Genomic DNA, 288,358 nt, shown 5'->3' with positions numbered 1-288,358 from the left:
AGGTGTGCCATGGCTTCATGGTCTTGTCTTGATCTAGTGCACACTTGCTCACTCTGGAATGGGATAGTATCAATGCGCCACAATTTTTCAACACACTGGTACAAATCTGAATCACTGTGACACACTGAGGTGTGCAGACACTGCTGTGGGTGTAACCGTCCCTCTACTAGCCTGGCAGGTCCCTGGAGTGTCCAGCCTAGCCTGGTGTGAATAGCGGCTGGTCCACCTGGTGGACCCAACTTTACTGGGCCAATTGGGGTGATTAGATGGGGTGGTCAGCACCAATTAAGATGAGGGGCTTTGCTCTCTCAAATGAATGAAGTGGGAGCCCTGCAAGGTGTCGATACTGTGACTGCAGCTTGGAAACTGGATAGGAATGTTTCACCAGGGCTAATTGGGGAGCTGTGAAGGCTTCTGAAATCTGATGGCGTCTTGTTGGCTGAGAAGGTGAGGAGATCTGGAATGACACTGAGGCACCATGAAGGGTTTGGGTATCATAGCGTATTGTCCTCAAGGCAAGGCTCTCTTGGGTTCCTCGAAGTCCTAGCCTGTCCATGGCTTCTGGTAAGAGCATAGTACGCTCAGAGCCATCATCCAGAATGGCAAATGTATCTAGAGTACAATTTCCATTGTGCAGGAGCACACGAACAATTTTAAGTTGGACCCTTGTGTTACTGGTAGGCCTGTTGAGGTAGAACATTTGGGCAGGTGTGCTCACCAAGCAGGATTCAGCCTTTGGAGGATCTCTTAGAGGATGGTCATTGACATCATGAAGTATTCGCAAATGCTTCCTCTTGCAAAGGGGACAGGATTTTTTCAGGTTACACTGAGCAGCCTGGTGAAGTCTACCACAGCGCCAGCATCTTTTGGTTTTGCGAATCCATTCTGACACCTGCTCTCTACTGAGGGTTTGGAGAACAGGACACTGTATGAAGGGGTGATCTTGGCTCTGACAATAAAAACAGTATGGCTTGGATTGGTCTTTAAGTGAAGAATGGATTTGGTTGTTGGAGCAGTCATCTTTATCTTGAACTCCAATCAAGACTGTAGCAGCACGCTTGGGGCGATAAGCCACTCGAACTTCGGACTTTGTTCTCCTGTCTTCTATTGAAGGCTCATAGTCGTAGTTCTCACACCACGACTCCTGCTTTAACCATTCAGCCAGTCCTGCCAGTGTGTGTGGAGTGTCAGGTCGATGTAGCCTATAGCGACGAAATTCCGCTCGCTTTCTAGGAGGCAGCTTCTTAAGGAGTCGTGCTACATGGGATCCACACTCCAGTTCCACGCCCCCTTCTGACCCAAGAGTTTTAAGCATGCCGACAAGAGACTGCACTTGAAGTGAGAATTTCTCGAAGCTTGATGGGTGACCATCTGGTACATCTGGTAGGTCCATGATGTGAGCTATCCTTTGCAGAGCAATCTGATGAGGTTGGCCAAACTTTTCATGAAGGACACGCATGGTGTCTCTGTAGGGTGTAGGTGAGTGAAGGTAGGAGTCAGCTATCAAGCAGGCTTCTTCTAACTTTAAGTGGTCGACCAACACTTGATATCTGAATAGCTCTGTACTGTCCAGTGGCAAAAGATTATCTAGTGCCATTTTCAGGTGCGCAAACTCACTAGGATCTCTACTCCGGAAGTAAGGAATAGATGGTTGAGGTCCTCTGTAATAACGCTCAGCTCCAGAAAGGTGGGCATTAGTAGGTGCACTAAAGTGATGATTATGCTGAATTTGGTCTAAGCCTTGAGACGGTGTTTCTGAACTGTCATAGCTAGCAGCACCTTGTACGGGATGGGGCTTGAACGTCACTGGTTTATCCCTAGGCCTTGGGTGAGCATCACTCTTAACCACCTTGGGAGTTGAAGCTGTCCATATAGTTCTTTGGGAGGAAAGCTCATAGGGATCTAAAGCCTCAGATGACAGAGCCTCAGCATCAAATGGAATCCATGGTGGAGGAGCTGGCCACTCTTCTGGTAGATCATCTTGAACTTGGGCGGATGGAAGATTGGCAGGAGAACTCTTAGTAGGGATGAGATGCACTTTCTCCATTAGGACTAGTAATTCTTCTTTCGCTGCATTGAGACGAGCAATATCAGCCTGAATAGCATGGTGCGTCTCCTGCAGTTTCATGCTCTCTCTGCGCATCTCAGCCAGTTCATCGTGGTGCATTGCTTTTGAGGTTCCCCTATCAACTGTGTATTCTGTTGAGGAATCTGGATTACTATAAGACTGATGTCCAGCATGTGAGGTGGAAGGGTGCCATTCATCTAGAGTAGTATGTGCTGCGACTGACCTTTGGCTAGCAGCCAGGTCATCTGGTTGTGACTGCAGCCTTGTAAGTCATGGTGGTGCACTAAAGCCAGCCAAATCAACTTCATAGTCCTCAAAATACTTTGGATGCCGTTTAGGGCGGACGGACTGCATTCTATCCATTCACAAGGACTGTCACAATGCCAGAAAATGCCTGTATCCGGCTCAAAGGACCAGCAAATGTAGTGGAGGCTCGATGACATCACTCCTAAGGACTGTTTCACTGATTAAATATACAGACAACTTTCTGGATAGGCTGGTTAGGGCCCAGGAACGACAACAGTCAGGGTAAAAGTGAATGAACTTCTTTACTGTAGTTAGAGAACAGTTTGATACATTGGCTGGCTATAACTCCAAATTAGTACACTGGGTAGTAACTGTCCAGCCCCATGCTCCTAAGTAGCAGTCTGATATAACTTGGTGGCTTCATCAGTACATCAAAGGGCATAGAACTGATACTGAATGTATCTATGCAGAGCTGAACATGGCTCAAAGTAGCTGATTATGGTCTACAACAAAGAAAAAAAAGGAGGAATCAGCAGCTATATTATAAACACTTAATACACAGCAGTAAATAAGCACAGTATACATGAGTTTAGCAGGAAACTAACATGCTAACAGGTCACAAACAATTAAAGCTAACTGCAAAACAGCCACAAACTAATCTCTTCCTCTTGTAATACAATTTCTTCTAGTGTCTGAACACACACAGTCTACTCACAGGTGTTCAGGAACGCATATCAGCTGAGAAAGGTTTAAACTGCAGTCTCTCCTGGCAGCCTTGCTTTAGCTGCAATTCCCCAAACAGGCTGCTGGTTCACCCTTGAAATCAGTGAAATCAGGAGGGAAACAACACCCCAGTTTCTGCAGCCTTCATAACACAGTATTAAAATGTATTTTGTGATATTGCAGAACCTTATCACATCAATGCCACAGTGAATGTGTCCCGCTATCAAAGCTAAAGGCCAGACAGTGTATAATACATATAAACTAAATATGACTGGATTCCTTCAGTGTCTGTTTTTTATCCCAAAATTAGTGTGGAAAGTGATCCCACATGGTAGCCATTTGTCTTGTATTTTGAGTTGAGAGCAAATAGCTTATGTATATCTGCTCTTATCCGTATTATTAGCTGTACTAGTACATTTTCCCTGCTGTTCTGCATCAGCCTGAATTCATTTTGTATGAGCTCATATTATGATTTTATTATAATGTTGTGTCATGCTATGTTATCTGGGTAGGTAGAGCACTAAAGGACTAACACTTGTTGGGTAGCTATATACCAGAGTCATGTAAAACTTATTGTGAAGGTTTGGTGATTGCTGAAGTGCATGGATCAACATGGCTAGATTCTAAGAGCTCTCTGAGGCCTGTTTTGTAGATGCAGAAAAGCCTGGGAAAAAATACAAAAGATCTCAAAACCATTAGAAAATCAACCTGTCCAATGCCTAGAAAATAATTAACAAATTATCCTAAAAAAACACTCCTCTATCACATTCTGTGGTAAATAAATAGGTGATGTTGTTGATGTATGGAAATGTTTAAATGGTTCAGTACCCCTTTTATTCGTTGTCCATTTTTTCCTGCACATCACTGCAGCCTCTGAATTACGGTACTGTTTTAGAGTTGTAGTGAGAATATTGCTACATGCAAGCACTGAATTGATGTCACTGGATCCCAGCGCTGTAGCACACTTTACCAGTCTAGCTCATTGGTATTAGCATAAGAAGCAGATAGTTGTCCTACATGTGATTCTATCTGTATGAGCACTAATCAAAAATGATCAGTCACCTTGGGCACACTGACAGACAAGCTAAACCATTAAACTCAAATAATGTAATATGCTCAGCTGGCCTAGAGATATAGCACTTAACATACAGTACAGTGTGTGTTTTCTCCTGATTATACAGCTTCTGTAACACACCCAGCTATCCTCAGCAAAGGCTTGTCAGTTACTTGATTAGTTGGATCAGGTGTGCTATAATTAGTATAAACAAGAACCAGGAATGAGAACCAATGAGCATCTAATACTCAATTTTTTCTTCTCTGCTTTTCTTCTAAACTCTAACACAGAATACATTGCCCAACATCACCAGACTGAAAGTGTTTTCACCTGTTTGAACACTTTTATAAGATTTTTGTATATATTTTATATATACTTTGAGGAACATTCAACCACTCAAATCATTCTGCGGTAACAATGTATAGGATAATGTTAAGCTATAGTTTCACATGCACAGGCATATTTACCCAATTTAAGTTCCAGCACCCCTAATTATAAGATTATTTTTGCCTGTTTGTCTACAAATGTAAGTCTGTCTCTGATAATGTGAAAATAGTTTTATTGGTAGGCACAGTATATATATATTTAATACAACAAAATAAAGATGCATTAAACCATGTGAGGGAAGCTAGCTGCTGTGTTATTGTATTCTATATTGAAGGTGGTAATTTAATTTTTTCGTAATTTCATTTATAGAACCTCATGCATCCATTTTTTTAATTTTTTTGTTGTACCTAACCAATTAAATCACTTTTTTTAAAACACCAAATCATTGTCTGTCTACATGTGTGATTTGCCATTTAGTATCTAGAGGGTTATCATGTGCTGTGTTTGTGTGATCGGTTTTATGGTACGTATTAGTTCCCAACATTGAAGTTGTACATAGTTGTATGCACCTCAACAATTTCATATTTTTTATTGAAGCAGTAAGAATATAGAAGATACAATATATCCTCTCAAATACCGTATTTTTCGGACTATAAGGCGCACTTAAAAACTTTTAATTTTCACAAAAATTGACAGTGCGTCTTATAATACGGTGCGCCTTTTGTATGGATTTTACCCGTCAGGTTGTAAGGAGCAGTAAACACACACTCCGTGCAGCGTTATAGAGAGTTTCAGTGCTATACAGAGTCCAGAGCCGTGCAGCTCCGAGGCTGAGCAGCAATAGCATTAGCTAGCTTATTCACTGTTCAGAGATCAGTATTATCTAAATTTTACCCGTCAGGTGTAAGGAGCAGTAAACACACACTCCGTGCAGAGCCGTGCAGCTCCGTGGCTGGAGCAGCAATAGCATTAGCTAGATGCTAACCGCTAAGCTAGCTAACTTTTTCACTGTTCAGAGATCAGTATTATATAAATTTAGTACTTTTAATACTGCTGGAGCAGTATTATTAGAGTTAGATGCTAATCGCTAAGCGCTCCCTGTTCAGAGGTGAGTTATCGGCCTGTAAGTCTGTGCTGCTTTGCCTGGCTAGCATTAGCTAGATGCTAAGCACTAACTCTCTCAGAGGTGAGTTTTATCAGCCTGTAATCTGCTTGTTTACCGTGTTAAAACAAGCTACGGGGGACGAATCGCTAGGTAATATCTCACTGTCTTACCAGAACACGCAGGATTACTCAGTGTAACGCTGTCGTTTAAGTTTGGGTTAACTTTACTAGTTTAGGGGACTAGCTAGCGTGCTAGCGGATAGCTATGCTAACGCTGGTGCAGCAAGCCTTAGTGGACATCTGGAAATCTAAGCTTACTGTAAATAAACTGAAGCACGTTACTCACCCAAATAAACAGTTTTCAGGAGAGGAATCTGTGTAGATTAATATGCAGCACTCGTTTGACTTTGAAAGAGCTAGATTTGTATACTGAGACGCTCCACCGGCAAGACAACCACCCCCCCCCCCCCCGCCATGGCGCCACCCCTGTTCACTTTGATATAGGCACCCTTTCTAGTGTCACTTAATGCGCCTTATAATGCGATGCGCCCTATGTATGGAAAAATACCAGAAAATAGGCGTTCTTTGATAGTGCGTCTTATAATACGGTGCGCCTTATAGTCCGAAAAATACGGTAAGTTTAGAGATATAATAAAAAAAGAATAAATTTGCTATTTAAGCTCAAAATTAAGTATAGGGTGAAAAAATGTTGCACATTTTGTAAAGCAAATCAGTTTATGGAAATATCAGAGATTTATGAAGAGATTTGTAGAACTAGTCTAAAAGTGTGTGCTAAGGATAAGGTGCAGAGACATAACATACTCTTTCTGAGGTAGAGAATATAGAGAACTTAAAAATATAGAACTAACTGCAAATGTTGCTGATAGAGATACATACACAGAGTTTCAGTCTCTGTGTGTTGAGTGCTTAAAATATGCGGAATGAATGGGATATTACCTTTCGTAACACAGTGCTAAGAAACTGATTCATGCAGTTGTGTTTTCTCACCTGGATTACTGCGATGTATTACTTACCGGACTTCCTAAAACTATGGTAAACAAACATTTTAACATTTACTAGAAAACATGACCATATTAAACCTCTACACTGAGCTGATAAGACTTTTACTGGTCTATAAATATGTTAAAGGTTTAGTACTTTCTTACATTTCTGAACTGCTGACTGAAAATGTTCCAAATCGTGTCTTAAGATCAGCCACTAATAGCCACCTGCAGATCAATCATATAAAAATATGGAGCTGATTTTGCCTATGAGGACATAAAAATGTAATGTATTGACATTATTTTTGTTAACCTTTCTTGGTTATCTCTTTTAGTTTTCTGGTTCTTATATTAATACACATTTTATTAATTTATTAGTTTTTTTTTAATATTTCTTTGTCTTTTTTTAGGGGGTTATTATTTGTCATCGTTTTTGGGTTGTTTATTTTTTCTTCTGTTTTTTTTTTACTTATGCTAATCCCTTTGTAACTTATTTTCATGCCTCCACACAGATTTCTAAACAGAGATTTTCCATTCAAATTGAGTTTATTGTGATCATTAATCACTGTGAAACTACCCTGATGATTTTTTTTTCTACACAAGAGAGGTTTAAAATGAATATGTTTTCATTCATAAAAAGGAGAGAGCGAGAGCGAGCGAGAGAGAGAGAGAGAGAGAGAGAGATTGTTTACACTTTGTATGAATGTAAACCAAACTTGACATTTAAGCTTTCTAAGAATGCATTCTTTTTCTTCTTTCACACACACACACACACACACACACACACACACACACACAGCCACAGATGGCGTAATATGTAAGGAACATTTTAGAGTCTTCACTTCTTCTCCAGTTACTTTTCCTACTCTTGGACGGAGATGTATGAGCATGATCAAGTGTTTATGAAAAGGGAAGAGAGAATTGGGAAATAATTGGAGAGCAAGTCAAAGGGTGGGTTCATGAACACAGGATTGAGGTTTGGCACGGCCAACACTGTCCTGCCTGTTAACACTGGCCATCTGCTGATTAATCTGTCTCCTGAACATCGAAAAATCACAGTGAAATACTTGCTTAAAGACTAAATATAACATGATGCCAAAGCAAGATTGCTTTTCTGCACTTTGTGGACATAGCACAGCTATAAATAATAGATAATTTCTTGGCTTCAAGAAGAGAGAGAGAGAGAGAGAGAGAGAGAGAGAGAGAGAGAGAGAGAGAGAAAGAAAGGAAGCAAGCATTGGGTGAATCTTCATTTTTTATTGAGTTTACAACAAAGAGCTTCTCTTGATATATTATACAGAACCATTTATGCAGTGATCCTTGTGGTGAAAGAAAGTGTATTGTTCTGGCAGAGTGTACCACTTATTGGTTTCAAAAGTGTTTCTACGGAACACAGTTATGGTAGTACTGTAAAATAGTACAGCACAGTAAAATAATACACTAGTAAAAAATACAGTAGTAGTATAGTATAGTATAGTCGTACAGTTGACTAGTATAGTATATTAGTATACTGAATGCCCACATCATGTAAATCATAGCTCTAATAAAAGCAACAACACACAAATATATATATAAAAAACAACCAACAAACTTTCTGAGCTTACAATACGGCTGTATCACCTTGACCTCTCAGAGATACTGGGCCTCTCCAGTCAGCTCTTATTTGAAACTAAGCCTGCTGGCACAAACACACATGCACACACACACATACACACACCAACGTTGCTGTAAGTTTTCCTGCCAGGGAGTCATAAATTCCTCTCCATGTTGTTTAGCTCATCCTATTGCAGGCAATTCATTAAGTATGTGGCAATGGCACTTCTCCACAGAGCTCTCGCTGAGATTCTCCCTCCATCCAGTCGGTCTATTCGAAGGCAGATCACAGGAGGCATGACTGAAATGCCTGCAGGCAGACAGCAACACTCAGCCCCCAGTGCTGTGCTGCCATATGTCAGGCCCCCTGCCTTTGGGTGACGACGTAGTGCCTGCACGCAGTAGACAGTAAGAGAGAGTGAGCAGGAAGTGAGTGATATGGTGATAGTGAGGGCAGGGATGAAACTTGCCTTTGGTGGCAGGTGAGTTTACTATAGACGTTTTCACTATTCCTTTAGAACTCTAACCTTTTAAACTGACCTGACCCCTCATCACAGACAAATATAGCTCTACAAAACATTTTGAGAAGTTGCTAACCAATCAATCAATGTAATCAATGATTTTCTGAAAAGAGGTAGTGCTTGCATAATATATATTTTACAAGAGAGTATTGTATGAACCTGGAGATTAGTAAGACATGTTTGGAAAAGGGGTGCTGGAACTACTGCTGATAAGTTTAGTTGAGGAGTTTGAATGCACTTATGAAGCATCTTGGCTCAAAGGATGAGCTGATTAAAACATTAGTGTCAGTCACAAAATTAGGAGGAAAATGAAATCGCCTATATTCAGTAAAGAGGGCACTTAAACACTGGAATATGATAGAGTAGGTGCAAAATGGGTGGGCAGGGCTAGGATCAGGTGATCTGCGAAAGGGCCACATCACCAGATAGAATACAAATATTACAGAGAGTTTTATGCTATTGGCAATGTTTTTTACAGGAACTAAACCTGCTGTGTATGTGCTTTTTCACATCTGTGCTAGCAATGGGAGAGGTGTGCACAAACATTTGGGCATGCGATCTTATGACCGGTGGTCTTTACGTACACCAAGAGTGGGGATACTGCATTTCTATAAAAAGCTTCAACAGAGGCTCCAGTAGGACAAATGTGTGTGTGTGTGTGTGGGGCATAATGACAGACTGACAGTGACATTGAAAGACAGAAAGCTTGGCATGCTTGGAAATATCCAGTGCAACCCATGGCATATATGGGTCACAGAATGTAACCTGATTTATAAGACCTACGTCAAAGTTCCCATCTGTTTCTGAGTGAGATGAATCTGTGTATTAATGTTGGCGACACTGTAATTTATTGTACCCTTGAATTTGTTGACGACAACTTAAGTGACATTTAATGCATTAATTGCAGCCACATGCCTGCTGCATTCTTTTTCAGTATTCATGACAATGGGAAATTATTGATAAGGTACACTGTGACATCTCACATCAAAATCTGCAGGACATTACAATACCACATGTTAAAACTAAAGTTTTAATAGAACATCAATATTCTAATAATTATTTATGTGCTTATGGTCCTCATTATCTAAATCTACACTCTTCCTGTCCCACTCATAGGAACTGGTGGTGTATTAGTCTGTCACCTGCTGTTGAATGTGTTGACTGTCAGATATACAGGGGTTGGACAATGAAACTGAAACACCTGGCTTTAGACCACAATAATTTATTGTGGTGATGGAAAGTACTGGTGGAAACAGGAGAGTGCACATTGAATTCTGCCGTGATTTGATCAGCCAGGGTTTTAAGTTTTTTGGATACGATTCGGGTTAGCACCCGAACATCCCTTTCAGACAGCTTCCTCTTGCGTCCACAGTTAATCCTGTTGGATGTGGTTGGTCCTTCTTGGTGGTATGTTGACATTACCCTGGATACCGTGGCTCTTAATACATCACAAATACTTGCTGTCTTGGTCACAGATGCACCAGCAAGACGTGCACTAACAATTTGAACTCTGGTATGTCACCCATAATGTTGTGTGCTTTGCAATATTTTGAGCAAAACTGCTCTCTTACCCTGCTAATTGAACCTTCACACTCTGCTCTTAAGCCAGGCGGACACTGTGCGATTTTTTTAATCGGATGCGTTCTGGAGAGCTCAAACAGCACGTTTGAATCGTTTGTCGTGTATGAACAACGCCTGCGATTCATCTGCACACACTGTACGGTCCGACTGACCTGCTGCGACGGGGGAGCTTACACTGCACGTCTAAACGCAGCCCGTAGGCGGAGCTTTCTTTACGTACAAACTCTCGCTTCAACACAACGCCTTGCAAAAGAAAGCGCTTAGCTTTGCTTATTTGTGCCCTGTTGTGCGCTGAAAGTCCACGGAAGAGACGTACATGGACTCGCAGGTGGCTGAGGCGACGTGGACTCTACGGGTTGTCCGTTTTACAGAAGGAGAGCGCATAGAAAAATGACTGCGCGTCAGGCTGCGAAAGAAACACCAGCAGCTTAAATAAAATAAAATAATTTTATTTTTTATTCTGTTTATTGTTTATGTAAAAACTGGTTTTGCAACACTGAATATTAAACAAGCAATCGGTTATTCACACTGGATAGGGACCCTCATTTACAGTGCCGCTGAGCATTAACAGTTTAAAAGGGATTAATAATATATATAAAAAATAGGAATAAAAACTGACATTTATTATAGACGAATAAAATATATACGTAAAAAAGGAAAAATAGGACCTTAAAAAAAGATCATAAAAATTGACATAAAAGGTAAAAAAATTATATCTTATGAAGATATATATTTAATGATTTGATTAATAAAAGAAGAAAAATAATTTAAATGAATAAATAAAAAATATAAAATATAAACTCATTAAAAATTCGTTTAAAATAACCCAGGCTTTCTGCAGATTAATCAAAGTTTCAGTTAGTTTCAGTTTCAAATCATGAAAACAGCTCACCAAAACCTCAAACTATTCTTTATATTTGACTATATTTACTTACAGGTCCTTTGCTTGTACTTACAGGCCCTTACTTATTTTTATTCAACTGAACTGAGTTTCTGTAGCCTCGCGCTGAATTCAGCTCCGCGCTGCGAAAGAGAGCGAGAGAGAGGCGCAGCGCATTTTGTCTGATTTATCTTGATTAATTATCAGTACATTTATTAGCTTTAGTAAGTTTAATAGCACTAATTTTACTATACTTCTCCGACCTTATTTATTAAAACGTTTATTTTAGAAGACAGAGGTTATTATGCGGGCAATGCCGCGCGCAATGCCACGCGCTGCGCTAAGCTGGCTTTGCTTGGCTAATATTCTGGAGCACTGGACGAGATTTTAATTAATAAATTAACATATTTATAATTTTAATAAATTTGCCCTGGCGAAAAGAAACGAATTATAAAATATAGCTTTATATTTCTGTGCATGTTTTAAGTTGTATATAATTGACGGGCAGCACCAGAGGCTTTATGTGCTTTATTTTTCAGATATAATAGCAAAGTGAAATAAAATAAATTTATGTTTGTCGAAGATATTTTCTCTTTTAATTTTTCTTTTCAAAAACTCCAGCTATTGACTGAGAATAAGCATCTGTTGAAATTCATAAACAGCAGAATGCCTGTGTCTGATATATTAAGCTATAAGTCTGTGTACCGAACATAAATATAAATCCTTATAACTGACAGAAATAAATATGACTAATAATTATTTATAGTTACTGTGCAGATTTTTGGGAAAACAGGTCGTGACGTTAAGAAATCGGCCCGCAAAACAGCTCACACTGTGAGACAAGCGACCAAAATTTCTGGCATGTCAGAAATCCCTGGTCGCGTCCGACTGCTCATTCGCAGCTCCTATGGGCAATTAATCGGACATCGCTTCCCCTCTCAAGGTGAATTTACACTGCTCCGACGCGACAACGCACAGCGACGGATCCCATTCATTTTCAATGGGAAGCGCCGCCTCCGTCAGACGCAGTCGCGTGGTGCATCATGGGTCCGACGCGTCGAGAGCGGGGGATGCGATGCGATGAAAAGTTGAGCCGAGCTGAACTTTATGCAAATGAGTCCGTCCAACGCAATGCGTCTATCCAATCAGAGAGCAGGTGTTGGCCTGTAACGCGTCCTCAGCACAGCGCATGAAAACATTTTAGTTCCGCTTTCAAGCGTCCAGAGAAGCCTGGAAGAGAAGTTTCAGGCTTCCCTGTTCTTTATAAAATCCCTGCTGATTCACAGGGACTCTGTCAGCGAGGAGAAAGGCTGCTGTGATTGTTGGAGTCTCTGGTGGGTTTTTAAAATATTAATATGTAATTTAATTGGAAAAGTTTGCTTTTGTCAGCTTATATACTGCTCACTAGACAGTGTAATGAAGCTCATTCAAACATTTATATCAATAAAGACACATTTATATTTATTAATTATTGGAAATAATAATAGCTTATATAAAAAGCATTTCCCATTTATTAAAACGATTTAATTGGACGATGCAGGGAACGCCTTTGTCACGCCCACATGCGACCGGTTGGAGGGGGGTAGTGCGACCGTGTGCGTTGTCGCGTCGGAGCAGTGTAAATTCACCGTCACACTGCACGACAAACGACGCACGATCAAGCTAAAATTCGGCCCGATCATGAAATTCAGTCGCATCCGACCAGATCGGGCTTAAAATCGGGCTAAAATCGCACAGTGTCCACCTGGCTTTACTGCTGCAATGTGCAATTAATGAAGATTGACCACAGGCTGCTCCAATTTAGCCATGAAACCTCCCACACTAAAATGACAGGTGTTTCAGTTTCTTTGTCCAACCCCTGTAAGTGTTCTGTTTGAAGAAGAAACCTGCAGGATATTAAACAGTTTGGTGATGTCCAAAGATCCTCTTCAGTCCAAATAGTTTAAAAAAAATTAGACAGCCCAATTATTTAATTCCAGTTTCATGTGTTACATTTTAGTAAAAACTAAAACTGAAACACAAAAGTTTGTATTTAAACACAATCAAATGGCATTAACATAAAATTAATCTTTGTTTAATCACTTCATGCTCAGATTGGGGACAATGAAGTGTGCTGTACCAGACCATGAACCATGCCTGCAGTAATTGTATTTTCTAGACCCCTATTGGATTAGAGTGTTATGTTGTCACTAAATTCCAGGATTTCCACATGTGATGTTTGCCAACAAATTTGTGTTGTTGATCTGACACTTCAGATGTTCACTTTATTTTTTTAAATAAACCTTTATGTCATTGAAGACATTATCAAGTCAAGAAATGCCATGTTTGGTCAAAAAAATTGATTAAGCATCTTTTAACATCGGCCTCACTGTTCCAATACGACTGGAGGGGACTGTACAAAACCTTTTTGGTTGACTATTGAGTTGGTATTTGTCACCAACCTGGCCTAATATTTACAATGCTAAACTACAGAAGTAAAGCTTGAAAAAAAAAAATGTTTTCTACTGAATTTTGGATAATTATTGGAGCAATAATGCAAAAGCATGAGGTTCAATAAATTGTGAATTAATATTGGCCATAAAAATGGAAGAACGTTTGTAAGTACATTTTCTCAATCTTCTTGGAAAAAGAAGATTCAGTAAATGACAGCAAATTCATCAAGAATGCCTTTTGTACTGCATCAGAAATACTGGCAGTTATGGCAGAGATGAGTGGGTGGAATGAGGCAAAAGGGTATTGGTCAATTTTCATGTCACCAGCTTATTTTAGAGAAGAAGGGCATAAACTTTCCCTTTAGTTCTTCCAAATTTTATTCAAAGCATGTCTTCAAAGCATGTCTTCAAAATACATGCATTGTGATTACTTTATGTTACTGAAAACACAGTAGTGTTAAGTGAGGAAATAAACATTAATCCAGCCAGAACTGTAGCAGTGCTACATTTAACAGCATCAGATAGTCAAACATTAAATACAACAAACATTAACTACAACATTCTACCATAAGTCAAAATAAAAGGATATGCAGACAGGCTAAAATGTAAAGCAATAAAAAAAGAGATAAATAAGTACAATAATAAAATATAAACACAATTAAAGAATGGAACTAAAATAAAAAATACTACTAATAATAAGTTAAAAAATTATAAAAAAAAATAAAATAAAAAGAAGAAATAAATGGAATAAAAAGGTAAAAGGCCAGAAGTAAAAGCAGTAATAAAACAAATAAAAAAGATAAAATGAACTAAATGAATGAAATACATAAAATAAAATGGCTTAAAAGGTAAAACATAAAATTACATAAATAAAAAGACAAAATAATTGAAATAAATAAAAAGGTAAAAGAAAAACTCAACTAAAACAGTAGCAGGCTGTTTTAGAGTTTCCTGTAGTGAATTCCAGCTCACTGCTGTACTGTAGCTAAAATCAGATTTTCCCAGTTTAGTAAAAACTCTAGGAACCTGACAGGTGATCCAATCAGAAGAGCGGGTCTTATAAATTACTGGTGTTTACAGAAATCACGGATGAGATATAAGATGGCGTGTGGCCGGAGAGCGAGTTATAAATATATATAAGCCAGTGTGTTTCTTGTGGAGCTGCTAGTGAGGACCAGACTACTTTTTGGTACAATCTGCAGTGGTGAGTAGTGTAAGGGTCACCAGTTATGAACCTTAGAGCAGAATGATAGACTGAATCCAGAGATTTCAGGGCTCTAACGGACGCCTGAGTATAAATTACATCAGCGTAGTCCAATAATGACAGTAAAGTCACCTCTACCACTCTTTTTATAGCAAACATAGGCAGACAAGATTTATAACGATAAAGGAAATCCAGTCTCTGTCTGCACTTAATAACTAAATTATTCATATGAGTTTTTCATCCAGCCAAGATACTTATACTCTGTGACTCGCCCAATGATCCTGTCAGAGTTCTTATAGTCAAGGTATTAACATTTATATTTTGAGATCTGGAGAACAGCATAATTGTAGTTTTCTTAGTATTTAAAACTAATGTATGAATGTATAAATTACGTCTGCAGTAAGCAGTCTGCAAAGCCACACATACACACTGAAGCTTTTAAATTGCTGCATGAACAGAATCAGCTGAACAGTATAAAATTGTATCATCTGATCATTTATATATATGTTAAATAAAACTGGACCCAACTGTCAATGGCAGTTAAGTTTGATTGGTTACCTAGAACCACACATTGTTTTCTATCTAAAAGGTAAATTTGGGCCCAGTGCATTGCATTTTTGACAAAATATTTTGTCTTTTGCAGGTGTGCCAAAAGAAGACTGTGGTCAGCAGTGTCAAAAACCTTTGTTAGATCAATAAAAGTGGCAGCACAGTGTGGTTGCAGAGATGGTACTGAGTCTTTCTCTAAAACCAGACTGGAAATGAAACAAGATAGAGTTTTCAATAAGAAATTATTTGAGTTGTCTGTTTACTAAAGATTCTAAAAGTTTTTGCTAAACATGAAAGTTTTGAGATTGGTATATAATTATTTATATTTTCCACTTCTCCACCTTCTTGCAGAGGAATAATATTAGCTGTTTTCCAGATACTGAGAATTCTGACAGATAAAATAAAAAAGGTTAAACATATACGTAATATGCTATAAAATAGCAGAGGTTGCAAGACGCAAGAAGTAGGGATCCAGACCATCCGCACCTCTAATTTTCAGAGGGTTAATAGTAGCAAGAGCATTATACGCTATGCATGGGGAGAAGGTTTGGGGACAGTTGATGCTCTGGCAGAGGCCTGCGGAGGAGAACCACTGGAGAGCTTACTCACTTCTGCAGCTCTGGCGGCTGTATGACCACCGAGTGGACTGGAGTTGATGGAGTGGAGGTGGTGTCTTTCAGCTATTGCAGCTCTGAGAATCTGTTATTCAGATTGATCTTTAGCGATGCTGGGTGGCGGGTGGAGCACCTACCACCAGCAGCGGACCACGGCTCGGGCCAAGGATCCTCAATCTCGCCTGTTGCAGCAGCCGCACAAGGAATACTGCCATCCAGCCCGGCGGTAATCACCTGCGTTGGCACCAACATAGTCTATAAAGATCCTCGCCTTCTTTAATTTGATAAAGGACAGAGATTCTTCCTTCAAGCTCTAAAATCTTTTGGTTTAACTGGAGACAGCCGTCGCACCCCATGCGTGAGCTGAGCGGAGGCATGTGATAAAACTAGAGAGAACATGTGACAAGAAAAAAAAAAAAATAAATAAAAAATAAATTGATTAAAGGAAGAAAAGTAAAACAACACTGATAGCTCACTGTCTGGTGCGCTCTCTGTCACTTGCTGTCTCACGCGCTCTCTGTTGCTTGCATGAAAAGAGTTATTAACTCAATACTGTACAGGAAGCTCCACCTTGTAATCTTGGGTAGGAGCTTCTTGCAGCTCCCCTCAAACCGTAAGTCTTAGGTAGATAGCCATACACAGTCCACTGGCTAGTAACAGGGGGTGTTTAGTAGCCCAGAATGCACTAAAGCAAAGTGAGACCAGATATAGAGTTAATGAATAAGTGGATTAATTAATGAGTGAGAGTCTGTAGGATGTGAATGACAGTAGAAGCCCAATAAATGTACCCAATTCCTGGTTATCTCGCTCACATTGACCATTACTGGTGGGATGAAAACCAGATTTGAGACTAACATGGACCCCTAAATGTTTAAAAAAATGCTTTCCCTTGATGTAAAAAATGGCTATGTATGACCACGTTCAGGAACTGGTAAAGGCATGAGTTTGCCAGCTGGGAGACTTTAAGGTGCCTTGCACTGCGCGCAGACAGAACAGAAGGAAACCAATAACATGTTTACATTTGCATGATGTTCATTGCCTTCAGCTCTGCTTTTAACACAGTCATCACCACCATTCTGGTCACCAAGCTCAGTGACCTGGGAATCAACACCCGCATGTGTATCTTAGACTTTCTGAGAGACAGACCCCAGTCTGTGAGATGGGGCAATCACGTCTGCCACCATCACCCTGAACACAGGTAGCCACAGGGCTGTGGGCTGAGCCCTCTGCTTATCTCTCTGTACACCAAAGTGCTTGGCCATATCAAAAACAACGATGAATCAGCCTACAGGGAGGAGTTCCAGCACCTGACTGCCTGGGTGCAGCACAAACAACCTCATTTTTGAACAAAGGAAATAATCATGGACTACTGGAAAACCAAGAGCTGCACACACTCTCCTGTCCACATCAGTGGTGCTGAGGTAGAGCGTGTATCTAGATTCAAGTTCCTGGGTGTCAAATCAAATCAAATCAATTCAAATTTATTTGTATAGCACTTTTTACAAAACAGCTTTACAGAAACATGATCACAGATCAAAGAATCAGGTGAAACATTAAACATAGAAAATACAGAATACAGAACCCCCAGTGAACGCGGAGGCAAGGAAAAACTCCCTCAGAGCTGCAGGAGGAGGAAGAAACCTTGGGAGGACCAAGACTCACATTTAAGAGGGGACCATCCTACCACTGGTCAAACAGCTTTTAAATTAATTTAAAAAGTCTTTATACATCCACATAGGTTTTATATATTCAGGTGTATAGCAGCTCCACTAATGGCTTATAGAGTAAGATGGATGATGAGCAGCTGATCTGTGGTGGTGGTGGAGAAGAGCTGACTTCAGAAACTTCCATCAGTCTGGCCAGACAGGAGACCTGAGATCCAGAGGGTCCAACATCCATCAGTATCAGGTCAGACAGGTGGGCAGTCAGTAACTCGGAGGAAGGCAGAGAGATGGAATTAGTTTAGACTGGATTTATGTAAAATGGAGAATATAAAACATTATCAGAGTGTGGCTAATGACTCCGGCAGATCTGAATAAAACAGCCTAACTAAAGGGAGAGAGCCAGAAGGTAACAGATATGGAGGCTCCCCTAAGTAATTGCGGTGGTTCATAATAGGAGATGAGGTCTCGTAAATACTCAGGAGCGAGCCCGTGTAGGGCTTTATACGTTAACAGGAGAAGTCTATGCGGAATTCGACTGGAAGCCAGTGCAGTGCTGACTGGACTAATATGCTCAGATTTTCTAGTTTTAGGAAGGACCCTGACTGCAGCATTTTGAACTAGCTGAAGTTTATTTACGTTACTGCAGGAACATCCAGACAGTAGCTCATTACAATAATCTAGCCTTGAGGTAATGAAAGCATGTACTCATTTTTCTGCCCCATGCAGGGATGGGGCATTTCTTAGCTTGGCAATGTTACGTAGGTGTAGAAAAGCTGTTCTAGTAACATTAGATATGTGTTTATGGAATGCTAGATCTGAATCTATAATAACTCCAAGCTTTTTAGCTGGTGAACCAGGTGTGATGGAGAAGTCGGCCAGATTTAGCATTAAGTCTGATCATTTATTTCTAGCAGCTTTGGGGCCTAATAGGAGAACTTCTGTTTATCACTATTTAATTGGAGGAAGTTGTGCAACATCCATGATTTTAAATCTTTTACACAATCCTCGATTTTCTTAATTCTCACTCTGTCATCAGGTTTGTAGTTCTGGACCCGAATATTCGAGTATTCGGATATTCGTTTGTTGAGTAGCTATTCGTTTTTTTATTTTGGTACTCAGATATCCGTTTTTTTTTTCCTTTTCTTAGCTCCACCTCGCATTAACATCACACATCCGTTCAGGGTAGTGGCAATATAAGATAAGCAAAATGCAGAGAAGCCAGAGATCCTCACAAGTAAAAAAGTCAAAGTATTACTCCATTAGGCAAATAAGGCCTGCTCTTTAAAATAATAGAAAATTAATAATAACAGAAAAATAAATATGAAATTGGAAAATAACCAACTAAAAACCCAATAAAATCAAATCTAACGAATTTCAAAATATAAAAAACGAAAAACTCAAGAGTACAAAAATAACGTAATATTACAATATTATTGCGTCTGGACAACTATACAAAGCTATGCGCTTTCTGCATACTAGAGTTTATATTATTTGCCTGCACCCGAGCCTGACTGACCCGATGCATTCTCGGGCCGGCCAAGAATTTCCACCGCTTTCTTTGGGCCCTGTCAGGTTTGGCGAAAGAAGTGTTTCAATGTAACAAATCACACTGTGATTTTTGTGATGTTTCACCAGTTACAGCTCATCCGCATGTTTAAAGCTCAATGCATTAATTAATTGGTGCTGCGCACCTCGCGTGCTCATGGGGGATTTGCCCCGTCTGTCAAACGAGCTAATGGTCGTTTTTTTTAATGGGCAAAGATTACATTACATTACATTACATTACATTTGGCAGACGCTTTTGTCCAAAGCGACTTACAATAGTCAAGTACAATGTAAAATAAGTTTAAAGGTAAAACATCTTTGGATAGGGATAAAAGGAGGACAAAGGGGAGTAATAGGATAGAGGAGTGAAGGAGAGGAAGAAGGAAATGAGGTTAGAAGTAGTTAGTGTGTTAGAGGTGTTAAGAGAGTAAGTGCTCTTTGAAGAGCTCTGTCTTCAGGAGTTTCTTAAAGATAGCGAGAGATTCTCCTGATCTGGTAGTGGAAGGTAGTTTGTTCCACCATTGGGGAACTCTGTATGAGAACAGTCTGGATTGCTTTGTGTGAGTTTTTGGCAAAGCGAGGCGACGTTCACTGGAGGAGCGCAGCGGCCGGGAGGTAGCGTAAGCCTTCAGGAGCGAGTGCAGGTAGGAAGGAGCCTGTTCTGTCATCACCTTGTAGGCGATTGTAAGAGCTTTGAATTTGATGCGAGCATCAACTGGTAGCCAATGGAGCTCAATGAGCAGCGGGGTGACATGTGCCCGTTTTGGCTGGTTGAAGACCAGACGTGCTGCTGCGTTCTGGATCATCTGGAGTGGTTTTACTACACAGGCCGGGAGGCCAGTTAGCAGGGCATTGCAGTAGTCGAGGCGTGAGATGACGACCGCTTGCACCAGGAGTTGGGTGGCCTGTTGCGTCAAGAACGGTCTAATTTTTCGGATGTTATAGAGCGCAAAGCGGCAGGACCGAGCAACTGAGGCCACATGGTGCGTGAAGGAGAGTTGGTCATCAACCAGAACACCCAGGTTCCTAGCAACCTTTGTTGCTTTGATAAAGAAGTACAGCAGGTACATCTCAGATTTGTAGTTTAATGCTCTACTAAATTGTGTAAAGCGGCTCGGGTCGGTTCTGGCTGGATTTTTTTCTGACTACAGGCTGCATTTGATGGAAAGTCTAGCAGTTCCTCTGTCAGACAACAGTGTCAGCATAGAAATTGCGTTTTTTTTCTACAGGACAAACCATTCAAAAGTGCAGATGAACTCACATTCATTAAAAAGATCAGTGAGAAGTTCTTTATGCTAAATAACAAATAATCTAGCAACAAGCTAGAAGCTAATAAGCTAATAACATTTAATAATAATAGAAAAATAGATATTAGAAGCTCTAAAATGCTATAAGGAATATAATAAATAATAAAAAAAAACATCATATCACAGATCATTTTTTTGAGCCAACCCTGTCAAGGGTACTCAACAAAAAATGACCTGGCCTCCACAGTCACTGGACCTGAACCCAATCGAGATGGTTTGGGGTCAGCTGGAGTGAAGAAGGCAAAGAAGCAACAAGTGCTAAACACCTCTGGGAACTCCTTCAAGACTGTTGGAAAACCATTTCAGTTGACCACCTCTTGAAGCTCATTGAGAGAATGATGCCAAGAGTGTGCAAAGCAGTAATCAGAGCAAAGGGTGGCTATTTTACAGAAACTAGAATATAAAACATGTTTTCAGTTATTTCACTTTTTTTTGTTAAGCACATAACTCTACATGTGTTCATTTATAGTTATATATATATATATATATATACTCCTAGTAGTGATATATATATATATATACACCATACTAAAATACAGGGAATTTCATGTGATATTAATTTGCAGCCAGGCATATCTTCCCTAAACCTGTCCATATCATTTGTGAAAATACAAACATTGGATCAGTGCAATTCTTTTTTTCCATACTAAAACACTTGGATATTGGAACTGGATAGCAAAAACAAAGATGTTCAAAATTTGAGTTAAAGAACATGAGTTGACAAATAAATAAGTGATTGAAAACTTTTGAAATATACTTATGATACAGACTTCTAAAGGAACTGAACACTAAGGAGACATATGTTTGTGATATTTAAAAAAATATATCTTTCCATGTTCTTGTAATCATGCCAAATAGACAGGGTTTTTAAATATATTTTTATAGACAAAGTATAATTTGAAAATAAATGTTTCACCAAAAAATAACACAAAAATTCTATTTACAGGGAGTGAATAAATTAACTAAATAAACTTAGATCACAAATTACACAAAATTACAATTATGAAGGTAGCAGGAGTTTGGTGGCATGATTACTTGTCACCATGTTTTATTATTACATTTATGGCGCATTTATGGCACACAAATGTCTTTCACACCACACAAGCTCACTCAATCTCTCAATCAAGCAAACACACAATGCTTCCATTACACATGTTCACATGTTTGGCTAATTGAAAAGAAAGAAATGATCAGTTATGGGAATGTTCTTGTCTACAGAAGAATTTATGATATACGTTTTGCTGTCCACCTCACAGGGGTGCGATGGCAAAGATATCAGAATATAACACTGCACATAAAGAGAACCAATTAAATATGGAGAGCAAGAATACTGAAAATACACTAAAGACCTTAAATTCTGGACTCTGATGTGTAATATGCAAAACAGTATTAATGGAAATTGTTCTTAAATTATCTACACTGTCTTTCACTGCATTCTCTACATACGATATGTGCCCCCCTACATATGATAATCAAACAAACTTTTAATATCACACAAAGATAACCTGAGCAAATATTAAATAAATATTCAAACCAATCTAGCCTTGTGGGGAAAAAAGTGTTTGCCCCCTAAACCTAATAACTTGATTGTGTCACTCTTGGCAGCAACAACTGCAATTAAGCTTTCACATCTCACTTTTCTTTACAGAGTTGTTTTAATTCAGACACATTGGAGGGTTTTCAAGCATGAACGTCTTGCACAGATCATGCCACAGCATCTCAATCAGACTTCATCTAAGCCACTTTAAAACCTTAATTTTATTTTTTTAAGCCATTGGACTTTTTTATATGTTATGGATCATTGTCCTGCTGCAGAACACAAGTAAGCCTGAGCTTGAGGTCATGAACAGATGGTCGGACATTCTCCTTTAGGATTGTCTGATAAACAGCAGAATTTCTGGTTCCATTTTTAGAGCAAGTTTTCCAGGCCCTGAAGCAGCAAAGCAGCCCCAGACCATCACACTACCGCCACCATGTTTTACGTTCAGTATAATGTGCTTTTTCTGAGCGATGTGTTATTTTAACGTCAGATGTCACGGGACACACACCTTTCAAACAGTTTGACTTTTGTCACATCGATACAAAGAACAATAACTCAAAGTTCCAGGTGAACATAAAGATGTTTTTTGAAAATATGAAATGGGTTGTTGTGTTATTTTTGTTCAGCAGTGCTTTTTGCATTGGAAATCTCCCATGGACAGCATTTTCATCCAGTCTCTTTCTTATTATTGAATCATTAACACTGACCTTAACTATGGCACCTGAGACCTGAGGTTCTTTTAAATGTTGTTCTAGTTTCTTTTCTGAGCTCCTGGATGAGTTACTCATGCCCTTTCGGAGTAATTTCAGTCGGCCGACCAGTCCTGGGAAGATATACAGTGTTCTATGTTTTCCCCATTTGTGAATAATAGCTCTCACTGTGGTCTGCTGAAGTCTCAAAGCACTACAAATGACTTTGTAACATTTTATACTGATCAATTACTTGTTTTCTCATCTGTTTTTAAATTGCTTCATGATTCTTGATTGTACAGGCCTGGTAGTAATCAGGCCCGGTTGTTTATAGTAGTCAAATTGAACTCAGTGTGATTAATTAGTATTTAAGGGGGAGGGCACACAGGGCTAGATTGGTTTGGATAGTTTTTTCCCCTTAATAAATGAAATCATCATTTAAAAAGTGATTTTTAGATTTACTCAGGTTATATTTGTCTAATTTTAAAGTTAGTTTGATAATCTGAAAAATGTAGTAGTATGTATAACAAAAAGGTGAAAACAAAAGAAATCTGTAAGAGGGGCCTACTTTATCAGGCCACCAGTGTCCTTTTGATGTTTCATTGGATGCTTGGATGTCTGTTAATAGATATATTACCAAACAAGCAAAACTGCAAATCCAGCGAATAGATGAAACAAGTCACATGCTAACAGAATTAAATTTCTCATCATTTGACCATTTGACCCCTACCGTCAGTCTTTTTAGCAGCAATTATTTCTACTTTTTAAGTCCTCATGTTTGCTTAATATACACATTTGTGGAAATATACAAGGGTATACATATAAATATACATATACAAACACAGATTTCATTAGCTCTCTCAAGCACACCTGCTCTTCACTGTCTTAGTCAGTCCAGAGGAATGCTTCCAGATTCCAAAGTTAACAAAGCTGACAAAGGTTCAAAGTGCTGTGCAATGAATTATTAGTGAGTGATCCTTTGTCCCATAATCCCAAGCCTGATCTTCTTTTATCTTCGTGGCCGGTCGCATCTGAAACAGACAAGAGAATATGATGCGACAATAGAACAACCATATTTTAAAACATACCAATCAAAAGAATAGATTACTAGTAGATTTGGATAATTGCTGGGAATATTTGATGGTATTCTACAACAAAAGCTTTAGTGTGGTTAGATGCATGGTTGTTGTATGGTCTCTACCCCACCTCATTCCGAACTCGTTCTAAAAGTGGCAAGTTACAAAGTAAGGGTCCAAAGTTACAAAGCTTTATAGTAGGGCTGGGCGATATGGAATTTTTTTTTATCACGATATAGTTTTACATATCAGCCGATATCGATATGCATCACAATATAAATCAAATCACTTTCTGATACACTTAAAGGTCTCTTTTTACTCATAAGTGACAGAATAAAGGAGTTTTGCCCAAAATCACTAGCAGGTTCAGAGCCTTGTGGACAGACACTAGGATGTTCACATCTTACCAGGTGGGCACAAGGTGCTCAGACAGCTTTTAAATTAATTTTAAAAAGTCATTATACATCAAAACAGATCCGGAACCCCCCCACATGTTTGCCCCTTAAAACAAGTACAAGGGGACAAATATAAACACTTAAAAATATCCTTTACATTATGTGTCTGTTTAATTTAAATTGCAATAGCAATTAATACAATTATATTTAATCAAAGGATTACTCCCCGCCCTGAATGCAGGCAACTACATAAAGCAAGATATTTATACAGTTTAGTCTTAGTCATTTAACTTACAAATTACATTTAGTTTTAGTCTAATAGATTTTGTCATATGAAAGGTATGTATTTCATATGTTTTACTGTTTTCTACTTTATATTTGTTGTTATTTTGAGATTTGTTTACTGCTAATGTTTATTAAAATAATAGCCTTTGGGTTTTGTTGCATTTAAATTATGCTAACATTTAAATATTTTAAAGCAAGTGACCTGTAATGGAGGTGGGTGGAATAAAGTCAAGTTTCTGAAATGATCCACTTCTACTGCAGTACAGATTTATACTAACATTACTGGCTTTCAGTACACTAGACTTACATTACTTAACAAGAGTATTTAAAACTCATCCAGTTCAGTAACAGCAATGTTTAGGTCCGTTCAAAAACAGCTACACAGATTATATAATCTTCTGTATTTAGTTAAATATCCAGCACAACAGACTCTCTATCTGTTAAAAACACAAAGTAATCACTGTATAAACTGTGTATAAGACAGAGGAGAATTCTGCCCTCAGGGTTTTCTAACAGAAATAGTGAGAGTTAGTAAAAAAGACGGAAAGTGCTGCTTTTCTGTGTGTTTATATACTAACTCATCACTCCTGCTGAAGTTACCGTTAATTTACACGGAAAGTGAATAAACATGGCTAACGTGCGTTTAGTTTATTAGAATGTTAAAAGCAGTGAAGGCACCTTAGCTTATGATGACAGATCGCGCAGATCCCTTTTACACCTACACAGCGCTAACTCTGAACTCAGACAAGCTAACCTAACCTAACAAACAGAGCAGCGTTACTGCCTTCAGAAATCTGAACAAGCTCACCTCTCTAAATATCTTGGTGAAGAGACTCACATTTATGTACTCATATTTAGGAGTTGAGTTTTCCACTGTAAAGCAGCTATATATTTTTCTCGATAAATATAGTTATCGTTTTATCGCCCAGCACTACTTTATAGTATATAAAAACTGCAGTATGTGTATTTGAGTATGTCTGCCAGTTAATACTTTTTACTTCTACTTACTTTCATTCCTCAAGAAAAACGAAAATCTAACACACTGTAGTTTTCTGTCCTGTTAAATTCAAAGGAAAAGTGTATCAGAGTCTGCTTCTCAAATAAACTGAGGCTTCATACAGCAGTTCTGATCCACGTAAGGTTTGACAGCATGTTTATTCTTCTGTTTTTTCCCACTGTAAGACATAGTGTACTCAAAGGCATCATATAGATATCAGTGTTTACTAGTGATTAACAGTGATTAATATTGATTTATTTTACCGGTCAGTTTTATCATTTAAGACAGTGTGCAGTTTTCTTTATTGTGTCTTTTTTCTTGTAGCCAGTTAAACAGGATTGAATAGGTGGGGAGAGTTTTTTAATATGGTAGTTTTCAGAGGTGGAAAGTAAAGAATTACATTTACTCACATTACTGTAATTGAGTAGATTTTATGAGTCATTTGTAATTTTTAAAGTAATTTTTAAAATAGGTAATTTTACTTTTACGCAAGTACATTTTGACACAAGTAATTTACTTCACTACATTGGAAAACTCCTCGTTACTGAGTAAAGTAAAATGCTGGGAAAAAACTGTCTGAACTAAAAAAACACAAAATAAAAAAAACAAACAGATAAATCGTGCCATCCGGAAAGTTTGTGGTTGGATAACAGGTATAAACATATACCATTCCGACCCTCTATTGGTTTGTATTTGATGCATGACTGGCAAGTCACGTCAAACTCCAGAAGTTATATGTTGATAAGATATTGTAGTAAACTAGTGATGCACTAATGGTGAATTTATAATGTTTGCTGTGGCTTGGTACATCTTGCTAGGTCTAGGCTATGATTCAGGGTTGTAAGTTCGTTTGGAGAGCTTTTTGTTTTTATAAAGTTTTCAGTCCTTTGGAGAAGGAATATCCCAGGAGCAGATCACTATAATATCTAACCAGTGAAAGAGAGCAGTTTATATTTTTACATGGTGAATGTAAACACCTAGTAGCTAAATAAAGAACTGTAAAAAGACATATAAACACACGTTTTGTTGACTATTTTCATGTTCTGTTTACGGCATAACTCTTGTTTACTGAACTGTAAATTCATGTGCCATAGATTTGATAGCTTTAATATTAATCTGCAACAAATGTAAAAAAGAAAATATATATAGAATTGAATGTGTCCAAACTTTTGACTGGTACTTTATATTATTGCTATATGCAATATTTGTGGGTCTACAGCTGGTTGATAAAGCAGATATGATGCTGTCTGTGTGAGTCTGTCTGTAAAATATTTTTATAGAATCTCTAAAGACTTTTTTTAGCACCATTTCAGTTCTTATAGTGATCTAGTCATCGGGGGTAGTGCACTATAGGCCTCTGTAGTGCAGCCTTTATAAGGTCATTCTTCCCCTTTCATTACTTTTACTTTAAGTAGTTTTTTAAAGCAGTACTGTTATACTTGTATTTAAGTAAAAGGTTTGACACCCTTGCTACTAATGTATATTAACGCCTAAATTAATAGTATATTAAATGCACTGAAAGCTGTATGAAATGCTTCTGTCGCGTGATGTTAACAGGAGATTGTGGCAAATATAACCTAAATACCTGAGCTAATCATCATAGATTACATAGATCACTTTTAGACATTAAACAACGCTAAACTAAACTGGAGACGTATCAAACTGCCTAGATTAGCTAACAAGTTAACGGAGCTGCGCTACGTTACATGCTTCACCTGCGTCCACAAACTGAGTTTACCTTTCTGAAAGTCTTGTTGGTGAGAGAAATGCCTCATAGTTTCTGCTTAAATGTTTAAAAAAAATAAAAAGCAGTAAAAGCATAGCAATAGCAAGTCATATAATAATGGCAAAATAATAATGAACTGTAACACTAAAACAAAAAAAATACAATTTATAGTCACCAATATGATCATAACTTTTTAACAGTAAAGAAAAAAAATGGATCATAGAAACCTATGCCACTTGTTCTTAAAAATGTTTTATGGGCTGGTCTAAACAAATGCTGCCTGAAAGATCCAAATTATTATGTGGAAAAATAGTTACAAATAAATACAATTTAGTTTACTCAATTTAAAATGTATTTTTTTATATCAAAGAATTAAAAGTAACTATGTAACTTTTACTCAAAGTACATTTTAAATTGAGTACTTTTTTACTTTTACTCGAGTAGATTTTTAGATGGGTACTTTTACTTTAGATGGTAATTTTAGTAAAGTAAAGATACTTTTACTCAATTACAAATTTTTAGTACTTTTCCACCTCTGGTAGTTTTATAAAGATGTTGATTTGATATGATTTAAAGGCTAAAAAGTGGTAAAACAGTACTGTTGTAAACAAAAAGTAAATTAGTTAAAGTTAAGGTCTAAGCGAAAAGAGAGAAACAGGCTCTTAGTGGTAATCATAGTTTCAGAGCTGACAACTGTATATTACCACATTTGTTATCCAGTTATAAAATTTTCATTGTAGCTGAACAAAGCTTAGCACAGATTGTCGTTTAAATGGTGCTGCATAAAGATGCAGTTCTAGCAAAAAAAATACATTTACACTTTGTTTTTTACATTTGTAACTCAACATTACATTAGATGTTTTTTAAATTTGTTTTTGTTAATTACTGTTAAACTTTTACTTAACTAGCTGCTGCACCTACAGTGCGTTGTGATAGTGTCTGTGCTTCTTCTGACAACTGTCAACTTGTTAAACAGAGGCTGCTCTCAGTACACAATGTCCACACAAATCTGACAAATACACACGTACAGTATAACAACGTATTGTGTACTTATGTGCTAAATTTATGGCCACATACATGCAGTATTACTGTGTTTACTATATTTTTTTATGTGATGCAGCTAGAACTGTGCAACAGGTAAAACAAAGTTTTTGTTTTATTTTTCAGTAATTCTGTCAAAAGTAACAATTTGCATGAATTGTAGAAACGGTTGGATGAGTCCTAAATGAAGTAAACTGAACTGAACATACACTGAGATGGCTGTCAATTCACAATGTATATCACTGAGAGCCCTATGATATGTCAACTGCCAGCAACAATCAGGACTCAAACTAAACTAAAGGTCTACTGATAGTTGTCAACTGGCCAAATTGTGTAATTAACTGCTGATGTGCTAGGTTTTTGGGGTACAGTGGGAATTTGCCACACAAAAGTAATGACAGCTAACTCATCCTTTCTTAAATTTAAAACCTTCTATGATGGAAGGCAGACCCAGGCCAGACTCCCTGGGGCCCTAAGCAAAATCATGATTAAGAGCCCTCTTGCCATCTATTGTGAGACAAGATTTAAAATTGAATAAGAAAGACATATCCAGAACAAGATGTGGTGTATCTAAACTGCTCCTCACAGAGTTACTGCTTTAAACTGTTGGTGTTTTAGTTCATGTGCAGGATTCACATGAATATAATTCATAGAATTTAAGGTAGAATAACTGTAACAGTAAGAAACTAAGTTTTAGCATTTGAAATTTACTTCACTACTTAAGGTGGAAGAGAAAAATAAAATAAGCTGGCAAACACTAATTCTATAACAGCTGCAGCACTTGGTGGAGCAGAAGAAAAAAAAAACAGCATAGTTGTTTATTTTCCTGCTTGCAATTCTGCCGTTATTCTAAATAGTGCAACTGTTTTGCCCAGGTAGCTGTTACTGCTTTACAGGTGTAGTGAAAGCAGCAAATAAGCCAGTGTTTAACAGATTGTATGAAAATAGTCTCGACATTTAAGGTGAAACTGAAAATTTGAAGAACTTAGCACTTGTACAGTGCATCCGGAAAGTATTCACAGCGTATTCTTGAGAGTTCTGAAAATGTATTAAAAATAAAAAAAACAAGATTTCACAGCCTTCGCCATGAAGCTCAAAATTGGGCTCAGGTGCATCCTGTTTCCACTCATCATCCTTGAGATGTTTCTACAGCTTAAATGAAGTCCACCTGTGGTAAATCCAGTTGATTGGACATGATTTATAAAAGGCACACACCTGTCTATATAAGGTCCCACAGTTGACTGCATGTCAGAGCACAAAAACACCAAGCGTGAAGTCAAAGGAATTGTCTGTTGAATCTGATTGAACATCTCTGGAGAGATCTGAAAATGGCTGTGCACAGACGTCTCCCATCCAACCTGATGGAGCTTCAGAGGTACTGCAAAGAAGAATGGGCAAAACTGCCTAAAGAGAGGTGTGCCAAGCTTGTGGTATTATATTCAAAAAGACTTGAGGCTGTAGTTGCTGTCAAAGGTGGTTCTACAAAGGCTGTGAATACTTATGTAAATATGATTTCTTTGTTTTTTATTTTTATAAATTTTCAAAACTCTCAAGTAAACTTATGGTCATAATGGGGTATTTTGTGTAGATTTTTGAAGAAAGAGATTCATTTAATACAATTTGAAATAAGGCTGTAACGTAACAAAATGTGGAAAAAGTGAAGCGCTGTGAATACTTTCCGGATGCACTGTAAGCAATTGCTTCATTCTCGTCTTTTTTCCAGTTTTTCATGTCATTAAGGATAATTTATATATATTATATAGTAAAGATATAGATTGGATATAGCATAGGACAGATTTGAAAAAGTTATCCAAAAGGTATGCAAAAAACACTGTGCTTTTTCTTTTATTTGATTGTAGAAATATATTTAAATGTTATTATCTGCAGAATATGGTACTCTAATACTGTAATGTACTTTTCTGCATTAATGCTGCATCACAGAAGTGTACACAATACCATAACATGACAGGCCCTGGCTTTTGGACGTGTAGTTGACAAAAATCTTGATTGTGCTTTTCATCTTTGATCTGCAGTGTTCATTTAAACAAAAAAAAATTCATCTGACCACAGTACACGTTTCCAAGGTGTGATGGCCCATGTTAGATGCCTCCAGGCAAGGAGAAGTCAAAAGTGCTTCTGGAACTGGTTAACATAAGGCTTCTTTAAATAGAATTTGTTAATATACAGTGGTGCTTAAAAGTTAGTGAAATCTTTTCACATGTATAAACATGACATAAAACATCATCAGATGTTTACACAGGTAATAAAAGTAGATACAGAAAATGATCCAATATTAACTACAATGTCTTGAAACCATATTTGCCCCCTTCTATTTTGTTTAGATTCTCAAACTAATTTTAAATTAGAAAAAGGTAACTTGAGCAATCAAGAAATTTAAAAAACTGTTTAACATGAAGCAGGATAAAAGTTCTTAAAAAGCACATTCTAAATCTATGGGACTCCAGCAGCCCACAGTGAGAGCTTGTATTCACAAATGGAGAAACATTAAATCGGTGGTAAAGCTTCCCAGGGTACCGAAATTACTCCAAAAGGGAATAGACAACTCATCCAGGAGGTCCCAAAAGAACCCAGAGCAACAGCATCAGTTAAGGTGAGTGGTAATGATTCAAAAATAAGAAAGAGACAATGGCCCATCAAACTGAAAGTCATGGTGGTGGCAGTTTGATGGTCTGGGGCTGCTTTGCTGCTTCAGGGCCTGGACAAATTGTTGGAATTGAGGAAACCATTAATTCTGCTGTTTCCCAGAAAATCCTGAAGAAGAAAGTCCGTCCATTAGTTTATGACCTTAACCTCAGGTGTACTTTGTTTCTACAATGACCCAAAGCAAACCAGCAGGTCCACTTATGAATGGCTCAAAAAAACAATAAACATTTTGGAGTGCCCTAGTCAAAGTCTGATTGAGATGCTTGAAAACCCTCCAACGTGTCTGAATCAGAACAATTTTGCAAGTAAGAGTGGAACAAAATAAAGCTTGATTGCAGTTCTCACCATGGGTGGCACAACCAACTTATTAGGTTTAGGGGGCAAATACTTTTTTTCCACACAGGTTGTTTTGGATAGAAATTATCTTTTAATAAGTGCCTTTTATTTACGCAGGTTATCTTTGATACTAAAATGTGTTTGTTAATCTGAAAAATGTAAGTATGATAAAAAAATAATAAATAAATAAATAAATAAAAAGGGGGCAAATCTTTTTTACAGCACTGTTTTTGTGAGTAGCAAAAGTATGAAAACATTTGCTTTCAGTATCTGGTGGCATGTCCTGCCAAATTTCCTTAACAATTCACTGATATAATACAGAATTCACTTTTCCACCAATAAAGGCAAGCCTTTCTAGCCCAGATGCAGCAAACGGGCTCAAACTATACTATGGCCACAAAGAGCAGTGGCTTTCTGCTTGCAACACTGTAATTCACACCATTGTTCTTCGGGTGTTCTACTGATGATGAACTCATTAATATTAACATTAACCAATGTGAAAGAGGCATTCAGTTACTTAGAAGTTACCCTGGGGTTTTTGTGACCTTACCAACTATTACCCGCCTTGCTCTTGGAGTGATCTTTGTTGGGCACCACTTCTGGAAAGGGTAACAATCATCATGAATTTCTATTTTTCATTTGTACACTGTAATCTGTCAGCAGATGACATGACTCTCCAATCCATCGCTGATTGTGGAAACTTCACTCTAGACCTCAATTTCTTGATTTACAAATGAAATGCAAAATTTACTGATGATCAGTGATGGTTTAAGAGACATGTCACCTGCTGGTGTTGATCCACTGTGTTTTATTATCAAGTTTCCCACTAAATCTTACTGCACTTCATGCTTCCCTCTGCTGACAACTTTTAAGGAGATGCAGATTTCATTTTCCAGCAGGACTTGGCACACTTCCCACACTGCAGAAAGTACCAATTGGTCTTATATTATATTCTAATTTTCTGATACACTGATTTTTGGTTTTCATTGTGATTCCAAAATCATCAACAATAAAATAAATAAACGCTTAAAATAGATCAGTCTGTGTGTAATACATCTATATAATATATGAGTTTCACATTTTTAACTGAATTACTGAAATAAAGTAACTTTTCAAAGATATTCAATTTTTTTTAGATGGCCCTATATATTATAAAAATAAAGTTGAGCAGACAAAAGTGCATAGTGTCCAAAGGGAATAAAAAAAAAACACTGCAGTTTTATATTACCATTTTCCAGACTATGACAGCTTTTTCTGATTTGTAATTATTACACTAAATACTAACAGTACTAATGCATTGTAAATGTAAAGCCTCTTCAGTAACATAAGGCTGAAATCAGGATAATGATAACAAATTATATAATGTGTGACCCCAACACATACTGACCTGCATGTCCTCTCATTCAGTTCAAGTTGCCTTAGTTTGCAGTCAGCCTCTGTGTGTTTGCAGGAGCACTGGCATGTTTGCGAGTCCTGAATAAATAATCTCTTCCTCCGCTCAGAACAGGTACTGCAGCACGGCTTGCAATGAGTACTACAAACAGAAAGAGAGAGAGAAAGAGAGAGAGAGAGAGAGAGAGAAAGAGAGAGAGAAAGAGGGAGAGAGAGAGAGCGCAATGGAAGGAAGAATGAGGCAAAGAAAAGAGGAGAAATTGATTTAATAATTGTAGGAACAATGAACAAGAAGTGGCATATCTGGAGCTAAGCCTCAGGCAAGCTCCCGTGGACAGTCCCAACCTAAATAGTGTATAAAGCAGTTGGGGAGGTGCAAGGCTGAGTGAAGTGTGCACCTTTAAAATTTCAGAAGGATATGATTGTGTTCATCAGAGTAACATACATCTAAAATGCCAGAAATATTGCACATGCACTTAATAAAAAATAATAATAATAAATAAATAAAAAAAATGAACAATAAGTTTTCTGGGATGTAACATCTAACTACTGTCTAATAAGTGATCATTATAGCAGAATAATTATGTATGGGAGTCTGTATGTAATGTATACAGATAGTACACAAAAATGTGTATGCTTTTGGAAAACATATTTCCTGTGATTGCTTAAAGAGTGTGGTATAAAATGTTTTGTAGAATGTATTGTATGAAGAGTGAGGTGTAGAATGTACTGTATGAAGAGTGAGGTGTAGAATGTACTGTATGAAGAGTGAGGTGTAGAATGTACTGTATGAAGAGTGAGGTGTAGAATGTACTGTATGAAGAGTGTGGTGTAGAATGTACTGTATGAAGAGTGTGGTGTAGAATGTATTGTATGAAGAGTGTGGTGTAGAATGTACTGTATGAAGAGTGAGGTGTAGAATGTACTGTATGAAGAGTGAGGTGTAGAATGTACTGTATGAAGAGTGAGGTGTAGAATGTACTGTATGAAGAGTGAGGTGTAGAATGTACTGTATGAAGAGTGAGGTGTAGAATGTACTGTATGAAGAGTGAGGTGTAGAATGTACTGTATGAAGAGTGTGGTGTAGAATGTACTGTATGAAGAGTGAGGTGTAGAATGTACTGTATGAAGAGTGAGGTGTAGAATGTACTGTATGAAGAGTGTGGTGTAGAATGTACTGTATGAAGAGTGAGGTGTAGAATGTATTGTATGAAGAGTGAGGTGTAGAATGTACTGTATGAAGAGTGAGGTGTAGAACGTATTGTTTGAAGAGTGTGGTGTAGAATGTACTGTATGAAGAGTGAGGTGTAGAATGTATTGTATGAAGAGTGAGGTGTAGAATGTATTGTATGAAGAGTGAGGTGTAGAATGTACTGTATGAAGAGTGAGGTGTAGAATGTATTGTATGAAGAGTGAGGTGTAGAATGTATTGTATGAAGAGTGAGGTGTAGAATGTATTGTATGAAGAGTGAGGTGTAGAATGTACTGTATGAAGAGTGAGGTGTAGAATGTACTGTATGAAGAGTGAGGTGTAGAATGTACTGTATGAAGAGTGAGGTGTAGAATGTATTGTATGAAGAGTGTGGTGTAGAATGTACTGTATGAAGAGTGAGGTGTAGAATGTAATGTGCAGCAACATTTCAACTTAAAACATATAGAGCCACTGAAACACCTCTACACTGAACTGTCATGTCAGATTAGAATGATAGTTTGAATTACATGCATGTGTAAAGTTTCAGGAGTTGTTATCCACCATAAGCCCTTCAAAACACCAAGTATCATGAGTTTGTTAAGCTTTTAATCTCGTGAACATCCCAGCAACTCTCACTAGGTTAATGCATGAATATGTTTATTTAGTTAATATGACTCCATAAAGAACAAATACAATGAGTAATATTTAAAAGTAAAAAATAGTTAAAATGAAGAAGTTAGCATAGCATTATGCTACAGTAGCAGTTTTCGAACCAGAAGATAGTAAACTAAAGTAAACATAGTAAACAGTACACAGTAATGGTACATAATAACTTCAGTTTCATGATACAGTTGGAAAATAAATAAAATAATGGGGTTTTATCACAGATAAAAGTAGCTAAAGTCATATTTAAATTATAAGTTAATAATACTACTTGTAAAGTATAAAAAGGGTAAACCAAAAAAAAAAAATAGAGACAGCCATTAAGAGAGTGCCTCCACTCAAGCATCACCAAAATAAATCCACTTTATAACAATAAATGCAAAAGTCAATGACAACTAATGCATTTTTTTTAAGTGCCCACCATGTCCTCATTACAGGTATTCATTATTTCTTGCCTATTCATCAAGACGTGTCCAGGTTTAATTCCATCGAATTACAATAACTCTGTTCAAGTCATTTGAAAAAAAAAAACAAAAAAACAAATAAAATAAAATAAAATAATAATAATAATAATAATAATAATAATAATAAGCAATATGGCCAACCTGAACAATCAACCGCTTTGTCGTGAATGTGACCATTTTGGCCACATTCACATCTGTAGTAGGAATGAAACGTCTTTATTTCCACTTAACTTCAGTCCAATTAAAATGCAAGACATTATCTTTCAATTTTAAGCAGTTCCAAATAGTTAACAACAAATGTGAAAACTGCACAGCTCGGTTCGGATACATCAGCTCACAGACGCCCTGTGCTGTGGACATCACCTTTTAGTGATGTGGGGAGAGAGCGCCATCTACCCAACCGGAGGGAGCAGGGCCAATTTTGCTCCCTCTGAGCGCCGGCAGCTTGATGGCAAAGCTGCATGAGCGCGGGTTCGAACCTGCGACCTCCCGCTCATAGAGGCAGCGCTTTAGACTGCTGGAGCGCTAGATGGACCTCTTGTGCTGGAGCACAGTTGCAAACACTACTCGCTTGTCAGCAGCCAGTCAGGTACTTGGTTTTACCTGGACGCCATTGTAACATTGGGCTAGCTGTCCTCTCTGTTCGTTTGGCTGTCTGTTGCTTAGTAAAGCGACTCGCGATGCATGTTGGGGCACATTTAGCTCATGTAGTAAGCAGCGATGTTTACTGTACATATTGATGCATTGTGGGAGTTAATAGTGCCCTCAAAATCAAGTTCAAATTCCAATTTACAATTTGGTCGATGTTCTCAATAGTTCATAGTGTTTTTTTATGTTTTTAATGTAAAATGTAATTTACATGCTTACAAAATTTACATTTAATGTTGAGAGACGATGCACAGTATTGGTGTCTATTCTAGCGTGAACAAAATCGAGATTATTAAAAATATATATATTTCCTTTAAAAAGTCTAGCAAGTCTTGAACATGTATCTACACATATATCCCTATATTGAAAACGTATTATTCGGCTGAGTAAAGCCATTCCATTTATTTACAGCCAGTTTAGATTTTTTGTGTATGTTTATAGGTGGCCAAAATTATAGAAAATTAATACATTTGCACAGAAAAAGGTATCAGTCCATCACTAGTTTTCATCCACTGTACACCCCTCAAAACATCAAAAATCAAGATATATTCACTTCCTGTTTTAATGTGGCATGTTTTTGATGTATCCAACATTCCTTACTCTGCTTCCAAAGTATATTTTTAATAAACAAACTGATTAGCAACAAACAAAACATCTGCAAATAATTGATTACTTGATTACTTGCTATCAAAAAGCTACAGTGGTCAGCATTTAGAAAAGAACGTCCCAGTGCTATGTTGATAGACACAGACCTTTGTTTACCAGAGTGAACAAAAATTCAATTGCCAGATCTTAGGAGGAAATACATATATATTTTTGACAGGCTGCGTGACAAGTAGAAAGTACCAAAACTTTTTTAAGCAGAACTACCAGATTTTCTTGCTTGATATTAAAACTGAATGTCTACGAACACTGAAAAAAAAGGCTTGATAATGAACTTATTACTGTATTTTTCGGACATTTACGTGCACCTATAAGGCGCTTTTTATGCGACTCTAGAACAGGGGTGTCACCATGTTTTTCTTCTATTTCAGTGGTGGTGATGGGGTAGCTAAAGTAAAGCTAAGCTAAGTGTACAAAACTGTAATTCTTTATATATATATATATATATATATATATATATATATATATATATACACAAATGTATATATATACACATACATATATATATATATATATATATATATATATATATATATATATATATATATATATATATATATATATATATATATTCTATTTTCAAATTAGCATTGGATGTTAATCTACACAGATTTATTTACAGTAAGCTTAGATTTCCAGATTTTCACTAAGGCTGAGCGCAGCAGCATTAGCATTATCTGCTAACTGCTAGCCGCAGATAGAGCTAGTAAATGCTGCCCGACAGAACTACACTGAGGAACCCTCAGTGTTCCAGTAAGCCAGGGCAATATTAGCTAGCAGTTTGTCCAACATAGCTTGTTTTAACACAGTAAACACACCGGCTACAGGCTGATATTACTCACCTCTGAACTGTAAAAGAGCTAGCACTTAGTGCGATTAGCAGCTAATACTAACGCTGCTCCAGCAGTGCTAGCCTGGGTTAGCAGCAGGCTACAGGCCGATAATACTAACCAAAAATGGTGAAAGAGCTAATGCTTATGCTGCTCCAGCAGTGTTAGCCAGGTTTAGCAGCAGGCTACCAGCTGATAATACTCACCTCTGAATGGCAAAAGAGCCAGCGCTTAGTGCAGTTAGCAGCTAATGCTAATGCTGCTCCAGCAGTGCTAGCCGGGATTAACAGCAGGCTACAGGCCTATAATACTCACCTCTGAATGGCCAAATAGTTGGTGCTTAGCGTGGTTAGTGGCTAATGCTAATACTGCTCCAGCCCCGGTACTGGAGAACTAAACTGAATCTCCTGTATAACACTGTACTTCAGCGGAGTGGCATTACTGCTCCTTACAAACTGTCTGCTAAAATTCATACATATTAGTGCATCAAAGTGGCACTAATGACTTTGGGTAAAATTAAAGGAATTTAGGTGCATCTTATAGTGTCAAACATACTGTAGTTAAATCAAGTGTGTTGAGAGAAGAGAAAGTACTAAATGTGCAGGACAGGGAGGTTCCAAGGCCAGGATTGAGAAACCCTGCTCTAGACAAAGAGTATTTATGTTTCTCTAACACAAGCAGCAACATTTCAGACCAAACCATTTGTATTAATCTCAAAGAAGCAAACAAAGAAAAAGTAAAACAACAATACAAACCATTTTGCTATCATCTCAAACAAGACAAAAGCATGCTTAAATACAAAAAAGGAAAAAAAGAGAAAAGTAACATTCCAGACAGGACATGCAGGGCAGACTCAATAATGACAGTCATGATTTCAACAGACAGCCTCAACGATTAGTACCATTATTTGTAAGCCATTCAATTGGAAAAAAGGATGAGGGGCTACATTACAATACAGTTCTTTTTTATTTCTTTCCCAGTGAAAATGCTTAATATGCTGTAGTGCAAAATGCTTAAGAAAATAATGGATGGTCAGTGTGAAACAGTTCAGGCAATTGCTGCATGCTGTAAACGTTACGATACATTAGCAAATCCAGCCCGAAAAGCGTAAAGTTTGTGTTTGCAGTTCAGATTTGGGATATAACTTCTTAGAATTAATTGTGGGTTGGATTAATTAAAAAGACAAATTATGTTTTCCCACATCAAATTGATGAACAAAAACAAAACACTCAAGTGCAGGTGGGTTAAAGAGCAGGCTGAAGTGACATACAAGTCCCGCTTTTTGTCATGACTTTTCTTTCGCTTTCTCTTTTGACCTTTCCCTTTGCCTTTTCTGGAAAAGAAACAAAAACAACAACAATGAAAAATAACTGAAATGTTGCAGATGATGCAACAGGTCAACCAAACAGTTAAAGCACGGAGGAAAAAAATAGCTGTTTATACACAGTAGAAGTATTAGCCAGCACAGCACACATTATGATTTATGACTATTCAGACATATTTCGAGTGCCTATGCTCTCATTCAAAACAAATGAAAGGACAAGCAAGAAAATGACACTATCGACAATAACACTGATGCTACTGATATTTCTGGAACATTCATTAGGGATTACATGAGCCACATGACATTATACATGACGTGAAAAATAAAAATGGAGAGTTAAAGTGCAATGAATAACTAAGTTAGCAGGGGCAGCTTAACCAATGGGAATCACTTGCGTATTTAATAGGGACATGAATACAAACACATTTTTAGTGCAAAGTCGATATATATATATTTAGAAAAATTCTAAAAAATTATTTCTACTTGTTTTCTATGGTATTGAGGGTACAGCCACAGCATTCATCAGGTATAAAACATATACAGAAATTGTGGTCCTTTACCTAGACCACACTAAAATGGCAGATTTGTAAAGAATTTAAAAAAGATTCACTGTGCTGTCAAATGGATAACACCGCTGACTGGCCATCAAACAAGGAACTGTACATGCTATTCTCTTTTACTGTGCGTTCAACACAGAAACTGTAGCAAAACAGAGCAGTTTATATATTCACAACTCAGGCTGTTGCTGAAATTTTGTTGGTAAAGGCAGGGTTTTGCAATATGTGCATTAACTTTCCCTGTCCACTCACATTACCCTTGGAAAAGGACAAAAATGGATCACTCAAAAGCTTCAAAACATATGGAATTTAACTTGTTTGAAACGGTTTAGATGTTAAGTAGCAGTAAATGAGAACAAGTGCAGACAGCTAACACAGTTCTAGATCTAACATTTATTATTCCATTTTTGAGGCAGAAACCTGCATCCTTTACGGAAATGTACACTCTTGAGAAGTGTTAAGGAGGCAGAAGGAACAAACAGAGCTTTATGTAGCTGTTGGTGTTGTAAACTTACAGAGTATATCAAGTGTAATATCAGATGAAATGGAGTCCTCCAAAAAGGACCACTAACACAATCCAGAGGAATTGGGAATAGCTATTTCAGTTACACACTCAGCTCTGGTCATGGTGGTGGTATAGCCACAATTTATAATGCAATGATAGGTATGACCCAAAACTCAGGATTTGATGCTAAGTCGTTTGAAGTTCTTATTCTTAAAGTAGCAGGCGTGTCGCCTGCTTCCAAAATGCAGCATTCATTTCTGCTAATAACACTGTATCGTCCTCCTGGACCATACTCAGACTTCATTAGTGAATTTGCTGACTTTCTAGCAGCAGTAACTCTTCTTTCTGATAAGGTCGTAATTGTTGTAGACTTTAATATCCACTTTGAAAAGAATCAGGATCCACTAAAGGTTGCGTTTAAATCAGTCTTAGATGCTCTAGGCTTTAAACAAAATGTTATTGACCCCACTCACTGATGTAGTCATACATTAGACTTGGGCTGGGCTAAGAATACAGTTACTCTTTCTCAACATGACTCAATGTCCGATCATTAATTAATTATGTTATTGTGTTAATTATATTAATTATGTTACTTAATTATTCTTAATCACAATATCTTCCTCCCACCCCGCTATATCATAAATAATTACTAATGCATTTATAAATAACCTCCCTGACTTAACGTATCTCCCTTCCGTCCCATGAACATGATCTCAAGCACATACAAAAGGTGCTCCGCTCTAACCTGGACCGCGTAGCGCCGACAAAAATAAAATAAATTAGGGATTAAAATCTAGGACCATGGTATAATGACCACATGCACATTAAAACAAAACGCTCATAACTTTGAACATAATGGTGACACACAAAACCAGAATGTTTCCGGCTCGCATGGTAGCATAGTGTGGACAGACTACAAAAAAGCCCTAATTAAAACAAAATCTCAGTATATCTCCACGCTTATTGAGAAAAACAGAGACAACTCTAGATTCCTTTTCAGTACTGTGGCAGTCAAAAACAAACTAGCTCCGTTATCCCTGCTGACATTGATAGTAATGATTTCATGAAGTTCTTTGATGACAAAATTAATAACATAGACACAAAATTCAGTGTCATTCCCAAAACTTAGCAATAGATACTGATGAATGCTTCTCCAGCTCTGAGGCACACTTAGAGAATTTCAGCCCGGTTACAGAAAAAGATTTACTTAGTGTAATTAGCTCATCAAAATTGACATCATGTATATTAGATCCAGTACCCACACAATTACTTAAACAGGCACTGCCAAAAGTGGGTTTGCTCAAGCTTTTGAATAATGTCTCATCTCAATTTCTGTAATGTTTCTCTTACTGTTGCCCTTCTAACTATTGCTTTTAAAGCTTATCCAGCAAATATAAACCCTGCCCAAATCATCTGCTTTCTCTTTCTCTCCCTCATGTCCTGAGCTGCTGCCTCCAAGTGCCCATCCCACTCCAGCAGAGTTTTATAAAACCATTCTAACCCTTTTTCTTCCCTTTCCTCTCTGTTCTCTCTCTCTCTCTCTATCTCTCTTACATGTATGGAGATGCCCTGTTCCTGATGTTCCCAGCCTGGCTCTCCACTGCCTGCTTTGTTGTTCTCCGGCTCTGCAACCCTGCACTGATCAGCATTAACACACTTAGAATCTGTTTCTATATTAGCCACAGCTCTATAGTTTGTGTCCATCACATTCTTATATTCATAATTTAGTACCTGTTACATTAGCTATAGCTCACATTAAATCTCTGTACTGTTTTGTTCTGTTATTTGTTTGTTGTTTGTTTGTACTGAGCGGGTCAACCCGAGTAGGATGGGTTCCTCGGACTGAGTCTTGGTTCCTTTCAAGGTTTCTTGCTCTTAAAGGGATTTTTTTCTTGCCACTGTGTCACCATAAAACTGGCATCTCTGTGGTGCTGCTCATAAGAGGCATGGACCTGTTTTTCTCTGTAAAGCGGCTTTGTGACAACTTTTGTTGTAAAAAGCGCTAAAAAAATTAAATTGAATTGAATTGATATCTATATAAACTAGGACTTAGGCATTTCTGATAGTAATGCATCATGAAACACAAGATGATACTAAATCAATGTTATTTTTAATCAGCAGATTCACAAAGGCACGTATGAAACAATCGCATAATTAATAAGAATAAATACAGTTCCAATCATATGTTCTTGGCAGCAATAAGACAACTACTTTAAACCTATTCCAAATACAAAATGGGATAGCAGTACCGTTGACGACCTCAAATCGAAATCGTGATTAATTGAACACTTTATCTTGATTTAGATTAATTCATCATTTATCTCAATCGGCTCAGTGGCCAAAGCTGTCAATTTTCTCCACATGCTGTACATGTTGCAGACTGGATGTACATGACTGCATACAGTACATGGTAGTAAGAAATGTATTAACCGTAGGGCTGTGCATTTTGATCAAAGTTTTGCATTTAATATTGTGAGTTACTCTAATCTGAAAATATTTTAAAGTAACAAGTACTTTACACATAACTATCTCCAATTCAGTAATCAGATTACTTATCAAAGTCAATGTGCATTACTTTTTTTTGTCATTTTCCTTAGTAAAAATTATTGTAGCAAGCCTCCCTCTCTGCACACACACACACACACACACCCACACACACACACACACACAGTTTGTATCAGATAAACATGATCAATATCTGCGCACATATACACAGAAAGATTGAAATGTCCCATAATGACATGTATAATTGTGTATGACAATAAAAAAAATAAGTATAATAATAATTTGCAAGCAACTAAGTTACTTAAAAAGAAGCAATCCATAAAGTAACTATGTTATTTTCTTAAGAAGTAATCAAAAAGTACTTACAGGATTACTTTTTCAAAGTACCTATGCCATCAATGGCAGAAACACATCTTAAGAAAGGTGGGACAGGGCCATGTAAAGATGATCAATTGCTGGATTTGCCTGATGAGGAATTGTTGCTGCTAAATTTTCCTGGGTCTTTGTCTGAATCTCTGATGTATAATGTGCCAAATGTTTTTTGCTGGTAAATGACCTAGACTGCAGGGTGGCCAGTTCAACACCTGGACTTCTACAAACCCATGCTTTTGTAATAGATGCAGTTTAGTATTGTCCTACTGAAATATGCAAGGCTTTTCCTGAAGGAGATGTTGTCTTCATAGGAAGCACATGTTCAGCATTGAAGGGGCCTTTCCAGATGTGTAAGCTGCCCACACCATAGGTACTAATGCAAACCCATATCATCAGAGATGCTGGCTATTAATCTCTGTGCTGATAACAAGCTGTATTGTCCCTCTTCTCTTTAGTCGACAGGGCACAGTGTTTATTCCTTTATTATTTAGATTTTCATTCTTTTAAAAATAATAAAAACAATTATGGCCACAGAACAGGTTTTCTAGTTTGCCTTAGTCCATTTAACATTAATTTTGGCTCAGGGAAGACTGCATTTCTGAATTGTGTTGACAAAATGCTTTTCTTTGCCTGATACAGCTTAAATCTGTATTATACATCTTTTTAATGCAGTGGCACCTGATAATGCGAAGAACACCGATCTAAATATTGAATGTTGTCCTTGTCCACAGAGATTCCACTAGATTATCTAAATTTGATGATATTATGAGAGACTCCAACTCCTTAAAATGCTCATGTGAGTTGTGTGCAAATCGCTCCTCCAACTGTTTATTAGTACCACTTATTTTTCCAGCCTCTCTTGGATATAAACTATTGGAATTGCATAACTGCACAATAGTGAAGCTGTAGATATAAACACTTTCTAACTTGTTTCTTCTTTCTGATGGAGTGTGGTAAAACAATCTCTGATTTGCAATATATGCATTAACTTTTCACACCTACACATCTGACACACCTACACCATTTGCTCAGCACAAAAAAAAACATAGCAGTATGAATTGAACAAGTTACTTGAATTTTTTTATAAAATTAAGTATTTTTCCCAGTAAATACACTACACGTTATCATCGCCCACGTCCTTGTGTGAGTTCGTAGCTCATTGCGGGGCATAAAATCCGACAATCTGACACTTTGAGTGATTGTAGCGCGATTGTGCTCAGAAAAACGCAAAAAGAAAAGGAAGAAGCGACTGTGGGTTTGCTCCTGGATGACCCAAAGAGGACGTCACAGGCTTTGTGAACTGCAGAGAGAACATGAGGTAAAGATGTAGCTACTTTAGCTAGGTTTCAGTGCATGTAAACAGAATAATTGGATAAATAGAATAAATAGGTAAAGAACAAAAAGAATAAAGGCAGGGGTATTGTTGCCACAGCTCAAGAAACTTTTCTTCTGTTTTGCTGGTCCAGCAAACTGCAGGAGCACTGTCCTGCTTTCTTTTCCCATGCTTACATCTGTGTGCCACAGAAAGCTCTGTGTTGCTCACGTCAAATAACTGCTCTTTGACTGTGTCAAATCGGGCTACATTCATGTAGCCTGATTCGGGCATAAGCATGTTAACCAGACAGAGGAGAAGAGAACTGTCTGAGAACTTGAGAACCAACATTATGGAAAAATATCAACAATACAAGTTCAGCTTCATAGATCTTAATGTACCTTTGTCCACAGTGCACAACATAATCAAGAAGTTTACAACCCCTGGCACTGTAGCTAACCTCCCACATCATGAAAGGTTGCAACACAGGATAGTCCGGATAGTGGATAAGCAGCCCCAATTAAGTTACACAGAAATTTAAGCTGTCCTTCAGGCTCAGGGTGCATCAGTGTCAGGGTGAACAGTCTGTCGATATTTGAATGAAATAAAATACTCTTGCAGGGGTAGGACCCCATTGCTGACACAGCAATATAAAAAAAAAGCTAAAAGGTAGATTGCCAAAATGTAAGTATGCAAAAGTAAGCCAATATCCCTCTGAATAAAGTGTCTTATGAACAGATGAAACCAAGATAGAGGTACAGCTCTCAGAGGATCGATTTCAGTTCCTTTTAGTTCAAATGGTGAACGACCAAATATCAGGTTGAGCGTGCCAATTCCCAGCCTGCTCTTTTGGGATGCCGAACCACTGACATCAATAACCTTCTGCTTTGGGTCATTATCAGTTTAGTTTCATCTTTACTTAAATTCGCAGAAAAAATGTTTTTTGTAGATTTCTGAGTTTACATCAAAGAAAATTAATGAGCTCATCTCAGAATAAGACATGCAAGCCCAAATCATAATACTACCTCCACTGTGTTTCATAGATGAGCTGGTATGTCATGAGCAGATATTTTCTTTCTCTAAACTTTAGCCTTTCCATTACATTGTAAATGTTAATCTATGTCTCAACAGTCCATAGGCTTTGCTCTGTACTTCTTGGTAAATTTCAGTCTGTCTTTCTATTCACCTCATTAATAGTGGTATTCATCTTCTGGTAAAGCCTCTGTATTTTTGTTTAGTAAGTGTTCTGTAAACATTAGATTTTGATACCTTCACTCCTGCCCTCTGGAGGTTGTTGCTGATGTCACTAACAATTGTTTTATGGTTTTTATTTCAGCACTGTTTTAACATCAGCTGCTGTGGTTTTCCTTGCGGTTCATCACCTGTTGTTTAGTACAGTAGTGGCGAATTTTTTCTTCAGGGCATTCTAAACTTTTGTTCTGCCTATAATATACACTGCTCAAAAAAATAAATAAACACTTAAACACAATATAACTCCAAGTAAATCAAACTGTCCACTTAGGAGTCAACACTGATTGACAATCAATTTCACCTGCTGTTGTGCAAATAGACAACAGGTGGAAATTATTTTTAGCAAGACACAACAAAGGAGTGGTTCTGCAGGTGGGGACCACAGACCACTTCTCAGTGCCTATGTTTCTGGCTGATGTTTTAGTCAATTTTGAATGTTGGTGGGGCTTTTACACTTGTGGTAGCATGAGACAGACTCTACAACCCACAGAAGTTACTCAGGTAGTGCAGCTCATCCAGGATGGCACATCAATGCGAGCTGTGGCAAGGTTTGCTGTGTCACTGTCACAGTGTCCAGAGCATGGAGCAGATACCAGAAGACAGGCCAGTATACCAGGAGACATGGAGGAGCCTGTAGGAGGGCAACAACAGCAGGAACGCCACCTCCTTCTTCGTGCAAGAAGGAAAAGGAGGAGCAGTGCAGAGCCCTGCAAAATGACCTCCAGCAGGCCACTTATATGAGGGTGGTATGAGGGCCCGACTGTAGTGTGTTTTTTCACTTTAATTTTGTGTGTGACTCCAAATCCAGGCCTCCATTGGTTAATACATTTCATTACCATTGATGATTTTGTGTAATTTTGTTGTCAGCACACTAAACTTTGTACAGAACAAAGTATTTAATGAGAATAGTTCATTTATTCAGATCTAGGATGTGTTATTTAAGTATTTTTTTTAAAGCAGTGTATGATATAATCTGAAACTGAGCGCTGTTTATCATTTAAATGATTAATGTATCAGTATACATCTGGGAAACAAAACACACCTGAAAGTCACATGTTTCAATACTTTTTCTCACAAAAAAATGGGTTGGTTCAGACAGAAGGTGCTGTCTTTGGACCTGTGTATTAGATACAGATGTGAACACCTGGAAATAAAGGATGAAATGTTGATCTTTTGTCTCATATTAATCTTTCAACGGCAAATTCAAATGTTTTCAGTCTACAGCAGAAATAATGGGATTGAACTCACTGTTCCAAAACTTTTGGAGGGCACTGTATATCACTAAAAGCTTTAGTTTCTAGTGAGAGCATAGGATTAAGGGGAAAAGGTTGGGTTTGATTCACTGTCACTGGTTAGTGACTCACAATCACAGCCTATTTTTGGATGTTTGTTGCATCCAGTCAAGTGCTGAATAGGGCAGAGCCAAGGTGAGCAGAGGTGACTTGAGCTGATAGGGGTAGAAGTGAGCAGAGGTGAACCAATAGGAGCTTAGATGTGTAGAGTCAGTTGAGACGAGCTGAATAAAATACGGTTATTTGAATCGAGTAGAGTGAAACTGATCAGAGCGGAGTTGATTAATGTAGTAACTAAGGTGATCTAAGTCCATTTGAAAAAAACAGAGTTGAGCAGGAAAAAAAATAATTAAGTTTAATTCAGGTAATTTAAATGTATTACATCATAAAACATATGTTATTACACATATTATGTTGCATAGCTCAACGAATGTTGTTCCGAAGCAGTTTTACAGAGACCTGGACCCAAGCCTTTTGACTAAGCACAATGTGACAGAAGCAAGAGACATAAACATTAAGAAGAACCAAGACTTGAAAGATGAACCCATGCTCCTCTGGCAAACACAGGACAGCACAACATAGAACAACAAAAGGAAGAACAAAAGAATCACAGTATAATGAGATCAGTTGATCTAAGTAGCGCTGAACTGACTAAATTCGAGAAGAGCTAAATCTGTTTAAGGTGTTCTGAATATTTAGGCAAATGGAGCAGTTGAGTTCAAAGGAGCGGAGCTGAGGTAAACTGAGGTAGTTGACTTGACTTAAGTGAAACTAAGAGCATCTGTATTGAGTAGAGTGGAAAAGAACCGTGGAAAAGAAAGCAGGCAGCTGCCACAAGGTAGGGCAGACCAGAAGAGGGAGCAAGTAACCGTGAGAAAAGTGATAGTCCCATACTGCTTGGGATAAAGGGAAGTGACATCATCACACTGAACACGCAAAACTGTGCTAGCCAGGCCGGAAAATGGCGACAGACCAATCTGGACAGTTTGATCCGATTGACCAAAGCAAGCAGTTAATGGAAGGAAATCCATCAACATAAGAGGGTTGAATCTTTTTCGTACAGTGGAATGGGCTAAAGCCCTTTCAGTTCCTGGTGAGAACCCCTTGTTTTACTTTTGCCACTCACAAATTTGTAATATTGAACCATTTTTCTCAAAAAATAACAACAATCTAAATTGTTTTATATCAAATGTATGCCAAAGTATTATTAACTGAAACATTTTAAAGTAATATTTACCAATCATTCGACAGAAAGTTTTCATCTTTGCAATTTCACAGCATTTCCTTCAACATTCAGATCTTCATGACCCAGAAAATTCTATTACACACTCAACTAAAGACATCTTAAGCCAGTTATGAAAACATATCTACATGTGTTGACACCCACAATGAGTAAGACAAGGGTCAACAACTCTGCTCCTGGAGAACTACCATCCTGCTGGTTACACCTCCACCCAAAATCTAAAACCACATTAAACTGTTCAAGCACTTCTTGAGCTAGTAATTTGATGGATCATGTAGAATTAAGTAGTGGTTGAAAAATCTTATGGAACGAAGCTCTCCAAGAGAGGGGCTGTTGACCCCTAGAGTCAAGAATGTCTCCTCTCTGAGACCACTAACATCGGAGGCTCTAGACTCCAAGCTCAAGGTGTGTGCTTTGTGTTAGTGATGATACTGATGTCTGATGATGTGCAACACAAACTAACATGCCACCACTATATCACTGACTCTTCAGTGCTGAGTGAACCATCACCCAAATAACAACTGCTCTTTGGTGGTCCTGTGGGTTTCTGAGCATCGTAGAAGATGAAAGAAGGATAATAATTTATGCATAGAAACAAAAAGACAAATAGAACTACAAATGTGGTAAATGGAGCTGATTAAATGGACAATGAGCGTACACAGTGTTAAAGTTATGGCTGATCGATGTATTTATGGATGTGTAATACTTGTAATTTGAATTCCACTGTTCAGTCATAGGCTAGTCTGCATAATACTAATAACCAATCATCTATATTACAAAACATGACTATATATGGCATCTCTTTAGATGTGGACATTATGCAAATAAAGATAGACAGAAGCAGGAATAAAATCATTACAGAGACCAAAGAGACCACTTGACCTGCACTTACTTTTCTGTCTTTTCCTGAATGTCTTTCTTTAGCCTGAAACAAAACAGAAAACAGAGAAAGACATTATCTTAACCTGTTTTGTTTTGTCTGAATTTTAAGACATAAAAATATAACTAGATCTGAGGCAAATCAGGCAAACAGTGTTCTATGACCAAATAAAAGACTGTTTCCATATCAACAGTACAGCCCTGAGTTTGACATTGGTCACAAAAAATGTTCAACATGCGCAAATAAAGCAGGGAAGATTAAAAGAAATCAACATTAGTAGTATCTGAGTTAAAACTATGACTATATTTAGAAATAGTCTGTACAGTAAAAGTGCATACCTGCATTGACATTCCGCATGCTCCGTGAAACTCATTAAAGATATGCCTTTGTTACGCAGAGGTTTTAATCGTTGTATCTACAAGGGAGACAGAACTTGGCATTACAAAATCATATTAAAACACACACATTTGTCTTGGACACACCTATGAGATACCCATTAGAACGGTAAGAAACAACACTACACAAAATGGATGCTCAGGAATGCATTCAATTTCATTTGACATCAGTATACACATAAAAAATATATAATCACTTATACCAAGTTTATTAAAGTGTGAACATTTCACATATTTTCTATTCTTCCTCCTACATAGTGAATTCATTTAAAAGTAGTAAGAAATAAACATAGAAAAGAAACAGATGATACATCAAAGATACAGTAGTGGGCTATTAATTAGCTTGAGACCCCATTAATATGTACATACATAATTTTTTTCTTTTGGGGTGAGCATTTCAGATACTCAAAAACTCTGTACACTCCAAATTTTGGAAAAGGCTATAAGCTCACCAAAAAACAATGCCCAAAAACAATGTTTGGGATAAACCTGATCCAGAGGATATTAAATTTGGTATAATAACGGATTTCACAATAGCAGACAATGATTACTTGGTTGTATCTGACAACCAAACTTTCACACAGTGTTTTGAGGGGCTTATATAACAGGTGTACTGCTCTTTGATCTGATGTTGCTATTTTGTATACGTGTTGTGCCATCTACAGTTTCAAGGCAATTCCAAAATGCTGGAAAACTCTTTAGAGATAGATTTGCAAGACTTTTTCAGTCTGATAAGACTCAATCAAAATTCTCAGGTCCCCCTGTTTGTGTGCACTGTGGAAATGTTTTATCTTTAAATAAAACAGGAAGTCCATTCATACTTAATTATCATGTCATGATAAAAGACTTAACCCTAACTTTACCTTCAATTTATCCCAAATGTTTCCACATTTTTGTGTGTAATACATCATAAATGGATCATTTTGATTAAAAATATTTGACCAAGTTTAAATTAGTCAAAATAAGGTATTGAAGTGGAGTGGGTTCTCTTCAGCAGGGCACAGCTGCAGAAGTAGGAGGAGGGGGTTCTGCATTTATTAAAACTTTTGCATCTCCCAGTGGTGGATTTACAACAATTTTGCCATTATTTTGTGATCCAATGTTAACCAGGAATCTTATATTTAAACCCAGTTGGAAAAACAATATTGTTGAGCTTGTGGAATATTTTTTGATGTGTTACTGTTTTTAAAAATGTGTAGCACCAGTAGCTAATGTTTGCATGCATTAAAACCAGTTCAGAGGTCCTCAGGTGGATATGTATATTAAGTTTGGGCAGTCAAATGCTTCCTGCATTCTGATTGGTTGTTGGTGGCTAGAACATGGACTAGGATATGTCATATCAATCAGACAAAATGTGTTTGTGTAACATTAACTTGCATGTTACAGCACCACCTAGTACTGCAGTTAATCCATATAGACTATTTGGCCTTGAAGTTTCATAACAATTGTTGCGATAAGTTAGAGTAAGTAACTGTGTGCTTTATGCTTGTTTATGCATGTTTTTGACATTTGGCAACAAAAATGTATAGAAATAATATTGTTGTGATCAATTTAAGCTTTTAGGTTTATTTGATACAAGGTTTGCGTATGTAGGACAAAATCCAGAGATTAGGTTGAGCTGACACATTGGTGTGGTTTTACCTATTATGCAAATGATCTGAAAAACTACATACAGTAAGCAGCGCTATATGGTTCCTAAAACTGAAGTAATCAGTTCATATGTTGTAGGAGATATGGGCTTTGAAATCTGACACTTTGCTATGGCACCACTATTAATCCAATTGGGCTACAATCGAGCACTTAAGTAGCAGGAAGGACCAGTACCTGATGACAAAACCATGTCCATACAAATTATGGATTGATCTGTGCACTTTTTTAATAGAGAGAGAAAAAAAGAAATGTACTTATATTTAAAAAAAAATCTGAAGAAAATATCAGTATTTTAAAAAGGAAAAAAGTTAATGTGTATGTGTGTATATATATACACACATACACATTTTGGGCACTATAAATGTGATATTAACTTTATATATATATATATATTTCTGAAAATTAAAATTTTCAGTTGAGATCGTCATTACTATTTTGACGTCATATACTAACAACTGCATCATTGGTGGTATGCTAGCGCTGTAACGTAAACAGACCTGAAAACCAGGAAAGACAACGTCGAAACTGGCAAAAGTCAGAAAGTCAGCACAGACACAACTTCTATCTTCACCTGCGTCTCTCAGTCAACATACCTAATCATGTTAGTCTGCCTTCGATAGGCATGCAGAAACATTCCTCTAAAGCCCTGACTCAAATCACTACCTCAAAATGTCATAAAACAGCATCATCTCCACTGAAAATAGTGCATAATATATTCAACCAAGCAACACTGTTTCACTGCACATTTTTTGCACTATAAGGCGCATTTAAAATCCTTTAATTTTCCCCAAAAATCGTCAGTGCGTCTTTTAATCCGGTGCAACTTATGAATGATTTCTACCAGACAGGTTGTAAGGAACAGTAAATCCACTCCGCTGAAGTGCAGAGTTATACAGGAGTTTCAGTTTAGTTCTCCAGCACTGAGACTGAAACAGTATTAGCATTATCCACAAAACGCACTAGCGCTAGCTTTTTCGCCATTCAGAGGTGAGTATTATCTGGTAGAATGTCAGACGGCATTTATTTGCACTAACCATGGCTAGCAGTTAGCACTAGCTGCAGTTGCACCCAACCTTAGTGGAAATCTGAAAATCTAAGCTTACTGTAAATAAACTGAAGTGCTTTACTTACACAAACAGTTTTCAGCAGATAAATCAGTGTACATTAACATCTAGTGCTCGTTTGAATGTTTTTATATGCGTCTTATAATCTGGTGTTCCCTATGTATGAAAATAAACGTTATGCTATATGCAGTCAAGGTATACATTTCATTTCAGATATTTTTACATTGCAAATAATGACATCAAATTTTAATCGCTTAAGTGGAAAGTGTCACTATACGCTTAAAGAACAACAGTTTGCACAAAGTCCCTGTAGTTACTGAATAAAAAGCCTTAGTGTGTCATAAGCTTTGGGCTAAACTCCAGTAAATGAAGTGGATAGCATCTTGCTTCCACACATAGTGGTTCAAAAACTGCTATGGTGTTTACTCTGTTACACAGTATTAGATGTAATCAGGTGATTAAAACAAAAACAATAAACATTTAAATACAGGAAAGGGGAAGTAAAAAATGCAAAACAAAAAAAACATGCATAACAGAACTTCTCAGGCTTCTGAGATTTTTTTCTCACTAGTTCTCTGACCTCCATGGTGATATTGTACGTAATTGTTGGCGTGCACTCCAGCATCTCGTCATTGCAACAGCCAGCACAGCGCATTAGAACCACACAGGATGGAATGAAGATGTGCTCAATGTCGTCTGGATACTCCTGCTGGACCTCAACTAGCACCTCCCGCGGCCGACACATTGACTTATTGTATACCTCAGTAAAGGACACCACTGCAGGGGGACAGAGAAACACATTCACCTCTACTATAATCAAATTGCCAAAAAAATGCAATGTAACAAAAAAGAATCAAATTATCACAAGTGTAAGCTCACTGAAATAAAGACTGAGAAGACTGCACTTAAGAAAATAAAAGCAGGATGTGGCATGCTTCTTTTTCTCCATCTTATGTCTTCAGAGGCTTGTAGACATGACCAACATGGCCTAAAATAGGGATGCACCGAATCCAAATAAAGTAAAACATCTGGCCAATGGTTGAATGCGAAATATTTAACCCTTTTTACAGTTTTCTATTCATTTTGCTACTTTTTTCATAAATTAAATATTCTAAAAGGTTTTGTCTTGCTTTTTAAAGAAAAAAGCAGTTTAAAACTACAAATCAGATTTTTTTTAAACAACTGAACATTAACATCCAGCACACATACCAACAAGAACAATACAGTCTAAAAGGCAGCCAGCTTTTTAGTAAACAAACAAATGCTATGTCGTCTCAGCTAACAATTACTCTAGTCCTGTACAGCTTGTATCTCTTAGCTGGAAAACACAATTTATAAAAGCAGTAACCAATACCAAGTGCATGGTCTCAGCTGCTGAAAAAAAGTCTTAAAATAAACTTTGCAATTTGACATTCAAAATGTATAAGTCATTGGGTCCCACTTTATAATAAGTGTCCCTAAGTACTATGTAGTTACACGGTAACAATCCATGTAACTACAATGTAACTATTAATGAAGTACACATAGTTACCGATTAACTACAGAGGTACAGGTTATGTAACTACACATGTGTATTAAGCTTAATTTTGACTTGTGTAAGTACACATGTGTACCAGGGTGAGTGTAGTGTGAATCAGCCCTAATTACATACTAGACAGTAGCTGTTGGACAAGTTTATACTCAACTTATCAGACACACTATTACACTTGTGTAAGTACACTTGCTCTATTATTTGTGTGAGTATACTCACCCTGGTACACGTGTACTTACACAAGTCAAAATTAACTTTAATACACATGTGTAGTTACATAACCTGTACCTCTGTAGTTAATCGGTAACTATGTGTACTTCATTAATAGTTACATTGTAGTTACATGGATTGTTACCGTGTAACTACATAGTACTTAGGGACACTTATTATAAAGTGGGACCAGTCATTGTTTGATCTAAATAATTTATTTTCACAGATGTGGACAAACACTAAAGGGATTTTTTTGCCATTGAAGAATATTCAGTGCATCCCTAATCTAAAGTGTGTCCTCCTCTGTACAGTAAATAAGTGTACCTTTGAATCTAGCAGCGGTGTTTGTGACAGTGAGACAGAAGGGAAACTGGTGATGGATGATATCATTTATATCACAATATACTTCTTAAAGAGTTCATTTCATCACTTTTCATTTATTGTTTTGTATGAATGAGTAGCCGTTTTTTTGTGAAAACAGTGCTTCGGTGCTCCTGTTTCAGTTAGGTGAAGGAGCGGGTGGGGAAAAATGCAAATGTTTAGTCTCTGACTGGCTAACAATTGTGATGCTCCTTCCAAGGCCCTGCAGAGGCCAAGAATCCTGATGTACGTATTGTCATCGGGGGCTTCTCCTGATTCACACGTGTTTCTGTCTATTTTCTTTTACTGGCTAATGCAGGTAATGGGGGGGGGGGGGGGGGTGTTAAAGAACAGTTTAAAACTTCAATTTCAATGCAATTTCAATATATTTGACATAATTCTGATACTAATGTGAACAGTATAAAACAGTATAAACACCTGTGGTGTACATCATGCACTGACACTGCAAGAATACAGTAGTGTTTAATGTTCTGCTGTTTTTGCTTAGCTTAAATGCACTGAGAAAATTTCCCTGTAATGAACATCAGCCAGTAACAAGTGCTGTAAATACTGTCTCTTACAACTCTCAACTTTTATGAACTGATGTAATCTTATGCACTTAACATTTAAAAAGAATTAATAGGGACAGTCACACATGCCAGAGAATATGTCAGCAGATTTTAAGCTACTCAAATATGTCTTAAAGTGTAACTACACTCCAAGACATTTTACATTAATAGCTGAAATATAAAGATGTCCTGGCCACTTTTTTTGCCGCCCCAGAGTAATTTGATACCGATACAAAACAAAACCGAGTCCCAAACTGATACTTTAGCAATACAATAAAAAAAAGAACACATCCAATTTGGCCCTTAGGGTTTTTTAAATAAATCTTTAATTATTATTGAAACAATGATATCAAAACTATTTCATCACGGAATAAATACATTCTAAACAGCTACATAAATGATTTTAAATTTTTATTGATTTATTAAATCAAGTATGACAAATACCTTGTTACAATTCTCATGCAACTAAGTTTAAAAATAAACTATTAAATTGCATTTTACAAAATTTTGTTAAAAATGTTGTGTTTAAAATCTGTTAAAATAATGGCCAAGAAGTTCAATATTACAACTCTGATATTTGTTCCTATGTATTGACTTAACAGGGGGGGGGGGGGGGGGGGGACTAATTAAGGGGCAAGCACACGCCCTCAACAGACACGTGCCATTTCTTAATCTGCCATCTTGTCTGTACTTGTATGCTTGTGGACTCGAGAACTGTCATCAGTCATAGACTTGTGTGGACTTTTTATAGTCCAATAACTCAATACACCTCGCAGCAGTATGGGCGGAGGAGAAAGTACCTACCTGTTAGGTATTCCTTTATAAAATAGTGCTGCTGTATGATAAAATAAAAGTTAGTTTTTTTTAGGTGAGAATGTAGTGTTTTAGACCTCAGATATGTGGTTTACTTGATAAAAAAAGCGACTATGTATAAATGTTTTCGGAACAACGCTTTCTGCTCCACTTAGAGGGTGACGTCATTAAGTACACAGCTGTTCAAATTACAGAATTAAAATCCCACATCCTCCCGTTATCAGGAGTATGCACGTGCGAGTCAAACCTACCACGTCCGTACTGGCCAAGTACAGCAGTCCAAACTTGTGTACTCCATATTAAAAAAAGGCCATGGAAGGAGAGAGAAGTGTGTTAGCAGTGCTGTGGCTAATGGTACTGTACAGAGTCGTTCAGTGCATTTTTAATCTCAAACCTGACTATATTTATCCACCCCACTCGCGCTGCCTGAATAGTACGCCACTCGCAGTGCAGTCATCTCAACTGCACTGTATTTTACTGTGGGGTGCTGTGAATGTTCAAAAGCAAATCACAATGCACAGGGATTGCATCTCGAGGCAGAATTCGTGCCAAAACAAAATGTAATCACCGGCCAATCAGAAACCATCCATTAACTGTCAAGACCCGCTTTACCCGTCAGGGTCATGGCTACGGTGGGTGGTGTGGGAGGGCATCGGGCGGAAGGCAGTATACTCCCTGGAGAGGCTGCCAATCCATCCCAGGGCAGACAGACACACAAACACATGCACTCACACAGTCACACCCAGTTAGCCTGAATGTGCTGTCTTAGGACTGAGGCTCCTGGGCTCATAAGCAGCATTCGCGCTGGACCAAACATACTGTATCTGTGGAGGAAGCACACCGAGGCTCAGAAAAAAAATGTCAGCGTGAAAATACCCCAAGCATGAGAACCGAGAATGTGTTAAAATCTACTCTGAAAATCACGCAGTCATCTGTACCTGTGCCAGCCTTCATTTATATAAGTATAGTGTTTATTTCCTCTTATTTCCTGTCGCGAAAGACATTTTCCTGGGTTTAATGTACAACTGAGTGCTCGCTTCTGATTATTTTTTTTTAATCCCTGCCTAAATTTCAGCATTGGGTTCTGATTAGACATTAATTACATTTCATTTTGGTACGTAAACAGCGCTGCTCCGAGATGGAATGCAATCCCTGCGCATTGTGATTTGCTTTTGAACATTCGCAGCACCACACAGTGGAATACAATGCAATTGAGCTGATTGCATTTTAAGTGACAATTATGACACAAATTAGGGTTTGGTTTTGAAAATGCAAATTCTTGTGTATTATTTTTAATAAAGAGATCAAGTGCAGTGAAATATAATGCAATCATGGTTTTGCATTTCATTTCAGCATGTTTTCTGCATGTTAGTGAGAAAAATCAGTGATAAATCAGTGATCTGGATCTTTTCCACCCGATTCTGATCTGACTCGACTTCCGATCACACGATCGGATAGGGGTCATTCTGAAATGTATTGCTCTGCAACGATAAAAAAAACAGCTCTGCTTACATGATTAAATTAAATGCACAGTTGCTTTTAGAACATATATTTTCATTAATGCAATCTGGCCTGAGGATTTTTACTATAATGGTGGAGAAGCAGCAATGCAGCTGGCTAATGAGGAACTTGTGATGCTAACATTTTTTTAGCTGAACTAATAGCTAATTTTTAATAACATATAGATGGCAGTGTGCTGGATAGAATGGGTTTGTTGTTTCACTCAAGTCTTAGTTGAGCCCAGAACACTAGAATGTATCTTAGAGACGGTCGGTTTCAACAGTGTTTGGGGCAGTGTAGCCACAATCCACCCTGCCTCAGCAGGTTTGAAGCATGTTATTACTGATGCAAACTATTTTTTTGAGCTGAATTAATAAAGTTTGTCATATGATTGTGTATGATGTATGTAACTGAGGTCTTACGTTATAAATACCAGCATGTAGATGACAGCTTAATTCAGCCCTCTGACAAAGTTATATTGAAATATGTACCACAGTTACTGAAATATGTTCTATTGCAATAAATATTGATATTAAATTATTGTACAGCTTTAAGGGAAACCATGCAGTCATGATTTAACAAGCAAAAGAAAATATCAATACAAATCCCACAAGGAAATATTTTCCAAAGATAAACTAATGAGAATTAGGGCTGGACAATAAATCTTATGAGTGTGCATGTGCAACAGTAACATCGCAGGACATTTAATGTCAATTAACACAAAATGAACCATACACATCCTGCTTGCTTAATAGCAAAAGATTTTTTGCCCTGTTCTTGATTCCTGTTTTAATCACAGGCAGGTTTTATCTGCAAATAATGATTTATTTTATTCTAATATTCAATATATAGAGGGCATAGAGAGTGATGTTAGATCACTGAGAATGATGTGACACCACGTTCATTCTAATCTGGGAAAAGTATATTTTTCTTAAACACCATCATGAACGTACCATCATGTGTACTTCCTCCACTCTCTTTGGGGATGTAGGCACTCTGTGGAGGAAAAAAGTAAATCAGTCCAAAACACAAAATCATTTTTAGCTACATTTGCTTGCCATTTAATTAAAAAACGACAACAATTCTATTATAACTAGAAAGGCACCGATGTGGGAATTGTGAGCTGATGCAGATATCTGATATTCCACAGGAATATACCTGTTAATGTCAATATACACATATACAGGGGTTGGACAATTAAATTAAAACACCTGGTTTTAGACCACAATAATTTATTGTGGTGAAGGACAGTTCTGGTGAAAACAGGAGAGTTGAGGTGCACATTGAATTCTGCCGTGATTTGGGCAGCCGTGGCAGAGAGATCTCTGACCGGATCGGAGATGGAAGTCGAGATGGAAGAGCGCACCGTTCAATTGTTCAGCCAGACAACAGATCAGTGTGTTGGGTGGGGGCGGGGCAGATTACGGCGGAAGTAGGTGTCAAACGTGGTGCCTTAATTAACTTGGATTAAAAAAATAGCAACGCATTACTGATTCCAAATTAACAGCGCGCTTTAATGCTGACAGCCCTAATATATATATATACACTACCGTTCAAAAGCTTGGGGTCACTCAAACAATTTTGTGTTTTCCATGAAAAGTCACACTTATTCACCACCATATGTTGTGAAATGAATAGAAAATAGAGTCAAGACATTGACAAGGTTAGAAATAATGATTTGTATTTGAAATATCATTGTTTTTACATCAAACTTTGCTTTCATCAAAGAACCCTCCATTTGCAGCAATTACAGCATTGCACACCTTTGGCATTCTAGCTGTTAATTTGTTGAGGTAAGCTGGAGAAATTGCACCCCACGCTTCTAGAAGCAGCTCCCACAAGTTGGATTGGTTGGATGGGCACTTCTGGCGTACCATACGGTCAAGCTGCTCCCACAACAGCTCAATGGGGTTCAGATCTGGTGACTGCGCTGGCCACTCCATTACCAATAGAATACCAGCTGCCTGCTCCTGCTGTAAATAGTTCTTGCACGATTTGGAGGTGTGTTTAGGGTCATTGTCCTGTTGTAGGACGAAATTGGCTCCGATCAGGCGCTGTCCACTGGGTATGGCATGGCGTTGCAAAATGGAGTGATAGCCTTCCTTATTCAGAATCCCTTTTACCCTGTACAAATCTCCCACCTTACCAGCACCAAAGCAACCCCAGACCATCACATTACCTCCACCATGCTTAACAGATGGTGTCAGGCATTCTTCCAGCATCTTTTCATTTGTTCTGCGTCTCACAAACGTTCTTCTTTGTGATCCAAACACCTCATACTTGGATTCATCCGTCCACAACACTTTTTTCCAGTCTTCCTCTGTCCAATGTCTGTGTTCTTTTGCCCATCTTAATCTTTTTCTTTTATTAGCCAGTCTCAGATATGGCTTTTTCTTTGCCACTCTGCCCTGAAGCCCAAAATCCCGCAGCCGCCTCTTCACTGTAGATGTTGACACTGGTGTTTTGCGGGTACTATTTAATGAAGATGCCAGTTGGGGACCTGTGAGGCGTCTGTTTCTCAAACTAGAGACTCTAATGTACTTATCTTCTTGTTTAGTTGTGCAACGCGGCCTCCCACTTCTTTTTCTACTCTGGTTAGAGCCTGTTTGTGCTGTCCTCTGAAGGGAGTAGTACACACCGTTGTAGGAAATCTTCAATTTCTTAGCAATTTCTCGCATGGAATAGCCTTCATTTCTAAGAACAAGAATAGAATGTCGAGTTTCAGATGAAAGTTCTCTTTTTATGGCCATTTTGAGCGTTTAATTGACCCCACAAATGTGATGCTCCACAAACTCAATCTGCTCAAAGGAAGGTCAGTTTTGTAGCTTCTGTAATGAGCTAGACTGTTTTCAGGTGTGTGAACATGATTGCACAAGGGTTTTCTAATCATCAATTAGCCTTCTGAGCCAATGAGCAAACACATTGTACCATTAGAACACTGGAGTGATAGTTGCTGGAAATGGGCCTCTATACACCTATGTAGATATTGCACCAAAACCAGACATTTGCAGCTAGAATAGTCATTTACCACATTAGCAATGTACAGAGTGTATTTGTTTAAAGTTAGGACTAGTTTAAAGTTATCTTCATTGAAAAGTACAGTGCTTTTCCTTCAAAAATAAGGACGTTTCAATGTGACCCCAAACTTTTGAACGGTAGTGTGTGTATATATATATATATATATATATATATATATATATATATATATATATATATATATATATATATATACACACACATATATATGTATATATAAATACAAAATTTTGTTTATGTAAATAAATATACTAGTATTTATATATATAAAAACTATTAACATATAACAACATAAACCTGGTACTACATATATTAACTAAACACACACACACATATATATATATATATATATATATATATATATATAAAATAAATAATATAAAGGATATATAAATAATATTTATAATATCTATAAGTATATATATATTTATATACTACGTAATACTACATATACTACATAATACAGCCGACTCCTCTGCTGACACGGGCCTTTTTTGCTGAAATAAGCCGGCACGCAATGAATCTTGGGATACTGTAGGCTGTGAAGCATACACCCGGTGGATCCTTTATTTCCGAGGAAAAGTAGGCTGCATTTGTCGGCTGCATTCGAAGGAGTCTTCGAAACGGGACAGTCTAGTCGCAACGCAGTGATGTAATCAGCCTTCAAATGAGTCCTTCGAAGGATCCAGCCCCTGAATTGGGACACACCTCATAACTGAGGCAAGTGAGGCCTACAGTTCTTTGGATGTTGTTGTGGGGTGTTTTGTGACCTTTTGGATGAGTCACCTCTTTTCCAGTTTTGCCATTTGTGGATAATGTGGTTCGCTGTGGCTCCATGGAGTCCCAAAATATCAGAAATTGCTTTATAACCTTTCCAGACTAATAGATCTCAACTACCTTCTTTTTCATTTGTTTCTGAATTTCTTTGGGATATTGGCACAATGCCAGGTTTTTGGTCTACTTTACTTTGTTAGGCAGGTCCTATGTAAGTGATTTCTTGATTGAGAACAGGTGTGGCAGTAATCAGGCCTGGGTGTGGCTAGAAAAGTTAAACTTAGGTGTGACAAACAACAGTTAGGTTTCAACTGGGGGACAAATACTTTTTCACACAAGCTCATGTATTTTTGGATTTTTTTCTCCTTCTTTTAAAAACTGCATTTTGTGTTTACTTGGGTTGTATTTGACTAATATTTAAACTTTTTAAGCATTTTAGAGTGACAAACATGCAACCGAAAATTAATCATGAGGCGGCAAACACTGTTTTCACACAACCGTACAAACAAACAGTACTTGAGCCTGAAATAGAGCCTAGATATGATTGCTATAGACCTTCAAGTTTTTCCAACCCTTTGGAGCCCAACAAGGTTCAATAAGGTCAATCTCCCTTTAACATTTCCCCCAACTTCATTCCCTGCCAACATAATCTCCCTGCCTAAAACTCCATGAGGAACATATACATTTGTATATCACAACTCTATTGAGAGCATTTTTTTCTGTGGCACTATCCTAAGACTTTCTCTATTCTTGTGTCATTTTCTTTTGGTCTGCTTTTTTGTCTGGCTGAAAGCTTTGCTTGTTTGCCAAAATAAGCCTGTATCTCAAATTTCAGGACTTACTGGAGAGAAGAAAGAAGTGTATTAAATTAGTAGGTTTGCTAGCTTACAGCTTATGGGCTCTCTGGAGGGTGCAACACTGAAAGATGATCCCTATGCCTCTTGGAAACTGTTTGGCTGCATTTTCCTAACTTTACCAAGCATATGTTTTTAAATGTAAAGCAGGGTGCCAACTAAAAGAGCTCTAATGTTTAAACCTTATAAAACACATATTTAAACTTCAATTTGAAATCACAAAGTTAACATTCCTAGGTTGCAAGGTTTCTTTAAATTTAATTTTATTAATTGAATTTTATTGCAGACAGAAGGAAACCAAGATATTTTATGTTTTGTCCCATCAACTTTATTTAATTTGTATTTTACGGTCTATAAGACCTACCGTATTATAAGGCACACCATCAATGGACATCTATTTTCAGGTCTGCTTTCATGCATAAGGCACACTGGATTATAAGGTGCATTTTAAGTGACAACAGTAAGGAACAGTGTCGCCACTTTCCCCTTCTAATTCGGGGGGATAGCGGTGGAGGGGGCCAAAAGTACACAAAACTGTAATTCTTAAGAAAAATTATTTTAAAGTCAAATGAGTGCTGAATGTTAATCTACACAGATTTCTGTCCTGAAAATGTTTAATTGGGTAAGTAAAGTGCTTCCTTTTATTTATAGTAAGCTTAGGATTTCCAATATTTTCAGCAGGGCAGTTAGGAGCACCACTAGCCGTGATTGGCAGCAGGGCTAGCGGCAGATAGTAGCCACAGTTAGCCGCGTTTAGCAGTGCTTAGCGCTAATAAATGCCAACGAACAGCGCTACACTCGAAACCATGAGTGTTCCGGTAAGCCTCTGAACATGAAAGAGCTAGCACTGTGATTAGCTCAGTGCTTAAGAAACTTCACTGAAACTCTGGTATATCGCTGTACTTCAGTGGGGTGGGTTTACTGCTCCTTATAACCTGACTGGTGAAATTCATACATAAGGCACATCGGATTAAAAGGCGTACTAACGATTTTTGGGAAAATTTAAGGATTTTAAGTGCGCCTTACTTTGCGAAAAATACGATACATCCATTTCTGTTTTTCAGGCATGCAATACATTCCAAAAAGAGTTGAAACAGTAAATTGTCTACTTTTAAATGTTGTTATTCCTTCTCACACTTAACACTAAAACACTGCTTGGTACTCTCATTACCAAAGGTCTTGAATGTTTCTAGTGTGACTTTTGCCTCATTGTTCCTATAAACAAACATCTTATGGTAATTATTTTTAAATAGGTAGTCATTATAAAATAAAATTGCTCTAAAGTTCTCAATGCATTCCATATTGGGTACAGAGCAGGGCTGCAGGTACCACCCAACACCCTCTCCATTTGCAGCCATGCCTTGGTTTTACACAGTCTTGCAGAAAAATGCATGGAAATCCCTGGAACAGATGTCTTGAAGGCAGCATGTGCTGCTGTAAGATCTTATGGTACTTTTCTGCATGAATACCACCATCACAGAAGTGTCACTACATTTCAGGAAAATATCCAGGCTCTTGGGTCCTTTTCATCTTTGGTGCAGAGCAAACAGTAATTCAAAATGTATCTGAACACCCCACACATTCAATGTGTGATGGTCAGTGGTGGCTCAGCAGTTTGAGCATCAAATCACTGAAGACAGGGGCTGTAGGATTAAAACAAGAATTCTGCTACTATTGGGCCCATGAGCAAGGCCTAATACAATCACTGCTCCCTGGGTACTGCTACTGGTACTTGTCCACCACTTCATGTGTTCTCTAGTGTGTATTCTGTGCACAGATGTGTTAAAGGCAAAAGTTTCATTCCCAACACAAGTGTGCAAAATATGGCTGTTGGGGCTTGTGAAAGCTAATCTCAAATCCAAGTTCAAAGAGGTTAAAACAGATAATGGACACAGTCAACGTAAGGCTTCTGTTTCACACAATAAACCTTTAGGTGCCATTTTTAAACAAAACTTTTGCATTGCAGTGCTTCTCTCAGCTGTTGTTAATTATTGTTTCCTGGGGCTATGCCTTCTGACCTATCAGATATAACAGGTGCTCCATTAAGGCTTATACTCTTGTCATTTACACATTAAAATTCTCCTGATTTCCTGATGCCTTGAATAAACTGTAGTGGGAGAATTGTGCAAATCATGTCAATTATTTTATGATGTACCTGTTACAAACTGTAAACCCCCTGCTCCTCAAAGTCTCAGGTCGTTCCAGGATACTGCTTTTGTACCAAATCATAATTTCAATTACCTGTTGACAGTTGACATCACTTTTGAAGCACAACTAGGATTATTTACCTCAGTACTAGCCCTATACGACCTCCATTCCAACATCCAACATTTTTGGAATCTGTTGCAGGTCTTAAATATGGAAATGATTATATATTAACAAATAAATTTAAAAAATCAGATAATATCTTGGGTTCAAGTCTGCAATTAAGTAAAAGTAAAAGAAACACTGCATCTCTATATTTGCATTCCAAATACTGTCCCAACTTTTTCTGATTTGGGGTTATATTTTTGCAGTAACTAGCTCACAGCGTGTTAAATTATTCTCAAGTTAGCAATTATGAGACGAATTTAACCTAGGTTCCCTGAGGTTTACTTTGCTGTCTTGGGCATAGGTTTATTCTAGACTGGTATGGCAAAGTTCAAAGTCTTAAAGCCCAGAGGCTGAATTACTGCCTGCACCTTTAATATCCCAATGTGGCCCTGAAACTGTGAGCTTTTACAGTAAGCCACGACCACATTCGCGTTCCAGCAAGCGATCACACAGTATTTGATTTGATGTTTCACTATTTAACCTCACAGCTCACCAGAGCCCAGGCTTTTTGACCGGTAACGTTACAGATATAAACATGGTGAATGACCTCGCAAGGAGATCGACAAGGACGGCTCACATTGACCGAGAGTGTAAACTAACCAAAGTGGGCGAGCACCCCCGTGAGGAGACACGGCACTTACCTTCACGGCAGAAAAATACAGAAGGGTTATGCAAAACAGCTGCAGCAAGCGGACAGCAAAGTTCATGATTGAAAGGGCAAATCGTAAAAGTCTGTTTAAAATCCTTTCTGGTGAAAGGTTAACTTTTTGAAGAGCATGGGAAACCGTCTCTGAAAACGGGACAGACATGTGGAAAACTTCCGAACTGGATCAGCGATCTTAAACTGGCAATAATCCCATTTTCCTCGTTTTTGGCCCCACAAGGCACACGCGGGCAGGACACGCCACTCTCAGGACGCGCTCTCAGCCGTTACTCACGGTTTTTAAAATATCCAGAAACGTGAGAACCCAGGAGGCGAACCCGTTCCCGTTGTTCTTCAGTAAACCGAGGTTTTCTCCAAAGAGTACTGCAATCCACATTACCGTGGTAATCTCATGCTGGAGGCTGTCAGTCGTCTCCACGGTCGTGTTCAGGGGGAAAGCGGGGATAAGGAGAGGAGCAGGAGGAGGAGGAGGAGGGGGGCTCAAACTGAGGCAGCTCCGAGTTACGGCAGCCCGCTGAATGTGAACGTGCGAGTCGACTAAGAGCTAAGCGGCTAAAAGACGAGAACACGGGCAGAAGTCTGTCGTCGAAACACACAGGACCCCAAAATCCGCGTCTGTCCGTGTTCCCCGTCTTTACGGTCTCTTGGGGCTCGGTAAGCGCCGCTGTGGGGGAATGTTGGACTCTCCGTTGTCTTTGGTCTCGGGCTCGAGCGGTTTCAACTGTCGGTCACACCGGCAGCGAGTGAGATTGAAATCTACATATGGGCGCCTCTGATTGGGCAGCGCCGCGATGGGCGTGGCCGGATATTTTTTTTCTGAAGGTGTCATTGTGGGGTACGGGTCTACTGGACTCGGTACCGGAGTCAGAAGTATTACAGGTGCGAAACTTCACTTAGTAATTACATTTCCACGGTGGGTTTCTTCTAAACACGAGAGGGTCTTTGTTTTCTTCTCTATGTTTTTTAATCATCCATTTATAATGCTGGTACTGTTTTGATGTAGTTTAGTAAGTGTTAATCTATAGATGATACAATGAAGAACAGAAGGTACAGTGTAACGCCTTTTTTCCATACATATTCTGCTTTACTGATTACAAAATACCCAAATTTAATCACACCATTAAATTAGTAAATATAATAGTTATTGGAGTGTCATCAATGAACTACGCTATATCATAGTCAGCATATAAAGCATGTTTTAAAATAGCAATGAGCTTCCTGCTGTGAGGGGTTTGCACATGGTGATCTTAAATTATGACAGGAATCACATGCTTGCCATTTTCGGTGCTGGTGGAAAGAGCGGTGAGATATATAGGGCATAATTAGATTGCTTCATGTGAGTCGTCACATATAAGTGTGCGTGCGGAAAGACTGTGCCAATTTTTCTAGACACTGCAATGATCCCACAGCACTGTAATATATAATGTACATATAATGTAGAATTAGTACATGAGAGGTCAAGAGTGCAAATAAAATTGCTTAACATAAAATGGTTTCAGTTTCCCAATCAGCAATTTTTTTACCAAGCACCTTATAAGGAATAAATGAAATAGACAGACATGTTGGTACTTTTTGTTCTATTAATTGTCAGCACCTACGTACGACCTCTTTACCACAAAATTAAAACTGCTTTAAATGTTTTATGTTTTAAAATTTGGAATTCTGTATTTACTGTGAGTAAAACCATGCCATGGCAGCAGCTTCCCATTCAAACACCAGCAAACTGATAAATAAGGCTCAAAACAAAGGCACATAGCAATGGTTGCTAAGCAGCGAGTGTGGGGTTGACAAAATAACACTTGGGATGCTTGAAAATGGTCACTGAACAACATTCAGGAATGAAGCTGAGAGCATAAGATTTTTGATTGGCCATTATGGCAGCACTCAAAGAAAACAAAAAGTCTGCCAGTGGAACTCCTCTTACCCTTGTGAAGTTATACTTCTATTTGCTGAATGCAGAAGCACTATTGTGTTTGTATTGAAAAGAGACATAATGATTCATTTATTCCTTTCAAATGTAGGTAAAGGCCAGATATATTTTTTGAATGAGGAACTGTTCCAGTTGGACAATGACGAATGTACAACTTAAGTTCTTTATATATTGATAATTGCTTTTTACTTTAATACCATATAGACAGATAAATACCACATAGTACCACACTAGGGTCAGGTGCCACTCTGTCACAAGCTTTCATTCATACAATTTTATTCTGTTCATTATTCTGTTTAAGGTGCTGCAGTGCCCTCTGCTGGCCATTTATTATTAAAAACAAGCTCACAGACACAGCCTGCTTTCTCAGTACTTTCTCAGCTCTTGTCTGTCCATTTCAGCGCAGTACGCAGTACACAAAAGAATACAAACTTTTCTGAAAAAATAAAAAGAACAACATAATATTGTTGTTTACATAAAATTTGGTGGTTTAAATTATCTTTGTTCACACCTCTCACGTTAAAGCGTTATTGTTTTATTTGACACCTAGAGGAACTTAAAAAGAGAACACAGTGTATGTGCTGTTTGACACTGGGTGTACTTTAAAGTCCACTTGTTCACTTTCTATCTTCAAACATGAGCTAAAGACCTATTTCATTATCACTTTATAAGGCACTTCTACCTAATAATGCTTATACTGAACGTATCATGTCTTGTCCGCATGTTCTGTTGTCAGACGTGCCTGCAGGGTTATGTTGTCTGTGTACGCTAATATTAGACAAATCACTCAGTTAATTACCTTTAAACTTAATCTCGAAGCTGCTTATACTTATAACTTATTCCTGGCCTTTTTGTGTACACCTACGTTATATTTGCAAGTATTAAACTTGATCGCAAACAGGCCTAAACATAAACATAATCCATTAGGCGGCGTAAATATTACATAAACTTTAGCTTATGTGACCTGGGTTGCCGCAATTTCAGATAAAAGTAGATCTAAGTACCGAATACATCCTAAATAACAGAGTAATCAGCAGCACTGGGACGCTGTGGCGCTGGGCTGGAGCCGCTGCTGGTGTTGGGCTGTGTTTCCGCGGTTCTGCTGTCAGTCTGTTCTCCTGAAGCCTGTCTGTACACTCCGGATCAGCAGGCGGCAGTAGCGCGCGGTACCGTTATCTCAGGAGCGGGAGTGCTAGTAAGTGTTAGGAAGTGAAGGTCGGTAAGAGCATGGCGGCTCTGCGAGTTCTGAGCTGTGTGAGAGCGGCTCTCAGTACCGCTTACTGCGCCGCAACCTCCGGTACTTTAACCCGCGTACCCTTCTTACCCCCGCTGACCGGCTTCTGCTTCCCCGCTGCTCGGGGGATTCGGCAGGGTAAGTAGCGACTATAGGGACGGGCTGGTCTTCTGAAAGACCTCACTCTTTACCCATTTTATAGAAGACAGATTAATAACGTGCTGCTTTTCTTTATAAAATTGTAAACAGGTGAACTGACGTTGTGTTTAAAAAGCAAGAAAAATGACTAAATCTACGGAATAAATGAGAATAATCGAGATCCGATTTAAAGCGTGTAAATAACTTTAATTTGTTTCATGCTGTCATTAAGTAAGTACTGAACATCCTGCTGTGCAGAGAGAAATGCAGGAGGGTTAAACAGAACAAACCGCACAGTTAGTCCAGTGCTATATAAACCATGCTCTACGACTATGTGGATATCTTCTGTTTTTCAGTTGTGGAAAAGAAGGAGGGTAAAACTACACTGGTGAGTGGTTTCAGATACATATCTGTATGTCTTGTCTTTGACAAACGTATAACCTGTCTTATTAATTCAAATATTGAATGTTGTATGAGCTTTTTTTCTGTGTTCTGTGCAGATTGAAGGTGTAACAGTAGCCACACCAGACAGAGCACAGCCTCCAAATCCAGCAGCAAAATGCCCTATTTACCAGTGGAACCTGCAGAACAAGTACACATACGAGGTAATTCCTTCCTAAAATAAGGCTGTACTGTTAAGAGTCAGTGGATTTACAAATGGGCATCATATGATAGCATCTCTTTCTGTATAATTTTACTACTACTACTAGCATTAATAATATTAAATTTAAGTGATAAAAATAATAATAATAATAATAATAATAATATAAACAATAATAAAATTAGTATGGTAAGAAAATGATGAGTGGGAAAAAAATAATTTTGGACTATCTTCAGTTTCCTTTTGGTGACCAACTATGATAAAAGACTCAGGTAAATGCTTAAAAAAGTGCTCAACAGCAAAGTTTAGAGCTGCAGAGAGAAGAGGACATCATGCATATATCACATAAACCTAATCATTTTAGAATAACAGTAAATAAAATATAAAAAATAGATAGAAAAACAAAGGAAGATAAGATTAATACAACAAAAAATAGTTAAAATTAAGCTAAAACTAAGTGTTGCATAATACAGTAAGCAAAATACAAATAAATAAATGAATAAAAAAATAAAAGCAATATTAATAATAATAATAATAATAAAGAAAATCAAAATAAGTGTAAAAGCAATAGTACAAAACTTAAAAAAATAAAGCTGATCCAATCACTAGATCGAGTCAGATAATTACTGTTATTTACATTCTTTAGTGAAGTAATGTATTCTGGCAAATGACTGGAGAGTTCCTTTATAAATAAAAATCAACCAGTGTGTTTTTCTTCGTATCGTTAAAGATGGGCAACCGACTTTTGCATAGAGCTCACAGTGAGTTCTGTACGGCTTTCCAGTAATGAACCTCAGTGCAGAGCGATACACTGGGTCCATTATTTGAGGGAGCTGGAGGGAGCATATTTATAAATAATGTCACTGAAGTCCAGCACTGATAGGAAAGTTGCCTCAACTAATCTTTTCCTGGCGTGCATGGGGAGTGTCTATAAAATAACACTTCCGTCTGCATTTACTGACTAGTTTATTTATGTGTTGTTAAAAAGTGGGTTTATCATCCAACCATATGCCAAGGTATTTATATTCTGTGACTCTCTCAATGGTGGATCCTTCCAGGGTTGTAATATTTACAGTACTGAAATCAGTATTTAGAGATCTGGAAAACAACATGAACTTAGTTTTTATGGCATTTTAAAACTAGTTTGTGCTTAAACAATGCAACTTGTAAAAATCATTAAATGAGTTCTGTAATTTTCTTGCTGCAGCCTGAACAGAATCAGCTGAGCAATATAAAATTGTCCTCTGCATAAAGAAGGATTTTGCAGTCTGAGGTAGAAGCTGAGGCAACAATATCTGTGATGTATATATTAAATAAAACTGAACCCAAAATTGAACCTTGAGATATACCTTTAAACAAGTTATTCAGTGACATTTAAGGTCCTTAAAAGAAGAGAGTGATCAGCTTTGTCAAAAGCTTTTGTGAAGTCTATAAAAACAGCTGCACAATGTTTCTTCTTGTCCATGTCTGAATAGAGATTGTTTAAAACCAGTGTTGTAGCAGAGATAGTGCCTTCTCTGAAACCAGACTGATACTTATATAAAAACTGAATTGTTGGTTCACTAGAGACTCTAACATCTTAGCTAAACATGGCAGTTTTAAGACTGGCCTATAGTTATTTAACTTTTTCTCACCACCTTTATGCAGATAAATTACATGAGCTGTTTTCAAGACACTGGGAATTCTGCAAGATAAAACTAAGATTAAAAATGTATAAAATTCATTTTAAAATAATTAGGATTGCAAGACGCTATGAAAAGGGGTCCAGCCCATCTTCTCCAGTGGCTTCTCTTGGATTATCTTGGCCAGCATATAATTTTACGTTTTAAGATCACTCAAAAGAAAGAGTGAATAGCACATTGCTATGTATAGGGCTTTTAGCACAGCCAATATTTGATATTGTTATTTGATTGTTGATATTGCCATTTGGCACATTTCCCAGTTTGTAGACACCTTTCACATCTTGTGTGGGATATTTTACCAATTCTTCCTTGTTGCAAGCTTCGTCTTCCATCGGGGTATTGGGTTATGTGCGCAATGCTCCTACAATTTATTTGTAAAGGTTAGGATATGGCTGTTAATACTACTTCTTTTACTTTTTACTACAGCCTTCTAAGGGTTTGTGGGTATTTAGGATTTCAAATGCTAGACAGTTGTTTAGAGGAGCATATGGCTGTTGATTGTTGAGACAAGTTTAGAGGAGTCATTGCATTTGAAATTTGCATCACCTGGCCATTACTAACAATACCTAGATCTGGTTCACAATCAAGTTTGAGGCATTGGTAATAAGAGCTCAAATAAATATCTTTAAAATTGTTTTTGTTTTTTTGTATAATGTATTATTTTTGTTTAATTGTGCAAAATAAACACCCAATCTACATTAAAATGTTGAAATAATCTTTACTTTTAACTCTGGTCTTTTTGCAATAACTATTTGTTTGTGTCTGTATGATTTATTATTTTTGAGACTTGTATTATTTTTGCTCCAAAATTCTTGCAGGATGTGTTGCTGCTTAGTCAGTTTATCCGCTCAGATGGAGGGATGCTGCCAAGGCGTATCACGGGTCTCTGTCCTGAGGAACACCGCAAGATAGCCATCTGTGTGCAGATGGCTCATCGAGCAGGTGAACTAGTAAATACTGTATTCACCTATAATACCAAATATTCACCTGCCCTTTTATTTCTACTGTAGATTTAAAACATTTGAATTTGACATTAAAATATTATGAGGCACAAGATCAACATTTCAGCTTTTATTTTCAGGTATTTACATCTGTATCTGACAGACAGTTCAAAAGATAGCACCTTCTGTCTGTATCCACCTATTTTTCTTCTGAGCAAAAGTGTTGGAACTGTCAGGTGTGCCCAGATGCATTGCTTATTCATACAAAAAACACCATTCAGTTTTCAGTTTTAGATCAGCAGTTGAAAAAAAGCCTAAAAATTATGTTATGTAATAACAAAAGTTTGGGAGAAGGACCACGCCCCAACTCTACTCCACCCCGTATCAATCAACCGTCCTATAAATACCTCCCCTAACTAACTACCTCTCGTGACGAAAGTTCGCATCAGTCGAATCTGCCGCACCCGCCTGCTAGCATTAGCTTGTTCTCCGTCATGGACCTTTAACTCACCGCCTCCGACGAGGACCTCTTCCCTCCTAGCCAGCCTGTCTCCACTCCTGCTCCACCTCGCCGGGCTCATCGTCTGAAGTCTGTAATCTCCATTCCAGCTACTCCTGGTTCTACTCCAGCTACTGCTTATTCTTCCTCCTGGGTCGGTCGTCCTCACCAGTGCACCCCCGGATCTCGGCACTCCCGCCGCTCTTCTCCCCCTTCCCCTACTCCTCCTGCGCGGGCTCGCCGCTCCGGACGCCCGTCTTCCTCGGCCGGCCTCGCCGGCCCTGGGCCCCTCTCTTCTAGTAAGTCCCAGCCTCCTCGCATGTCCGATTGGACTGTTGTTAAGCTGCAGCGGGTTTTGAAGGACCGCGGCGTCCCTTTCCCCCGTTCTGCTCCAAAGGCGGAACTTTTTCGCTGTACCTCTCTGGGTACCGCCGCACCGGCGCCGCACCGGCGCCGCACCGGCTGCCGCGGCAGCTCTCGCGCTCCTGGCGCGGCACCAACTTCGGCAGTTTCGGCCTCAGTGCCTCGTCTCTCGTCCATCGTCTCTCTCCTCTCCCCCTTCCCTCATTCATCCAACCCCACCCTCTCCTCTTGAGAGGTGAACAGCGCGCAGGAGCCGCACCGGCATCACGACCCGATGACGTCACCCGCTCAACTCACCGCCGCGGCTGCTCTCGCGCCCCAGGCGCGGCACCCGTTTCAGCCTCAGCTCGTCCTTCTCCGGGCCCCGAACACCTCCCCTTCTCGTCTGCCTCGTCCTCTCCTTCCTCGTTGCCAGTCCGGGCCATTTTCTCTCGTCTCTCTCGTCCAACCCCCCCTTCCCTCAATCGTCCAATCCCCTCCCTCTCTCGTCCAACCCCCCCTTCCCTCAGTCGTCCAACCCCCCCTTCCCTCAGTCGTCCAACCCCCCCTTCCCTCAGTCGTCCAACCCCCCCTTCCCTCAGTCGTCCAACCCCCCCTTCCCTCAGTCGTCCAACCCCCCCTTCCCTCAGTCGTCCAACCCCCTTCCCTCAGTCGTCCAACCCCCTTCCCTCAGTCGTCCAACCCCCTTCCCTCAGTCGTCCAACCCCCTTCCCTCAGTCGTCCAACCCCCTTCCCTCAGTCGTCCAAACCCCCTCCCTCAGTCGTCCTCCTTCTCCACTTCTGCGTTCCTCCTGCTGTTCTCCAACAGTGTTGCCAACTTAACAACTTAGTTTTTGTTTGTTATTGAGACTTTTGACAACTCTAAACGAACACGCATGCTCTTCAGTTTCTGTCCTCAGGGAGCAGCAGGTGCTGCCGCGAGCCCCGCCCACAACACTCACTGTGCAGTCTCAGTCAGACCACACCCACACCGCTCCTCAAACACGCTGCAACGAACTGCGTATACCTAAAGCTGCCGCTGACTGACCGAGCAAAAAAAAAAAAAAAAATTTATTATGTAATTTACGTTAAAATGAAGTTATTTCGTGAAGTGACTGCCTATTTATAAAAGCAACAGCAGTAGTTCATTTGTTAAAGTTCATTTGTAACATTTCTAACATTTAAGGCGTTTTTTAATCACAAATTGCGGCCAATGGCTACTTTCCTTACTGTGCAGTTGGCAACACTATTGTCCAACCCATCCCTTCCGGCCTTTCTCCTTCCTTTACTCTGTCAGTTCTCTCCCCGCCTCCTTCTCGCCATTCCTCACCGGTCTGCAGCACCCGCTCAGCTCCTTGCTGGAGCCCCCTGACCTTCATTCTCCTTATCTACAGCGCCGCCCCCTCTCAGCTTGCGCTGCGGCTCATCTCCAACACTGGAACCCTACTACATTCCGGGGCGCCCCGGATCTGGAACTTCATTGCCGTGTGTTTGCGGGACGAAGCTTCTCATCCTGCGATGGGCCTGGCTGTCAAAGGCTGACGTGTTTTCGGCTTTCAAGATCCTCCCTCTCCATCCAGACTCCTGGCGCCTTTTCAGAGTCCGCTTTTCAGTTCACCTTGCTTTCGGGTGCAAAGTAACCCCAAGCTTCGACTCCTTCGCTGAGGCGCTCTGCTAGATTTTGCTCAACACAGGCTCCCATTCGTGTTCCACCTCCTTGGTAACTTCTTAGTCATCGATCCTGTTTCTGGCTGTACCTCCTCTGCAACTGGACAGGATTTCCTTCTTCTACGCCGACGCAGCTTCCAGCTCTTTTGATGTTCGGCTTTTCACAGATCCCGCTCCTTCCTCTCTAGTCACCTCTGCCTGACCGGAGACCTTGGTCTGCTCCACCGCGCACCCGTGCGATTCTTCCGCGCTCTCTGGAAATATTCCGGTCGTCGTCGCTGCCCTCTTTTGGGGACATGAATGGTCGGAAAAATCTATTCTACTCCACTCTGACAATCTCGCCACGGTCCGCATCATCAAAAGTTGCTCAAAATCGCTAGAAATCATGCCTTTTATCCATCATCTCACTTGGCACTCTATTAAGCATCAATTAATCATTAAAGCTGTTCACATCCCAGGTCCATCCAATTTTTTTTTTTGCTAATTCTCTTTCTTGTTTTCAATTACAGAAATTCAGATCCTTGGCTCTGCATGCAAATGCAACCCAGTGTCGGTACATCCATTTTCACAACTACACTACACTTAACCCCATGTGAACGAACCAATCTTCCAAGCTCAACAAACCATCCTTTCAGCCGTCTCCCCACAGACTCTCTCCACTTACTGGTCAAGCAGGAAACGTACAAAAGAATCACCTTCACAAATAACATCTCTTTCCCTTCTCATCATCTATCCGTAATGACCGCTTTCCTCACTTTTATTCACACTCAACAGTCCGCCCGTTCCTCATCACTCAGAGTCCATCTGGCCGCCATGAATTTCTTCACTAAACTCATTACTGGCATACCTCACCCATCCTCCAATCACCCACAACTTTCCCTGCTCCTGGAAGGAATCCAAAAATTCAGAAACTCCAATCTCACATCATCGAGCTCCTATCACTCCAGAAATCCTGCTACGTTGCATTTAAACCTCCGATCAGGCTTCTACTCTCCGACTACATCCTCCACGCTCCAAGCACTATTTCTCCTGGCATACTTCGGATTCCCCAAGCTTATAACCTATACATCCGTTCCCAACCAGACGATTTGAGACGGACTCATTCCAAACTAGCTTCCACATAAGCTCCAATTTTGGGGATATAACTGCGTGCTTCTTCAAGCACGCAGTTCAGAACTCCAGCCCAAATTTCCCTGAGTTCCCTCCCCTTTTCCTTCTTCTTTCTCTACTTTAGGCGTGGTCCGCACTTAGCAAACAACTGTTAGAGACATCAGCAACAGCCTCCAGATGGCAGGAGTAAAGTAAAAGTTTGGAGAAAGAAAAGATCTGCTCATGATTCCAAGCATACCAGCTCGTCTGTAAAATACAGTGGTGTCATGGTTTGGGCTTGCATGGCTTATTCTGGGACCGGCTCGTTAATCTTAAATGATGTACAATAAAAATAAAAGTTTACATAAATATTTTGTCTGTGAAATAAAAATAAGATAAAATCAAACTGATTGGGAGATCATTTCATGCAGCAAGATAATAATAACCCAAAACATACTGCCTGGAAAAGCATCACAAAAAAAGAATGCAGAAGGTTAGTGATGTCAGTGGGTCACAGACATGATGTAAAAAGTGCTATTCTCTGAACTGTGCATCATATCCAGATGTAAATACCTGGGAATCTTCATATTTATCAGTCTTCATATTTTACTGTCAAACCCAAATGGTTTATAATACAGCAGAAATAAATGGATCAGCCTCACTGTTTTAATACTTTTGGAGGGGACTGTATATGTGTGACGTAGCAGCCTACTCTTCGCCAATTGGACTGGATGCAGTGTGGAACTTATCAATTGAATAAGGGTAAATCTGTGAAGAATACTGGTTCTGTAAAACTGACACCAGTAAATCCAGTAAATTCCTAACATTTGCTTATTAGGAGTATTTTATTCTCTTCAATAACACAGAAGGCATTAAATATTGTAGACAATTGTCAGCATCGTAAAATTATTGTTATTATGAACAGCATTGATCCCTGGTAAGGTACCATCCTCATTGAGATGCCATTCGCTTTGCAATGTCCACTCCATACATATGAAGAGAAATGTTTAGAAGCTTTTGGCAGAAAAACATAACAAATACATTATCTGACAAATGTATGGTAATTATAATGTGGTGATCAGGCACTTCGTATTATGTGTCTGACTGCAATAGAAGATGTTTACGAGTCCTTTATGACGGAGGTTCAAAGGGAAAGCCTTTTTTGTGCGATGACATGAGTGCAGCTTTTCTCATATTTTCATTACCATTGTTTCAGGTCTCCTTCCAGACCACAGACCTGCAGGCCACGTCCCAAAGCCCAAGACAACAACCCCACTCAACAGGTATTGTTTATACAGATGTTGGGATTTACTTTGTGACTTAGCATTTACCCACAAAACAGGAGAAGGTTGTAAGAAGGTAGTGAAGCATATTAAAACAACTGTTGTTTTAGTTTGTAATGTAGTTAAAAAATGACAGTTGTATTTTAATACTTATTGACTGCGATTGAGTGCAACTTGTTTTCTGTAGTCTATAGTAAAAACAGTATATGCAATGTTCTTCCTATTACAGGTCAATGAAGCACAATGATTTAGATTTATTTTAAGATTAAGAAACGTGTTGGCAAACTACATTAAATGCTGTTCGAGAAAACCGAGCAGAGGTTAGCATTATTAAAGAGACAACTACGGAATGACCTTTTATGCAGTGTCATAAATGGAATATCATATATAAAACAAATATTTGGGCTCAGTCCTATTCTACTCATAAAGAAAGCATGATTAGGCATACTTTCATTGTAAATGTGGAAATGTATATGTTTGACTAAAAGCACTTGAGATGTTAATGCAGTGCTATTATATTGTTTGTACAGGTACCTGACACGCTACTCTGTTAAATCAGTGAAGCCCATCTACAGAACAGGACTAAAATGGTGCAAAAATCGCATGCCTGTGGGACATCCTGCTTTAAAGAACAATGTGACATACAGCCTCAAGCCAGTCTACATAAAGCACTGACGTGCTCAGGCAGAAGAGAAGACAACACTTGTAGACAGGACAGCAGACCTACAGGAATCTTCATATTTAAACATCAAGGACCTTTCTCTAGGGTAGCTGATGATCCATTAAAGAGGTTACAGTTAGCCAAAATGAGGACTTGTTGAAACCCTGAGTTTAAAATAAGACTGCTGTAGTACTCCAATAATAATTATTTTCTCCCTCCCGTAACTGTTTCTATTAAACATTTGATGTGGGTATGTTAGCACTGTGTTCTCAAAAAAAAAAATCCTGATGATGAAATTGTCCTTTACCTCTTTTCCACCAAAAAAAATGCTGGTGTCGGAGCCGGTTCCTGCGAACCTTTTAAGAACCAGCCCGTGTTTCCACTGCTTCAAGGAGTCACTCACTACTATGTGAATGTGGGCGTAAACAGAAGTCGGGGAGCTCCTTTTGAAACTTGTGCTGCTATCCTCAGTGGAGCACTGTTGATTAATTTTCATTCATTTATTTGCTTCAGTGGCTCTTAGCTGTGAATGGAGGTGAGGTTTGTAAACAACTTTGCCCGGAGACGTTTCAACGCCCCGCCCTTTGGCCGCTTGGTCACAGGTTCACTGGTTCCAGAACAGCGAGATTGTGGGGCCAGAACAGAACCGTTTTTTCTGGCCCAGAACCTGTGATTTTTGCAGTGGAAACGCAAAGAACCGTTCGGAACCCTGGAACCAGCAACGGCACCATGCCAGTGGAAAAGCGCCCCTTGTATCTCACATGAACAACTTCTCTGTGGGGCGGTGCCTGACAAAAACTTGTCTTAAAAAAAAGTAATGATTCTTCAAACACTGAAGAATTTCTGTCTTTTATTGGTTTGTTTACAGGAATTATCACAAATCAAATACTACGTACTGTTTTCTGCTTTAATACTTGTAGCCCCTGTAAAGTCTGTTCTGTTCCTACAGCATGAATGACAAATCCACGTTTTTAAGCCCGTCTCCCATATATAGGTAACCATGCCATGGAGTCATAGGCAAATTGAAGAAGGTGAGGCCCTGCCACACCAGACTCTTTATTGTGCACACCCTGTTGCCATGCTCAAAATGCACAATCCATGATCCTGTGGTAACACAAACAGGAAGACATGACTGTTAAAATTTGAAGAAAAAAAAAGTTTAAACCTTTTCCAAACTGTTTTAAATCAAGAAGTGATGCAATACAAAGTATCAGGAGGAAAAATTACACTGAATATGAACGATGAAGCAAGTCTGCTTTCACTGAGGTAAAGAGGCCTGCCTTCTGGACTTGCAGATTAAGTGCTAAATTGGTAAATGCAAAATGTTCCAAGAAGGGCCTAAACCCTAACCCCAGTTCTGCAGTGTAAAACCAAAACTAACCGGACCAAATTAATACAATATAACAAACATTTCAGAATTGTTGCTTCTTGTCTGGACCAGTGACTGTACAACAGGACATCTGTCAAAACGGAAGCCACATGTCTAGCATCTCTGTTGCATGATTGTACAAGATGTATGGGAAGTTTCTGTGATAAAACAGGAACTTTTCTATTATATTTTCTCCTCTAAAACATCTATCCATCTGTCTAATTCCAACAGTTCTCCCAGATATAATTTTTAAAACCATAATCTGTTGTATCATAAAACATTGGGTTATATTTTTGCTGCAATTGACCTGTCAGGCAGTAAATCATTAGTATTAGTAAATTATTCTATTATTGATCATGTGCTGTTGGCTGTATTAATATAAACTGTTAAAGTTCTTCACAGTCCGTTTAGTAAGTCTGATGTTGACAATATGTTCTAACTTGTTAGCTAATGTTGCAGTCTGTGCAGTTAGATGTCACTTTTCTTAATAGTCACTGATGCGTGCTGATTTTCTTGCAGCAATCCAAGGATAAACTAAATGTTTCTCTCATGTATCACATAGCAGCTTACAGTAAGGTCCAAAATAGGTATGTAAAAGTTTCACCTTTTGGAATGTCCTCACTCAGAGGATCCAGGAAATCAATTGAGGGGTTCAGATTTGCCATTTCCATAATGTTTTTTTTCCTTGGTTTCCTGGATTCAGAGAAATGAAGATAGTTGCTCAGTTCTGCAGCCTCCGACGGGTTTAAGCCTGAGGACAGGACACAGCAGTTAATATAACAGAAGCTGGTAGGAGAATTAAAAGGATCCATATTTTTTATGTAGTTAAATAGCCATAATACATTTTTGATAACCATTTTACCACCACTTTTTTGCTTTAGAATAAAACAGTCTGCTTTAGGTTTAGGTCTTGAAGACACATTTATGTAAATGAGCTCTGCTTTTCTTTTTGTGTTCTTTTTTATTGTGCCTTCTCTAAAAAGCAGAATTGCTTAAAAACTCCTAACCTGCACAGTGTGTATATGGTGGGTATATGTAAACATCCCTTTATATGTGAAATGCCCTAATTTTACTGCTTATGGCCATTTTCCAGTGCCTAGTGTGGTAAAGTAGAAAATCTGTTATCCTTTATTTTGTTGTCATTTTCATTCCAGCTAGGTACTCCACACTGTATCTAAATTTGGCTGTCCATGGTGTTGGGGCCCCAAAATGTTTAAACTACAAGCTTGATTGGCTGATGGGTAATCACGGTCATCACAAGTCAAACAGAGCACTTTTTAGTTGTCACATGGCTGCTGTAACTGCAGCAGGTTATACAGGTATGCGTATTAGCATTACGTTTAAAAAAGTTTTTTTTCTAGTTAGAAATAGAGCTAAAAAGGATACAAACAGCATTCAGCCATATAGCAAAAATGTTATTACATTATTAAATGCACATGTACTGAGCAGTTAAAAACAAATGTTCTTCATGAAGAATAATTTATGATGATTAATGATGTTGGGTAGAGAAAATGAGCTTTCATCAAGGTCATGGACATTTTTTGCAGTGGATCACAGAAACAGGTACTCAACATGGTAACAATGGTAATTCTTAACCATTAAAAATGTATACAGGTTATAAATTGCATGAGAACTACTCATTCTTTGAAAGAATGTTTCAACCATGTTTCAAGACTCACTGTGTAAATTAACCCACACAGCTGGCAGTATCTCATCCCCTAAAGCAAACCAATTATAAAGCTGTAATGTCACCTACCCTCAAAACTGCGGTTAGGTTGAGCAATGCCTTGAAGGTTCTTAATGTATGCACCACGTGGTACAACAGCCACCTCGTTATCAATAGTAAAAACAGTCACAGCCAACCTCTGCTCTTCATTCACTTTCACCTACAAACAGAGGAAAGACATAATTAAGGTCAGCATGCTGGACAGAACTTTAGTAAAAAAAAAAATGAAGGGATTGTTTAAAAAATTGTCCGTTTTTGAACCTTCAAAAAGCTGAGCATGCTTAACTGAACACCTCTCACAATCTGTTAGAGATTGCATATCTACACATCCTGTGCAAAAAAAAGTTGCCACCTGGATTTAACTAAGCAAATGATCTGGGTTTGCTGCAGTTGGTCAGGTCTAGGTTCAGTAACAGTATGTGCTGAAAGAATGAGGTCAGCTGACTACCTGAATATACTAAATATAGACCAGGTTATTCCATCAATGGATTTATTCTTCCCTGATGGCACGGCTATATTCCAAGATGACAATGCCAGGATTGATGGGCTGGAATTGTGAAAGAGTGATTCAGGGAGCATGAGATCATCATTTTCACACATAGATTGTAAACCACAGAGTCCAGACCTTAACCTCAATTGAGAATCTTTGGGATGTGCTGGAGAAGGCCTCTACCATCATCAATTTAGAATCTTGGTGAAAAATGAGTGCAACACTGGATTAAAATAAATCTTGTGATATTGCAGAAGCTAATCAAAACAATGTCACAGTAAATGCATGACGCAATCAAAGCTAAAGGCGACAAAATATTATAGTGTGTGACTATATGTTTTTGGTGCCAACTTTTTTTTGGCCAGTCAGTGTATATTGATGCTAATAGTATTGGCTGGATACCACTAGAAGATGCTGGATTGGAAGTCAGGGGACAAATTCTGATTCAATTTTGGTTCATGTTATGTGTTTGAGTGTTATGAGTGTAATAGTCTGATAGTGCTTCAACTGAAAGTAGCCTATTGTAAGTAGTCTGATTTCATTGATGTGTACAGAAAAATAATGTATCATTCCATCTCTAAACTGCAAAACTAATATACTACTATTGCAAAGGTTTTGCCTTGTAGTGTAGCTACAGACTCATGATGACTATTAGATCCATTTCATTCTCAAATTCAGCATTACCTTCGTAGTCTGACCTTCTTCTTGTTCCTGTGTCTCGTGCTCATACTTGTGCGATGGGTCACCCATAAAACGCCCTTTGGCGGCCATTGCCACCTCATCAATAAGGGCTTTAGTGGCAGGAGGGAGCAGGTGCCAGTCTATGCAGTTAATGCTAGATTAATAGAAAGATCACATTTCATAGTTAACCTAAACAGACCTTTTTTCTGGAAAGGCATATTCGTATTTATATTACTGAATAAGAATGCAAGTTACCTAAACCATTATCTTTGGTACTATTTCGGTTATGCATACTCATCACCCTCGAGTAAAACACAAACCAGCAAGACTTTGTTTAGCAGAACTGTAATAATAACTTTACAAATCATCCCTGATCGCACTGCAACATTTTGATTGATCATTTATTTATTTAATTAATACAGGCGACTAATTCATCAACGACAGCTGGAATCCTGGGATGGATTTCGACTCTCTGGACCTGGACTAGCCACCTGTGTTAAGTTTAGCTGCGTTCTCTCAGGATCTTTGTTAGAACTAATATTTTCCTTTAAATATAAAACTATTAGTGAAACTACATTCCTCACCTGTATATAGACTTTCTGTCTCTGATTTGATCCTCCCCGACCCCCTGCGCTATGAAGTAATCATTTTTAATCCCGCAGATCTTCCCCCAGAACAGAACTCGTCTGAAGTTCATGTTTCTCTTCAGGATGATCAGAGAGCTCTGCAGGGCGGCTCTGTGCTCAGCACTCAGCGTCACTCCGCTCCCACACACTAAATCTACCGAGCAGTACAGCGCGTCTGAGTCCATGTCCCGCCGCTTAGTGTGAACGAAGCTTAAAGCAGCTGTACACCGGGGTTAACAGCGCGCTCGCGGTAAACAAATCCACTGCTTACTTGTTGCCGTAGCAACACTATAGTGGGGACACGTTTCCTGAACAACCGCAGAGCTTATAGAGGAGAGTGTGTTTCGGGTTTGTGAGACACCAGGGGGCCCTCTCCCGGGCGAGTGCTGAATGAATGAGTTCATATGGAGCTTCTGAACAAAACCAGAGTTTATAAATGCTCTATGATCTTTATACTGAAAACTTCACTCTTTTTTTTTTTATCACAAAGCCATATAAAATGTTTTAGTATCAGTTAAAGCTAAGTATTTTAATCAGACAGCTCTGGCTGTTTCTACAGTATGAGCTCACAAACCAGCCACCCAAGGCAAGAAGTGTCCAAAAGTCTACTGTAAATTTGCACGTAAGTTTTCTTTGACTTTGTATCAAAAGACTTTATTATACTTTGCAAAATTAAAAAAACATCCTGGGCAAGTAATTGATGTTTAATTCACCCCTTATTTAAAGGATTTCCTTGTGGGCTCCCCCATTATGAGAGTTATACACTCATTTTCTGATTTAACAGAGGGAATATGAAGTCAAAGGTGTAGGAGCAGGTTTCACATTAGCTAATATGAATCATATCCCACCCTAGTAGCGTTGGGTCCTGTTTTTAATTTTTTTTCTACTAAAAGCACTTCTTACGATGGTGTCCTTTTATTAAAAGAATGTAACTTTAGGTTTTATAGAGATTTTTGGCAGCACTTCGATAACCCGAACCCTCCCAGTCTGTTAGAACAAGACATTACCAAAAAGTTGTGTTTATTGCAGTATATTGTCACTGTTGTGATTTAATGCTCTCATCACTGACCTTGCGTGTAAAGCTGGCGCCCAACGAGGCAAAAGCTCAGGTCAGGGAGGCTGCTGCTGAATAGAGGACATTTTTGAATAGGCATCTGAACTCAAGCCTAAACACAGGGAAAGACCTCATAACGTCCGGTTACTTGCGTAACCTCGGTTCTCTGATAACATGAGTGAGGTATCTCACTATGGGAAACGCCCTCTGGCGTGACGGACCACGGAAGAACCAATGACACCACGTCTGTTGGCAGACAGACCAATCACAATTGTGATAGGGGAGCGCCACCTCTTACAATACCCATCCCCTCGCTCCCCGGCCTCATTCTCGGCATGCTTTTCCCCCGTGCCGTGCAAGAAGGGATTAATGGTGAGATACCTCACTCATGTTATCAGAGAACCGAGGTTACGCAAGTAACCGGACGTTCTCTTTCAACATTCGCTCGGTATCTCACTATGGGAGTGATATAGACAACTCCCGTATTGCATGCCTCCCGAAGCCGTGCTGCCTGCCTAGAAATGGTTAAATAATGACGTTCTGACCTATACAGAATGCATGACCAGCTCCGCCAATCCTGTAACTATCTTGTTACACTGAGCACAGAGTGTGCCACTGGTGCTGCAGTGACGTCAAGCCGATAGAATCTGGCAAAGGTGTGCGGCGAAGCCCAGCTGGCAGCTGCACAAATGTCCTGTATTAAAACACCCTTAAAAAGGACCCAAGAAGCAGCCATGCCCCTGGTGGAGTGGGCCCTTAGGCCTGATGGGGCCTGTTGGCCTCTGGCTTCATACGCTAAGCTGATGGCTTGCACCATCCAAATGGGACAAGCGCTGAGAAGAAACAGGCTTACCCTGGCGGGGGACGGTCCATGAGACAAATAATTGGTCAGAGTCCCTGAACTCTTTAGACCTGTCTATATATGTACGTAAAGCCCTGACAGGACACAGACAATGAAGCCGCCGCTCCTCCTCAGATGAGAAGGGCGGAGGATGGAAGGCTTTAAGCTCCAGAGTGGTACATGTATAAGCAGCATCCCATACCTTCGGTACAAAGGCTGGGTTGGGTCGCAACACCACCTTAGAGCCATCCGCGCTGAAATGTATGCAGGCCGGATGGATTGACAGAGCCTGGAGCTCACTTACTCGTTTAGCTGAAACTAAAGCGAGTAATAAAATAGTCTTAAATGAGAGGAGTTTCATATCTATCCTCTCTAGAGGTTCAAAGGGTGAAAGTGACAGAGCCTCTAGAACCAAGGACAGATCCCAAGGTGGAACCAAGGGTTTAGAGGTTGGACGCAAGCGACGTGCACCCTTCATAAAACGGCTTATTAAAGGGTGACGACCAACAGATAATTTATCAATTCCCATATGACAAGCTGAAATAGCGGCCAAATAAACTTTCATAGTGGAAAAGGCCTTGCCCTTATCCAACATGTACTGTAAAAAACACAGTATATCAGGGACAGAGCACTGAAAGGAAATAACCCCCCTCCTTTCGCACCAGCTCTCAAACACACGCCATTTCCTGTCATACAGTGAACGTGTGGATGGGGCTCTGGCGTTTTGGATTGTAGCAATGACGCTAGAGGGGAGATTCATAGCGCTCAGGTTCATCCTTTCACGGGCCAGACCCAGAGAGCTAGCCAACCTGGGTTGGGGTGAAAAATCTGAGCCTGAGACAGCAAATCCCTGCGCGGGGGGAGTGGCCACGGTTCCCCTGACAGGAGCTGAATCAGTTCTGCTACCCACAGCTTCCCTGGCCAGTGTGGTGCTATCATCAGTAAAGATAATCCTTTTTCTCGCACTCTGGCGAGAGTGGGAAGTATTAGGCTTAGAGGTGGAAACGCATACAGAAGCACGTTTGGCCACTCGTGGGCTAGTGCATCCACACCCAGCGGTGCATCTTCGTCCGTTAGGGAGAAGAACAGTGGGCACTGCGCGTTTGAGTGCGAGGCGAAGAGATCTACGGTAGCTTTGCCGTGTCTCTCCCAAATTTGATGGACCACCTGGGGGTGGAGCCTCCACTCCCCGTATAGGGGATTCCCCCTGGAGAGGAGATCCGCCCCCACATTCATATGGCCCGGCACGTGTGTCGCGCGCACTGATCCCAGATGCTCGCTGCTCCATAATATTAGCTCGCGAGCTAATTTGAGCAGGCGAAAGGAGCGCGTCCCGCCCTGACGGTTTATATAAGCTACCACAGTGGTATTGTCCGACCTGATCAGGACATGCTGACCGTGTAGCAAAGGGAGAAAATGTTTCAGAGCGAGAAACACCGCCATGAGCTCCAGAACGTTTATGTGCAAGCCGCGCATGTGCTGTGGCCAGGAGCCGCTGGCTATCCTGCCCTCCAGCACTGCCCCCCATCCTGTGAGGGACGCGTCCGTAGTTACTACTTTTCTGGCCGACACCACCCCCAAAGGAGCCCCTGTTCGAAACACATCTGGATCTCTCCAGCTGTGGAGAGTCTTCATGCATTCCGCTGTTACCCTCACAGTACGGTGGAGATGGCGCTGCGCACTCAGGTTTAGATTGGCCACCCAGCGCTGAAAATCTCTCATTTTCAGCAGTCCTAGGGGCACGACTGTTAAAGTTGATGCCATTAGTCCCAGCAGACGCAAACAAGTTCTGAATGACACCGTTCTGCCTCTGTGAAACAGCCTCAGGCATTGCCGAAAAGACTGAATTCGGTCCTCTGCGAGAGTGACGCGAAATGAGAGGGAGTCGATTCGCAGTCCCAGATAATTTATACTTTGACTGGGAATCATACAACTTTTGGACTCGTTGATTTTGAACCCCAACCGTGTGAGGTGTAAAATCTAAATCCGTGTTTCCCTCTCTGCCTGCTCCTTTGAAGAAGAGCAAAGAAGGTAATCGTCTAGGTAAGCATAGACTCTGAGACCCAAATGTCTTAATGGGGCGAGAGCCGCTTCCATGCACCTGCTGAAGACCTGCGGAGCGAGGCTGAGCCCGAAAGGAACCGTGAGGAATTCGTATGCTATGCCTCGAAATGCGAATCTCAGATATTTCCTGTGAGCAGGGTATATGGCTATGTGAAAATACGCGTCCTGTAAATCGACTGTGGTGAACCAGTCTCCAGGACGAAGCGATCGGCACAACGTTTTGGGAGTCAACATTTTGAATGAATACTTTCTCAAGTGTTTGTTGAGTCCCCTTAGGTCCAGAATAGGACGAAGTCCACCCCCTTTTTTGTGTATTACAAAATACCGGGAATAGAACCCCGTTTCTTTCTCTCCCTCCGGGACTTTCTGAATCGATCTTTTTGTCAGAAGGGCGGAGATTTCCGTCTCCAGGGCGTGAGCCGACTCTCCGAACGCTTGAGAAGATTCGATTCCTCTGAAGGGCGGGGGTTTCACCGCGAATTGGAGTCTGTAACCCTTGGTGACGGTTGTAAACACCCATGGGTGTACTGCGCATGCGCGCCAGGCCTCCGCGCAAACAGCGAGAGGTGACTGGCAGCACTTGCTCATTTGTGGGCCTCTGGCGCCCCCCTGTGGGTTGCGCGGAGAACGATGTATGATTTTTGTGGCGGTGGGGGGGGCCGCATAGCAGGGGTCGGTCGGGGGGCGGGTTTGCGGGGAAGACAGACATCAAATGCTTCTCCTTCTTTCTTGTGGAGATCGCATTTCTGACGCATAGCCGCTATGGCTGGACCGAAAAGTTCTTTAGGGTCCACTGGAGCGTCGAGGAGGTCCGCTTTCTCTCTGTCACTGAGACTGGATAAGTTCAGCCAGAGAGATCTCTCTCCCGCTACTGCCAAGCCCATGGTCCGGCCACTGCTCTGGACGGCACCACGTGACATGCGCAGGTTAAGGTCTGTAATGACACAGATCTCTTCCCTTTGTACAACTGGCTGCCCGCGTCCAGTTGTTTCCCCATCTCCTCTAATAGTTCCACCTGATAAGCTGTTAAGAGCGAGGTCGTGTTGAGCGCCCTAACTGCCAGTGCGGAGGACTTGTAAATTTTCTGGTACATGGAGGCTGTGAAGCGTTCCAATTTCCCAGGGAGAGAGATGTTAGGGGACAGGGAAGTTTTCCTGCTCGGGTATAGGTGGTGAGCCACTGACTGCTCCACCACAGGAGGATTGGAGAGCCCGAGCTCTTCCATATCCTTAATATCCAGCTGAGAATAGCCCTTGACAGGTGCGAGGTGTGAGAAGGGTTTATCCCAAAAGCGTTTCATCTCCGCCACGCAAGCTGGTACAGACGGGAGAAGTTGCTTACTCGGTGGTGAGCGAGGAGGCAGTCTCTTTCCGTCGTAAAGGTCCCGCTCAGAGCCCAGGTTGCCCTGGGATGCTGGCCATTCAATATTAAGTTTAGCAGCTGCCCTTTTACAGACTTCCAGCAAGTCCCAGTCGGGAAGGGGGGTTGGCTCGCCGCCCTGAGAGCTAGCTGGTCTGGATGATTTGGCGGAGGGGAGGATGGCGTCCTCCTCCTCATCCTCCGGGTCATCCTGATGAAGGCGCGTGAGCGTCTCTTCATCCTCCTCTTCCTCCTCCAAGCCCTCTGTGAGGTTAGTGTCAAAAAGTGGAGGTAGGGGGGATTCCTCCTCCATAATTTCAGCCCAGCTGGGTGAGGCTAGCGCCTCGCTAGCGTAGGTCTTCTTCGCGCTAGCGGGATTCGGGTCAGCGAGGCTCGGGTCGTCTTTCGACGCAGCCGCAACGTGAAGCCGTCTCTCTAAATTTTTAGCCGGCATAGCCATGCAGTGAGCGCAGCTATCAGGATCTGCCAGTGCAGCTTGAGCATGCTTCACGCCCATGCACGCGATGCACATGGGGTGGGGGTCCTTAGCAGCGATGCTAGACCCACTAGCGGCCGGGCAAGGACGGGAAGAGAGACCCTCTCAGCTAGAGTCGGCTCTCTTGGCTGGAGAGGTCATATTGGGCTCAGACTAACTCGCCTTAACGCGGTAGGTTGTCCGTTATCGTAAACTTCGGATCAACCCGCGAGGGTTTATCCGTCAGCTTTAGCTCGCCGTGACGCGTTAGCTTGAGTTAGCTCGCCGTTACGCGTTAGCTTGAGTTAGCTCGCCGTTACGCGTTAGCTTGAGTTAGCTCGCCGTTACGCGTTAGCTTGTGTGCTTGGACTAGTTTGCGTGAGCTAGCTAGTAAGCAGAAGGCAGCAGGAGTGACTCTGCTGTGTGATTTTACACTCAGCGTTAGAAGACTGATAACCGTATCCCACGTTCAACGACGAATCCTTGACGGTTCGTCTGCGAACTGTTAGTAGAAAACAGCTATCCAGCCGCGCTGAGGGAGGTATGTGGTCTTCACGGGAAAGAAAGCGAGAATGAGGCCGGGGAGCGAGGGGATGGGTATTGTAAGAGGTGGCGCTCCCCTATCACAATTGTGATTGGTCTGTCTGCCAACAGACGTGGTGTCATTGGTTCTTCCGTGGTCCGTCACGCCAGAGGGCGTTTCCCATAGTGAGATACCGAGCGAATGTTGAAAGAGAACAGCCAGAGCCAGGCTGCGTCCAAAAACCCCAAAAGTGTCGCCTTTTCCTTACCGATGTGCATATTTGCATTGGTAAAGGCGGTGAGCAAACCTACACAACTACAAGACCAGTTATATTATATATTAGATTAATTCACAATCAACGGCATTAAAATTTCTGTCATGAATAAAGGAAACAAGCCTTTTGCTGATGCAATATGACTGTGTCTGTGTTATCTAAACCATATCAGTTATTAATTAATTAACTTTGGGTCTCCTCTATAGGGACAGAAGCATTCATTGAACTATATTTATGTGTTTATTGTTTTAAACTACATCTTATTGACAGACATTTAGGCTAATCAGGCTGTACTTTGAAACTTGATATGCTTTTCAAAGTTATGATTTGGAATTATGTTTATTGATTTCTTGTTTTTATTTTTGTATGCAGAGCTCTATCCAGAAGCTATGATTGGTTGGGCAGTATTCAGCATATGCTGAAAGTAAGCGTTGTGATTGGCTCAGTTCATCGGTAGTCAACATCCTATCTAAAAGAGACCAGCTGTCCCATTTCCCCAATTACAGGTCTTTCCCTATATTCCTCCTCCTCCTCTCCTCTCCTCTCCTCGATTCCTCCACCTTTTTCCGTTAAAGGAGAGGAGAAGTAGGAGAGGAGGAGTAGCAAAAGTTTCTGGACACAACCCCAGTTTCCAACAACAAACACAGCATAACACCTTATGCAGAAAAGGCTGGGCCAACAAGTGTATTCTGAGGTCAGAAAATCTAGCAGAATGGTTAAACCTCCTCAAAGCCTTATAGAGCAAATGTGAGCACTCGAGATCATGAGTTTAAATAATTGAGTCCACAAATAGAGAATGTGCACAGACTGTTCATTTCGTAAGTTGTTTTGTTAACAGTGTACATAGTCTGTTAAATTAGATATTTTTGAATACTTTGTTGGTTGTACATATTCTTTTGTATGCATGCCTGAGTATTCCAAGGGTTCAATTTATTTGAAAAAAATGTGTGTTTGAAACCATAGTTTGTTTACTTAATCTATTTGTAAACAATGTTCCAAACAAGAGGGATAAGATATATGCCATTAATGTGATCTGGGTATCACGTGACAAGCGTGTATGCTTGGTTTTGGGAGATAGTAGAAGTTGTTGCTGTGAGTCTCCAATAAAGAGCATACGTCAAGTAACAACGGCTTTTGTCATGCCTTTCTTTCTGGAGTACAAAATACAACATCTAGGGCCGATGTAGAGTTGGGTTTGGGGCCAGGAATAAGATTCCTGTTGTGATTAGAATTAGGGTTACCAAAGCAGTTAGGGTTAGGCCTACAGTCGGGTTAGGGTTACAGAGCAGCTAGGGTTAGGCCTACAGTTGGGATAGGGTTAGGGTTACAGCTGAAAATAGGGTTAGGGTTATGAAGACCAAAGCAGGTAGGGTTAGACCTACAGTTCGGATAGGGTTAGGGTAAGGGTTATCATAACCAAAGCAGCTAGAGCTAATCCGACAGTTGGAATAGTGTTGGGGTTACAGCTGTAAATAAGGTTAGGGTTAGGTTTACTGAACCAGCTAGGGTTAGGCCTACATTTGAGATAGGGTAAAAGTTACAGCTGAAATTAGGGTTAGGGTTAGGATAACCAAAGCAGCTAGGGTTAGGCCTACAGTTGGGATAGGGTTAGGGTTACAGTTGAAATTAGGGTTAGGGTTAGGGTTATGATAACCAAATCAGCTAGGGTTAATCCGACAGTTGGAATAGGGATAGGGTTACAGCTGTAATAAAGGTTAGGGTTAGGTTAACTGAATCAGCTAGGGTTAGGCCTACAGTTGGGAAAGGGTTAGGGTTAGAGCTGAAAAATTAGGGTTAGGGTTAATCTGACAGTTGGAATAGGGTTGGGGTTACAGCTGTAATAAAGGTTAGGGTTAGGTTAACTGAATCAGCTAGGGTTAGGCCTACAGTTGGGAAAGGGTTAGGGTTAGAGCTGAAAAATTAGGGTTAGGGTTAATCTGACAGTTGGAATAGGGTTGGGGTTACAGCTGTAATTAAGGTTAGGCTTAGGTTTACTGAAGCAGCTAGGTTTAGACCTACAGTTGGGATATGGTTAGGGTTATGATAACCAAAGCAGCTAGGGTTAATTTGACAGTTGGAATAGGGTTGGGTTACAGCTGTTAATAAGGTTAGGGTTAGGTTTACTGAATCAGCTAGGGTTAGGCCTACAGTTGGGATAGGGTTAGGGTTACAGCTGAAATTAGGGTTAGGGTTATGATAACCAAAGCAGCTAGGGTTAATCCGACAGTTGGAATAGGGTTGGGGTTACAGCTGTAATTAAGGTTAGGGTTACGTTTGCTGAAGCAGCTAGGGTTAATCTGACAGTTGGAATAGGGGTGGGGTTACAGCTGTAATTAGGATTAGGCTTAGGTTTACTGAATCAGCTAGGGTTAGGCCTACAGATGAGATAGGGTTAGTGTTACAGCTGAAGTTAGGGTTAGGGTTAGGGTTATGATAACCAAAGCAGCTAGGGTTATTCCGACAGTTGGAATAGGGTTGGGGTTACAGCTGTAATTAAGGTTAGGGTTACGTTTGCTGAAGCAGCTAGGGTTAATCTGACAGTTGGAATAGGGGTGGGGTTACAGCTGTAATTAGGATTAGGCTTAGGTTTACTGAATCAGCTAGGGTTAGGCCTACATTTGGGATAGGGTTAGGGGTACATCTGAAATTACAGTTAGGGTTAGAGTTAGGGTTATGATAACCAAAGCAGCTAGGGTTAATCCAACAGTTGGAATAGGGTTGGGGTTACAGCTGTAATTAAGGTTAGGGTTAGGTTTACTGAAGCAGCTACGGTTAGGCCTACAGTTGAGATAGGGTTAGGGTTACAGCTGATTTTAGGGTTAGGGTTATGATAACCAAAGCAGCTAGGGATAATCTGACAGTTGGAATAGGGTTGGGGTTACAGCTGTAATTAGGGTTAGGGTTAGGATTTCTGAATCAGCTAGGGTTAGGCCTACAGTTGGGATAGGGTTAGGGTTACAGCTGAAATTAGGGTTAGGGTTATGATAACCATAGCAGCTAGGGTTAGGTCGACAGTTGGGATAGGGTTCGGGTTACATCTGAAATTACAGTTAGAGTTAGGGTTAGGGTTATGATAACCAAAGCAGCTAAGGTTATTCCGACAGTTGGAATAGGGTTGTGGTTACAGCTGTATTTAAGGTTAGGGTTAGGTTTACTGAAGTAGCTAGGGTTAATCTGAGAGTTGGAATAGGGTTGGGGTTACAGCTGTAATTAAGGTTAGGGTTAGGTTTACTGAAGCAGCTAGGGTTAGGCCTACATTTGGGATATGGTTAGGGTTACAGCTGAAATTAGCGTTAGGTTTATGATAACCAAAGCAGCTAGGGTTATTCTGACAGTTGGACTAGGGTTGGGGTTACAGCTGTAATTAAGGTTAGGGTTAGGTTTACTGAAGCAGCTAGGGTTAGGCCTACATTTGAGATATGGTTAGGGTTACAGCTGAAATTAGTGTTAGGGTTATGATAACCAAAGCAGCTACGGTTAATCTGACAGTTGGAATAGGGTTGGGTTACAGCTGTAATTAAGGTTAGGGTTAGGTTTACTGAATCAGCTGGGTTAGGCCTACAGTTGGGATAGGGTTAGGGTTACAGCTGAATTTAGGGTTAGTGTTATGATAACCAAAGCAGCTAGGGTTATGCCTACAGTTGAGATAGGGTTAGGGTTACAGCTGAAATCAGAGTTGGGGTTAGGGTAAGGGTTATGACAACCAAAGCAGCAAGGGTTAATCCGACAGTTGGAGTAGGGTTGGGGTTACAGCTGTAATTAAGGTTAGGGTTAGGTTAACTCAATCAGATAGGGTTAGGCCTACAGTTGGGATAGGGTTAGGGTTACAGCTGAAATTAGGGTTAGGGTTATGATAACCAATGTATCTAGGGTTAACACGATAGTTGGTACAGGGTTCGACTTACAGCTGTAATTAAGCTTAGGGTTAGGTGTAGGGTAAGGGTTATGACAACCAAAGCAGCTAGGGTTAGGTCTACAGTTGGGATAGGGTTAGGGTTACAGCTGAAATTAGGGTTAGGGTTATGATAACCAAAGCAGTTAGGGTTAGGTCTACAGTTGGGATAGGGATAGGGTTACAGCTGAAATTAGGGTTAGGTTTAGGGTTATGATAACCAAAGTAGCTAGGGTCAATCTGACAGTTGGAATAGGGTTGGAGTTACAGCTGTAATTAAGTTTAGGGTTAGGTTTACTGAATCAGTTAGGGTTAGGCCTACAGTTGGGATAGGGTTAGGGGTACAGCTGAAATTAGGGTTAGGGTTAGGATAACCAAAGCAGCTAGGGTTAGGCCTACAGTTGGGATAGGGTTAGGGTTACAGTTGAAATTAGGGTTAGGGTTAGGGTTATGATAACCAAATCAGCTAGGGTTAATCCGACAGTTGGAATAGGGATAGGGTTACAGCTGTAATAAAGGTTAGGGTTAGGTTAACTGAATCAGCTAGGGTTAGGCCTACAGTTGGGAAAGGGTTAGGGTTAGAGCTGAAAAATTAGGGTTAGGGTTAATCTGACAGTTGGAATAGGGTTGGGGTTACAGCTGTAATAAAGGTTAGGGTTAGGTTAACTGAATCAGCTAGGGTTAGGCCTACAGTTGGGAAAGGGTTAGGGTTAGAGCTGAAAAATTAGGGTTAGGGTTAATCTGACAGTTGGAATAGGGTTGGGGTTACAGCTGTAATTAAGGTTAGGCTTAGGTTTACTGAAGCAGCTAGGTTTAGACCTACAGTTGGGATATGGTTAGGGTTATGATAACCAAAGCAGCTAGGGTTAATTTGACAGTTGGAATAGGGTTGGGTTACAGCTGTTAATAAGGTTAGGGTTAGGTTTACTGAATCAGCTAGGGTTAGGCCTACAGTTGGGATAGGGTTAGGGTTACAGCTGAAATTAGGGTTAGGGTTATGATAACCAAAGCAGCTAGGGTTAATCCGACAGTTGGAATAGGGTTGGGGTTACAGCTGTAATTAAGGTTAGGGTTACGTTTGCTGAAGCAGCTAGGGTTAATCTGACAGTTGGAATAGGGGTGGGGTTACAGCTGTAATTAGGATTAGGCTTAGGTTTACTGAATCAGCTAGGGTTAGGCCTACAGATGAGATAGGGTTAGTGTTACAGCTGAAGTTAGGGTTAGGGTTAGGGTTATGATAACCAAAGCAGCTAGGGTTATTCCGACAGTTGGAATAGGGTTGGGGTTACAGCTGTAATTAAGGTTAGGGTTACGTTTGCTGAAGCAGCTAGGGTTAATCTGACAGTTGGAATAGGGGTGGGGTTACAGCTGTAATTAGGATTAGGCTTAGGTTTACTGAATCAGCTAGGGTTAGGCCTACATTTGGGATAGGGTTAGGGGTACATCTGAAATTACAGTTAGGGTTAGAGTTAGGGTTATGATAACCAAAGCAGCTAGGGTTAATCCGACAGTTGGAATAGGGTTGGGGTTACAGCTGTAATTAAGGTTAGGGTTAGGTTTACTGAAGCAGCTACGGTTAGGCCTACAGTTGAGATAGGGTTAGGGTTACAGCTGATTTTAGGGTTAGGGTTATGATAACCAAAGCAGCTAGGGATAATCTGACAGTTGGAATAGGGTTGGGGTTACAGCTGTAATTAAGGTCAGGGTTAGGATTTCTGAATCAGCTAGGGTTAGGCCTACAGTTGGGATAGGGTTAGGGTTACAGCTGAAGTTAGGGTTAGGGTTATGATAACCAAAGCAGCTAGGGTTATTCTGACAGTTGGAACAGGGTTGGGGTTACAGCTGTAATTAAGGTTAAGGTTAGGTTTACTGAAGCAGCCAGGGTTAATCTGACAGTTGGAATAGGGTTGGGTTACTGCTGTAATTACGGTTAGGGCTAGGTTTACTGAAGCAACTAGGGTTAGGCATAAAGTTGAGATAGGGTAAGGGTTACAGCTGATTTTACGGTTAGGGTTATGATAACCAAAGCAGCTAGGGTTAATCTGACAGTTGGAATAGGGTTGGGGTTACAGCTGTAATTAGGGTTAGGGTTAGGATTTCTGAATCAGCTAGGGTTAGGCCTACAGTTGGGATAGGGTTAGGGTTACAGCTGAAATTAGGGTTAGGGTTATGATAACCATAGCAGCTAGGGTTAGGTCGACAGTTGGGATAGGGTTCGGGTTACATCTGAAATTACAGTTAGAGTTAGGGTTAGGGTTATGATAACCAAAGCAGCTAAGGTTATTCCGACAGTTGGAATAGGGTTGTGGTTACAGCTGTATTTAAGGTTAGGGTTAGGTTTACTGAAGTAGCTAGGGTTAATCTGAGAGTTGGAATAGGGTTGGGGTTACAGCTGTAATTAAGGTTAGGGTTAGGTTTACTGAAGCAGCTAGGGTTAGGCCTACATTTGGGATATGGTTAGGGTTACAGCTGAAATTAGCGTTAGGTTTATGATAACCAAAGCAGCTAGGGTTATTCTGACAGTTGGACTAGGGTTGGGGTTACAGCTGTAATTAAGGTTAGGGTTAGGTTTACTGAAGCAGCTAGGGTTAGGCCTACATTTGAGATATGGTTAGGGTTACAGCTGAAATTAGTGTTAGGGTTATGATAACCAAAGCAGCTACGGTTAATCTGACAGTTGGAATAGGGTTGGGTTACAGCTGTAATTAAGGTTAGGGTTAGGTTTACTGAATCAGCTGGGTTAGGCCTACAGTTGGGATAGGGTTAGGGTTACAGCTGAATTTAGGGTTAGTGTTATGATAACCAAAGCAGCTAGGGTTATGCCTACAGTTGAGATAGGGTTAGGGTTACAGCTGAAATCAGAGTTGGGGTTAGGGTAAGGGTTATGACAACCAAAGCAGCAAGGGTTAATCCGACAGTTGGAGTAGGGTTGGGGTTACAGCTGTAATTAAGGTTAGGGTTAGGTTAACTCAATCAGATAGGGTTAGGCCTACAGTTGGGATAGGGTTAGGGTTACAGCTGAAATTAGGGTTAGGGTTATGATAACCAATGTATCTAGGGTTAACACGATAGTTGGTACAGGGTTCGACTTACAGCTGTAATTAAGCTTAGGGTTAGGTGTAGGGTAAGGGTTATGACAACCAAAGCAGCTAGGGTTAGGTCTACAGTTGGGATAGGGTTAGGGTTACAGCTGAAATTAGGGTTAGGGTTATGATAACCAAAGCAGTTAGGGTTAGGTCTACAGTTGGGATAGGGATAGGGTTACAGCTGAAATTAGGGTTAGGTTTAGGGTTATGATAACCAAAGTAGCTAGGGTCAATCTGACAGTTGGAATAGGGTTGGAGTTACAGCTGTAATTAAGTTTAGGGTTAGGTTTACTGAATCAGTTAGGGTTAGGCCTACAGTTGGGATAGGGTTAGGGGTACAGCTGAAATTAGGGTTAGGGTTATGATAACCAAAGCAGCTAGGGTTAGGCCTACAGTTATGATAGGTTTAGGTTTACAGCTGGAATTAGGGTTGGGGTTAAGGTAAGGGTTATGACAACCAAAGCAGCAAGGGTTAATCCGACAGTTGGAATAGGGTTGGGGTTACAGCTGTAATTAAGGTTAGGGTTAGGTTTACTGAATCAGCTAGGGTTAGGCCTACAGTTGGGATAGGGTTAGGGTTACAGCTGAAATTAGGGTTAGGGTTATGACAACCAAAGCAGCCAGGGTTAGGGCTACAGTTGGGATAGGGTTAGTGTTACAGCTGAAATTAGAGTTAGGGTTAGGGTTAGGGTTAGGATTATGATAACCAAAGCAGCTAGGGTTATTCCGACAGTTGGAATAGGGTTGGGGTTACAGCTGTAATGAAGGTTAGGGTTAGGTTTACTGAATCAGCTAGGTTTAGGCCTACAGTTGGGATAGGGTTAGGGTTACAGCTGAAGTTAGTGTTAGGGTTAGGGTTAGGGTTACAATTGTAGCTAAGGTTGGGGTCACAGTTACAGTTGTAGTTAGGGTTAGGGTTATGGTTTCAGTTGTTGCTAGGGTTTGCGGTACAGATACATTTGTAGTTAGAGTAATAGTTGTAGCTTGGGTTTGAGTCATAGTTACAGTTGTAGCTAGGGTTAGGGTTAGGGTAACAGTTGTAGCTAGGGTTGGGGTCATAGTTACAGTTGGAACTAGGGTTAGTGTTACAGTTGTAGCTAGGGTTGGGGTCACAGTTACAGTTATAGTTAGGGTTAGGGTTATAGTTGTAGCTAGGGTTGGGGTCACAGTTACAGTTGTTTCTATGGATGAGGTCACAGTTACAGTCATAGCTAAGGTTAGGGTTATGGTTACAGTTGCAGCTAGGGCTGAGGTCACAGTTTCAGTTGTAGTTAGAGTTAGGGTTAGTGTTACAGTTGTAGTTAGGTTTGAGGTCACAGTTACAGTTGTAATTAGGGTTAGGGTTACAGTTGTAGCTAGGGTTGGGATCACAGTTACAGTTGTCGCTAGGGTTAGGGTTACAATTAGAGATAGGTTTGGGCTCACAGTTACAGTTTTAGCTAGGGTTGGGCTCACCATTGTTTCCTTATAGTAAAGAAAGGAGTTTTGGGGCTGGCAGCTCTAGCTCATGACTGGCCACAGGGTCTGGATTGTCCCTGATACACAATGTCATTATGAGCACTCATCTGAATGAGCAAAGAGTGTAATTAATTGCACCAGTCGCCTGCCACATTGTGGTTTTCTTTCCTTTACTTTACTGAACAATGTTCTTTAACCTCTTCCTTAGAGAATGAACCTCAAACTAAGCTTCCCCCACCCACTGTGGCCCTTTAAGGGGTGCTGAATTTTATTCAGTACCTGCCGGTCCTGATGTCCACCCTTTATCGTTAGGATTTATATATATTGTGGCCATTTCATGCAACACAAAAGTAACACTAACCTTAACTCAATGATGCACACAGGCATATCAGAAGCTTCCTTAAGGAAGTACTTCAGCTCAAGCCCCTTTGTGACTTCTTTTGTGGTCCGCCTTTAAATCTTTGCCTTAGGATGAATTGAAATTGATTTTGCCTTCTGCCTTCCTTTTTTTAGTGGTTTTTGCCAAACAAGAAAGCTTGAGGTGGTGGCTTGATTCTTGACGTTCCCCTCTGGACTAATCCAGCGTTCTTGACAAGGATTTTGCCATCCTTTGTGAAATAACCCATCAGACTAGTGGCCTTTCAAAACAAGACTGACAGGCAAATTTCAGCCTAGTGCCCTGTACAACCACACCAGCCATTTGTGTGCTTTGATGGTTGCAGATTTGGCAGTCCATATTTAAACAGTGGCTGTCACACTGTTTACCTAAGGTAATCAACTTTTTATAGTACTTTCAGTCTTTTCCTATCTCCTCTCTCTCTCTTGCTCTCTCTCTCTCTCCCCTTTATCTCCCTTTTCTCTCTCTCCCATCCTCATCCTTTTTCTATTCCCTCCCTCTGTTTCTTCCCTCCCTCTTCTCTCCCCTCACTCCCTCTCTCTCTCCTCCTTTTTTCTGTCCCTCTCTCTCCACCCTCTCCCTCCTCCTTCTCCCTTTGCCTTTTTTCACTGCTTTCTTTCTGGCATTCACACGCTTTCCCAGTTAAAGCTCCAGTAGTGTCAACCGAGCTATAAGATCCATCTCCTTATCCCGGGATACAGGTAAATTATTATTATTATTAACAATGTTATTGTAACAACTAATAATATAATTAGTCAATTTTTCTTTTTGTAATTTAATGGATTTCTGAGTTAGAAGAGTGAAAAGAAGGAAATTAATGGCTTGGTTGTTTGAAGTTAAAGATGAATGTAAATATCTAAGAGAAAAATGTGCTAACTGGTTCCATTGTCGTAGAGATTGTTATAGCTTCTTTGCTGAGTTGTGCTGTAAATCTACAGCTATGAGCTCTGTGATCCGTTTTATATCTGACCCAAGCAGAGTATTCTTTAATAGTTCCCAACTATTTGATTTTTGGAGGTTTACATCAGTTCTTAGCTAGGTGTACATTTTTATTTATAATTTAGAAATACATTAAACGTTTTTACTTGTTGCAACCCATTACTTTTTAGTAGCATGTAAGCTTGTAAATGGCAGTTTAAATTAAAATAGGCAGTGATATGTTCTATAGGTTCTGTAGTTTTCGTTTTTAGAAAAAAATGTATTTCTAAAATGCAGGTGAACTTTGAGCCTGATATCATAATGGGAAATGTTTGTGGTTTCTGACTATCTGAATGGTCTTTTTGTTTTGCTACCCCATAAAACCAGATTACCACAATCATCAGACTACCACATAACAATACCAAACTACCCAGAAACAACAGCAGATTACCACAAACATCAGACTACCCAATAACAACAGCAGACTACCACAAACAGCAGACTACCCCATAACACCAGACTACCAAAAACAGCAGACTACAACAAACACCAGACCCCATAACAACAGCAGATTACCCCATAACACCAGACTACCCCATAACAACAGCAAACGACCACAAACACCAGACTACTCCATAACAACAGCAGACTACCACATACAACAGAATACCCCATAACAACACCAGACTACCCCAAACAAACTGCAGATTACTACAATACCAGACTACCCATAACAACAGCAGACTACCACAAACACCAGACTACCCCATAACAACAGCAGACTACCCCATAACACCAGATTAGCCCATAACACTAGATAAACACTAATAAACACCCAAATAAACACTAGATTACTTCATAACACCAGACCCCCCCCCCCAAATAAACACTAGATTACCTCATAAAACCAGACTACCCCAAATAAACACCAGACAACCACATAATGACACCAGACTACCCCATTACACCAGACTATCCCATAACAACAGCAGACTACCCCATAACACCAGATTAGCCCATAACACTAGATAAACACTAATAAACACCCAAATAAACACTAGATTACTTCATAACACCAGACCCCCCCCAAATAAACACTAGATTACCTCATAAAACCAGACTACCCCAAATAAACACCAGACAACCACATAATGACACCAGACTACCCCATTACACCAGACTATCCCATAGCAACACCAGACTACCCCATTATATCAGACTATCCCATAAAAACACTAGACTTCCCCAAACAAACACTAAATTACCCCATAACACTAGATTATGTCATAACACCAGACTACCCCAAATAAACACTAGATTACCTCATAACACCAGACTACCCCAAATGAACACGAGATAACCTCATAACAATAGACTACCCCATAACACAAGATTACCCTATAACAACAGACTGCCCCAAATAAACACCAGAGCACCACATAATGGCACCAGACTACCCCATTACACCAGACTATTCCATAACAACACTAGACTTCCCAAAACAAACACTAAATACCCCATAACATTAGATTACCCCATAACACCAGGCTACCCCAAACAAACACTGAATTACCTCATAACACCAGACTACCCCAAATAAACACTAGATTTTCTCATGACAAAAGACTACCCCAAATAAACACTAGATTACCCTATTACACCGGACTACCCCAAATAAACACTAGCTTACCCCATTACACCAGACTACCCCAAATAAACACTATATTGCCCCATTACACCAGACCACCCCAAATAAACACTAGATTACCTCACAACATCAGACTACCCCAAATAAACACTAGATTACTTCATAACACCAGACCACCCCAAATAAACACTAGATTACTTCATAACACCAGACTACCCCAAATAAACCCTAGATTACCTCATAACACCAGACTAATCCAAATAAACACTAGATTACCTCATAACACCAGACTACCCCAAATAAACACTACATTACTTCATAACACCAGACTACCCCAAATAAACCCTAGATTACCTCATAACACCAGACTACCCCAAATAAACACTAGATTACCTCATAACATCAGACTACCCCAAATAAACACTAGATTACTTCATAACACCAGACCACCCCAAATAAACACTAGATTACTTCATAACACCAGACTACCCCCAAATAAACACTAAATTACTTCATAACACCAGACCACCCCAAATAAACACTAGATTACTTCATAACACCAGACTACCCCAAATAAACCCTAGATTACCTCATAACACCAGACTACCCCAAATAAACACTAGATTACCTCATAACATCAGACTACCCCAAATAAACACTAGATTACTTCATAACATCAGACCACCCCAAATAAACACTAGATTACCTCATAACATCAGACTACCCCCAAATAAACCCTAGATTACCTCATAACACCAGACTACCCCAAATAAACACTAGATTAACCCATTACACCAGACTACCCCAAATAAACACTAGATTACCTCATAACATCAGACTACCCCAAAAAAACACTAGATTACTTCATAACACCAGCCCACCCCAAATAAACCCTAGGTTACCCCATTACACCAGACTACTCCAAATAAACACTATATTACCCCATTACACCAGACCACCCCAAATAAACACTAGATTACCTCATAACATCAGACTACCCCCAAATAAACACTAGATTACTTCATAACACCAGACTACCCCAAATAAACCCTAGATTACCTCATAACACCAGACTACCCCAAATAAACACTAGATTACTTCATAACACCAGACCACCCCAAATAAACACTAGATTACTTCATAACACCAGACTACCCCAAATAAACCCTAGCTTACCCCATTACACCAGACTACTCCAAATAAACACTATATTACCCCATTACACCAGACCACCCCAAATAAACACTAGATTAACCCATTACATCAGACTACCCCCAAATAAACACTAGATTACTTCATAACACCAGACCACCCCAAATAAACACTAGATTACTTCATAACACCAGACTACCCCAAATAAACACTAGATTACTTCATAACACCAGACTATCCCAAATAGACACTGGATTACCTCATAACACCAGACTACCCCAAATTAACACTAGATTACCTCATAACAATACAGTACCCCATAACACCAGATTACCCAAAATACAGAGCAAATATTAATCCCCAACATTCTTTCTTTAACTTTCTATAGTCATCATGCCGCAGTGGGGTGGAGGGAACCGGTGCGAGTCATGTGGAGAGAAGGTTTATCACGCTGAGGAAGTTCAATGTGATGGAAAAAACTTCCACAAGTGCTGCTTCTTGTGCAGTAAGACTACACACACAAACAAACACACACACACACAGTTCCGCTGTGGGTTCTCTGAGTTCAGCTGTTGTGGTTTTGATCTGCAGGTGTGTGCAGGAAGGGACTGGACAGCACCACGGTCGCAAATCATGACACTGAGCTGTACTGTAAATCCTGCTATGGGAAGAAATATGGACCTAAAGGTTACGGATACGGACAGGGAGCTGGAACGCTCAACATGGACAGAGGGGAACGACTAGGCATCAAGCAGGAAGAGTAAGATTTCACCAATTTCTCGATTAGAAAATCTAGGATGAGGATTAGAGATTAAGGTTAGGATTAAGAGATTAGAGTTTAAGGTTAAGTTTAGAGTATAGGTTTAGAGGTTAAACTTTTGGGTATAGAGGTTATGGTTTGGATTTAGAGTTTGGGTTTAGCAGGTAAGTTTTTGGGTTTAGAGGTTACGGTTTTCGGTTTAGAGGTTAGAGTTTAGGTTTAGAAGTTAAACTTTTGGGTATAGAGGTTATGGTTTGGATTTAGAGTTTGGGTTTAGCAGGTAAGTTTTTGGGTTTAGAGGTTAAGTTTTTGGGTTTAGAGGTTACGGTTTTCGGTTTAGAGGTTAGAGTTTAGGTTTAGAAGTTAAGATTTTGGGTTTATATATTAGAATTTAGGTTTAGAGGTTAGTTTAAAGGGTTTAGAAATTAAGGTTTGGGTTTACAGATTAGAGTTTAGGTTCAGATGTTGAGGTTTAGGTTAAGACAATATGGTTTGTGTTTAAAGGTCAGACGTTGGGTGTTTGTCTACATTTGTTTCTATATAGGTTTGTATTTGTACCCTCCTCTATGTCCTGTGCAATCCAGTACAGCCATGTTTATTTTCCTGGTCAGAAACTCACGGCTGTTTCTGCTTGTCATCCTCAGCTCCAGCCTGGCTCTTATGAAAGAGTTTGTTATTGGCGTGTTATGTAATAAAGTTGCAAAATGGATCAGCTGACCCTGAACAAAGAGCCTCTGTCAGATTAACTGGTTGGCTGAGGCTGCACTGAACAAAGCACTGAGGCCAAAAGTAAAACACAACTTTTACTTCCCACCAGGACGAAGACCCACCGACCCACCACCCAGCCCAACGCCTCCAAATTTGCCCAGAAGTTTGGTGGTTCGGAGAAGTGCGCACGCTGTGGAGAGAGTGTGTATGCTGCTGAGAAAGTTATCGGGGCAGGAAAAGTGAGTATTCGTTTAATAATTATTAACATCTGATCATTATTAAACAGACAGTTGGTAATATCACACTTAAAAAGGAAACAATCATAAAACAAACATTTAAACAAATTAAACCTTTAATTTGATAAAAAAAAAGTACACTTAAAATTGTTAATTTTCTCTTTTAGTCAGATATTCTCATTAAACTCTCCTTCACCTGTCCATTTTCTCCCATCCATCATCCATCCATCCATTCATCCATCCCTCACCCTTTCATTCCTTCTGTCCATTCACCTTTGTCTAAGCGTGTATAGTTTATCTCTGTTGGCTGCTCTGTTATTCCTGCTTCGTCTAACCTTCAGTGTTGAGGTGGTGTGGGTTCTGACTTCGTTGCAGAGTTTAGCTCTGGCGCCAGAGGACAAATCACAAAATGACAGCAAGAATTCAACTGATTAAAATGTATAATTTGAAGTGTGTGTTTCTCTGCAGCCGTGGCATAAAAACTGCTTCCGTTGTGCAAAATGTGGGAAAAGTCTGGAGTCGATGACTCAAACTGAGAAGGATGGAGAAATTTACTGTAAAGGTCAGAGCTTACCATCGGCAAACACACTTTTAGTACATACTAACAATTTAAAAAACACAAAATGAACCATTCATAAACTCAATGTAATAAATGTTAATGAATGTTTAGCTTAATGACCTGGTTTCTCTTCACAGCGTGTTATGCTAAAAACTTTGGACCCAAAGGATTTGGATACGGACAAGGAGCCGGAGCACTGTTGCACGCCCAGTGATGTGCGCATGTGCGCACACACACACACACACACACACACACACACACACACACACAAAAAGCTGTTAATTTACTTAATGATCTTTTTTCTGTGATTTTGGAGAAATTATAACTGGAATTTACTTGAATTTCTGCAAGACAAGAAAAGAAAAAAAAGACATTCATTTAGTGTGTTTGTATATACAGCACCACAAATAAAAGAGACCACTTCATAACGATAAGTTTCTTTGATTTTACTATTTATAGGTAAATGTTTGAGTAAAATAGAAACAACAAAAAGAAAACAATTGTGAGTATGAACTGTTTGCTCCAGCAATAAAGAAATCCAAGAAAGGTGATGGTGGCAAAACATGTATTTTACATGTGCCTGGCTTTGAGTATGAGGATTTTATACCACTCTCTCAAGTCAAAGTGTCTGCAATGGAGAAGCTAGCCCATCTACACGGTATTCATGATAAAGGTCTCTAAAAACGCCTTGATTCTGTGTGTCGCATGAAGGATGTCTGTATGGAGCCCAGGAGGGGCCGTGGATAAAAAAATAATTAAATCGAGTGAACGATATAGCAGTTCGTGCTCATGATTTCTGTAATTCGTGCTCATGATTTCTTTAATTTGTGCTCACGATTTCTGTAATTCGAGTAAACAATTTCTGTAATTCGTGCTCACGATTTCTGTAATTCGTGCTCATGATTTCTTTAATTTGTGCTCAGAATTTTTGTAATTCGCGCTCATGATTTCTGTAATTCGTGCTCACCATTTCTGTAATTCGAGTAAACGATTTCTGTAATTCGTGCTCACGATTTCTGTAATTTGTGCTTACGATTTTTGTAATTCGTGCTCACGATTTCTTTAATTCGTGCTCACGATTTCTGTAATTTGAGTAAAAGATTTCTGTAATTCGAGTAAAGGATTTCTGTAACTCTTGCTCACGATTTCTTTAATTCGTGCTCACGATTTCTTTAATTCGTGCTTACGATTTCTGTAATTTGTGCTTACGATTTCTTTAATTCGTGCTCACGATTTCTGTAATTCGTGCTCACGATTTCTGTAATTTGAGTAAAAGATTTCTGTAATTCGAGTAAAGGATTTCTGTAATTCGTGCTTACGATTTCTGTAATTCGTGCTCACGATTTCTGTAATTCGTGCTCACGATTTCTGTAATTCATGCTCACGATTTCTGTAATTCGTGCTTACGATTTCTGTATTTCATGCTTACGATTTCTGTAATTCGTGCTCACGATTTCTGTAATTCGTGCTCACGATTTCTGTAATTCGTGCTCACGATTTCTGTTATTCGTGCTCACGATTTCTGTAATTCGTGCTCACGATTTCTGTAATTCGTGCTCACGATTTCTGTAATTCGAGTAAAAGATTTCTGTAATTCGAGTAAAAGATTTCTGTAATTCGAGTAAAAGATTTCTGTAATTCGAGTAAAAGATTTCTGTAATTCGAGTAAACAATTTCTGTAATTCGTGCTTACGATTTCTGTAATTCGTGCTCACGATTTCTGTAATTCATGCTCACGATTTCTGTAATTCGTGCTTATGATTTCTGTATTTCATGCTTACGATTTCTGTAATTCGTGCTTATGATTTCTGTATTTCATGCTTACGATTTCTGTAATTCGTGCTTACGATTTCTGTATTTCATGCTTACGATTTCTGTAATTCGTGCTCACGATTTCTGTAATTCGAGTAAAAGATTTCTGTAATTCTTGCTCACGATTTCTTTACTTCTTGCTTGAAGAGAAGAGAAAGTAGCATTGGTGCAGTGATGATAATCAGTTATCTACATTTATAACCTGCTGATAATAATGCACTAGTGTTACAGTTAGATAGTACAGTGTGCAGATTTTGCCATGGTGGCAGTGTCTCCACAGCATGCGGGGGACACACTGCATGCGTCGGTTCCCCCGCCGCGAGACACCTGCCGCGCATGCAGCTAATTTACCAACAATATAGACAAATATAGTCAATTCCAGTCATGAAAAAAGGAAACAAACATTTAACTTATGCAGGATGACTGTATGTGTGTTATTAAAATCAGATCAAAAACAAACCAACGATGCAATGTGGAACTGTTTATTCATTTCTTATTTTCAACAATAATATAAAGAAGTAAAGAAGTATAATTTTATAAATATACAGCTATATACAGCTATAAAATGTACACTGTAAAAGGAAATAAAGATAATACAAAATTAATGCAATGTGTGACAGTTGTCTATGAATGGCTCATATAAGAGCTGCTTTAAATATGTAACACTAAATAAAATAAAAAATAGCTGGTCTAAAATACTATTAATACAATGTTTTAAGATGTTTAGTGAATGGGCATTTTATATAATAATTTGGATCAATTTGATCATTTATTTCAATATGTTTCCTAAAATTATTCTGTTTCTATATCTGATAAAATGGCCTGAATATCTGCATCCCAGAAACATGCCATCCCAGAAATAATTATAAACTTGTTAAAGCTATATTTTCTGAATTATGTGTTTATGTATTTGCTACAAAGATTAAAATACAGATGAAATCTATCATAAAAGTAATAATTATGTAACCAGATTCAACAAGGAATTGACTGTATTTGTCTATATTGTTGGTAAATAAGCTCCGCGAAGGACTGCGCATGCCCTACCCACACGTCTCGCGGCAGGGGAACCGACACGCTGTGGGGACCACCACCACCACGGCAAAATCTGCACACTGTACTATCTAACTGTAACACTAGTGCATTATTATCAGCAGGTTATAAATGTAGATAACTGATTATCATCACTGCACCCCTAAAATAGATCAAGAGAGAAAAATGCTTCTTTTCCTCCGAGCTTTGTGTCTTAGTGCGCATAAAAAATATTCATTCGAATGACAGAAATCGTGAGCACGAATTGCAAATCGTTCACCCGAATTAAAGAAAACGTAAGCACAAACTGCTATATCGTTCACTCAATTAATTTTTTTTTATCCACGGCCCCTCCCGGGCTCCGCATGTCTGTAATCTGATTCCAGTCTGGCTGGTGTCAATTTAAAAACTACAGGTTGGAACCCTGAGGGAGCCTACATGGAAAAGGATTGAGCCTCAAACCTTGAAACCTGAATTTCACTGTCATTGTATGGTCCAAGGTAAGGATCTCTTTGTGAGAGAAGCTAATTACCATTAGTCATATCGCAAGACTTTTGACCTAAATTATGCAAATCATTAGCAACTTACATCATATAAGGGGATCCCTTTCAGACAGCTTCCTCTTGCTTCCTGTTGGATGTGGTTGGTCCTTCTTGGTGGTATGCTGACATTACCCTGGATACCGTAGCTCTTGATACATCACAAAGACTTGCTGTCTTGGTGACAGATGCACCAGCAAGACGTGCACCAACAATTTGTCCTCTATTGCATTGTAATATTTTGAGCAAAACTGTGCTCTTACCATGCCAATTAAACCTTCACACTCTGATCTTACTGGTGCAATGTGCAATTAATGAAGATTGGCTACCAGACTGCTCCAATTTAGCCATGAACCTCCCACACTAAAATGACAGGTGTTTCAGTTTCATTGCTCAATCCCTGTACGTCACAACAATAGATAAACACAGTCTGCTTAAACTAATACCACACAAAAAAATTATATGTTTGCATGTGTAGCAGGTGAGTAGTGTTGACCTGTGACTTTTAGATGTTTTTTTAGACAGGCACATATATGGGCAACTAGGGGTCCTACTTAGCTGTAGCCCATTAGCTGTTGTAGGTAAGTTTGGTGGTGTGACCTGGGATTGGCTGACCTTTGGCAGTTAATTATTGACAGGCAGATATATGGGCAACTAGGGGTCCTAGTTAGCAGTAGCCCCATTTTATGGGTCGGAGTAGGCCATGGCTGCGTCGAGTGGAGGACGTGTTCCGGAGGCGGTTGGTGACAACTGGACTGTGAATGATCAGGAGTTTGCTAGGGGAAATGACGCGTCAGGAAGTGAATTTGATGGAATGGTGGAAGACGGTGAGAGTAGTGATCCGTGGGTAGAAGTCAGGGGTGCAAAGAGGAAGAAAAAGGATAAAAATTATACTAGTGACGAGGAAGAGCGAACCGGTGGGACCCAAAAATGTAGTAAGGAACATAAGGCTGGTTCAGGAGGGATTTACATTCGATGAATGGAGCCCAATACAAATCACTAAAGCACTGTACAGGGAATTTGGTGAGATAAGGAGTGCGAAAAAGTTGAGAAACGGATGTCTATTGGTTACATGTAAGGATGAACAACAGCAAAGAAATGCAATTAAAGTTAATAAAATAAATGGTAAAAGAGTAAAGTGTTTGGTTGTCTTTGATAAAACATTGATAAGGGGTGTCATTTCAGGGATCCCGCTGAGGGAATCAGTAGAAAATGTGAAAGACAGCATTACTAATGTAAAGGTTAAGGACGCTAAGCGTTTAAAAACGAGACGGGATGGTACTATAACAGATAGCCTCTCAATCATGCTAACCTTTGATGAAGCAAGACTGCCTGAAAGGGTGTTCATTGGATACATGAGTTACGAAGTTAGGGTTTATATCCCGCCACCTCTTAGATGCTTTAAATGGCAAAAATTTGGCCATGTTGCGGCAGTGTGCAGGGGGAAACAAAGGTGTAGCAAGTGTAGCGGAGAACATGTGTATGGACAGTGCGAAAAGGATGCGAAACTCAAATGTTGTAACTGTGGAGGGGAACACAGCTCAGCATATAGAGGGTGTGAGGTGAGTAAAAGAATGCAGGAAATACAGCGAGTGAAAACCATTGGAGGGCTTTCTTATGCAGAGGCAACGAAAACAGTCAAAAGAGTGGAGACAGTGCCAGCACTAGCTGTTACAGAGGAAAGACATGACAAAGCTAAGTGTACAAAATGTGATAGGCTCAAAGAGGATACATTGATTATGTCTAAGAATACCTTTCTTCTGTTTATGGCGGATATTATTAACTGCTCCGCTCAGACTAAAAGTCGAACTGAGAGGATTAAAATAATTGTCAAATCTGCAGAGAAATACTTGGACATTAAAGAATTGAGTTGGGAAATCATTAGAGATACTTTAAATGAGGAGGTACAACAATCTCAAGAATGGACTGGCTCAGGATAATGGTTTTATTATACTGCAGTGGAATGCAAGGAGTCTAATATCGAATGGACAAAAATTTAAAAAGTATGTGGAAAATATGATTGAGAAACCTAATGTGATTTGCATACAAGAATCATGGTTAATACAAAGATTGGATTTTATTATAAAAGGGTATACTGCAGTAAGAATGGACAGGACGATTGGTAAAGGAGGGGGGGGTCATTACTTTTGTACAGAAAGGAGTTCAGTTTAGGGAGATAAAGAGAGGGGTTGACTTGGAGTATCTAGTTCTGGAGGTATGGTCAAACGAAGGTACTGAAAAAGTAATTCATTTCTATAACCCATGTAGAAGACTGGAGGTGGAGCAGCTAGAAGAAATATGGAGGGGTATTGATGGAAGAGCTATTTTTTGTGGAGATTTTAATGCCCACAGCACATTATGGGGAGATAGAGATGATTGTAATGGGAGGGTAGTAGAGGAGTTTATAGAACAAGCAGGATTGATCTGTCTTAATGATGGTACAGGGACTAGAGTTGATATTGTAAGAGGTACAGAATCGGCTATTGATCTTACCATCTTACCAGAGTGTTGCTGATAAATGTGAATGGCAGGTGTTAAGGGGAGATACAGTTGGAAGTGATCACTACCCTATTAAAACTGTTATGGGTATAGAGCTTGAAAAGGAGCATGAAATAAAAGAGAGAAAATGGATCTTAGAAAAGGCAGATTGGGAAAAATTTGAAGAACTTAGTGAAGGATTTTTGATACATATTGACAAGATGTTAGGTATTGAAAATTTGTGTCAGGAAATCAGTCATAGCATAGTCAGTGATGCAGAATTATCTATACCAAAATCAAAACCTAAGAGATGTAGCAAGATAGTTCCATGGTGGACAGCTGAATGCAGGAAAGTCATAAAAGAGAGGAACAGGGCTTTTAAAATCTTGAAAAGAACATATCATTTTTTAAAATCTCGTTGAGTACAAGAGAGCGCAGGCCACGGTTAGGAGAACGATTAAAAGGGCAAAGAGGGAGCATTGGATACAATTTTGTGATTCTATAGGTAGAACTACCCCGGTGTAAAGAGTTTGGGGGATGATTAAGAAAATGAAAGGAAATGGGAGGGACTATGGTTATCCAACATTGATTGATGGTCAAAATGTATTTACTACTAATAAAGAGAAGGCAGAAATAATTGCAAAGACTTTAGTTAGAGTGCATAGTACAGATAACCTCAGTGATGAGGAAAAAAGAAGTAGAGAGGGAACAATTAGACACTTTCAATTTGACAAGGAGAATGGTGAAAATTTTCAAGATCTGAACTTACTAGTGCTCTAAGGAAATTAGGCAAAACATCCCCAGGAAAAGATGGAATCTGTTACTCCATGTTAAACAATTTAACGGATAAAGGTAAGGACGTATTATTATGCCTGTCTTTTATTATAGTGTTGGTAGTTTCTGGTGCATGTTAAAAGCTTTGTTTGTCTTAGTATGTGTTTTTTTTAATATAAATAGATTGTGGTGGATGTGCTGTCCGGATAACTACATACCAGTATGAGCATGCTGTAATGGTGGAATTTGTCCACAGTGGTGAGAGTAAAGAAGCTAAGGTATGTGTCAATGGGTTGCTGCTTATGCATGCATGCATATTGTATAGATAATTATAGCTTTTCTTAGTATTGTAAATATATTTTAGGGATGTCCAGAAGTCCTGGCCAGATAGGTGAAACTGTGCTTTGCTGTAACGTGGGGCAACAAACTTCTATGCTTTTTTGGGAAGTAAGGAAGCTACTAATAGGTATGAATTATGTGTTTGTTTGTTTGTTTTTATTATATGGTCTCCCTGGTTGATGTTTTTATGTAATAATTAAGTTTTTTTTTACTTTTAAACTGAGGATATCAGTACACTATAACTAGGCTAAACGTGTGGGGGCCTATGGAGAATTGCTGCCTGCTAAATTGGTATGTACAGAGGTAACATGGTGTTTGGTTAATAGTGTTTGCTTTAGTTCATTTATACATTTGTTTCATTAAACTAAGGTTAAAACTGTATTAAAGTTAATTCTGTATTTTTATTGTACAATTTAACTAATAATATTACTGTGAATATGAAAAGACCCCTAACATTTAATATACTGCTGTGTTCTTTTGCTGTTTGTGTGTAACAGAATTCCTGTGACCTGCTGCTAGCTGCTGTTTTCTTTTCTCTTTTAAAACTATAAAATTGATCAGGCTTATTTTAAGTGAGTTAATGAAGTGATATGTACCGATTTGGTAATGCTGCTCTGAGTCCCAGTAGTTAATTTTATTTCTTATTTTTTTTCTTTTTTTTTCAACATTAAAGTATCCTGTATTGCAGTCTAGAGATTATTATTTCAAGTATCCAGCATGTGTAATGAGTGCTATTTGTGAGTGGTGTGTAATGTGCACTGATTTGAATTTGTAGTGAAAAGCTGTATTTTGAATTTTACCGATTTAATAAGGGTGTGTTTGTCACGTAATATTTGCTGAAAATTGTAGAACTAAATAGCTTTTCTATTCCCATGCTGGTATAAGACTCTCTGGTCTGTGGGCAGATACTTTTTTTTTTTTTTTATATCTTCTTATTCATTAAATTTGTTTTTTTTATTTTTGTTTGATTGTCAGCCAAGCTGCGTGACCAATTGTTAATAAAGTCAATCTCTTTTTGCTAACAACGGAGTCTGTGTGTCTGTTTGGTTCAGAGTTTCCCCTTTGCTCTAAATATACAATAAGGGGTGGCGTAGTTGGGCTTAAATAAGGGTAATCTCGCCACACATGGTTTTATTGAAAACAACATGTTAACATTCACCAGGAGTCAGCCAACCTAGAGTCCAATCAATGTGATGAGATTGGATGGGTTGGTTAAAGCTGCTCTGACCTGTAAAACACACACCAGTTTTGAGTTTGCTGTTTTTAAGAAGCATTGCTTGATGTGAATCATGCCTCACACAAAAGAGCTCTCAGAAGACCTACATTCAAAAATTGTTGACTTGCATGAAGCTGGAAAAGGTTACAAAAGTAAATATCTAAAAGCTTTGATGTTCATAAGTCCACGGTAAGAAAAACGGTCTACAAGTGGAGAAAGTTCAGCACTTTTTCTACTCTCCCTAGGTGTCATCCTGTAAAGATGACTGCAAGAGCACAGCGCAGAATGATCAATGAGTTGAGGAAGAATCCTAAAGTGAAACCTAAAAAGTCTTACAGAAATCTGACAGAAAATGTTTTGTTTTTCTTGACAAATCTACAATAAGGAAAACATTAAACAAGAATGAGACATGGGAGGACACCACAGAGGAAACCTCTGCTGTCCAAAAAAAACACTGCTGCATGTTTGAAGTTTTCAAAAGTGAACCTGGATGTTCCACAGCACTACTGGCTAAATAAACTGTGGACAAATGAAACCAAAATTAAGTTGTTTGGAAGGAACACACAGCGCTATGTGTGGAGAAAAAAAGGCACACCCTCATCAAAACCTCATCCCAACTGTGAAACATGGTGGAGGGGCATCATGGTTTGGGGCTGTTTTGCGGCCTCAGGGTCTGGACGGATTGCCGTAATCTACGGAAAAATTAACCAATACATTTTGCAAGGACACCCAATTAAATTACTATGGCATCAAGAGAGTGATGCACACCAGATATATATTGCGGAACTGAAAGTTTTGTGAAGAGGAATGGTCCAAAATTTCTCCTGACTATTTGGCAGGTCTGGAGCTTGTTTCACGAAAGCAATTTGCAAATTTTTTCCACTTGCAGTTCGCAATTTCTACAGGAACCGCGTTTCACTAAAAATATTGCTCGCAAATCAGCTGAAATACTGCGACTACTAATTACTGCGAGCGTTTGACAAAGAAAACGGAATAGCCGGAAATGAGTGCAAATCGCAGTGCGCAGTCAGGCAGAGTTTCACTCGCAATAGCCAGGCACATATGCATTTATCATCTTGATTTAAGCTGTAATTACTTTTTAACAATTAAATCACTATAATGCTCTAAACATTAAAGAGAATAAAATGTATTCTTTGTCATGCCACAAGCCAATTTTGTACTAAATGTCAAGTATATTTGATAACAATCAAATTTATGGTAGAACTAATATTATGTTTAATAATACGGCTTTAAGTGCAGATTTTAATAAATGAATTACGGCATAACCAAAAGAAATGCAAGGCATGAATTGTTTGAAAAAAGCTAAATTTTGTTCTAATTAAAATCATATATATAACACATTTAATATATAAATATAAAATGAACACTGATGTTTTCTGATTTTGTGAATAAATATAAGGGACATAAAATAAAAGTTTTTGATTCGAATAAAATAAATACAAAAAAATAAATGAAAAAAAGTATGGTAATATAGTTATACATAATGGTTTAAATGATGAAGAGTCAGAGCAAATAATTGAAAATATTTTAAATATAAGAATATCTGAAAACAGATGTAAAGATGTAATATGATTTATTTCAAACGAAAGACTTGCAGTAAGAGACTTATAAAATATGGAATTATAAAATACACAGTCTGACATGTCCTATACTAAACTGTACCCGAATAGAAACCTTAGATCACGTCCTTTTTTATTGTTGCGGATCATAAGAAGTATGGAACAAATTACATAGAATAAACAACAAAATAAAAATCACTTATGATTTAAAAAGTAATAAGATACGGCATTTTTAAAAGAAAGCCTCACCTTATCTCAAAGCGAAACTCTTTGGTTGATTATTTGCATTGTAAAATATGAATTATGGAAAACAAGATGCAAAATTGTTCTGAATAATTAAAATATAACTAGTGAAAATATTTTTAAACAGGTCATAACAGAACTCAAAAGGAAAAGAACTATGGACATTTATCAAAAAAAGGAGACTGTCAGGGCCAGACAAGTGCAGATATAAATAACAGACTTTATTAAATGAATGAGATGGTACAGGGGTAATAATGGCAAACAGGTTCAGAACCAATGAAACATAGCAGAGAGAAACCATACCATAAACGGGGAACAGTCCAGAGTTCATACACAGGCAGGCAATAACAAGGAGAAGGCGAAGGCAAAACTTGAGGTAGCAAAAACAGTCCAGGTCATACACGAGATAAATCCAATACACAGGGCGCAGGCAAAAATCGAGGTCCGAAAAACAAAAAAACAGGACCATACACGGAAAAACAACGGAAGGCAAGAAAAACGCTTTGTACTGCAGGTAAACAAAACAGATACTCAGCAAGGTGTGTGTGTGAGCATGGTCCTTATATAGTGAAGGAAATCAGTACTCCGGACTTCCTGGAGGTGTCACGTGGTGTGTCATGTGATCGGGTGTAAGCGTGATGTCATGGTGTGGTGCGTTCTGGGTATTGTAGCTGGTTTATATGTATTTTGTATGGCCATGCCGGGGAGAAATCTGTAAACAATGTAGGAAGCACCATGCTCAGAAGTATGATTGAGAATGAGAACTTTACCACAAAATCCAAAGGTTGACCTCTCCTGACTGCCACCCTGCAAAGACAACCTGGTCCCACATGTTCATCGAGCCAACCACCATCTGGCCATTTACAAAAGAGCAGCCACAGCAACATTCCCCTGCCCCAAGCCCTACGATCCTGGCCAGTGCTGGGTGAGGAGTGAAGATGGTACCCTGGAACCAGTATGGTCATCTGGCCCAGTTCTACCTACTACATTGATTGACTTGCTGAAGGAAACAGTTGAGGATATACTGTAGATGAGGAAGTTGATGAAGGGCAATTGATTACAAAGACCTTCTAATTGATTATTAATTCTAATTGAATACATTTTTAGGCATTTTTTTTTTCAAGGCCCAATTCCGCCTATTGATTCGCTTACATTTTAGCATTTATTTGAGTGATAATGCTCAATAAATCATCCAGCCATGTCACTACCCATCTCCATCAGTGGCTCATGTCAAAATAGAGCCAAAAATTGGGTCATTTTCCCCCTGCACATAGTATAGTTAGGACATTATCTGTATTGTAATATTTTTTTGCATTTGTGGAAATCCTGGATGTCAAACAATATGGCAGAATAAACATACATGTGACAAAATTTCAAGCGGATATCATCAATTTGTGTTTAATATACATCTTGAAGATTGTAAAAATACAAAAGTACATAAGTGTAAAAATATTAACAGGGTAGGAGTTCCTGCAATTGAGTTTAGGCAAATTTTACAATTTTTTTGTGTTTAAATGAGCTGATGTATTTCACGCCGCCATGCTCTCCTACAAAATCCAATGAACAATGACGTCAATATCACCCGTTCCCAGGTTCACGCTTATCTAGCTTCCTGTATATAAGGCAGCAGTTTGTAAACAAACGACTTTTTGTTGCATACTGAGTGTTATCCTACTGTATTTTTCTATTGCACTCTCATTACGACCTTCTTTTTTGGTGTATAAGTTTTTGTCTCTTGTCTTGCCCCTTTTTGGATTTGATGCATTGCCAAACTGTCTTTTTGTTACAAACCTGGACTGTGTACTTTACTACCATTCCTGTAACTGGTGAGAGTTTTGTTTGTCTTGCTATTTTGCTTGTAATATCTGGTTTTCTGCCTGTTAATAAACCAGTCTGTGCATTTTTCTTGACCAGCATCACTCTATTTAGTCTGGCGTTATATATTACCTTGCCATTAAAGGTGATGGCCCTCACAACTCAACAGTCTGAACATTCCCAGCTAGCTCAGATAACCACTCAGTTGGCTCAGCTGAGAGTAGCCACTCCGGCTAGTGCCGCCTCAGCTAGCCAGCCTCCGGTTAGCTCTCTCTCCTGTCCCTTCAACAGCTGCTTTTTTGGTAAGCAAACCTGATAAATGTAATGGAACCCCTGATGTATGAAGAGGTTTTCTCTTGCAAATGTCCTTATTTTTTGCTAATTCACCGGTCAGTTCTGATTCAGCACGTATTTCGTTTTTTTTTTTCGCGTCTCACCGGTAAAGCTTTGGATTGGGCTACTGCTATTTGGCCTAGCACTGAGAGAGGCACATATGAGCATTTCCTCAGGGAGTTTAAGTTGATGTTTGATCACCCTCATCAGGGACAATCTCAGGGGGAGTTATTGGTCCGGCTACATCAAGGGACCCGTTCTGTTGCGGATTTTGCGTTAGAATTCCGTATGCTGGCTGCTGGTAGTGGGTGGAATGAACCGGCACTATGAGTTAATTTCTGTAACGGTCTCAGGCCTGACGTGTTAGCCAAATTAGCTTGTAAAGATGATGGATTACCTTTGGATGAACTTATATCTCTGGCCATTAGACTGGATCAGCTGAAACAGAGCTCTGTACTGAGTTGTAGAGCTACTGTTTCGACTACTCATTTTTCTGCCCCACGCGTTTCTGGATTTAATTTACAGGTCTCTTCTCGACCTGTAGCTGCCACACCCAACGGCGGGGAACGTATGCAAGTGGATGCTACCCGTTTGTCAAGAGAAGAATGTATGCGACAATTACAAGCTGGACTGTGTCTGTACTGTGGCAGCACGGGTCATGTGCTGCGTAACTGCCAGGTTCGCCCCTCCCAAGTGCAATGCCAAGACGGTGATGCAGGCTTGTCCTACGGTGGGCTCTCCCATGGTTTCCATGGCAACCCGGACCATCCATACAAGCCCCCTGCTTCTAACTCGGGAAAGGGGTAAGGGGTAAGCAGACTCTGGCTCTGACATGTTTTCAAAATCATTTATTATTTATTTTGTTCTGTTCTGCCAGTCTTCTTCTGTTGTGTTTCCAGCCCTGATTGATTCCGCGGCAGAGGGGAACTTTATTAATAAGCAGCTGGCCAGACAACTCCAGATCCCGTTTGAATCTTTGGAGAACCCGTTGAAACTGTCTGCGGTGGATGGGGCACCAGTAGAACAAGGAGCCATTTCTCATACCACCGCACCTGTCAAGATTTGAGGAGATGGTTGAGAAAACATGATCTGTTGATTTCCTGGTCGAACAGTGAGATAATATCTTGGTCTCCATGCTGTCGTGGACACTGTATTATGATTCCCAAATTAATGATCCAATCTACTACTGTAGAGTCCTGGGCTGGAGTCGCTTGCACATATTCCTCCTGAGTACTCAGACTAAGTGAAGTATTCAGTAAGTCTCGTGCTACTCAGCTCCCTCCACATCGTCCCTATGACTGTGCTATTGAGCTCATAGACAATCCAATACCTCCCAAATCACGTATTTACCCTTTAACAGAAACCAAGGAACATGCCACGAAGGAGTATGTGCAGGAGGCTCTAGCTCAGGGCTACATTCGTTATTCCACTTCTCCTGTGGCTGCATCTTTCTTTTTTGTTAAAAAGAAGGATGGTGGTCTTCGCTCCTGTATCGATTTTTGACAGCTCAATGCAGTTACTAAAACATATCCTTCTCCACTCCCTTTAGTGCCTGTTTTCACTAAGCTTGATCTTCGCAGTGCCTATAACTTGGGGAGAATTAGGGAGGGAGATGAATGGAAAACTGCCTTTTTCACCACAAGGGGGCACTATGAATAGTTATGCCTTTTGGCCTCAGAAATGCTCCTTCTGGATTTCAGTCCTTCATAAATGATGTTCTCCGATGATATGCTAGTAAAATTTGTAATAGCATTTATAGACCACATTCTGATTTACTCCTCTGATATTCTTACTCATGTATCCCATGCCCTTCTCCAAAATCAGTTATTCGTTAAAGCAGAGAATTGTGAATTCAGTATGTCCCCATCTCCTTTTGGGGTATGTCATTAGTGCTATAGGTGTTTTCATGGATGATAAAAAGGTTCAGGCAGTAGTAAATTGGCCACTCCCCAAGTCTGTTAAGGAACTACAGAGATTTCTTGGATTCGCTAATTTCTATATTTATTCGCAATTACAGTTCTATAGCGGCTCCACTCACCAATATGTTAACAAGCATTAGATGACCAAGCATTAGATGCTTTCACTTCCCCTTAAGGGGGTGTTCACTTTGGCTCCCCTGTTGAAACACCCAGATCCTTAGGAACCCTTTATTGTTGAGGTTGATGCATCCAGTGTACAGGTTGGTGCTGTCCTCTTCCAAAATGTTGTTTATCCTAGTAAAATGCATCCTGTAATCTACTTTTCCAAAAAACTGTCCCCAGCTGAATGTAATTATGGTATAGGTGATCGTGAACATTTGGCTATTAAATTAGTTTTAGAGGAATGGCGAGGGAGAGGTAACATTACACCCTTTCGTCGTAATAACTGACCACAAGAACTTGGACTATTTGAGATCTATAAGAAGTATAAATTCACGAGAGGCGCGCTGGTCCGTGTTCTTTGCACGCTTTAATTTTGTAATTTTATGATCACGAACCGGGTCCAAAAACACAAAGGCTGATGCTCTTTCACATATTTTTGAGGAAGATAATGCAGAAACTGAGAACTGAACTCAATTCTCTAACATCTCCTCCTTTACAGTGCCCCTCCAGACAAATCTTATGTACCTGATCAATGTAGAAATAGACTTATCACTTGCTCTCATACTTCCCCAACTTCTGGACATCCTGGTGAGACCCACACTTATCAATTATTAGAGAATCATTTTTGGTGGAAAAATATGCAATCTGACATTCCTGATTTTGTCTCCTCCTGCACAGTTTGTGCTCAGAGTAAAACTCCTCGTTCCTGCCGGTAAATTAGTACCCTTTCCTGTTCCTGCTCGGCCTTGTTCTTATTTAGCAGTTGATTTTGTTACAGATCTGTCACGGGACTATGAAGAACTGGACCCAAGTGCAAAGAGGTAAGTAATAGTTTACTGCTATATAAGGATTTATTTTTTTATATGTTGATATGGATATGAGGTAGTGTGATTATATGAGGATATGAGGGATTGCTTTAAGCTGGGCTCGAACTCCCAACCTTGTCAGTGCTGGACCAACACTCTACACCTGAAACATGTAATGTAGGATGGATCTGCATAGATGGTAGTAAGTGCAACCAGTAAGTAACTGGGTTAATACGCCGATCTACCTTAAGTGGCCCCACAAACCGGGGTGTCACGCAGCCTTGTTCTCCTTCCACACTACCGGACTCCATTTCCCAGAACCTATGATGCCAATAACAACCTTTCACCTTCACCCAATCGCGTTACGCTCCAACGCTCAGATTCACCAGTGTTCTGAATTACTTCCGGTTCATTCATGTCTAGCTCCTGTATTTAAGGCATCCGTTTGTAAACAAACACCGCGAGGTATTGTCGACTTATGTTGCATAGAGAGATCAATGAGATCATTGTTTGCCTGGCTATTCTGTTAGCAGTATCTGTTAGTCTACCTTCTAATAAACCTATTTGTACTGTTAACTCGTCTTGCGTCACTCCTCACTACCTGGCGTTACATAATACCTCGCCGTTTAAAGTGATGGCCGAGTTTAATAACCTCCAGGAGGCAGTTGCGAATCAGGGGAGGGTTCTTGAGCAGCATAGGCAGCTTTTTGAGAGCCTTGCTAACACCGTTACTGCTCTTACTACTCAGCAGTCTGAGCAACACTCTCAGCTAGCTCAGATCACCACTAGTCTTTGTGATATTGCTACTCAGCTCACCCAGCTGAGAGTAGCCACTCCAGCTAGCCTAGCCTCTGCTAACCAGGCCCCTGTTAGCTCTCCTGCTATCACTCCCTCGGCAGCCGCTTTTCCGGTAAGCAAACCCGATAAATATGACAGTTCTCCAGAATTGTGCAGAGGCTTTCCCTTGCAAATGTCACTATTCTTTGCTAAATCACCGGTTAGTGTCGATGCAGCACGTATTTAGTTTTTTATATCGCGCCTTATCGGCAAGGCTTTGGATTGGGCTACTGCTATTTGGCCTAGCATTGAGAGTAGCACGTTCAAGCATTTCCTCAGGGAATTTAAGCTGGTATTTGATCATCCTCATCATGGACAATCTCAGGGGGAGTTATTAGTTCAGTTACGTCAGGGGAACCGTCCTGTTTCTGATTTTGCTTTGGAATTTCGTACTTTGGCTGCTTTTAGTGGTTGGAACGAACCAGCTCTACGAGTTATGTTCCGTAATCGACTCAGGGCTGATGTGTTAGCCGAATTAGCTTGCAAGGAGGATGGATTGCCTTTGGATGAACTTATATCTTTAGCCATCAGACTTGATCAGTTAAAACAGAGCTCTGTACCTGGTCGTAGAGCTTCTGCTTCTACCCCTCGTGTTGCTACGCCACGCGCATCTGGATTTATTTCACGGGCCACATTCAGGGATAAGGAACCCATGCAAGTCGACGCTACTCGTTTATCTCAAGAAGAAAGAATGAGACGATTACAAGCTGGACTGTGCTTCTACTGTGGCAGCGCGGGTCATGTATTACGCAATTGTCAGTACTGCCCTTCCCGAGTTCAGCGACAAGATACTTCAGGCTCGTCCAACGGTGGGCTCTTGAGGGACACTATCAGATTATTTTAGGACTTCCATGGTTGAAAAAACACAATTCTCAGATTTCCTGGTCAAAGTGTGAAATAACGTCTTGGTCTCCATACTGTCATGATCACTGTATTACTGGCCCTAAATTATTGATCCAATCTACTACTGTAGAGAGTCCTGGTTTGGAGTCACTTGCACATATTCCTCCAGATTATTCAGATTTAACTGAAGTATTTAGTAAATCTCGTGCTACTCAACTCCCCCCACACCATTTCTATGACTGTGCTATTGAGCTTACTGATAGTCAGATACCACCTAAATCACGCATCTACCCGTTAACTCAGACTGAGGAAAGTGCTATGGAAGAGTATGTGCAAGAAGCCTTAGCTCAGGGGTATATTTGTCATTCTACCTCTCCAGTGGCCGCATCCTTCTTCTTTGTTAAAAAGAAGGATGGAGGTCTTCGTCCATGTATCGATTATCGTCAACTCAATGCACTTACAAAAACATATCCTTACCCACTACCTCTAGTATCGGTAGCTCTTGAACAATTAGATGGGGCTTCCATTTTCACTAAACTAGACCTCCGCAGTGCTTGGTGATGAGTGGAAGACTGCCTTTTCTACCACAAGGGGGCACTATGAATATTTAGTTATGCCGTTTGGTCTCAAGTATGCTCCTTCCGTTTTCCAATCTTTCATAAACGATGTACTCCGTGACATGCTGGGAAGATTTGTCATAGCTTACATAGACGACATTCTTATTTACTCATCCAATTTGCATACTCATGTCTCCCATGTACGTGCTGTATTAACCCGACTCCTCCAAAATCAGCTTTTCGTCAAAGCGGAGTAATGTGAATTCAATTTGTCCACCATTTCCTTTTTAGGTCATGCTATTAGTGCCAAGGGTATTACCATGGATGATAAGAAGGTTCAGGCTGTAGCTAATTGGCTACTCCCCAAATCAGTTAAAGAACTACAAAGATTTCTTGGTTTTGCTAACTTTTACCAAAGATTTATTCGTAATAACAGTTCTGTAGCCGCTCCACTCACTAATCTGTTAAAACGAAATGCCAGAAAATTGGTCTAGTCAAAAGAAGCATCAGATGCTTTCTCCTCTAACAAGGAGTCGTTCACTTCGGCTCCTCTTCTGAAACATCCTGACCCCAAAGAACCCTTTATAGTTGAGGTTGATGCGTCCAGTGTAGGAGTAGGTGCAGTACTTTCCCAAAATATTGGCTCTCCCAGCAAGATGCATCCAGTGGCCTACTTCTCCCACAAACTTTCACCTGCTGAGGTTATTTATGGCATTGGTGATCGTGAACTTTTGGTGATTAAATTAGCTTTAGATGAATGGAGACACTGGCTAGAGGGAGCATTACACCCTTTTGTAGTAATTACTGACCATAAGAATTTGGAATACTTAAGATCAATGAAAAGCATGAACTCACATCAGGCACATTGGTCAATTTTCTTTGCACGTTTTGATTTTGTTATTACTTACCGACCAGGTTCCAGAAACACTAAAGCAGATGCACTTTCACTTATTTATGAGGAAGATGAGGAAGAAGTGCAAAAAGCTCAGAACCCTCTACTATTTTAAAACCTGGTATTGTTTTAGCCCCTATTCAATGGGAAATCTCGGATGAAATTAATCAAATTAACTCTACTTCACCTCCTCCCGTACAGTGCCCCCCAGACAAATCTTATGTACCAGAGCAGTGCGGAGATAGACTTATAACTTAGGCTCACACCTCACCAACTTCAGGGCATCCTGGCAAAACCCACACTTACCAATTGTTAAAGAGTCGTTTCTGGTGGGTAAATTAGTACCTTTGCCTGTTCCTGCTCGGCCCTGGTCTCACTTAGCTGTTGATTTTGTTTTGGATCTCTCTGAATCTATGGGTCCGACAGTTATCATGACAGTCATAGACTGTTTCTCTCGCGGTGTTAGGTTAATTTCTTTCAGTAAGATGCCTACTGCCTTAGAAACTGCTAAAGCTTTATTTAACCATGTGTTTCGTGTTTTTGGTATCCCTAAAGATATTGTCTCTGATCGTGGTCCCCAATTTATTTCTCAAGTGTGGTCAGCTTTTACGAATAGATTGGGTATTTTTGTTAGCTTATCTTCTGGTTACCAACCTCAAAGCAATGGTCAATGTGAAAGGATGAATCAGGAGCTAGGAAAATTCTTGAGAATCTATTGTTCTAACAACATCCGTGATCGGGCCAAATTCCTTCCTTGGGCCGAACTAGCTCAGAACTCTCTAATTAGTTCCACCACTTATACGACACTTTTTCAATGTTTTTTAGGATATCAACCACCCATCATGCCCTGTGGAAGGAGACTCATAGCCGTATTGAGGCTGTATTACAGCAACAGAAACAACAGGCAGATCGCCTATGCCGCGAGACCCCCCTCTATTCTCCTGGGAATCAGGTTTGGCTATCTACCAGGGATTTCTGGCAACCAGATATGCATAAGAAACTTTCAGTAATTAGTAATATAATACAGGAAATTGACAAATCCTGCACCTAACAGCTGGGGTTATGCATAGGGCTCAGCCAGGATCTACTACTCACTCAACTAACAATAATAGCAAAACCACCACAATCTGATACTGGCTCGACAAGAATCCAGAAGCACAGCCTAACACTATGTTCATGGTCCATTGCCTCAACTGCCAAGTAACAGACCTACCAAAAAATAACCTATGAACACACAGAATCCCTCCTTAATCTAAGCTCACTTCCTTTAACTATGGCAACAACACACTTACCTAAGCACAATCACACACAATAAATCACATTATAAGTTGCGTGAGCAGAACACAGCAACCACTACCATCCGATACTGGCTCGACAAGAATCCAGAAGCATAGCGAACTATGTTCATGGTCCGTGCCTCAACTGCCAAGTACTCAGACGTCTACAAAAACTCATGAGACAAATTATTACAAGAGCAGGACCACACCAATCCCCTTCATCCAAACTCTAACACAAACTTCAGTGCAAGCTCTTCTCAGGGGTCATCAGGCAGGCACCTTCCTTCGTCAGTGTTTCACTGAATTAGGCCCAAGACACCTCCAGAAGGCTCAACAGTGAAGTCTGGCGTCCCAGACCCACCCCCCTCCAAGCTTGCTGTAGAAGCACAAACTCACTCCCTTCCCCACACAGCCTCAGCCCTTCTGAACCACAACCACTGACTAGATCTTTCAGCTACATCTGACAACTCCTTCACTACAGTCCTTAGCACACGACCTCTAATTCCGAATTCAGACAGCAGTCTTGTGGCAGACTTCGCAACAAAGCCTCTAGTACCTACCTCTACCGGTCTAATATACGCTTGCTACCCACGCTCTCTCACCTCAGCCACCAAGTCTGTATACTTCAGCCTTTTCCTTTCATAAGCTCCATCTACCTCGTCTTCAAACGGAACAGTCAGCTCTATAAAATACACTATCCGCTTACTTTCAGAGTACAACACTACATCCGGCCTCAAGGTTGTAACCAGAATGCACTCTGGGATCTGCAGTTTACTACCTACATCCACTAATAACTTCCAATCTCGTGCACTGGCCCACTTACCAGCAGTTTTCAAGCACTGTGCTGTTTCTCCACTATGCTGCCCCTCACGCACAAACGTGATTACCCTACTGCAACCTACCACGGGCATGTTATTAACTTCTAACCGTTTCTTATCAAGTGCACCTGCAAGAGATCTAAGTACCTGATTATGCCTCCATGTGTAGCGCCCCTGGGATAGACTCACCTTACATGCCGACAAAATGTGCTTCAGCGTGCCACTTCCTGCACATAGCTTACAACTTGGATCCTCACCCACCCACTGAGCAAGGTTTTGTGGCGTTGGCAGAACATCATATGTAGCTCCCAAAAGAAACTTTATACGGCCTGTATCCAATCCCCATAACTCTCGCCAGGTGATTCTCCGCTTCTCTACACTTTCCCATCTCATCCACTGCCCCTGTTTACTCTGCCCTGCTGCTTTTGCCCTCCTTGCTTCCTCCTCCTGCTCACGAATAAACCCTGTAACCATACGCCTTTTCTCAGGTGATGTGGCCTTGCCGAATGCTTTCCAAGAATCACCTAAACCTAATCCTGCCCTCCCATTTTGCACCTGCCCCACAACATCCCTGTGCTCCAGTGCCCTCCTTGCGGCTTGAGTAGCTTCTCGAGCATTCCACTTTCTCCCAGACCTAGTCACTGGTGCTGTTGCTTTAACCAGCCCGTCTTTTGACCCTAACAACTGCATTTCACGTCCTACCTTAGCACATTTGAACTCCTCAACCAAGCTCGTCAACGGCAGTTCCAGCATCCCTCTCCCACACCACGCCACACTACTAAGGCAACGCGGCACCCCCAACCATGTCCTTATAGCCTTGCTCATAACCCTTTCTAACCTCTCAACCTCAGAAATCGGAATATCATAAACTGTAAGTGGCCACCTTAGACGAGGCAACAAACCAAACTGCAGACACCACAATTTTAATTTACCTGGCAGAAAAGACTTATCAATTCTATTAATGGCCTCCACCATTTCTGTCCTCAACCCTTCCACCTGCTCTTTATCATTCAGTGCTGCAGTATACCACCTACCTAGACTCTTAACTGGCTTTTCCAATATAGATGGTATGACTTCTCCCTCCATCATAAACCTTTCTTGTATCAATTTCCCTTTAACAATTGATACACTCCTAGACTTGCTTGGTTTAACTTTCATCCTAGCCAGCCTAAGATTATCATTTAACTTCCCTAGCAGTCGCTGGGTACATGGCACCGTGGTCGTTAATGTTGTCATATCGTCCATAAACGCCCTAACTGGTGGGAGCCGGGTGCCATCATGCAGCCTCTCCCCGCCTACGACCCACTTAGAAGCCCTAATAATCACCTCCATTGGCCCCTTTAAGATTATTAAGAGAATAAATGAAGTTACCTACCATCTTGATTTACCTTCTCATTTTCGTGTATGCCCTTTTTTCCATGTGTCTTTGTTAAAGCCGGTTATCCCTGGTCCGTTGGCCGAGACATCGCTTGGAGCACCTCCTCCTCCTCCGGTGGCTATGGATGGTGGTCCGGTTTATGCGGTGGAATGACTACTGGACTCCAGGCGGAGAAAGGGTGCCCTGGAGTATCTTGTGGACTGGAGGGGTTACGGACCGGAGGACAGAAGCTGGGTGCCAGCAACTGATGTTCTGGACCCTTTTGTGGTGGATGACTTTCACCGGTCTCATCCGTCCTGTCCTGCACCACGACCCTGTCCAGAGTGCCACTGGGGGTGATGGGGCTGTTTCCTTGTGTCGTCCTCATCCTTCGGTACCTTCGGACTCTTCGTACTGTCACGCAGCCTTGTTCTCCTTCCACACTACCGGACTCCATTTCCCAGAATCCCTCTGACTATGATGTCAATAAACAACCTTTCACCTTCACCCAATCGCGTTTTGCTATGACGCTCTGATTCACCAGTGTTCTGAATTACTTCCGGTTCATTCATGTCTAGCTCCTGTATTTAAGGCATCCTTTTGTAAACAAACACCGCAAGGTATCGATTTATGTTGCATACTAAGCGTTATTTTCCTGTGTACTGTTTTGGCCTTCTCATTATGACCCTGTTTTCGGATTATCGGTTTATGTCTTTTGTTTTGCCCTCTGGATTTGATGTATGGTTGGACTGTTTCTCAGTTACGAACTCGGACTGTGTATTTGACTACGTCTTCTGTTATTGGTGAGATCACTGTTTGCCTGGCTATTCAGTTAGCAGTATCTGTTCGTCTACCTGCTAATAAACCTGTTTGAACTGTTAACTCGGCTTGCGCCACTCCTCACTACCTGGCGTTACACGTGGCACCAACTTTTGGGATTCTACCCATAGTGGAAGGTCTTTTGCAGACAGCCAGACTGGCTGACTTGGACGGAAAGTTGGTGCACCCCGTCTTTTGCGGTCAGCAACCTTTTTCTTGCCTCAGTCGTGCTCAGGAGAGATGCCCGAGCCTTTTGCCAGGCTCTCCGGCAACGCCGCACAAAATGTTCGGCTGCAGGGACCCCTACCTCCCGCTCCTGCTCTGCAAACATGGGCGGTGGGAACCTGAACTGGCATTCAAAGAGTGACATGCCTATGGATGAATGCCAGAGGCTGTTATGGGCATATTCCGCCCATGACAGGTGATCTGCTCAAGAGAAGGGGTTGGTAGAGGACAAACATTGCAGAGAGCAGTGGATGAAGAAGGCCTTCAGGTTTTGACCGGGGAGTCTTGTTGTGTGCACATGTCTCACATGCAGCTATAAAATCACGAAGATCCTTCTCCATACTCGGCCACCAAAACCGCCTGCGCAAACATTCCAGAGTCCTTGTCGCCCCTGGATGCCCTGAAAATGGTGAGGCATTCTCCCAGGACATGACTTGCTTCCTCACTGCAGTAGGAATATACATTTTGTCAGGAGGACCACCCCCTGGATGTGGCTCTTGTCTAAGTGCCTCCTAGATGCCGGTCTCCAGTTCCCACCGGAAAAGGGCTATGATGCGAGGAGCAGGAATAATAGGCTCTGGAGTAGGGTCAGACCCCTATACATGTGTATATTTTAAATAGTAATTCACTAGACTGGTCTGAAAAATCTAGTGATCTAAAGTTGGCAAAACTGAGCTGAATGTTTCAAAATATATGTTTTAAAATTGTGTAAAGAAATATAGCCATCATCACAAAAACAAATCTAGCCAGCAATTAAAATTTCATCACTACCTTTAAGATATATAGGATCATTAAATATTAAGATTTATGTAAATTTTCAAACATTTTATAGAAATTACTGAGGGAACTCACCACCTCCCATGGGTTTCTGGACAGAAGAAATGAAAACTGATTTAATAATGATTGTAATGTACCTCAGTTCCAAAATTAAACCCATACACACAACCTCTGTACAGACAGGACAAACACACAGACTCCCTCGCTCAGATCAACAGGTCTTCTGTAATGCTGAAAACCTTCTTATTGTGGTATGGCTGGAGGATTGTTTTTTTTGTAGGATTCATTAATATAATAGCGTCAGAGCGCGCACATGCCTGCTTGGTCACTAAGACATTAGTGAATTGGGACGCGGCCACTGGAAGTGGAACGCAGGTAAGAAGTGGGCCTGGTGCGGAGGGGGAAGATAAAGGGGGACGCACCCAGGTGAGCTCACCTCCACTTTGGGCAAAACAAAGAGGGCGTCCTATTGTTTGGCGTGGCACTGTCGTTGCTGGAAGAACTCAACTCGCGTATGTGTACTGTTGGAAGCCACTAGCCCGGAGGCAAGCTGAAGAGTGTGTGTGCGCGTGTGTTGCTGAATTATACGCCTAGGTTGGTGTGTGGTGGCGATAAGCTGTGGTTGCTACCTAAGGCTGGTGTAACGTAGCCTGTATATCCGTTGGTTACGGAGCCGGGGTGCTTCTACTACAGTTTTTTCCATCCCTATAAGTTACTTTTAAGTTTTACTGTGCGGAGTTTCTTCTTGTTCTTCTGACTCAGACGAGATACAGCTAGTTAGTGTTGAGCCGCTGTTTATATATGTCTTTAGTGGTTACCTATTTCTTCTCTGTACTACTACTCTGGTCAGATCTGGATGGTTGAAATTATTTGTATGTTTTCTTGTAAAATATTGTAATAACATATCACAGGCCGTTTTTTTTTTTGGAAGTTGTTTATTTGTATTTTTTTTTTTTTTGTATTTGTTTTCTTTTGTTTGTGGTTAAGGGGTGGACTGCCCCAGTATTCTGGGTTGCGGATTTTGTTAGATAGTGTTGTTGTGGCTTGCTGTGTTTTTTTTTTTTTGTTTTGTTTGATAAGATTTGAGTGTAGTGTAGTGAGGTAGATTGTGTGCTGTGGTAAAGTGTGGATTCTGTGGGTGTGGACATTCCTTGACCACACTATTTCTTTGGCCTGTGATTGTTATAGACTTGTGTAGTTCAACCCAGATCTGGTAGAGTAATTTTTAATAATAATTATTAAAGTGTTTCTATTTTTTAAATATTTTTGTCATAAAATCTAAATAAAAAAATATATATATTACTGTAATTTGACATTCTGATTGTGCATGTGAAATCTTGGCTGGCTCAGGCACTCATTTAGTTGAGTGACCTAGTGGGGGTCCCCGATTATAATATTAGGGGTGGCGTAGTCGAAATAGCTGGGTGTCTATATGGGTACACTTTTAGTGTGTGAGTAATACCACACTAAGCTTTAATTAATATTGGTCACATTATAAATTCATATTAAACAAAGAACCAATCGAACTGGGACACATAGACACAATAAGGACCACAACTACCATGACCAGGTGAAGAATCCTTTTCTACAACTATGTTTACTTAACTTTCCCTTACATAGTCTCACACCACCTCACACTGCCTCACACTACCTAATCTCATCCTAAAGTCTCATCCTCTCTTAAACTTCTCTAAAGTCTTTAAAACTCTGTTTACACACATTAATATCAGCACAAAACTGTCACACAGTCCTAAGCACTTGCTTTAATCTGGGGGTTTAAACTCATTCCTTTTTTGGTGTAAACTCCTATTTGTCAGTCAATTGTCTTTGTTGGCCAACAGCACTCTGTCTACCTCCTCAATGTCACAGCTTGACACTGTTGACTGGCTTGAGCAGTGATTTAGGCCAGGTTTAGAGCCACCTAAAGATCATCCTTCATTCTTTTTACATGCTCACCCCTGATGTCATTGTCTCCTCCAGTGTTACTGAACATAAAATACACCAGCAGAATTGGTATTCTGTCTTTTATCAGGTTAAACATGGCATACTGCGTGAATTCATGGGCTGTGTAGTTGTAAGTGAAGGTTAACATCTGAGGCCACTTTTGTTTTGACCTGGGTGGTGACGTATATTTTCAGCATATGTATTTTCTTTATATTCTCCTTTATTTCTCTTTATACTCTTTCACTAATGCATGTACTGTAGGCTCCGCCTACGGCTATGTATGGCTGTGTAGGTTTAAGTGTTTCCAGATGTGTACCACAGGAGTTCCGACATAGTGTACACGAGAGAGAGCAGGGACATCAGATCGGGCAACATCTCTCTCCAAGGCTGGCCTAGGAAGCCTTGAAGATATTGTCTTAGTCTATGTAATAAATAATTGTATTACACTTAAGGCAATGTCTGCGGTGTCTTCTTCCTCATCTTCAAGCATCTTCACAGCAAAGAGACAGCGGTAAAAGACAGTGGTAATGCTCTGATCATGTTACCAAAGACCTGATTGAACCATTCTACTTGGCCGTTTCCCATGTTGTGGTAGACTGTCGTCCTAATTTTTTAATTCCAGAAATCTGCAATGTAATGTTCTACCCTGGCCCTAATGTCCAGCAACACCTTGGAGCACAAGCTTGACTAGAGTGCCTGGCGCAACATATTGGCGACATTTTCTCTTGGTCAGTGGATCTTTGCGTACTCTATACAGAATTCCACACAGAACTTTTATGTCTTCAGCACTGCAAATACTTCTTTAAATAGTTCTATTTGGATAGGATGATCTGCTTCCTCGCACTACATAGAAGAAAACATGAGAGATTGCAGCATCATCTTGTTTGTCCTGAATATTTTTGAGGCAAAGCAGAGCTGGGTTACATTTTGCCTCCTCACTCATAGTACATGCCATGAAACCACTATCCAGTAAGGAGATAGGAGACTCTATCGTCCGACACGTGAAATTAGCTACTCCTTTAGGGGCACCAGCGGCAACAGTTACTTGTTTACCGGGAGCCAGAGCACCGGACATTAGTGGCAACGTCAGGCTGTTACGGAATAGGAGATATTCGAGGGTAGTCATTCATGTAGGGGCCAATGATATTCGTCTGCGGCAGTCTGAAGTAACTAAGGCTAATATTAAAGAGGTGATTAAACAGGCCCAGACGCTGTCCGAGGAAGTAATCTGCTCTGGCCCCATCCCAATGAGGCGTGGTGATGAAGCTTACAGCAGGCTTTCTTCGCTTAACTGCTGGATGTCCAAGTGGTGTGCAGAAAATCATGTGGGCTTTATAGATAACTGGCTACACTTTTAGGGCAAGCCTGGTCTTTTAGGTAGGGATGGTGTGCTGCCTTACTTTCATGCAGCATAGCTCATAGTCTTTGAGCTAGTCGGCAGAGTAGTATTAGAAGCTTGCTGACAATCCAGAGCCGGGACCAGGCCGCAGACAGAGAGGCTTAACCGACCGTCTGCGAGCTGCAAAGAGACGTTACCTAGATACCAATGTATTCAGACTGTGTCTGTCCCCCGAGTCAAACAAAAACATCAAAAAACTAAAACAGTAAATCTAAATAACTTAACTTATATTAAACAATCATATCCAGACTGTAGTACTAACATTTCAAACCTAAAGATTGGTTTACTTAATATCCGATCTCTAAATTCAAAAGCAGTTCTAGTGAATGAAATGATAACTGATCAGAAATTCGATATTCTGTGTCTGACAGAAACCTGGATTAGGCCAAATGAATATGTAGCATTAAATGAAGCCACCCCTGCAGGCTATAATTATATACACAATCCGAGATTGTCCGGTAGAGGAGGTGGGGTCTGCATACTTTTCCAAAGTACCTTAGTTAGCAATCAGAAACACTATGAAAATTTTACTTCTTTTGAGCTTCTTTACACCAGTATAATTAATCCAATTACAAAAAAGAATGCATTTTCTTTAATTAATATCTACAGACCACCAGGGCCCTATTTAGAATTTTTAAAAGAATTTAGTGATTTTGTCACAGACTTAGCAGTAAGTAATGATAAAGTGATTATAGTTGGAGACTTCAACATTCATTTTGAAAAATTGGATGATCCATTAAAAAAGGCATTCACATCAATTTTAGACTCAGTTGGTATTATTCAAAATATAACAGGACCTACTCATTACTGTAATCATACTCTGGATTTAGTTTTGACCCTGGGTGTGAGCATAGATAACCTGAATATTCGTTCTCAAACCTCCGCAATTTCAGATCATTACCTTATTTCATTTAAATGACATCTTAGTCATAATATACGTACATCCCCTAGCTACTCTGTAAAACGTTCAATAACGCCTTTTACAGCCCAACAATTTACAGGTAAGCTTCCAGACTTATCAACTCTAATATATTCTCCTGTAGACCCAGTAGAACTAGGGTCTAGACTGAAAACTTACTTGTTTAGTTTAGCTTTTGGTAATTAATGTTTTTTTCTTTAGATAAGGCTGCAGATTCAGGGGTTCATGGACAGAGGAAATTGTGGTAAACTGAGATGCTGGTGCTGCTGTTCTCCCACTGCACACGGTCACTCAGGTTTGTGGACGGTGGAGTGGGTGGATGCTGGGGTTTCAGGGAGCCTCCATATCTGTTACCTTCTGGCTCTCTCCCTTTAGTTAGGTTGTTTTACTCAGATCTGCCGGAGTCATTAGCCACACTCTGATAATGTTTTATATTCTCTGTTTTACATAAATCCAGTCTAAACTAATTCCATCTCTCTGCCTTCCTCCGAGTTACTGACTGCCCACCTGTCTGACCCGATACTGATGGATGTTGGACCCTCAGGCTCTCATGTCCTCTGTCTGGCCAGACTGGAAGTTTCTGAAGTCAGCTCTTCTCCACCACCACCACAGATCAGCTGCTCATCATCCATCTTACTCTATAAGCCATTAGTGGAGCTGCTATACACCTGAATATATAAAACCTATGTGGATGTATGAAAGACTTTTTAAAATTAATTTAAAAGCTGTTTGACCAGTGGTTGGATGGTCCCCCCTTTAATGTGAGTCTTGGTCCTCCCAAGGTTTCTTCCTCCTCCTGCAGCTCTGAGGGAGTTTTTCACTGGGGGTTCTGTATTCTGTATTTTCTATGTTTAATCTTTTGCCTGACTCTTTGTCCTGTAATCATGTTTCTGTAAAGCTGCTTTGTGCCAACACCAGTTGTAAAAAGCGCTATAAAAATAAATTTGATTTGATTTGATTTGATTAAGGCTTATAAAGGCACTTTGTCATTCACTAACACATTAGTGTAAAATATGCTGTCAGGCTTCTTTGAGCTTATTACATTTTGGAACACAATAGAGCTTAGCTCAGTCTTGCTTCTAGTGTCCAACTTCAAGACAGGCCAAACATCGCTTGTCTCTCATGCAATGTAAGGGAGTTTCTTTTTTTCTTCATCAACACAACAAAGAAAAGACCCTACCCATAGGGCTGCTTGGGGTCTGTCTACTGTAGAAATGGTCTGGTTTGTATGCTCTAAAAATCTCTCTAACATGCTAAGCAGATGCTCCAAAGAGTCTGCTGTCATGCCATTTGGATTAGCAGGATGACTTTTGGCACATGTTGCTGCATTTACAGCTACACACTCTGCATTACTAGGTTTTGAGAAATCATTTGTGACTAATGTTGACACCTTTAATGCACAGGCTGTGTTGGGCAGATTTCACATCTTTCTAAAATGACTCTCTCTCTGATGACTATCAATGGCCTCTCGAATCTCTGTAAATTATCATTTGCTAACAGGCTTGCATTAAAGACACTGCGAAGCTCAGGATTTGGACAGTTTCTAATGAGAATCACTGTTATGAATGTTATGTTATGAAATGTTATGAATTTCATGTCAACTTCACTTATGACACAGATAATTAGTTAAAAGAAATACAGTGGTAAGTATAAAAAGTTTTTCCCCCCTTCATGATCTTTTTTTGTCACTTATAAAATTTTTCAGATCATCAAATAAATTTAAATATTACATTCAATATAAAAAATCAAAGACAAAACAAGTAAACAGAAAATGCAGTTTTAATGTTTTTAATATTAAACGAGAAAAAATACCCACAGGACCTATATGGCCCTGTGTGAAAAAGTGTTTGTAAACATAGAACAGTGGTGACCCTTCCCAGGAGTGGCCAGTCCACCAAAATTACCCAAGAGCACAGAGACGACTCATCCAAGAGGTCACAACAACATCAAAAGAACTTTAAGCTTTACTTGCCTCAGTTAAGGTCAGGGTTCATGACTCCACCATCAGAAAGAGACTGGGCAAAAATAGCCTGCATGGCAGAGTGCCAAGACTAAAATCATTGCTGATCAAAAAGAACAATAAGGCTCGTCTAAATTTAGGCAGTAAACATTGTGATGATCCCAAAGACTTTTGAGAAAATACTCGTAAACAGACGAGACAAAAATTTTGTCCCATTACGTTTGGTGTAAAAGAAACACCACATTTTCTGAATAGCTAAAGAAAAACAAAGTGAAGATTTTGGAGTGATCAAGTCAAAGTCCTGAGCTGAATCCTAATAAGATTCTGTGTCCAGACCTTAAAAAGGCAGCTGTAAAAGACTCATCGCAAACACTTGATTGCAATAAAATAAAATAACTAACAGTCTCTGCCTCCAACTTGATCTTTGGCTGATCAGAAGAATCCAGATCAGAGCACCAGTTCTATGTAGCAGATTTGAGAATTTTGCCACAGAAGTATGCACTATAATGCACACACAAACAGGGACTGGAGGTTTAAAGATTTATTTTACACAGAATTAGCATAGGGCACAGTTGGCACATGTGAAAAGCAGCAGCTCTCTCTTCATCCCCCATGCAAGCATAAATTATGCTTCTGTTCATGAACAATATTATTGATATTAATTATATTAATAACATCAAATAGCATATCTGTGTACACATACCAGCGAAAAAAAATCTGTGCTTGCTGCAAATGTAGTGCTAATTAGAGCTTGTGATAACTTGATCCTCAGAGATAAGTATTCCACTCAAGTAAATCGGGTTTAATCTCTCTCATTCGAAGATTTTCACGACATCCACACTGATCCATCAGAACTCACATTACACATCTCCTGATCTAGTGCACGTCTTTTCTCTGCTTGCTATATATAGGAAGCTGATACAACTGATACAGTTGAATGTTTGTGCCAGGAGTGGCATAAGGCCACCCAAAAGATTGGTGGACAGAATGAAAACTGAATGAAAATCAGGGTTATTCCACCAAATATTGATTTCTGTACTATTGTTGTTTCAAAAAGAATATCAACTTGATTTCTTTGTAATATTTGATGTCAGAATGTACTGCAAATGCACTTTATTATTTTAACCATTTCTCATTTTCTACAAACAAATGCTCTAAATGAGAATATTTTTACTTTGGAATCTGAAAGACATCATCAGTAGTTTATAGAATAAAACATTTAATCAATATTATAATTTTACTCCAAATATATACATATAAACAGTAAAATCTGAAACTGTTTTCAAAGTGGTTCCTCAATTTTATCCACAGCTGGATGAAATAAAAGTGGATACAGTCTATCTTACCCCCAGCACAAGCAAAGTCAATAAGCATAGTTGTCTTTTTTCTCTCTCTCTCTCTCTCTCTCTCTCTCTCTCTCTCTCTCTCTCTCTCTCTCACACACACACTCACACACTCAGAAAATGACACATTTTACAGATTTATGTATATATTTTTTTATTAAAGCATAAAATGAATCCATGCCCAGGAGGTTGGGAGCGTTGGGAGCATTGGGAACGTTGGGATCCTAATGAGGCACTGCAGAGAAACGGCAGAGGAATCGTGGGTCATCAAACTCATTTGTTTATTTATTTTCTCTCTCTCTAGATGATCGAGACCCCTGCAGTACTGAGGATAATGAGTGCTGATCATCGTTACTGATCTCCACACTGATCAAATAAATCCCTCCTGATGAATATTAATATTTATGGAACATTCAGGTCGGAATTCCGCAGAGCTGCAGATCCGATCGACACTAAAGACATTAAACCGGATCAAACTGTAAAAAAAAAAATTAATAAAAAAAGGATAAAAAAAAAAAAAAAACAACAAACTTGCAAATACTGAACATTCACTATTTACAAATGCCCGAAGGGCGGGACAGGGAGGGCATGTTACTATAGCAACGGCCCCAAGCTTCGCTCATGCACTGGAGGTTGAGGATTAAAATGCGTATAAACAGCTACAGTCGGACACGGCAGTACAGCCTAACACTGACTAACACAGAGCGCAGGGCTATATACAGTCTTACAGTCCGGCCCGGGGGCGGAGCGTCTGGAGAGGGGCGGGGCTTCCTATCAACAACAGAAACAGAACCGCCCCCAGGGGGAGGAGCTTCTCCTGCAGCCAAGTGTGAGACAGTTTTACCATTCAGTCCGGCCTTCAGTCCCCTCCCCCCCTAACACACGCACGCACGCACACACACACACACACACACACACACACACACACACACACAGTACAAACTACTGAATGTAAACTGGACAGTAAAAGAAGCTCAGAAACTTTAAAACATTTAAATAAAGTTAAAATAAATTAAGTCACATTATCAAACATTCGCTCCAAAAGTATTCAGACCACTGTTACACACACACATGGCTCCTAAGAGCTTCAGGTTATTCAGAGTTAACAGTAAACATAAACAAAGAAATAACCAAAAATACAAAGTAAAAATAAAATAACAGAAGCCAATCTGAACAGCAGTGAGTGTGTGTGATTGGGGGATTGAAGCAGCTCAAAGGAGGACAATGGTGTATGTGGGTGTTTGTAGCAAAAGTTTGTGTTAGCAGCATGCTAATGCTAATGCTGTATACTGCAGTCTCTCTGGGTGAAAACGGTGGTCCAATAAAGCCCTCCAATCACACACACACACACACACACACACACACACACACACAGCAATTGCCGAACATTCGTCCTTGCTCGCTCGCTCTTTCTCTCCCTCTCTCTCTCTCTCCTGCTCCGAGGCCATGTTAAACCAGTTGGTATCCGGATCCGGAAGTCTGGTCATATTCTATAGAAAACTGGACGGTCCAGTCCACCACCACTGGTCGAAGCAGTCCACAGCATCGCAGTTCAAAGAAGTCTATCAGGTTCCGAACACACCCGTGACTGCAAAACGTGCACACACAAATTAGCATTGCAGTGCTAGAAATACATTTACAGAACAAAATAATTCACTGAAAAAAAAACGTTGAATGTGGAAACTATAATATTAGTAAATACTATAATAAATCAATATTCAGTAGTCTGAGAGGTCAGGTGTCAGTCAGGCCTGTAACACTGTAACTTTACTCCAGTCCTCTTAGCAGAACTTGCAGGAGCTGCTGGGTCACAAGGACTGGACCGGGCCTGGTCAGTTCAGAATCATGTTAAATAGCTTCTAGTTTAAATAGTACGGAGGCTGTTATTTAACCCCCGAATTAAACCTGAACCGTAATTACATATAACTTCACTAATTTTAAACACTTTTATCCATAAGTCTACAACATAAACCTCTCAATCCTACAGCAGTGAATAAAATTACAAATAATCAGAAATTTTATGTGCTGTGCCTCACTGACACCTAGATTAGACCTAATGAATATTTAGTATTAGGTTATAGATATACAGTGGTGTAAAAAAGTGTTTGCCCCCTTCCTGATTTCCTGATTCTTTGCATTTTTGTCACACTTAAATGTTTCGGAACATCAAACCAATTTAAACATTAGTCAAAGACAACACAGGTAAACACAAAATGCTATTTTTAAATGAAGGGAGAAAAGAGAGAAAAAAAAAACCAAACCTACATGGCTCTGTGTGAAAAAGTGATTTAACCCTAAACCTAAAACCACGCCCACTTCCAGAACACTACTGACACTCGGCGCATGTGGCAGGGCATCCAGACCATCACCAACTTCAAGTCACCTCCACCTGCTTGTAACAGTGATGCCTCCCTTCCAGATGCACTGAACTGTAGAAAACTGTAGAAAGCATCCTGAACACCTGCATTACCGTCTGGTTTGGGAACTGCAACACTTCAGACCGCAAGATCCTACAGCGGATAGTGAGGACAGCTGAGAAGATCATCGGAGTCCCGCTTCCCTCCATCACCGAGATCTACACCACACGCTGCATCCGCAAAGCCACCAGCATTGTGAATGACCCAACCCATCACACACACGGCCTCTTCACTCTGATGCCGTCCGGCAGAAGATACAGGAGCATCCGAGCCTCCACTACTAGACTCGGCAACAGCTTCATCCACCAGGCAGCCAGACTCCTCAACACACAGAGACAGAACTGAACCCCACCCCACCCACCACACACCCGACACACTTACACAAAACTGAACTGAACCCTTTACACACGCAAAGACTGAACTTTACCCACACACACCCACTCAGCACACAGAGACTGACATGTCTTTATTCCTTCAGCAATATTTGCTGCACTCTTAAAAACTATAAACTATCTACCTCAGTAACTGCTGTGATTATATATGAAGAGTTTGGTTCCAAAACGCTATAAATCCATTTTTATCAATTTGAGTAAAAATGTTTTTTTGTTTAGCAAGAAAGTGGTAGGCTGAAAACCACCATTTTCTGTTTCAAACTATCAAATACCATACTAAGGTTAAAATAACACAAAAAATCAAATCAAGATTTTAATATTTAAGATTTATTTTTAAAAAATAATTAGTTTTTTCGCAAAACGCAATAAATCCATGCCATGTTTTTTTTTTTTCAAAATGTCTTATATATCCTTTGGAATCAATAGAACATTTTTTTTTACTGAAAATGTGCAAAATACAATAATAAATAACAGTAAATTGTACATCTGAATATAATAGTTTGACCATTGGGCCTAAAAACAGAAATTTCAAAACATTTCTTTTCGAAAAAAGGCAAAATTTCATTAACGAACAAGACATTAACTCTATAAAATCCCCAAAATCATGTTACATTAATTTTGATTGGATGAGTGGAGATGTGGCGTTCTGGGGGAAATCAAGACTGGCGTTTGTTGCATTTTGGAAAGAAAGAGAGAAAGCAGGGCAGTATTACACGGCGGATGTGGCGTTTTGATGGAAATTGAATATTGGCTTTTCAAGAGTGGTCACATAACATTCTGATTCTGGCTCTAACTCATTTTTTCTTTTAAAACGGTGTTTATTGCGTTTTGGAATCAAACTCTTCATATGTTCTATATGTTACAGTATGTTACACATCTCTGCACCTTATCCTCACTTAACTATCTATTATACCGTATCGGTACTGCACTGTCCTTTCTTTAAATTGTCTCATCTTTTGTTTTTATTGTTAGTGTTACAATTTTATATTTTATGTTGCACTGTCGTCACTCCTGCACTTTATGTTGTCTATTGCTTGTTGTTCTATGTTGCACCATGGTTCCGGAGGAACGTAATTTCATTACACTGTGTACCTGTACTCAGATGAAATGACAATAAAAGCCTCTTGACTCTTGACTTGACTTGAATAGCTGGTCGGGCCACCCTCAGCAGCAACAAATGCAAACCAAGCGTTTGCGAAAACTTGCAATGAGTCTTTTACAGTGATGTGGAGGAATTTTGGCTCCACTCATCTTTGCAGAATTGTTGTAATTCAGCCACATTGGAGGGTTTTCGAGCATGAACGGCCTTTTTAAGGTCATGCCACAGCATCTCAGGTCAGGACTTTGACTGGGCCACTCCAAAGTCTTCATTTTGTTTTTCTTCAGCCATTCAGAGGTGGACTTGCTGGTGTGTTTTGGATCATTGTCCTGCTGCAGAACCCAAGTTCGTTTCAGCTTGAGGTCATGACATTCGGACATCGGACATTCTCCTTCAGAATCTTTTGGTAGACAGCAGAATTCATAGTTCCATTTATCACACAAAGTCTACCAGGCCCTGACGCAGCAAAACAGCCCCAGACAATCACACTACCACCACCATGTTTAACTGTTGGTATAATGTTCTTTTTCTGGAATGCACTGTTTCTTTTACGCCAGATGTGCTGAGACACACACCTTCCAAAGAGTTCAACTTTTGTCTCATCAGTCCACAGAATATTTTCCCAAAAGTCTTTTTTGACCTCTTGGATGAGTCGTCGCTGTGCTCTTGCTGTAATTTTGGGCGGCCGGTCACTCCTGGGAAGGTTCACCACTCTTCCATGTCTTCGCCATATGTGGACAATGGCTCTCAATGTGGTTCTCTGGATTCCCAAAGCTTAGGAAATGGCTTTATAACCCTTTCCAGACTGATAGATCTAAATTATCCTCGAAATAACACGCAAAAAATCAAGAAATCAGGAAGGGGCAAAAACTTTTCACACTACTGTATATACAACTCAGAACTATCAGGTAGAGAAGGCAGTCAAATCATAGACAAATCAGACAAAACATTGAACCCTCAGTAAGCAACAGAGGCTAAATGAAGAAACACTAGAAGGAAATAAAGGCCAGTATATACTTCTGTGAGAAACCTACGCTGTAGCCTGTGCGTACCCTATGCCAAGACATAGGCCCTATGCTGTAGCCTGATGTGAACCTCTCTAGAAATGTGACTGGGTGACAAAAACCAAAGTATAAATGCACCTCAGCTGCATAGTGCACTCGTACAGGCTATGCCATAGGCAATGCACTGACTTGACGTAGAAGAAAGAATTGGTCTTATGACCTCATCAGTGCTGTCATTAACTGAGTGTAAAGGGTTGAGTGTGTGTAAAGTGCAGTGTGTATGTAGTGTAATTATTGAGTATGTGAACTTTAGTGTGTTTGAAAAGTGTAATTTGTGTAAAAACTCACTTGAAAGGACTTTCGATGGATGTCGCTGTGACCCTGAAGTGTTTATAACGCCTTGCATTCATTCGCTCATTAGTAGTGATACCTAAACCAGCAATCTACACACACACACACACACACACACACACACATACACACACACACACACACACACACAGAGTTACAAATAGGCAAGTACATAAAAATACACACACAATTGGGTCAGGTGGGTGTGATCTGACCTGGTACAGTTGGCACATGATGAGCACCGCCACCCACATGAAATGGAAAACGCTGTTGAGGAACATCCAGAACATCCAGGGCGAGCAGGTGGCAATCTGAGTAACGTATACCCACAATCCATCTCTGCTGTAGCTGCTCACACAGTGCAAACGCCAGTCTGAAAACACACACAAGCACATTAACACACACAGTTAATCAATTTTTCTTTAAAGTTAAGGGGGGGGGGGGGTGTTTCATTACAGTTCTTCAGTAAAATCAGTCTAAATGCTCAAATGCACAATTTACCCACAATATGTGAGTATGTGTATATATACGATCCCTGACAAAGCTGGGATCGCTTATTCCAGATGTAGGAACAACAAATGATTATCTTGTAATATAATAATGTCTTGTTGATCCGTTGGAATTGAAGCGAAAACTGCTTCTCTCCAACAATTGTCTTATGGGATCTGCCTGACCTGAGCTTGTCATGAATTTTACATGAACATTACTAAAACGTTTCTGTGAACATCAGCTTACATTTGCACCCAGTTGTTAATCTGAAAGCACTTGATAATAAAACAAACATTTTATGTGACAATTATTTTTTAAGAAATAAAATTCAATGCCATTTTAAGTTTCTATGTTATTTTGCGACCACCTTACAGCCACAAACTTAAATGTACTTTATTGAGATCTTAGGTTATAATAAAAGTCTGAATAGTGTGACATGCAAAAGTGTTTAGCCCCCATTTACTTTGAATCCTGAATCCACTGGCTATGTGTTTAAGGTCAATGCAGTGACGGAAGACTGATCCACGAACCATCTTCAATGCTCTTACTGGCCAACGAGGAGGTTGTTGGCCAAAATCTCACAATGCATCCATCCTCCCTTTAATACGGTGCAGTCGCCCTGTCCACTGTGCAAAAAGCATCCTCAAAGTATGATGTTTCCTCCCACATGCTCCACAAGTGGAGTTGATTTCAAAAAGCTCTATTTTGGTCTCACGTGTCCTTCTGCCATGCCTCATCTGGACCTAGGGCTGGGTATCAAAATTCAATACCCAAAAAAGCACCGACCGAGAACAGAAAGGTCTAAAACAATGTTGGGACCTGATTTTATGGAGAGTGCACATAGCGAGGTAAAAAAACAAAAACAACAACAACTTCCTGGCACACACAAGTGGAAAGCACAAGCAGAAAAGTGGTAAGCATGTTTGCGGCCATCGTTCAAATTGGTGATCATTCAATTTGTCAACACATCGCCACTGTGCTAAAATCTTAGGTGCTCGCTCTCCTTCTCTCACTTGCTTTGTCTCTCGCTAACTCGCATGTCTTTCTCTCACTTACATACTGCCCCCTCTCAAAAATCCAGGGAACTAGCATGAATTTTTAAGTGATTGACAGCACTAATATTTCATTTAATTTTGTCAAATGTAATGCTGTTGTTTTAAAAAAAAAAGAACTCTTAAAACTGAAATGCATAAAGTAATATATGGGTAGGAATAGTATTTGTAATTTAAGCACAAGCAATGATTATTGTTCTTAATAAAGCGCCACACACACGCTCACTGTTTGTTCCAACAAGATCCAAAAAGATGGAGTCTCTCATGGAGACAGAATGAGAATGAGATTACTCATGCCGGCTGTTAAATTAACACGTTGTGTGAAAATAATGATTGTCTTTTGTATTTTTTGGTTACAATCTAGAAAAAGGTATTCACGATACCCAACCCTATCTGGATCATCCAGAGGGTCATTGGCAACTTCAAATGGACATGTACATGCGCTGGCATCAGACCATGCGTGCCCTACAGGATTTTATTCCTGATGGCTTAGCGTGTTAACTAACGTAAGGCCAGATGTTGCATAGAGCTCCAGACCAAGAAAGACTGACCATTATCTAATGTTTCTTTAAAAAAAAAAATCATACTGTATTTTTCGCACTATATTATAAAGCACAGTGAATTTAGTCTCTTACAGTTAAAGTGGGAAAACTTGCAAAACCTGAAGTGTATCAAATACTTATTTTCCCCAATATTATATGTATGTGTTTTTGTGTGCATGTAGAACTCACAGGATATGCAGCCATACATCATCCAGCAGATCATACACAGCAGGAAGAATAAATAACCCATAAAATAGCGGTGATTTCCACTTCCTATACACAGAGGAAAAATAAAGATTAGGGTGTAGGGATTAGAGTTTAATGGGTTGGTATAAGAAGTGGGGGTTGGGGTTAGAGCACGGGTTTTAGGGTTTAATGGGTTGGTATAAAGATAATAAGGCTAAGGTTTAGGTTTAGAACTCTAAAGAGTGAAACTTACCTACACAGTTGCCGACCCACGGGCAGTGGTGGTCGAACTTGGCAATGCACCGATTACAGACAGCACAGTGTTTGGACCTGATGGGCTTTCGTATCTGAGAAGTTACAGTGTTTTTGTTTAATGATGGAATTATTCAAATGAAACTGTAAAAACCACAACGTTTGATTATCAGCAACAGTTTAAACACAGAGGAGAACAGAACACTGTTTGAATAGCCAAAAGTTTGATAAAGAAACAGAGCTATACTTACTAAACAGGTGCTGCAGAATATACTCAGGTCTAGACTGCCCGTCTCTGCCAACTCTACTATAGTCTTGAGAGAGAGAGAGAGAGAGAGAGAGAGAGAGAGAGAAATAGATAGGGACATAAAGAGAGAGAAAGAAATAGTAAGAGAGAGACAGAGAGTGCACAAGAGAAAGGCAAGGAGTACTCAGTACCAGCAAAAATCCCAAACATCAAACAGCAATCCAGAACCCTCTGCTACCTCCAGGTGTTTATTCAAATACCACTGGTCAGATTTACTCGACTCTCTTATCCCCTACCCCCTACCTTTTTCTTCTGCTCCTCAGAAGCTTTGATGATGCCAGGATCAGACTTCCAGGACTTGCCAAAGTTGTAGAAGAGAGCCAGGCTGTTGAGCAGGAAGGGCAGGTGTGTGGTGACAAATGGTAAATGTAAGACGAATTAAGGAGAATGACCATACCATTACAGATTTAAAAACTCCGCCAAATATTGCCTTCTGTCCCTCAAACACTTCCAACAAACATCGCATCAATCATCTGCAGGATCCACATAGCACATGGAAGGGTGTCAAGTGCATTACGGAATTTAAACGCAGAGTTGAACAAAGCTCCAAAGACCCCTCCCTGCCTGAGGCTCTACATCTGCTTTAAGAACCCTCCCCAGAACAGGCCAGGATAACATCCCGGATGGGTGCTAAGGTATTGTGCCGATCAGCTCTCAGACGTTCTGGCTGACATCTTTGTGGACTTTACATCCGCTTTCAACATCATGATTCCTTAGACAATGATGAACAAACTCTCCTTACTTGGACTGAGCTCCTCCTTCTGGAACTGAGTCTTACGTAAAGATGGAAGGAGATGATTGTGGACTTCAGAAGGGGCCAGCATGCCCACCTCCCCCTGCACATTGGAGGATTTACGGTGGAAGGGGTCAACAACTTCCATTCTGATCAGGAAGGCACATCAGCGGCTCTACTTCCTACGCAGGCTGAGACGAGCTGGACTCGTCAAGCTTCAAACGTGCTTTACTCACACAAGTAAACTGCTTTCACGAGAAATAAGTGTATAGATTAATCCAGGGCTCCTCAGGACAGCGAAGTATTCGCAGCTGCTAAATATCAGCGTGAATCGCGTATTTAAAGTGGCGCTCTGAGCTTAGTGGAAAGCATGAGATATCATTAACCTAATGTATTTAAATAATAATTGAAATAACAGGTGTGCCGAATTTTGACTCCCCAGCAGAAACAGACTACCCCTTGGCGTGCACACGCGTCTGAGAAACATGTGGGCTCTAGAGGTTTTTCCTCGCACTGTTGGTTATTTTTTTGTGGGTAAATGACGCTTTACATTTATATTTTACTCAGAACAAAGCAAGATATATAGCCTAGACTTCGGCGCCCCCGCCGCAAGACGTCCATTTATTTTAAAACACATTTAAAACATTGGAATAAATTATCGAATTTATCCAAATTACCAAATCTTAAAAACATTGTATTATTTTTATTTTAGGCCAGCAATTATAATTTAATATAGTGTTACAGATTTAAAGCAGGTCTTATATAAACCATTTATAGAACTGTCCCTAATTCCATTACATACATTTTTTAGTTTTTTTTTTTTTCACGCATATCATGCTTTACAGTATATTTGATAACACAGAGACAGTTCTCCTGCTGATATAAAAGGTTTCTTTCATTTATTCATGACTGGAACTGACTGTATTTACGTTTGCAATAACTTAAGTAAAGCAGCTGAAGGCCTTCGTGGACCAATGCGCGTTCTCCCGACATGGCATCACGCGGCGGCGGTGCCGAAACACGATAAAGGCGAGGCTTCGGGTAGACACTGTATTATTTTACTACTAGAGTATTAATAAGCATCAAGTTATAAATGTAGATAATCTATTATATAATAAGGCTCTCGCGTGGGGGAAATGCCAAGATCGCGGTTGCGGCGGTTATGTTCCTCATGCTGCGATTTTCGTGTCAATATCGCTATACTGCGGTTATCGCGACAGCCCTACTCAGTCCTCACCTCCTTCTACAGGTGTGGGGGAGAGCGTTGTGCTCTATCATCACTGTGTGGCATGGAAGCTACTCTGCTGCAGACAGGAAAGCTCTGCAGAGGGTGATGAAGGCTGACCTCCAGATGCAGGAAAAGAGCCACCTGCATCAGGAAGGATGCCACCCACCCAACACACTCACTTTTCTTCCTGCTCTCCTTCAGGCAGGAGGCTGCGGAGCATCAAGTGCAAAACAACCAGACTGAGATACAGCTTCATTCCAGAAGCTGTAAAACTCTTAAACTCCACCTAGCCAACACACTGACACTTTACGAGGATAATCACATATTTAAAATAACACTGACACTTTACCCACACAGAAACACTTACTGCTCTTTATACTCCTTCATACTGCTATAGCAAAAGTGCCTTATGCATTTGCACGTTGGATTTCATATTGCTGCTACTCCCTACTCTATACTTCTCTACTTTCCTATTCATATTACATGTATTCTTATCTATTTATTCCAATTTTAAATGTTATTATATTTTATTTTATTTTATCTAATCTACCTCTTTTTTACTATAATTACTCTCTTGGGTGGAACTGGACTGTGATATTACAATTTAATTCCACCTCATGTACCACATGTGATGAGAAAAAGACTCCTTCTATCCTTGAATTGTACTGGCATAAATTTATTGAAAAGGATATCATTCCAAAACCAGTAGAACCATGTGATGTACATCCAGAATTTAGTGGCCAGATAAATCCCAAGGGGCAGAGCGCTGTGCATGGAGTGATCAAAAAATGACCTAAAAGAGAGAAAGAAAGATTTTACTTTCATAGCACCAAGATATGAGTGAAGGAGCTTAGAGAAAGAGATCTTACTTGGACAGGAACTGCACTGTGAGCCAAACTCCAGCATACATCAGCCCTTTAATGAGCCACGAGTCGATGTCTAGGTCAGCAATGAAGCCCACCAGCCAGATGACCACAAATGGAGTCCCCAGCATCACCTTCTGACGAAACTCCTTCTCACACACGCACACACACAGAAAAACCTTTTTGTGAAATTAACCTTACTATTCCCCTTTAAAATATAAAGTTCTATAGTTCATATTAACATAATAGGTTCCATGGACTAACCTTAGCACTTGCAGTTAGGCCTGTCGCTAAAAACTGTTATTGACTTATTGTACAAGGCTAATAGGACTTTCTCAAAACTAAACAGCTTTATAGAAGGTTTAGAGCAGTCCAGTCTGGATGGAATTTGTTTTATAATTCCACGGCTCCGGTGTGGGTGTATTTTGGCTTTAAGCCAAATGAGTGAGGAGAACCCATCAACGCGAATGAGGCGGTATGTTGACTTTGTTTCAAAACAGTGGCGACAAAACCTGAGGTCTGATTTAAAGCACAACCATCCAGCCAAATTTTCCGAGTTGAATTTTAAATATGAATATTGTTACCCCAGAGAGATCCTGCCTCAAGCCCCACAAAGTAAATATGTTGGTGTTCCTTGCTAGGATGTTGTCTGACATATCAATAAATACATTCATAGCAGAAGCTATGGTCAGCTGAGCCATCTGTACCTTTGATCATATGGACACTTATGTGTTTGAGTTAATTTGTGTTTTGTAGCAAGTAATATATATAGATATACAGTACAGGCCAAAGGTTTGGACACACCTTCTCATTTAATGCGTTTTCTTTATTGTCACGTCCTTGCCCTGTTTTGTCTGTTCTCGTGCTTGTGTGTTGTTCCCACGTGACCCCTGCTCCTCTGTGTCCCCTGTCTCAGTAGTTTTCCACCAAGTGTCTCATTTGTAGCTCCGCCCCTTCCCCAGGTGTTTCCACTTCTAGTGTGTTTCATGTTACTATAAATAGCCCTCCTCTGTCACTTGTCCTTCGTTGGTCTTTGCACTAACCTCTGTTGTTTTGTCTCTCTGTGTTTCTCCGCGTTTCTATAGCCCTAGTTCCGTCTTTATTCCTAGTTTGTTTCCCTTGCTCCTTGTTCCGTGTTTTTCTCTGGTTATCTCTAGTTCCCTGTTTATATCCCTGCCTTGTTCAGTTTTGTATTTATTCAGTCCCTCGTTTGTTCTTTGTTTATTTACTCCTTGTTTGTTTATATCATTAGTACTTCTTGTTTGTTTAGTTTATGTTCTCTAGTTTCACTGGTTTGTTTTGGTTATTGGTTATTCATTTATCTTTGTTACGTGTTTACTTGTTCCTTTGTTTACTTGTTATTTATTTATTAAATTATTATTTATTTCGCCCTACCTGCACTTGCGTCCGTCTCCTCGTCTCCCTGCCTGGGTCACCCCGTGACATTTATTTTCATGACTATTTACATTGTAGATTCTCACTGAAGGCATCAGAACTATGAATGAACACATGTAGAGTTATGTACTTAACAAAAAAAGGTGAAATAACTGAAAACATGTTTTATATTCTAGTTCTTCACTCTGATTACTGCTTTGCACACTCTTGGCATTTTCTCAATGAGCTTCAAGAGGTGGTCACCTGAAATGGTTTTCCAACAGTCTTGAAGGAGTTCCCAGAGGTGTTTAGCACTTGTTGCTTCTTTGCCTTCTTCACTCTGTGGTCCAGCTCACCCCAAACCATCTGGATTTGGTTCAGGTCTGGTGACTGTGGAGGCCAGGTCATCTGCATCACTCCATCACTCTCCTTCTTGGTCAAATAGCCCTTACACAGCCTGAAGGTGTGTTTGGGGGTCGTTGTCCTGTTGAAAAATTAATGATCGTCCAACTAAACATAAACCAGACAGGATGGCATGTTGCTGCAGGACACGGTGGTTGGAACCAAAGATCTTAAATCCAAAAAATCTTAAAGCACAGATTTCCACTGGTCTAATGTCCATTCCTTGTGTTTCTTGGTCCAAACTAATCTCTTCTGCTTGTTGCCTCTCCTTAGCAGTGGTGTCCTAGCAGCTATTTGACCATGAAGGCCTGATTTGCGCAGTCTCCTCTTAACAGTTGTTCTAGAGATGGGTCTGCTGCTAGAACTCTGTGTGGCATTCAACTGGTCTCTGACCTGAGCTGCTGTTAACTTGCCATTTCTGAGGCCGGTGACTAGGATGAACTTGTCCTGAGAAGCAGAGGTGACTCTTGGTCTTCCTTTCCTGGGTCGGTCCTCATGTGTGCAAGTTTCGTTGTAGCGCTTGATGGTTTTTGCGACTCCACTTGGGGACATGTTTAAAGTTTTTGCAATTTTACGGACTGACTGACCTTCATTTTTTAAAGTAATGATGGCCACTCGTTTTTCTTTAGCTGATTGGTTCTTGCCATAATATGAATTTTAACAGTTGTCTAATAGGGTTGTTGGCTGTGTAGTGTAATAAACGCTAATAAGGCACATGTAAAAACCATTTGAGGTGACTACCTCTTGAAGCTCATTGAGAGAATACCAAGAGTGTGCAAAGCAGTAATCAGAGCAAATAGTGGCTATTTTGAAGAAACTAGAATATAAAACATGTTTTCAGTTATTTCACTTTTTTTTGTTAAGTACATAACTCTACATGTGTTCATTCATAGTTTTAATGCCTTTAGTGATAATCTACAATGTAAATAATCATGAAAATAAAGAAAACACACTGAAAGAGAAGGTATGTCCAAACTTTTGGCCTGTACTCTCTCTATCTATCTATCGATCTATATATATATATATATATATATATATATATATATATATATATAATATAAATGTTACTTAAATATATTTGTCGTTACAAAGTACTGAAAATATATTTGTTGTTATTTTTTGTTGTTATTTAAATGTTTATCATCATTTATCGCAATAATTTCTGGAACAATTTATTGTATCTTAACAGGCCTACTTGCAGTACCCACACCACCCTCAGTACTTTTATTACCCACACTGCCTTCATTACTTTCATTACCCACAACACCCTCAGTACTTTTATTACTCACACTACCCTCAGTACTTTCATTACCCACACTACCCTCAGTACGTGGAGTACCTACACTACCCTGAGTACTTTTATTACCCATAATACCCTCAGTACTTGCATTACACACACTACCCTCAGTTCTTTTATTACTCACACTACGTGGAGTACCTACACTACCCTGAGTACTTTTATTACCCATAATACCCTCAGTACTTGCATTACACACACTACCCTCAGTTCTTTTATTACTCACACTACCCTCAGTACTTTCATTACTCACACTACCCTCAGTACTTTCATTACCCACACTACCCTCAGTACTTTCTTTACCCACACTACCCTCAGTACTTTCATTACCCACACTACCCTCAGTACTTTCTTTACCCACACTACCCTCAGTACTTTCATTACCCACACTACCCTCAGTACTTTCTTTACCCACACTACCCTCAGTACTTTCATTACCCACACTACCCTCAGTATTTTCTTTACCCACACAACCATCAGTACTTGCATTACCCACACTGCCTTCAGTATACACATTACCCACACTGCCTTCAGTACACACATTACCCACACTGCCTTCAGTATACACATTACCCACACTGCCTTCAGTATACACATTACCCACACTGCCTTCAGTATACACATTACCCACACTGCCTTCAGTACTTTAATTACACACACAACCATCAGTACTTGCATTACCCACGCTGCCTTCAGTGCATGCATTACCCACACTACCCTCAGTACTTTCATTACCCAGACTCCCCTCAGTACTTTCATTACACACACTACCCTCAGTACTTTCATTACCCACACTACCCTCAGTACTTTCTTTACCCACACAACCATCAGTACTTGCATTACCCACACTGCCTTCAGTGCATGCATTACCCACACTGCCTTCAGTGCATGCATTACCCACACTACTTCAGGATTTGCATTACCCACACTACCCTCAGTAGTTTTATTACCCAGTACTTGGAGTAACCACACTATACTCAGTACATGCATTACCCAGGCTAGCTTCAATGCATACATTACTCACACTGCCTTCAGTATACACATTACCCACACTGCCTTCAGTATACACATTACCCACACTGCCTTCAGTATACACATTACCCACACTGCCTTCAGTACTTTAATTACACACACAACCATCAGTACTTGCATTACCCACGCTGCCTTCAGTGCATGCATTACCCACACTACCCTCAGTACTTTCATTACCCAGACTCCCCTCAGTACTTTCATTACACACACTACCCTCAGTACTTTCTTTACCCACACAACCATCAGTACTTGCATTACCCACACTGCCTTCAGTGCATGCATTACCCACACTGCCTTCAGTGCATGCATTACCCACACTGCCTTCAGTGCATGCATTACCCACACTACCCTCAGTAGTTTTATTACCCAGTACTTGGAGTAACCACACTATACTCAGTACTTGCATTACCCAGGCTAGCTTCAATGCATACATTACTCACACTGCCTTCAGTATACACATTACCCACACTGCCTTCAGTATACACATTACTCACACTGCCTTCAGTATACACATTACCCACACTGCCTTCAGTATACACATTACTCACACTGCCTTCAGTATACACATTACCCACACTGCCTTCAGTATACACATTACCCACACTGCCTTCAGTACTTTAATTACACACACAACCATCAGTACTTGCATTACCCACGCTGCCTTCAGTGCATGCATTACCCACACTACCCTCAGTACTTTCATTACCCAGACTCCCCTCAGTACTTTCATTACACACACTACCCTCAGTACTTTCTTTACCCACACAACCATCAGTACTTGCATTACCCACACTGCCTTCAGTGCATGCATTACCCACACTGCCTTCAGTGCATGCATTACCCACACTGCCTTCAGTGCATGCATTACCCACACTACCCTCAGTAGTTTTATTACCCAGTACTTGGAGTAACCACACTATACTCAGTACTTGCATTACCCAGGCTAGCTTCAATGCATACATTACTCACACTGCCTTCAGTATACACATTACCCACACTGCCTTCAGTATACACATTACTCACACTGCCTTCAGTATACACATTACCCACACTGCCTTCAGTATACACATTACTCACACTGCCTTCAGTATACACATTACCCACACTGCCTTCAGTATACACATTACCCACACTGCCTTCAGTACTTTAATTACACACACAATCATCAGTACTTGCATTACCCACGCTGCCTTCAGTGCATGCATTACCCACACTACCCTCAGTACTTTCATTACCCAGACTCCCCTCAGTACTTTCATTACCCACACTACCCTCAGTACTTTCATTACCCAGACTCCCCTCAGTACTTTCATTACACACACTACCCTCAGTACTTTCATTACACACACTACCCTCAGTACTTTCATTACCCAGACTCCCCTCAGTACTTTCATTACCCAGACTCCCCTCAGTACTTTCATTACCCACACTCCCCTCAGTACTTTCATTACCCACACTACCCTCAGTACTTTCATTACCCAGACTCCCCTCAGTACTTTCATTACCCACACTACCCTCAGTACTTTCATTACCCACACTACCCTCAGTACTTTCATTACCCACACTACCCTCAGTACGTTCCTTACCCACACTACCCTCAGTACTTTCATTACCCACACTACCCTCAGTACTTTCATTACACACACTACCCTCAGTACTTTCATTACCCACACTACCCTCAGTACTTTCATTACACACACTACCCTCAGTACTTTCATTACCCACACTACCCTCAGTACTTTCATTACCCACACTACCCTCAGTACGTTCCTTACCCACACTACCCTCAGTACTTTCATTACCCACACTACCCTCAGTACTTTCATTACACACACTACCCTCAGTACTTTCATTACCCACACTACCCTCAGTACTTTCATTACTCACACTACCCTCAGTACTTTCATTACCCTCAGTACTTTCATTACCCACACTACCCTCAGTACTTTCATTACCCACACTACCCTCAGTACTTTCATTACCCACACTACCCTCAGTACTTTCATTACCCACACTACCGTCAGTACTTTCATTACCCACACTACCCTCAGTACTTTCATTACCCACACTACCGTCAGTACTTTCATTACCCACACTACTCTCAGTACTTCCATTACCCACACTACCCTCAGTACTTTCATTACCCACACTACCCTCAGTACTTTCCTTACCCACACTACCCTCAGTACTTTTATTACTCAGACTCCCCTCAGTACTTTCATTACACACACTACCCTCAGTGCTTTCATTACCCACACTACCCTCAGTACTTTCATTACTCACACTACCCTCAGTACTTTCATTACCCACACTACCCTCAGTACTTTCCTTACCCACACTACCCTCAGTACTTTCCTTACCCACACTACCCTCAGTACTTTCATTACTAGGGGTGTCACGATTCTCTAAATCCTCGATTCGATTTCATTTTCGATTTGAGGGTCACGATTCGATTCGATTCTCGATTTTCTTGTTTTTTTTTCTTGTTATTATTTTATGCCTCATAAAATTTAAATAATATATTTATTATTATTATTATTATTATAAATATTATAAATATTATTATTATTATTTATTAAGATATATATGGTAATGCCATCTAGTGACTTTTTTTGGTAGCAACAGTGTGTGCACTATTAAAACAAGCAGTTTATCAGAGCTGTGTGTGGATGGCTGGTGAAACTGCTCATTACATGAAGCTGCAGTTCTTCATCCAACCACTAGTCGGAGCTGCAGCAGCACAAGCCCCGCTCTCTTCACTCAGTCACTACTTCAGTACAGCCCAGCCACGGGCTACAGAGCTCAGCCAGTCCGTTTTTACTGTTTCTGTAAACAAATAAAGGTTTTAACCCCACTAACCGGATAATACAGCTCACTACAGTTCATCTTTCAGCCCAAGCAGCTAACAGCAGCAGGTTAGAACAGCCGACACGGAGGCACTGCTCGGATTACATTATAAACAGGTCAGTTAGCGCGCTGCTAACCTCAGGATGTTTATAACTACGGAGTTTAGTGGACACACCACGGCCGCCAGGTAAGTCTTTTAAAGGCTACTGAAGACTATTAAAGGCTATTAGAGTGTAACCCCTGGCTCCCAGGGGTTACAAGAGGTTATTGAAAGCATTATTGGGGGGCAGAAATCAGTACAGGCTGGTTAGATAAGTGATGTGGGTATTGTCTTATAAATATTTACACATAACTTATATCTCTCCTGAAAAGCTTTTATTTTAGTCAGAAACACGCTTGTGTTTACTTTATCTGAGAGAAAGATGTTTTTTTTAATTCAATGGAAAGCAACAGGTGTAGTCAATTATAAGTTTAAGATTTTTAATCCACCTCACTGTGATCTATAGTCAGTGTTCTCAAGTCACACTGACACACGCATTTCAGCGAGTTCACACGCTCTCACCTGCGCGCACCCACCCCTCCGTTAGATACAGATACAAAACCTGCGCGCCCAACCCCCGCCCCCCCTCCCCCGTTGGACAGATAAAAACAGTGATCACACTCCCGCCGACTGCGCTCATGCAGTGGCTATCTCTATTTAAATGAATAGGATGCGCTGTGTTGGTGCCGCGCCATTTGCGTAGCGCGCTGCGCTATTTGCGTAGCGCGCGCGGGAGGGATCGTCGATCCTCTTTTTGACTTCGATACTCGAGATCGTGACCTCATTTCGATTCGATTTCGATAAAATATCGAGATCGTGACACCCCTATTCATTACCCACACAACCCTCAGTACTTTCATTACCCACACTACCCTCAGTACTTTCATTACTCACACTACCCTCAGTACTTTCATTACCCACACTACCCTCAGTACTTTTGCATGCATTACCCACTGTTTTATTCTGTGTGAATGTAAAGCTGAAGTCCATTTCCTCCTTAACCCTTGCAGATGAGAGCACAGAAAAGCATGCATGAGGAAGGAAGGGTACTTGCATTACTCACACTGCCCTGTCCATCTCTGACTGTACTAAAAATGGTTTCCGATAAAGTGGTCTGAGATCTTTGTTGTGTGACCAGAGGCGAATGAGTCCCCCCTTGATAATACATGTTATAGTACATGTAAATGTACAAGGTACATATATGCCTCCTTAATGAACCGGAGTTTCAGAGGGTTTGGTGCGTGTGGAGAACGAAAGATGCACTTACTGGTGCTCCTTACTGCAGAACAGCTCATCAGTTTAGGAGGTTTTTTTTTTATACCAATAATTTTACCCACTTTTTCTCCACCACTTAGAAACTTAGTTACCCCACCGACTCCCCCCCATGACTAGCAATGCTTCCAACAGTAGGAAAGTGAAGCCTAGCACATGGCTTCGATACATGTGAAGTTAGACCTCAGCGCAGCAACCCGTTTCCAATACTTCAGCTGACCCAACATTACATTTGGAGTGATAAGAAGAGAGAGAGAGCGCCACCTACTATACCCACCCACTGATGATAGCAGATAGTATGACATGGTATTTGACCCGGAGCACCTCATAAGAGTTCTAATTTTGCAAATTCATCAGTCAGTAGGTCTACCTTATCCATCTTAAGTCTCTTCAGGTAAGACGGGCTGTCATAGCCTTTAGCCTGTCGCGCCTCCTGCAGGTGATTAATCATCCACACATTCTTCCTCTGCTTTGCCAAATCCAAAGGAGTTTCCCCCTAAAGCACAAAAAACTGATCAGTACTAACCTAAAAGATCAGCACTAAACTAACAGATCAGTAATAACCTAAAAATTCAGTACTAACCTAACAAATCATTAATAACTTAAAAGAACAGTACTGAACTAAAAGATCAGTAATAACCTAAAAAATCAGTAATAACCTAAAAGATCAGTACTGAACTAACAGATCAAGACTAAACTAACAGATCATTAATAACCTAAAAGATCAGTACTGAACTAAAAGATCAGTAATACCCTAAAAAATCAGTAATAACCTAAAAGATCAGTACTGAACTAAAAGATCAGTAAAAATCTAAACCATCAGTACTAACTTAAAAGAGCAGTACTAAACTAATAGATCATTAATAACCTAAAAGAACAGTACTGAACTAACAGATCAGTAATAACCTAATAGATCAGTAATAACCTAACAGATCAGTAATAACCTAACAGATCAGTAATAACCTAATAGATCAGTAATAACCTAACAGATCAGTAATAACCTAATAGAGCAGCACTAAACTAACAGATCAGCACGAACCTAATAGATCAGTAATAACCTAACAGATCAGTAATAACCTAACAGATCAGTAATAACCTAATAGATCAGTAATAACCTAACAGATCAGTAATAACCTAACAGATCAGTAATAACCTAACAGATCAGTAATAACCTAATAGAGCAGCACTAAACTAACAGATCAGCACTAACCTAATAGATCAGCACTAAACTAACAGATCAGCACTAACCTAATAGATCAGCACTAAACTAACAGATCAGTAATAACCTAATAGATCAGTACTGAACTTAAAGATCAGTAATAACGTAAAAAATCAGCACTAACCTAAAAGATCAGTACTGAACTAACAGATCAGCACTAAACTAACAGATCAGCACCAACCTAAAAGATCAGTAATAACCTAATAGATCAGCACTTACCTAAAAGATCAGTACTGATCTAAAAGATCAGTAATAACGTAAAAAATCAGTAATAACCTAAAAGATCAGTACTGAACTAACAGATCAGCACTTACCTAAAAAATCAGCACTAACCTAAAAGATCAGTAATAACCTAATAGATCAAAAATAAACTAAAAAAATTGGTAATAACCTAATAATTCAGTAATAACCTAAAAGATCAGCACTAAACTAAAAGATTATAGTAAATATTTACATGTAAATAAAAGAATGAATGTAAGAAATGTAAAATGCAATTATACGTATATTAGTCATGTCAATTAAAATACTAGTATATACTTGTACTTGTTTGAGGGGAGATAAAATCAACATAGGATGCTGGAATAAAGAACGCATGGTGCATTGGACTGTAAAATTGTTTGTGAGGATTTCTAAACTTAATTTGATGAGTCAAAAATATCAGAGATGAGGAACAGTGCAGTGTGTGTGTGCACGCGCACATGAACCCAGTGTATGAGAGTCAGAGAGAGAGAGTCAGAGAGAGAGAGCGAGAGAGAGAGCGAGAGAGAACTCTCTGACCAGGTCGGAGCTAACCGGAGTGTTACTGCTGGACACTGTAAGAGTGCGCCGCTCAATCATTCGTCCAGGAAATTGATCAGTACGTTGGGCGGGGGTGGGGTAGATTACGGCAGAAGTAGGGGGTTAAACTTGGTGCCTTAATTGACTTGTGTTAAAAAAATAGTAACGCGTTACTGATTACAAACTAACAGCACGCGTTACCACTAACGTTGACAGCCCTATTTTATTTGAAATCAGTAATGCATTGTTTCGTTTTTTTATGCAAATTAATTACGTCACCGTTTGACACCAACCTCCACTGCAAACTGCCCCGTCGCCCCGCTGCTGGTCAACCTGGCCAGAATGCACTTTATCATGCATTCTTTATTCCAGCGCCTCACATTGGCTTTATCTCCCCTCTAACATACAATTATACAGTCCATCCGGAAAGTACACACGGCGCTTCACTTTTTCCACATTTTGTTACGTTACAGCCTTATTCCAAATTGTGTTATATTAATCTCTTTCCTCAGAATTCTACACAAAATACCCCATTATGACCATGTGAAAAAAGTTTTCTTGAGAGTTCTGAAAATGTAGAAACAAAATTCCCCGGTTGAGGCCGTGACACCGGTCTGATGAGACAAAGATTGAACTCTTTGGTGTGAATGCCAGGCGTCATGTTTGGAGGAAACCAGGCACTGCTCATCATGAGGCCAATACCATCCCTACAGTTAAGCATGGTGGTGACAGCATCATGCTATGAGGATGTTTTTCAGCAGCAGGAACTGGCAGACTAGTCAGGATAGAGGTAAAGATGAATGCAGCAATGTACAGAGACATCCTGGATGAAAACCTGCTCCAGAGCGCTCTTGACCTCAGACTGGGGCGAAGGTTCTTTTTTCAGCAGAACAGTGATACGAAGCACACAGCCAAGATCTCAAAGGAGTGGCTTCAGGACCGCTCTGTGAATGTCCTGAAGTGGCCCAGCCAGAGCCCAGACTTGAATCTGATTGAACATCTCTGGAGAGATCTGAAAATGGCTGTGCACAGACGTCTCCCATCCAACCTGATGGAGCTTCAGAGGTACTGCAAAGAAGAATGGGCAAAACTGCCTAAAGAGAGGTGTGCCAAGCTTGTGGTATTATATTCAAAAAGACTTGAGGCTGTAGTTGCTGTCAAAGGTGGTTCTGCAAGGTATTAAACAAAGGCTGTGAATACTTATGTAAATATGATTTTTGTTTTTTATTTTAATACATTTTCAAAACTCTAAAGAAAACTTTTCACATGGTCATAATGGGGTATTTTGTGTAGAATTTTGAGGAAAGAGATTCATTTAATAAAATTTGAAATAAGGCTGTAACGTAACAAAATGTGGAAAAAGTGAAGCGCTGTGAATACTTTCCAGAGGCACTGTAAACTAGTTTTTTATTTGACACCACTAACATAAATATAATTGAATGTTACATTGTTAGGATTAATCTGATTAATTTTTTTTTTATTGATTGACACATCAGAGCCCTCTGAATCAGAATCAAATCAAATCAAAAAGTGCATAGAAATTCCTACTGCAGGTTAATGGTAAAAGATAAGAAAATAAGAAGATCAAATGGACCAGTACAGGTGTAACAAGTCAGTACAGTTATGGTGAATTAGAACAGCAGTCTTACAGTGGGCGAGCAGGTCAATGAGTGGAACTGACCTTTATGTTCTGAGCGTCGACGTTAGCGTTAGACTCCAGCAGCAGGCTAATCACTGTGGTATTTCCTGCCAAAACGGCCCAATGCAGCGCTGTGTTCTTATGATATTTATCACCCAAATTCACCGACACGTTAAACGTCAACAATAACCTTGTTGGGTCCACACTGTGGAGACACACACACACACACACACTCAATACTCGATATACAACAATACATTAACAAACAAACAGGAGATTATCTGGACAGTAACACACCTGTGTGTCCGATACGCCGCCCACATCAGAGGGGTCATCCCATTCTGATCCATCATATCAACATCCTGTGGAACACACACATCTCAACATCTTACAAAGTAGTGTGTGTTTCTGTCCTTTAGTTATGAGGTAATGAATCTGAAACTGCTTGTGAAGTTGTGTGCAGAACTGGGTGTGTGAGGGGTGTGTGTGTGTGAGTTTGTGTGTGTGTGTACCTGTCCTTTAGCTATGAGGTAAGCTACGATGGAGGTGTGTCCGAACTGAGCAGCCAGGTGAACACAGCTACACCCCTCTCCATCAATCAGAGACGGATCAGCACCATACTTCATCAGCTGCACCACCATGGAGAGATGACCCTGCCTGAACACACAAACACAATTAAAAGATAAAAAAAAAAACGCTGATTTGAAGTTTTAGTGTGAACCCCCCCACCCCCCACATACACACACTGACAATCACACACCCAGACAGACAGACACACAGACTCACACATGCAATCACACGCCCAGACACGGACACACAAACACACTCTGACCTTGTTGCCCAGTGCAGTGGCGTGGAGTTAAGGTCTCCTCCGAGCTGATCCACCACCGCCCCTTTAGAAATGTAATATCTGTACACACACACAATAGGACATATCTCATTTTGTTCAAATTCAGTTCTGTAAATGAAGCTAATTTAATCCAGTTACTACAAAAGAACATACGACCTAAAACTTAACATTCAGGTTTATTTCGGGAGAGCAGAGCCAAAAGATGAGCGGTGGGGGACAAAAGAGCCAAGAGATGAACAATGGGGGGGCAGTAGAGCTGAGAAATAAGCAGTGAAGGACAGGAGAGCCGAGAGTGGAGCAGTGGAGGATAAAAGAGCTGAGAGATGATCAGTGGAGGACAGTAGAGTGAGAGATGAGCAATGAGAGACATTGGAGCTGAGGTATGAGCATTGAGAGACAGTAGAGCCAAGATAGGAGCAGTGGAGGACAGAAAAGCAGAAAGATGAGCAGTGCGAGACACTGGAGCTGAGGTATGAGCAGTGGAGGACAGTACAGTTGAGGTATGAGCAGTGGAGGACAGGACAGTCGCGGTATGAGCAGTTTAGAACAGGACAGTTGCGGTATGAGCTGTGAAGGACATGAAAGCTGAGAGATGAGCAGTGGAGGTCAGTAGAGCCAAGGTATAACCAGTGAGAGACAGAGCTGAGGTATGAGAAGTGAGAGACATTATAGCCGAGAAATGATCAGTGAGGGCAGTAGAGCCAAAGTATGTCCACACAAAGGACAGCAGAACTGTGGTCTGAGCCGTGGAGGACAGTAGAACTGAGAGATGAGCAGTGGAGGAAAGCAGAGCGAGAGATGAGCAGTGGAGGAAAGCAAAGCGAGAGATGAGCAGTGGAGGAAAGCAAAGCGAGAGATGAGCAGTGGAGGACAGTAGAGCGAGAGATGAGCAGTGGAGGACAGTAGAGCTGAGAGATGAGCAGTGGAGGACAGTAGATCGAGAGATGAGCAGTGGAGGACAGTAGAGCTGAGAAATGAGCAGTGGAGGACAGTAGACCTAAAAGGGGTGCGCAGCTGGATTTATGGGTGTGTCCTGTATCTTTGGTATCAAGAGGGCGTGGAAAATACGCATTGCACAGCTCCAACGGCACAAGGGGCGAGTTTTAATTCCCTTAATTATTCATGGGTGTGTTTTGGGCGTAATGTGAAATAAGCCAATCAGTGTGTCTGTACTCATTTCCTTTAAGATGCAGGAGTGCTCTGACTTCTGTGCATTCCTATTTTAAGAGCGCATAAACTGACTGCAGGTCACACTGTGAAGATACACCAGCAGCTCATATGACGAAAGAGCAATGTTATTTTATTCTGTATTCTGTTTATCGTTTATGTAAAAACTGGGTTTGCAACACTGAATATTAATCAAGCAATCAACCAATATTTACACTAGAGGAGGACCCTCGTTAATGCTGCTGAGCATTTACAGTTTAAAAGGGATAAAAATTATTTTTTAAAAATTAGAAACAACATGAAACGCATGAATAACAGAAATGACATTCACTATAGACAAATAAAATATATAGGAAAAAAAGGAAAAATAGGACATTTTAAAAAGATCATAAAAATGTATACATAAAAATAAAGAATTTATATCTTATGAAGAGGTAAAGCAAAAAGAAAAGAATAAGAAATTATAAAATTTATATCAATTAACTATGAACATGGGAATCATGGAATCATGGAAATATATATATTATATATATTTGATCAATAAAATAAAAAAATATTTAAAATGAACAATAAAAATATATATATATAAAATAAAAACTCATTTACAACAATCACAGGCGTTCTGCGCAGAATAATAAAAGTTTAAGTTTCAGTTAGTTTCAGTTTCTAATCACTGAAACAGCTCACCAAAACATCAATCTATCCTTTATATTTAGCAATATTTGATTAACTTTACAGGCCCTTACTCATCTTATTTTTATTTAACTGAACTGAGTTTTATATTATTTGTAGCCTCACGCTAAATTCAGCTCCGAGCTGCGAAAGAGAGAGAGAGCGAGAGAAATAGAGAGAGAAAGAGAGAGGCGCAGCACGTTTTGCCCGATTTCTCTTGACTAATTATCAGTAAATTTTGTTTTTTTATAGTGAGTTTATATCGTGGATTGTGCTACACTTGTCCAACCTTTATTAAAACGTTTAAAGACAGAGGTTATGCGGCACGCTGTGCCAAGCTCCGCTTTGTGTGCCTGCGACATTTTAGAGCGCTGGACGAGATTTTAATTAATGAATTAATATATTAGTATTTTAATAAATTTGCCCTGGTGATAACAAACTAATGCTAACATATAGCTTTATATTTATGTGTATTTCAAATGTTTAAAGTTTTATATGATTGAGGGGCAGCACCAGATGCCAGTTGGTCGGTGAGGTGTATTTTTCTGTGGTAAGGAAGTGATGGTATGGGGTATTTTGGAGCCCAGGGCAATCGTGATTCAGCTCTGGGTGCCCGCAACTGACTGTTGAATTTAGACATACTTTCAGGAGATCTATTGTGCAATGCTTTTTTCCGCCGCCAAGATAGAAACACAGCAGGAATTTACCTGAACACACGTAATTTCCAGACCACGCTATTTTAAGGACACATGCGGGTGTACAATAGGGCTCAAGGTATGAGCAGTGAGAGACAGCAGAGCTGAGGTATGTGGAGGACAGTAGAGCTGAGAAATGAGCAGTGAGGAACAGTAGAGCTGAGGTACGACCAGTGGAGGTCAGTAGAGTTGAGATATGACCAGTGGAGGATAAGAGAAATGAGACTTCCTTCTCTGAACTAAATTAGTGAGGAAGAGGAGGGTAGACTGTGAACTGACTTGACCAGGTCAATGCGGTTGTTGATGGCAGCCCAGTGCAGCAGAGTGACATTCTCTTTATCCGGCTGACGGACATCATACCCTGCCTCTACCAGCTCCCGACAGCGCTCGAATATCCCATACCTGCACACACACACACACATTAAAACAAATCCTGATTAATCTACCATTACTTAACCAAGCAACTAATTTAATTTAACAGTTTTAAAAGGATTTTAAGTGTGTGTGTGAGTGTGAGAGAGAGAGAGAGAGAGAGAGAGAGAGAGAGACTAAATGAGCGAGTGCATTTGTGAGTGAGTATTTCTGTGTTTGTTTGTAAGTGTATGTACTCACTGAGTGGCTTTAACGATGTCCCAGGTGCTGTAATCATCCACATGACTCTTCCGGCCAACACCCTCACTGTAACTCTGACCACACCCCTTTAACTCCTACAGAGAGAGAAAGATGGAGGGGTTTTATAAAGTGTGCAGTCTATAGCAAAAAATAAACCCAGAACCTCTAACCAATGAAACCACCCTCCAACTGCTCTAATCCCTTACATCACTCTCATACCCCCTCACCACCCTAACCCATTAATCTACCCTCTTACCCCTCTAACCCATTAAACCACCCTCCTACCCCTCTAACCCATTAAACCACCCTCCTACCCCTCTAAGCCCTTACATCACTCTCATACCCCCACACCACCCTAACCCATTAAACCACCCTCTTACCCCTCTAACCCATTAAACCACCCTCCTACCCCTCTAAGCCCTTACATCACTCTCATACCCCCACACCACCCTAACCCATTAATCTACCCTCTTACCCCCCTAAACCCATTAAACCACCCTCCTCCCCCTTTAACCCATAAAACCACCCTCCAACCCCTCTAAGCCCTTACATCACTCTCATGCCCCCTAACCACCCTAACCCATTAAACCACCCTCCTACCCCTCTAAGCCCTTACATCATTCTCATACCCCCACACCACCCTAACCCATTAATCTACCCTCTTACCCCCTAAACCCATTAAACCACCCTCTTACCCCTCTAACCCATAAAACCACCCTCCAACCCTTCTAAGCCCTTACATCACTCTCATGCCCCCTAACCACCCTAACCCATTAAACCACCCTCTTACCCCTCTAACCCATTAAACCACCCTCCTACCCCTCTAAGCCCTTACATCACTCTCATACCCCCACACCACCCTAACCCATTAAACCACCCTCTTACCCCTCTAACCCATTAAACCACCCTCTTACCCCTCTAACCCATTAAACCACCCTCCTACCCCTCTAAGCCCTTACATCACTCTCATACCCCCACACCACCCTAACCCATTAAACCAACCTCTTACCCCTCTAACCCATTAAACCACCCTCTTACCCCTCTAACCCCTTACATCACTCTCATACCCGCTAACCACCCTTACTACCTTAATCTAATAAACCACTCTCTTACCCATCTAACCCTTTAAACCACCCTCCTACCCCTCTAACCCATTAAACCACCCTCCTACCCCTCTAACCCCTTACATCACTCTCATACCCCCCAACCACCCTTACTACCCTAATCTATTAAACCATCCTCTTACCCCTCTAACCCCTTACATTACTCTCTAACCAATTAAACCACCCCCCTACCCCTCTAACCCCTTACACCACTCTCATACCCCCTAACCACCCTAACCCATTAAACCACCCTCTTACCCCTCTAACCAATTAAGCCACTCATACCCCTAACCACCCTTACTACCCTAATCTATTAAACCACCCTCTTACCCCTCTAACTGATTAAACCACCCTCCTACCCCTCTAACCCCTTTTACCACTCTCATACCTCCTAACCACCCTCTTGACCCTCTAACCAATTAAACCACCCTCCTATCCCTCTAACCACCCTTACTACCCTAATCTATTAAACCACCCTCTTACTCCTCTAACTGATTAAACCACCCTCCTACCCCTCTAACCCCTTACACCACTCTCATACCCCCTAACCACACTAATCTGTTAAACCACCCTGTTACCCGTCTAACCCATTAAACCACCCTCCTACCCCTCTAACCCCTTACACCACTCTCATACGCCCTAACCCAATAAACCACCCTCTTACCCCTCTAACCAATTAAGCCACTCACATACTCTCTAACCACCCTAACCCATTAAACCACCCTCTTACCACTCTAACCAATTAAACCACCCTCTTACTGCTCTAACCCTTTACATCACTCTCATACCCCCTAACCACCCGAACCCATTAATCTACCCTCTTACCCCTCTAACCGATTAAACCACCCTCCTACCCCTCTAACCAATTAACAAACAAAGCTAGGCTAATACTGAATCTGTTAATTAGCACATTATTAAAGGCTGTTATTAACACTGCTAATCAAACACTGATTCTGTTAATAAGCACATTATTACAGGCTGTTATTAACACTACTAATCGAACACTGATTCTGTGAATAAGCACATTATTACAGGCTGTTTTTAACACTGCTAGACTGACACTCTGTTAATAAGCATATTATTACAGGCTGTTTTTAACATTGCTAGGCTGACACTGTTAATAAGCACATTATTACAGGTTATTACCACTGTTAGGCTGAAACTTTGTTAATAAGCACATTATTACAAGCTGTTATTAACACTCTTAGGGCAACATTGACTGTTAAAAAGCACATTATTGCAGACTGTTATTAACACTGTTAAGCTAACATTGTTAATAAGCCCATTATTACAGGCTGTTATTAATACTGCTAGGCTGACGCTGAACCAGATTATGAGCATATTGTTACAGGATGTTATTAACATTGCTAGGCTCACGCTGACCCTGTTAAAAAAGCACTACTATTAGTCTGATGTTAGCACTGTGCTAAGCTAACGCTGTTGTTTATAAGGGTTAGCTTGGCTAACAGTAACCTGACTGCCCTCTCTCTCCATCACTGCAGCTGTCTCTCTCTCTGCCTCACACACACGCATACACAGATACAGAGACACACAAACTTTTTATCAGATAATCAACAGCCCATGCGACTCAATATTTAATTCATTAATTTGATGTTTAATTGATTAAAGTGGCGATGCGAGACCCTTACACAAACAAGTTAGCTAGCATTAGCAGGTTAGCATTCATTCCCCTGGCCCTCAGCCCCGTTAGCCGTTAGCCGCAGTATATGTACCCACAGCCTCGCGCTGTTGCCCCGGTTGTGCGCGTGCCTCTACCCACCCCAGACCCTCCGTCCCTGCGCGCACAGGTAAGCGTAGGTGTATGTGCAAAGCCGCGTCGCGCACTCCTTACCTCCGCGCGCAGAGCCTCCCTCTCCAGCTCCGCCGCCGCTGCCATCTTACTGTTTGGCCTCGCGGAGCATCATGGGAAACAGGAGGGCTCGAGGGCCGCAAAGCGAGCGGATTACGTCACTGACATATTACATCATGAGGGTATTGACGATCGAAAACTGATACATGATCACATGCAGGGGTAAATTAAGTACAACATATTTACAGAACGTGAGTGTTATAGCGCTACAGTATTTAAGTCTTTATATATAGTATAGGAGTATTTAAGTACAGTACATCAGTGTTTATATGCAGTATAGGAGTATTTATATACAGTACAGGAGTGTTTATATACAGTACAGCACTGTTTATATACAGTATAGGAGTATATATATATATATATATATATATATATATATATATATATATATATATATATACAGTACAGCACTATTTATATACAGTACAGGAGTGTTTATATACATTATAGGAGTATTCATATACAGTACAGCACTGTTTATATACAGTACAGGAGTGTTTATATACATTATAGGAGTATTCATATACAGTACAGGAGTGTTTATATACAATACATCAGCGTTAATATACATTATAGGAGTGTTTATATACAGTACAGTAGTGTTTTTATACAGCACAGCAGTGTTTGTATACAGTACAGCCGTGTTTATGTACAGTACAGGAGTGCATAAGTGTTTATATACAGTACAGACATGTTTATGTACAATACTAGAGTATTCATATACATTACAGGAGTGTTTATACAGTATAATGTTTATATACAAAACAGGAGTGTTTATACCGTACAGGTATATTTATGTAGAGTACAGAAATGTTTTATACAGTACAGGCACATTTGAATCCAGTACAAGAGTTTTAATATACAGTACATAAGTGTTTAAAAAGTACATGAGTGTTCAGATACAGTGCATAAGGGTTTAAAAAGTACATGAGTGTTTATATACAGTGTATAAGTGTTTAAACAGTACAGGAGTGTCCATAGTTCGCGAGTGTTCAGCACAAGTGTTTATTTAAAGTACAGGACTGGTTCTATACAGTTCAGGAGTGATTACGTAGAGGACTATTTACAGTACATAAGTGTTTATACAGTATAGGCTTAGTGTATAGGCACAGTATAGTGATTGTATACAGTACAGGAGTGTTTGTTCAATGTTTTGCCTAATTGTCTGTCCTGCGATCACATTTTTTTAAAAGCTGCTTTGCGACATCAGTTGTAAAAAGCACTATATAAATAAATGAGGTTTTATTTGATATACATTAAATGAGGGTTTTACACTACAGATGTGTTTATGTACAGTATATAGCTCTGGAAAAAAATAAGACCATTTAAAAATTAGTTTCTTATTTTTACGTAATGAAAACCTCTGGAATATAATCAAGTGGAAGATGAATGATCACAAGCCATAAAACCAAGCTGAACTGCTTTAATGTTTTCACCAGGAGTGGCATAAAGTTATCAAAAAGCAGTGTGTAAGGCTGGTGGATGAGAATATGCCAGGAGAAATGTTGTCCATATATATATATATATATATATATATATATATATATATATAATCCTTTCCTCACATTCAGCGCTCCATATCCATCCTATCACACATTTATCCCCTAAATATACTGGGATTATTTAGATACATAGTTTTATTAAAGGTTTATAATAATAATAAATGAATTTTTAGTAAATGAATCTGGGTGAACCCATCACATTAAGGATGTATTTTTATTGGGAGGGACTTTTATTATGAAAAGTGGAATGCTGCCATCTTGGGCAGTTGCAGTGAAGCGCGTCTGTTTTCATTCCGCTGTGAGCAGGAGCTCGCGGATGTTGATCAGAGATGAATAATATTGATCAGTTGTGATCAGAACGTGCTGGCGCGTGTCTGAGCGCAGGAGCGGCGCGAGCAGCGGATTAAACCGAATCCGGATTTTAAAGAAGAAGATGTTCTGCTTTTATTTCGATTTAAATTAAAACAGAATCGCAGTCAGCGGAACACAGGAAGCAGCTCGAGTTCTAATTTCAGCTTCATTTACAGCGACCATCAACATCACCATCATTTTCACCATCATCATCATCTGCTCAGTGCGGTTCCTCCCACAGCAAATATACATTCACTCTTACCCCCAGAGGACTTTCTGCTGATCACCCCTCAGATCACCAGGTTCGTGTTCAAACAGACTCCCGATTTTCAATCTGATTCACTAATAAACCAGATTTACAGCAAAAGCACTACCTTACACCTCACCTACTGCTGTGAGTACTGTAGTGTGAGTACTGTAGTGTTAGTGTTATAATGTAAGTACTATAGTTACTGTAGTGTTAATGTTGTAGTGTGAGTACTGTAAAGTTAATGTTGTAGTGTGAGTACTGTAGTGTTAATGTTGTAGTGTGAGTACTATAGTGTTAGTGTTGTAGTGTGAGTACTGTGGTGTAAGTACCATAGTTACTGTAGTGTTAATGTTGTAGTGTGAGTACTGTAGAGTGAAAGTTGTAGTGTGAGTACTGTAATGTAAGTACTATTGTTACTGTAGTGTTAGTGTTGCAGTGCGAATACTGTAATGTTAATGTAGCGTGAGTACTGTAGTTTGAGTATTGTAGTGTTAGTGTCGTAGTGTTAGTGTTGTAGTGTTAGTGTTGTAGTGTTAGTGGTGTAGTGTGTGTACTGTAGAGTTAATGTTGTAGTTTGAGAACTATATTGTTAGTGTTGTAGTGTGAGTACTGTAGTGTTAGTTTTGTAGTGTGAGTACTGTAGTGTTAGTGTTGTAGTGTGAGTACTGTAGTGTTAGTGTTGTAGTGTGAGTACTGTAGTGTTAGTGTTGTAGTGTGAGTACTGTAATGTAAGTACTATAGTTAATGTAGTGTTAGAGTTGCAGTTTGAGTCCTGTAATGTTAATGTTGTAGTGTGAGTACTGTAGTGTGTGTACTGTAGTGTTAGTGATGTAGTGTGTGTACTGTAGTGTTAGTGTTGTAGTGTGAGCACTGTAGTCTTAATGTTATAGTGTGAGTACTGAAGTGAGTACTTTAGTGTGAGTACTGTAGTGTTAGCATTGTAGTGTGAATACTGTAGCGTGAGTATTGTATTGTTAAAGGTCACCTTCCGTCGTTTTTTCTTTCATTTTAAAATGTCTAGTTGTGGTCTCTAGTATGAATGAATGACATGTGAGCCGTTTTTGTAAAAAATAAGTGCTCAGGTGTCTCTGTATAGCTCTTTTTTAATGGACTGTTTTAGGGGTGTGTCCAAAATGACCGGATTCCAGCTTTGCTCATGAATATTCATACATGCAAACAGCATGCAAATATCTCTCCTCTGATTGGCTAGGAGCACTGCGACGCCCCTCCACCGCTCTGCCGCTCACTGCCTCCCACCTCCTAACTGATGAGCGGTGATGTTGCGTCGCTTCAGCTCCGCCTCTGGGAGTTTCTCGAGCCAAGGTGGGCTGGTCTGTGAGTTTCTGCCTACGTAGGCAGAAAGATAATTCAAAATTCACCCGTTTTTCGGAGGGGGGGAGGGGGGATTTCTTTGCTTAGCTCCTGCAGACAATGGGGGCTGCAAAACAGTTTAATGTGCAGGTGTACACATTCAACTCGGAGAGACCTACTGTATTCCACAAAAAACAAGAAAAATCAGATTTTCGCGGAAGGTGACCTTTAATGTCAGCGTGTTAGTGCTGTAGTGTGAATACTGTGGTGTTAGAGTTGTAGTGTTTTATTATTGTATTGTCAGTACTGTTAAGTAAATGTTGAAGTGTATATTGTAGTGTAAGTACAGTTGTGTAAAGGTTATAGTGTGAGGACTGTAGTGTGTTGTGTTGTGTGTCTGATGTGTAAAGTTGTGTCCCATTCTTCTCAGTGCACCTCTTCCTCTGTACATCCCCATCAGTAGACCTCCCTTAGTACAACTTCACTCAGTACACCCCCCCCCAAGTTCACTCCCCTGAACACCTCCTCTCAGTACACCCCCTCAGTAAACCCTGTCCTCATCACCCCCTCTTCAGCACACCCCCCTCCCCTCTGAGTAGATCTTTACTCAGTACACCCTCCCTCAGTACACATCGTCCTCAACACCCCCTCTTTAGTACACCCTTGTCTCTTGAGTACACGCCTGGTGCACTTTTACTCAGTACACCCCCACACTTTCAGTACAACTGCCCAGTACACCTCCTCAACACTTCATCCCCCCAGTAAAAAATGCTGTATTTTGGAAATCTGGTGCGTGATTCGAGAAAAGTTAATACTTGTTATCATGTTTCACTTAACCCCAAGTCCATTTCCCTGTAGATTTCTCTTTTAATGTAGTTATTACATCCTAATGACTGTAAATTGTCTTACCCTCACAAACTCACACATACAAACAAACTCTCACACACAGGTGGTTTAAGCTCGTCTGCAGGGTGTGTTTGTTTACAGGTTTTGAACAGATTGTGAACCTGGAGCTCAAATTTGCCTCTCAAATACCCCATTTTCACCGCATCATCTGACCAGCATGGGGTGTTCTAAATACAGAGTCCTCTGTGCGTTTGTTACACTGTCCACTGTGTGTTTGTTACACAGTCCACTGTTTGTTTGTTACACAGTCCACTGTTTGTTTGTTACACAGTCCTCTGTGTGTTTGCTACACTGTCCACTGTGTGTTTGTTACACAGTCCTCTGTGTGTTTCTTACACTGTCCTCTGTGCGTTTGTTACACTGTCCACTGTGTGTTTGCTACACTGTCCACTGTGTGTTTGCTACACTGTCCACTGTGTGTTTGCTACACTGTCCACTGTGTGTTTGTTACACAGTCCTCTGTGTGTTTGTTACACTGTCCACTGTGTGTTTGCTACACTGTCCACTGTGTGGTTGTTACACTGTCCACTGTGTGTTTGTTACACTGTCCACTGTGTGTTTGTTACACAGTCCTCTGTGTGTTTGCTACACTGTCCACTGTGTGTTTGTTACACTGACCACTGTGTGTTTGTTACACATTCCTCTGTGCGTTTGCTACACAGTCCCCTGTGCGTTTGTTACACTGTCCTCTGTGCGTTTGTTACACTGTTCACTGTGTGTTTGTTACACTGTCCACTGGGTGTTTGTTACACAGTCCTCTGTGTGTTTGTTACACTGACCACTGTGTGTTTGTTACACAGTCCTCTGTGTGTTTGCTACACAGTCCCCTGTGTGTTTGTTACACTGTCCTCTGTGCGTTTGTTACACTGTCCACTGGGTGTTTGTTACACAGTCCTCTGTGTGTTTGCTACACTGTCCACTGTGTGGTTGTTACACTGTCCACTGTGTGTTTGCTACACTGTCCACTGTGTGTTTGCTACACTGTCCACTGTGTGTTTGCTACACTGTCCACTGTGTGTTTGTTACACTGTCCACTGTGTGTTTGTTACACTGTCCACTGTGTGTTTGTGACAGACAGACAGATTTCTGTAAGTCAGATCAGGTTTAATCCGTAGTAAATCCTCATTTATTCTGTTTCTAATCATTTTTACTCTTTAGGAACATATTGGATGTGGATTGTGTGTGTGTGGAGTGTGTGTGGCCTGGTTGCTGAGGTCACCTTTTGTTGGCGTGTGAAAAGTGTATATAGTGTGTGTATGTAGTATTACTGCTGTGCGATAAGTGAGGGAAAAGTGAGTGCACTGTGCGAGGTAAACAGAAAAAAGTAAATTTCCAGCTGCACGCTGGCCTGTGGTGTGCTCTCTCTCGCGCGCTCACTCTCTCTCATTCAAATTCTTTCTACACACAGACACGCATGCAGATTCATACACATCTGATGCACCACTTCGTGTGTGGGTAGTACATAGTATTTACTGCATTTCAGGGCAATTACAGGTAACTAGTACCTCTATGGCTCTGCAGACAGTGATGTTCCTGTCCCAGCACACCTGATCAGCTGATTAATAAGTTTATAGGATTTACATAAAGTGTGCAATCATTCTTTAAACAAAATTAGGCAGGTGCATTGATTTGGGCACCAGAACAGAAAAATTCCATCAATATTTAGTAGATCCTCCTTTTACAGAAATAACAGCCTCTAAACGCTTCCTATAGCTTCCAATGAGAGTCTGTCTTCTGGTTGAAGATATTTTGGGTTATTCTTCTTTACAAAACACCTCCAGTTCAGTCAGGTTTGATGGTTTCAGAGCACGAACAGCCCACTTTAAATCACACCACAGATTTTCAATAATATTCAGGTCTGGGGACTGAGATGATTATTCCAGAACATTGTACTTGTTCCTCTGTAGGAATGCTTTAGTAAAATTTGAGCAGTGTTTAGTGTTTAGAGTCTTTGTCTTGTTGAAGTATCCAGCCCCGGCGCAACTTCAACTTTCTCACTGTTTCCTAAACATTCTGTAGAATCTGCTGATATTGACTGGAATACATGCGATTCATAATTTTAACAAGATTCCCAGTACCTGCACTTAGGGGTGCAGGAAAAAATCGATTCGAGCTCGAATCGTGAATCTAACATTGAACGATTCAGAATCAATTCTCATTTTCAAAAAATCGATTTTTTGGGGTGAAGCTACTTAAAAAGCTCCGCGGTTAAAAAGCTCCGCGCCACAGTAGGTGAGCTTCGCGGTACAGTTTAAAAAGCTCCGCGGTACAGTTTAAAAAGCGCTGCTGCACAGTTTAAAATCTCCGCAGTACAGTTTAAAAAGCTCTGCGGCTCAGTTTAAAAAGCGCTGCTGCACAGTTTAAAATCTCCGCAGTACAGTTTAAAAAGCTCTGCGGCTCAGTTTAAAAGCTTCGCGGTACAGTTTAAAAAGCTCCACGGCACAGTTTAAAAAGCTCCGCGGCTCAGTTTAAAAGCTCCGCGGCACAGTTTAAAAGCTCCACGGTACAGTTTAAATGCTCCGGGGCACAGTTTAAAAAGCTCCGCGGCACAGTTTAAAAAGCTCCGCGGCACAGTTTAAAAAGCGCCGTGGCACAGTTTAAAAAGTTCCGCGGTACAGTTTAAAAGCTCCGCAGCACAGTTTAAAAAGCTCCGCGGCACAGGTTAAAAAGCTCCCGTGGTACAGTTCAAAAAGCTCCGCGGTACAGTTTAAAAGCTCCGTGGTACAGTTTAAAAGCTCCGCGGTACAGTTTAAAAAGCTCTGCGGCTCAGTTTAAAAGCTTCGCGGTACAGTTTAAAAAGCGCTGCTACACAGTTTAAAATCTCCGCAGTACAGTTTAAAAAGCTCTGCGGTACAGTTTAAAAAGCTCCGCCGTACAGTTTAAAAAGCGCTGCTGCACAGTTTAAAATCTCCGCAGTACAGTTTAAAAAGCTCTGCGGTACAGTTTAAAAAGCTCCGCCGTACAGTTTAAAAAGCTCCGCGGCTCAGTTTAAAAGCTCCGCGGCTCAGTTTAAAAAGCTCTGCGGCTCAGTTTAAAAGCTTCGCGGTACAGTTTAAAACGCTCCGCGGTACAGTTTAAAAAGTTCTGCGGCTCAGTTTAAAATCTCCGCAGTACAGTTTAAAAAGCGCAGCGGTACAGTTTAAAAAGCTCCGCGGTACAGTTTAAAAGCTCCGCGGCACAGTTTAAAAAGCTCCGCGGCTCAGTTTAAAATCTCCGCGGCTCAGTTTAAAAAGCTCTGCGGCTCAGTTTAAAAGCTTCGCGGTACAGTTTAAAAAGCTCCGCGGTACAGTTTAAAAAGGGCCGCGACACAATTTAAAAAGCTCCGCGGTACAGTTTAAAAGCTCCGCGGTACAGTTTAAAAAGCTCCGTGGCACAGTTTAAAAAGCTCCGCGGCACAGTTTAAAAAGCTCCACGGCTCAGTTTAAAGCTCCGCGGCACAGTTTAAAAAGTTCCGCGGGCACAGTTTAAAAGCTCCGCTGTACAGTTTAAAAGCTCCGCGGTACAGTTTAAAAGCTCCGCGGCACAGTTTAAAAAGCTCCCGCGGCTCAGTTTAAAAAGCTCCCGTGGTACAATTTAAAAAGCGCCGCGGTACAGTTTAAAAAGCTCTGCGGCACAGTTTAAAAAGCTCCATGGCTCAGCTACGCGGGCACAGTTTAAAAGCTCCGCGGTTCAGTTTAAAAAGGGCCGCGGCACAATTTAAAAAGCTCCGCGGTACATTTTAAAAGCTCCGGGGTACAGTTTAAAAAGCTCCGCGGCACAGTTTAAAAAGCTCCGCGGCACAGTTTAAAAGCTCCGCGGTACAGTTTAAAAAGCTCCGCGGCACAGTTTAAAAGCTCCGCGGCACAGTTTAAAAGCTCCGCGGTACAGTTTAAAAAGCGCCGCGGCAGAGTTTAAAAAGCTCCGTGGCACAGTTTAAAAGCTCTGCGGTACAGTTTAAAAAGCTCCGCGGCACAGTTTAAAAAGGTCCCTTGGTACAGTTTAAAAAGCTCCCGTGGTACAGTTTAAAAAGCTCCCGTGGTAAAGTTTAAAAAGCTCCCGTGTTACAGTTTAAAAAGCTCCGTGGCACAGTTTAAAAAGCTCGGCGGTACAGTTTAAAAAGCTCCGCGGCTCAGTTTAAAAAGCTCTGCGGTACAATTTAAAAGGCTCCGCGGCTCAGTTTAAAAGCTCCGCGGTACAATTTAAAAAGCTCTGCGGTACAGTTTAAAAAGCTCCGCGGTACAGTTTAAAAAGCTCCGCGGCTCAGTTTAAATAGCTCCCGTGGTACAGTTTAAAAAGCGCCGCGGTACAGTTTAAAAAGCTCCGCGGTACAGTTTAAAAAGCTCTGCGGCACAGTTTAAAAAGCTCCACGGCTCAGCTACGCGGGCACAGTTTAAAAGCTCCGCGGTTCAGTTTAAAAAGGGCCGCGGCACAATTTAAAAAGCTCCGCGGTACATTTTAAAAGCTCCGGGGTACAGTTTAAAAAGCTCCGCGGCACAGTTTAAAAAGCTCCGGGGCACAGTTTAAAAGCTCCGCGGTACAGTTTAAAAAGCTCCGCGGCACAGTTTAAAAGCTCCGCGGCACAGTTTAAAAGCTCCGCGGTACAGTTTAAAAGCTCCGCGGTACAGTTTAAAAAGCGCCGCGGCAGAGTTTAAAAAGCTCCGTGGCACAGTTTAAAAGCTCTGCGGTACAGTTTAAAAAGCTCCGCGGCACAGTTTAAAAAGGTCCCTTGGTACAGTTTAAAAAGCTCCCGTGGTACAGTTTAAAAAGCTCCCGTGGTAAAGTTTAAAAAGCTCCCGTGTTACAGTTTAAAAAGCTCCGTGGCACAGTTTAAAAAGCTCGGCGGTACAGTTTAAAAAGCTCCGCGGCTCAGTTTAAAAAGCTCCGCGGTACAATTTAAAAGGCTCCGCGGCTCAGTTTAAAAGCTCCGCGGTACAATTTAAAAAGCTCTGCGGTACAGTTTAAAAAGCTCCGCGGCTCAGTTTAAATAGCTCCCGTGGTACAGTTTAAAAAGCGCCGCGGTACAGTTTAAAAATACCCGTGGTACAGTTTAAAAAGCGCCGCGGTACAGTTTAAAAAGCTCCGCAGTACAGTTTAAAAAGCGCTCAGTTTAAAAGGCTCCGCTGTACAATTTAAAAGGCTCCGCGGCTCAGTTTAAAAGCTCCGCGGTACAATTTAAAAAGCTCTGCGGTACAGTTTAAAAAGCTCCGCGGTACAGTTTAAAAAGCTCTGCGGCACAGTTTAAAAAGCTCCGCGGCTCAGCTCCGCGGGCACAGTTTAAAAAGCTCCGCGGCTCAGCTCCGCGGGCACAGTTTAAAAAGCTCCGCGGCTCAGCTCCGCGGGCACAGTTTAAAAGCTCCGCGGTTCAGTTTAAAAAGGGCCGCGGCACAATTTAAAAAGCTCCGCGGTACAGTTACAAAGCTCCGCGGTACAGTTTAAAAAGCTCCGCGGCACAGTTTAAAAATCTCCGTGGTACAGTTTAAAAGCGCCGCGGTACAGTTTAAAAAGCTCCGCGGTACAGTTTAAAAGCTCCGCGGTACAGTTTAAAAAGCTCCGCGGTACAGTTTAAAAAGCTCTGCGGCTCAGTTTAAAAGCTCCGCGGCTCAGTTTAAAATGCTCCGCGGTACAGTTTAAAAAGCTCCGCGGCTCAGTTTAAAAGCTCCGCAGTACAATTTAAAAAGCTCTGCGGTACAGTTTAAAAAGCTCCGCGGTACAGTTTAAAAAGCTCCGCGGCTCAGTTTAAATAGCTCCCGTGGTACAGTTTAAAAAGCGCCGCGGTACAGTTTAAAAATATCCATGGTACAGTTTAAAAAGTGCCGCGGTACAGTTTAAAAAGCTCCACGGTACAGTTTAAAAAGCGCTCAGTTTAAAAGGCTCCGCGGTACAATTTAAAAGGCTCAGCGGCTCAGTTTAAAAGCTCCGCGGTACAATTTAAAAAGCTCTGCGGTACAGTTTAAAAAGCTCCGCGGTACAGTTTAAAAAGCTCTGCGGCACAGTTTAAAAAGCTCCGCGGCTCAGCTCCGCGGGCACAGTTTAAAAGCTCTGCGGTTTAGTTTAAAAAGGGCCGCGACACAATTTAAAAAGCTCCGCGGTACAGTTTAAAAAGTGCCGCGGTACAGTTTAAAAAGCTCCACAGTACAGTTTAAAAAGCGCTCAGTTTAAACGGCTCCGCGGTACAATTTAAAAGGCTCAGCGGCTCAGTTTAAAAGCTCCGCGGTACAATTTAAAAAGCTCTGCGGTACAGTTTAAAAAGCTCCGCGGTACAGTTTAAAAAGCTCTGCGGCACAGTTTAAAAAGCTCCGCGGCTCAGCTCTGCGGGCACAGTTTAAAAGCTCCGCGGTTTAGTTTAAAAAGGGCCGCGACACAATTTAAAAAGCTCCGCGGTACAGTTTAAAAAGCTCCGCGGTACAGTTTAAAAAGCTCCGCGGTACAGTTTAAAAAGCTCCGCGGCACAGTTTAAAAAGCTCCGTGGTACAGTTTAAAAGCGCCGTGGTACAGTTTAAAAATCTCGGCGGTACAGTTTAAAAGCTCCGCGGTACAGTTTAAAAAGCTCCGCGGCTCAGTTTAAAAGCTTTGCGGTACAGTTTAAAATGCTCCGCGGCACAGTTTAAAAAGCTCCGCGTCTCAGTTTCAAAGCTCTGCGGTACAGTTTAAAAAGCTCCGCGGCACAGTTTAAAAGCTCCACGGTACAGTTTAAAAAGTTCCGCGGCACAGTTTAAAAAGGTCCCTTGGAACAGTTTAAAAAGCTCCCGTGGTACAGTTTAAAAAGCTCCCGTGGTACAGTTTAAAAAGCTCCAGTGTTACAGTTTAAAAAGCGCCGTGGCACAGTTTAAAAAGCTCGGCGGTACAGTTTAAAAAGCTCCGCGGCTCAGTTTAAAAAGGTCCGCGGTACAATTTAAAAGGCTCCGCGGCTCAGTTTAAAAGCTCCGCGGTACAATTTAAAAAGCTCCGCGGTACAGTTTAAAAAGCTCCGCGGCTCAGTTTAAAAAGCTCCCGTGGTACAGTTTAAAAATATCCGTGGTACAGTTTAAAAAGCGCCGCGGTACAGTTTAAAAATCTCCGCGGTACAGTTTAAAAAGCGTTCAGTTTAAAAGGCTCCGCGGCTCAGTTTAAAAAGGTCCGCGGTACAATTTAAAAGGCTCCGCGGCTCAGTTTAAAAGCTCCGCGGTACAATTTAAAAAGCTCTGCGGTACAGTTTAAAAAGCGCCGCGGTACAGTTTAAAAATCTCCGCGGTACAGTTTAAAAAGCGTTCAGTTTAAAAGGCTCCGCGGTACAATTTAAAAGGCTCCGCGGCTCAGTTTAAAAGGCTCCGCGGTACAATTTAAAAGGCTCCGCGGCTCAGTTTAAAAGCTCCGCGGTACAGTGTAAAAAGCTCCGCGGTACAGTTTAAAAAGCGCCGCGGTACAGTTTAAAAATCTCCGCGGTACAGTTTAAAAAGCTCCGCGGTACAGTTTAAAAATATCCATGGTACAGTTTAAAAAGCGCCGCGGTACAGTTTAAAAAGCTCCGCGGTACAGTTTAAAAAGCGCTCAGTTTAAAAGGCTCTGCGGTACAATTTAAAAGGCTCAGCGGCTCAGTTTAAAAGCTCCGCGGTACAATTTAAAAAGCTCTGCGGTACAGTTTAAAAAGCTCCGCGGTACAGTTTAAAAAGCACTGCGGCACAGTTTAAAAAGCTCCGCGGCTCAGCTCCGCGGGCACAGTTTAAAAGCTCCGCGGTTTAGTTTAAAAAGGGCCGCGACACAATTTAAAAAGCTCCGCGGTACAGTTTAAAAAGCTCCGCGGTACAGTTTAAAAAGCTCCGCGGCACAGTTTAAAAAGCTCCGTGGTACAGTTTAAAAGCGCCGCGGTACAGTTTAAAAAGGTCCCTTGGTACAGTTTAAAAAGCTCCCGTGGTACAGTTTAAAAAGCTCCCGTGGTACAGTTTAAAAAGCTCCCGTGTTACAGTTTAAAAAGCTCCGTGGCACAGTTTAAAAAGCTCGGCGGTACACTTTAAAAAGCTCCGCGGCTCAGTTTAAAAAGCTCCGCGGTACAATTTAAAAGGCTCCGCGGCTCAGTTTAAAAGCTCCGCGGTACAATTTAAAAAGCTCTGTGGTACAGTTTAAAAAGCTCCGCGGTACAGTTTAAAAAGCTCCGCGGTACAGTTTAAAAAGCTCCGCGGCTCAGTTTAAATAGCTCCCGTGGTACAGTTTAAAAAGCGCCGCGGTACAGTTTAAAAATATCCATGGTACAGTTTAAAAAGTGCCGCGGTACAGTTTAAAAAGCTCCACGGTACAGTTTAAAAAGCGCTCAGTTTAAAAGGCTCTGCGGTACAATTTAAAAGGCTCAGCGGCTCAGTTTAAAAGCTTCGCGGTACAATTTAAAAAGCTCTGCGGTACAGTTTAAAAAGCTCCGCGGTACAGTTTAAAAAGCTCTGCGGCACAGTTTAAAAAGCTCCGCGGCTCAGCTCCGCGGGCACAGTTTAAAAGGTCCGCGGTTTAGTTTAAAAAGGGCCGCGACACAATTTAAAAAGCTCCGCGGTACAGTTTAAAAATCTCCGCGGTACAGTTTAAAAGCTCCGCGGTACAGTTTAAAAAGCTCCGCGGCTCAGTTTAAAAGCTTTTCGGTACAGTTTAAAATGCTCCGCGGCACAGTTTAAAAAGCTCCGCGTCTCAGTTTCAAAGCTCTGCGGTACAGTTTAAAAAGCTCCGCGGCACAGTTTAAAAGCTCCACGGTACAGTTTAAAAAGCTCCGCGGCACAGTTTAAAAAGGTCCCTTGGAACAGTTTAAAAAGCTCCACGGTACAGTTTAAAAAGCTCCGCGGCACAGTTTAAAAAGCTCCCGTGGTACAGTTTAAAAAGCTCCCGTGGTACAGTTTAAAAAGGTCCGCGGTACAATTTAAAAGGCTCCACGGCTCAGTTTAAAAGCTCCGCGGTACAATTTAAAAAGATCTTCGGTACAGTTTCAAAAGCTCCGCGGTACAGTTTAAAAAGCTCCGCGGCTCAGTTTAAAAAGCTCCCGTGGTACAGTTTAAAAAGCGCCGCGGTACAGTTTAAAAATATCCGTGGTACAGTTCAAAAAGCGCCGCGGTACAGTTTAAAAATCTCCGCGGTACAGTTTAAAAAGCGTTCAGTTTAAAAGGCTCCGCGGCACAATTTAAAAGGCTCCGCGGCTCAGTTTAAAAGGCTCCGCGGTACAATTTAAAAGGCTCCGCGGCTCAGTTTAAAAGCTCCGCGGTACAGTTTAAAAAGCTCCGCGGTACAGTTTAAAAAGCTCCGTGGCACAGTTTAAAAAGCGCCGCGGTACAGTTTAAAAATCTCCGCGGTACAGTTTAAAAAGCGCCGCGGTACAGTTTAAAAATCTCCGCGGTACAGTTTAAAAAGCTCTGCGGTACAGTTTAAAAAGCTCCGTGGTACAGTTTAAAAAGCTCCGCGGCTCAGTTTAAAAAGCTCCGCGGTACAATTTTAAAGGCTCCGCGGCTCAGTTTAAAAGCTCCGCGGTACAATTTAAAAAGCTCTGCGGTACAGTTTAAAAAGCTCAGCGGCATATTTGAAAAAGCTCTGCGGCACATTTGAAAAAGCTCCGCGGTACAGTTTAAAAAGCTCCGCGGCACAGTTTAAAAAGCTCCGTGGTACAGTTTAAAAAGCTCCTCGGCTCAGTTTAAAAGCTCCGCGGTACAATTTAAAAAGCTCCGCGGTACAGTTTAAAAAGGTCCGCGGCACATTTTAAAAAAGCTCCGCGGCACAGTTTAAAAAGCTCCGCGGCAGTTTAAAAAGCGCCGTGGCACAGTTTAAAAAGCGCCGTGGCACAGTTTAAAAAGCGCCGTGGCACAGTTTAAAAAGCTCTGCGGTACAATTTATACAAAATTTGATCTGAAAGCTCATTGACCCTTGACCTACATACACAGGTGAATCCAATTATGAGAAAGGGTTAAAGTGGCCACCGTTTAAAAAGCTCCCGTGGTACAGTTTAAAAAGCTCCGCGCCACAGTTTAAAAAGCTCCCGTGGTACAGTTTAAAAAGCGCCGCGGTACAGTTTAAAAATCTCCGTGGTACAGTTTAAAAGCTCCGCGGTACAATTTAAAAAGCTCCGCGGTACAGTTTAAAAAGCTCCGTGGTACAGTTTAAAAAGCGTGACGGTACAGTTTAAAAATCTCCGCAGTAAAGTTTAAAAAGCTCCTCGGCTCAGTTTAAAAAGCTCCGCGGTACAGTTTAAAAGGCTCCGCGGCTCAGTTTAAAAGCTCCGCGGTACAATTTAAAAAGCTCCGCGGTACAGTTTAAAAGCGCCGCGGTACAGTTTAAAAAGCTCCGCGGTACAGTTTAAAAGTTCCGCGGTACAGTTTAAAAAGCTCCGCGGTACAGTTTAAAAAGCTCCGCGGCTCAGTTTAAAAGCTTTGCGGTACAGTTTAAAATGCTCCGCGGCACAGTTTAAAAAGCTCCGCGTCTCAGTTTCAAAGCTCTGCGGTACAGTTTAAAAAGCTCCGCAGCACAGTTTAAAAAGGTCCCTTGGTACAGTTTAAAAAGCTCCCGTGGTACAGTTTAAAAAGCGCCGCGGTACAGTTTAAAAATCTCCGCGGTACAGTTTAAAAGCTCCGCGGTACAGTTTAAAAAGCTCCGCGGTACAGTTTAAAAAGCGCTCAGTTTAAAAGGCTCCGCGGTACAATTTAAAAGGCTCAGCGGCTCAGTTTAAAAGCTCCGCGGCACAGTTTAAAAAGCTCCGTGGTACAGTTTAAAAGCGCCGCGGTACAGTTTAAAAATCTCCGCGGTACAGTTTAAAAGCTCCGCGGTACAGTTTAAAAAGCTCCGCGGTACAGTTTAAAAAGCGCTCAGTTTAAAAGGCTCCGCGGTACAATTTAAAAAGCTCTGCGGTACAGTTTAAAAAGCTCCGCGGTACAGTTTAAAAAGCACTGCGGCACAGTTTAAAAAGCTCCGCGGCTCAGCTCCGCGGTTTAGTTTAAAAAGGGCCGCGACACAGTTTAAAAAGCTCCGCGGTACAGTTTAAAAAGCTCCGCGGTACAGTTTAAAAAGCTCCGCGGTACAGTTTAAAAAGCTCCGCGGCACAGTTTAAAAAGCTCCGTGGTACAGTTTAAAAGCGCCGCGGTACAGTTTAAAAATCTCCGCGGTACAGTTTAAAAGCTCCGCGGTACAGTTTAAAAAGCTCCGCGGCTCAGTTTAAAAGCTTTGCGGTACAGTTTAAAATGCTCCGCGGCACAGTTTAAAAAGCTCCGCGTCTCAGTTTCAAAGCTCTGCGGTACAGTTTAAAAAGCTCCGCGGCACAGTTTAAAAGCTCCACGGTACAGTTTAAAAAGCTCCGCATCTCAGTTTCAAAGCTCTGCGGTACAGTTTAAAAAGCTCCGCGGCACAGTTTAAAAGCTCCACGGTACAGTTTAAAAAGCTCCGCGGCACAGTTTAAAAAGGTCCCTTGGTACAGTTTAAAAAGCTCCAGTGTTACAGTTTAAAAAGCTCCAGTGTTACAGTTTAAAAAGCGCCGTGGCACAGTTTAAAAAGCTCGGCGGTACAGTTTAAAAAGCGCCGCGGTACAGTTTAAAAATCTCCGCGGTACAGTTTAAAAAGCGCTCAGTTTAAAAGGCTCCGCGGCTCAGTTTAAAAGCTCCGCGCGTCAATGCGCAACAGAGGGGTGTGCATGCTAAAATCTAGTGTATTTAGTATCTTCTCTGTTTGTTACGTAATTATAGCCTATTTAGTTCCACTCTTCACCTTGTACCTTGCACCCTTCCTTTTAGAAATGAATTCAGGATTAGTTAACCATGCTAGAAATTAGCCTTTCATTATTATGGCACTGTCACTATGTTGCAAAAGATTAAATACAGTAAGGAACCTAAGTATATTGTTTTAAATAAATGTTCTATTTGTTTACATTGTCCTTTTTTCTTTTTATCTTCTCACATGATTTAAACAAAATTTATAGGCCATTTGTTTCGAAAAATCGTTCCAGAATCGAAAATCGTTTTTGAATCGAATCGTGACGATTTTTTTTGACCTGTCACTTCAGCTCTGCACAGAGAAGAAAAAATTTCAATTGGCCACTTTAACCCTTTCTCATAATTGGATTCACCTGTGTATGTAGGTCAAGGGTCAATGAGCTTACAGATCAAATTTTGTATAATTAGTGCTAAAGGTTCTCAAATCAATAAAACAAATGGTTTATAAAGGAAAATCATCAGGAGTGCTCAACCTTTTATTCCACTGTATATGAGTAAAGGGTGTTTAAATATAGCATGTATAGTATGTGTCTGTGTACTTTCATGTCGTGCCACAGAAGCTCAGTGGTACAACCCCTGGCAAAAAGTATGGAATCACCAGTCTTGGATGAGCACTCCTTCAGACATTTCATTCTGTAAAACAAACTCTGATCAAAAACATGATACAATAATAAGGTCATTCCAAAGTGCAACTTGTTGGCTTTCAGGAACACTCAAAGAAATGAAGAAAAAACATTGTGGAAGTCAGTGAATGTTACTTTTATTGACCAACCACAGGGAAAAAAATATGGAATCACTCAATTCTGAGGAAAAAAGTATGGAATCATGAAAAACAGATAAACAAAAGATGATTCAAAATACATCACTAGTATTTAGTTGCACCACCTTTGGCTTTCAGTCTGAGGCATGGACTTGATGAGTGACAAACAGTATTCTGCATCAATTTGGTGCCAACTCTCTTTGATAGCAGTTGCCAGATCAGCTTTGCAGGTCGGAGCCTTCTTGTGGACCATTTTTTTCAATTTCCACCACAGGTTTTTAATTGGGTTGAGATCTGGACTATTTGCAGGCCATGACATCGACTGAATGTGTCTTTCTCCAAGGAATGCCTTCACAGTTTAAAAAGCTCCGCGGTACAGTTTAAAAGCTCCGCGGTACAGTTTAAAAAGCTCCGCGGCTCAGTTTAAAAGCTTTGCGGTACAGTTTAAAATGCTCCGCGGCACAGTTTAAAAAGCTCCGCGTCTCAGTTTCAAAGCTCTGCGGTACAGTTTAAAAAGCTCCGCAGCACAGTTTAAAAAGGTCCCTTGGTACAGTTTAAAAAGCTCCCGTGGTACAGTTTAAAAAGCGCCGCGGTACAGTTTAAAAATCTCCGCGGTACAGTTTAAAAGCTCCGCGGTACAGTTTAAAAAGCTCCGCGGTACAGTTTAAAAAGCGCTCAGTTTAAAAGGCTCCGCGGTACAATTTAAAAGGCTCAGCGGCTCAGTTTAAAAGCTCCGCGGCACAGTTTAAAAAGCTCCGTGGTACAGTTTAAAAGCGCCGCGGTACAGTTTAAAAATCTCCGCGGTACAGTTTAAAAGCTCTGCGGTACAGTTTAAAAAGCTCCGCGGTACAGTTTAAAAAGCGCTCAGTTTAAAAGGCTCCGCGGTACAATTTAAAAAGCTCTGCGGTACAGTTTAAAAAGCTCCGCGGTACAGTTTAAAAAGCACTGCGGCACAGTTTAAAAAGCTCCGCGGCTCAGCTCCGCGGTTTAGTTTAAAAAGGGCCGCGACACAATTTAAAAAGCTCCGCGGTACAGTTTAAAAAGCTCCGCGGTACAGTTTAAAAAGCTCCGCGGTACAGTTTAAAAAGCTCCGCGGCACAGTTTAAAAAGCTCCGTGGTACAGTTTAAAAGCGCCGCGGTACAGTTTAAAAATCTCCGCGGTACAGTTTAAAAGCTCCGCGGTACAGTTTAAAAAGCTCCGCGGCTCAGTTTAAAATGCTCCGCGGTACAGTTTAAAATGCTCCGCGGCACAGTTTAAAAAGCTCCGCGTCTCAGTTTCAAAGCTCTGCGGTACAGTTTAAAAAGCTCCGCGGCACAGTTTAAAAGCTCCACGGTACAGTTTAAAAAGCTCCGCATCTCAGTTTCAAAGCTCTGCGGTACAGTTTAAAAAGCTCCGCGGCACAGTTTAAAAGCTCCACGGTACAGTTTAAAAAGCTCCGCGGCACAGTTTAAAAAGGTCCCTTGGTACAGTTTAAAAAGCTCCAGTGTTACAGTTTAAAAAGCTCCAGTGTTACAGTTTAAAAAGCGCCGTGGCACAGTTTAAAAAGCTCGGCGGTACAGTTTAAAAAGCTCCGCGGTACAGTTTAAAAAGCTCCGTGGTACAGTTTAAAAAGCTCCGTGGTACAGTTTAAAAAGCTCCGCGGCTCAGTTTAAAAAGCTCCCGTGGTACAGTTTAAAAAGCGCCGCGGTACAGTTTAAAAAGCTCCCGTGGTACAGTTTAAAAAGCGCCGCGGCTCAGTTTAAAAAGCTCCCGTGGTACAGTTTAAAAAGCGCCGCGGTACAGTTTAAAAATATCCGTGGTACAGTTTAAAAAGCGCCGCGGTACAGTTTAAAAATCTCCGCGGTACAGTTTAAAAAGCGCCGCGGTACAGTTTAAAAATCTCCGCGGTACAGTTTAAAAAGCGCTCAGTTTAAAAGGCTCCGCGGCTCAGTTTAAAAGCTCCGCGCGTCAATGCGCAACAGAGGGGTGTGCATGCTAAAATCTAGTGTATTTAGTATCTTCTCTGTTTGTTACGTAATTATAGCCTATTTAGTTCCACTCTTCACCTTGTACCTTGCACCCTTCCTTTTAGAAATGAATTCAGGATTAGTTAACCATGCTAGAAATTAGCCTTTCATTATTATGGCACTGTCACTATGTTGCAAAAGATTAAATACAGTAAGGAACCTAAGTATATTGTTTTAAATAAATGTTCTATTTGTTTACATTGTCCTTTTTTCTTTTTATCTTCTCACATGATTTAAACAAAATTTATAGGCCATTTGTTTCGAAAAATCGTTCCAGAATCGAAAATCGTTTTTGAATCGAATCGTGACGATTTTTTTTGACCTGTCACTTCAGCTCTGCACAGAGAAGAAAAAATTTCAATTGGCCACTTTAACCCTTTCTCATAATTGGATTCACCTGTGTATGTAGGTCAAGGGTCAATGAGCTTACAGATCAAATTTTGTATAATTAGTGCTAAAGGTTCTCAAATCAATAAAACAAATGGTTTATAAAGGAAAATCATCAGGAGTGCTCAACCTTTTATTCCACTGTATATGAGTAAAGGGTGTTTAAATATAGCATGTATAGTATGTATGTACGTGTCTGTGTACTTTCATGTCGTGCCACAGAAGCTCAGTGGTACAACCCCTGGCAAAAAGTATGGAATCACCAGTCTTGGATGAGCACTCCTTCAGACATTTCATTCTGTAAAACAAACTCTGATCAAAAACATGATACAATAATAAGGTCATTCCAAAGTGCAACTTGTTGGCTTTCAGGAACACTCAAAGAAATGAAGAAAAAACATTGTGGAAGTCAGTGAATGTTACTTTTATTGACCAACCACAGGGAAAAAAATATGGAATCACTCAATTCTGAGGAAAAAAGTATGGAATCATGAAAAACAGATAAACAAAAGATGATTCAAAATACATCACTAGTATTTAGTTGCACCACCTTTGGCTTTCAGTCTGAGGCATGGACTTGATGAGTGACAAACAGTATTCTGCATCAATTTGGTGCCAACTCTCTTTGATAGCAGTTGCCAGATCAGCTTTGCAGGTCGGAGCCTTCTTGTGGACCATTTTTTTCAATTTCCACCACAGGTTTTTAATTGGGTTGAGATCTGGACTATTTGCAGGCCATGACATCGACTGAATGTGTCTTTCTCCAAGGAATGCCTTCACTGTTTTTGCCCTATGGCACGATGCATTGTCATCTTGGAAAATTATTTAATTATCTCCAAACATCTGTTCAATTGAAGGGATGAGAAAACTGTCCAAAATGTCAATGTAAACTTGTGCATTGATAGAAGAATTAACCACAGTCATCTCCCCAGTGCCTTTGCTTGACATGCAGCCCCATATCATCATCTTCATAAATCTCACTGGAACGGCACCAAACAAAAGTTCCAGCATCATCACCTTGTCCAATGCAGATTCTTGACTCATCACTGAAGATAACTTTCATCCAGTCATCCACAGTCCATGATTGCCTCTCCTTAGCCCACTGCAGTCTTGTTCTTTTATGTTTAGGTGTCAATGATGGTTTTCTTTTAGCTTTCCTGTATTGAAATCCCATTTCCTTTAGGCGATTTCTTACGGTTCGGTCACATACATTGGCTCCAGCTTCTTCCCATTTATGCTTCATCTGTTTAGTTGTACTTTTTCGGTTTTCAAGACAAATGGCCTTAAGTTGCTTGTCTTGACACTTTGATGTCTTTCTCGGTCTACCAGTACGCTTGGCTTTAACAACCATTCCATGCTGTTTGTATTTGGTCCATATCTTGGATACAGCTGACTGTGAACAGCCCACATCTTTAGCAACCATGCGTGAAGAGTTACCTTCTTCAAGAAGTTTCACAATCCTCTCTTTTGTTTCAAGAGACATTTCTCTTGTTGGAGCCATGGTTCTTGCCACTCTAATTCGTCCAGCAGCCCTCCAAGGTGTCATGACTGCAGGTGTTTTTAACTGCAGACTAACGAGCAGATCTAATCTGAGGCAGGTGTCCATTTAGGGAAAGGAAATTGACTGGGTGTGTCCTTATTTTCTACCTTCAATTTGAGTGATTCCATACTTTTTTCCTCAGAATTGAGTGATTCCATATTTTTTTCCCTGTGGTTGGTCAATAAAAGTAACATTCACTGACTTCCACAATGTTTTTTCTTCATTTCTTTGAGTGTTCCTGAAAGCCAACAAGTTGCACTTTGGAATGACCTTATTATTGTATCATGTTTTTGATCAGAGTTTGTTTTACAGAATGACATGTCTGAAGGAGTGCACATCCAAGACTGGTGATTCCATACTTTTTGCCAGGGGTTGTATTTAGGTCAGGACTTTGACTGGGTCATTCTAACACATGACTATTTTTTTTAATCTAAAACATTCCATTGTTGTATGTTTTGGGTCATTGTCTTGCTGGAAGGTCTTCTCCCAGTCTCAAGTTTTTTGCAACCTCAAATAGGTTTTCTTCCAGGATTGCCCTGTATTTAGCTCCATTCATCTTCCCATCAACTCTAACCAGCTTCCTTGTCCCTGCTGAAAAAAAGCATTTCACAGGGATGAGGTGTTTAGGGTGATAAGGAGTGTTACGTTTCCAGCATAGCACTGGATTTTATTTAGGGGGTTCAGAGTAAAGGGTGCTAAATACTTTTTGCACAAAAATAATTCAAGGACTATGTTTACTTGCAAGCCACTGTAGCTTAAACCTGTTCCACTGTATACAGTATTACCACAATACAATTCAGATTAATTGAAAGGGGTGTCTGTATGTGTATATGTGTGTGTGTGTGTGTCTGTTTGCAGACATGCTGTTCTCTGATCCATATTGACCTTTTGGAGAAACATGGAGCTTTCTGCTGATTCTCAGACAGATCCTGAAAAAACAACACTGGTGAGTAACACACACACACACACACACACACACACACTCACACACACACACATACACACACACATGTGCATACACACACACAGTGTTTAGCAGTAGTGGTGGTGGAGAGTGTTTGTAGTGCAGTATGTGGTGGTGGTGGAGAGTGTTTAGTAGTGTGTGGTGGTGGAGAGTGTTTAGTAGTGTGTGGTGTGTGGTGGTGGAGAGTATTACGTAGTAGTGCAGTGTGTGGTGGTAGAGAGTGTTTAGTAGTAGTGCAGTGTGTGATGGTGGTAGAGAGTGTTTAGTAGTAGTGCAGTGTGTGGTGGTGGAGAGTGTTTAGTAGTAGTGCAGTGTGTGGTGGTGGAGAGTGTTTAGTAGTAGTGCAGTGTGTGGTGGTGGTAGAGATTGTTTAGTAGTAGTGCAGTGTGTGGTGGTGGAGAGTGTTTAGTAGTAGTGCAGTGTGTGGTGGTGGTAGAGAGTGTTTAGTAGTAGTGCAGTGTGTGGTGGTGGAGAGTGTTTAGTAGTAGTGCAGTGTGTGGTGGTGGAGAGTGTTTAGTAGTAGTGCAGTGTGTGGTGGTGGAGAGTGTTTAGTAGTAGTGCAGTGTGTGGTGGTGGTAGAGAGTGTTTAGTAGTAGTGCAGTGTGTGGTGGTGGTGGAGAGTGTTTAATAGTAGTGCAGTGTGTGGTGGTGGAGAGTGTTTAGTAGTAGTGCAGTGTGTGGTGGTGGTAGAGAGTGTTTAGTAGTAGTGCAGTGTGTGGTGGTGGTAGAGAGTGTTTAGTAGTAGTGCAGTGTGTGGTGGTGGAGAGTGTTTAGTAGTAGTGCAGTGTGTGGTGGTGGAGAGTGTTTAGTAGTAGTGCAGTGTGTGGTGGTGGTAGAGAGTGTTTAGTAGTAGTGCAGTGTGTGGTGGTGGTAGAGAGTGTTTAGTAGTAGTGTAGTGTGTGGTGGTGGAGAGTGTTTAGTAGTAGTGCAGTGTGTGGTGGTGGTAGAGAGTGTTTAGTAGTAGTGCAGTGTGTGGTGGTGGAGAGTGTTTAGTAGTAGTGCAGTGTGTGGTGGTGGTAGAGAGTGTTTAGTAGTAGTGCAGTGTGTGGTGGTGGTAGAGAGTGTTTAGTAGTAGTGTAGTGTGTGGTGGTGGAGAGTGTTTAGTAGTAGTGCAGTGTGTGGTGGTGGTAGAGAGTGTTTAGTAGTAGTGCAGTGTGTGGTGGTGGTAGAGAGTGTTTAGTAGTAGTGCAGTGTGTGGTGGTGGTAGAGAGTGTTTAGTAGTAGTGCAGTGTGTGGTGGTGGTGGAGAGTGTTTAGTAGTAGTGCAGTGTGTGGTGGTGGTAGAGAGTGTTTAGTAGTAGTGCAGTGTGTGGTGGTGGTAGAGAGTGTTTAGTAGTAGTGCAGTGTGTGGTGGTGGTAGAGAGTGTTTAGTAGTAGTGCAGTGTGTGGTGGTGGAGAGTGTTTAGTAGTAGTGGAGTGTGTGGTGGTGGAGAGTGTTTAGTAGTAGTGGAGTGTGTGGTGGTGGTAGAGAGTGTTTAGTAGTAGTGCAGTGTGTGGTGGTGGAGAGTGTTTAGTAGTAGTGCAGTGTGTGGTGGTGAAGAGTGTTTAGTAGTAGTGTAGTGTGTGGTGGTGGAGAGTGTTTAGTAGTAGTGGAGTGTGTGGTGGTGGTAGAGAGTGTTTAGTAGTAGTGCAGTGTGTGGTGGTGGAGAGTGTTTAGTAGTAGTGCAGTGTGTGGTGGTGGAGAGTGTTTAGTAGTAGTGTAGTGTGTGGTGGTGGAGAGTGTTTAGTAGTAGTGGAGTGTGTGGTGGTGGTAGAGAGTGTTTAGTATTAGTGCAGTGTGTGGTGATGGAGACTGTTTAGTAGTAGTGCAGTGTGTGGTGGTGGAGAGTGTTTAGTAGTAGTGTGTGGTGGTGGTAGAGAGTGTTTAGTAGTAGTGCAGTGTGTGGTGGTGGTGGAGAGTGTTTAGTAGTAGTGCAGTGTGTGGTGGTGGAGAGTGTTTAGTAGTAGTGCAGTGTGTGGTGGTGGTAGAGAGTGTTTAGTAGTAGTGCAGTGTGTGGTGGTGGTAGAGAGTGTTTAGTAGTAGTGTAGTGTGTGGTGGTGGAGAGTGTTTAGTAGTAGTGCAGTGTGTGGTGGTGGTAGAGAGTGTTTAGTAGTAGTGCAGTGTGTGGTGGTGGTAGAGAGTGTTTAGTAGTAGTGCAGTGTGTGGTGGTGGAGAGTGTTTAGTAGTAGTGCAGTGTGTGGTGGTGGTAGAGAGTGTTTAGTAGTAGTGGAGTGTGTGGTGGTGGAGAGTGTTTAGGAGTAGTGCAGTGTGTGGTGGTGGAGAGTGTTTAGTAGTAGTGCAGTGTGTGGTGGTGGTAGAGAGTGTTTAGTAGTAGTGCAGTGTGTGGTGGTGGTAGAGAGTGTTTAGTAGTAGTGCAGTGTGTGGTGGTGGTGGAGAGTGTTTAGTAGTAGTGGAGTGTGTGGTGGTGGAGAGTGTTTAGTAGTAGTGCAGTGTGTGGTGGTGGTAGAGATTGTTTAGTAGTAGTGCAGTGTGTGGTGGTGGAGAGTGTTTAGTAGTAGTGCAGTGTGTGGTGGTGGTGGAGAGTGTTTAGTAGTAGTGGAGTGTGTGGTGGTGGAGAGTGTTTAGTAGTAGTGCAGTGTGTGGTGGTGGTAGAGATTGTTTAGTAGTAGTGCAGTGTGTGTGGTGGAGAGTGTTTAGTAGTAGTGCAGTGTGTGGTGGTGGTAGAGATTGTTTAGTAGTAGTGCAGTGTGTGGTGGTGGAGAGTGTTTAGTAGTAGTGCAGTGTGTGGTGGTGGTAGAGAGTGTTTAGTAGTAGTGCAGTGTGTGGTGGTGGAGAGTGTTTAGTAGTAGTGCAGTGTGTGGTGGTGGTAGAGAGTGTTTAGTAGTAGTGCAGTGTGTGGTGGTGGTAGAGAGTGTTTAGTAGTAGTGTAGTGTGTGGTGGTGGAGAGTGTTTAGTAGTAGTGCAGTGTGTGGTGGTGGTAGAGAGTGTTTAGTAGTAGTGCAGTGTGTGGTGGTGGTAGAGAGTGTTTAGTAGTAGTGCAGTGTGTGGTGGTGGAGAGTGTTTAGTAGTAGTGCAGTGTGTGGTGGTGGAGAGTGTTTAGTAGTAGTGGAGTGTGTGGTGGTGGAGAGTGTTTAGGAGTAGTGCAGTGTGTGGTGGTGGAGAGTGTTTAGTAGTAGTGCAGTGTGTGGTGGTGGTAGAGAGTGTTTAGTAGTAGTGCAGTGTGTGGTGGTGGTAGAGAGTGTTTAGTAGTAGTGCAGTGTGTGGTGGTGGTGGAGAGTGTTTAGTAGTAGTGGAGTGTGTGGTGGTGGAGAGTGTTTAGTAGTAGTGCAGTGTGTGGTGGTGGTAGAGATTGTTTAGTAGTAGTGCAGTGTGTGGTGGTGGAGAGTGTTTAGTAGTAGTGCAGTGTGTGGTGGTGGTAGAGAGTGTTTAGTAGTAGTGCAGTGTGTGGTGGTGGAGAGTGTTTAGTAGTAGTGTAGTGTGTGGTGGTGGAGAGTGTTTAGTAGTAGTGCAGTGTGTGGTGGTGGTAGAGAGTGTTTAGTAGTAGTGCAGTGTGTGGTGGTGGAGAGTGTTTAGTAGTAGTGCAGTGTGTGGTGGTGGTAGAGAGTGTTAAGTAGTAGTGCAGTGTGTGGTGGTAGAGAGTGTTTAGTAGTAGTGCAGTGTGTGGTGGTAGAGAGTGTTTAGTAGTAGTGCAGTGTGTGGTGGTGGTGGAGAGTGTTTAGTAGTAGTGCAGTGTGTGGTGGTGAAGAGAGTGTTTAGTAGTAGTGTAGTGTGTGGTGGTGGAGAGTGTTTATTAGTAGTGCAGTGTGTGGTGGTGGTAGAGAGTGTTTAGTAGTAGTGCAGTGTGTGGTGGTGGAGAGTGTTTAGTAGTAGTGCAGTGTGTGGTGGTGGTAGAGAGTGTTTAGTAGTAGTGCAGTGTGTGGTGGTGGTAGAGAGTGTTTAGTAGTAGTGCAGTGTGTGGTGGTGGTGGAGAGTGTTTAGTAGTAGTGCAGTGTGTGGTGGTGGAGAGTGTTTAGTAGTAGTGCAGTGTGTGGTGGTGGTAGAGAGTGTTTAGTAGTAGTGCAGTGTGTGGTGGTAGAAAGTGTTTAGTAGTAGTGCAGTGTGTGGTGGTAGAGAGTGTTTAGTAGTAGTGCAGTGTGTGGTGGTGGAGAGTGTTTAGTAGTAGTGCAGTGTGTGGTGGTGGTAGAGATTGTTTAGTAGTAGTGCAGTGTGTGGTGGTGGAGAGTGTTTAGTAGTAGTGCAGTGTGTGGTGGTGGTAGAGAGTGTTTAGTAGTAGTGCAGTGTGTGGTGGTGGAGAGTGTTTAGTAGTAGTGTAGTGTGTGGTGGTGGAGAGTGTTTAGTAGTAGTGCAGTGTGTGGTGGTGGTAGAGAGTGTTTAGTAGTAGTGCAGTGTGTGGTGGTGGAGAGTGTTTAGTAGTAGTGCAGTGTGTGGTGGTGGTAGAGAGTGTTAAGTAGTAGTGCAGTGTGTGGTGGTAGAGAGTGTTTAGTAGTAGTGCAGTGTGTGGTGGTAGAGAGTGTTTAGTAGTAGTGCAGTGTGTGGTGGTGGTGGAGAGTGTTTAGTAGTAGTGCAGTGTGTGGTGGTGAAGAGAGTGTTTAGTAGTAGTGTAGTGTGTGGTGGTGGAGAGTGTTTAGTAGTAGTGCAGTGTGTGGTGGTGGTAGAGAGTGTTTAGTAGTAGTGCAGTGTGTGGTGGTGGAGAGTGTTTAGTAGTAGTGCAGTGTGTGGTGGTGGTAGAGAGTGTTTAGTAGTAGTGCAGTGTGTGGTGGTGGTGGAGAGTGTTTAGTAGTAGTGCAGTGTGTGGTGGTGGAGAGTGTTTAGTAGTAGTGCAGTGTGTGGTGGTGGTAGAGAGTGTTTAGTAGTAGTGCAGTGTGTGGTGGTAGAAAGTGTTTAGTAGTAGTGCAGTGTGTGGTGGTAGAGAGTGTTTAGTAGTAGTGCAGTGTGTGGTGGTGGAGAGTGTTTAGTAGTAGTGCAGTGTGTGGTGGTGGAGAGTGTTTAGTAGTAGTGCAGTGTGTGGTGGTGGTAGAGAGTGTTTAGTAGTAGTGCAGTGTGTGGTGGTGGAGAGTGTTTAGTAGTAGTGCAGTGTGTGGTGGTGGAGAGTGTTTAGTAGTAGTGCAGTGTGTGGTGGTGGTAGAGAGTGTTTAGTAGTAGTGCAGTGTGTGGTGGTGGAGAGTGTTTAGTAGTAGTGCAGTGTGTGGTGGTGGAGAGTGTTTAGTAGTAGTGCAGTGTGTGGTGGTGGTAGAGAGTGTTTAGTAGTAGTGCAGTGTGTGGTGGTGGTGGAGAGTGTTTAGTAGTAGTGCAGTGTGTGGTGGTGGAGAGTGTTTAGTAGTAGTGCAGTGTGTGGTAGTGGTAGAGAGTGTTTAGTAGTAGTGCAGTGTGTGGTGGTGGTAGAGAGTGTTTAGTAGTAGTGCAGTGTGTGGTGGTGGAGAGTGTTTAGTAGTAGTGCTGTGTGTGGTGGTGGAGAGTGTTTAGTAGCAGTGCAGTGTGTGGTGGTGGAGAGTGTTTAGTAGTAGTGCAGTGTGTGGTGGTGGTAGAGAGTGTTTAGTAGTAGTGCAGTGTGTGGTGGTGGAGAGTGTTTAGTAGTAGTGCAGTGTGTGGTGGTGGTAGAGAGTGTTTAGTAGTAGTGCAGTGTGTGGTGGTAGAGAGTGTTTAGTAGTAGTGCAGTGTGTGGTGGTGGAGAGTGTTTAGTAGTAGTGCAGTGTGTGGTGGTGGTAGAGAGTGTTTAGTAGTAGTGCAGTGTGTGGTGGTGGTAGAGAGTGTTTAGTAGTAGTGCAGTGTGTGGTGGTGGTAGAGAGTGTTTAGTAGTAGTGCAGTGTGTGGTGGTGGTGGAGAGTGTTTAGTAGTAGTGCAGTGTGTGGTGGTGGAGAGTGTTTAGTAGTAGTGCAGTGTGTGGTGGTGGTAGAGAGTGTTTAGTAGTAGTGCAGTGTGTGGTGGTGGTAGAGAGTGTTTAGTAGTAGTGCAGTGTGTGGTGGTAGAGAGTGTTTAGTAGTAGTGCAGTGTGTGGTGGTGGAGAGTGTTTAGTAGTAGTGCAGTGTGTGGTGGTGGTAGAGAGTGTTTAGTAGTAGTGCAGTGTGTGGTGGTGGAGAGTGTTTAGTAGTAGTGCAGTGTGTGGTGGTGGAGAGTGTTTAGTAGTAGTGCAGTGTGTGGTGGTAGAGAGTGTTTAGTAGTAGTGCAGTGTGTGGTGGTGGTAGAGAGTGTTTAGTAGTAGTGCAGTGTGTGGTGGTGGTGGAGAGTGTTTAGTAGTAGTGCAGTGTGTGGTGGTAGAGAGTGTTTAGTAGTAGTGCAGTGTGTGGTGGTGGAGAGTGTTTAGTAGTAGTGCAGTGTGTGGTGGTGGTAGAGAGTGTTTAGTAGTAGTGCAGTGTGTGGTGGTGGAGAGTGTTTAGTAGTAGTGCAGTGTGTGGTGGTGGAGAGTGTTTAGTAGTAGTGCAGTGTGTGGTGGTGGTAGAGAGTGTTTAGTAGTAGTGCAGTGTGTGGTGGTGGAGAGTGTTTAGTAGTAGTGCAGTGTGTGGTGGTGGAGAGTGTTTAGTAGTAGTGCAGTGTGTGGTGGTGGTAGAGAGTGTTTAGTAGTAGTGCAGTGTGTGGTGGTGGAGAGTGTTTAGTAGTAGTGCAGTGTGTGGTGGTGGTAGAGAGTGTTTAGTAGTAGTGCAGTGTGTGGTGGTGGTAGAGAGTGTTTAGTAGTAGTGCAGTGTGTGGTGGTGGAGAGTGTTTAGTAGTAGTGCAGTGTGTGGTGGTGGAGAGTGTTTAGTAGTGTTTGCTGGTGGGGGTTGTTGGTTTACTGGCTTCTTTTTTGTCTATATGTCTGATCCAGTCCACCCTGTCCAGACTGTGCTGTGTCTAACTTACCCTGTTCCTGTTACTGCTCAGTGTTGTGTGTGCGGTTTTGTGAGTGTGTGTGTGTTGTTTAGTGTGTAGTTTGATGTGTGTTTGATTTGTTGTGTGTGTGTTTGTGTGGTATGTTGACTAATGCTTTGTTTTTGTTTTTTTTTTGTGTTTTTTGTTCTTTTTTTTTTCTGCTGCTCCGTCCAACATCTTACCTCCCCACTCGGCGGATCTACATCTGTCTGCATCTGTGTGCGTCTCTGTGTTTGCGCACGTGTGTGTGTGTGTGTGTGTGTGTGTAGCACCATGCAGAGAACACAGAGTTGCCTGCCCCCTCAGGTAAGCCACTGACCTTCATCTGACCTTCAGCTGTTTTTTTTTTTTTCGCAGGAGTGCTATAAAAATACACTTATCCATAGTGAGTGATGGAGGGAGTGAATGTAATGAACGGAGAGTGTGACAGAGTGAGTGTGTTGGAGTGAATGTGACAGAATGCATATAATTGAGTGTGTTGAATGTGATGTAGCAAGTATCACAGAGTGAGTGTGACTGAGTGAGTGTAACGGTGTTAATTTTGACAGGTGATTTTGATTTAGTTTTAGCCTTTTGACTAAAATGTCTAATAGTTATAGTCATTGTTTATTAGTTTCAGTGTAGTTTTATTTGACAAAAACAAATAACAGGTTATTCTAATTTTAGCCTAATGAATTTTAGCCATATAAAAGTATGTTTTGTGTATTTTTATTGTTTTCCATTTTATATTATTTTAAGATCTACTGCTAATGGTTATTAAAATAATATATTTATCGTTTTTTCATTCAAATAAGGCTAATATTAAACCATTTTAAAGCAAATGACCTGTAAAGGTGGTGGTCAAAAATAAAAAAACTCAAAATGCAACTTTCCAGTTATTATTATCAAAACATTTTATAGGTTGTAAAGAACTGAAAATGGTCATTTGTTGGATTTGCAGCATTAGGAGGATTTCACATTCACTGAAATCAAAAGCTATTTCAATCAAAAAACCTCATAACAGGCCAAGTTACATGTTAACATAGAAACCGCTCTTTGATATTACCTTCACAATTCCTGCATCCATTGAACTTGTGAGTTTTTGTTGAGTTTTTGCTTGAATTTCTTTGCATGATTTCAGAATCGCCTCCCAGAGCTGCTGTTTTGAGGTGAACTGCCTCTCACCCTCAGATATCTTGTGCTTGATGATACTCCAAAGGTTCTCTATAGGGTTGAGGTCACACCATGACTTTCTCTCCTTTTATGCCCATAGCAGCCAATGACACAGAGGTATTCTTTGCAGCATTAGATGGTGCATTGTCATGCATGAAGATGATTTTGCTCCAAAAGGCACTCTCTCCCCATGATTCCGACCCAAAACCCGTCTGTGAATCAGCCACAGATCTCTTCACAGTACGATGATCACGCTTAAGTTTTTGTGAAATATCTAATATTTTGATACCTTGTCCAAGGCATTGCACTATTTAACGCTTTTCAGCAGCAGAGATTCTTTTTCTTTCCCATGTTGCTTGAAACCTGTGGCCTGCTTAATAATGTGGAACATCCTTCTTAAGTAGTTTTCCTTTAATTGGGCTCACCTGGTAAACTAATTATCACAGGTCTCTGAGATTGATTTCCGTGATCCAAAGAGCCCTGAGACACAATACCATCCAAAAAAACATTTAAATCCAATTTGCATAATATCCAGCACAACAATCCCTCTAGCTGTTAAAAACACAAAGCAATAACTGTATAAACAGAGACAGAGGAGAATTCTGCCTAGAGGCTATTCTGACAGAAACAGGTTATGAAATTAAATTAAACTTTGCTAACACTAAACCAGACACATATCAGCGCAACTGAAATTGTCCTATAAATCAGGGGTTCTTAACCTTTTTATCGGTGTGACCCCCTTGTAGGCTCCAGAACATTTCACCACCAACTCCCACCCCCCCACCCCCACACTTAAAAGTTAAGTTTTCTTACTTAATGTGATGGATGCGCCTGCATTGAAGCACAAAGATGTTCTGTGCGTGGCTTAGTAGGGCTCAGGAACAGTCGCAAATCATCTTCCACGTTGAGACGGGCTCTGTGTTTGTTTTTTTAGAAATATAAGTGCAGAAAATCCAGATTCACAGAGAAATGTTGATCCAAATGGGAGGAGTTTTTCAACGCCATTGAACTCAGTGCTGGAAACTCCGTTACCAGGGAAATCCAGAAATCAGGAAGAGAGCGTTCTGTGAACCTCTATTTCAGGACTGTGTCAGTGGCCTGTGTTCTTTGCAGAGAAGGGATTGCGTATCCATTCATCTCTTGTTGACACTGTATAGTTTTCAGGAAAATACTCTCAAAACTGTGTCATCATTCCATCAAGATGAGCCTGAATGAGCACACATATCTCACCCTTAGATACGGTGCTGTTGTTCAAAAACTCCTCCAGAGCAGGAAATGCCTCAAAGTTTTAATTTTCCAGGTGAGATTTACACACGCACAGTTTACTGATCCAAGCCTTAAGTCTGTCAAATGTTTTTCCCCTGCAGTCCTGCTTTTAACTCAGTGAGCCGTCTGAAAACGTCAGCCAGATAAGCTAGAGGAGAGCCTTTCTCCTAGGCCTGGACAATATTTCGATATCGGTATTTATCGCGATAAGAAATGTTTCAATAACGGTGATATCATTTTTGTGATATATCGATATGTACTATTTACAGACAGGCGTTTTTTAGCGGCGTCAGTTCACTGCAGCCCTGAACATAGCCGGGCTACGTCAGTGCGTGATGACGCAATCATACAGGCACGTAGCCAGATAGGCTAGGCTAGACTAGACCTGAGTCGCCTCCTCTCCGCACCGTACCTAAAACCCGCCCGCGATTAAACGAAACCGACCCTAACCGAGCGGATCTCGGCTGCGCTCCGCTCCTCTCCACTCCGCACCTAAAACCTCCCGCGATGAAACGAAACCGACCCTAACCCGCTCGTTTTCATCGCAGGACATTTTAAATGAAGAATGAGCGGATAGTTGAGGGAGGCAGGTCTAAATCAGTGGTTCGGCGTTCAAAGGTTTGATAAACTTCAGACTTCAGCTTGCTCCAAATTGTTCTGGAGAGTGGAGCCGACCAGCAACAGTAATACATCCGTGCTCCACCTCAAGCAGATTCACTACACACAATATCTTCCTTATTCTGGCTAAAACACTTGTTGTATCTGAGTTATTAAAAGTTTATATAGGTTTGTTTATTTGACAGGGATATCATGTTCCCTTTATATATGTGAAGGCTTTTTGTATTCCCTATTCTGGTTGAAGCTTTTTTGTTTTGATCTGTTAAATATGTTTACAAAAGAATAAGAAGCTCTGCCTCTGTTGTAATGTAAAGTTATTTATATTGGTAATTTGTATACAGGTTATAGGTTTATGTTTGACAGGGATGTCATGTTTTTATTTTGCTACATGCAAATAAAAGTGAGCATTTATTTATTCTGATCATTTTTGATTTATAAAGTATTATACAGTTTTTTTGTGAGAGGAGGCTTTAAAGACTTCAATTTAAAATTTCAGACATTAGTGTACAGATTTCCATTGCAGGGATTCTTAGCAGTTTTTCTGAGGCCTTCAAAGTATTTATATCGATATCGAAATTCTATCGTATCGATCGAAATTAAGGAATATATCGTGATATAAATTTTGGCCATATCGTCCAGCCCTACTTTCTCCTCATCACGGAGCTCGTAAAGGCGACTCAGTACGTTACCCCTGGACAGCAATAGTACCTCGCTATGGTACAACAGCTGGTGTTCCTCTAATCCCATTTCTTGACAGAGAATTTTGAAAAGTCGTCCACTTGTTGCACGTCTTGATTGAATTCACAGCACGAACAGCTTCATCCATTACCACTTGAGATCAGCGAGCATTCTTTTAGCTGCAAGAGCTTGTCTGTGAATCATTCAGTGTGTCCACAAAGCAAGCGGGCCAACAGCCTGGACTTTTGTGACTAGCCCGCTGTGTTTGCCAGAATATTCCCACACACTTGTTCGAGTTAATGTTATGTTACGTACATAAGTATCCAGCAACACAAAAATCTGTTCGCCAGTGGCTCATCCAGGAAGGGGACGGCAAAACAGAAATTCCTCGCCAATTTATTTTTCTTGGACAAATCTAGCATAAACAAGCAATTGTGCCTCTCCAGACACATCTGTAGATTCATCAAGCTGCAAAGCAAAATACACACTTGACTTTATCTTGCTGATAACCTGCTTCTAGATGTCTTTTGCCATACAGCCAATGCGGTTAGCCACTGTATCATTTGAGACTGGTATTAATGCTAGCCGGTCTGCAGTACATTTCCCACACATTATTGAAACCGTTTCTTTAGCACACTGTAAAAAAGGCTCACCTAGTGTGTGGGGCTTCCCAGTCTTTGCGATCCAGTGTAATATTACAAAAGCAGCCTTCAGAGCCTTTTGGTTAACAGTGGCTTTTTGGAGTACAAGTTTCTGGCCTCTTAGCTCCTGCAGTTTACGCTCAAAAAACTCCACAGGTTTTGACCACAAAGTGGAGTGCTTTGCCTGCAAATGGCGTAGCAACTTGGACAGCTTGAGACTTACCTTGGCTAGCATGTTGCCACAAACCAGTACGGTCGGGCATCCTTTCCTTCGCTTGTCTGCGTAAATCCATAATCTTGTAAGGTGGTAGCTCACCTGAAGGTGGATTTTAACCACCAACATTGGGTGGGGGACCAGAGTAAACTAAGTGAGCTACCAACTGAATTTTTTATACAGAGACCCAAGTGCAGAGTGGAACAGAAATAAGGAACAAATGTAATAACCAAGGGCAACTGCAGAAAGTGCTAATGGAACTGGGGAGGGTAAACAAGGGAGATATGTTTTTAAAATAGAAACTGATAAGTTGCTTTACAGAGGAATAAAACCCCAACCTCTGCTTTGTAAAACAAATGAAAATGCACTGCACCGCTGGAGCAGTTAAATAAGAGATTAGGACCAAAGGGAAAACTTAGACTGCCAGGGGAAGACTGGCCAGCTCAAATATCACAGAGCAAAGAAAACCCAAGACTAAACTTCCCAAACAAATAAACAATAAACGTAGCCGGGCTACGTCAGTGCGTGGTGACATAATCATACAGGCACGTAGCCAGATAGGCTAGGCTAGGCCTGGGTTGGCTCTGCTCCGCATCGCGTATAAAACCTCCCACGATGAAGCGAAACCGACCCTAACCGAGCTGATCTCGACCGCACTCCGGTCCGCACCTAAAACCTCCCGCGATGAAGCCGAGGGGAGCGGAGCGTGGCCAAGCCGAGTTCCTCGGTTAGGCTCGGCCCTGCTCGGTTTCAGTGCAGGACATTTTAGATGCAGAATGAATGCACCTGACGCTTCCACAAGTGATTAAACAAAAGAAATAATTGAGGCAGGTCCAATTCAGTGGTTCGGCTTTCAGATTTCAGCTTGCTCCAAATTGTTCTGGAGAGTGGAGCCGAATAGCAGCTGTAATACATCTAATCTGTTCCACCTCAAGCAGTTTCACTACATACTTAGTTTCACTTTTACTTATTCTAACTGAAGCACTTTTGTAGTTTATGTTGTATCTAATTATTTGTAGTTGATAAAGCCTATAGATTTGTTTATTTGACAGGGATATCATGTTGCTTTCATATATATGAAAGCTACTTGTTTTCTTTATCCAGGTAGAAGCACTTTTGTTTTGATCTATTAAATATGTTTACAAAAAAAGCTGTCTCTGTTGTAATCTAAAGTTATTTAAGTTATTTATATTGGTAATACGTATATAGGTTATAGGTTTATGTTTGACAGAGATGTCATGTTTTTACTTTGCTATATGCAAATTAAGGTGAGCATTAATTTAGTTTGACCATTTTTATTTCTAAAGTATTATATAGTTTTTTGTGAGAGGAGGCTTTAAAGACTTAAATTAAAATTTCAGACAGTAGTGCATAGATTTCCATTGCAGGGATTCTTACCAGTTTTTCTGAGGCCTTCAAAGTATTTATACTGATATCAAAATTAAATCGTATCGACCGAAATTAAGGAATATATTGTGTAGGGCTGTCCCTAACGATTATTTTTTAAACGATTATTCTAACGATTATTTTTTTCGATTAGTCGACTAATCTATTCATTGAGAAACATATTTAAATAATTATTTTACGTTTTAAAGCAAACGATAAATTACTATATTTATATATAACAACAACAACAACAACAACAACACAAGCCTACTAAACCAAACCCCACACTTATAATCACTTACATGTACAGCACGTTGTTTAGATCTATAACGCTAAAAATGGATAAGCTCCCATACACCACAACCGTGTGTTGCACTGTTTTCTGTGACCGCTAGATTTTGTGACCACTGGCAAGTAGTTCTCAGCAGACCGGTGCACTGGCCGATTCGAAACGTGTTCGTTTCTAATGTTTACCCCGACTGGCCAAAACGGTTCAGTTTAGGGCTGAGGGTAAGGTGTAGGTATAGAAAGCTTCCGTTTTGCCAATGAACGCTCATAACCGTGAGCACTGGTCACAAAATTCCGACGGTGACAGAAAACGGTGTGACACCGCAGCGCCGACGGCGCTAGCTAAAATAACTTAAGGCAGCTAGCTTAGCTAAACACCTGAACTTATGAATAATGCTACTGTTTCTGGAAACTGCGAAATGCCATGCACAAATATAAACCAAAAATGTATAATTTCTGCCTGTGGCAGGTTTAAAACCTTTGGTAGACAGCCTTAAGTCTTTTTAAGGACACCCGCGGAGACCCTGATGTAAACGGTAACTTACTGTGTGACTCTGTTGACATAGTGCTCCTGGATGTTTGCGCTTCAAGTGCTCATTTTGCACATATGGCAGAGGACCACATTGTTGCCCTTTTGCGTGAAATGCTCCCAAACTTTAGATGCCCGCTGGCGTTTTTTTGTAGCTGGAGATTGCTCTCCGGAGTCCAAGCTCTCTAGAGCTTAGATTCTCTGCCCGAACCCGACATGACCCGAGGCCCGCCCGTAAATCCGACCCGGGCTCCAGAAAATAGTCCGAGATGTAGGCGTCTGTTTTTTAATTATATTTTTATTTAAAAAAAAAATAACGAAAACTGAAAGTGAAACTAAACTAATTTATTTATAAGCGCTGTTTTCACTACCGCAGTTCTACAGCGCAGGTGTTGTGCCGATTCTGTCCGCGAAGCGGGAGTCAGATTCAGCAGAGAGTCGGATTCGGCACAAACGCGGCGGCACCCCGCGGTCCGCGGTGTCGGTTGTAAGTGCTCGCGCTAGCCGCAAAATACGGCAGAAAACACTGAGGGAGCTGCAGAATTATGAATGGGACTAGAATATGAGCACGAGGAGATCAAAGAGAACCTTCACCTGTGAGTAGCTCTCTCTCTCTCTCTCTCTCTCTCTCTCTCTCTCTCTCTCTCTCTGTGTCTCTCTCTCTGTGTCTCTCGCACGTGAACTCCTCCGCGTTTGACTTGCAGAACTGTGTTTAGCTGTTCTTAAAAATCATTTTAATTAAATAATAGTTCTATGCTTCTATGTTACCGTGTTAATTAACATAATTCTGATCATATTTCGCTCATTAAAACAGCCCGAAAACAGCCAGTTGGAATTTTTGGGCCCGATCTAACCTCTAATGCTCTCCACAGGCGCCGCCATGTTTACGACGCGCCGACGCACGTTATGCAAATCGATGTATTTTTGTAATCGATGACGTCGATTATGTCGACGCGTCGCCCCAGCCCTAATATTGTGATATAAATTTTGGCCATATTGTCCAGCACTATGATGAATAGAGATTGTGCAGAGTGCATGTGAAGGAGTGTGTGATGAATTGAGAGTGTTATGGACTGTGTGTGATGAATTAAGGGTGTTATGGAGTGTGTGTGATGAATGGAGATTGTGCAGAGTGCATGTGAAGGGGTGTGTGTGATGAATGGAGATTGTGCAGAGTGCATGTAAAGGAGTGTGTGATGAATTGAGAGAGTTATGGAGTGTGTGATGAATGGAGATTGTGCAGAGTGCATGTGAAGGAGTGTGTGTGATGAATTGAGAGTGTTATGGAGTGTGTGTGATGAATGGAGATTGTGCAGAGTGCATGTGAAGGAGTGTGTGATGAATTGAGAGTGTTATGGAGTGTGTGTGATGAATTAAGAGTGTTATGGAGTGTGTGTGATGAATTAAGAGTGTTATGGAGTGTGTGTGATGAATGGAGATTGTGCAGAGTGCATGTGAAGGAGTGTGTGATGAATTGAGAGTGTTATGGAGTGTGTGTGATGAATTAAGAGTGTTATGGAGTGTGTGTGATGAATGGAGATTGTGCAGAGTGCATGTAAAGGAGTGTGTGATGAATTGAGAGAGTTATGGAGTGTGTGATGAATGGAGATTGTGCAGAGTGCATGTGAAGGAGTGTGTGTGATGAATTGAGAGTGTTATGGAGTGTGTGTGATGAATGGAGATTGTGCAGAGTGCATGTGAAGGAGTGTGTGATGAATTGAGAGTGTTATGGAGTGTGTGTGATGAATTAAGAGTGTTATGGAGTGTGTGTGATGAATTAAGAGTGTTATTGAGTGTGTGTGATGAATGGAGATTGTGCAGAGTGCATGTGAAGGAGTGTGTGATGAATTGAGAGTGTTATGGAGTGTGTGTGATGAATTAAGAGTGTTATGGAGTGTGTGTGATGAATGGAGATTGTGCAGAGTGCATGTGAAGGAGTGTGTGTGATGAATGGAGATTGTGCAGAGTGCATGTGAAGGGGTGTGTGTGATGAATGGAGATTGTGCAGAGTGCATGTGATGGAGTGTGTGATGAATTGAGAGTGTTATGGAGTGTGTGTGATGAATAGAGATTGTGCAGAGTGCATGTGAAGGAGTGTGTGATGAATTGAGAGAGTTATGGAGTGTGTGATTAATGGAGATTGTGCAGAGTGCATGTGAAGGAGTGTGTGATGAATTGAGAGTGTTATGGACTGTGTGTGATGAATTAAGGGTGTTATGGAGTGTGTGTGATGAATGGAGATTGTGCAGAGTGCATGTGAAGGAGTGTGTGTGATGAATGGAGATTGTGCAGAGTGCATGTGAAGGGGTGTGTGTGATGAATGGAGATTGTGCAGAGTGCATGTAAAGGAGTGTGTGATGAATTGAGAGAGTTATGGAGTGTGTGATGAATGGAGATTGTGCAGAGTGCATGTGAAGGAGTGTGTGTGATGAATTGAGAGTGTTATGGAGTGTGTGTGATGAATGGAGATTGTGCAGAGTGCATGTGAAGGAGTGTGTGATGAATTGAGAGTGTTATGGAGTGTGTGTGATGAATTAAGAGTGTTATGGAGTGTGTGTGATGAATTAAGTGTTATGGAGTGTGTGTGATGAATGGAGATTGTGCAGAGTGCATGTGAAGGAGTGTGTGATGAATTGAGAGTGTTATGGAGTGTGTGATGAATAGAGATTGTGCAGAGTGCATGTGAAGGAGTGTGTGATGACTTGAGAGTGTTATGGAGTGTGTGTGATGAATTAAGAGTGTTATGGAGTGTGTGTGATGAAGGGAGATTGTGCAGAGTGCATGTGAAGGAGTGTGTGTGATGAATGGAGATTGTGCAGAGTGCATGTGAAGGGGTGTGTGTGATGAATGGAGATTGTGCAGAGTGCATGTGATGGAGTGTGTGATGAATTGAGAGTGTTATGGATTGTGTGTGATGAATGGAGATTGTGCAGAGTGCATGTGAAGGAGTGTGTGATGAATTGAGAGAGTTATGGAGTGTGTGATGAATGGAGATTGTGCAGAGTGCATGTGAAGGAGTGTGTGATGAATTGAGAGTGTTATGGAGTGTGTGTGATGAATGGAGATTGTGCAGAGTGCATGTGAAGCAGTGTGTGATGAATTGAGAGTGTTATGGAGTGTGTGTGATGAATAGAGATTGTGCAGAGTACATGTGAAGGAGTGTGTGATGAATTGAGAGTGTTATGGAGTGTGTGTGATGAATTAAGAGTGTTATGGAGTGTGTGTGATGAATGGAGATTGTGCAGAGTGCATGTGAAGGAGTGTGTGATGAATTGAGAGTGTTATGGAGTGTGTGATGAATAGAGATTGTGCAGAGTGCATGTGAAGGAGTGTGTGATGACTTGAGAGTGTTATGGAGTGTGTGTGATGAATTAAGAGTGTTATGGAGTGTGTGTGATGAATGGAGATTGTGCAGAGTGCATGTGAAGGAGTGTGTGTGATGAATGGAGATTGTGCAGAGTGCATGTGATGGAGTGTGTGATGAATTGAGAGTGTTATGGAGTGTGTGTGATGAATAGAGATTGTGCAGAGTGCATGTGAAGGAGTGTGTGATGAATTGAGAGTGTTATGGAGTGTGTGTGATGAATGGAGATTGTGCAGAGTGCATGTGAAGGTGTGTGATGAATTGAGAGTGTTATGGAGTGTGTGTGATGAATAGAGATTGTGCAGAGTACATGTGAAGGAGTGTGTGATGAATTGAGAGTGTTATGGAGTGTGTGTGATGAATGGAAATTGTGCAGAGTGCATGTGAAGGAGTGTGTGATGAATTAAGAGTGTTATGGAGTGTGTGTGATGAATGGAGATTGTGCAGAGTGCATGTGAAGGAGTGTGTGATGAATTGAGAGAGTTATGGAGTGTGTGATGAATGGAGATTGTGCAGAGTGCATGTGATGGAGTGTGTGATGAATTGAGAGTGTTATGGAGTGTGTGTGATGAATGGAGATTGTGCAGAGTGCATGTGAAGGAGTGTGTGATGAATTGAGAGTGTTATGGTGTGTGTGATGAATGGAGATTGTGCAGAGTGCATGTGAAGGAGTGTGTGATGAATTGAGAGTGTTATGGAATGTGTGTGATGAATTGAGAGTGTTGTGGAGTTTGTGTGATGATGAATGGAGATTGTGCAGAGTGCATGTTAAGGAGTGTGTGATGAATTGAGAGTGTTATGGAGTGTGTGTGATGAATGGAGATTGTGCAGAGTGCATGTTAAGGAGTGTGTGATGAATTGAGAGTGTTATGGAGTGTGTGTGATGAATGGAGATTGTGCAGAGTGCATGTGAAGGAGTGTGTGATGAATTGAGAGTGTTATGGAGTGTGTGTGATGAATGGAAATTGTGCAGAGTGCATGTGAAGGAGTGTGTGATGAATTGAGAGTGTTATGGAGTGTGTGTGATGAATTGAGAGTGTTATGGAGTGTGTGATGAATGGAGATTGTGCAGAGTGCATGTGAAGGAGTGTGTGATGAATTGAGAGTGTTATGGTGTGTGTGATGAATGGAGATTGTGCAGAGTGCATGTGAAGGAGTGTGTGATGAATTGAGAGTGTTATGGAGTGTGTGTGATGAATGGAAATTGTGCAGAGTGCATGTGAAGGAGTGTGTGATGAATTGAGAGTGTTATGGAGTGTGTGTGATGAATTGAGAGTGTTATGGAGTGTGTGATGAATGGAGATTGTGCAGAGTGCATGTGAAGGAGTGTGTGATGAATTGAGAGTGTTATGGTGTGTGTGATGAATGGAGATTGTGCAGAGTGCATGTGAAGGAGTGTGTGATGAATTGAGAGTGTTATGGAGTGTGTGTGATGAATGGAAATTGTGCAGAGTGCATGTGAAGGAGTGTGTGATGAATTGAGAGTGTTATGGAGTGTGTGTGATGAATTGAGAGTGTTATGGAGTGTGTGTGATGAAGGATGTATGTGGCGGAGTGTGTCTGGCATTTTGTTTGTGAGTGACTGGGATGACAGATGGTTGGCAAAGTGTGTGTGTGTGTGTGTGTGTGGTGGAGTGTGTGACATTTTAGGGTGAGTGTGATAAAGGACAAGTGTGATGGAGTGAGTATGATAGTGTCTCAGCATGTTATTGAGTGAAATTTGATCTGTATGCTCTGCCATCAGTAGAGGGCAGCACAGGTAAGCATTCTCCTACAGCTTCAACCACTGAACCATACTGTGTTTGTGTGTGTGTGTGTGTGTGTGTGTGTGTGTGTGTGTGTGTGTGTGTGTTATACCCTGGGCTGAGGTTTGTCTGTGTGTTTTATGGACCTGTGTGTAAATGGACCTGAATGATTGACAGGTTGTCCTCTCTGTGTTGCTGTAGCTGTGATGCCGGGTGATGATGCGGTTCTTCTGACTCCAGTGAGGATGAAGACAGGAACACACACCCCCAGCAGAGACCTCCTTCTGACCCCCACTGCCAGCCCAGGACTCAGCACACTTGGTACCCCCCACACACACACACACATAAACTCAGTAGTGACTGATTCAGCACACAGTAAAAAGGTGACACAGATGGCTGGGCTGTGTGTGAATGGAGTGAGTGTAGAGTGTGACTGTGTGAGATTGGTATGAATGTGGAGTGTGATGGTCTGAAGGCACGTTTATACTTCAGTGTTTTGTGTCCAAAATTTTGTGCTGCTCCTCAGTTTCAATTGTAAAGCTGGAAAGCTATAAGCAGGAACACAAGGCTGAGCAGAATAATCTACGTGGAGTGTGACTAATGTATGAGTGGGATGTAACTGGTTTAAAAGTGGAGTGTTACTGGTTTGACTGGTGCGAGAATTAAATGAGTATGGGGTATAGTGCAAGAGTGGCAAGTGTAAAGTGCGAATGGTTTAAAAGTGACTGGTTTAGGAATAGAGTTAAGGCCAATTTATACTTGTGTGACTGGTAAGCAGGTGGAGTTATTGTGGAGTGTGACTGGTGCAAGTGTAGTGTGAGACTGGTAAGTGGAATGTAACTTGTGAGGGTGGAGTCTGAGTGGTATAAGATTGTAGTAAGTGTTGCGTGTGACTGCTTTGAGTGGAATATGATTATTGTGAGGGTGGATTGTAGGGCTGGCCCGAATAGCGTTTTTTCAGCTTCGGATATTCGGCACTGATTGGTAGCGAATATTCAAATATTTGTTTTTAAAAAGACGGATTAAAACAGATTAAAATATTTAAAAAATGCAATTCACGGCCCCCTTAATTCACCACAAAAATTTCCACGGACCCCCGGCCCCGAAAAAAAAAAGATTTCCCACCCTTTCCTCGGGCCTGGTCGGGCTCAAGAAAATGATCTGTGATAGTATGTTTTTTTTTTGTTTTTTTTTTTAGTTTTCACACCAGATTTTTTCAAGTTTTCACCCCGGATTTTCTGCTGCCCCACACCACGGCTTCTCCGCTGCGTCCGCAGGCCAGGAGCGCCGCTGTTTCACGACTTCTCTGGTGCACAAGCCGGCCCAGTAAATTGCTGTTTTTGTGTTTTCGCACTTAGGCTAAAAAAAACAACCCAAAAACACAAAAACGTATTACTGATTTTTGTGTTTTTGCACTTGGGCTATGAGCTCAATATAAAATAGTTTGTTTGATTAGAAATTATTTTATATTCTTAGACCATGTTAAATTATATTAGATTAGAGGAAATTCATTCAGACATCATTCTTGCAGGCTAGTTTTTTTGTAACTGATTTAGCCCCTAGTGTTGCCACATTACTATTTTATTATATAATAAAATATATATATTAATAATATATATTAATATTTTATTATATAAATCAGTTTTGAAGTGCCTGCAGGTTTTTATCATGTATAACATTACTTTTAATGTCAGAGAAAAGCAGCTTCATAAAGCTATGTTTGCTAGCAGGAATAATCTTGTTTTTTTTTTACACCGTCAAGAAATAGTACTTACCGCATTTAGATGGTTCCTTAAAGCTCACCTTCCGCGAAAATCCGATTTTTCTTGTTTTTTTGTGGAATACAGTAGGTCTCTCCGAGTTGAATGTGTACACCTGCACATTAAACTGTTTTGCAGCCCCCATTGTCTGCAGGAGCTAAGCAAAGAAATCCCCCCTCCCCCCCCTCCGAAAAACGGGTGAATTTTGAATTATCTTTCTGCCTACGTAGGCAGAAACTCACAGACCAGCCCACCTTGGCTCGAGAAACTCCCAGAGGCGGAGCTGAAGCGACGCAACATCACCGCTCATCAGTTAGGAGGTGGGAGGCAGTGAGCGGCAGAGCGGTGGAGGGGCGTCGCAGTGCTCCTAGCCAATCAGAGGAGAGATATTTGCATGCTGTTTGCATGTATGAATATTCATGAGCAAAGCTGGAATCCGGTCATTTTGGACACACCCCTAAAACAGTCCATTAAAAAAGAGCTATACAGAGACACCTGAGCACTTTTTTTTTACAAAAACGGCTCACATGTCATTCATTCATACTAGAGACCACAACTAGACATTTTAAAATGAAAGAAAAAACGACGGAAGGTGAGCTTTAAGCTTGATGTGCCACCATGATATGCTGAGCTTCTCTGAATTTTGCCTCTCTTATACCGCTATTAACCTGAACAGATGTGTGATGTTCGTGCGAGGTGAAGCTAAGACAAGGAAAAAATGAATATCCAAAAACCAAAATAAGAGTGGAGTGTGATTTGTGTGAGAGTGTTCGGGTGGAGTTAGAGTGGAGTGGTGGCCGGTTGGGCTGTAGGTGGAGCTTTTGCTTAGTTTTGAATATCAGTCTGAAACTCAACAAGCAGCACAGCCACCCACCAGACTGCTCTAACATTCACAGAGAAGGGAAGAGAGGGAGGGAGGATGAGAGGAAGAGAGGGAGGGAGGGAGGATTAGAGGATTATGTCTGACAGTCTGATGAGTAGAAGAAGATGCAAATGGGCAGTGTTCTCCACCAGTCACTGATCCCTGCACTGATTTCCAGCCTTGTCGCTGTCCAATGAGAGCAGAGAATCTTTGTGTGTGTTTGAGGACGGAATAGCTGCACAGGCAGAACTTATTATGATCAACTATCAAACGAGCTGGAAGTGACACTCCTGACTGTGTGTTTGTGTGTGTGTGTATCTTGTGAATATCTTTATTGCTACACACCTCGCTGTAAACAAGGCAAGTACAGTAGAAGTGAATGTGATTAGCTGTATGTTTAGCTTAGCAGCTACACTGCAACCCATGATTACAAGCAGGTCTCTACGATTACCAGTAGGTCCCCCCAGTCCCATTATAACATTTACCTGGCTTATGGATTTGGCTGAGTTATCTTAAATACCTCAACTATGTGACTAGCGGAGTTAGGTAGCTGAGTTAGCAGTGGTGGTGTTGTCGGGGAGTGAGGCTGTAGAAGTCTAGCAGTGTATGGAGCATTTATTTAAACCCCAAAATCAATCCTGACCCCAACCTTAACATGGTAGAGGTAGTGAAAGTGGTAGGGGTGGTAAAGGTGATGGGGATGGTACAGTTGGTAGAAGTGGTGGAAGTGGTCGAGTGGCAGAGATGGTAGGAGTGGTAGATGTGGTGGAAGTGGTAGAGGAGGTAGAAGTGGTAGAGAAGGTAGAAGTGGTGGGGGGTGGTAGAGTTGATCGGGGCGGTAGAGTTGGTAGAAATGGTAGAGGTGGTCAAGTGGCAGAGATGGTAGGAGTGGTAGAAGTGGTGGAAGTGGTAGAGGAGGTAGAAGTGGTGGGGGGTGGTAGAGTTGGAAGAAGTGGTGGAGATGGTGGGGTGGTAGGAGTGGTGGAGGTGGTAAAAGTAGTGGGGTGGTAGAAGTGGTGGAGGTGGTAGAGTTGGTAGAAATGATAGGGGTGCTAGGAGTGGGGGTTTTGGTAGAGTTGAAAGGCAGCAGTGTTGGTCTGTGTGCTGTAGACAGGGTGGAGAATGCAGGTGTTCAGATTCAGAGTGTTTCTGAAACCATTTGCCATTAGCCTTAGCTTTGGCACACTGAATTCTGGGATATTCCAGCACTTAGCTGTGATTAAAGCACTGAACTGCGGAGGGCTTTATAATGTTAACCGTTAGTGTAGCTGTGGTGTCTGTGTGCTGTGGGTGAGTTTGGGGTGAGCTGTTGTGGTGGTGTGCTCGGTCCTGACCCTCAAAGAGGATTAGAGAAGATAAGCTGGACATTCCGCTGCTCCTGTTCTGTCACTTGTTATAAACAGGCCTTTGTTGCCATCTGGTTAATCACTGCTCGTCTGTTTTACTGACATTTACACTCTCAGACTCGTCTTAATTATTGCCATTTGTGTTAGCGCTGTGTGTGTTAGCGCTGTGTGTGTTAGCGCTGTGTGTGTTAGCGCTGTGTGTGTTAGCACAGTGTGAGTTAGCACAGCATGAGTTAGCACAGTGTCTCTCAGTTTAATGGAAAGACGGACTGATGGCTACTGTCAGAAAAACACTAATCTCAGTAATTCCCAAAATCAGATCATTTACTAATAAATGTTAATGTTTTATGACACACATAGTACCATTAGTCAGTGCTTCTGCCGAAGGAACCGATGATTAGAAGAAGCCTGTGGTCAAGAGGAGCCTATGTTTAGGGGGAGCTATTGGTCGAGGGAGGTGAGGTACAGGAGGAGCTGATCAAGAAGAGCTTATGGTCGAAGGAGGTAAGATGAAGGAGGAGCCTGTAGTAATGAGGGGCTGATTTTTAGGAGAAGAGATGATCAAAGGAGGTGAGGTGCAGGAGAAGCCGATGTTCCGGTGAGGTGCAGGAGGATCGGGGGTGGTGAGTTGTAGAAAGGGCTGATCAGGAGGTGCTAAAGGTCAAGGGAGATGAGGAGCAGGAAGAGCAGATGCTTGGGGATGTGAGGTGCAGGAGAAGCTATTGGTCAATGGAGGTGAGATGCAGGAGTATCTAATGGGAAGAGGAGGTGCGGTACAGGAAGATCTGATGATCGGGATGCTGATTATCAGGAGAGGTGAGGTGTAGAAGGAGTTTATGATCAGCAGGAGCTGATCGGGGGAGGTGAGGTATATGAACGGCTGATGATCTGAATGCGCTGATGGAAGGAGGAGGTGAGAGGTATGAGAAGCTGATGACTAGGAGGATCTGATGAATTGGAAAAACTAATAATCAGGGGAGGTGAGGTGCAGGAGGAGCTGATGATCAGGAGGAGATGATTATTTGGGGGAGTTGATGATCGGGGGAGATCGGGGGATTGGCAGGTGTTGGGATGTGTGGTGTTGAAGCTGTGTTCTGATTGGGTGTTCGAGAGCTTCAGGATGTTCTGATAATGGAGGATTGAGTGAGTTTAAGCGGAATATGGGCGGAGCTGCTGGAGCTTTATATTTTAGGCTAATTGAATTTAGCACATTCTGGATTGAGAGCTTTTCTGTAAAAAGAGTTTTGGGGTTGGACAGAGGATGTGATGTGGGAAACAATAAAACTGACAGATGATCAAGATGCAGGCTTGTGTTATTCACTGTGGACCGAATAGTAAAGCTGGATTTTTCTCATTGCAAGTTAATGAGGGGACATCTGTGAACTACACAGTGTTTTTAAATTAAGACTTTTAATTTAAGCAGGAGCCTGCTTTCTACATCTGTGTTCATTAGTTACTGTGTGTTCAAATGGAGCTGTTTGATTGACGGGTTAGTTTGTGACGTTTATTTAAGTACATATGGGTTGGTTATTGATTATTGGTTAGAGCTAATAAGGCACTGATAGTCATTTTCTGTTTTTCATTTGATGGTTCAGGGATCTAAAACTCTGTATTTTACAGTCTTCCTCTTCCTCATCAGTGTAGAGAACCCATCCCTCTGAGCTGAGGCTGATATGATTGGAGAGAGTCATTGTGTGGCACTGAAGAGGTGGAGCTCCAGTCTGTTTTTGAGCTGCACAGACGGAGAGAGAGAGAGAGAGTGAGAGTGTGAATGGAGGAGAGCTATAGACAGATCAGCTGCATTAGAGGCGGAGTGGATAAGAGAGAAAGTAGCAAAAAGGAGCGTCAGGAAAGATATAGTGTTCAGAGTAGGAGTGTGTGTGGGTGTGTGTATATGATTGTGGTGCTGCTTTAGCACAGCTTGGCGTGCGGTTTTGTTAGTTCTGATACCAGCAGTGTGTATTTGTCTGTAGGGTAGTGTGTGTGTGTGTGTGTGTGTGTGTGTGTGTGTGTGTGTGTGTGTGTGTGTGTGTGTGTGTGCGCGCGCGTGTGCACACGTTAGTTTACCGCTGGTCTTGACCGCCTGGCTGTCTTCATGGTGAAGGAAGAGGGCATTGTGAGTAGGCGGCGTTTCTCCACCTGTGTGGTGCGACCGCCGCCCCCCTCTGGACGCAAACTGATCCGCAACGCTTCGTTTGGGGGCTACAACGAGCTCCCGGCTGGCCTGCAAGGTGGGTCCTGCGTCTATTTTACCTTTACTTTTAGTGATCAGTGTGTTTAGTGATCATCTTGTTCACTAATCAGTGTGTTCAGTAGTCAGTGTGTTCAGTGGTCAGCTTGTCCAGTAGTCAGTGTGTTTGGTGGTCAACTTGTTTAATAGCCACTTTGTTCAGTAGTCAGTGTATTTCCTCGTCAGTGTGTTCAGTAGTCAGTGTCTTAGGTGGTCAGTGTGTTCAGTAGTCAGTGTGTTTAGTGGTCAGGTTGTTCAGTAGTCAGTGTGTTCAATAGTCAGTTTTTTCAGTGGCCACTGTGTTTAGTGGTCATCTTGTTTAATAGCCACTGTGTTCAGCAGTCAATTTGTTTGCTGGTCAGTGTGTACAGTGGTTAGGGGGTTCAGTGGTCAGCATGTACAGTTGTCAGCCTGTTCAGTACTCAGTGTATTTAGTGATCAGCTTGTTGTTCAGTAGTCAGTGTGTTAAATTATCAGCTTTTCAGTGTTCAGCTTGTTCAGGAGTCTGTGTTTAGTGATCAGCTTTTTCAGTAGTCTGTGTGTTCAGGAGTCAGTTTGTTTGCTGGTCAGTGTGTTCAGTGGTCAGCTTGTTCAGTAGTCAGTGTGTTCAGTAGTCAGTGTGTTCAGTAGTCAGTGTGTTCAGTGGTCAGCTTGTTCAGTAGTCAGTGTGTTCAGTAGTCAGTGTGTTCAGTAGTCAGTGTGTTCAGTGGTCAGCTTGTTCAGTAGTCAGCTTGTTCAGTAGTCAGTGTGTTCAGTAGTCAGTGTGTTCAGTAGTCAGTGTGTTCAGTGGTCAGCTTGTTCAGTAGTCAGTGTGTTCAGTAGTCAGTGTGTTCAGTGTTCAGCTTGTTCAGTAGTCAGTGTGTTCAGTGGTCAGCTTGTTCAGTAGTCAGTGTGTTCAGTAGTCAGTGTGTTCAGTGTTCAGCTTGTTCAGTAGTCAGTGTGTTTTGTGGTCAGCTTGTTCAGTAGTCAGTGTGTTCAGTGTTCAGCTTGTTCAGTAGTCAGTGTGTTTTGTGGTCAGCTTGTTCAGTAGTCAGTGTGTTCAGTGTTCAGCTTGTTCAGTAGTCAGTGTGTTTTGTGGTCAGCTTGTTCAGTAGTCAGTGTGTTCAGTAGTCAGTGTGTTTATTGGTCACTTCTGTACTGTGTGGCACTGGACTGTGCTAAGTCTTTTGGTGCTGTACAGAACTGGACTGTGTTGAATTGGACCATGCTGTTGTATAGTGTACAGTAGGTCATACTCTCTCTGGGTGGGTATAGTGGGTGGCTTTCTCTCCCCCCAACTCTCCCATTGTAATGCTGGTTGGTACAGGTTTCTCCGAGCTGATGTATCAGCTGATATCCAGCACTTAGTGCACGCTATGATGCTGAATTGGTTTTGGTTGGTAAAGAGTCTGACGTCACATGTATAGGAGTAGGTGTGCAGTGGTCCTGACCCTCCTGGTGTTGGGAGCATCAGAGTAATGGGGGCGTTTATATGATTGGATAATTGATAAATGTGGTAAAGTTAGAAATAAATGAAATTAAAACAAAAAGAATTGTGTAAGGCTGGACTGGACTGTTTTGAATTAGACAAGTGCAAAACTGAATTGTGATTAATGACGAGGTAACATATAAAAAAAAACAAGCAGTGATTAATAAATAAAAAAACGTCACGTCTGTATCTCAGGTTAAGCAGTACCAGGGTTTGGATGGACATGCAATGGATGAGTCTTTAAATGCTAACAGACACACACATTTAAACACACTAATACACACACACATACACACACGTTTTGTGTTACAGTGAAATAAAGTGATTGTGTGTGTGTGTGTGTGTGTGTTTGTGTGTGCGCACGCATGCAGGTTTGGATCGAAAGGAAGAAATCTTACCTCTGAAAGAAGACTCATCGCTCTCTATTTCTAAAAGCAAGGTATACACACACACACACCACTCACATTTATATATTTTGACTATAGAAATTAAACTTGGATATAATTTAGATAAGTCAGTGTACAGCTAATATAGCAGTATAGATTTACTGCTCTGAAACACACAGCCATGAGGGTCCAAATAGCTGCAACACAAGTGGGTACACCTTACCGTGAGCATGACCAAATTAGTAACTAATGGAATTCACCATAGCCGCACAGGCTGCTACTAGAATCTTCCTCCACCCCTCCAAGAGGACATCATGGAGCTGGTGGATGTTATACACCTTGCGTACCCCTCCACCTTCCACTTGAGAATGCCCCACAGATGATCAATTAAGTGGAGGTGACTGGAGACACATTTGGCCAGTCCATCACCTTTACCTTCAGCTTCTTTAGCAAGGCGGTTGTTATCTTAAAGTTGTGTTTGGAATCGTTATTGTGTTAGTCTGCCATGTAGCCATGTTTCTGAGGGGAATCATGTTCTGCTTCAGAATGTCACAGTACATTTTGGAATTCAGCTCCCCAGTGCTGACAGCACTTATGCAACCCCAGACCATGATGCTACCACCACCATGCTTGACTGTAAGCAACAGACATTTGTCTTAGTACTCCTGAACAGGCTGGTCCACATCCTCGTACTGCCAAGAGTATTGTTATCGTGATAAATACCATGAAATATCGTGATATTGTTTTAGGGCCATATCGCACACCCCTAGGCTGACCTCTCACTTCTTTCACTTCTGCAACAATGCTGCCACCTGTGCTTCTGTTTTTTGAAGCCAACCTCTGAATGTTAGGCTGAACATGTAAACTCCACTTCTTTGGTCGACCCTGGGGAGGCCATCTTTGTAGAGAGCAAAACTTCTTTTTCCTCAGATTTGTTTTGCCATAAGGTGCCATGTTGAATATGTGAACAGTATGAGATAATTTTACCCAAAACACCAAATCCAATAACACTGCTTTATATTGAAACCCAAGACCTTGTAACTAATGACATTATAGAGGGACAGTGGCACAATTGTTGACTGTGAGATGTAATTACTTGTGTTGCAGCTATTTAGGCAGTAATGGCTGTGTGCCGAGTTTATTTTACAGGACACTGTAAAATATGCACTTACACTGCCTGACCAAAAGAAAAGGTCACACACACAATATTTCATTGGACTGCCTTTAGCCTTGATTGCAGCATGCATTCAGTGTGTTTCATTAATTTTTCACCAAGATCTTGCATTGATGCAATAAAGTCTGAAAACATCCATTGATGTAATAATCTGGTCTGTATTCAGTATATTCAGCTGACCTCAACTGCAGTAACCTTTTTGTCCAGGCATTGTAAATCTATACTGCTATACAAAGCTGTACACTGACTATTGTTAAGATATTTCCAAGTTTTATTTCTATAGTGTTGTCCTGTTTAAAGATATAAAAAATATCTGCAGAAATGTGAGATGGTACTCACTGTTCATATACGCTGATATATGAGTGACTACAATATTAGAGTAAAGGATATGTTTGTTTCGAAAAACTGTTCAACTAAAAGTAGGCTCTTGTACCCTGTTGGAGCCATTAACCTGCATACAAGATACAGTTGGGCATAAAGGAATACAGGTTCTGTACGGCATCCTGTAGCACATTTACCCACAGATGTTGCAGCTGGGCCTGTAGATCCTGCTCTACAACCGTAGGTTGTTAAGGCCGCTGTCCCAGCTGCTCCCATGCTGTTTTGTGATGAATTTAGAGACTGGGCAGGACAAGTAAGTGTTGCAAACTGGTGCAGACCTTCCTGGGAAAACATGATCCTGCTAACGAGGCCAGTTGGATGTCTCAAAACAAGAGACACTTTTCTGAAGGATGTCCTGCACATATGACTCAGTCGTTTGTGTCCTTCCTATCACTACTAGGGGTGACCGAATGTCATATGTGATGCTCCCTAGAAAATCACTCCAGCAGTTGGAGCAGTGTGTTACTCAGCAAAGGCAGGGTTAAGGCGTTCACTACAAGACTTCATACTGAACTCGACCTCAACCTGGATATGGGTTCCAATCCTAAGCAGGCCTCTTATAACACCTCAGCAAAAGATAGTGATGGTTTGCAGCAATCCGGGGTGCAATATTTTTAGTTTGTTAACCCATATGTACACAAACACACATGTGCACACACTCTGTGGGTTTAACAGTGTGTTGAGGTGTGGTGTTTTTGATTTACAGTCTGAGACTAAACTCTATAATGGATCAGATAAAGACGTTTCAGCCTCCGGGACCAAACTCACCAAGAAAGAATCTCTCAAGGTAAGATTGTGTGTGTGTGTGTGTGATACTGATACTGATGAAACAATAGCCAGCAGAGTTAATAATCTAATCTGTAGGTTAGTGGTCCCCTAATGCTAACTAAAGGCTGACTGACTGATTGTTTATCAGGTTTAGCTGCTAACTTTTCAGAATGCAAACCTGTAGCTTATATTATATAGATGTCTTACACACAGAGTGGTCTATTTTAAGTGTTTATTTCTTTTATTGTTGATGACTATGACTTACAGCCAATAAAAACCCAAAACACAGTATCTCAGAAAATCTGAATATTATAAGACCAATTGGTACGTTTGACAGTGTGGGCAGTGTGCCAAGTTCTGCTGGAAAATATAATCTGCATGTCCATAATAGTTGTCAGCAGAGGGAAGCATGACGTGCTGTAAGATTTTTTTGAAAACGCTGCATTGACTTTATAAAACACATAGAAACAATATCAGCAGATGACATGTCTCTCCAAACCATCACTGATGGAAACTTCACACTAGACCTCAAGCAGTTTGGACTGTGTGTCTCTCCGCTCTTCCTGCAGACTCTGCTCCCTTAATTTACAAATTAAATGCAAAATTTACTGTGGTCAGCGATGGTTTGGAGATCACTCTGTGTGTAATGCATCTATGTTATACATTACACGTTATACATTATAGGTTTTACATTTTGAACTGAATTTCCTGAAATAAAGTACTTTTTCAATTATATTCTATTTTTTGTGATGCACCTGTACATAGCAATTTCACCCTGTCCTTTCTCCAGTGCTCCAAGCAACTGGACGGGAAATTCTGCACTGTTCCCAGTAGACACAAACTGTAAAAGACACAATTTCAGTAATTTTTACTGAACTCCGTTGGGTTAATGTTTCTCAGAATTTATAGGGTTAATGGTTCTTCAGACTCTATAGAATTATTGATTCCTCAGACTTTTATAGGGTTAATAGTTCTGCAGACTTTGTAGAGTTATTGTTCCTCAGACTTCTTCAGATCTCTGTGTGTCTGTGTGTGTGTGTGTGTTTGCAGGTACAGAAGAAGAACTATAGGGAGGAGAAGAAACGAGCAACTAAAGAGCTTTTGAGTACCATCACTGACCCGTCTGTAATCGTCATGGCTGACTGGCTGAAGGTTTGTGTGTGTGATTAAGAGCACTTTAGCCCTATTGACACTGGATGAGTAAAAGACATCTGTAAAAAAAAAAAAAAAAAAAAATAAATAATTAATTAATTTATGAGGAAAGTTAATAACATTTTTTATTTTCTTGTACAAGTACTTTTTGGAAATGCAAGGTTCTGATGCAGCAGTAATGATAAGACTATCAGAAGAACTCTACACTGTGCTGTAGAGTTTAGACAAACTGTGTGTGTGTTTATGTAGATCCGTGGTACTCTGAAGAGCTGGACGAAGCTGTGGTGTGTGCTGAAGCCAGGAGTGCTGCTGATCTATAAGACCCATAAGAACGGGCAGTGGGTCGGGACCGTGCTGCTTAGTGCCTGTGAGCTCATCGAGAGACCATCCAAAAAGGACGGATTCTGCTTCAAACTGTTCCACCCACTTGAACAGTCCATTTGGGCTGTGAAGGTCAGCACACACACACACACACACACACCCACACACTCCTGAGCTACACAAATAATTTTATGCAAAAAAGGAATGTTTCAAAATTGTGTGTTTGTTTTAGGGTCCTAAAGGAGAAGCTGTTGGCTCTATTACCCAGCCGCTACCCAGCAGTCACTTGATCTTCCGTGCTGCCTCAGAGTCCGATGGTAAACCTATCACCACACCCCATCCTTGGCCCAAAAGACGCACACACACACACACACACACACACACAAACTTATACACCTGTTTCCGGTCAGGGGAGATCCAAAATAAACAATTAAGGGTGCTTTCACACCTGAAAGTCCGAACCGAGGTTCATGTGTTGCTACATTGTATATATTTGGTCCGCTTATTTTTGTTTTCACACTGCAGTTTAGGGAGCGCACCAAAGACCTCCTACATCCTTTCGTCATCACTTACGTATCGATGCGTTTTCCTTAACTTGACGCTGATTGGTTTAAGAAGGACATGCGTCTGAAGTTGGCGTGTTGACAATTCAGCGGGTGGTTCATTCGGTGGAAAGCCTTTCCAGGATCAGGATAAAATGAATGAACAGATTCATTTCTTCTCCATAGTAGTGCTGCTATTGTGTTTTTTATACCAGCAGCAGCAGCTTCAGGCACAGTACTCTAGTTTAGTTCAAATTCACCAAACGGACGAGCTTGTGCTGAAGCAACTGTATCCACGGCTCATTTTTCCTGCTTTTCCGGTTATTTTGAGAGGGTACTGACTGCAGCCTGCAGGAAAGCAGAGTTGGACGTCCAGTGCATCCAGCTCCGCCCACTTTGTTAGCGTAATGCGGTCAAGTCTCTCCCACTGTGTCAGCATCATGTTTTAGCTCCACCTCTGAACGAAAGTAAACAATGTGCAGAGTAGTTAGCGGACTTTGAATATAATGTGATGACGCGGCGGGAAATTGGACGTCCAGCGCGTCCAGTCCCACCCAGTCAGTAGTAGTTGTTTATTTTTCTTCTTCTGCTGCCGTTGCTGAGGAACGCCTGCTCAGCTTCCTGTAATTGGTCCGAAAGTTCAAATCATCCAGAAGAGTGCTTTCACACTGCAGGCGAACCTGACCATGGTTCAGAAAATCCGTGGTTCGCAACCCCTTTCACACTTGCTACTTTGGTTCGAACCAAACTGAAAAATTTGAAAAAATACTGTATATCGCCATATAATCAGACGACGGTATGACGGTATGAAAACTTTGGAGTCCAAGGATAAAAAGGGCTATATGTTTTACATTACATTACATTACATTACATTTGGCAGACGCTTTTGTCCAAAGCGACTTACAATAGTCAAGTACAATGTAAAATAAGTTTAAAGGTAAAACATCTTTGGATAGGGATAAAAGGAGGACAAAGAGGAGTAATAGGATAGAGGAGTGAAGGAGGGGAAGAAGGAAATGAGGTTAGAAGTAGTTAGTGTGTTAGAGGTGTTAAGAGAGTAAGTGCTCTTTGAAGAGCTCTGTCTTCAGGAGTTTCTTAAAGATAGTGAGAGATTCTCCTGATCTGGTAGTGGAAGGTAGTTTGTTCCACCATTGGGGAACTCTGTATGAGAACAGTCTGGATTGCTTTGTGTGAATGTTTGGCAAAGCGAGGCGACGTTCACTGGAGGAGCGCAGCGGCCGGGAGGTAGCGTAAGCCTTCAGGAGCGAGTGCAGGTAGGAAGGAGCCTGTTCTGTCATCACCTTATAGGCGATTGTAAGAGCTTTGAATTTGATGCGAGCATCAACTGGTAGCCAATGGAGCTCAATGAGCAGCGGGGTGACATGTGCCCGTTTTGGCTGGTTGAAGACCAGACGTGCTGCTGCGTTCTGGATCATCTGGAGTGGTTTTACTACACAGGCCGGGAGGCCAGTTAGCAGGGCATTGCAGTAGTCGAGGCGTGAGATGACGACCGCTTGCACCAGGAGTTGGGTGGCCTGTTGCGTCAGGAACGGTCTAATTTTTCGGATGTTATAGAGCGCAAAGCGGCAGGACCGAGCAACTGAGGCCACATGGTGCGTGAAGGAGAGTTGGTCATCAACCAGAACACCCAGGTTCCTAGCAACCTTTGTCGGTGAGAGAGAGAGAGAGTCGATGCTTATAGAGAATTTGTGTTGAAAAGATGGTTTTGCTGGTATAAACAGAAGTTCAGTCTTTGAGAGATTTAATTGAAGGTGATGCTCCTTCATCCATGAGGATATGTCAGAGAGACACTGCGATATCCGTGCAGAGATTGAGTGATCTTCAGGTGAGAGGAAAAATTGATGCCCATTGCAACGCTTTGCAATATCTATGCCCCTCCTGATAATTAGTGTTTTTCTGATTCTGCTGCACATAATAATACCAGATTTAACAGATAATGATAATGAATATTGATTGTCTTCACATCACAAACAGTTCTAGGTAGTAAAGAAATGTCAAAATCTTTAGAACAGCAACAGGTCCAGGTTCCACTTAAAATTTTGTCAGATATGGTAGTCAGATATAACCTACGAGACAAAAAAGATATCATGGCCATGATATAACATACATTTTAGACCTGCCCATCAAGGCAAAAATGTAAGCAATGGGATTCAAATGGTATTACTTAATTATGTGATATAATGTAGTCTGGACAGATGATTTCTGAACGATATCGGTCTATAGTGCTTTCCTTGAACATTTCAACCAGCTATATAAAAAACAATGAGAAAGAGAACTTGAATTGAACATTACTGAGGAGGAATAGGGTAATATTTGTCATTCCCAGCCTAGAAAAAAAGCTTGCAAGATGAAATTAAAGAGGAAATTAAACCACTTTCATAATAATGTAGATCATGAGGACTAAAGGTTGATGTGACAATAAAAAAATAAAGGATTGGGGAAAAAAAACGCACCTATAGACAACTCTACACACTCAAAAACATAAAAGTGTGGCGTTATTGGATGGATAAGGAGGAGCCAGGGCTTGCATTCTCCACCAGTGTGGAATTTATTAAATAATATTATTCATGTATTACTCTCACTTTCAATGGTCAGAATATTAGTCCTGTAGGATAATGTTAAGAGTCTCGGCTCAGTGTTTAAGAAATGAATAATGTTAATTGTTTTTGTCTGCCTGTGTGTGTGTGTGTGTGTAGGTCGTTGTTGGATGGATGCTCTGGAGCTGGCTTTGAAGTGTTCCAGTCTGCTGAAGAGGACAATGATCCGAGAGGGAAAAGAGGAAACTGCAGCTGCAGCGGAAACATCACACACACACCTCAACTTTTACAGCTTGCTCAGAGCTCACAATATGCAGGGCTTCCAGTGAGTGCACACACACACACTCACAAACACACACAATAACATTAATACACACTCACTGACCAATACACACACATACACACACTCACACACACATACAATAACATTAATAAACACTCACTGACCAATACACACACACAAACACACACATACAATAACATTAATACACACACACACACACAAATACAATAACATTAATACACACACACACACTCAAATACACACATACACTAACATTAATACACACTCACTCACTAATACACACACTCACACACACAGCTGTGTACTTTGAGCAGGAAGAAGTGGATAAGTACCTAATTGGGAGAACAGAGATGTAATGGGATGTTCTGATTTTCAGAGTTCACACAACAATTTACTTTCTAATCAGCTGAAATTCCAGAGTAACAAAGCTCAAAGAACTGACAAACATCTGGAAAAAAAACATAGCAGAGGGTGTTCTGCTAGAACATGGTGGTAAAAATGAAGTGTCAGAACTGGATCATGCTCAAACAAGACAAAATTAAACTGGATCACTCAATTCATCGGATCAGTTTATATCAGTGTACACGGGTGGCTGAGTTACAGTATCATCAGGGTGAAAATATATATATTAATAAAGCGTGTGTGTGTGTGTGTGTGTGTCAGGTTCGGTGATGGTGAGCAGTTTAAGGATGTGGATCTGTACTCAGATAAATCAGACCGGGAGAACGAGCAGGAGGAGAACGAGTGGGAGAAGAGCGAGGAAAGCGACAGCGACACCAGCGAGCGGCAGGACGACTCGTACGCCGACCTGGAACCTGGTGAGAACCTGAGGGAGACAAGCTACCTCCAGCAGAGCCATGAGGAGCTGGGAGAGGTGAGTCACTTTAATAGACACACATACGCTGTGCTTTTACTTATAGGCCACTTTATTAGAAACACTGACGTGTGCTTCCTGTCTCCAGGCGGGGGAGGCGTCTCAGACGGAAACGGTGTCGGAGGAGAACAAGTCCCTGATCTGGACTTTACTTAAGCAGGTCCGACCTGGCATGGATCTGTCCAAAGTCGTCCTGCCCACCTTTATCCTGGAGCCACGATCCTTCCTCGACAAACTGTCCGACTATTATTACCATGCTGACTTCTTATCTGAGTGAGTTACACACAAACATGCACAAAGCGCACACACACAAACACTGAGAATTTCCATACTTGAGAAGCACTTCTGCATCATTCACTATATATCTGAATATTTGAGAACACCCCTTCTAATGAATGCATTTAGCAATTTCTAGATGGGACAGAGTTGGGTAGTTGGGGATGAGCTGAATTCACTAACCCTGTTTTGTTGCTGAATTCAGTCAAATCATTAATCTACTAGTCTGCTCTGAGACAGTTACTCCAACAAAAGCAGGGCAATCTCTTTTTAATAATGTTCTTTTCAGAACAAACACCAGTAACAGTGAATAAGACGTGTGTGTATGGGTGTTTGTTCAGAGCGGCGGTGGAGGAGAACGCATATAACCGTATGAAGAAGGTGGTGAAGTGGTACCTCTCTGGGTTCTACAAAAAACCAAAGGTACTAGACTGCTTTAGACCTTAGCTGTAGTCCAGCAGAATACATTCACTCCGCTGACCTCAGTGTGTGTGTGTGTGTGTGTGTGTTTGTGTGTGTGTTTGTGTGTGTGTGTTTGACAGGGTCTGAAGAAGCCGTATAACCCAATCATTGGAGAAACGTTCCGCTGCATGTGGCTCCACCCCAAAACCAGCAGCAAAACATTCTACATAGCAGAGCAGGTACACAGAATTCAGAGTCAGACCTGTATATATAATTTGTTTTTTTTACGCACATAGTTAAAAAGTATTTGCCCCTTTTGCCCCCTACAGATTTCTTGTGGGGTTGGACAATAAAACTGAAACACCTTGTTTTGGACCACAATAATTTATTATCAGTTCTGGTGGAAACAGGATTATTGAGGTTTACATTGAATTCTGTCGTGATTTGGGCAGCCGTGGTTTTACGTTTTTCTGATACAATCCGGGTTAGCACCCGAACATCCCTTTCAGACAGCTTCCTCTTACAGCGTCCACAGTTAATCCTGTTGGATGTGGTTCGTCCTTCTTGTTGGTCTGTTGACATTACCCTGGATATGGTGGCTCTTTTTACATCACAAAGACTTGCTGTCTTGGTCACAGATGCACCGGCAAGACGTGCACCAACAATCTGTCCTCTTTTGAACTCTGGTATGTCACCCATAATGTTGTGTGCATTGCAATATTTTGAGCAAAACTGTGCTCTTACCCTGCTAAATGAACCTTCACACTCTGCTCTTACTGGTGCAATAATGTGCAATTAATGAAGATTGGCCACCAGGCTGCTCCGATTTAGCCATGAAACCTCCCACACTAAAATGACAGGTGTTTCAGTTTCATTGTCCAACCCCTGTATATACTGCTTAAAAAATAAAGGGAACTCTTAAACACAGTATAACTCCAAATAAATAAAACTTCTGTGAAATCAGACTGTCCACTTAGAAGTCAACACTAATTGCCAATCAGTTTCACCTGCTGTTGTGCAAATAGAACAGACAACAGGCGGAAATTATTGGCATTTAGCAAGATACAACAAAGGAGTGGTTCTGCAGGTGGGGACCACAGACCACTTCCTAGTGGCTGAAGTTTTGGTCACTTTTGAATGTTGGTGGTGCTTTCACACTTGTGGTAGCATGAGACAGACTCTACAACCCACAGAAGTGGTTCAGGTAGTGCAGCTCATTCAGGATGGCACATCAATGCGAGCTGTGGCAAGAAGGTTTGCTGTGTCTGTCAGCACAGTGTCCAAAGCATGGAGCAGATACCAGGAGACAGGCCAGTACACCAGGAGACATGGAGGAGGCTGTAGGAGGGCAACAACCCAGCAGCAGGACCACTACTTCATCCTTTGTGCAAGAAGGAAAAGGAGGAGCAGTGCAGAGCCCTGCAAAATGACCTCCAGCAGGCCAATAATATCAATGTTCCTGCATAAACATTTAGAAACAGACTCCATGAGGGTGGTATGAGGGCCTGACGTCCACAAGTGGGGCTTGTGCTTACAGCCCAAAACCGTGCAGGGCGATTGCCATTTGCCAGTGAACACCAGGATTGGCAAATTCGCCATTGGAGTCCTGTGCTCTCTTGGACCCCTCATTGGACCCCTGTGTTACTTCTGATGCAGGACAATGCTAGACCTCATGTGGTTAGAATGTATCAGCAGTTCCTGCATGATGAAGACATTGATGCTATGGACTGTCCCGCCTGTTCCCCAGACCTGAATCCAATCCAGCACATCTGGAACATCATGTCTCACTCCATCCACCAACGCCACACTGCACCACAGACTGTACAGGAGTTGACTGATGCTTTAATTCAGGTCTGGGAGGAGATACTCAGGAGAACATCCGCATCCTCATCAGGAGCAGCCCAGGTGCTGTAGAAAGTTCATACAGACACGTGTAGCCACAGACACTACTGAGCCTCATTTTAACTTGTTTTAAGGACATTACATCAAAGTTGGATCAGCCTGTAGTGTGTTTTTCCACTTTAATTTTGTGTGTGACTCCAAATCCAGGCCTCCATTGGTTAATACATTTCATTACCATTGATGATTTTTGTGTAATTTTGTTGTCAGCACACTAAACTTTGTACAGAACAAAATATTCAGTGAGAATATTTCATTCAATCAGACCTAGGATGTGTTATTTAAGTGTTCCCTTTATTTTTTTGAGCAGCGTATATATATATATATATATATATATATATATATATATATATATATATACAGGTGCTGGTCAACGAATTAGAATAATTTGAAATAGTGCTATCATGAAATTCTTTGAATGCATTTTTGTGTAGAAAGCAAATCAGGTGTTCACCGCACCTGTCCTACTCGTTAGACTAATCACAGAACTCGTTACCTGGAAAAAAATTTGCTCAGCTGAGCTTTCCAAAAGGCCCATTTAGGCCATTTAACTGTGACAGTTGTTTTATTGAATTAGAATAATGGAGAAACCGTTTCATTGAATTAGAATAATTTTTATTTTAATTACAATCATCACTTTCTCAGTATTTTGTGGATGCCCCCTTGGCTTGTATGACTGCCTGAAGTCTCCGCGGCATCGATTTGACCAGCTTGTCGCAAGTTTCCGCACTCACAGCTTCCCAGGCAGTGGCGATGTTCTGCTTCAGTTGGTCCAGCGTAGTAGGCTTTCTGTCGCGAATTTTCCGCTTGACGATGGCCAAAAGGTTTTCAATGACATTGAGGTCAGGCGAGTTGGCCGGCCATGCCAAAACTTCAAGCTGTTTTTTAGTGAACCAATCTTTGGTCGACTTTGCCGCATGAGCCGGTGCAAGATCCTGTTGAAATATGAAGTCTTCTTCGCCGAACTGTTCCTCAACAGTCGGAATCAGGAACGTTTCCAGAACATCTTGATATACGGCAGCATTGACAGTCTTCTTGAGGAAGCAGAGTTTCCCTACACCTCGAGCGGACATGCATCCCCAGACCATAACGCTCTGGGGAAACTTGACGGATCTTTTCACGCACTCGTGGTTGTAGGTTTCGCCACCACGACGGCAGACACGAGGACCTTGGTCACCGAAGGAGATGCAGAAGCATGATTCGTCACTGAAGACCACTTTCTGCCAGTCTTCAGCAGTCCACTCGCCGTGTTCTTTGGCCCACTTCAGCCGTTTCTCCATTTGTTTCTTGTTCAGCATCGGTTTTACTGCTGGAACGCGAGATTTGAAGCCGAGTTCCCGCAGACGACGGTAAGTGGTTGATCTGGAGACGTCAGCGCCGGTCTGCTTGTTCCACAAGTCGGTGAGCTCGGAAGTGGACTTGAACCGGTTGCTGACTGCGATCTTTCTCAGGGGCCGATTCCGATTGTCTTTCATCTCGATCAGTCGATCGGCGAGCTTTTCAGGAGAGATATAAATTATGTGTAAATAGTTATATGACACCAGAATTTTTATTTTTATATGCCAATACCGCAGGGACGTATCCCAACATCAGCCACCTCACAGCCTGTTTTTCGCAGTTAGCTTACTGCTTAAAATATCTCACTTACTGTTAATAAATAACTAATATATATTATTTTATTAAGAACAACAGTAATCTAGAGCTGTTGTTCTTCCAGGTAGAGCTTAGATTGGGCTAAAAATCCAGCCTGACTCTGCCTGCCCTCATAAACTGTAATTAAGAGCGCATTTTTAGGTAAGTAACGTTACAGCAATAAAACGAATTTTTAACTAAATTTCCAAATAGTTGGAACGAGCGAAATCTACAACACAGAAGAAGACTTTTTTATTTTATGAAACTGTGACAGCGCTGTGTATTCTCCACAGTGAGGATGTGAATCACTTATCATCCCTTATCCATCTCTAATATATATATATATATATATTTGTTTTCTGGTCTGCAGGTTTCACATCATCCCCCAGTCTCTGCCTTCTACATCAGTAACAGAAAAGATGGATTCTGTCTGAGCGGCAGCATTCTGGCCAAGTCAAAGTTTTATGGTATGAAATTGATGCACACACACACACACACACACACACACACACACACACTGCAACACTGCAGTTCTGATAAGCTTTTCTGTCTTGTAGGAAACTCTCTGTCTGCAATTCTGGATGGTGAAGCCAGACTGACCTTCCTGAACAGAGGAGAGGATTACATCATGAACATGCCCTATGCCCACTGCAAGGGTGAGCACACACCCACACACACACACAAAGTTCCCAACCATTCAAACAGGTTAAATTGTGTTGCACAGTAGTAAATAGTTAGGAGTCTTACCCTTATGGGTTTACCACATGTGCGTGTGTTTGTGTGTGCATATCTGTTTAAGCGTGCATACCTGTTTGTGTGCGTGTATGTTTGTGCGTGCATATGTGTTTGTGCATGTGTGTGTGTTTGCGCGTGCATATGTGTTTGTGCATGTGTGTGTGCTTGTGTGTGCAGGTGTGTTTGTGCATGTGTGTGCTTGTGTGTGCAGATGTGTTTGTGCATGTGTGTGCTTGTGTGCGTGTGTGCATGTGTATGTGCGTGCGTGAAGGTTTTGTGTGTGCAGATGTGTGTTTGTGTATTTGTTTATGTGTTTGTGTGTGTGCAGGTATTCTGTATGGAACGATGACTCTAGAGCTGGCAGGACAAGTATCAGTCACCTGTGAGAAAACAGGATACAGCTCCCAGCTGGAGTTTAAACTAAAGGTGTGTCTCTCCTATCTCTCTATAACTCTCTCTCTCTATAACTCTCTCTCTATAACTCTCTCTCTATAACTCTCTCTCTCTCTATAACTCTCTCTCTCTATAACTCTCTCTCTATAACTCTCTCTCTCTATAACTCTCTCTCTATAACTCTCTCTCTATAACTCTCTCTCTCTCTATAACTCTCTCTCTCTATAACTCTCTCTCTATAACTCTCTCTCTCTATAACTCTCTCTCTATAACTCTCTCTCTATAACTCTCTCTCTCTCTATAACTCTCTCTCTATAACTCTCTCTCTCTCTATAACTCTCTCTCTATAACTCTCTCTCTCTCTATAACTCTCTCTCTCTATAACTCTCTCTCTATAACTCTCTCTCTCTATAACTCTCTCTCTATAACTCTCTCTCTATAACTCTCTCTCTCTCTATAACTCTCTCTCTATAACTCTCTCTCTATAACTCTCTCTCTATAACTCTCTCTCTCTATAACTCTCTCTCTATAACTCTCTCTCTATAACTCTCTCTCTATAACTCTCTCTCTCTCTATAACTCTCTCTCTATAACTCTCTCTCTCTATAACTCTCTCTCTATAACTCTCTCTCTCTCTATAACTCTCTCTCTATAACTCTCTCTCTATAACTCTCTCTCTATAACTCTCTCTCTCTCTATAACTCTCTCTCTATAACTCTCTCTCTCTATAACTCTCTCTCTATAACTCTCTCTCTCTCTATAACTCTCTCTCTATAACTCTCTCTCTATAACTCTCTCTCTATAACTCTCTCTCTATAACTCTCTCTATAACTCTCTCTCTCTCTATAACTCTCTCTCTATAACTCTCTCTCTCTATAACTCTCTCTCTATAACTCTCTCTCTCTATAACTCTCTCTCTATAACTCTCTCTCTCTATAACTCTCTCTCTATAACTCTCTCTCTATAACTCTCTCTCTCTATAACTCTCTCTCTATAACTCTCTCTCTATAACTCTCTCTCTATAACTCTCTCTCTATAACTCTCTCTCTATAACTCAATTTTTTCAATTCAATTCAATTCAATGTAGCTTTATTAGCATGACTGTGAATTACAGTGTTGCCAAAGCCTTATAACAATTAACAACAATGGTATGAACATACATAACAGACATAATAACATTTATAACAGAAAGTAATTATGATTACTATAATAATTATATCATTTATCAATAATTATAATTATATTATAATAATCATTTTCTCTGGGATGGGGTCCCCAGGATTTTAGAGGTCATTTTGAGGTGTTACCCACTGTCTCTCAGGCTGTGACACGCACTGACGTATTTGGCAGCGAGGGGGGCGGTGTGCCCCTCCCCCAGAGTGATCCGTAATTTTTCTAATAGTGAAAATGTTTCAAAATTTTGAATTAAATAATTAAATTTGTTAATGAAGAAATTTCGTGTTTCTTTGAATTTTTCACACTGTAGAAGGAAGTGCATCTCCGTCTCGACCTCACCTGTCGAACAGTGAGCACACAGTCTCTCCTCTCTATAACTCTCTCTCTCTCTATAACTCTCTCTCTATAACTCTCTCTCTCTATAACTCTCTCTCTATAACTCTCTCTCTATAACTCTCTCTCTATAACTCTCTCTCTCTATAACTCTCTCTCTATAACTCTCTCTCTCTCTATAACTCTCTCTCTATAACTCTCTCTCTCTCTATAACTCTCTCTCTCTATAACTCTCTCTCTCTCTATAACTCTCTCTCTATAACTCTCTCTCTCTATAACTCTCTCTCTATAACTCTCTCTCTCTATAACTCTCTCTCTATAACTCTCTCTCTCTCTATAACTCTCTCTCTATAACTCTCTCTCTATAACTCTCTCTCTCTATAACTCTCTCTCTATAACTCTCTCTCTCTCTATAACTCTCTCTCTATAACTCTCTCTCTATAACTCTCTCTCTCTCTATAACTCTCTCTCTATAACTCTCTCTCTATAACTCTCTCTCTATAACTCTCTCTCTCTCTATAACTCTCTCTCTATAACTCTCTCTCTCTCTATAACTCTCTCTCTATAACTCTCTCTCTATAACTCTCTCTCTCTATAACTCTCTCTCTATAACTCTCTCTCTCTCTATAACTCTCTCTCTATAACTCTCTCTCTATAACTCTCTCTCTATAACTCTCTCTCTCTCTATAACTCTCTCTCTATAACTCTCTCTCTCTCTATAACTCTCTCTCTATAACTCTCTCTCTATAACTCTCTCTCTCTATAACTCTCTCTCTATAACTCTCTCTCTCTCTATAACTCTCTCTCTATAACTCTCTCTCTATAACTCTCTCTCTCTCTATAAATTCAAATGGCTTTATTGGCATGAATTGTAAACAACAACTGTTGCCAAAGCAAACAATTCAACAAATACAAAAATAATAATCAAATTATGACAAAATTGAAGGATAATAAATAAATTACAATATGTGAGAAAAAAAAAATAATAATAATAATAATTATAATAAGAAATAAATGTACATATAGTTTATGCAATAATATATATATAATTATATAAGCAGGGTTGTTTAGTGTAGGGTGGGGCTCTGGTTTCTCAGGGTGTGGCAGTTGTGTACATATTTAGCAGATAATCCAGCACATTCTGGAATCTCTCCTAAATACAGTCTGATCAGATCTTCCTCTGTTATTAATCTGAGCGATGGGATGATGGATGTGATGTTCTGTAGGAACTGGAGTCTGAGCTGGGTGTATTTAGAGCAGGAGGAGAGGAAGTGCTGCTCGGTTTCTACCTGCCCGGAGCTGCAGTGATCACACACTCGCTCTGCTCTGGGTCTCCAGTGTTTCCTCTGTCTCCCGCTCTCTATCTCCAGGCTGTGGGCACTGAGTCTGTACATCGTCAGCGTGTGTCTTTCTCTGGGGTTTTTAATTTTAGTCAGGTAATCTGCGAGGGTGTATTCTCTATTTAATGATCTGTAACATTCTAATTTATTAATGGAGGAAATTTCATGAAGCCAGTGATTAATATAGTCTGATTGCTGTGTTTTGTGGATGGTTTGGAGGTGTGTGTGTTTGAGGGTGTAGCAGGTGGTGGTGTGAAGGTGGTGGTGGTGTTTAATGTGTGTGAGAGGGTCTGTTTCTGGGTGTGTGCAGGTATTAAGGTATGCTGTGTGGTGGGATGAGTCTGGGTGGGATTGGGACAGGTGAGAGTGGAATTTTAAAGCTCTGGTTATGATGGATAGGGAGAGAGGAAACTGGCCGAGCTCTGCTCTGCACGCCAGGTTCACCGTGCTGCGATGGACTTTTAAAATTTCTTTGCAGAATTCCAGGTGAAATTTTTCTATTGGATTCGTGTCCCATGATGCGTGTCCTTTATAAATTTTAGGTCCCCAAACTTCACTGCCATATAAAAGTATGGGTTTAATAATATAATTAAATATTTTTAGCCAGATTTGTATTGGAAGATTAAATTTGTTTAGGGATCTTTTGATGGTAAAAAATGCTTTTCTTGCTTTCTCTACCAGTGCATTCGTAGTCTTATTAAACCTGCCAGATGCACTTATTACCAGGCCCAGGTAATTGTAGTCCATACAGTGCTGTAGAGTTATTCCTCTGAATGTAAAGTGGAATTTAGATTTTTGTGATCTGGCTTTTTTTTGGAAAATCATTATTTTGGTTTTGTTGATATTAATGTCTAGGGCCCAATCTTGACAAAATTCTTCTAATATATTTAAATGTTGTTGTAAGGCTTCTGCTGTTGGAGCTAATAAAAGTAAATCATCTGCATATAATAGGAGTTTTATTTCTTTATCATTTAATTCAAGACCTAAGTTTGGAGAATTTTCAAGGGTTGTAGCCAATTTGTTGATGTATATGTTAAATAAAGTTGGGGATAGATTACATCCTTGATGCACTCCACGTCCTTGTTTAAAAAAATCTGTTCTTCTGTTCTCAATTTTTACTGCACATTTATTATCATTATATTTGGATTTAATTAAATCATAAACCTTCCCCCCTATACCAGATTCAAGTAATTGGAGAAATAGTCCATTGTGCCAAATTGAGTCGAATGCTTTTTTAAAGTCTACGAAACAAGCAAATATCTTCCCTTTGGTTTTTTGATGGACGTGTTTTTGAATGAGTGCATCTAAGGTGTAAATATGGTCTGTGGTTCGGTGTTTAGGTAGAAATCCAATTTGACATTTTGATAGGGTATTATGTTCAGTTAAATATTTTAATAGCCTGGTGTTTAGTATACTGCAGAAGACTTTGCCTAAATTACTGTTTACACAGATACCCCTGTAGTTATTTGGGTCAAATTTATCACCATTTTTATAAATTGGAGTAATTAGACCTCTATTCCAGATTACAGGAAAAAATCCACAATTAAGTACTAGATTAAAAAGTTTTAGTATGGCCAATTGTAATTTGGGACTGCTGTGTTTTAACATTTCGTTTTTTATATTATCAATTCCGCAGGCTTTTCCTTGTTTTAGTAATTTGAGTTTTTCCTTTAATTCCTGTATGGATATGGGGTAGTCTAATGGAGACTGATTGTCTTTTATAGCTGATTCTAATGTACTGAGTTTTTCAGTGATGGTATTTTTGTTTGATTCATCTGGAGTTTTATAAAGGTCTTCAAAAAACATTTTCCATATTTTGCTATTTTTAATTGAGGTATTTTTAAGATTGGTTGTTGTAATATTTTTTTTCCATAAATCCCAAAAATAATTTTCTTTAATAGCTTTTTCCATTTTACTACATTGGGTTTCTGTGTATTGATATTTTTTAGTTCTAATTAATCGTTTGTATTGTCGTAATGTTTGAAAATATTCTAGTCGCAATTGTTGGTCATTTGGGTTCCTGTGTTTCCTGTTGGCTAAATTTCGTAATTGTTTTTTGGATGTTAAACATTCCTTGTCGAACCATTTTTCTTTTGGTTTTTGTTTCAATGTTTTGGTTATTAATGTCTTTAGATTTGACTTTTTAGTTAGTTGGTAAAAAATTTTATTTAGGTAATCAGTTGCCAGATTTATGTCTTTTTTGGTAGCTTGATAGTGTGTTTGAATAAATGTATCTAACATTTGTTTAATATTTTCAGAGTCCAGTGCTGTTGTGTAATTTGTGGTACTTTCTTCTGTCCATTTGTATGGTTTAGGGAGAGGGTAAGTGTCGGTGTCTGGGTCGTGTGTGTTGGTGTTAGTTGTTGATTTTTTCAGGTACAGGACGGTTTGGCAGTGATCTGAAAGATATAATTGTGGTAAGACTACGAATGCACTGATATGTCCTGGATTGATGTCTGTGATGGCGTAATCTACCACACTGCTGCCCAGTGCAGAGCTGTAGGTGAATCTGCCCAGCGAGTCTCCTCTGGTTCTGCCGTTAACGATGTACAGACCCAGGCCTTTACACAGCTGGAGGACGTGTTTTCCGTGTTTATTAATTACACTATCATAACTTTGTCTCTGAGTGGTTATGCTTGTGTGGCAGTATAGGGTTTGTTTATGTATATTTGTTGTTTTATCTATATCAATAAAGTCATTTTCTCTTGCAGTTCTGGCATTGAAATCTCCACATAGTAAAATATAACCTAATGTCTGGTAATTATTTATTTCACTTTGAAGATTTTCAAAAATGTCTTCTGTGTAATAAGGCGAATTTTGAGGAGGTATATAAATAGTGCATAAATATATATCTCTATCATTTCCTAATAGGTTCTTGTTTAATTTAATCCATAGATAATTTTTATTATTTTTTAGAAGAGTTATGAATGATCTATATTCTTCTTTATACCACACAAGTATACCACCTGAGTTTCTACCATTTTTAATATGGGCATGTTTTGTGGGGGGTAGATATAGTTCTATGTAATTATTCGGACAGGAAGAATTTGGATGGTTATCCCATGTTTCTTGTAGAATAATTAAATCTCTATTATATATATTATTTATAAAATCTGGATTTGTAAACTTTAGACCAAATGTTGACGAGAAAGAACCTTGAATATTCCAACAACTAATTGAAAAGGAAGCCATCATCAGATAATTATAGGTATTTCACAAAGAGATATTCAATTCATTACCCAACTATAATCATTTTTTCTAATAGTATTAATTGATTTAAGTGTAAATATTAGTGCAGTTGTATCAGTGTAGATAATTTTAAAAAGTAAAACAAAAATGAGTTCATTAGTTTGATAAAGGATGGTGATAAATTCTCTTATCTGGTTGGAGTGTAGCTGGTTAGATTGCAGCTGGTTGGATTATATTTGGTTGGGATGTAGTTGGTTGGTTGGTTTTGGTGTAGCTGGTTTTGATAAAGCCAGTTGTGGTGTAACCAGGTGATGGGTAGTTGGTTGTGTGATAGCTGGTTGTGTTGTAGCTCTTTGGGTTGTAGTTCGTTGGGGAGTAGCTGGGTAGGGTGTAGCTGGTTGTGTGATAGCTGGTTGGGGTGTAGCTGGTTGTGCTGTAGGTCTTTGGGTTGTAGTGGGTTGGGGTGTAGCTTGTTGTGCTGTGGTTCTTTGGGTTGTAGTTGGTTGGGGTGTAGCTGGTTGGTGTGTAGTTGGTTGTACGGTAATTGGTTGTGCTGTAGTTGGTTGATGTGTAGTTGGTTGGTGTGTAGTTGGTTGTACAATAATTGGTTGTGCTGTAGTTGGTTGGGGTGTAGCTGGGTGTACAGTTGCTGGTTGTGCTGTGGTTCTTTGGGATGTAGCTGGTTGAGGTGTAGCTGGGTGTACGGTTGTTGTTTGTGCTGTGGTTCTTTGTGGTGTAGTTCACTGGGGAGTAGCTGGGTAGGGTGTAGGTGGTTGTGTGATAGCTGGTTGTTGTGTAGCTGGTTGTGTTGTGGTTCTTTGGGTTGTAGTGGGTTGGAGTGTAGCTGGTTGGTGTGTAGTTGCTGGTTGTGCTGAGGCTCTTTGGGGTTTAACTGGTTGAGATGTAGCTGGGTGTATGGTTGCTGGTTGTGCTGTGGTTCTTTGAGGTGAAGCCAGTCTCTCTATAACTCTCTCTCTATAACTCTCTCTCTCTATAACTCTCTCTCTATAACTCTCTCTCTATAAATCTCTCTCTATAACTCTCTCTCTCTATAACTCTCTCTCTATCTCTCTCTCTCTATAACTCTCTCTCTCTCTCTCTCTCTCTATAACTCTCTCTCTCTATAACTCTCTCTCTCTCTGTCTTCTCATCTCTCTCTCTATAACTCACTCTCTCTCTATAACTCTCTCTCTCTCTATAACTCTCTCTCTCTCTATAACTCTCTCTCTCTATATAACTCTCTCTCTCTCTATAACTCTCTCTCTCTCTGTCTTCTCATCTCTCTCTCTATAACTCTCTCTATAACTCTCTCTATAACTCTCTCTATAACTTTTCTCTCTCTCTCTCTCTTTTCCCCTCCCCCTTTTAACTCTTTCTCTCTCTGTCTTCTCATCTCTCTATATATAACTCTCTCTTTCTCTCTCTCTCTCTCTCTCTCTCTCTCTCTTCCCCTCCCCCTTATAACTCTCTCTCTCTCTCTGTCTTCTCATCTCTCTCTATATTTTTCTCTCTCTCTTTTCCCCTCCCTCTTATAACTCTCTCTCTCTCTGTCTCTCTCTCTATATAACTCTCTCTCTCTTTCTGTCTTCTCATCTCTTTCTCTATATTTCTCTTTCTCTTTTCCCCTTTCCCTTCCCCTTTATAACTCTCTCTCTCTCTATCTTCTCATCTCTTTCTCAATATTTCTCTCTCTCTCTACCCCTTCCCCTTATAACTGTCTCTCTCTGTCTCTTTCTTTCTATAACTCTCTCTCTCTCTGTCTTCTCATCTCTCTCTATATATTTCTCTCTTTCTCTCTCTTTTCCCCTCCCCCTTATAACTCTCTCTCTGTCTCTCTCTCTCAAATTCAAATAGCTTTATGGGCATGAATTTGTAAATAAGAACTGATGCCAAATAACAAATAATTAAATACATTTAAAAAATCCATAAAATTTTGACCAAAAAAATAAATAAAAACGTTTACATCTGTTTTATTTAAGAATTTATATTATGATATTCGGATGGTTTAGTTATGTCAGGTTTAGGTGGCTCTCCAACTCTCTTTCTCTCTCTCTCTCAGCCGTTTCTGGGCAGCAGTGACAGTGTTAATCAGATAAGTGGGAAGATTAAACTGGGGAAAGAAGTGCTGGCTACGCTGGAGGGACACTGGGTAAGTTCTTCTAAAGAGCAGAACACAGAGTTCAGTACACACCCACACGTGTGTGTGTGTGTGTGTATATATACAGCTCTGGAAAAATGATAAGTTTCTTTAATTTTACCAAATTGAAAACCCCTGGCAATATAAACCAGAGGAAGATGGAACTATTAAACCAAGCTGAACTGCTTACATTTTTGCACCAGAAGTGGCATAAACTTATCCAAAAGCAGTGTGTAAGACTGGTGGAGGAGACCATGCCAAGATGCATGAAATCTGTGATTAAAAAACAGGTTTATTCCACCAAATATTGATTTCTGAACTCTATAAACTTTATAAATATAAAGTTTTCTTTGCATTATTTAAAGTCTGAAAGCTCTGCACCTTTTTTTCAGCCATTTCTCATTTTCTACAAATAAATGCTTTAAATTACAATATTGTTATTTGAAATTTGGGAGAAATGTTCTCCGAAGTTTATAGAATAAAACAACAATTTTGTTAAAAAAAAACAAAGTTTATTTTACTCAAACATATACCTATAAAAAGCAAAATCAAAGAAACTGAATTAGAAACTGAAGTGATCTCTTATTTTTTTCCAGTGCTGTATATATCAGGGTGGGTTTTTAATTTCTAAAAATAAAATATATTTATGTATTATAGTTGTCCCAGGTGTTGGCCTTTTGATGCTGTGGAAATACAATCTCCCAGGTTTAACATTTAAAAAAAAAAATCATGTTTGCTGGACAAGCCTGGGATTTTGTCAACACCGTAAGACACAAAGAAACATAAAAATATGAAAGAAACATAAAATATATTTTGAATAAAAGTATTGCAGTTATTTTGACTACTGGGGGATATTTTAATCTGTTTTATTCAATCCATGTTTTTAAACTAGTTTTTAAACTGGCGAGCTGTTGACGGTGTTAATGCACATCTTATGTGTTGACGAATTAGAAGAGAGCTGGAGATAACTTCATTTAACATGGCCATCGAACTTCAAAAACTTTTCAACTGTTACATTTCAGGATAAAAGGCCATTTAATATTAATCCTTATTTTTGCACTCACACCCACTTTAAAAACAGGAACTTGGCAGTAGGCATATCAGATCTCTTGAACAGTCCATAAACCCATCAAATATACAGACCATGGAGAAAAACATTAAGAGTGTTCAATGATTCAGCCTTTGGAAATGGAAAAATCTCTGTAAATCTTGATCATAGATAGATAGATAGATAGATAGATAGATAGATAGATAGACAGATAGACAGATAGACAGATAGACAGATAGATAGACAGACAGACAGACAGACAGACAGACAGACAGATAGATGCCATGCCTGTCCCAGCTGGTCTGAATTAGAACTGATTGAGCAGTCAGCTGATACCAGCATAAAGACTCAGCCCTCACTGGAGAGAGAAGCTACTGGACAGAGGAAGGCTGAGTCAGAATGGACCCTTAAAAGACTGTTAGTCACAAGTTAAGCATCTAGAGCCCCACTTGGCAGTGTAGTAACGTTTTCAGTGTTTTTGGGTGTTGGTAGAGGGCATTTGGACTTAAATAAAGGTAAAGTCAAAGTCAAAGTGGTTTTTGTCGTCATTTCAGCTATATACAGAGTACACAGTGAAACGAAACAACGTTCCTCCAGGGACCATGGTGCACATAAACACAGTGTAGACAGAACAATAAGTGCAACAGTACAAAAGTGCAGACAGACAATACAACACAATACAGACAAAGAATAATAAATAACAAGACAGTGTGCAAATTATGCAGTGTGCAAAAAAGACCAGTGAGGTAGTAATTACTCTATTACACAGTGTGCAATAGAGTCCAGTGAGGTAGTAGGGTTTTTAGTGCTTTCCATTTTCTGGGGTAAGTGGGGTAAGAGTGTGTGTGCATGTACAGAAAACCATCAGTTCAGTCTCTGCAGTTGAGGAGTCTGATGGCTTGGGGGTAGAAGCTGTTGCAGAATCTGGTCGTGCTGGACCGGATGCTGCGGTACCTTCTTCCTGAAGGCAGGAGGGAGAACAGTTCGTGTGAGGGATGGGTGGGGTCATTCACAATGCTGGTTGCTTTGCGGATGCTGCGGGTGGTGTAAATGTCCGTGATGGAGGGGAGAGAGACACCGATGATCCTCTCAGCTGTCCTCACAATACGCTGGAGGGTCTTGCGGTCAGAGACGGTGCAGGTCCCAAACCAGGCAGTGATGCAGCTGCTCAGGATGCTCTCAATGGTCCCTCTATAGAAGAGTGTGAGGATGGGTGGAGGGAGACGGGCCTTTCTCAGCTTCCGGAGGAAGTAGAGACGCTGCTGGGCTTTCTTGGCTGTAGAGCTGGTGTTCAGGGTCCAGGTGAGGTTATCTGCTAAGTGGACACCAAGGAACTTGGTGCTCTTAACAATCTCCACAGAGGACCCGTCGATGTTGAGTGGAGAGTGGGTGTGTTGTGCTCTCCTGAAGTCAACAACCACTTTAAAAATTCAGCACTTTCAACACAAACACCCGTGGGATAAAGCCTGTATTTAGCTAGAAATAAATCCTACCACTTCTAAAAACTGCTGCGTCATCATCCTCCGGTGAGGATCTGTGATTAATTGTGGAAAACAATAATAATTTCTCCTTCAAAGTTTCTTCTGTGACTCGTTTAGTGCATTATTTCTCAATTCTCAAGGTACTCTGCTGCTGTGTAGACACAAGATCAGTGTGTGATATGAACGCATGGGCTTGTTTTGAATCAGTGATTCACTCAATGAGTTAAATTAACCCAAATTTGGCTTAATTTGACTCATATATATTACCTTCATCCACCCACTTGTCTCTTCACATCCATGTCACTGCCATTTTTCTGTATGTATAGACACAATATGTAAGTATATTCTGTGTGTGTTTTCTCTGCAGGACTCTGAGATCTTTATTAATGATAAAAAGACAGGTGAGATGGAGACGTTTTGGAACCCAACACCGGATCTGCGCCAAAGCCGCCTCACCCGCTGCACCGTCCCACCTGAGGAGCAGGGCGAGTTTGAGTCTGAGAGGTACTCTTACGCTCTGTAACAACTAACAAGTTTATCTGTTAGGTTTCTGTTGTTCTCTGGTTTTCAGTCTGAAAGGGAGCATTTTCCTCCCAGAAGCCGGTTTGTTATTGTTGAGGCGTGGAGAGAATTAATTATATTTGAGCTCTGTTTTTCTGCCTTTGCAGACTCTGGCAGCATGTGACCAGAGCCATTAACAATAAAGACCAGACTGAGGCCACCAATGAGAAATTCATATTGGAGGAGGTTCAGAGAAAATCAGCCCGGGAGAGGAAAGCCAAGTGTGAGGAGTGGATTCCAGCACTGTTTGAGCAAGACCCTGGTACCGGAGAGTGGCATTACAGATACTCAGAGTGAGAGATTTTACAGACACTCAGAGTGAGAGATTTTACAGACACTCAGAGTGAGAGATTTTACAGACACTCAGAGTGAGAGATTTTACAGACACTCAGAGTGAGAGATTTTACAGACACTCAGAGTGAGAGATTTTACAGACACTCAGAGTGAGAGATTTTACAGACACTCAGAGTGAGAGATTTTACAGACACTCAGAGTGAGAGATTTTACAGACACTCAGAGTGAGAGATTTTACAGACACTCAGAGTGAGAGATTTTACAGACACTCAGAGTGAGAGATTTTACAGACACTCAGAGTGAGAGATTTTACAGACACTCAGAGTGAGAGATTTTACAGACACTCAGAGTGAGGTTTTACAGACACTCAGAGTGAGAGATTTTACAGACACTCAGAGTGAGAGATTTTACAGATATTTAGAGTGAGAGATTTTACAGACACTCAGAGTGAGAGATTTTACAGATATTTAGAGTGAGAGATTTTACAGACACTCAGAGTGAGAGATTTTACAGACACTCAGAGTGAGAGATTTTACAGACACTCAGAGTGAGAGATTTTACAGACACTCAGAGTGAGAGATTTTACAGACACTCAGAGTGAGAGATTTTACAAATATTTAGAGTGAGAGATTTTACAGACACTCAGAGTGAGAGATTTTACAAATATTTAGAGTGAGAGATTTTACAGACACTCAGAGTGAGAGATTTTACAAATATTTAGAGTGAGAGATTTTACAGACACTCAGAGTGAGGTTTTACAGACACTCAGAGTGAGAGATTTTACAGACACTCAGAGTGAGAGATTTTACAGACACTCAGAGTGAGAGATTTTACAGACACTCAGAGTGAGGTTTTACAGACACTCAGAGTGAGAGATTTTACAGACACTCAGAGTGAGGTTTTACAGACACTCAGAGTGAGAGATTTTACAGACACTCAGAGTGAGAGATTTTACAGATATTTAGAGTGAGAGATTTTACAGACACTCAGAGTGAGAGATTTTACAGATATTTAGAGTGAGAGATTTTACAGACACTCAGAGTGAGAGATTTTACAGACACTCAGAGTGAGAGATTTTACAGACACTCAGAGTGAGAGATTTTACAGACACTCAGAGTGAGAGATTTTACAGACACTCAGAGTGAGAAATTTTACAGACACTCAGAGTGAGAGATTTTACAGACACTCAGAGTGAGAGATTTTACAGATATTTAGAGTGAGAGATTTTACAGATATTTAGAGTGAGAGATTTTACAGACACTCAGAGTGAGAGATTTTACAGACACTCAGAGTGAGAGATTTTACAGATACTCAGAGTGAGAGATTGGGTGGCATTACAGATACTCACAATAAGAGAATACAGATAATTATACATATATTTCATTTCCCTTCTGCTTTTTTTCAGGCTTAATTAACTGGGGCATGTTTCAGGTGACGGGGTGTGCCATTTTTTTTCCTGAAAACTAATCTGTACTGACCCCTGCTGGAGAAACAGAGTAATGTTCTCTCTCTCTCTCTCTCTGACTCTTACTCTCAGCACTCGTCCATGGGACCCGCTGAATGATCTGATCCAGTTTGAGAAAGACGGCTGTATTCAGACTAAAGTCCGGCACAGGACTCCTATGGTACGTTCAGCCAGTGTAGTTAGTCTCAGTGCCCAGCAGGGCACCCGGAGGGACAATTACCTGAGCCAGGTACGTCCAGCCCCGCCCAACCTTCCTTCTCCTTCTGCTTCCATCTCTCCATTGCTCTTCGTGGTCCATTCCATTTACTTTGACCATCGTCTGGGTGCTTGGCTGCCTCATAGTGGCTTGTTTTTGTTTTCTTTGTCTGTTTATTTGTCCTTGCTGCTTTGCACTCCTGTTCTGTTGTAGCATTTAAGTGAGTGAGTGAATGAGTGTGTGTGTATGTCTGTGTGTGTGAGATATAAATGACTCCCGCTCTAATTCATGTGGCCTTACCATGAGCACACTCACCAGTATTCACCCTCACCTACAAGATAACACATCACAACTTATACAGATGTGGCTGTTTCCGAGTCATCTTCTGAAATAACACTGTACTGCTGTCCCATGTGAGTGTATTTTCTGCATCATTATCATAGTAAATACTCTGATCATAAAAAAGTAGCTGCACCCAGAAGGAAGTGTGGGATTGTAAATCTATTCAAATAGAAGATAAAAGTAACCAGGAACAATATATGATTCTACATTTTGACTGACATCTCAGCATGGAGTTGTAGAGGTTCCTAATGGAATCCTGTGATCGGGGATAGGTCTGATAATTCATACAAAGTTGCATCCCAAACACCAGGCCTTATGGTCATGTGACGTAGGACATTAAACCGTTCTCCAAGATAAAAGTGGGACTCATCACTGAAGATGACCCACTTATTTTGAGTCACTGTGTAATAGTCTGCCATGACACCATTGTATTATTTGCTGATGTTCCCGTGGTGTTAATGGAGTTTGTGATAATGCATGCATGTACTCCTGCATCATGCAGCTGTCTGCCAGCAGTGCTGGCACTAACAAAATTACTCATGGAGGACTGTTGATCACTGAATGTCCACCATCATGACTGCTGGGTCACTTCATTTTTATTAATTTGTCATTTCTACACTGACACTTTCCCCCTGGTGTACTGAACTGACACACAGTTTAGTGTGTTTGTGTGTGACAGGGTTAGGGCTGCAACGAGTAGTCGACATAAATCAACCTTTGCTACAAAAATTGTCCATGTGGAATTTCATTGTCAACGTTTCGTTAATGTGTGATTGCGCAAGAAAGAGCGCACATTAGAGAAAAAAAAGGCCAGGAGAGTTAGGCACACACACACACACACACCATAAGAAAGTGACAAATCATGAGCATCCTGATTGGCCTCTCCTCATGCCTAGTTGGCCAATGAGTTTTCAGTGTGGATGGGACTTGCAGCACGTGAGAGAGCTAGAGAGACAAGCATACAGTGTAACAGAGGCGCTGTGCACTTTATTAAAATTAAGTTATATGTTACAGTAACTACAGACTTTAATATAAAAAAACGTAATTTTTTTAAGTCATTTCAGGGTGGTATTTCCTATAAAAAAGTAAAAATATATATATAAGTATCCTAGAATCTCCTAAAAATAACATCTAGCACTGTGTGAATGTTTCCTATAATATACATTGTATTTGTTAGTTTAATATAGGTACGTCAAACTATCAAAATGTAAATCTTTAGCTGTCCACACCAGTAGGAAGTACACATGGAGGGCAGACTATTCAATACTAAAATAGTCATTAGAGTGTGTGAGCTGTTTCATGCATGCTTCATTAATCTGTCAGTGTGTTTCTATAAGAATGACTGAAATGTAAAAGTTTCTGGTTGCTGTGACTGCGGTGAGGTGTAATTGTGATTACAATGGCGTACTCTGTGTGTGTGTGTTTTGTTTAGGTAACGGGACCTAAAAGAAAGCACAAGCAGAACGATAAAGCCAAAAATGCGGAGAGCGGCTGCTCCTCTCCGGAACCAGAACAACAGGACTCGTCTGGCAGTGAGAGTATGGCACACACACATGCACACACAATCACATGCACCAACACACACAGTTATGCATTAAATCTACTTCCAGTAGCTCACAAAAGTGAGTACACCTCTCACATTTATGTAAATACATTATTATATATTTTTTATGGCACAAGACTGAAGATTTGACATTCTGATACAATGTAGTCAGTCTACAGCTTGTATAACAGTGTAAATTTGCTGTGCATTCAAAATAATACAGCCATTAATGGCCTAATTGCAGGCAACAATGAAAGGAAATTAGCCACGTTGTGCCCAAAGTTTCAATATATTGGATGATGATTGATTATAATTGTGGCCTAAAAAAATAATTTTCAATATTTTTCATAAACTACAGATGACAAAGAAAACTAGGTTTACCTTATTTTTGTTTTCCACAATTAATCACAGATCCTCACCGGGGAGTGATGACGCAGCAGTTTTTAGAAGTGTTAGGATTTATTTCCAGCTAAATATCCGCTTTATGTGTTTGTGTTAAAAGTGCTGGAACTTTCTTTTTGGTACAAGCTCAGTCCTCGGAGCGGAATGAAAATGTGTGCGGACAAACACTGCAGAAATGAGTAGCGTTTCCAGATATTTTAGATTATACCAGCAGTCAGGAGGCACACAGATACACAGACTGCGTGAACTTAAAGTGTACCTTTATTTAAGTCCAAATGCCCTCTACCAACACCCAAAAACACTCAAAACGTTACTACACTGCCCAGTGGGGCTCTAGATACTTAACTTGTGACTAACAGTCTTTTAAGGGTCCATTCTGACTCAGCCTTCCTCTGTCCAGTAGCTTCTCTCTCCAGTGAGGGCTGAGGCTGAGTCTTTATGCTGGTATCAGCTGACTGCTCAATCAGTTCTAATTCAGACCAGCTGGGACAGGCAGGGGCTGCGAGTCACGGTGTGGGGTAGACCCACATCTCCCCCGCCTCCGCACATCACAGTATGTTAAGTAAATTACTGCATTTTGAAAATCGCATTAAAACTGTAATTCGAAATAACCAAATTAATCAAGAAAATCGCCCAGCACTAGTGGTCAACATTATTTTCCAGCACTGCCTTAACTCTCTTGGGCATGGAGTTCACTAGAGCTTCACAGGTTGCCACTGGAATCTTCTTCTTCCCCCTCCATGAAGCTATCACAGAGCTGCTGGGTGTTAGAGACCCTGCGCTCCTTCACCTACCATTTGTGGATGCCCCAGAGGTGCTCAATTGTGTTTAGGTCTAGAGACATATTTGGCCAGTCCATTATGTTCATCTTCAGCTTCCTCAGCAAGGCAGTTGTCATCATGAAGGTGTGTTTGGGGTCATTATTGTGTTGGAAATCTGCCATGGGGCTTAGTTTCTGAAGGGAGGGGATCATGCTCTGCTTGTTACTAAATGTAACAGGACAGGCCTGACTGTAGGCAAGGGACAGGTTCCTTGGTACTCCTCATCAGGATGCTGCCACACATGCTGGACACCATCTGAGCCAAACACGTTTGTCTCGTCAGACCTGTTTGCAAGCTTTTTCGAGCATCAGCTTCAGAAGAGGTCCTTCTAGGAAAGTGCCATGCAGACAGAGTAAATGCAGTGTGTGGTGTATGGTCTGAGCATGGCAGGCAAACCTTCCACTTCTTAATACTCTGCATCAATGCTGGCAGCCCTCATGTCTATTCTTTACAGTGAACCTTGCAAACCTGGTGTTTTTGCACCCCCAACTTTGATGTGCCGCAATATCTTTGATGAATATTTAAATTTGTTTGATGATCTAAAACATTTAAGAGTGACAAAAAAAACCTTTCACACCACTGTATGTAGAAATATGGGTTTAGTAAAAAAAAGGTGCTGCAAAGTTAAATATTTACTAATTTATCAACAGTGATAAAAATCCTGTATAACCAAAAAATCTCATTTAATATTTTGTTTTTGTGCTAATGTAAAAAGCAAAAAAAAGTTAATTGCTTCAAAAGATGCATAATTTTACTAGACCCTGGTTGGTTCTTCGGAAACCTGTGACTGACAGGTTAGTGTGTGTGATTAATTTTAAACTTTCAAGTTTGTCTCAACTAACTAATTTGTGTTTTTAATATTGTGTTTAGGCATTTTTGTCTCTTGCTCTCTCTCTCTCTTAGGGAAGTAGAGTGGTTTTACAACACTATGATTGTGTTTTACACAATTTATAAATCCCAGCCAACATTACCCGACAGCCAGATATCTGCCAAATTAGTTTAGTGATGTCTGCAGCACAGGGCGTCTGTGAGCTGATGTATCAGAACCGAGTCGCTGTGCTTTCCTCCGAGCGCGCTGGCTGCTCAGCAATGCTGCATCAACAGCAGCTCTAAAATAAGTAGTGGCTGACTTCACATGTATCGGAGGAAGCATGTGTTAGTCTTCACCCTCCTGGTGTGTTGGGGCATTACTAGTGATAGGGGGGTCTATTATAATCAGTTTTTACTTGTATCTGGTCATGAAAATTTGCCACAAAGGCATTAAAATGTTAAAATGTATAAATGCTGTTCTTTGGCCAACCCTGGGGTACCCATCCAGGAAAACTGTTGTATCTCTGTTTAAGGGTGTTGGCAATCTCTTTATAGCCTAGGCCATCTTTGTGGAGAGCATCAGCTCTGTTATTCACGTTTACTTGCCATGAGGTGGCATGTTATCTAGTTGCCAGAGTAAGAGAATTGTACCCAAAACTAGTGATCGATTGATATTGTTTTTTTTACTGACTGATGGACGATATATAAAGCTGATATTACGTTTTTTTGCAACTGATTTTTATTTTTATTTATTTATTTATGATGATAATAATAATAATAACACAAAATTGCAACAGTGACTAGAGACTACACCTCTAAATGTCCAAATTGAGCAATGCTTGTCATTTTTCCTGAAAAAGGTCATGTAACTCGTTAGTTACACAACTCATTAGGTGTGCAAAGGGAGCAGGTGTGTTCAGTTTTCTAGTACAGCTCTCACACTCTCTCATACTGATCACTGAAAGTTCCAACATGGTACCTTATGGCAAAGAACTCTCTGAGGATCTTAAAAGATGAATTGTTGCACTGCATGAAGATGGCCAAGGCTACAAGAATATTGTCAACATCCTGAAACTGAGCTGCAGCACAGTCACCAAGATCATCCAGCGTTTTAAAAGAGCAGGGTGCATTTAGAACAGACCTTGTGTTGGTCGTCCAAAGAAGCTGAGTGTACATGCTCAACGTTACATCCAAATGCTGCATTTGAAAGACAGGCACAGGAGTGCTGTCAGCATTGCTGCAGAGATAAAAGAGGTTGAGGGTCAGCCTGTCAGAGCTCAGACCATACGCTGCACACTACATCAAATTGGTCATCTCAGAAAGAGGCCTCTTCCGAAGTTAGGAAAAGCATGTTTCCAGACCTAAACCCAATCTTTGGGGCATCCTCAAGCGGAAAGTAGAGGAGCGCAAACTCTCGAAAGTCCTGTGATGTCGTAACGGAGGAGTGGAAAGTCCTGTGATAGCCTGTGAAGCTCTGGTAAACTCCATGCCAGGAGAGTTAAGGCAGTTCTGGAAAATAATGGTGGCCATACAAAATATTGACACTTTCCACTTTCACTAAGGGGTGCACTTACTTTAGTTGCCGGTGGTTTAGACATTAATGGCTGTATATTGAGGGTAGAATAAATTCCCACTGTTATATAAGCTGCACACAGACTACTTTTTATTGTGTCAAAGTGTATTTTGTCAGTGTTGTCCCATAAAAAGATATACTTAAATATCTGCAGAAATGTGAGGGGTGTACTCACTTTTGTGATGCACTGTAATGTATGGCTCAAACATTGAACATTTTACACAAAAGGCAATGAAATGTCTTGTACAATTTATTTTAAACAAACAAAATATGGATACAATACTGATACATACTGTAATTACTTCACTCAGTGGACTATGGGGAAGTAGGTCTTTTAAGTGATACATCTGAAAAGTACTTTATCTAATCTTTTATAATGTACAGAGTAGTGTGGCTGTCATCTCTGACAAATAATACAATAAAAATGAGAGCAGTTATACTGTTTAATATATTACAAAATAAAGTACAAAATTTGCCATTTACTCAGCAGCCACACCTGACATATGCATTACAATAACCAAAACAATTGACGGCAAAAAACTACTACAAGTAATTATACCTGTTTATAATTATTAAAATGCTGTTTTATTAACTGACGCTGCTGCCCGGAGCGGTGCCTAAAGGCATCAATTAAATATTGGCCTTGTGCGCATAGATATCGGTCAATGCCAATAATTAGACGGCTGATTAATCGGTCGATCACTACCCAAAACAACTAATTTAACAGGCCTGCTCCCCATTCACACCTGAGACCTTGTAACACTAACGAATCAATCACATGACATTGGGGCGGGAAAATGAATAATTGGGCACTATTTGGCCATTTTCACTCAGGAGTGTACTGAGTTTTGTTGCCAGCTGTTAACGCATTAATGTCTACATGTTTTAAAAACTGTACACTGACTACATTGAATCAAGGTGTCTTGTCTTCAGTGTTGTCCCACGAAAATCAAATTTAAAAATTACAGAAATGGGAGGGGCATACTCACGTATGTGACTGAATCTTTTCTTACATGTTTGGTGTGTGTGTGTGTGTTTGTGAATGTGTGTTTTAGGACATAAGAGTAAACCCAGCAGTCGTCTAAGGAAAAAAGCTCCAGAAATATCTGACCTGCAGAGCGCAGTGGAGTCCATACGTCACACACAGGAGGAGATTAACAGGTTACACACACACACACACACACACACACACACACACACACACACACAGACATACAGTGGTGCTTGAAAATTTATATAAATAGAATTGGCCCTGGGGCACACCTGAAAGGATGAAAGCTGGAAAGTAAATGTTAGGCTAGTACAGCAAGAGAGATATGATTGAGACCAGTTTAGAGGAGTTTGAGTGATATCAATGGAAGATGGTCTATTGAAGAGAGTGGTGTGACAGATGGTGTTGAATACAGCACTCAAGTCAAAGATGATAAGAATAGAGAGTAAAACAGAATCAGCAGCCATAAAGGAGCTCATCTGTGATTCTTATGAGAGCAGTTTCTGTGCTATGGAAAGGATGGAAAGCACATTGAAACTTTTCATACAGAGTTGAGTCACTATTGTTTTCTCAACAATTTTGGAAATGAAGGCTAGATTAGAAATATGACGTAGATGATTAAAATTGGTGAGATTAGCGCAGTGCTGGGCGATTATGGACTATTCCATTATATTATTATTTATAATTATAATAATTATATTATTTTCGCCCTTACTAAAAATCTAATTAAGGATTATAAAGAAATGGTTTAAAGCTAGGCTTACCTGTAAAATAAATAAAAAAAGCACAAATTATATTTAAAAAATAAATAAATAAATATATGTTAAGACCATAGACTGTATATAAATATGGACAGCACAACAGGGGTTGAAAAGTAGAGCCACTACGTCTCTTACGCCCTCTGGTGGCTGGCTCCAGTACAACTTTTAACCCCGCCTATTTCCATTCAACTGAATGAGAGATGGCAGACTTTTTTTTCTAAAATTACACATCCAGGAATTATTTTGGAAGTTGGGTTCTCTAAATTCTGAACAACACCCCCCCCCCACCCCCACCCCCCGTGTTAATAACCCCCAGTGTTTTTCAATATACTTTATAGGAGTTATTCCGTGATATTTAAAGGGGTGTGGCGATGTGGTGATTGACAGCTGAGGGCAAGTTGATTGACAGGTCGCCTGAGAGCATGAATGCGCACTGTGGCTCAGTCGCGGAGCTCACAGTCAGATCTTTCTTAAAATTCAGATTTTACTGTTAAAAATTACATTTCTGAAGTAAAGCAATGGCTTGTTTAGCAGTTAACTGTTGTAACATATCCTCAGGGAAACGTTCTCTGCTGTTTTTTTGGTAAGTGAATAATTTCCATCCATAAATTCATTAGTAGTCACACTTTGTTCTTCTCCCTAATTTTAGTATATTTACCAATTATTTAGTAATAGTTTGGCTTCAAACCGCCGTAATGAAAGTGAATTGGGACGTCCTGTCCATACTTATATACAGTCTATGTTTCAGACACATTGGGTTAAGTCGAATCATTGAGTGACTCAAAACATTGTTTACAAGCCCATGTGTTCATATTACACACGGTCAGACACTGGATTATGCGGGTCTACAACTGAAAGTTTAGAAATAACGCACTAAACGAGTCACAAAAAAACTTTAAAAGAGTGATTATTATTGTTTTCCACAATTAATCACGGATCCTCACCGGAGAGGGATGGCGCTGCAGTTTTTAGAAGCGGTACGATGTATTTAATGCTGGAACATTTTTCGGTACAAGCTCAGACCTCAGAGCGGAGTGGTTAAAAAATACGTGCTCACTGGTCTGTGGAAGGTGCCGGTAACCAAGGTAAGACAGATAAACACTGCAGAAACGAGTAGTGTTTTTGGAATTTTTTTATTAAAAAGATAAAATGTCTGTATGTAAATTCGCAATTACTCCATTTTAAAAATCACATTAAAACGCCAATTCAGATTATCTGAATTAATTGTAAAAATCGTTCAGCACTAGATCAGCAGCGGGTTTTTTTAAGGATCTCAATAATTGTTGAGGTTTTAAATGATGCAGGAACAGTTCCAGTGAAGTGAGAAGAGTGAATAATTGCAGAGATGAGACGGATCAACGTAGAGAGACAAGCTTAACCAAAACTGTAGTAAGAGGGTCCAGCTAACAAGTGGATGACTTGGACTAACAGATAAAACCTGAAGTTTCTGAAATGGTGGGAAAATGGAAAGAAGAAAAACAATGAACAGGAGCAGAAAGTTTGAAAATTATAGTGAAAGGGGATTGTAAACTGAAAGGCTGGTGGATTTAATGTTTTTTTGTTGTTTTGTTCCCCCAAAAAAATGACATAAGGGAAAAAGGAGTTGAGCACAGATGAGATGGTAGAAAGTCTAGTTGCCATGCTCTCTCTGGATTGGTACAGTAGATGGCGCCCTCTCCTCACATCACACTCATGGTGATGTCGGTCAGCACAAGACGTCTGTTAGCTGAAGTATCAGTGCTGCATTTTTCTCAGAGCGCACTGGCTAGCTTATAATGCTACCCGCACCATTTCAAAAACAGGTGGTGGCTGACTTCACATGTATCAGAGAAGACATATGCTAGTCTTTACTCTCCTGGTGTTGGGGCATTACTAGTCATAGAGGAGTGCAAGTGAGAGAGTGAGAGAAAATTGGGATAATATATATAATATATATATATATATATATTATTATTATTTTTTTATTTTTTATTTTTATTTTTTTTTATAAGTGTTGGCCAGACCATTTTCTTGAGCCTGACCTGACAGGACCTGTAGAAAGTGGTGTGAAATCTCAGCCTGAGTTCAGTTTGGGTATCAAACTGATACTGTAACGGCCTTGTGCAGACAGTTTAAACTTCTGTAGTGTAGCTTATTTAACTCTGGTATGTTGGTTCCTTACATTAACTGTTAACTTCAGGTTCTTATTCAACATTTTGATTGGTTCAAAGTCAGGACTTTAACTGGGGCATTCCAAAACTTTTTAACTCTTTAATTTTATTCTTTTTTAACCATTCTTCTTCTCTTGAGATTCAGTTCACGAACAGACATCCTGACTTTTTCTTTTAGAATTCTCATTTCAGAATTCATGTTCCGTCAATGATGGCAAACCATCCTGGGCCAGATGCAGCAAACCATAATACTATCACCACATTTCACAGATGGAATAAGGTTCTTCTGCTAGAATGCAGTGTTTCCTTTCTCCACAAGTTCCATTTTAGTTTCATTAGTCTCTTAAACATTCTTCCAGTAGTCTTGTGGCTTGTCCGCATAATCTTTGGTAAACTGCAGACAAGCAGTAATGTTTTTTTTTAGAGCAGTAACTCTGCCATGCACACCATTGTTGTTTAGTGTTCTCCTGACTGTGAACTAATGAACAGTAATATAAGCCAAAGTTACCCTTGGAGTGATCTTTGTTTGTTGACCTCTCCTGGGGAGGCTAACAGTGGTCTTGATATTTTTTTCATTAGTGCACAATCTATCTGACTGTGGATTCCAAACTCTTTAGAGATGATTTTGTAACCTTTTCCAGCCTGATAAGCATCAACAACTCTTGGTCCTCAGAAATCTTCTTTGTTCAAGCCATGATAAACTTCCACAAATGTCTTTGATAGATCCCTGTGTTTTTTTAATATAACAAGGCCCACTCACCCCTGACTGTCATCCCATTGATTGAAAACACCTGACACCTTCAAATACCCACTACTCCTATAGGTTCACATAGTTTGTAAAATTGGATCATTTTCCTCAATAAAATAAATTATCAAGTATAATCTTTTTCTTATTTGTTTAATTGGGTCCTCTTTATTTAGTTTTTAGGGTGTGTGAAAATCTGATTTTTAGCTCGTATAAATCCAGAGGTATAGAATATTTTAAGTGGTTCATAAACTTTCAAGCACCACTGTTTATGCATGGACAATCACAGAGTTAGATAATGGGTGGGTAAAGTGGATTGGGTTGAACTAGAGTGGGATGCATTGGGTTAGACTGTCTGATTTGACTAGATGTGTTGGGTTGAACTTGGTTGGTAAGGGATGTATCAGGTTGGACTGGATTGGGTTGATTGGTATGTATTGGGTTTGGCTGGGATGCATTGGGTTAGACTGGATTGGGTGGAACTGATGGCTTACTCCACTGTTTTTCATATTTGTGTGATTATTAATTATTGATCAGTACCTGGTGTTTCTGTGCAGGAGTATCAGTGCTCTAAGGAGTCGAGTGTCGGTCCAGACTGAGCACAGCTCCTTCCTTACTCAGAGAGACTACGCAATCATCCTCTTCCTCATCTGTGCTCAGATCGTCCTCACCCTCATCTACAAATAATCAGAAGATTATTCTTGAACTCCAGCCTGGGATCAGGGACCGAACATAAACCAGAATGGACGCCTCCCTGTCCACCACTCTCTTGCTCCTGACCTCTGCACATGTCCACTTTGCCTCGCTTTGTGTTTTTTTTACGCTCTGAAGGATCCAGAATTTCAGTGAGAGGTGCTCCGGGACTGACTGCAGATAAAGTACATTATGGGAAATGCTCTGGACTGCAAAAGATGAGAGAGCCTAAAAAGCACCGCCTCTTTTACTTTTACTTTATCACTATTATTATTATTATTATTATTATTATTATTATTATACTGTTATATTATCTTTGTTATTTTACAGTGTTCACTTTTTCCTACTGGTGTGTTTGTAAGGGAATTGGATGGAAGGTTTTAATGAGGGATGTCCCAGTTTGATCCAGTGTCTGATGTTTGCTTCTGTAGCCATGCTAGGCTAACAGTGCTGACAAACACTAGGCTTAGACTCATTTTATACACACCCCAAAAACACATCTCTCAGCCCGTTCAGATCTGCATTAATTTAGTGTAGTTATTTTACAAGTGATAAATTTACCTAAGTAAAAACATTTTTTGTGGGTTTTGTGGGAGGCACCCAGGCAGTGGTCATTTTTACTCTCTGGACCTGAATTTGCCTTTGATACTGAGTTTTCTTTAAACTGTTACAATAAAACCTGATTCAGTTGGGATAATTTGTTTTTTGCTGCTGTGCCTCCATAATAAGACATACTTTTTTGTAATTAAGAATTTTTTTAATTAGCAGATGTAATTCTAATCCTCCAGCGGTTCAAAACGTTTACAGTAGACTCAAATCTGAACAGGGATGAGAACACTGGATCGGGACCTTCCTAGTTTTAAAGCAACAGATGAACTGTGTCTCTGTACGAGTGTAAGAGTATGTGTTTTATTTTTTACTAATCAACACACACCTATGGGAATAGTAGGAGGAGCTTAGGTGTAGGTGTAGGGGAGTCCATGGTATTTCAGGTATGTAGTTTTACATTAGCTGTAGATCTACATGAGCTAGAAGAGCATGAGAACCGCCAGCCTCATGCTGCGCCATTGCTAGTGTTAATATATACGGACCAGCAGGACACTGCTTGGCTTCAGGTTAGGAATAAGGTTTAGGTAGAATTAGGGTTTAGGACTAATCCTGTAATTTGACCATAGTAAAGGTGTAGCAGAATGTTTCCTATTGTAGCTCCTCCCCCTTCGTTTAATGTAAATATTATCAGTTAAAGCCAAATGGGAGGAATATAGGAATGAGTTACTTAACGTTTTTCTACACAAATGCTTTAGACACTGTCGTCATATCACATGTGTCTTTTATCTGTTTTGTGTGTGCGTGTTTTAGAGGTTTGAATGTGGTCACACCAGTAATAACTTCAGATTTATCATTAATGTGCCTTTTTAGAGTGGCTATGGTTGGCGGGGTTCTTGGGAGAGACTGGGTGGGGCTATGCCATGGGTGGGACTTAGAAGGGGCATGTGATGGGTGGAGCCTGCTTTAAGTTTTTTTCCACTTTTATTAATTTTGGTTGTTTTTCACTACTGCGTGAGTGACTGTGCCATAATCAGCCTTAGAGACGCGTTTTAACCCACCGACCACAGAGTGTGCGTGTGTGTGTGTGTGTGTCCTGTTGTCACTTGGACAGTGTGCGCTGCATCTCTCTGTTCTACACGGTTAATGATGATGTATTTGTATTTAAGGATTAACTTCCTGTATGTTAATCACCTGTAACACCAATTAATAATCAATAAACAGTGACAACCATCCATCTCATTCTTCTGTCAGTGACAACATCGTGATTGGGTTAGACTGCATTTGGTGTATCAGTTTGGGTATAAAAGATTAGACTGGGTTGGGTTGCATTGTGTATATAAAAGTAAAATTAGTTGGGCTGGATTGGGTGTACAGTTAGGTCCAGAAATATTTGGAAATTGAAACAAGCTCCCTTATTTGGGCTCTGCATGTCACCTTATTAGATTTAAAATTAAACAAATGAGATGCAACTGTAGACTTTCATTCAAGGGGTTAAACAAAAATTAGCTAATTAAATTTACCATAAATACAATGTTAATTTTTAACATTTTGTTAAGAATCCTTTGCAGGCAAAGACCACTGGAAGTCTGGAACATATGGACATCACCAAACACTGGGTTTACCTTTTAATATGCTTTGCCAGGCCTTTACTTCAGCTGTTTTCAGTTGTTGGTTTGTGGATCTTTCTGCCTTTAGTTTTTATTAATCAAATGAAATGCTGCTCTGTCAGGTTCAGACAACCATCTCTCATCACTGTGAGATACTGGAGCATCTTTATCAGATACGGTGTGTGTGTGTGTGTGTGTGTGTGTGTGTGTGTGTGTGTGTGTGTGTGTGTGTGTGTGTGTGTGTGAGAGAGAAAAACTGATAGATGAAAAAAGGGGTAATGATCTCTCATTCTCTGTAGGTTAATGGCCCCTAAGTTCTGTAGTAGGAGAGAGAGAGAGAGAGAGTGTGTGTGTGTGTGTGTGTGTGTCAGACTGCTGTAATGCAGAGTTAATCCGAGTGCTGAATGAGAGTGACACTGCAGCAACTTTTTCAGTTTGGAACATAAAGACCCTGCTGATACAGCACTCACACTCACTCGCACATTCACTCATATACACTCTCCTAGCTCCATCAGTTCATTTATAAGTTGATTTACATAAAAATAAATAAAAGTAATAATACATAAAGAGAAATAAATTACACTTTAAGTTACCACTTTAGTACATAAGCTTTATATACAGTGGTATGATTTTCCTTTATAAATCATTAGTTGTTTGGATCAGTAATTTCAGTGAAACATATGTAGCAGATGAATACAGTGAAATTTGAGAAGTAAAAGAAGTTTATACGATTTACAGAAAGTGTGCAATAATTAAACAAAATTAGACAGATGCATACATTTGGGCACCCAAACAGAAAAAATACATCATGATTTAGTATATTGCAGAAATAACAGCTTCTAAACACTTCCTATAGCTTTCAATAAGAGTCTGGCTTCTTGTTGAAGGTATTTTGGGTCATTCTTCTTTACAAAACATCTTCAGTTCTGTCAGGTTTGATGGTTTCTGAGCATAAACAGCACACTTTAAATCACACCACATATTTTCAATATTATTCAGGTGGTTTGGGGACTGAGATAGCCATTCCAGAATATTGTACTGTTCATCTTAAACATTGTTCTGAAAAATCTGCTGATATTTTCTGAAATCCATGCGTTCCTCAACTTTACCAAGATTCCCAGTACCTGCACTAGTCACACAGCCCCAAAGTAAACCTGGCTTGTCCAAATGTGCTTTTGCATACCTCAAGTGACTACATACAGCCTCACCCTGTACAAAGTGTGCTGAATAGTTGAATGATGCACAGCGGTTGTAGGTATTTGGAGCTGGTCTGTGGGTTGACCATGAATGTTTCTATTTTCTCTGCTAATGTGAACACGAGTGGGGGGGTAGCGGTAGTCAAGCCATAGAGTATCTTTAGAGTAGCCATCTTAGCTAGTTAGTTAATATGCTACCGTGGGTATCCTGGTCTTACAAGAGTGTACACTTGCATGATTAGCTGGACTGTATTTGGCATTTAATGGTCATTTATTTTATGTATGATTTGATATTATTATTGACACTTTACAAAAGAGTGTTTCTTCGTTATTTGCCTGCACAGATAGTTCAGTGAAGCCTGTAAAGACAGTTAGACAATCTACAAGGTATTTTTCTAGTCTGTAAATTATAAACTAGCTTGCAAACACACAAGTTTTTCAATACAGCAAACAAAGGCAATTACCTACCTTCCACGTCGTGCACATAACCCTCAATCCAGTTACTGTAGCCTTTTAGTAAAACAGACAATTTTTCGACTGCTTTCATCATTAATTTAGGGAGGTTAGTTTTCCATGCAGGTGCTGCCATTTAAACTGGTGGATATTCTTGGAATTTCCATTTTAAGAGTGGGTTTAAGGGTTATCTTAAAAATTATGGTAGAGTTATTTTAGAGTTGATCCTGGGGTTAAGTTAGAGGATATAATATTGGGGATCATTATTATTACTGCACCCAGTTATAGCACCACCTTTCTAATGTTTATGGTCAGTGTGTGTATATATCTATGTAAAAGTCTAACTTAAAGTGCAGAAACTGTATACTGACTTGTATTTATCTAAATCTAATATGAGGAGTAAAACAGAAAAACTCTTGTTCAGTAGTATATTTTACACCTTTGCTCAAGTGGAGTCTCGTAAACAGAAGTGAAAAAAAGAATTGGTGCTAAAATACAGCTAATAATAAAAAAATGCAATATATCTTTAAAACATTCTGAAAGTTTGGCACAGGTCAATTTATTAGTTTGTTTCTAAACAATAAAATAGTCTTAAGGAGATGTTTTACAGTTTGGTTGTGGTCAGATGTTGGTTCCCCGTGTTTGAAGCAGTGGAGGAGAAACCTCACATGAGTCAAAGTGAAAACAATACAGTAGAGTTTTAGTACATTAAGTAGTAATCTGGATTTCATTTACATGCTAAATTATACCTACAAACCTGTAAACTGGTTTTATTTTGCCTTTACGTTTACTATTAGGCCAGAAACCATCAACACAAACCATTTTATCAGCCTGTTCTTTAACCTTCAAGTAAAACATTTACTACATAACCCACATTTCATAACTACAACTCACATGACCCATATAGCACAACAAAATCAATGCAATTATCTTATATTCTATTTATTATTCTTACTTGACAGCGTATTTTACTTTAGCCTCAACGTGTGACATGTGGTCAGCTACTCACCACAAACATTATTCTCCTGAAGTAAGTGTAGTCCTTGACTACCTGTGGCTTTCTACAGCGGGCGGGGTTTATGTAAATATAGGGGGTGTGGTTACAATGAATTAAGACTGGTATGTAGTTTTATATATTCAGTGTAGAGACTAGCTACAATGTTTCAGATTATTGGCCTTTTTATAAGCTTAAATCTTAATATACAGTGATAAAGTGTTATTTCTCCAACATTTGATTCCTCTGAGTGAGTATTTGAGTAATTTACCCCTGACTATCAGTCTGAAATGGCATTACTTTCTGTCTCATAGTTCAGAAAACCCCATTTTTAACAACTTTCTCCTCAGAAACAACATGGCGGGAAAGGCGGGAACATCGACCGGTCGCCTCCCCCATTGGCTCGGCGTTACCCCGGTGACTGCCGCCCTGCGTGATGACGCTATATGAGCGCGCGCGGCGGGAGCGCGCTCCCTTTTTTACCGCCATCAGAGCGGCGCGAGAGAGACACGCAGATCCAGCAGGCTGAGGCAGAGTCTCCGAGTCCCGGCCTCACAGTCCCGCCTCAGACCGCTTCATCTCCGCCTACAGAGTCTCCCGCACCCGCCGGTACACCGGATCAGCAGCAGGTGAGCTCGCCGTGGCTCACTGAACTGCGTGTTCTCTCGATGGCAGCCGCGGGGGAATGTGTTTGATGGTGATGCTAAGCTAACGAAGCGCGGCCCACACGCGGGCGGGGAGAGGCGGCTGTATCGCGGAAAGTAAGGGAATGAGTTCCCGCGGGTGTAAGATACGGGTTAGATGTTGTGTTAGTGAGGCGGGCTGTGGGCATTTATGGCTGTGTCGCCTGTCTGGTTGTTCCTCCCCCCGTTTCTTGTCCTTCCCGCGGCGACCGGGCGCGGTGTTGGAGCTGAGGAGAGTAACAGAGCTGAAAATCTTTATTTTACCTCAGACACACCGCGGGGTCGCTGCTTTAATCTGCTCCTCCACATCACTCACAATAACTCCCCTGCTGCTCGTAGGGCCGACAAGGAGCTGTAAAACACCCCCCAACCGGAGAAATGTAGGTCCACAGTGGCAGGTACCGGCAGTTCTCGCTGTTGGTTTTAATCCGTCCCCCCTCCGGGTTAAGGGGTTAGCCTCAGTGCTAACGGGCTCATCCGGGGAAACACGTGGAGCCGCGGCCGGTCTTGGCGAGGGGGCAGCGGTTGCTCTCACTCTTTGGAGGTGGTGGTGATGGGGAAATTAGAGCTGCTAAGAGTTAAAGTAGTAATAAAGTAATGACGGTTATAGTCCAGTCATAAAACGTTGCCCTGCTTTTTGCCAGTTAGGCCCACTAATGCCCATGCGGTCCAAAATAGTGTGGTAGCTACTGTGTCTGAGTGGGCTGCTGTGAGGTCATCTGTATTACTGTTTAATTTTAAATCTGTAGCTACATGTTTGAAAGAGAAACATTTTCGTTTTGAATGGAGTGTATTTGTGAGGTCACAGAAAACAAGCTGGGCTTTTGTGCTGCAGTTCTGCTCTGATCCATCACAGCTTTTTAAATGTAGGCAGCAACTAATCTCATTTGCATATCTGTGGTAAAAGGAGGGTTTTCACTCACTACGGTCTTAATACATAGGTCTGGATTCTATGATTATGATTTAGTCTGAGTTTAGTTTTGTAATGTGTTCCATGTATTACCAGTGTAAAATAAGCATAGGCTTTGCTTTAGTCTCAGAATGTAAGCAAAACATTCTACCCAAATATAATGATGGATTCTTTGGTAATGTTTAGTGGTGGTGGGGGCGTTAAAGATGTCCACGTGGCCTGGCTTGGTTCTGTGGAGGCTAAAGGGGAAGAACTCAGTAAAGTTCAGTGAATAGAGCTGTGTTGCTTTTAGATCTTATGCAGTGTCAGTTTGTCTATCAAGATCCCAACAGCAGCTCCTAAACCTAAGGTCTCAGCTTTTGGTGTTCAGGTTTAACATATTTACAGTTTATTATTTAGTTTATTTGCTGTGAGAAATAAGTATAACTAATATAGCTTATACAAATAACAGTTTCAGAGTATGCCAACTCTGACGAAGACAAGTAAGAAATAAGATCCACAACAGGTTATTACTATGAGTAACTGTTTTCTAAAACTTGCAGTAAAAGGCAGAAATGTAATTTAAGGTCCTCTACCTTTGGTCTGGCATGTTAGTTATGGAGAAGGTGCAGATAATTCTGGTGCTTATTTTTTTTCTGGATTTGTTTTGCCATTCAACAATGACATTTAAACAGGATTCAGATATTAAACTGCAGTAATAACGTTCACCTCTCAGATTTATAGTTAAGTGTGTAAGGAGACCTGGAGGGCAAGTATCATGTATTGTCTGTGTGCCTCTGTCTGTGTGCCTCTGTCTGTGTGCCTCTGTCTGTGTGCCTCTGTCTGTGTGCCTCTGTCTGTGTGCCTCTGTCTGTGTGCCTCTGTCTGTGTGCCTCTGTCTGTGTGCCTCTGTCTGTGTGCCTTGCCGCTGGTGGATTTTGCAAAGTTCAGCTCTTAAAAACTCTTTCAGTAGAATGACGTTATTATAGCGCTCCACAAAAGAGCCTGGCCTGTGATGGGACCCCTCCACTATAGATTACAGCTTACTCATCTGAAAAAACACAATACAAAAGGTCCTCACTGGCTGCTTTGACATTGGTCAAAGATGGATGAAGATGCATCCCCCCCCACACACGTAGTGCAGTAGATTGTTTACATTTTCTGCGATTATATAAAAATATAAAAATCATTTGAATGTCTCCCTTCTTATTGGTAAGAGTGCTGATATGCCAGCTTAAACCTGTCCAGTACAGCTGATAGTTGAATTTATTCAAGGTCTTATTGTTTTCTTATTGCAATCACAACCGATCTAGAAGTAGTTTGGGAACGGACTGAAAGCGCACCTAATGTCGCCTAATTGCTGCCCAGAGTGACTAGTCTCTTTAAACACTTACTGTCTGTCATGTCTGATCCAAAATCTTTTTTCTCTCTCTCTCTCCTCAGGAATAAAAACAGACATGGCCGATCTCGACAAGTAAGTACCGCTTCTTTCTATTCCCAGCATGCCTCAGCTTAGAGCTGCACGTCAGGATATTGTAAATAATTTATCATAGATGCTAAATAAATCATAATGGATACTAAATTGACAGTAGGTACTGAAAAAGGCACAGCAGGTAATGAGGGGTGGGTGCCAGGGTGATATTTGGTGGGTATTGGGTAGTTCCTTTATCAATGTGAAGTTAGTGCCAAAGCTTATTTGCCCACCTCTGTTGTGCATCTGCCTCGCAGCCAGGCCCTGTCCACCTGCTGCTAACCCAAAAACACACACGGGTGTGAGTGTGAGAATCCTAGAAGAAAACTGTTGGAGAAGCATATCAGAGACAAGAATACACCAGAAAGAAAGTAAAAATAGATTGCAGTGAAGATAAAAGCAGTATATTAAAATAAACCAGGACTGATGGAAATGTGACAGAATGGTAGTGATCTGGACTCTTAATTGTCTGTGCCAGAAATACGGCTTATAAACTTGTGCTATAGTGCAAGAAGGTTTTGAAGTGATGGACCAGCCTTGTGGGGAAGACCATTTACATTACATAGTAGTTGAATTGCGGAACCTACATGAACTTGTACAGTTGGGACTTTACTTACTGGACTGACTGGGTTTACTGGTGGGAAATTCCTCTCAGGTTTTTTAAAATGTGCTGTGAATTCTGAATTCAGTCTGAGGTGGTGGGTCTACCAGATAGTAGTATAGTCTGGCTCTGCCTCTGGTTTCGGTTTCTGTAAAGCAGAGGCAAATGAGCTATCAAGTTTTAGGACATTTTTTTAAAATAATGAATTATTTTAATTTTTGTTTCAGTAAAGAGCAGGCTGAGCTGGACCCAGCTGATATGGAAGATGTTGAGGAGGTGGAGGAGGAGGAGACCGGGGAGGATGTCAACAGTAAAGGTACTGTCTGCTTACCTGCTGACCTTGCACATTGTCCAATTGCAGCAAATCCTTTCAAAGATCCCTTTAAAAATGTCCTTACCTTTTCAATGCAAATGTAGTTTTATATTCAACATTAAGTGATACAAAAAAATCTACATGAACATTTTACTCAACATATACCTATAAATGGTTCAATCAGAGAAACAAATTATTTTGAAGTGGTACGGTTGGTGAAAAAAAAGGCTGGGCATTCTGTGTAGCCTCTATTTTCTCCATTTAATAATAATGAATCTTCATCATAACCATGTTTTGTTTTTTGGCATGGAATGTTGATATTGGGCTGGAGTACTCTTATTACATTTTTCAAACCAGGGTTCTTTCCTACTCTAATCATAGGCTCCATCTTTTGGATCTTGTTGGAACAAACAATGAGCCTGATTGTGGCACTTAATTAAGAACAAATATTTTTTTCCACTAACTGTACCTAAAAGGTATCGAACCGCAGGGTTTATACCTAGGTGTTAACCCAATCGTGAATTTTTTTTATTATTATTTTTTTTTTGTATTGTTACTGCGTCACTATATTTTAAACGCAAGTTAATTAAGGCACCAAATTTGACTCCTGCTTCTGCTGTAATCTGCCCCGCCCAATGCACTGAACTGTTGTCTGGCTGAATGATTGAACGGTGCGCTCTGAACTTCTAGCTTAGTCCTGGTCATAGAGCTTTTTCTCTCACACACACACTATTCCACTTTCCCTGCTCCTCGTTCCTGAGATTTTTTTTCTTCTCATCAAAGTAAGTTCAAATTTGGAAATCTCACATCCAAGCAGAGATTTTTACAATCTAATTTATCATGCATTCTTTATTCCAGCACCCTACATTGGCTTTATCGCCACTCAAACATACAATTATTTACTATTATTAAATTTACTATTAAAATTGACACCACAAATACACCTATAATTGCATTTTTATGAAAGAATGAATAAAAACGTGCAATTTAATCGCAGCATTTTGTTGTGATTAAACGGATTAAATTTTTTAAGCGATTGACACCACTTAAATATAATAAATAATCTCACTAGTTAGCAAGTTCATTTATATTTGTTGTTTACAATCAGATCAAATAAAGACTTAATAATAACCATGTGAATTTCACAGTATTTTTTTAATTTTCTAACAAATGTCCTTGTTTGGACACATGCTGCCAGATAAAGGCTTCTGTGCAAGAACTATGACTAGATTTAAAGAAGACAGTTACAACATGCGTCAATGCACTTAAGGCCTTTACTAATGAGGGATGTGCCACGATACCTATTAATCGCGGCAAAAAGCTTGTCAAGCTATGTTGCACATCTGAAGGACGCTGTTACTGCCAAAGGAAGTTGTACTTATGTACGTCACTGGGGTTGAATAATTTTGTCTGAAAAAATCCCAAAAGGATGTTTGTTGGTATTAGGAAAGTTATGTCATTCAGTCAGTGTTCTCCACCCTGCAGAAATCATGAACTTTAATTTCCTATGGCCTATATACAGGTGCTGGTCAACGAATTAGAATAATTTGAAATAGTGCTATCATGAAATTCTTTGAATGCATTTTTTGTGCAGAAAGCAAATCAGGTGTTCACCGCACCTGTCCTACTCGTTAGACTAATCACAGAACCTGGAAAAAAATTTGCTCAGCTGAGCTTTCCAAAAGGCCCATTTAGGCCATTTAACTGTGACACTGTTGTTTTATTGAATTAGAATAATGGAGAAACCGTTTCATTGAATTAGAATAATTTTTATTTTAATTACAATCATCACTTTCTCAGTATTTTGTGGCTGTCCCCTTGGCTTGTATGACTGCCTGAAGTCTCCGCGGCATCGATTTGACCAGCTTGTCGCAAGTTTCTGCACTCTCAGCTTCCCAGGCAGTGGCGATGTTCTGCTTCAGTTGGTCCAGCGTAGTAGGCTTTCTGTCGCGAATTTTCCGCTTGACGATGGCCCAAAGGTTTTCAATGACATTGAGGTCAGGCGAGTTGGCCGGCCATGCCAAAACTTCAAGCTGTTTTTTAGTGAACCAATCTTTGGTCGACTTTGCCGCATGAGCCGGTGCAAGATCCTGTTGAAATATGAAGTCTTCTTCGCCGAACTGTTCCTCAACAGTCGGAATCAGGAACGTTTCCAGAACATCTTGATATACGGCAGCATTGACAGTCTTCTTGAGGAAGCAGAGTTTCCCTACACCTCGAGCGGACATGCATCCCCAGACCATAACGCTCTGGGGAAACTTGACGGATCTTTTCACGCACTCGTGGTTGTAGGTTTCGCCACCACGACGCCAGACACGAGGACCTTGGTCACCGAAGGAGATGCAGAAGCGTGATTCGTCACTGAAGACCACTTTCTGCCAGTCTTCAGCACTCCATTTGTTTCTTGTTCAGCATCGGTTTTACTGCTGGAACGCGAGATTTGAAGCCGAGTTCGCGCAGACGACGGTAAGTGGTTGATCTGGAGACGTCAGCGCCGGTTGCTTGTTCCGCAAGTCGGTGAGCTCGGAAGTGGACTTGAACCGGTTGCTTTCTCATCTTTCTCAGCTGCTTGTTGTCGCGAGCAGAAGTTTTTCGGACGCCGGAACAGTTGGTGCGCTTGCTGCAGTTTTTCTTGAGAGCTTTGCAGAAGGAAGACTGGCTGATGCCGAGCTGCTCAGCAATTTTAGTTTGGGTCTAACCTTGTTGGCGAAGGGCTTGAATTTGAGGCACTATTCCGGTTGAGAGGTCGCGCTGCTTACCCATGATTGATTTTACAACTTAGAAATTCTACTCAACCCTGACTTTATACTGCACAGTGAACACTCTTCACAGAAAACAAAAATTCGAGCATTTATTCTAATTCAATGAAACGGTTTCTCCATTATTCTAATTCAATAAAACAAGTGTCACAGTTAAATGGCCTAAATGGGCCTTTTGGAAAGCTCAGCTGAGCAATTTTTTTTCCAGGTAACGAGTTCTGTGATTAGTCTAACGAGTAGGACAGGTGCGGTGAACACCTGATTTGCTTTCTGCACAAAAAAATGCATTCAAAGAATTTCATGATTGCACTACTTCAAATTATTCTAATTCGTTGACCAGCACCTGTATGCTGCGGAAATGGCTCTTAAAATACAGTTGGTACAGAGCAGGAGGAGAGCATCAGTTATAGTAATGTTCAGAGTGCTTAGCAGCTGCTTAGAGGAGCTTGTGGCTGCTGATTTTTGGACAAGGCTTAAGGGGTCTAGGTTTTTCTGAAGCTTTAAAATTTGCATCATCTGAATCTTCCAATTTTAGACTGAGCTATTTTTAGATTGGGTAAGAAAGTGAAGATCAAACTGCAGTTTTTTGATTCCTCACACACCTACTGTTCTGCTCAGTCATCAAAGTGGTGGGGGGGAGGGATATTTGATATTGGCTAATGACCTCATTGACCTTATCAGTGTAAAGTAACAGCTTACTGGCTGTGCACGCATGCACATGCACTACAACATGCTAGCATTCAATAATGCAGTACTCCCCAGTTAGGGAAAGCCGCAAGTGCAGCAGTGACCCCCATAGCCCCATCACTTTCTGTAGTGTCAGAATGAGCATGTGTATTATATGAGCATATTAGAGCACCTCCTACCCTTCCTGTAGTGTATTTGTTTATTTAGAGGTGTTTAGTGTATAACTAAGCTTGTGTCTGTGTTTAGCGAGGCAGCTGACTGTGCAGATGATGCAGAATCCTCAGATCTTGGCAGCTCTGCAGGAGAGGCTGGACGGACTGGTGGGTTCCCCTTCCGGGTACATGGAGAGGTGAGAACACTTGTGTCTTAAGACAGAAACGGGCATTTCCTACTTCCCACCTTTTACTTTATGTCCTAGGTGGTGCTTGTGTTTGTTGCTGTTTAAGTGTTTTTGTATTTTTTTTTTTTATGACTTGAGTAATCATATTAAACATGTATTGTTATTGTGTAAGGTTTATTTGTAACCCATGTCTGTTTCCTGTCCAGTTTACCAAAGGTAGTGAAGCGACGTGTAAATGCGCTGAAGAACCTGCAGGTGAAATGTGCTCACATCGAAGCAAAGTTTTACGAAGAAGTTCACGAGCTGGAAAGGAAGTATGCGGCTCTGTACCAGCCTCTGTTTGACAAGGTGAGACCGCTGACTACTTCCTGTTGCAGTCTATTCTGCTTCTCAGAGAATGGCTAAGACTAGCTCTCAGACCGAGATGGGAATTGTAGTTTTGTAGGTTGCAGAGTGGTGGACAGTTGGGATATACTGATATTAAAATGAATTAGTTAATCTGTTAAACTCATTTGGTTCTAAATTCGAAATGCATTTTTGATGTACCTTTTATACCATACAGTTGCTAACAATTGTACCGCTTTGGCAGGCAGTCAGTAAGACTTAATCTCAGCTAGAAGCTCTGCAGACTGATGTTTGGGACAGCGTAGCCAAACACACTAGCTAGTGTTAGCCATGTTAGCATTACAGTCTGTTAGCTAACAGCTGCTTTCCCCCATCCTTTTCCTTCTTCCTCTGCACCTGGGGAAGCTTTCAGGGGGACCTTCAGGGCTGGTATGTTTAGTCAAATTTAAAAGCCATTTTCTGGGAGTGTTCTGGAGTACTCATCCCAGATCCTCCTAAAATTGGTGTTATCATCCTCCCTTTACGTGGGTTCAGGTACAGTCCACGCCAGGAATTGAAGCTAGCCATGCCCAGATCTGCGTGCAGGTTGTGTGGTTGGTTCATTTTGTAATGCAACTGCTTCCACATAGCACATTCTTTCCACTTTCATTAAGTCCTGGGTGCAGAGTCAATTAAAGATTAGTGTTGCAAAGCAGTGTTAGATTTGAGAAATTCTGATTGCATTTTTATTAGGTTTAACATGGTGCGAACACAGGCATGTCAAAAGCATTTACATAAGAATACATTTGCAGGGATGTACCTAATGTGTCACTGTGTTTACAGCGCAGTGACATCATCAAAGCGGTGTATGAGCCAACAGATGAGGAGTGTGAGTGGAAGCAGGAGGAAGAGGAAGAGCTGACAGTAAGTAAGCAGGTACAGGTGAGCATTAACTGCATGCTCAGTACCGGACTGTTATTAGTATGCCCAGGGTACAGTATGGGTGGGAAAAACAGGGCATCTTACGATAGTTATTGTCAAGGGTTGTTTACTACTGTCACAACGATTGTTTACGTGATTTCACAGCATTTTTCCCCTTTTCAGTAACAAATACCAGGAATTATGGCTATATTGGTTTTTATGTGATACCATGTGGATTAATGAAACAGTAATAAGTCTAACATCTAAGTTTAGAGGACCAGTAAATTTATCCATATTTGAAGCCACCTATTAATGTATCTCAAACAATACAATATATTGCAATATCTTTTTGTCCCGTCCGTTCTGTGCCTCTGCCATTCACTGAGGCTGTGTCAGATTATTGTAAATTATATGTTTATTTAGTGAATCACTGCGCTCAGTCTGATCAGGTGCCTCTCAGGAGTGATGTGGTGAGTGAAGAGACCTGTTTTGATAAGTTGTCAGGGCTGAAGCATGCTGCAGGGTTTGTGGAACTGTTTTACCTTTTAAGAATGAGGTTTATAAGAGGTGAGGGTGCATGGTCATAACCTGTGAAAGTGCAGAAAAAAAATGAAATGGGAAGTGGAAGGGGCTTTAAATGGTCAGAACCCCAATCATAAAATGTGCACAAATCAGCAGAGTTGCACTGGATCCGCTCTGAGAATGTCCCTCAGTTATCACTGCACTAACAAGTGTTTCATTGTAAACTGTGTGTCAGGAGGAGATGAAGGAGAAGGCGAAGCTTGAGGAGGAAAAGAAGGATGAGGAGAAGGAAGACCCCAAAGGAATCCCTGAATTCTGGCTCACTGTGTTTAAGAACGTGGACCTGCTCAGTGAAATGCTGCAGGTAGTGTGTGCGTGTGTGGGAGAAATTGGGTCACAGACTGGGTGTTTACAGCTGTGTGTGGAGGGAATGTTGTGGTGCCCCCTAGTGGTGCTGTAATCCAGCTATATCCCCTTCCTGCAGGAACACGACGAACCAATCCTCAAACACCTACAGGACATCAAAGTAAAGTTCTCTGATGCAGGACAGCCGATGGTATGATATTCATAACTAAAAAAAAAATAAATACAAAAAATGCTTTTCATATTCATGCTTTTTAAAACCAGATTTATTTTTTTTCCTCCTCAGAGCTTCACATTAGAATTCCACTTTGAGCCCAATGACTTCTTCACAAACACAGTTCTGACCAAAACCTATAAGATGAGGTCTGAGCCAGATGAGTCTGACCCATTCTCCTTCGACGGGCCAGAGATTATGGGCTGCACAGGGTAGGAGAGCTAGTATTTGACTTCATTAGTTTATATTGGGGAAATGCTAGGCTAACATTGCTTTCAAACACTGGGCAGGAAATTCATGAACGTGTTCTGCAATGAGATCAGTGTTAAAAAGGGTCTACTACAGCAGGTGCATGAGCAAGTGTTGAGTCTTGTGTGTTCATAAGTTTTAGTGGATGATCACACTGCGGCCCTTGTTAGCTCTTTTTTTTTTTTTTTTTTTTTTTTTTTTTTTTTTTTTAACGCCACCGTAGTAATAATGCAACAGTATTGGACAAGTGTCAGTGTAGCTGCTGTATTATTTATGTTGCGCTGTGAATGTGGTGGCGGCACTGATTCCAGTTTCCTGTATTCAGGTGTACGATTGACTGGACCAAAGGGAAAAACGTCACATTGAAAACCATCAAAAAGAAGCAGAAGCACAAGGGTCGTGGTACCGTCCGAACAGTTACGAAAACTGTCCCCAACGACTCCTTCTTCAACTTCTTCACTCCTCCTGAAGGTTTGTGCTCAGATCCCATACAGCCACTTTTCTTTACACACTGTTGAGCACACTCTCAATAACCCGTTTTTCTGTTCTCTTTCAGTACCAGAAAGCGGAGAGCTGGTGAGTTTCCTGACTGATGCAGAATTGGTTGGAACGGATCATAAACCAAAATATCGTTCATCTTAGTTTTTAGAAATTAACTGATTGCAGGATGAGTAGGAGCTTTGTCAGGTTTTCAGTGATCTTTTGAAAATTGCTCTAAATGCCTATGTATATTAATGTTCATACAGAAATGTACGTGTTACAGCTGCTATGTTTTTATATATATATATATATATATATATATATATATATATATATATATATATATATATATATATATATATATATACACACACACATACATACATACATACACACTTGCAAGCCAAAAAAGTTACGCACACTGTTTGGTTGGAGCGCCTTTAGCTTTGATTAAGTCCCTCATTTAATGTGCCATCGTTTCCACAAGCTTCAGCAATTTTTGGTCCAAAGTTGCATACTTATTCTCATTTTGTATAAATGGGGGGATTTGGAGCACTGGACAAAGTCTTCTCCAGCACATTCCAAAGATTCTTAGTGTGGTTCAGATCTGGACTCTGTGGTGGCCAGTCCATCTGTAAAAATGATCTCATGCTCCCTGACCCCTCTTTCACAATTCCAGCCCCATGAAGCCTGAAACTGTCATCTTGGAATATGTACGGGCCATGAGGGAAGGAAAAAAAAACCATTGATGGAATAACCTGGTCTATATTCAGTATAATTAGTCAGCTGACCTCATTCTTCTAGCAAATACTGTTGCTGAACATGATCAACTGCAGCAACTTTGGCACATAGCTCTGCCTATTAACCAATTATAGCTGAGCTGAGACTAGTACAATAAGACTTTTACAAAATGGTTAATGTTACTGCACAAATGTTATTTTTCTTGCTAATAAAGTGTCAGTATTGAACTTAAATTAGCAGGTTTGTCAATTTTTAACCGATGCAGCGATCTCCGTAAATATTTGCTGCTAGATGCATGTAAAGTTTATCCTTTTCCACAACACAGGATATGTTTGTGTAGTGGTTCAACAAATGTAAAGCTACTCCCTGAATCAGTTAGGGTTAAAAAAAAAAAAAAACTTGATAGCAGCTGAAGCATCCAACAGGAAACTTTTTCTACTGGCTTTTTTTTTGTTTGGCCAGGCAGTGTATCAAATCAAAGCAAATCAAATTTATTTGTGTAGCGGTTTTTGCAACTGGTGTTGTCACTAAGCAGCTTTACAGAAACGTTGTGTATCTCAATGTGGTTTAAAAAAATAGGATATTGGTTTATTGGTCAAGTAACTGGCCCGTGTCTGTGTACAGTAACTTGAATGTGTTAACAGGATGAGGACTCCGAGGCAGTTCTGGCAGCGGATTTTGAGATTGGTCACTTCATTCGCGAGCGCATCGTCCCCCGAGCTGTCCTCTACTTCACTGGAGAGGCCATTGAGGATGACGACGATGATGTGAGTGAAAGACAGTTTTGTGAGGGGGGAGCTGATCTTGAAAGTGTGATTAAGTGTGAGTTGATGTTGGAGTTTTATTTATTTATTATTTATATTTTCCCCCAGTATGATGAAGAGGGTGAGGAGGCTGATGATGAGGTGAGTTAAGTAGCCAGATGTTTTAAAATTGTCCTCCCTGTGTTCTTTGGGACTGCTGTAATTTATTTTGTGTTCTAGGAGGGAGAGGAGGAGGCGGATGAGGAAAACGATCCGAGCTATGATCCCAAGGTACGAATCCAGTCTTGTTTCAGATTGATTTCAACATACAGAATAAATACTGAGCAGTGGATCAGTGGCAGAGTTTGGCTCAGGGGTGTGGGTTATATTCTGTTTATGCTGACTATACTCTGCTAGATTTGGGTCTTCTGACATTCTTCTGACAAGTTCTTAAGGCTGCATGCTGCATCTTTCTTTCTGCTTTTTGTTTTGCTCTAAAATCAACATGCTATTGAGTCATTGGACTAATCATAGCTGGCCTGGGGGACAGGGTGGTTAGCATAGTTTTTGGCACTGTGCCACTCTTCTCCTCCTGCCAGTCTCTCTGATTGATTATTGATGTGATCTGCAGTCGGTCTGGCATGGTGTGAGCCTGTCTCTAAATTTCTCCTCACTAGGTGTAAATGGTGTGTAGAAATAACCCAGTCCTGGTAGGTAACGCTTGTGGCTATACAGCTTTAATAGCCCCACCCCCTTCACCCCTTACATCCTACCCCAGCTCTGTTTAACCACCCCCCTCCCCTCCCTGCATCACCCTGCCCCTCCCTGCACTGTACACTAACATTAGCTGGCTGTTGTGGTGTTTCTCTATAACATTAGTGGGTTTGCATCTGCGTTTGTATCTCTTCTGTATGTTGAATCTGCTGAGTAACCCCCCCCCCCCCCGCCCTCCCCCACCATGACTGTCACTGCTGGACCATGCCTCCAGCACTGACCTGTCATGGTAAAGACCACTGTTTGTCCTGTTGGAGTGTTCATTATTGTACCATCTGTCCCATCTATACCAGTCTGATAATCAATGAATCTGACTGGAGGTATGTGCACGGGGGTGGGTGTGTGGGTGTCTGAGGAGGGGTGTGTGCGCGCGTGTCCTAGTGGCCCTAGACCCTATTTACACACTGGTCACATTATATCTGGTTTAGACCAAACAGACAATACACAGTGTAAACACAAGACTCACAAGTACAAATCTCATTAAGCAAACACCTTTGAACAATACAACAGTGCAAACGCTTGACTCCAAAACTCCTCCCAGTGTATCTCAATCAACTCCCAGTTCTAAGAATCTCCTCCCCTGAAGTCCATTGCTGGTCAGGTGATCTGTATCTGTGAGAATCAATCATGAGGAGTGACTGTGTAAAAAATGATTAGTTTGGAGACTGCTGCCATCTTTTTCTTTTTGCCCCTTTTTTTTTTTTTTTACACTATACTGGTTACAGTATAACCAGTGGATTTGTGTTCACTCCCACACAGTTATCAAATTTCAGTCTGACTTGCAAGAGACTCTGATGACTCTGTCCAGATACTAGTCACCTGACCACATGTGAATGGATGTTTAAATTTGGATGCACTTTGAGATAATAGAAATAAACATTTATTTATTTTTATTTATTAAACTTATATATGGATAAAGAATTGGTTTGGTTACAGGATAAGCACACTGGTTTAAGCCAAACTGAAATAACTTTAGATCTGATCTGCTGTTGGGCAGTTCTGATCCACTCCTAAACTGGCTTGTTCTAGGGCAAAAAATACACAAAATGTAGAATTTTCCCCATCAGAAACTGCATTGAGTTATGTAATCGGTTACATTGCCTTGCATTTTATTCTCAAGCCCTGGAAACAGGACAGACTGTTGCTTGGTTTGTATTTGAGTTATTATGGTGCAGTTAAAAGCTGCAGTAAAAGGCCTTTTTTCATTGCAGGGCTGAATCTTTACAAAGGCTATATTTTACCATTCTGTGCTGGTACTGACTTGTTAACCTGGTTAGTTTCCATTAGCTCGCTTGCTAAATTAGGACTAGGAAGTTCTCAGGGTGTTGTGATTTTTCATTGAATGTGTCTGGTCACATGTTATATGCTAAACGGTGCATACAATAAAAAATAAATATCCTATGTGCTCGGAACAGTTTAGCCTAGCAGTAGAAAAGTGTTCTCCACGCTTCGATAACCAATCCAGAGCAGGAATTACTAATTTGTTATGCTACCCTCTCAATACAATTACAGCAACAAAAGTGTAAAGTTGTAACTGTTGGCATTATTGCACCAGAACAGTCCCTCTAAACCAGTCTGATTTATAGCTGTGAACACTTGTGCTGTAAACAAAGGGGAAATGATTAAAGCTAATAGTACTAAAACTAATTAATCTAAATATAGAGTTTAGGCCAGCAATTAAAACTCAACCCCAGGGTTTTGGGCCAACTCATATAAATAAAAAAAGCATTTGTAATATATTTTTGCTACAGTTTAAGTTCAGCACGATTAAGCAGATGCACTAGTACATCCCAGCTGACTACTTAAAGGGCCAATGCAACACAATAGCAACTGTGTTTACAAGATAGCATGCAGTAATGGGACTGAACACATCCAATGAAAATAAACACCCTTAACACTTCCTAGTACATCCATAAAGTGTGTGGGGACATCAGTCTTACAGAAAGTGTGAACCTTTTTAAAAAAAATGTCTTCAGGATGTTATTTTAATATTAAATGTTAATGAAGTTTAAGTGGAACATTAAAAGACTGTCTGTGTGTTGCAGAAGGATGCCAACCCCCCAGCAGAGTGTAAGCAGCAGTGATGGAGCTCCACCGCGGTTGGGATCCACTGCACTGTAACAGCTTCAGAAACATAGTTCCTTACCGCCTTATTATAATGTTTTGTATTTTCTTGGTAGAAATAATTGAAGATGAAGAGATACGGTTTTTGTTACAGAAAAAAAAAAAAAAACACTGACTCATTATACCAGAGCCATGGCTCGTTCATCACTTAGTATTTTACTAGACCGGTTTTCCTCTGTTCTGTTTGTTTATTTTTCTTTCTGTAAAATAGTTAGAATGCTGAAACTCCCTCAAACGCATGACACTCGTTTCTTCACTGCTAAAAATAACTAGTTGGGTTCTCGTGATGTCGTTTGTTGTATTGCTCTTGGACAACAGCTGTGGATGTGAGATGCAGCGAAATTAGAGTAGCCATTCACCTGATGGCACTGCCTGTGTTTTTTTTTTTTTTTTAAATTGGGCTTGATGTGTTGTAACATTCCATGTGCTAGATTACTGCGAGTCAAGCCCTGAATTGGTCATTAAATCTGGCCCATCACATTCCAGCCTGTGAGGAATTGATCCTGCCCACTTCTGGCTGTAACATAATGCCTTTATTGCAACTAGCCCAAATAGCTCCTTGTTTTGATCCTTGGTGTGGTACATGATTGCAATTAACTGCTGTGTAGAAAACTATGTAGGGAATGGAGAATGGGGTGGGGGGGGTCAATTGAGATTCAGCTCATTTTAGCACTTTTTCATGGCGTATGCTGAGGACGTTTTTCGGTTTTAGCCTGCATTTCAGCACAGAGGGGGTTCTGCCCTGTTTAACCTGGGTTAAGTTTTATTGGTTCAGTTTAAATCATTCTTAACCGGGTTAAAACTAGTGCTAAGTTAACACTTGTCATGCTTATTAACACTTGTGGTGGTTTTAAGCCCAGCTGTAAGTGTTGCTCGTGATGAGTGTTCAGCCAGGCAGGACCAGTCACAAGATTTTGATTCTGATTGGTTGGTGTTCATCCAGCCTCTGTGTTGCAAGCCCGTCACTGTGAAGGGTTGTATGTGAGTGTCTTTGCGAATGTGTGGAAATGTACAGTCAGGTTTTGGTAGCCTGTTCTCTTGTAGCCCAACGCAGCAGAAAGCAATAGCACCCCTCTGGAGTCGACCCTAAGAAGCCCCTGTAGCCTGAACAGTGAGTGAATGCTGCAGCTGTTGTCGAAGTGAAATGCCATGCTACAGATACTAATGTACTCAATAACTGTACGTGGATGTATATTCATGAAATAAATGGGTTAAACATCTGACACCTGAGTTTGTTCCACTAACGCTTTTCCCCATTCTGTGAATGGATCTATTTGACTTTGGACAACTCCCACACTGACTGAAACGACTTAACCATGGTTTAGAGTGGAGGTTGGTTTGAGGCAAACTTGTTCAGAGTGTGAAACTTATAACTGTAATTAAATTAAACGAATTGAAGTTACAGGTAGAATAGTCTTGGTTTTCCTGTTAATTTATAACCGTTCACTTCTAGTTTTACAGCTGGCAGCAACATGCGGCACCTCATGGTCTGTGAGGAAAAGGAAAAAACTGCTGTCTGCAGAATTATTATTATTAGACAAAACACGGGAGCGGGTTTAAAAAAAGCAATCCCACACAGACCTTTATCTCAAACCTTCACTCTAAATACACCTGTTACTATAACAAACTTCCCATCTGAAAGAATTCACCTTAAACACCCACTCTGAACACGTTTGTTTACCTTTAAAAAAAGAACCCACGGTGAATACGTTTCTTAAACAAACTACAACTCTGTACGAGTTTGTCTCAACAAACTGCCGTCGTTCTCCTTCAGTTGTTCACCGACGTGTTTCAGAACTTTTGAATCGGACAGTTCTTTGCGCCTGACACAGTGGCTGAAACTCCACCCTGTTTGACTAGGTCTGCCTAACAACAGAGCGATCTATATTCTGATTGCCTCAACGAGAGTACATTATAATATACAGCTGATGGATTGGCAAGCATGAGAAATACCATGTGTGGCGTGAGACTTGAGAACACTGCTTAAACGTGTCAAAACTTTCAAACAAATCCACCCTCTGTTAGTTTCTCAAACGCTTAATGAGTCTACATACTAAAAAACCTATATTGAACGAGTTTACCTTAACCCTTATGTGGTGTTCGGGTGTTCTGTGGGACCAGTTTTAATTTTTTTATCAAGGGAAAAATTATTAAAAAAAAAAAAAATTCTAACTCAAACTCATCGGCCTTGTCATTTTCTGTGAAGAACATATATCAGAACACATTTTTGATGAACACACACTACTGGACCCGGGGCTAATAAGGTGTGTACCTTCCCTCTGTTCTCCTCCTGTTCCATCTGTTCTCCTCTTGTCTGGGTGTGTTTGTGTGTGTTTTGTTTCTGCCCCTGTCGTTCCTGGAGAAGGTTGAAATGTAGAATTCAATGGATACCTGTCAGAAATTGAATAGTCTTTTGCCCAAAAAATGAGCCACCATGCATAGCTGCCCAATGTGATAAGGATGCTACTAGGGTTGGCGGATGGCAGTTTCCTCGGTACAAGACATCAAGTCTTTTTTTTTAAAGCTTTTTATCCCAGATTCCATCCAAAACATTATTCTGAATTGCACTTATTTAGAGGGAAGGCCTCTTTTTAGAGAAAAGTGAAAAGAAAGACAGACCAGTTCCATTTACAGGTGTACATTTTAGCTAAATGAAGTCCCTGAGAAATATCAAGGAATGAGAGTTGTCCTGGACATGACTCACATGCCAAACTTTTTGTACATTGCACAAGCTGAGACAGGAGCTCCAAAAGAAAAGTTGACCATGGTAGGAACCATACAGAAAACAAGCCAGCGCTTCTTCCCCAACTGCTGAATATAAAGAACAGGCCTGTCAATTCTTCCAAGTTTGTGTACATAGCCAACACTTCCCTGGTATCCTATGTGGTACTGCACAGAAATGTGCAAATCTGCAGCCAGGAGCATCAAAAACCAGAGATCATCCTGGGTTATAATGCCACAAAAGGAGGGGTGGACAGAATAACCAAAAAAAAAACACTATATACCTACATCAAGTACAAGAAGGACAAATGCAACACACTTGTTTTAAACAAGTGGCACTGTTTAAAACAAATGTAACATATGAAAGGTAAAGGGCAAATATAAACCATATAAGCTGTTTATATTGCTTGTAATTTAGGTGAAGCAAGCATCTTTTAAGTATTTTAATGTAGAATCACATATTTTGCTGAATTTAGAACATTAAAATGCAGCGGGTCAACCAGACCCATGAACACTGAGTGTATGAACACCATACAAGGGATAAACAAGCCGTCAATTTGCACAACTGTCTGCTAAAAAAAACTCCACTCTGAACAATCTCACTTTTAAGAGTTAATCTGAAACGGACCTCCACTCAATGAGTCTCAATCCCCCACTCTGAGTTTGTCTCAAACAAACCCCAACTCTAAAAGAGTTCAACTCCAAACAAATCTCCATTCTGAACATGTTCATATCAAAGAAAACCCCATTATAAATGAGTTCACCTCAAACCCTTAACTCTGAACATGCTTCTTACTCTAAACAAGTTTCTCAATCCATCCCACTCTCTAAAAAGAGGTTACAAAAAACAACTCAAAATGAATTTGTCAAATAAATTCCCCCTCTGAATGTGTTAACCTCAAACAAGCCCCCTATCCAGATGACTGTCTACTAAAAAAAATACTCTGAACTGGTTCATTTTAAACCATTACTTTAACCCAGTTCCCATTAACCAAACCCCACTCTGAAAATGCTTATTTGAATCAAATTCTGACTTTACCAATAAAAAACCTGACTCAAAATGAGTTAGTCCAACCGACCCCACACTCTAAATGAGTTCACCTCAAACTCATCTGAATGGGTCTCAAACAAATCTCTTCATCTAAAACCAACCTCCACTTGAAAACAGTTTATCTGAAACTCAAGCTTCTCTGTAAATACATTTGTTTCGATTAAACCCCCACTCTAAACTAGTTCATATCAAACAAAGCCCCACTCTAAACGAGTTCATATCCACTCTCAACACATCCATCTTAATGAAACCCCACCTCTGATTTTTTTTTCTTAAACAAATGCCCACTTTGAACAAGTTTCTTAAACCTTGACTTTGAACAAGTCTGTCTACTTAACAAACCCACTTTGAACAAGTTTACCTCAAACCAAACTCCACTTAGAATGAGTTCACTTCAATCTTTTAATCAAATCCCCACTCTAAACATGCTTGTCCTAAACAAATCCCCACTCCAAACAAGTTCATATCAAAGCCCCACTCTGAAGGTGTTCACGTACAAAAAAGCCCCACTTTAAACAAGTTCACCTCTAACAAATTCCCACTCTGAACAACTTCATCTTTTAGAAATCCCCACTCACAAACTCGTTTAGAATGATTGAGATTTACTTGTTCAGAGATGGGTTTGAGATGCACTCATTTAGAGTGTGTTTTTTTTTTTTAGGTAAACTTGTTCAAAGTGGGGATTGTTTGAGACTAGGGTTAAGAAACCACTACTCTGTACAGGTTCATGTAAAATCCCCATTTTGAACGGGTTTGGTTTGTGGTGAACTTGTTCAGAGTGGGCATTTGTTTGAGATTAATTAGTTGGTCACATGACTAAACACAAATATAGATTCTTATATCCTGTCCAGTCCCACCAGTGATGCACAAAAGTCCTCTGAGTTTATATGGAATAGTGTATTCGTAATGACTTACGGGGGGGTGGGGCTTAGAGTTTGAGATATTCTATTCACCACCACTTTACACTATTCTAACTGGGGAAGATATCGGCTTCGAACCAAGTGTTTCACACCAAACCCCACTTTGAACCACACTGGTCACATCTTAACTTGAGTATAGTTGACTGTTTAGCCAGCAGGTGGCAGCAAAGACTAGAGCTGGTCGGCTCTGAAGGGGGGGGGGAGCAGTAGTGCACATCAAACCCAGCTCCAGTATTCTTTCTACAAGGAGAAGGAGGCGGTGCTCTGTGTGGGCCCTCCCACTCCCAGTTCATGTTTGATGTTTGAGCTCCAGCAGCTCCAGTCTGGCGGCGGTCAGCACTGAGCTCGCAGAAGCTGGAGGAGCAGGAGAGAGAGAAGGAGAGACCTGTGAAGAACAGCGGAGCTGAGGACGGACTGTCATCCCTCTCCAACCCCCTTCCCCAGAACCCCCTCCCCTGCGTGGAGTCTCCAGCATGCTGGAGAGCCGGGTGCTGAAGGAGGGCGTGCTGGAGAAGCGCAGCGACGGCCTGCTGCAGCTGTGGAAGAAGAAGCACTGCAGGCTGACGGAGGAGGGGCTGCTGCTGAACCCTCCCAAGCCCCCCACCAAGCCCCCCCAGCAGGAGAGCGGCGGGGGGCAGGTGAAGGAGCTGCACTTCGCCAACATGAAGACGGTGGATTGTGTGGAGCGTAAGGGGAAGTACGTGTATTTCACGGTGGTGATGAGCGAGGGCAAGGAGATCGACTTCCGGAGCCGTCAGGATGAGGGATGGAACGCGGCGATCACGCTGCAGATGGTGCACTACAAAAACAAGCAGGCAATCCTTGCCGTGCGCTCCACGCGCCAGAAACAGCAGCTGCTGGTCGTCCAGCTGGCCGGACAGAAGACGGCTGCCCGGTCGCAGGAGGCAGCGTAAAGCTCTTTGGTGAGGAGGAGCAGTCCTTGTTTTATAGGCTTGGACTTACAGTGGGGGGCATGACCTTTGACCTCACTATTAGTTTTTTTTTATCACATTGTTTTTGAACATTTTTTAAAACATTGTGTTTGGGTTTGGACAAACACATGGAAACACGTGAAGAATGGAGGGGATTAGCAGTCACTTCTGCATCCCTTCCCAGAATCCCTCATACATCTGAACCTTGTAACTAGTGTTCAGTTTTATGCAGAACACTAATAGCTTTAAATGCTTTAAATTACAGTCAGTTTCTGCATAGCAACAGTTATACTTTGTTTTCATAGAAATAACACCTTAGCAACCCAGAGAACCATAGTAACCAATACTCCTCAGAACAGCATAGTAACTGCCTAGAATCTTCAGAGCATTTTAACTGTAAAATCTCCCTGTTGTTTATGGAATTTGACATTTTTCTGATTCTGTCATTCTATGATATATGCAGCTGACTAAGTTTCAGTCAAACTGACTGTGTCCTGTTTGCAGGTTTTATGGAATCCTGACTCCTGGTTCCAAGCTGACCTGCAGACTGATCTATGGACCCCCATCCCAACCCTCACTGGTAAAACCCTCCAGCTCAGGATTTTGTTCGGACTGTCTGGATGGTTCTACTGCAGCTTCTGGACTTGGTTTTAACCACCCCAACAACACACACACACAAACACACACACACACACACACTACTTTTTTCCAATGCCTCACCAATAAACTCCAGAAAGTCTAAACCTGGAGCTATCGCAGGAAAACTTGGAGTGGATGGTAACAGGATTCCTAGAAACAGTTCCACTTTATTTACTGTATTTACTGTGTAAGATTGTGTGTGTGACTGTGCGCATTTGTAAGATTGTGTGTTTGTGTGCACTTCTTCAGAACGTTTTTACTCAATTGAATGTTTGGTTAAATCAGGTCATGTGTCATGCGGTTTGTGTTGCGCACACATAATCCATTGGCTGATATGAATGGGATCAGCTCTGTTTATTTTGTGTCTGATCCATTTATGGACGGATCTGATTTCAATCACATTTGGAAATGCCGGTAAATCTGCAGAAACTCGACGACTGCTTCCTCTTCTGTTATCAAACCAAAGAAGCTGCTTTACTGCTCACAGTGAGGTTGGACGGGTTTAACAGATCGGACTGATGGGGCGATTAAAGTGAAGGTTAGCTCACAAACAGCTAAGAAGCATTTGAATTTCGGGTCTAAGTGTTGGCTTCTTTAGTTTTAGCACTGGAGTGACAATGCTAATGTAACTAAAAAGCCCACCAATTTTTAGCCTACCAATTACCATGATGCTAACTGCCTGTCCTTACACTCTTAACTCGAAAAGTTAACCTGCATAGCATCCACCATATAGCTGCACAGCAACCATCTGGGATACCATACTTAACACAACAACTTGGGTGAATGCTAAACAGAGTGTTAGCTTGGCTTTGAGTCGCCAGTGCAAAAAAATTGAAGAAGCAAATGTTCTCTTGACCTCTTAATTTATTGCAGACTATATGGAGTTCAGCTGAGGTGTGGATGAAAACAAAAGGACTCTGAGGTTTCTGAGTTACTATGCTCTATGTTCTTGTTCTGTTCTACTGTGTGAATGTTTCATGTACAGATGCTAAAGCTGCTTTCATATCTCTAAAATATACATTCCATTTAAACACCAAAGCTCTGTCTTTGTCCTTTATCTTCAAAACACTGCGTTTAGAACCAAATCTCTTTAAGAATCATACCTCAACTAATTCTGTATATATATAAATGTAAATATTGAGATAAAATTAAAGTAAAAAAAATATTAGCCTAACACAGTAATATGGTAATAACTTGGTAATATGGGCCAAAATGGTGATATTGCCCTATCATATGAGCCACTTGGGCAGAGCCTCATTCACCTGAGGGGGCAGATGGCGTGGTGTGATATAGCAGGGGTATCAAATCTCATCCAGAAAGGACCGTTGTGGCAGCAGGTTTCACGCCACTCAGGCAGAAACCCATTTAGCAATAGTTTAAAGACTAAGCAGAGGGAAGCATGAAGTGCTGTAAGATTTTCCTGGAAAACACTGCACTGACTTTAGACTTGATATAACAGTAGACATGTCTCTCAAAACCATCACTGACCATCAGTAAATTTTGCATTTCATTTGTAACTCAAGGGACCAGAGTCTGGAGGAAGAGTGGAGAGACTGCTAGAGATCTACTGTGAAGTTTTTCACAGTCAGTGATGGTTTGGAGAGATCTGCTAGTGTTAGTCCACTGTGAGAGATTGTAGTGTGTTGTGCTGTGATAGTGTCTGAAAGCGTGTTGTAGTGCGATATTGTGGTGTAGTGTGACAATATGTTGTGGTTTGATATAGTGTGATAATGTGTAGTGGTGTGATATAATGTGATATGATATTTTGGATAGTAATTAAAGGTCAGAGAATGTGTTTCATTTATTAAACAGAGTTAATAAACTCTCATGCAGTGACTGCAACTGAGTACACACAGAGACACTGCTGTTTCAGCACTGTTAGTGTGTGTGTGTCTGTGAGAGATAGGGGAACAGTGCTGAGGACTGTTGTAAACATTAAACAGCAGCATCAGCAGACTGACCAAAGTGACTGTTACTCCCAGTAAACAGTGTCAGTCATCATTATTAACCAACTTCCGCTATTAGCTGCATGTCAAATCCCATCTATTTGGGGGGGGGGGGGGGGGGGGTTATCGCTGTCTCTCTCTTATCCACTTTCTTTCTCTACCTCTCTCTTTTTATCTTTCTTTACGTCTCTCTGCACCCGTTCTGTTCAGACTCAGTCCCCCAGCCCCACTTACACAGCTGCACCCCCACCAGGAAGTCCCGTCAGAGCCGTTAGCACCGCAGTGTCACCTTCACTCTATCAGCTGCTGACGGAGGCACGAAACAGCCGGAGTGTGACGGAGTGTGTTTACTGCAGAGAGGGAGAGCAGCAGCTCACCCCCACCTCACCACACACTCACACTCGCACACACACCGGACAGTATGAGGAAGGTGCAGCTCTGAGGCTGTCTCTGTTTATTAGCAGCTGCTTATCGATATTCTGATCCCTGATTGAAAATGTGTGAGATGCTATTGGAGGCTCTATCAATTTTTCACCCCAACCACACAATCTGCAGGAACTGTGTAAGAATATTGGAGCTGCATGGTCAAGTCAAGAGGCTGTTATTGTCATTACATCTGGGTACAGATACACAGTATGACGAAATTACATTCATCCGGATCCAAGGTGCAACATGAAACAACAATACAACAGACAATGTAAATGTGTAACGAATGTGCAACATAGAACTATAACACTACATTGAATACAATAAATACAACAGACATGACAATGCAGTACCGACACAGTACAATGAAATGTGCAACGTGTAGAATAAGGAGCAGAGATATGTAACATACTGTAATACACAGAACATACATGATCACAGCAGTTACTGAGGTAGAGAGTTTATAGTTCTTATATAATAGGCAGCAAATATTACTGATAGGGATGAAGATATTTCAGTATCTGTGTGCTGTCTGTGTAAACAGGGATAGGTGGTTTCAGTACAGTCTTTGTGTGTGTGATGGTAAACTGAAGTCGATGAACAGCATCCGAACATAGCAGTTATTTGTTGTCCAGGTGGGTGAGAGCCAGGTGCAGTGCAGTTGAGATGGCATCGTCTGTTGACCGGTTTGGATGATACGGTTTTTAATTTGTGTTTCATGACCAGCCTCTCAAAGCACTTCATGATGATGGGAGTGAGTGCAATGGGACAGTACTAATTGTGGCAAGACACGGGCGACTTCTTTGGCACAGGAACAATGGTAATGTTTTAAAGCACAGTGGCAGGACCGCTGTGCTCAGAGAAATGGGATGGACTGTCACAGGACTCTTTTACTATAACTGTCTGCATCTCCAATCTGGGATGTCTGGCATATTGCAGCATTACACATGTGTTACACTCTACTTTTGCAGGTGTAGCTCAACATATTACCCATAATCACTCTAAATTTATAATCATTTATTGTTCCTGGTAACTTTTGTCTGAACAGAGTAACAATCAAACACTACCTTTAGGGTGAAGCTATTTTTATTGTTTGTAAATTAATCTGAATTTTATATAATCTGACAATTCAGACAACTCAAATTCTCAGCTTGTAAGGGTTTGAATATAATCAGTGCGATTCTGTTAGAACTCTTGTTTCTTGACATTTTCTGATGTAGCATTAGTCAACCTTTAATTGTGTCCTGGCTATACTTTCTGCAACACGCAAAGATGCAGGCACTGTGTCAGAAACCACAAAATAAGTAACATGATCTACTAACCACAAGGTCTCAGGTGATGGTGAACGGGGGACTCTGGAAGTCTGCTATACGGAAAACAAACTTTTATCTCAGCTTTTGCTTCAACGCAGTCTCTGAACTTCCTGTCTCTAAAAGAGTCCTGAATTACTTCAGAGCAGTGGTTATCAAACTGTGGTACAGAGTCTATAGTGGCAAACTAGATTACCTCAGAAAAAATTACTTGCATTAAAATATTAGGAACTGAAATCTATAAAGTTTTCACCTGTAATGATTTACCCATTAGAACCAGTATGTAAGCTACACATCAGTCCTTCACTCTCAAAGCTACAGTTTTATCTTTATTAACATCAGTTTCATTGGCCCTAGAGTAAAAACATACAAGATGTGCTATATCAACCAACAGTTCACAACCAGAACCTCTCACAAACACTTAGAACTACAGTTTTATTGGCAGTTTTATCAGCCAGTTCACCAACAGTTTCTGCATTACAGATAATATCTAAATAATGTAGTAAACACTGTTGTTTACTGCTTGGCACTCTTTGTTGTTTTCCTCTAATTTTTTTAAGTTCTAAGTTTTTATTATGTTTTTCTAATTTTTAAATCTAAATCTGGTCCTCAGCAGACCTATTCCAGCTTTTGATCTGACTGTTACTCCTCCTGTTTTCTCTGATCATCACTTCCTATCCTTCACTTTTTCTGCTCTTTCTTTTGCTCTTCCTTCTACAAGCTCCACAAAGCGCCAAACTACCCACCTTAAAAACTGCCAGAGTGATACCTATCTTGAAACATCAAAGTCTGCACTACCTTACTCACCCACATCTTAGTACCTTACTAACGTCCCAAGTACCCCACCCACATCCTAGTACCCGTATTGGGTTAATACCCATCTTACATCTCAGAAACTCGAGTCCTTAGGTCCTGTGCACTTCTGCATGCCCCACCCCTTTCCCCCTCCCTCAAGTTTCTCTAGTGTTTCCACAGCCAGTGTTTCTATGGAAACAGAGAGAGAAGCAGAGTTGGATTTGACAGAGCGCTGTCAGCTGGGGAGTGTGTGTATATGTGTGTGTGAGAGAAAGTGTGGGAGGGATGATGGGGCGGCCAATGATAGAATCTAAAGTGTGTGTGTGTGTGTGTGTGTGTGCACATGCGTGTTTTCAGTTGTTTAGTGCGAATGTTTCCTCAAATTGAAGCTCATTAGGTCTTCAGTGAGCTCTGCATGGTGCAGAGAGAGGAAAGCAAGAGAGACAAATATAAATGTTTTTTGATGTCCAGTAGTATTACCTCCTCAGTGTTAACTGCATGACGTCTACATTACTCTTCAGAATCTGCACTCCAAACCCACCACAATCTTCAGAGCCTTCAGTCTCACCAAAACCTCCAAACCCACCAAAACCTCCAGATCTTTTGGTCTCACCAAATCATTTACATTTGTGGTATTTAGCAGACACTCTTATCCAGAGAAACTTACAACCGTGCTTCATTGTTTACTTCAAAATATCCATAGCTAGTTTGTAGAGACTACGATAAAGAGATACACCAGGTTTGGATAGTGTTTAGAACCCTAGAAGATTTTTTAAAAGACTAGTTTATAAACTCTTTGAAAAGATGAGCCTTTTTATTGGTGTTTGAATACCACAAGTGACTCTGCTGTTCTGACACCCAGTGGACATTTGATTTACTACCTTGGTCCTAGGAAAGAGAAGAGGATGTTTCTTTTCTGTTGGTAATGAGGGATGATGGGTCGAACCAAGCAATACTGGAAGCTCTAGGAGCTCTTGGTACAGATCTGGCTTTGACCATCGCCATCAAGTATGAAGGAGCTGGTTCATTTTTGGCATTGTCGACCAGCATCTGCCCCAGACCAGCCAGTAGAGAGTGGCAGTAGTCACTCTGTGGCCGTAGCTATCTCGGAACCAGCTGGTTCTGGTCATCAAGCTTCTGAGCCTCCCTCCATTTGGCAGCTGTGAAAACAGGGAGTGGCTTGGGTGGGAGCGGCCCTTCATTATTGTTCTAGATTTCCTCAGGCAGTGGTTGGTGTATAAATCCAGAAGGTTACGGAGCTGAACCCCGGTGATGTACTGCACTGTACGCACTACCCTCTGCAGGGATTTCCTCTCCAGAGCAGTACAGTTCCTGTACCAGGTGGTGATGCTGCCTGTCAGAATGCTTTCCACAGTGCAGGTGTAGACAGTCCTAAAGAGGCTGGGGTTCAGACCAAACCTCCTCAGCCTTCATCAACACCCGTGTGGTGTGTTCTGTCCATGTCAGATCCGTTGATTAATATCAAAAAGTGTGCTCTCTCCTGCTTCCTGAAGTCCATGATCAGCTCCTTGGTCTTGCTGCACAGTGTGCTTTTCAGACCCAGATCCCGGAGCTTGACATCGAGCCTTGATGTAACAATGGTGTTGAATGCTGAACTGTAGTCCACAAACAGCATTCTCACATACGTGTCCTTCTTGTCCAGGTGGGAAAGAGAGTGTACAGGGTCAGGGCTATTGCATCATTAGTGGATCTGTTCCACATGTATGAAAACTGTAGTGGATCTAGAAACGAAACTAAAATGGAACGAAATTGTGATCTCAAGATCCAGTTTACACCCAAGAGCTGTTGTTAAAATAGATATATAGATAAAATAAGATAACAAAATAAAAGAATACAATAAAATATAGAATAAAACAAAATAGATAAAGATAAATACACAAAAAATTAAATAAATAGGGAGAGTAGGCAGGTAGCAGCAACATGAAGTCCAGAGTGCAAGTTTGCTATAGCAGCATGATAATGGAATTAAGAGCAGTAAAGATAAAGTGTCTCAGTGTGGTTCAAAGTGACAGTGTTTGTAGCAGTATTTGTCCTTGTAAATTGACAATGCAGTGTGATGTTTAGGTGAAATTTAAAAACCTTACAGCTTCTGGAGGCTGACTCCAACAATCTTCTTTGCAGCCTTCACCACCCTCTGCAGAGCTTTTCAGTCTGCAGCAGAGCAGTTTCCATGCCACACTTTGAAGGAGGAGAGGACTGCGCTCCCAAATCCAGCTTGTCTCAGCCTCCTGAGAAAGTAGAGCTGCTGATGTGCCTTCCTGACCAGAGTGGAAGTGTTGTTGCTCCAGGTAAGGTTGCTGCTCAGGTGCACACCCGAGTACCTGTAGGTGTCGACCACTTCCACCACAGATCCTCCACAAAAAGTCCACAATCATCTCCTTTTTTTTTACATTTATGCAAAGGTTGTTCTCTCTGCACCAATCCTCCAGGTGTTCCACCTCCTGCCTGTACCTGGACTAATCTCTGTTCGTGATGCATCCAACCACTGCTGTGTCGTCTGCAAACTTCACAATAAGACAGCCTGGATGGAGAGGTGAGCAGTCATATGTGAGCGGTGTGAACAGGAGGGGGCTCAACACACAGCCCTGAGGGGAGCCAGTGCTGAGGATTATGGAGGGGGAGGAGATGTTGTGAATCCTTACAAACTGCAGCCTGTTGGTCAGGAAGTCTAGGACCCAGTTGCACAGGGAAGAGCTCAGTCCAAGTGAGGAGAGTTTCATTATCAGTGTCTGAGGAATCATGGTGTTGAAAGCAGATGTGAAGTCCACAAAGAGCATACGGACGTAGGAATCCTCTAGGTGGGTGAGGGCAGTGTGGACCACGGAGGAAATGGCATCCTCTGTGGATTGGTTCTTCCTGTATGCATACTGGTGTGGATCCACAGTGATGTTGATGGTGGCTTTGATGTGGGTCTGAATCAGTCTTTCAAAGCACTTTGTGACTATCGGAGTAAGGGATACGGGCCAGTAGTCATTCAGACCCATCACTGCGGAGGTCTTGTGGACTGGGATGATGGTGGCAGTCTTCAGGCAAGTGGAGACAGCTGTCTGGATGAGGGAGGCGTTGAAAAAGTCCATCAGGACATCTGAGAGCTGGTCTGCGCAGTCTCATAGCATCCCCCCATCCGGGAATGTTGCCTGGTTCAGCAGCTTTCTGGGGGTTGATCCTCCTCAGCGTCCTCCTTACTTCTGCTGGTGTCACGCTGAGGGGCTGAGTGTGGGAGTCTGGTGCTGGGGGTGTCAGGATTCTCAAAGCGGGCGTAGAACTTGTTGAGAGCCTCAGGCAGGGATGGGTCTTTGGAGCTTTATGCAACATTGGATTATGCCCCTCCACATGCTCTGTGGATCCTGGGAGGAAAAGTGTTCCTGGACTTTTCTGAGCATATACAGCTTTTGCCCTCTTAACTCAAACAGTCAGCTCTCATACACCAGACCTAAAGCCAGCTTCTGGTTCGGGTAGCAAGTCTCAATCTTGGTGGTAGTGACATCCTCTGCACACTTGCTGATGTACCTGAGAACAGCAGATGTATATTCCTACAGAAAGCGTCCGGATGCTTGTTCTGAAGCGAGCTGATGATGTCATAAAGCTTGTTCAGTGTGTTGTTAGCATTAGCATCTGGTTCTATGTATACAGCAATCACAAACACTGCTGAAATCTCATGAGGCAGATAGTGAGGCCTCCCCCGGGCTTTCCTGGATAGCTGGCTGGGATCCGATCAGAAGAGCTGCCGGCCGGCGAGCTGGATGGCTGAGTCCGGCATGGTGTGGTTTAGCCCAGTTTCCATGAGACAAATCACAGCACAGTTCCTCATCTCCTCAGAAACACTCATCCTCAGCCACAGCAGGTCCAGCTTGTTATCCAGAGAGCGGATGTTAGACAGGAAAAGCGATGGAATTAGGGTTTGGTTAGCATTAGCCTCGCTGGCTCGCTTCCCTCTCTTTTCCTGCTCCTTGTCTGCAGCGATCCGCGCCCCCACGCCGGAGAGCGGAGGAGCTGTAGTCTGCCCAGCGTAGCTCAGATATTATTGTCCATAGTTGCTGTTTTACTGGCCAAGGTGTCCTTAATCCTCAAAAGTTCGGATCTGATTAAAGGCAGGCTTCCACTGGCAATACTGGCAGGCTTCCATCTGTTCAATACAACAGGATGAAATCAAAAGAGCCCTGATGAGGGTTACAACGCTTGGCCTGTTAGATGTTGGCCAATTTCTTATGGTTTGTCCAGCCAGTGTCTTCACTTCTCCATAGAAAGCTGTAAGAGCCACAATAGAGAAAGAAACAAAACTTTTTTTTGCATTTTTGCTATGTTTCTAATAATAAGTATATAGTTGATGTTGAAGAGGTATTGTTGTGCTCTTCTTGGGGGCAGTAGTATGTTTTGTAAGAATCCTCAGTTAGAAGCTGCAAGAGCTAACAGCAACAAAGTTTTTTTGACCGTGTGATTGTGGATTGTTTTTTGAGTTTGGTAAATGTTTTTAAATTCAATTCAAGCCTTCTGTCATGCACATTTTAATCAGTGACTCCTGCAGCTCAGTTATGGTATGGAAATGGAAATTTTAGAGTGCCGCTACAACAAAGTAAAAAAACTGTTCCAAGCGCAAATGGCTGCTTCAACATGGAAACAGAGATGCATCACACAGTTATTGTGCTACTTTAAAAGAGGTAATTTCCATACTGTGAACTTGATAAAATGCAGGTTCTTTAGGAAAGGTTTGACAAAAAAGTGGCTGAAGATTACTAATCTTTACAAGTGGAGGAAAAATCAAAAGGCTAATGCTGTGGAAAACACACAAGAGCTAAGCTAAGAAGATGCTTCTTGGATTTCTCTGTGAACAAACAAGTCAGCTTGAATTAAGCTATAGGAGCTGGACAGCCTGTCCAGGGTGTATACTGCCTTCGGCCCAATGCCGGCTGGGATAGGCTCCAGCCCCCCACGACCCTTCATGTATAAAGTGGTTTAGGATGAATGAATGAATGAATGAATTAATGAGTTCTGGATTTGGAAGGTTCTGTGCGTTTTGTGGGAAAAAAAACGTATTAAAGAAGTACTTTGTTGCACACTACTTACATTTTGACTTCCTAAAGATGGCTGAAAAGAGTAGGAAAACAGGACATCCTTTGGTTGAGGAAGTAAAGAATGCAGATCAGCAAAACTGGTTTAAACCTAAGATGCTGTCAATTAACCAGTTTGTGGATGAAACTGAAAAAAGATGGATGCTTTGCACAAATGATAAAGAAAAGGAAACTGACAGTTATAATTCAGATGAAATTAAATTTGCTGATGTGGCAGCCTAAAGATGCATGTCACAAATGACCGATAGCAGAGAGGGTTAAACATGCAAAAGGTTAAATGTTTAAACAGTCATCTGTCATCTCTGCTAGATCATCTTCTTGTGCAAAATAAGAAGCTGAGCTTGCTTTCTCAGTTGCATGAGAAGCACGTCTGAAGAAAAAACAAGAGCTTGATATGAAAGAAACTCAAATTAAAGTGAGGATGGAACAATTGGAAATAGAAACCGCAATAGCAGAAAGCAATGCAAAAATAAAGGGCCTCAAACACTATGAGAAATCAGAGGATGGCGTGAATGGCTATTTGTGATCAGGAAAATGTATTTAGTCAGGTGTACAGATGAACGAAGAAGAAAAGAGCAGATAGTGAGTAGTATAAGTTGTACTACCTACAGCAGTACACTGCAGGGGAACAATATTAGCTTGTTAGAAGCTGTGAACACATTGCTCCTGCCAGAGGATTCAAGCAAGCAAAGAGCCTACTTCAGAAGCATTATGGTGATGAGCTAAGTATATCAAGTGCTTATAATGATCTAGCCTTAAAAAGACTCCAGATCAAGCCTGATGATGGAAAAGCCTGATGGAAGCACAGCCATGTTCTGTGGACTCAGGAACAAACTGAATGCAGAGGAAAACCAACTCCGATCTCACTGAGCACAATGTGTAAAGGAGAAGCTGGGAGTCTGACGCAGTTACCTGCTTTCTGACCTGGAAGTATGTGGGTTGGAGCTACCCATTAAGCTACCCAAGGTCTCCAATCACACCAATATCCCTGTAAAGAAATAGAAGAATACCTTCAAAAGTAGCAATACCTAAGAGTTAAGCATTTACCACATATTGATGATGAGGTTGGTCTTCTTATAAGAGCAGACAGCTCAAAAGCAATGGAACAATAGCACATCATTACCAGTGAAGATGATGAACCATATGCTGCAAAAACTGCTCTTGGCTGGACAGTGAATGGATTTCTTAAAAGTGAAAACACAAACCAAAGAAAGAAAATACATCACATTATTGTATCAACCAAATCTCACTGGTGGAAGTAGAACAATTACTAATCCAGCAGTACAATACAGATTTTCCTAAACAACCTTGTCTCTGGAAGACAAACTGTTCAGGCAGTCAGTGCAGACGACAACAAAGTTTGTATATGGACATTATTGCATAGGTCTTTCACTTTGACAAGTAAAAGTCACACTTCCAAACAATCGTTGTGTAGCAGTAGCCACTGCTGGCCTGCTGAGGAAGCTGACAAAGAATCAGGACTTTCTTAAAGACTAACAAGGGCTTCATGAAGAAAATGATTGAGAATGGCTATGCAGCTTCAGTTCCTCAAGAACAGCTCAAGCTTGAAGATGGCAGGGTGTGGTACATCCCTCACAATAGGGTGTACCATCCCATACAAAAGAAGATTTGTGTGGTCTTTGACTGTACATTGTCATTTCAGGGTGTATCACTCAATGGTGAGTTATTACAGGGACCTGCCCTTACTAATACATTAATAGGTTCTTTGGTCCAATTCTGTGAAGAACAAGTACAGGGGTTGGACAATGAAACTGAAACACCTGTCCTTTTAGTGTGGGACGTTTCATGGCTAAATTGGACCAGCCTGGTGGCCAATCTTCATTAATTGCACATTGCACCAGTAAGAGCAGAGTGTGAAGGTTCAATTAGCAGAGTAAGAGCACAGTTTTGCTCAAAATATTGCAATGCATACAACATTAGTTCAAAAGAGGACAAATTGTTGGTGCACGTCTTGCTGGCGCATCTGTGACCAAGACAGCAAGTCTTTGTGAAGTATCAAGAGCCACGGTATCCAGGGTAATGTCAGCATACCACAAAGAAGGACGGACCTCATCCAACAGGATTAACTGTGGACGCAAGAGAAAGCTGTCTGAAAGGGATGTTCAGGTGCTAACCCAGATTGTATCCAAAAAACATAAAACCATGGCTGCCCAAATCACTACAGAATTCAATGTGCACCTCAACTCTCCTGTTTCCACCAGAACTGCCCATGGGGACAATAAATTTATGCAACTTCTGCAGAGAAGTTTCAGATCCATCCATGTGCTAATGGTACATGATTATTCCATGGGGTTGACTCCCAAATGCTTCATTTTAACTGTCAGTGTTTCTTGCCAAATGGTGTATTTTCTGTTGTAACCTTAATAGATTTCAGTTCCAAAGGCAACTTCATCAGTGCTAATCTGATCAAAGAATATAACAGCCAAGCCGCTGCTATATACACTAGCTACGCCTCCAGACTACTACTCAGCGCCGCTGGTTAGCTATGCCGTGGGGCTCCTATGCTAGCTACGCCATCGGACTACTACTCTGCGCCACAGGTAAGCTACGCCACCGGGCTCCTACACTAGCCACGCATCGGAGTACTACTCTGCGCAGCTGGTTAGATACGACGCCGGGCTCCTACGCTTGCTACGCTGTCGGACTACTACTCTGCACCACTGCTTAGCTACGCTGTCGAGCTTCTTCGCTAGCCATGCCATCGGACAACTACTCGGTGCCACTGCTTAGCTACGCCGTCAAGCTTCTTCGCTAGCCAAGCCATCGGACAACTACTATGTGCTGCTGGTTAGGTACGCCGCCGGGCTCCTACGGTAGCTATGCCTTCGGACTACTACTCTGTGCCACTGGTTAGCTGCGCCGCCAGGCTCCTTAGCCATTGGAATTTAATGCTACCTTAGTTAGTCACTGGACTTCTATTTTTCTTACTTTAACCGACGTCTTGTTAAAAAGGATTAGATCTTATAAAATTGGTCATGAGTGCTAGTATTGGCCAGTATGACACAGGATGCTCAAAAACTGTAGTGGTAAAACATCTGCACTACAAAGACAAAGAAGAAATACTAAAAAGATCAAAAATGCTGAAGGAATCCAAATATAATAAGAGGATTTTTCTAAATCTGTGTGGCTAAACAGAAAGGAGCTAGTGCTCCAACTTCAAGAAGCACGTAGACAGGGAAAAATAGCCTTTCTCAAATATGGCCAACTTGTTCACCAGTTGTGAGTAGCTGATGATTCAGGGTAGATACACTCTAGAATTTCTCCTATTTATTTTTTTTAGATCCCTGTTTTGCAAACTAGAGTCTACCCGTTGCGTCCTGTCTCAAGTAAACTGGCTCCTTTCAGTGGCATTGATCCTGATTCAAACTTTATGAACACCATCTCTACTAACACTGTGTGTCAATAACATACAATCACATAATTTGAGAACTTATGCGCAGAAAAAGAAATTGAAAGTAACAAATCTTTCTCTTTGTTTCATCTGAACACCCGTAGCCTAGTAAAACACTATGAGCTTCTACTGGATTATTTAA

The 288,358-nt window shown here is 40.9% G+C and overlaps 8 protein-coding genes and 1 long non-coding RNA gene across 33 annotated transcripts; 6 read left to right on the top strand and 3 right to left on the bottom strand.

Annotated features, from left to right (window-relative positions):
• Nucleotides 1-23,092: 23,092 nt before the first annotated feature.
• Nucleotides 23,093-64,727, bottom strand: vegfab (vascular endothelial growth factor Ab). Of its 2 annotated transcripts, XM_022663943.2 has the most exons (8): nucleotides 63,966-64,727; nucleotides 57,301-57,343; nucleotides 51,945-52,141; nucleotides 48,594-48,670; nucleotides 48,268-48,300; nucleotides 38,285-38,347; nucleotides 32,550-32,696; nucleotides 23,093-23,673 (listed from the first exon to the last, which is right to left on the bottom strand). In XM_022663943.2, exons 1-8 carry the CDS (start codon nucleotides 64,131-64,133, stop codon nucleotides 23,652-23,654), a joined length of 750 nt encoding a protein of 249 aa, XP_022519664.1. In that variant the 5' UTR covers nucleotides 64,134-64,727; the 3' UTR covers nucleotides 23,093-23,651. The 2 variants fall into 2 exon arrangements, with proteins under 2 accessions (XP_022519664.1, XP_022519665.1); XM_022663944.2 differs by lacking the exon at nucleotides 38,285-38,347.
• Nucleotides 33,206-34,186, top strand: LOC125798106 (uncharacterized). 13 transcript variants are annotated; one of them, XR_007436959.1, is made up of 6 exons: nucleotides 33,206-33,271; nucleotides 33,356-33,411; nucleotides 33,580-33,635; nucleotides 33,692-33,775; nucleotides 33,944-34,027; nucleotides 34,112-34,186. It is a non-coding gene; the product is annotated as an uncharacterized LOC125798106 (long non-coding RNA). The 13 variants fall into 13 exon arrangements; XR_007436965.1 differs by having other exon boundaries at nucleotides 33,552-33,607; nucleotides 33,664-33,775; XR_007436983.1 differs by lacking the exon at nucleotides 33,580-33,635.
• Nucleotides 64,728-67,037: 2,310 nt separating the features above from the next.
• On the top strand, nucleotides 67,038-76,314 carry mrps18a (mitochondrial ribosomal protein S18A). Its single transcript, XM_022663942.2, has 6 exons — nucleotides 67,038-67,290; nucleotides 67,647-67,678; nucleotides 67,791-67,895; nucleotides 70,392-70,515; nucleotides 75,329-75,395; nucleotides 75,926-76,314. Exons 1-6 carry the CDS (start codon nucleotides 67,146-67,148, stop codon nucleotides 76,068-76,070), a joined length of 618 nt encoding a protein of 205 aa, XP_022519663.2. The 5' UTR covers nucleotides 67,038-67,145; the 3' UTR covers nucleotides 76,071-76,314.
• Nucleotides 76,315-76,891: 577 nt separating this feature from the next.
• rsph9 (radial spoke head component 9) lies at nucleotides 76,892-81,241 on the bottom strand. Its single transcript, XM_022663941.2, has 5 exons — nucleotides 80,907-81,241; nucleotides 80,326-80,476; nucleotides 79,182-79,311; nucleotides 78,030-78,176; nucleotides 76,892-77,160 (listed from the first exon to the last, which is right to left on the bottom strand). The coding sequence occupies exons 1-5, from the start codon at nucleotides 81,131-81,133 to the stop codon at nucleotides 77,000-77,002; spliced, it is 816 nt and encodes a 271-aa protein (XP_022519662.2). The 5' UTR covers nucleotides 81,134-81,241; the 3' UTR covers nucleotides 76,892-76,999.
• Nucleotides 81,242-81,255: 14 nt separating this feature from the next.
• csrp2 (cysteine and glycine-rich protein 2) lies at nucleotides 81,256-102,786 on the top strand. 2 transcript variants are annotated; one of them, XM_049474125.1, is made up of 6 exons: nucleotides 81,256-81,570; nucleotides 100,478-100,594; nucleotides 100,681-100,849; nucleotides 101,667-101,796; nucleotides 102,262-102,355; nucleotides 102,490-102,786. In XM_049474125.1, exons 2-6 carry the CDS (start codon nucleotides 100,483-100,485, stop codon nucleotides 102,564-102,566), a joined length of 582 nt encoding a protein of 193 aa, XP_049330082.1. In that variant the 5' UTR covers nucleotides 81,256-81,570; nucleotides 100,478-100,482; the 3' UTR covers nucleotides 102,567-102,786. The 2 variants fall into 2 exon arrangements, with proteins under 2 accessions (XP_049330082.1, XP_049330081.1); XM_049474124.1 differs by lacking the exon at nucleotides 81,256-81,570 and adding an exon at nucleotides 96,960-97,072.
• A 30,715-nt stretch (nucleotides 102,787-133,501) lies between these two features.
• zdhhc17 (zinc finger DHHC-type palmitoyltransferase 17) lies at nucleotides 133,502-163,227 on the bottom strand. Its single transcript, XM_022686338.2, has 17 exons — nucleotides 163,130-163,227; nucleotides 160,175-160,269; nucleotides 159,842-159,964; nucleotides 157,011-157,088; nucleotides 156,691-156,835; nucleotides 156,476-156,540; nucleotides 156,221-156,383; nucleotides 152,914-153,039; nucleotides 144,286-144,428; nucleotides 144,109-144,209; nucleotides 141,699-141,823; nucleotides 141,400-141,462; nucleotides 141,150-141,243; nucleotides 140,900-140,983; nucleotides 138,843-139,000; nucleotides 138,625-138,719; nucleotides 133,502-134,952 (listed from the first exon to the last, which is right to left on the bottom strand). The coding sequence occupies exons 1-17, from the start codon at nucleotides 163,172-163,174 to the stop codon at nucleotides 134,814-134,816; spliced, it is 1,842 nt and encodes a 613-aa protein (XP_022542059.2). The 5' UTR covers nucleotides 163,175-163,227; the 3' UTR covers nucleotides 133,502-134,813.
• A 1,676-nt stretch (nucleotides 163,228-164,903) lies between these two features.
• osbpl8 (oxysterol binding protein-like 8) lies at nucleotides 164,904-250,760 on the top strand. Of its 7 annotated transcripts, none has more exons than XM_049474121.1 (24): nucleotides 164,904-165,302; nucleotides 184,695-184,782; nucleotides 191,853-191,889; nucleotides 203,666-203,785; nucleotides 211,502-211,569; nucleotides 213,778-213,858; nucleotides 214,890-214,991; nucleotides 215,241-215,444; nucleotides 215,545-215,629; nucleotides 218,572-218,737; nucleotides 219,380-219,590; nucleotides 219,679-219,863; nucleotides 220,208-220,289; nucleotides 220,409-220,507; nucleotides 224,170-224,266; nucleotides 224,357-224,455; nucleotides 224,863-224,960; nucleotides 233,024-233,113; nucleotides 235,998-236,134; nucleotides 236,299-236,484; nucleotides 238,023-238,110; nucleotides 239,921-240,020; nucleotides 244,693-244,798; nucleotides 248,842-250,760. In XM_049474121.1, the coding sequence occupies exons 2-24, from the start codon at nucleotides 184,735-184,737 to the stop codon at nucleotides 248,969-248,971; spliced, it is 2,619 nt and encodes an 872-aa protein (XP_049330078.1). In that variant the 5' UTR covers nucleotides 164,904-165,302; nucleotides 184,695-184,734; the 3' UTR covers nucleotides 248,972-250,760. The 7 variants fall into 7 exon arrangements, with proteins under 7 accessions (XP_049330078.1, XP_049330075.1, XP_049330076.1 ...); XM_049474118.1 differs by having other exon boundaries at nucleotides 238,023-238,179; XM_049474119.1 differs by having other exon boundaries at nucleotides 164,905-165,302; nucleotides 239,921-240,026.
• A 3,481-nt stretch (nucleotides 250,761-254,241) lies between these two features.
• On the top strand, nucleotides 254,242-270,197 carry nap1l1 (nucleosome assembly protein 1-like 1). 5 transcript variants are annotated; one of them, XM_022674286.2, is made up of 16 exons: nucleotides 254,242-254,385; nucleotides 256,792-256,822; nucleotides 257,648-257,736; nucleotides 261,426-261,528; nucleotides 261,726-261,867; nucleotides 262,687-262,779; nucleotides 263,522-263,650; nucleotides 263,771-263,842; nucleotides 263,936-264,075; nucleotides 264,438-264,583; nucleotides 264,669-264,688; nucleotides 265,978-266,100; nucleotides 266,206-266,238; nucleotides 266,317-266,367; nucleotides 266,754-266,786; nucleotides 268,896-270,197. In XM_022674286.2, the coding sequence occupies exons 2-15, from the start codon at nucleotides 256,806-256,808 to the stop codon at nucleotides 266,757-266,759; spliced, it is 1,164 nt and encodes a 387-aa protein (XP_022530007.1). In that variant the 5' UTR covers nucleotides 254,242-254,385; nucleotides 256,792-256,805; the 3' UTR covers nucleotides 266,760-266,786; nucleotides 268,896-270,197. The 5 variants fall into 5 exon arrangements, with proteins under 5 accessions (XP_022530007.1, XP_007239502.1, XP_007239500.1 ...); XM_007239440.4 differs by lacking the exon at nucleotides 266,754-266,786 and having other exon boundaries at nucleotides 262,687-262,767; XM_007239438.4 differs by lacking the exon at nucleotides 266,754-266,786.
• Nucleotides 270,198-273,935: 3,738 nt separating this feature from the next.
• phlda1 (pleckstrin homology-like domain, family A, member 1) lies at nucleotides 273,936-276,275 on the top strand. The gene is made up of 2 exons (XM_007239442.4): nucleotides 273,936-274,589; nucleotides 275,103-276,275. The coding sequence occupies exon 1, from the start codon at nucleotides 274,140-274,142 to the stop codon at nucleotides 274,578-274,580; it is 441 nt and encodes a 146-aa protein (XP_007239504.3). The 5' UTR covers nucleotides 273,936-274,139; the 3' UTR covers nucleotides 274,581-274,589; nucleotides 275,103-276,275.
• The last annotated feature ends 12,083 nt before the right edge of the window (nucleotides 276,276-288,358 follow it).

Source organism: Astyanax mexicanus, chromosome 2, assembly GCF_023375975.1.
Source record: "Astyanax mexicanus isolate ESR-SI-001 chromosome 2, AstMex3_surface, whole genome shotgun sequence".
In the NCBI taxonomy this organism is placed as follows: Eukaryota; Metazoa; Chordata; class Actinopteri; order Characiformes; family Acestrorhamphidae; genus Astyanax; species Astyanax mexicanus.
Note: the sequence above shows the minus strand (reverse complement) of the source record. Positions and strands in the feature narration are given on the sequence as shown.

What these genes read in the sequence shown, in the direction of transcription:
- vegfab (XM_022663943.2), bottom strand. Translation starts at nt 64,133, where the DNA reads ATGTCTGTCCCGTTTTCAGAGACGGTTTCCCATGCTCTTCAAAAAGTT. An exon ending in TGGAGGAAGTACACATGATG is followed by an intron (nt 52,142 to 57,300) that starts GTACGTTCATGA and finishes GTCCCCCTGCAG; the next exon opens with TGGTGTCCTTTACTGAGGTA. An exon ending in CTGAATGAGAGGACATGCAG is followed by an intron (nt 23,674 to 32,549) that starts GTCAGTATGTGT and finishes TGTCTGTTTCAG; the next exon opens with ATGCGACCGGCCACGAAGAT.
- mrps18a (XM_022663942.2), top strand. Translation starts at nt 67,146, where the DNA reads ATGGCGGCTCTGCGAGTTCTGAGCTGTGTGAGAGCGGCTCTCAGTACC. An exon ending in TGCTCGGGGGATTCGGCAGG is followed by an intron (nt 67,291 to 67,646) that starts GTAAGTAGCGAC and finishes TCTGTTTTTCAG; the next exon opens with TTGTGGAAAAGAAGGAGGGT. An exon ending in AGGAGGGTAAAACTACACTG is followed by an intron (nt 67,679 to 67,790) that starts GTGAGTGGTTTC and finishes TGTTCTGTGCAG; the next exon opens with ATTGAAGGTGTAACAGTAGC.
- zdhhc17 (XM_022686338.2), bottom strand. Translation starts at nt 163,174, where the DNA reads ATGGCAGCGGCGGCGGAGCTGGAGAGGGAGGCTCTGCGCGCGGAG. An exon ending in GACATCGTTAAAGCCACTCA is followed by an intron (nt 159,965 to 160,174) that starts GTGAGTACATAC and finishes GTGTGTGTGCAG; the next exon opens with GTATGGGATATTCGAGCGCT. An exon ending in TCCATCGAAAGTCCTTTCAA is followed by an intron (nt 134,953 to 138,624) that starts GTGAGTTTTTAC and finishes CACGTTTTGCAG; the next exon opens with TCACGGGTGTGTTCGGAACC.
- nap1l1 (XM_007239438.4), top strand. An exon ending in TACCAGAAAGCGGAGAGCTG is followed by an intron (nt 264,689 to 265,977) that starts GTGAGTTTCCTG and finishes ATGTGTTAACAG; the next exon opens with GATGAGGACTCCGAGGCAGT. An exon ending in TTGAGGATGACGACGATGAT is followed by an intron (nt 266,101 to 266,205) that starts GTGAGTGAAAGA and finishes ATTTTCCCCCAG; the next exon opens with TATGATGAAGAGGGTGAGGA.
- rsph9 (XM_022663941.2), bottom strand. Translation starts at nt 81,133, where the DNA reads ATGGACTCAGACGCGCTGTACTGCTCGGTAGATTTAGTGTGTGGGAGC. An exon ending in AAGAAGGTCAGACTACGAAG is followed by an intron (nt 79,312 to 80,325) that starts GTAATGCTGAAT and finishes CTCTGTTTGTAG; the next exon opens with GTGAAAGTGAATGAAGAGCA. An exon ending in GAGTGAGGACATTCCAAAAG is followed by an intron (nt 77,161 to 78,029) that starts GTGAAACTTTTA and finishes GTGTTACCACAG; the next exon opens with GATCATGGATTGTGCATTTT.
- csrp2 (XM_049474125.1), top strand. Translation starts at nt 100,483, where the DNA reads ATGCCGCAGTGGGGTGGAGGGAACCGGTGCGAGTCATGTGGAGAGAAG. An exon ending in CTAGGCATCAAGCAGGAAGA is followed by an intron (nt 100,850 to 101,666) that starts GTAAGATTTCAC and finishes ACTTCCCACCAG; the next exon opens with GACGAAGACCCACCGACCCA. An exon ending in AAGTTATCGGGGCAGGAAAA is followed by an intron (nt 101,797 to 102,261) that starts GTGAGTATTCGT and finishes GTTTCTCTGCAG; the next exon opens with CCGTGGCATAAAAACTGCTT.
- phlda1 (XM_007239442.4), top strand. Translation starts at nt 274,140, where the DNA reads ATGCTGGAGAGCCGGGTGCTGAAGGAGGGCGTGCTGGAGAAGCGCAGC.
- osbpl8 (XM_049474117.1), top strand. Translation starts at nt 184,735, where the DNA reads ATGGAGCTTTCTGCTGATTCTCAGACAGATCCTGAAAAAACAACACTG. An exon ending in CACAATATGCAGGGCTTCCA is followed by an intron (nt 218,738 to 219,379) that starts GTGAGTGCACAC and finishes TGTGTGTGTCAG; the next exon opens with GTTCGGTGATGGTGAGCAGT. An exon ending in GGCGAGTTTGAGTCTGAGAG is followed by an intron (nt 236,135 to 236,298) that starts GTACTCTTACGC and finishes CTGCCTTTGCAG; the next exon opens with ACTCTGGCAGCATGTGACCA.